We start from the raw sequence: 228002 nt of genomic DNA, 5'->3' as shown, positions 1-228002 counted from the left end.
TAACACTGAATTTGGCTCGAGAGCACATCCATTAACCCGTAATGTGTCTTTGGTCATAAATTTACAGTAATTCCCGTTTTCCCGTTTCCATGTTGATCAAATAGTAAGTGACTTTCTCGTTAGCGCAGTCCACTTCACACTTGAACCTGAAACCAGCTGTGCTCAAGTCCATGGTCTTACAGAGCTACTATTCGTCATTGCCCCCTGAAGACAAACTACAGGCTCATTTTACTCTTTATTATGGACGTTAAAACTAACCATAGTTCTGCATGGTGCTCATGAAGAAAACCTGAAATCCTTTAGTTGCTTTGGGACATTTTGAATGGGACCTTTTACAATGTCTTCATTTTAAATGAAAAGGGGGCTTTATTGTTGGTAGCACAGCTGCCGAACGACTGCACAGAGACCAGTAATAGAAAATCATAGATTATAAAGACCTTGTGATAGAATTTGATTACAGTGTCAACCAAACTGCAAGTACAATTTGAAAGTCCAAAGTCTATGAAAAAAATTCATACAAATTCAAAAACAATACAAAGAAATGTCCTGTCTTAAGTGAGATCTGTTCTGGCATATTTTTCAACATTTGTAATATCTACCTTTCATGCATTTGGTTTCCTTCAGTGAATATTATATAAAAGATTTATCACCTTGTCTGAAATTATGTTTTCCTGGTGACAGAATCCTGTCTTTCTTGGACTCCACTTTTTTTTCCCCTGACACTCTCCCTCTCCAAAAGTGTTATTCCTTGTCTGCCACGGATGAGTTATGATGTCAACAGCACACGATGGATTTCCTGCCAGCGGCTCTGGATTTCGCGTCTGGCAACAAGACGACCCCGCTGGTTTACACTGAGAGGTCACTTCTGTTGTGTTTTTGATTGTTATCCTAAGTCTGACGACTTGTGTCTTTCCGTATCTAGCCTGAAGTCCCACAAGTAAACAGCCTCTAGAGTAAATATAAAAAGTTTATTTTGTAACTAATTACATTTCTAAGTATTAACATTCCTCTTATTACACCAGAAGATTTGTTTGTACAAAATGGGCTTTCCAGTGGCTGTACAGATGGTGCCACAGGTCATTTGTGCACCACGGTAAACTTTTAAGTCCTTCATAAAATGGGATCCTAAATGCTTGACAGTGAATGGTCACATACTGTAACTCACCTCCTAATTTATATGCATGCCCTGCGCTCCGAACCCCCTGATTTTTCCTGTTCTCATCTAACGCTTACTCCTGCATTCTTTGCTGCATAGATGAAGAAGATATGGTTTCTGCATTCTCTTTTCCTTCTCAGTAGAAGCAATCTTAAAGTAAGGCTGGTTTCAAATTACAGAAAAATACAATGTTCCCCAAACAGAACCTATTTCATGCCTGCAGACAATCCCAGCTGACCACTACTGAGAAAGTTTTGCTTTTGCACAGATGCTGCCGACAAAGTAGGCACATGCTTCATGGGGAGAAAGACCAACTTTGTGGGTTGGATTTAGAGGAAGCCACATTTTAAGCCTCAGCTGACAACAAAGAGCAAGGATAAGACCACCAAGGCATTGTTGAGGTTTTTGTTTTATTTCCACGTCTCCTCATTTCAGCTCCTTTGTGTCATTTTAAAGGTTTGACATTGGGCTCAGGAGAGGCATCTGCAACCAAGCTGAGCCCAAATGAAGTTCATCCCCTTTCATTAAAATTTCTGACACCTCATGAAATCATTTGTTTGGCAAGGGCTCAAAACCCAATCACAAGTGCTGCCACAAATACCCTGAGATACTTAAGGCACTAGGGCAGCTTGTTTAAAGGAAGCTGAGATTGATATGTTTTGCAAAACTCGTTCTTCCCCAAAGAATATTTCTTTTTTTTTCTTTCTCCTCTGTGCCTCTGTTATTCAGAAGGTCTTTACCCTCAGGGAGGGTCAGCACTCAACTGCATCCAGCTCTGTACATTCTTAGATTTTTCTTTTTTTTTAGATATTAGATTATGATGATGGAGATTACAGTTAAAGTATGGCTTCCTTTCATCATGCCTAAGAAGCTCCTGGTAGCCTGTACTTTCAAAAAAACGTATCTGAACAAGGAAATCCCTTTGATTACATGGCAGTTTATGGAAAACACTAACACAATATCCGCCTTATTTATCAGTTTTGATTTATCTTCACAAATGACTACCACATGGACTAGCATGAAGATTTCTAGCCCATCATTTAACAACATACGGTCAGGTTCTGTGTGCTATACTTTCCTTGAAGCACACAGAACTAAATGGGTTTTTTTTCCTGCACATCTCAACATTTATTTTGTGTATTTTGTGTGTGATGGGCATTATAAAAAATAATGCCCATCAGTAGGCTATGAAACAAATCTGATCATATGCAGGATACAATGGGCCTCCGGTCCATGCAATGACACCGAGCCAACTGGACTTGCTTTATTGAGAGGAATAGTGACTAAGCAAACAACTGTCTGATGCAAAAGTAACACGGTGTGTGCATGCACGCGCGGATGTGTATAAACCTCAAAGAAACTGCAGTGACATTTTTTAGGTTTAAATTGTTTTACATGGAAAATAGTCTCTCTTCTGTAGCCCTGTTTTGACCGCCCTACCAGAATTTCTTCCTGATGCTACAAACTCAGAGTTCTCTAACTGCTGTCTGTTGCAGGCAAAACACCAACTGCTCAGAGGAAAGAAAAAAAATAAATCCATACATATCCATTGAACATCTACTCCAATCTTATCTTTGCTTAACAGCGAGCTGCCCAGGTTGCTGTTGTGGCGGTCCAAAATGTAATCTATATACCTTACCATTTAGTCTCTCATCCTGCCTGTAACACTCCAAGATATCCGGCTACATTGGTTGCTCCTTACAGGAGATCCACCATGAGCTGCAAGGCCGTCGTCTAATGCAGTTTTAAAACAGGTTGTGCTCACTTAATTTTTGAACTCATCATGTTGGTTTACCAGCTACTGGACTTTTAAATGAAAAGACTTGCAAACAGCACAAGGGTACAATCCTGGTGGATGAAAAAGCTTTGTGGAAAAAGTACCGTTCCACATAACTGGCTTTAAAAAAAGTCAAAGCCTCATTCTCATATTTCCAAAACAGCTTGAATTCCAAATATCCTCCACCTGCTCTCTGAATCTGTATGACTTCGGATCCCTGTTGAGAGGTCTGCTTCTTTGTGGCTCATCTGCTGGTCATTAATTTACTCACTTAGTTGTAATTGCTGCAGTCTGGTAGCATTGGCTTTTCATGTTACTTTCATGTTTTTTGGCCACAGCGAAAGTGAAGCTCAAGTGGAGGCCCCAGCTACATCAGGAAAACAGCACGCAGTGACCAGTATCAGAGGTTTGATGTGGTTTTTGAATCACCAGCATCACCCAGGGCTTTGTATCAGCTGTCCTTGACAGGAAATATGAGTGGTCCTTATCTCAGGGGAGAGGAGAGCAGCGCAGGAGAGAAAACAGAGGAGCACTTTCGAAGATTTGCAGACAGGCTGGAAGTGAAAAAGAAACAACCTGTCAAGACGTTGCATATAAATGATGGTGCTCCAAACAGGAGAAAAAAAATATTCACCTATTCATATGGACGGAAGGAAAATGTTCATGCTTTCTTGGCCACTACAGATGTTTCTCACTGATTCAGCCATGTGTTTTGGAAACATGGGTGGGTTATAGCATCATAAGATCGAAATCGCTAAAATCACTAATTAGATTTCCCTCTCCTGTGTTGGTATGAAGGCAGAATTAACCCAAATTAAACCAAAACTTTCCATATTTCTAGATCACAAGACAAGAAAGTGAAAAAATGTGTTTATGTAATTTGGGTGAACCGTTCTGAGGAGGAAATGGTCGTTTTGTCTTTGATAAGTAATTTGCCAACAAAGCAATGATTCAGCATGAATCAGTCATGCATCTCCCCCCGACAGGCTGATTGCCTTTCTGACTGATAAACTAAACTAACAAATTCATCCTAAGAGTCACCAACGACGACTCACTTTGCTTGATAAGCAGTAGTGACGGCTTTTAGCAGGTGTACACAGGCAGACTCATGTCAGATAGATCGGATCCAAGTCAATTACATAACGCAGACAAGCAGTCACGGCAGACATTTTTGCTCATGTAGAGTGTGAGTTATTTACTCTGCTGCAAGCCCCAGGTGTCTGATCAGGGTAGCAAGTCAGCATTTGGACCGTGTAATAACACAGTGTGATTAAGCACAGAGGTCTGGCACAAATAGAGAGTTGACTCTCTTAAAGATCTGCTTACACGCCAAGTCTACAATCTACTGTGGCTGGATAAGCCTACAGCTGCATCTTACAACTGAAGCTGCATGCAGATGCTGGCATTTCTACAAGCCAACACACTTACAGTAGATACAGTGACAACAGATAAACTAATAAATCCTCACACCTGTACATACTTGTGTATGCAAACACTAATGTACTTGCCCAAGTAAAAGAGGCTCCCTAGACTAATTTACAACATCAAAGGACCGACATGTGGTGAACCTTCTGTGTGGCACTCGGATAATTACATGCTGAGAAGTGCAAATATGTGTTAAATAATGCCTAATTTATGAGGTCCCTGAGAGCTAGATAGAAGGTTAACATCAGTTGCAATGCCATGGAATCCGGATGATTTGCACCTTCTGGAAAAAAAACTCAAGTTGTGACCCTCTTTTACCAATTTGAAAGTTGTGCTCAGATAACCAGCTGCTCTATGGAGCTTAGTTTGTGAGGTTCTCTTCATTATATGAAGATTTGTAATTATCCTCTCACTAACTTTTCTGCCCTAATTATTGTTTTTTATTTTTTATAAAAAAGATATAAATAACTAGAACATTCTAAACTAATTATTCTCCTGTTATATAGAGAGTAAAGAATGGCAATCCATGCTCAAACATAAATAAATAAATAAATAAATAAATAAATATTTAAATTATTCTTTGATAAATGTTAAAAGATCTTCCCAAGTTTGGTTTGGATTTCTAGACACAAATTAATTGTCTCTGTCGGTACAACAAATACTTCAAGTTGTAATTATAAGCTAGTTGTTACAACAACAAAAAAAAGATAAAGTGGCATGCAAACGTTTGGGCACCTCTCATTAGCATAATGACTGACAAAAATTTGGACCTTATTTCTTAAAGGAATCAAGTTGAAGATGAGATGTTTATTTAAAGAATACTTTATGCATGATTTCCATTTTTATTTCCATTATATTTCACTTTTTCATCATACAAATAGACAAAGTGTTTAACCTTTTGGAAAGTAAGGTGGCTTGTAAACATTTTTTAATGTTTTTTTTTTTAATTATTTATTGTTCGCAGCATTTTCATCCACTTATCCTGCTTATCATGCAGCTTTTTTAAGGGTGAAGACGCAGAAATGGTTTTCTTCAGATCAACCTCTTCAGTGACGGTTATATTTGTTCTGGGATGAATGCACAGTAGGACAAGCCACCATCATTCCAGAGTCTACTAGAATGTTATGAAAGGCCTTTGTAGTGCTACAACAGTCTAGGAAATATTTACTTGGTCCTCCAGACCTCAACTTGACTCATAGTTGATAATTTTTATTGCATTTAGTGACCTGAAAATGCATTGCTCACTTTCTTTGTTGACATTAATTATTTTCAGTATTTTAGGCCAGGGTTTAAGTAATCAGAGCGTTTGTTAATTCAGAAAATGTGCATCACCTGGCTCCTTCTAACAATAACTGTGAACAAGCTATAATCTCAACAGTTTTATTGATATAAACTCAAATTTATCGGGGTGCCCAAACTTGGTGTCCCTCGATTGTGCTTTAATTGTTGAATGGGATTCTTAAGAATCAGTCAGGTAAAAAAAATTAAGTACATAAAGAATAGTTCAATTGTTCAACAAAATACAGTATAAGACACTACTCTTGCTTAGCATGTGTAAAGATTCAAAGTTCATCATTAACAGTGACTTTTGCAGATAATTGCATTGTCTACTCAGTTAACGGTTCAAAATTGAAATAAGGAGTGCCCAAATTTTTGCACTCCACTGTAAAGATAAGTCTGCTAATGTTGAACTTTTCCTTTAAATAGAAGAAACGTATATGATACCACGAAGGATACATTGATGTAACCATGAATGTATGCGCAAGTTTGTAACAGTTGCTCAGTGTGTGTCACAGACGTGTGTCTTGGGGGGGGTGTGTTGAAGGGAGGTCAAGCCTTGGTCTGGGTAATTTGCCACAGATGAAACCCGACTCCATTCCAGGGGACCAGTGCAAGTAAACGTTTCAAAGCTGCAGGAAATCTATTAGCACCTGGCGGGACTCCCCACACGTCCTATTCTGTCCTCTCTTTCCCCCTCCCTCCATCCCTCCATCCCCATCCCACCCTAGTTAATAAAGCCACACAAGACCACCGCACTCCTGCTGTGCCACTAAAGGCAGGAGATTAGTGAGTGTATGTGTGCACACGTGTGTCTGTCTGTGGCGTGTGGCGAGGTGTGCGTTTATGCCTGTAGTACGTGCACCTCAGATTGTGTATGCAGAAAGTGCATGTAATGTATCTGGACCTATCCTTTCTAAACACGTGGAGCCAGTTAGCCGTGAATGAGGTGCCAGACAAGCATGTAGCAGCTGCCACGCTAGAAACAATAGCTCATGATCCAGTCACAGTAGGCCACAGTCACTGCAGGGAGATAGCTGACTCCAGGTCAGATTATATGTGTTTCTTCAATTGCTGAGATAATATTTGTGCTCAGGTCATGTGAACTGTGGTCAGTTTGTCACTTATTTCTTTAATGTTTAAGCATTTTTCATATCAATGAATTCTTCTGAGTCTTCTGTCATGTGTTTACTTTTTTTATGTTCTCTATTTTAACTATTCGTTTTGCATGTGAAGCTCTCGCCTAATCAAACACAGGAGCTTGGACGCTATTACCTTACTGCTGAAGTGTGTGCCTGTCCACGTGAAAGGAGACCAGTAACCTGACTATATTAGATGCTCTATATTTTAAAGAGGTAAATCTGCCACATATATAGGTGTAAACTGTAGTGTGCCTTCCTATAATGGAGAGCTTTACAGACACAAGTGCTTACAAACACAAGGTTCCTGCGCAGCGCTGCATTCCCTTTGCATTTGTGCTTTGTACGGCTTTGCTGACGCACATGTACATGTGTATTGTTCAAAATATGTTGGACATCCTGTACTTGTGGTCTACCCCTCTTTGTATTTGTGCTGTTGTTCTTCCTTTCACTTTGCTAAGCTAAGTAAAACTGGGTAAACAGAGTGAAACTGTAAGTGCTGAAAATAATTAAAATCGTCCACTGCCGCTATTCTCTGTTTCTAAATCCACCTTTTTTGTTCTTTGTAGTTTTTCGAGCTTCTTCCCCTTCACAGTGAACAACACCCTCGTTGCCCCTCTTGGGTTCAATTCAGCTTTCAACCATTCTCTGCAGCTTCCATGTTCGCTGCGTTCGCTTAATCCTTCACTTTGCATGTAGTCAGAGCTACAGATAAGTGACTTTGATAGTCAGTCAACCTGAAATTGTCTGTCCTATGCAAATAAGTCATTCATGCTTGATTCACAACTGTAAAAGAAGCATTTCATAAGTTCAAGGACTTCATAGCAAAAAAATACAGCTTTTGTAACTCGTACAATGTCAGGATTGCTAAATGCCAATGGCTTAAAAGCATTGACTATGAAATAGATTACCATAACCTTTTATGTCAGAAATGAATGCAGAAACCCCCTTAATCCTGTTCTCCAATGACCAGCTGAGGGTGACTCTTGCAGTTGCAAAAAACACATTTGTATTGACAACTATGTGAACATTGTTCTTTTCTTACCTCTCTTCATTTCTGGCCTCAGTAAATATTTTCAGCAAACATTGATAGCATGATGCCCATTTAAAAAAAAAAAAAAAAAATCCTAGTCCCAATTAGACTAAATCATCTATAAATCGGAGTGCATTACGATAGGAGTATGTTGAAATGTTCTGATGTCCAATGTCAAAACATAATGGCATGGCTTCAAACAAACCAATATGTGACGACACCATGGCCACATCAGTCATACATCTGTCATACAGTCTATACTTAAAATCCATTTCCTCAACTGAAATTGAGGCGCTATAAAAATTCTTTGTGGCTTCAGGTACAAATAACCGTTTTGTCAGATGAGTGCCTCAAGAAACTTAATTATACCGAGGTTTGCATACCTTAAGATAAATAATTTGAGGTGAAGTTCATGCTTGGTTATTCAGTTTATATCATTTAATTCCCGAGCAGACGATCTGGGAAATTAGAGATCATCCAACAGATAATACTGTTTTGGCTTGACATTGAGTCCAGTGGTTGGAGTTTTGCTTTCAAAGCTGTTGTTATTAAGTGGGATCTGCGTCAGTCTCTCCTGTGTAGTTTGTCTTTGTTTTTTGACTGCCTGGATAAAGAAAACCCTGGCAGGAAACACTGAGCTGTCAAAGTTCATCAATCGCCACAGTTTCAAAACCAGACAAACCCAAATAGCCAAAATCCTGAATTAGAACATTGGTTTACTTAGGCTTAGACAGTATTTAAGCATAATTAAGTCTACATCATTCTCTACATGCAGTGAAAAATCTGATTACCTAAATCAACTGTGTCTGTTAAGTGTTTGGGCAGTTCTGAGCACGCTCACCGATTCACCGGCTAGCTTGTGTTCAGAGTCCAACCTAATTGGATTTATGTGCGGGAATGTTTTCCAAAGCCACACTTGTGAAATACCTCCACATCTGCTGCCCATTAGCAGTGGACATAACACACAACAGAGAGAGGAAAGCCCCCAACGCCTTGATTCATTGGACTACGGCTCTACTTTTATTGCAGCGGAGGAAAAGGCCTTACTGCAGCGTAACAACACAGAGAACGCTGCCTTATCTGTCTTCTTCCTCCCCTGCTATCTATTTCATTTGTTTTTCTTTGATCATTTAATCCCTCAATTCACATGTTATCTCTTTGTCCAACCTCTTACTCCCTATGCTAAAAACTGTCAGTCTTTCTACAGCTGTTGTCTTTTCCCCTACAGTGCAGACATATCGTCTTTGGAGGTTTGCTCTCTTTCTTTCATCTATTTCCTTTCAGTCTTAAGTATTCTCTTGTTGAATTTTTCCTCCCTAAATTCATCCAACAGGTCTTACTTTCCATCTGCTAACTCAGCCCAACTTCCCCACTCTCTGTGCTCTCGTGCCCAGTGATTGGACAGTCATTTATCTATGTCAGTATGACTTCCATCTCAAAACCTTTCCCTGTGTCACTCCCCAAGGCAAAGACGTCCTCCTGTTTCATCCCTCTGTAGGCATGAAGAGAAACTAGCAAGGGGGTCTGACAACCCCTTGACCCCTCATCTGTCATCTGCAAGGGGAAAAGCACCCTCTTAATTGGGGGAAAGCGTTGAGGGGTTGGGGGGCTGGTATAGAGGTTGTTATTCTAGTGTTGGAGGGGTCAGAGGTGAAAAGGGGGAGATCACACCGGTGATTAGGCTCCTTCATGTGCAGGAATGGAGGGCAGCAAGGACATAGGGAGTGTTTGCTGGGCAGCTGGGGTGTAAAGCAATTAAAAGGAAATGGGTAAAGTTTTGCATTTAGGATGATCGCTGCTGTTAATGGTACTGCCAAGGGTCAACGCGTGTATACCCGCAGGCTGGTAAGCTGAGTTTATCGTAAAATCTTTAACAGTCTGGAAAAAAAATGGACCTGTTGGTATAAACACAGAAGCCTTGGTGGTCAGAATAGCCTGAAAGGAATGGAACTCAAAATATTTGGCACACCAAGTATGTACGCTCTCGAGGGATACACTGTGATTTCATGCATTGATTTTTTTTTTTAAATGTGATTTTAACCCTTGAACTACAGTCTCCAAACCGCTCATATTGTCAGTCATCAGAAGCTCAAATCCAGCTGGATAAGTACATCAGCTTAAAATCACATGTGTTGGCAAAGTATGTTTCCCTCTATCCACCTGATGATGAACACAACACATCTCTTTGGGTCTCCCTCCTCCGCCTCCTCACTTCCCCTGTCCACACCTTTTTACATGGCTCACTAGCCATGAAATAGATGTGTGGGTGTGAAGAGAGAGAGCAGCAGTGAGTAAAAAAGCTGAAACTGAAAATTACAGTTGAGGTGAGTACAGTTCTGAGCAATATTCTTTAGTTGAAAAAATTATTCTACATTGTATGACCTAAGCATAACTGCAATAGTGTTTCCTCTTTTTCCCTTTATCAACAAGCAATATCAAATTCCATTGAATACTTAGAGAAGCTGTATTGAAAAAACAGGCCCCAAGGTAGAAGCTCAAGACAACAAAGTGAATGAATCTGTGATTTCAGTTAAAAAATAGCGTTTCAGTGCTTTCCAGTTTGCCAAATTGCAAGATTAAAAAATGTTGCCTTATTCCAGACAAATCTTACTCTAAGGTCTGGAAACTGACAATAACATGTGGTCCTGCTCAGTTTTGGTCATATTTGCTCTGTCTACCAGACATGCAGGTCATATAAAATGAGACATTTTGCCACATATCAGAGCTGCAGTGGTTGTTCTCTTGGAGCTACATTTACAGTCTACCCCTAGAAGATGTACAGGGTGGACAAGTGTCTCAGACTTGCTGTACGGTTATCAGTGGATATCAGAGTTTCTGCAACAGTTCAGACAGTGTGAAAGACTCAGACAAAACTGCCAGATTAAACTGTCCCAAAGAAAAAGAAAAGAACCCTGACAAAATTTGGGAGCATATTCTTTTGTAAAATGTGACCAAGGTTAATTTGTTCAGCTCAGAAAGGGTCCAGGTTGTTGTGTGCTACAAAAAATGAATGCACAGTCCTTACAGTTAAGCACAGAGGTGGGACTATGATGATATGGGGCTGACTGTGTTCAAATGATGTTGCAGAGTTGAAATTTTACAAATGGCACAATGAATTTCTGTATTTTGACCAAAAATACAGTCTGAGCAGATGAATGGCAATCTGCAGAAGCGTAGCAGAAGGAGAAAGTTGCTCCATGGAAACCACCCAGAGCACACAGCCAAAATCATACAACAGCTTCTAAAGGAGAAAAATGTGAAATTGATGACCTGGCCAAGGTTGACACATGATTTAAATCTAACAGAAAAAGGATAGATAGAGCAATACATCCCCTGCAGCCAAGAGCAGCTGAATCCACTCTTAATAATTTAGTCCAACATTGATATCTTCTGTGCAAAGGAAGATAGTCTGTCATCAAAAACATACAAAGGAAATCTACAATTTTTAGTATGAAAGGTGCCCTTAATTGCATACCTAGTATTTCATTTTATATTTGGTCAAATTCCCCACTGTTCAACATAATGAAATCACTGTAATTAGATAAAGACTTTGAATGATTTCTGCATTAAAGTTAGATGGGCGGAAGCGTTCTCACTTCAGATGTATACTGGGAATGGCGCATGTTAAAAGAGCCACTGAGTGTGGAATTATTGTGTTATTCGTGGTGACATTAACACAGTTTTTATTTACAACTTCTAATCTCAATCTCTAATGTCAATTTAAAGAGTATTTGGGTTTGCATGTATTAGTGTGTGGCAAGCGGAATAAACTAGACTGTTCCAACTCAGCAACACTGCCAAACAAGGGTGGACACTTCCAAGCTACTTGCTGCATTTTATGTTCTTAACTTGACAAGATCCAAGCAACAATTCTGATCTGGAACATCTTAATAATGCCCCAGATACACATAAGGAAGATGTCAATCACAGATTAGCTCAAAGTAAGATTCAGTTGCTTTCCGACCATATTGTTCCCACGTTGCATAGAGCGAGGGATGCGTTTATGTGCGATGTCAACGACAGTGGGTTTTTTTTTGATTGGAAAACCAGAACTGACAACGTCAACCAGTGTGATGAGATCAGAATCAAATCTCATGTTACAGTTTTCACAGTTCTGTGGTTTTGTGGGTGCAATTCTCCCTAAAAAAAACAAAAGGTTTAATCATCAAAGAAATGATGCTGTTATTACAGTTCTCTCTCAGGGTAGCTCTGATTGGACTACTGGAATGCCAGGGTCATCACAAGTTAGCTGGAAACCATCTGGGAATTACTTTGCTATCTGATTAAAGAGAAAAAAAAACGTAGACCCAGGCCCTTTTGTTCATGGTGTAGGTATGAAATGTATGTCAATTACACTGATTACATCTTAAACTAGCATTTAGATCAAATAACCCATCAGTCTTGTGAATCATAGGGCTACCAAACTTCTCATGCTCAAATTAAGAATGCTGCAGAATGATTGACAGTTTGAAGTCCACAGCAACAGGCCTGGAGTTAATAAAATAAATTGTGGAAGTTTATATTCCCATTGCTTTGCTCTGTTTTGAAAGAGCACTCCCACTTCCAACATCTTCTCCCTAGATGCATAATCAGCTGTCAAACTTAACTTATTTACCTAAGGCTTGTAAAGCACAGGGGACAGGGCGAGGCGTAATTCAAAAGGTACCAAACTACAAAAATTTGCTCCGAGACCGATTTTCTGAGCGTCTGGATTTCTTCTCTGCGCTGACACTGATTGACGTTGCGAGTGTGATGTGTGTACGGTGAACAGTGCAGCTACGTGCCTGCTGCCAGGGTTTTGAGCCACGGTCTGCATCCCCCAGAGCACACACACACACACACACACACATACACACCCTTACACCTGCTGGTCCACTCCTGCACACACATACATGCAGACCAAAGGGAAGAAAAGAGACCAAAGAAAAAACAGAAATGACCTGCACGCGTCCTAATGAGGGAGGGCCGGGTGTCTGGCATTTACCTCAAACCATTTCTTCCCCTGCTGCTCTCTCTGGAGGGCTTTAAGTCCACCGCCCGTTAACGGCTGAAGTGTGGATTTCCTGTCAAATAAGGGTTAGAGCCCAACAAAAGTCCTGTACTTCAGTACCTAAATAGGATCACTTCCAGCTGCCCCATCTGAATACACACACACTTCATGTCTCACAATGTCCCAACTGGGATTTTTACTGAGTTTGTGCTGCTCAGTGTTGTCTTTGTAGTGACCTTATTGCACCTTTATAGTACTTTTAAACTCTAGTATCAGTGTAAAAGTCCTGTAATAAAGATATTATAAACTTTTGTGCTGTAGTGAACTCTATTCAATCGTATCCTGTAGCATCAACAATCTAGTTTTAAGGACTTTACAAGGTCCTTCTAAAATGTTCCTTTGGAATATGCCATGACTGGACACTTGGCACTGTTTTTCCTTCCATATCTCTTTATCCTTTGAGGCCTGTTTGAACAGCAGGCCAAATATTCCCTTAGTCCCTGACAGATTTTTCATGATTTGACTTTCATGAGAACAGCTGACCCTCTTTGAAGAAAAAGGTTCTCTCCCATGATCTGGCACAGCGATGTATCACTAAATCAGGTCTGGGCAATTCAGTCTCGTGTTTGTCATTTTATTGGGTACATTAATCACAGACAGAGACAGCTTGCAAAATATGACAATGACTGAGGCAACAGAGCAGAGATTTTTAAGACTTGTTTCAAAATCATCTCAAAATAGACATGCCATTTGCTTAAGTATTCACAACTTTAAGGAAACAGGTACAGAGCATCTTTTCATGAATACCATACCAACAGTCGAACATGGTGATGGCAGGATCCGTCTGTGGAGATGTTTTGCTACAACAGAAAATCTGAAGAACAGTGGAGAAATACGGTAAAATCTCACCTCACATATTCTTCAGACCATGCATACACTCATTTTTAGAGTAATCTAACAAAGCCATTTCATTAAGGTTGTTCAGTACAACAGTGTTCTTTTTCTCTTCGCCAGTGTCTACAACACTGTCTTAGTTACATTAATCATGTGTGCTATAAATAACTGCAAACCCGTGTCATGTGTGATAGCAATGGAAGTGTGTTCTAGTGAGACTTTGAAAATAAACTTTTCTTTGTTGTTGTTGTTCTGATTTTCCGGCACAAGATTGTCTCGGGTTTCCGCAAGGCAGTTTTTTAGTAAACAGCTAATTTACCATGATCCATCTGTGTCCAGCCCCCCCCCCCCCCCCCCCCCCCCCCTCATCTCCAAGCAAAACTTTTATACCGTACAAGCTTTTCTGCTGCAGATTAAATAGGAGTTGTTGGTCCTTCGCTTTTGCCCTGATGTAATGTGTGAGCTGATGCTCCTTTTAGCTGCAGGTGTACAATCCCATCATTTAATTTTCTTCTTTTTTGAACCTCTGCATGGTCCTTTACGATGAACTTGGAGTTAACCGCTTGTTTACTTTTTTACATTTCTCAGCAGTTTTCGTTCACAGAAGTGAGATTACCAAATAAAACTGGTTTCCTTATTCTCTGAATCCCCGATGAGTCTCAGTTTTATATTTGGTAAAACAGTGCTTCTCTTTTTTATTGTTGCTTTCATTATCATGTCTATTTAGTTGTGGTGCGAAAGGATGTCTTGATATGCCAAAAAAAATGTTTGTGATGCTTCCGATTTATAAAAGAGAACCATACTTACTCACAGCTTTATGAGATCTGGTGGATCTGCTATGCACATCTCTGACCATTTGCATACACACTGGTTTATGCATCTGGCGTCAGGAGTTTGGACCTAAACCCATGAAGTCACTCTGAGTAGGCCTGAAAATGGCTGTGCCATAGCTGTGTCCAAAGCTCAAAGATAATTTCTAAGTGGTGCCAAAGTGCCACAGGCGCTTTAATCAAGAACCGCTGCAAATGACTGGGTGCGAACACTTCTGTATATTGAATATTCTTACAATTTATTTTTCATGAATTTATAAACCCTCCAAAAAAATCCATTTTCGCTGTCACTGGGGATTCTTGTATGTAGATTGACAAGAATAATACTTCAGCGAAGTCAATTTTTAAAATGAGACAGAAGCTAACATGCAGGAAATAAGAGGGGTTCTGAAAAACTTTCCATACCATGTATTTTTCCCTCATTGCATTCTGACCCATACTAAACTGAAGTCAGTGTATTTAATTGACTGGTGACACAGGTTTGTATCAGTTGGCAAGAGTTCAGTGTCCAGATCTGGTGAAGTTTCACTGTGTTTTTAGAAGTAGGCTATTCACTGAGCTGCTTTCTGCTTGTTTCGTCAATACATTAAGTTTGTGCTCTTTCTCTGGTAATGCATTAGGTATTTTGCAACCGACTAATCCTTTGAGGATGCAATCAATACTTTACGCCAAGAGCTCTTTGGCACACCATGTAAAGACTCACATCTGCCTTTTGAGCTGAGCCAAAGTGAAGCGAGTGAGGAGAGATTACTTGAAGATCCTGCCTGATGATCACCGGTCCAGCATAGATCTGTAATTTTCTTTCTTTCTTTCTTTCTTTCTTTCTTTCTTTCTTTCTGTCCTTCTGTCTTTCTCTCTTGGGCCAATGACTCAACACCATTATCTTCAAAGCTACTTTATTCTTGGTGCCATGCTTTTTAGCAGAGTTAACACAACCCAAGCTGAAGTTAATTTACAAGTCTTTGTCACTTACAGATGGGCCAATGCAAAAGTTCAGAAGTCATAAATTAAAATAAGTTGATAAGTTTTAAATAAGTGATTCGGCTCAAATATCTTTTACCAGTGGGTTGATGTGTAGTCATTTTGTTCATGTGATTTTAAAAAAGCTAAAAGGAAGAACCTCACCCAGAGAAGATTTCTTACACACAGTAACCACTAAATTGGTTGCTTTCAAAATTAATTTAATTTAAAAAAAAAAAGTGAGGGATCATTTTGGAATAAGTTGTTTTGTGAAAATTGTCCCTATAAAGTCCCTTCTGGTTTTACGCTGAAAATAACAACCGGAAGTCGTTTCAATTAGTCCACGGGACTTGACATCAGTGAGGAGAGACGCAGTTAGTGGGGCACAAACTTTAGCAAAAAGGGGTTGAGCCGAGGACGTGTGTGGTTTCTTGAAAAAGTGGCATCTGCGTGAAGAAGGCGAGTCTTCTGCTGAGCATCAGCCTCTCTGGACTTTAACCAACCACCGCGTCCGGGGCTCATTTGATCCGGATTCTAACCTGCTCCCGAGTCCATAACCAACCATGAGGACAAACGTATGGATTTACCAGGCTTTGGTGTGTGTTGTGGTGATCATTGTGGATACAGGTAAGACTTGCAAAACTGGGCTTCCAGTGGATGTTAAATGCCTGCATGATTAAAGCTGATAAAGTTAGAAAAAGTGGAGAAATGTACTGACTTTTATTTAACAGCTTTTTCACTTGGATTTTGACAGTCAAAGTTTGGCATGAAACTATATTAAAGCACTTTTTATACTTTTGCATGCAGCCTGTACGTTTGTAACACCAGATATGACTCCCCGTGACTTTGAATGAACTTGTTCACAGTCCTTGTCCTGCACTGTTGAGATGCGATATGGAAATGATCTGTCATTTTGTTGAAGGTTACAAACCAAAAACAGCTTTGCGCAAAAGTATTTCATTTTTAAATAGGCAGCTCATTATCAGGCGTCTGCTTTATAATCCCATCAGTCCTCTTAGATTTAATTTAATGATTAATACAGCTATGGTAAATGAGAGGTGTTAAACAAAACGCTTAATTCCGCATCTTGAAGAAGGTTTGAAGCGCGTCTCCTGATATAAACTGCTAATGTTACCTTTGACCTTTTATATTGGGCATGATCAGTGCAGTAATAGATACTCTTGCATCTGCTGAAATGAGGCCAGCTGCAGAGAGGATGCCCGGCATGCTGTGATTTGGCAGCGCAACCGGGGGGGCGCGCGCACGACCACCAAAGCGCCTCCAAACAAGCCTCGTGCAGCAGCTTTATGAAGTGTAGATTATCTGATGGCTTCACAGGTTGTCCTGGCTCACATCCGCCCCGCTGACATATCACTGAGTAAATTACTATATCTCTAGTTACCACCTCCGGGGGTACCGACCCTGACCTCTAACCGCGCTCGAGGTGGGGACAGTAAAATGCGCGCTCAGGGTCGAGGTAATCGTGCGTTTTTCCCGGCAAAGAGATAGAAAAGGTGTGAGAGTGAGAGAAAGTAGGATTTAGACGTAGGGTGGAGGGCGTGTGTCTTGGGTGTGTAACATCTGGCTGCTGGACCCACAAGGACATTTTGCGCTCTCTGAAGCAGATGTAACGTCTGCTTAATTCTCAGACAGAGACACATCTTTAATCTGCTACTTTGCCATTGTTCCAGCAATACAGCTTTTCTTCTACACTGTCAAAAAACTTGATATTTCTTTTCATGATTATTGACACATTATTACCCAGGAAGGATTAAAAGCTTGCCCAGCTGTCTTTAACTTCTTTGCTCAAGGGATCCTAAATGGCAGTTTCTTTGGTCAGAGTCTTCCACCTAACCCCATCTACATTTTTCAAACCAAACTCAAACCTGTTCCCTTTAATATGGCTGCCACTTCTCATCAAGTCTCATCTCTCTCACTCGCTGAGCACTTTTTAATCATCATCCTCAGCTTCGGCAAATGCTTAGGAGATATTTGGAGATAGCAGAGGTCTGAGTGCAAGAAGAGGAAGAGACTAAGTGAAATCTAATTGAGTAGCCTGGCCAGACATCGGGGCTGGAACAACACTGTGATGAGTGCCAGATGTGGTCCAGTGGAGCCCAAACATTAATAACAAGTCCTCCCTGAAAACCATTTTCAACCACGAGAATCCTCTATACGCTCCACAGTTTACAGTATCTTAAGTACACACACAGCGTCTTGTGTTGGATCTCTGCACAGGGGCATGTGGCTCTAACTCAGTAGCGCGATATCTTCCTGGGTGATTTATATTGCACTTGCCCCTTATTATAGACTTAAACTATTGTAATTAAACATATAATGCATCTGAATATGTGCTCTAGTTTTTTTTTTTTTCAAAGAGCTATTGTTATAGCAGAGCTCCATCCTGCTGAATAAAGGGCTCGTAACATCTAGCGTGTAAAAATGAATGATTTGTATTACAGAGAGTTTGGACTTAAAATATGACTTTGTCCTGTTTTTGAACCCACTTGGATCCCTCGTTATGCCCCATCTTTGCAATGATAGAATTCTCTTTTGATGTACATTTTTCCAAAGAGATGGCTTTCAACAAAGGTCTATAAATAAAGCAAGAATGAATTATATTGTGTCCTTTTGCACCGCTGACAGTTTGACAGTTCGTTTTTCCACACATACTGTATGCTTTCTAGTATGTGTTGCTTGCCAATAGCTGAGAGACTATGCATTAAATCTGATACATAAAACTTTATCATTTTGTAGAAATACTGATTGATGTTAAAGTCTTCCCAGGGTGCAGGACTGCTAAGTGAAAATAGTCATCCTTGTTGCGCAAAATGAAAAGAGAGAAACTACAAGTCAGCATTGTTAAACAGCAGGAAGACTTTAATGACCCTTAAAATATCATGAATGCAAGATCATAAAAGGATTTTCTATAGGAATCATCATAACTATTTATTTTATCTAGCGTAACTTGAAACTATAGCATTACAAATATCATGAAGTGGAAAAAAAGGGCTGGAAAAGAGCTGATTTTAGACTGTTTCTGATCATAGTAAAATATGAGATATGTTTTCATGAGGAGCAAAGCTCCAGCTGAGGCACTGCAGCATATCAGCTTGTTGACAGGCATCACTCTGTTCCTTTGGCTGTCGTCACAGCTCGGCATTTTTCAGGCAACTCACTCTTAAGCAGGACTGCTGGGGAGCATTTGGAGCATGGTTTTCATCCGGAACCCATTTCTTTCTCATTTTCCCAACACATAAACTATGCTACCTGCTACCTTGGCAGAACCACAGCTTTTTTTTTTTTTCTTTTGTCTTTCTCAAGACCAGCAGAGTTTGGAGGGATATGGGTTTTCACAAAAAACTACGGTATGTTCAGCAGTAAATGGCAAGGTATAGTTTGAAAATCTTGTCTTCTGAGGGAGACTGTAAAGAAAACGTCTCCGCCTTCGCTGTTTTCCAAGTGTTCGGTAAATTAATCCACTGTGATGTGACAATGCGAGAGCTGATTTTATACTTAATTTTTGCACGCGACAGCACAACAAACTGCTTCAGCCCAGTCCAGAAGGTGGGGATTATGTAGACATTTTTGACAGAGATGACAACGTATGCAGTAAAGCAATGTTTCAGCTCATACCAACCACCCTCTGGCTGGTGCAAACAGAAAATAGTGCCGACCATTGGTTAACTCATATCCTTGTTGCAGCATCCTCTCTGTGTTTTTATCAAATGGGAAGTATGGTACTGGTGTGAATAAAGCCACTATTTATGATTATTAAAAATTCTCTACACCTGACAACTCAATGCAACTGTATGATTGTAGATTTGTTCACATCATTTGATATCACAGCACAATTAGGGTTTAGTTACCGTAATTATGTCCGGCACGATCCTTTATATATGTTGCATGTTATATATGACAATTAGATCAGTTTGGGAGTTGTACTTTCAGCTTTGATGATTAGTATTTACAAGTCTCAGGTATATAGTAATTTATGTTGAGCATATACGATCCCAATTCCAAAGAGGTTGTGTGAAATGGGAATAAAAACAGAATGCAATGATTTGCAAACCTCGTCATTTTCTCCACAGTCGAACATAGAAAACATATCATATGTCGAAAGTGAGACATTTTGCTACTTCATGAAAAATATTTACTCATTTTGAATTTGATGGCAGCGGCACATCTGGGACAGGGCCACGTTTAACAGTGTGAAGCATCCCCTCTTCTTTTAACAACTGTTTGAACACGTCTGGGAACTGACGCAGCCAGTTGCTGGAGCTATGGGAGATGAATCTCGTCCCATTCTTGTCTGATATAGGATTTTAGCTGCTAAACTCTCCTGGGTGTTCTTTGTTGCAGTTTGCATTTCACGATGCGCCAAATGTTTCAAGTGATGAGAGGTCTGGGCACCCCAACTCTATCAGAGATGCAGACTTTTCAACTGAGTGCTGAAAGCAAGCTGGATGGTCCCACTCTTCTTGGGTCTAGCGGACGTGGCATTTACTTTTCCAAAAGAATTTAACCACAAAACGGTTTTCAACTTTGCCTCAGGCCATATTAAGCTTTGGCCAAGCAGATATTGGCGTTTCTTTGCACGATAGAGCTTAAACCTGCATGTGTGGACGGCACAGTGAACTGTATTTACTGACAATGATTTCTGGAAGTGTTCCTTAGCCCATGCAGGGATTTCTATGACTGAATCAGGGCTGTTTTTAATGTAATGCTGCCTGCACACAGAGACATATCCAGAATCTCTGAATCTTTTGATGATATTATGTACTGTAGATGATGGAATGTTCAAAGTCATTCTCTGAAATTGTTCCAATAATTCTAGATGACGTTTTTTTCTGATTGCAGAACCTCTTTGCATTTTCACTTTTAGAGACTCTGCCTCTTTAAAGTGCTACTTTTTCTACCTAATAATGTTACTAACCTGTTGCCAATTAACCTACTTAGTTGTAACTCGTTTCTCCAGCTGTTTCCTTTTAGTACCACTTTCTTTGACTTTTTTGTTGCACCTGTCCCAACTTTATTGAGACATGTTGCTGCCATCAAATTCAAGCTAATATTCTTTAAGAAGTAGTTCAAAGTCTCACTTTTAGCATTTGATATGGTTTTGTATGTTCTGTTGTGAAGACAATTTTGTTTATGAGATTTCCAAATTGTTGGATTCTGTTTTTTTTTTGTTTTTTTGGTGCAGTGTCGATACGTTTTTTGGAATTTAGGTTGCATATGTAGATTACCTGTTGTGTCCTCTTGTCTTACAGGTTGCTGTAAAAAGTCTCACCAGTTATTGCAGAAGTATGAAAAGACTGAGAGCCACATGCTGGTTTGCACAGACTGTCCTCAGACCCCGCTGGTACGAAACAGCCGCTCACAGGAACACTGCGCTCGTAAGTGCAAGAAGGTCAAGAAAAACTTCAGCTGCAGGTGAGTCACTATTTCTCCACTCCGTTTCTCTGAAGTCACTTGGTTTCTCCGTGGACATGTTCTCCTCAGTCGCCCTCTCCTTCTGTGTCTCATATTATTTACATATTTCTGTTGTTTATCATTTGGTCATCTTTCAACTGCTTCCCATGTGTTTCTACAGAGCTTTCAACTTTCAAAGGCACAACAGGAAATGCCACTTGCTTCCTTTTGACCGTTTCACCCACGGTGTGCAGAAGCTGGCCAACATCAACTTTACTTTGTACGAAAAAAAAGGTAAATGCTTTAATTTTCATTATGAATGTCAGTGTTTTTCTCATGAGAACAGTGAGGCACAGAGATGGATTTCCACTGGGAAGTTGTTGGGGATTGTGACACGTCGTGTGTTGACTCCTACGTTTATAAGGTCTTTGCCTTTTCTGTTGACACAATAAAAAGCAACCAAATCTCCTCACGCCCTGCTGTTTAATCACTCCGCGTGCGTAAACATGCAGCCGACTTAAGTAGGGTGTAAACAAAAAAATTCATTGTTTACAACCGGAGCGCAAAAAGCTCTCCTCAAGTGCAGGCTGCGGAATCTAGCACTTTAGAATTTACTGCAAAATTTACGAAAGCTCCCCTCTGTGACATTTAATGAACTGCAGGGACTTGTCTGTTTTGAGAATAACTTACAAGTTGGGAAATAACTGAATGCTCGTTGACCATACATGGGAAAATGTATTCCGGGCACAAATCACCTTTTAATCATCTCAAATCTGTGTAAACTGGCATACAGAGCGTACACATGGAAAACTTGTATCAAACATGGGTTTTCAGATGTTTTTTATATGCCCTTGCTCACGCTTAGATTATATAAGGGAGTGTATCACCAGCACCAAGGACGACTACAGAGGGAGGAGATCCTGGACAAAGTCAAACATCACTTGCCAAGCTTGGTCTGATAATAACATCAACGAGCACACGTAAGTCCTCTTTTTACGTAAAGTGCAAATTGTTGCTCATTCAAGTAATAGTAAATCACATTCACACACTTACTCCTTCTATCTGAGTGATCCCAGCAGTGTTTGGCCATCAGACGTAGGTGGTATGATTATCGTTTTCAGATAAGACACGCAGGGAGAGTTGATGGTTGTCATCAGAGATTTAGCTGAGGCTTTTCACAGGCTTTTCACTTGTAAAATTAGCTTGTTTTGGCTCGCATATTAAGCCCATAAGGCCCTCATAGCCTGACATTTTTTACGGGTCTTCTTGACAATGGGAAAAGGGGATACTTATAAGATTAGTTTTTACGTACAGTTGCTTGTGACGTTAAGGAGAGCACTGCCTTGCTCCACAGTATGCTAGCAGCTGTTTTCATGGAGGAGGCTGTGTTAATTGTTTGTCTTCCCCATGCCAAATTCCTTAAGATTTGAACCGACAGCCTTCAAAATTCATGTCTTCTGCAAGTTACCGCCATCTTCCTGGATGCTTATTCTCTTTTTCTCTGTGTTTGATGCTGAACAGGCCTCAGCAGTTGATTTATTGATGCTCAGTTCATCCCCTTCCACCTCGGGGGTTAAGGGAAGGTGGAGGCTCAGAGACAGTTGAACGTTTATCCAGAGTTAAGTCAGATTTCTTTCAACACATGCAAGGATGTCCTCCCCAATGAGGCTTTTTTATTTTTTCTTCTGTACTGGAGGCCATCAGGTGTATCCCCGTGATGTTTTCTTTATGCTACAGTGAGGCGAGATCAGTGACTTTGCAGAGGTGGGTCTTTGCCAGCATCTCATTAGTGGTGCTCATTAGTTACAAGATATTTTAACTGGGCAGTGAGGGGAGTTGGGAGAGGGAGTTACAAGAGTTTGAAGAGGTGCAGAGTGAAAAATAGAAGGGAAGCAGAATGAACGAAATAAGGCGCAAAGATTTATAGACTGAAGTCATGTTTTGTCTGATGTCCAGCTGAGTTCACAGAGCCACGGGCACACCGAGAGAAAATACAGGTTTAGTGATCCTTTACAATTAAAACAGATTTCCTTGTTGGTCCTGTACTCTCCTCTCCCACTCTATCACCAATCCTGTCATCACTTTCCAGAAGCAGTGGTTCACATCAGGAATGCTTTGTCATCGTTTATTTGACACATGATCCCAGTGCTCTTCTCAGATAGAAGGTAGACTTCTGTCAACCTGACTTGTCAGCAACTTTTAGCTTTCAAAGTGTCAGAGGGAGCTTATGTGAAGGGAGATTTAGTACCACTGTGGGGTTACCTAACATCGAACTGTCCCGCTGTGTGAGAATTACCACCATAATGAACCATGCACCATTTGAGCCTCAGGTAACTATTATTTTCATGCTTGACCGATCATCGCAGGGGCTTGAGGGGTTTCTCAGGAGGTTCCCTTCCAGGAGTAGGACTTCCACCTGTTGTCCAAGTATGGGCTTTGAAGCAGGGCACTTAAAGAAGTTGTGCCTAGCAAAGCATGAAGGACAAAATTGACTTTCCCTCATATTAATGATGAGCGATAACACTCAGTCATTCATTTATTCCCATTAGGGATATGCAGTATCCCAGAAGCATGGATTCACTTGGCAAAATGAGTTTGTTAGACCGTACAGGTGGCTTGCATTAGCCGGACGACTGGAAACAAGGGGAGACAGGTGTGTATGTCTCATCTGGGTTAATTAGTGATTTATAAAAGTGCAAGTAGGCATATTGATACACTTGGACTGATTCAGGCTGGCTAAGCATAGCATAACAACACAAAGCTATCAATTTAATGGGTATGGCATATTTAAGAGACAAAAATGACAGGGCTATTAAACTGCTAGAACTTGATCAAAACTTTACAGGCTCCTTTCAGCACACTGTTCTTCCAGTTTTTCAAGGTCATCTCAAGCCTTGTGTGTAATGTAGCTTGTTATGCAGGCAAGGGATCTGCAAAGTTATGAAACTCTCAGTCCACACTAAAGTTATTTTTTCTCTCCCCACAGAAGTGCCTGAAATGCCTCATTTGTGGTCCATTCTTTTCCTTATCTTTTTTAGTAATACCTGCCTAGTGGTTAGTTTGGCACACCTAAAACGAAGAATGAGCAGCCACTGCAGTCTCCTAATACTGACCCATCAGCTGACCAGTCAGAGCAGATTGGATCTTTATGAGTGTGGCCTCAAAGAGACATGAGCTGAAACAAAGCATTTCAGACAGAAGGCGCTGTAGAAATAAACAAAATGAGATAAAAAATATCTTGATATGAGCTTTTGACTGAAAAATGATTCACACAGTTTTTAATCTCCCAGCACTTAACTTCTTTGGACGCTTCCGTATTCAAGCGCGTTGTTTGTTCCACCAGGTGCAGGCACTGCCAGACATTTTGCAGCAGTTACTTCAGGCCTAGATTTCCTCTTTAGTGATATCCAGAATCTAGCCAATATGTTAAGTCAGCTAAGAGAAGAAAGCATGTGTGCACAGTGTCTGCCTGCACTCCAATGGGAACAGACTTTGGCAAGGAGATGAATAACTGGCCAACATCTGTTAGCACAACATCATTATGGCTAACTTGCTCCCATGCTGCGGCCTTTTTCAGAGTCTCACCACATGCAACCTTTTTGCAAAGTGAGGAACCTTGTAATTCCATTTATAAATTAAGGATTCTGTGTTATGATAAAGACCTGCAGTCTATTGAACTTGTGTGTTACACATAACAGATGTGAGCTTTGGCCCTCGGCAGAGTGCTGCTTTGGAACAAGTGTTTTTGTTTTAGTTGCATGCATAAGTGAAAAGTTGCTGTTGGATCTAACCCTGTTCTATTTTGACATGTAGGTACGAGCACATGGTTGGAAGGTCTTTTTCTCTCTCCCACTTTTTTGACTTAGTTGAATGGCTGAGATTTCCTCCACCGCTCGGCTGAATGATGTTGTGCATTACTGTATAAACCTTGCGTAAGTCCCCCGGGGTACAGAGGGGAGAGCAAAGCAAACTCCCCCATGACCCTGAGGTAAAGCATTCGGACAAGTTGTTGAAGGGAGGATGGTTGTTTTTACTTTTTATTTTTCATGCATATTTTTTCTTATAACAAAAGTTAAACTGTTGGGTTTTTCCTATTCATTACGCCAAGTGACTCTTGCCAAAGTCATTCAATTGTTTCTCCTTACCCTTCCTCTACCGTATGCCTACGCTTCCTCTTCTATCATCTGTCACTGTCTTGTGGTCGGCACGGATCAGAAGGTGTTGACATGCCAGGTTTTCAACATACTATCATGACAGAGGACGAATTTCACACACTGTCCATTTAGCCTTGCTCTTTTGTTCCACCACATTTGCTTGAACTGGCAAAGTTCTTATTTCTATAACGGTTTTATTCACACTAACGGGGCGTAGCAGTCGACAGAGAAGGATTAGGCTTAAATATGTTCATAGGCTGCCAGCAAAGGAGCTGCTTGAGTTGCTTCAAGTGGCTCATAGCATAGTTCTGTGCTGCCGGTGGTCACTGTGCTGTGACAGTTGGCTGTGCCATACTTGAAGCAGTCTGGATATGCTTAGAATCAGTAATGTGATCACGTTAAAGGAGCAAACCTGGATAGAAGAGTCATACTGATGATTTAGTTTGCATATGGGTCATTCCAGGATGTAAAATGTGATGTGGTCAGCCTGTAGGCACTAGGATTTCACAGAGTGAGGCTTACATCTTAATTAAGATTCCCTTTGAATTTATTTGGATTGTTACGTAGAGCACTTGCAGGCCAGCATGGGACTGAAAACATGACGGGAACAGCCAAGTGTGCAAATACTCCTGCAAATTTATTTATACAGCTTAGATTATGTTGATAATGTCAGTCTGTGCCCCCTCTAGGTTTTATCCAGATAGGTACCCAAGACAGGACCTGAGGGAGAACTTCTGTCGGAATCCCAACAATGATCCCGGTGGTCCGTGGTGCTACACCACAGACCCCAATGTACGAGCCGAAGAGTGTGGCATACCACAGTGTTCAGAGGGTAAGACTAAACATCATTACTGGCTAGTGTGTTTAAAATATACATATATATATATATATATATCTTAATTGCTGTTTCTTTGTTAACAGAAATGTGTATGACATGTAATGGAGAGGATTACCGGGGAAAAATGGACCATACAGAAAGCGGCAAGGAGTGTCAGAGATGGGACTCGGCAAGGCCTCACAAACACCACTTCCAGCCCAAAAAGTAAGCTGCAAACCAAGCTGTAATCTTTCTCACGAACACCAGCGCACACTCATGACAGATGCTTGAATAAATGACGCTAATTCTTGACGGAGCTAGACCTGGCCAGTTATGTCTGTTGTTATGACTTACTTCCCTCCCTGCGTCCTCTCTGTCCCCGCAGGTATCGGGATAAAGACTTAAAGGACAACTACTGTCGTAACCCGGATAATCGTCTTCGGCCCTGGTGTTACACCATGGATCCGAAAACTCCGTGGGAGTACTGTAACATCACTGTGTGTGGTAAGGGCTATTGTACCGTACACGATCCAAATCTGGAGCTGTGTGCTTTGTCGACAAAATCATCAAATAAATTAACAAAAGACTAAATTATTGTTTTACTTTGATTTAGGATTCTGTTGGGCCTTTTTTTTTTTTTTTTTTTTTCAAACCCATCAACCTTACAAGCTTGAGGCAGTACTGCATGTGTTACACAGTTGGGAATCTATTATAGGATTTAGAAGAGGTCTTAGTCGTTTGGATGCCGAGGTCTTTTAGACGGGCAGATGCCGGTTTTGTACCAACAGCAAGTTTCAACAGTAAGCCAGGGGATTTGTTATAGGCAGGACTTCAGTGGTTTTGGTGTAGTTGTGGTTGTCTGAGAAAAAAGCCTCCCTTCTCCCCTGCAGAGTCTCATAAGTCTTTGTTTATCCTGCTGTTTGTATCATGTGGTCTTTGGCTTTAAATCCTTCTACTTTGACAAGGAAGAGTAAATAGGTTGTTTATGAAGGGGATTGTCAAGTATTTTGAGTGCACTCTGGGCTATAAAGCAGAGGATTACAATAGAGGCCTCTGTATTGAGATGCTTCACATAGGCAGTGGAAGGTCTATTAGCTGTTTAAGTTCCATAGAGGTTGTTTTAAAACCATGACATATAAAAACAAATCAATGTGCAAAGAAGAAAACGATCGCAGATGCTTTCTTATTGGGCTCAGGAGGTCAGTGAATGGTTTGATGAACATGAAAATGATGTGAATCACATGTTGTGGCCCTTACAGACACCAGAACTCAACCCAACTTAACAAAAATGGGAGCTTTTGGACCAACATGTTAAGCAGTAGTCTCCTCCACCATCATCAAAGTACCAAATGGGGTTGGATCTTTTTGAAAATGGTGTTTCATGAGAAAATAAATTGTGATATTAGGGAGGGAACCTACAGTTGTTGCACACCTGTCAGTCAGTTCAAAGGTGAAGTTAAATAATATAACTCCACTTGACTCACATCACAAATGGCAGGCTGTTTGATTTGTAGTTTAGATAGCGTTTGCTTTCAGAAGTGATTTAATACACTGAATGAAAAGAAAAAACGAGACAGATCAAAAGGAGGTTTCGCAGTTGGAGAATTTTTACTTTTCCTTGTCAGAACTAAAATGCTCCGACATGCACATCTACAAACACACAGAGCATCCCTCCTTGTCTCTGTCAGACACGAACACACATGCACTTTACACTACAGGTTATGATTTACAGCGAGGGCGGAGGTTCTGCATTTGTCCAGATGTGTGCATCCCTCACTGCCTGCCCTCAGAAAGATAAAAACCACTGACCTGAACTACACGGTGCACACAGACACTGGCATGCATTACATCAAGCCAAAGAATCCCTCTTTTCCAACCGCCCTCTCATTTCTGCCTCAAAACATTCCCTTTCCTCCTCCATCTTCTCCCATCTCATTTGTCAAAGGCTAAAGAAACAGAGACAGAGATCCGGAGGGGAAAAGTTGCTCCTTGTGTACTGCACCGCCGCTGAAAAGCAGAATTCCATCTGAAGATGTTTGGAATAGTTTGCTGGTAGATGAAGAAGTTGCCCAAGCCAGACTGGGCTAGATTTCATAGACGTGCAACACAGAAATGTAGCCACGAACAGAACTTTAATGTTTAGTTTAAAGGTATAATTGTGATCAAGATTTTTTTCTTTTTGTGGCGATAACAATGCTGTTTGAAGCAACTGGAATTATTTCATATTGTTTAGGAAATCCCTTTGTGCGAGAATGTGAGGCATCAGTATCATGAATACACAGACAGTGTCCTATCATGAAAACAGCACGAGGGGAGTGCTACTGTTTTTGATCATCTGTCTCCTGGTTGAACATGACACATTCTTCTGGGGATTAATATCCCTCCCTCATTCCTGCATCCAGTTCCTGCAAGCGACTTTCCCTTCTTTCTCATGCTTTCCCTCACAACTTTTCTTCTTTTGTAGACTCAGACTCCGGAGAGGACACTGATGTCAACATAACAACGTCCTGCGTCCAGGGAGAGGGCACAGATTATCGAGGCATGATGAATGTCACTCCAGAGGGTGTGACATGTCAGCGCTGGGACTCTCAGTTACCCCATAACCACTCCTTTCTTCCTCAGAACTTTAAATGCAAGTGAGTAATGCTAGTTTAATAATTACTGAAAGCTTGGATTCTATTCAGTGATAAAGCATGTGATTTTCCCTGTTTGTGCATTTTGAAATGCCCCAAAGACGAGTGATGAAATCGACCGGCTCTGCTGCAAACGATCCCGTTGTCAGCATAATCATTTAAATTTGTAGCTCATGTGTGTGTTATAGAGACCTCAGGGAGAACTACTGCCGTAACCCCGATGGTGCAGATTACCCATGGTGCTTCACCACAGACCCCAATCAGAGGATAGCGAAGTGCACCCACATCCCCAGATGTGATGGAGAGGCCACACAAAAAATAGGTAAGTTGCACTAAAAGTTTTAAAGGGGCAGTTTTTTTCTCTTTCTGAAAAAGAAAATAATAGTTTTTGATGATTGATATGTACAGTGGTGCTTGAAGGTTTGGGAGCTCTAATGAGGACCACATATCCAGTCGAAATAGGACAAAAAATATCAGCGATGTTAAGCCCTCCTGGCCCAGATTCAGTATGGCGGGACCAAACCATGATACTACCACCACCTTGATTTACAGATAGGATAGTTATTATGTTAGAAGGCAGCATTTCTGTTTCTCTGAATATAATTTGGCTGATTCAAAACAGGAGTTATTATTTGGTGTCAGCGCAGAAAACATTTTTCCAGCACCCCTCTGGCCGTTCTATGTGGTCTTTAGCAAACTGCAGACTAACAACAATGTTATTTTTGGAAGGCAGCAGCTGTGTCCTTGTAGTCCTGCCTTGCACACTATTGTTATTCCATTGAGTTCTCACCGTTTAGTTATCCTGATGGGGCACTTGTGAACATTGTAAAGGAAGTACTTTGCACGTCTGTCAGCATGACCATTAGCCGTTGTGAGAGAGGCCTTTAGTTGCATAGACGTTTCTAGCTTTTTCTTGACTGATGATGTGCAACAATATTTTCCTGATGTTCTCAGAGATCTCCTTTGTTTGTGCCACATTGAACAAATATGTGCTGTGAACATCAGGCTTGGATATATCTTTGCTCTTCAAATAAATCAGGGCAGCCACTCACTCCCGATTGTCATTTCATTCATTGAAAACAAGTGACTAATTTCACCTTCAAATGAAATGGTAATCCGAGAAGTACACATTATAGATATCCAATACTGGATCTTTTCCATCAAGAAATGGAGAGAACAAATATGATATATTGTCACATTTGTTTTTGATTGGTTTCAGTTTATCTACTTTTGGGACTTTGGGAATTTAATAAGTTTTAATTAATTTCTATGGAGAAATGTAAAAAATCCTGAAGGCAGATAAACTTTAAAGCACAATTACAGATACAGCCAGTCAATTGTTTGTACAGCACCGTGTATTGATTTCTTTTTTGGGTTTTTTAGTCCGTTACCAGAACTGCAGTGGAAAACAGCAGGAGATTGAAAAGCAGCTAGTACGATACACCAGGAGGTTTCAGATCACAGTCAAGCACTTGTCTGTTGCATACCTGAGTCTTTCTTTTTGATGATGACGAATGAGTTGTTCATGTAGAGGTGCAGATTCAGTTAACTTCACATTGAGCCCGGCTTGGAGTTGCCCCTCTATTCTCATCTGTAGTCTTACGTGTCGTTACAGTCTTCCCTTCAAACTCTCAAGAAAATGTTTTTGTCAAACTACTCTTTTAAGTAAACCAGAGCATTTTTTTAGTGTCAAGCCTCCATTTAATGACAAGCTTCTTGTCAATTGTTCATAAATTTCTGTGTTGTTTCGTAAAAAAACAGGTTTCAAATACTGGACTGCAGATGTTGTGCAGATGAAACTACATGTCATGTTTTTGCAAAGTGGAATTACACAGACATTTTCTATATTACCCTCAGAGGACTGAGCCACTTGGCAGCGTGCTGCCCAATGAATTCCATTTCATGGAAGAATAAAAACACCAGACTTTGGCAACAGTGCTCGCTGTCATTTCCCATGTTTCTCTGCTTTACATTTCAGAAGACCACACATGTCAGTTACCACAGGCTCTCTGGTGATACTGTTTGAGAACCTACATTGTGAGGTTTCAATGTTCTATTGTATTTGAGAACCGCCATTTACACAGGATGTCGTCAACACTGAACTGATCCAAACCACAAAGAGAAACATACACACAAATCTTTTGGTTGTCTCTGCAAGTGCATGATTATGTGTTTCCAAGCACGTCTACACACCGATGATGTTCAGATGTTTAAAAAACTGCTCGGCTCAGTTTTTCTTTTTGTGCTCTTGGGAATATTTAACAAGGTCTTCTAAAATAACTCTATTTTGTTCCTCCTCAGAGTGTTATGAAGGCAACGGAGAGATGTACCGGGGCACTTTATCAATAACTCGATCGGGGATTCCTTGTGCAGACTGGTCAAATCATATAAACAGGTAAGAAAATAAGCTGCACTCAAACACTGAAGCTGTTTCCTTGAGAGAATGTTTCCTTAAGTGTTGACAATTTAGCTCCCTTCACCTTGTGAAAGCCACTTATATATGAATGAAGCTAAGCAGTGAGAACAAATAGTGAAAGGAAATAAGAGGTTCTTCAGGGGTCAATACCAGGTCCAATTATTATTCATCTAACTGATGAGAGAAAACCCTGGGGTGCTCTCCAAGTGACCCATTCTGGCAAAGAGGTTGCCCACACCAGGGCCGTTATGCTTCATGCTTAAGTCATGCTGTTGGATTTACTTAATTTACAAGAATTTTAAAAGCCAGAATGGCACAGACAGATGGACATGTTCCAGAGCCGACCCCTGACCTCAGGAAGTGCTTTCTGAGGAAAGTAGATCAAAGCCAATCAGCTCCCTCGCATAGACTGCAGCCAGCAAGTCTACCCTGCTCAAGGTTAGGGGTCGTCCCAGGAAAAACTGCTGAGAGCTACAGCTTGTTTAACATTCTCTTGGGAAGTGGAATTATCTTCACCCCCTGACAAATTGTTGCCCATCACTTCGCATTATTTTTGTGCCTGTGTGTCCACACTCCTACCTTGTAATTACTTTTCAGGTATAATTTGGATATCTGAGAAGATTACATTTAATTCTTGTATAGCCAAGTTGCAAAAAGACACAGATTTGATGTGAATTCCTATGAATAGCAAGCACAACCAAATAATTCTATAGAGGATGTGGCTCCTGTTGGTCTGAGCCATGCCAAATGCCTAGGCTGCATACTTTCGTACTCCCTGGAGCACTCTTCAGAAAACTTAGTGTTCCCCTTTACGTGCTATTTGAAGCTAATGCAGAGGATTCATTGCACTATAGGAAAGCCAGAGTCAGTCTCTCAAGGCATAACATGATTACTTACAGTGTGTATGTGCTGTATGTGCGTGAGAGTGTGTGTGCAGTATATACATGCATGGTTGTTTTTAGAGTGTGAGAGTGTGTATTAATCTTAATGAGGTGTGACCCTGTGTTATTTCTGATATACTGCACACAAAATAACAAATGGAATATGAGAATCTGTATTTGTGTGTTTTACAGTGGGGATTCTCACTCTACAGTATCCCATGTAGGGCTGGAGAAGAACTACTGCCGGAACCCCGACCGGGACAAACATGGCCCCTGGTGTTACACCAGTCAAAACAACCGACTGACCTGGGACTACTGCAAACTGAAGCACTGTGAGTAATTAAAATATTCCTTCATCCTGTAAAGTCCTCTTTGAAAAGTAGAGTTGATCTATTTGAGTTCACAAAAGTAGATGGGGCTATAAAAAACATACACCTGTTGTATTGTTTCCAGGTGTTCAGTAAATGTGCTGCAAGCTCAACTCAAAGCAGCTGTAGAAACCATGACATCTCCAGGCTTAAAAAGCTAGCTAAAACTTTTCAATTAGCCAGCTTTAGAGCTGTCTAGCTGTCTGAACATATTTTGCCGCTAGAGACAGAGTATCTTTGAGTTAAGCTAAGCTAAAACAGAAACGTTAAATGGTCTTTCAAAAGCAAATCAGAAGTTGTTCAGTACTCAAAACCTCCTCAATCCCTGAAGATGGAGAAGCCTTGTGTCAAAGTTGATATGTTTTCATTCTTGCAAACACAGTTTGACAAGTATTTCATGAGCCGCTCAATCTAAAACAGGACCTCTGGTAGGGCATGTAATGACATTTAGGAGAAGACAGTTCTAGTGTGTGGGCATAGTAGAATAAATAACATAATTTAGCCTTCGTTGACTTCAACACAAACATCATAACAGTTCTTTTCTGCATCTTGTCTCGTCTCTTACGTAATCTGTTAGCTGTGGTTTTGTTCAATTGGCAGATGATACACAATGATCAAACAGGAAACAGATGTGGGACTCTGCTGCCACCCTTTTATTTGAGAATGCATACACTCAGGCTCCTGGACTCAACATATTCTTTGGCTGGTTTCAACCTGGCTTAACTCAAGAGCCTCTTATGAATGACTACACAATGATTTCCCTAATGTAAAACATGTTTCTTCACAAGGTCTTTTCGTCTTGAGCAAATTTATCTACTGTCGCTGCTGTCATAGCCACTAACAATGATTCAGATGCAGAAAGTCTTCATTGAGTTTTTATAAAGTCTTAAAGGTTGTCGTTGTCTCTGAGGTTTCATGCTTTGTGTGTCAATGTATGTAAGTTTCCTGCTCCTGTTACGTCTGTTCTTACTGTTCCGCTTTGCTTTACTTATATCAGGCGAATCGGCGACAATGGCTCCTCCACCAAACAGTGAGTATCCTTTTTTACTCATCTGGCCTTCACCAACCTGGTTCTCCTTTCTCAGATCTCCTCGCTTCTCCTTTGAACTCTTTACATCAGATCCTTCTGTTGTCATTTATCTGACTAAACAAATCATATTTCATGGTAGACTTTTGAAGTTATTATAACCGTTTTCCCATTGAATTGCAAAATATATTTGTCTAACATACATTATCAAATATATCTCCTTGTTTAGCTCTAACCAGGCCTAAGATATCATGCTTTGTGCATATAAACACCAGAATAGTTGGAGGACATCAAGTACGAGGTACGGATGGCAGCTGGGTTGTAAGCATCCAAAGAGAGTAAGTCATTTCTTTATATTCTACAGAATGGCCTTGATTTCCCTTTACAATAAGTTTGTGGATGACTCAAATTTTCTTCTTAAATTCTCTTAGGAAGGTTCATTTGTGTGGTGGCTCACTGATCAGAGAGGACTGGGTTTTGACGGACCAGCAGTGCTTCACATCCTGGTAAGGACCCACCATACAGTACTTCTTGTAGATTCTGTTATGAGGTGTGCCCCCCATTTGTGTGACTTACTTTCTCTCAGCATTTTTTAAAGCAAGCTTATTTCACTTTTTCAACCAAGTATTGTTCAAATCTAGTCCTTGATTATCTAAATTCAGCTGCTCGCAGACAGAGTTGGCCTAAAAACAATGTTTTACACTCCAGATGAAGTCCTCTCCAACAGAGTCAATAATGATTCTGGACATTTAGTACCTTAGTAACTTCATTTATAAGTACTGTTATCCTGAGTTAGCATTTTTACATACACATATAAGGAAGAAAAAAAACTGAAGAGGACTAAACTCCAGAATGACCTGTAGTATATTAGAATAACTTTAGTAGGCAGGCTTCCATTGTAGTTTTTTTTTATTCTCATTTAGAAGATTTTAATGAAAAATGGTTAATGGAAATTATGAAATTATAATGAAAAAATATATGCTCGCTTGAGGAGATTTTGCCTGTTTTGAAGAAGACTTGATATGCATTAGAAAGAAGTGAAACAACTTTACAAATCGCGTCTGACTCCTGGCGACACTACACACTTCAGTACATGTGCTTCAGACCAGTTCGTGGAAATGCGTCTGATTCACATTTCTTTCTTGTGGCTTCTTATAAGATTGCTTCAGATTTGCCTGTCAAATGAATGTAGACCCATCTTTTGTTAAACCAACATGTTTTGCTTGGGAACTTCACGGGAGTCATTTTGATAAATGGCTAACAAGTGACTAACTGCATGTCATCTGTAAGATCTTAGCAGTGTTTGAAAATAAGGCTGCTCTAGATGTAAGAAAGACTCTTCTCTATTGTTCCCTAATGAGTCACTAACTTTAATCATTGGTTACTTACATGAGTGTTTGGTAGTGCCATCTTGTTCTCGCAGATACAGTAAGTTTCTATCTCACACTGATCCTTGTGGTCATCAGCGTTCCAGATCTGAAAGATTACAGCGTGCAGGTCGGTCTGCGTCACCTCAGCGAGTCTTCAAGCCATCCAAGACTGAGCATCTCTCGCCTGATCTGCGGCCCAGAAGGATCCAATCTGGTTATGTTGAAACTAAAAGAGTAAGTACCCAACTATTCAAAAAGTTTCCATTAATTTAAGCTCCTAGTTTTCTAAATCGGCTATACGGAAGACTATTGAATATTTGAACCAGATTACATAGTATGAGCATCACACGGTCCAATTTTGGGCCTTTAAATGTATGAAATATCTATTGTCATTACCTACAAAATACTGTTGTTATCTTACACCAAGAGACAAACAAAAGATATTTCTTTGTCTGCACAGATCATTTTTGATTTTTGATTTATCGCTGTTTGTTCCAGCCCTGCCCCTGTGTCAGAGGGCGCCTCCACCATTCATCTTCCAGTAAAAGAGTGTCACATCGCCCAAGGCACCAACTGCACCATGTATGGATGGGGGGAAACTAAAAGTACTGCCCTCTTTCACCCACATGCCAATGCACTTTTCATGTTCAAAGACTGTTAAAACTAAGGGATATCTGTAACATTCACTTCTCACAGTTGGTTTCCGCATTCTTCTCTGTTCAGATGCAGGACACGATGAAGCACTGAACACTGTCACCATGCCCATGGTCAACAGTGACATGTGCTCGCAAATCAAAGGAGATGCTGGGGAAAGCAGAATATGTGCTGGCGGCAAGATAGGACAAGGTGTATGTGATGTATGTGTCATTAAATCTCTGCATAGGTTATGAAACACAATTTCAATGCACAGTTCTCAAAGGATCCTTTCACCCAAATAACAAACAACAGTTAGTAGAACGAACTAGACCAATGTTACTGAAAAAGCTGAATGTGTTTTTGTAATGTGGATGAACTGACCTTTTCATGCAACAGTGTGAAAAACATTCAGGGTTTGGTTTAGTTTTAATGGGATGCAGTGCTTTATAATTGCTGTTAACGTCTAATTCATGTGTACCTTGATTTTCTTTCAGAGAGACTATGGCGGTCCTTTGGTTTGCCAGGAGCATGAGCGCAAAGTTATCATCGGTGTGAGCATTCAAAGGACCAAATGTGCCTCATCGCAGCCTGCGCTTTTTGTAAACGTTGCTTTCTACTCGGAGTGGATTTACAAAGTGTTCAAACTTTACCCCAGTTTGGAGAGGAAATGATGGTTTGGTGAAACGAAGAAACGGTGGACTGTACCAATGCCTGCAAGAGAAGGGGCAACTAGGGAAAACCAAAACCTTTACAACATGAGAGGAGCAATGAGGAAACGAAAACCTTACGGAGAATTGTCACTTTGACATTTGGAGAATAGTATCTGGAGACTGGATGTTCCAAATTGGATTTCACCACTTTGCAAATGAAGAGATCCTAGTAGTCAGCAATAACACCATTTTTACAACCAAAGTCATGGGCACATGGATGGTGCGCTGATTCCATTTTTAGATGCTCAGAATTTTTGAAGCCATGTAAACAAAGCAAGAAAGACACTTATGACTCAGTATTATCTCCTGGAATGTACTTGAATCTAAATCCCTCTTTGATGGGATTTCCTTTATTCTTTCTTGGATGTTTTGAGTTGGACTAGATTGTGTCTTTTTACCTTAAACAGAGGTGATGTGGACAGAGAGAAATTGCTCTTTTATGTCAACAAATGTGTAGTTTTAGGACACCACAACAGCTCTAACATTAAAAGTATCCAGCTGAAAACTGTGGTGATACCAAAGAGAATGAAAATGTAGGCATGAAATTGTAATTACAAAAAACCCTCTTAGGTTCCCTCTGTAAAGCCACATCTGTTGCCTGTATGTTCAACACAGGTAAACATTTGGCTGGTGTCATGCCACGTTGTTAAGTATGTAGAATACACATCAGTAGCAGCCTGTGCCAGCCTGACAGTCCTAATTGTGTGCAGTAGCTGCACTACCTTTTCCCCAGTTAGCTGTAACTGTTAGTTTCCCCGCGAGAGGGTCTAAGTAGGGCTGAGCAAACCACTCCAAATCTTATGCTAATATTTGTAGCATGAGAGAGAGAAGAGCCATGCCAAGTATAACATGGCTATTTGGTCTCCAGTTTGGAGGGAACTGTGGCCCCTGGTGGGCTGTGTGTGGTCAGTAGAATATTTGATACTTTTTTTGTTTCATGGAAAGTGACTCTGTGTGTACAAACCTGCAGATTTATCACGTTTCTGCCGTGCTGTAAGATTTTATAGGTCTTATAGATCTGGAATATTCTGAGTTCACTTAATAATGTCAGATTGGCTCCTTTGTGCTTTTGATTATGTTTAATATTTAAAGAGACTGTTAGCTTGTAGTGATGTGTATTTATTTTGTCAAATTTGCAGAAGAAATTGGTCAAAAAGGCATTCACAATCCGGTGGCATATTTAAACTGTCAGAGAACGTTACAACCTTGTTTCCGAAGATGTTGGGGAAAAAACAGATTGTAATCATTTGCAATTCACACAAAGTCCCTGAAAAAGTGCAAAGACAGCTTATCAAATGTTGAAACTGAGTAATTGCATCTCTTTAGAAATATGTGTGCTCGGCAATGGAGGGATGTCTACATCTGTGTTGGATCGCCTTTGGAAGTGTTTGGGAGCTGATGCTCTAACGCACCCTCACAGCATCACAGATGCAAGCTTTCAAGCTGTGCACTGATAACAAGCTGGATCGTTTCCCTCCTTTTTTCATCCTGAAAGCATGGTGATGGACACCATGCTTTCAGGTTTCCAAAGCACAGCTTTTGATTAATTAGACCCAGAAGACAGATTTACTCTGCATCTCAGTTCATGATAGATGAGCTCAGTCCCAGAGAGACCAGCGTCATTTCTAGATCTTAAATGTATATGTACATTTATATATATACACATTGTCTCTAACACACATTTCTAGATACAGTGATGAAGTGTTCTTTAGTCCATGCAGTGATTTCCATTACAGAATAGCATCTGTTTTTAAGCAGTGCTGCCTGACAGCCATACAGTATTTGTTTTCAGCCATGTAAGTGGAATTTTCTCAGAACTTTCATTTAAAAAAAAAACAACAACCATATAACATTCATATTTTAAAGGCATATCATTAGACAACAAAGAAAAATAAATCGGACACAGCAGATACACAGTTCTGTTCAGCCTGGTGAGATTCTAAAACCAGCCGTGATACTGATCTGTTCTACGTCGGGGGTATGTTTGATTTTGGTTTGGTCCACCTTTGACGTAGCAACTGTGGAGTGAAAAGCATGAAAAAATACAACAATCTGGTAAAAATTATATTTCAAAGGGATATCATTAGACTACTTAATAAAAAATGTGTTCAGCTAATTGAAAGCCATATCAATAAGGAGTCAAACAAAGGAGCAATTATGGTATCATTGGATTAGATTCATTATTGATACAGTTGTCTATTTAACTGCATATTCTGGTTAAAAGTTTCACCTAATTGTAGTTAGCCTCAGAAAATATAAATGCGTGCTCTATTCATACCAATCTAATTTCAACTAATTCTGATTCTCATTCATCAACAACCATGTTTTGCAGGTTTATGTGTGACTGTTACTGGAGAATTAGAATCCTCATATCTAAGACGACTGCTCTAAATATCACAGGGAAAAGGGTGGAGTGGAAAACAACTGAGGAACACATTCAACACAACAGACTGTCCCGATGGCGAATTAAATAGTTGGTCAGCTCCCACAGTAATTTCCTCTAAAACCAAAAAGAAAAAAAAGATTTGCAGTATCATTGCATGAGTACAAACTTCAAAAAGTCTTGCACAGTTCATTTCCACAATTACAGTGAACATTAAGGAAGCTTAATTAAAGGCGATTGACTGAGAGGTGGAACCAAATGCCAGATATTCTTAGTTATGTGGCAGATCATGTGACTGTTTTGTAAGGTTTCTTACGACCATGCTCTGAAGGTGTTTTGACTGTTATTTAATTTACCTTTATGTAAATAGCAATCTGTAAATTCCAAGATGTAATTTTTGTAAATATCACACTTATAAAATACAGCTGCTATTTTGTGTTAGTGACTTGTTTTTATATCCATGACTTTTCTTCTTTTTTTACACTTTATATCCTTTGTATTCTTTCTATTTTAATAAACAACTTCACATTGAGCCATTTTCAGCACCTCTCTCCTTAACGCTTGTCTTTTTCCACTGTATGATGCACAATGTTGTTTTGACCATGCCAGATTCAAGGTCTCTGAGTCTGTTTGCTCGGTTTTTGGCAGTGAAGCCCAAAAATTGCTCAGAGATGCAAATCCTTGTGTGTGTTGAATATTCTTGCGTGGCCGAAGCAACAGGGGTCACTCACACAAAGGCCAAGAGATAAATAACGATGTCTTTACAAACATTTGGATAACAAAGTTGGATATTGCAGACTAACATGGGGTACAGTTGACCCTGGCTTTGCATTTTAGAACACTTTTGGTTGCTCAATATGAGATAAGAAATGCTTCATGCTCCAGATGAAAGATGAATGTCGGTGTCAAGTGATTTTACTGGGAACAGAGTTTTTGGTTATCAGTGGTGCAAGATGTGTTCAGTTTTTTTCAATAAAAAGCTATATTTAAGTTTATATGAGAATGTATTGATTTAATAACCTTTTCAGTCCTGCTTGAGTCGAAAATACTCCCAAATATGAAAAGAAAGAGTTCTCAGTCCTGCCGAAATTAGGATTTTTCAACCTTATTAGATCATTTGTACCGACAAAATAGCCAGTTTTACTTCATTTTTTTAATCTATGAATACAATTTGTTAAGAATAACAATAAATGGTGTCAAATAAATGGAGTTTGCTTTTGCTGAGAAAACGTTTGGATGGTATGAAGATAATTCATTTAATTTGTTAATATACATCCATTTTTGCATTTCATACCCGCACCACATTCCAAAAAAAGTTGGGGCTCTGAAGCTTTTCCCACTTTGTGAGGTTGCCATTCCTTCTCACAACACTTGAAATGTGCGTTCTGCCACTGAGGATATCAGGCGATGAAAGGTTTTCACTTCTTACTTTACCTATCGCAAGGTTCGCAGTAGTAGTGGGTCATTGTTGTTGTAATTCATTTCAGGAAGAGGTTTTGCATCAAATTGTTGAAAAATGTTTGGATGGGCAAGAGAAGATGGTAGGCGGCAGATATTTCTCTGTAAAATCTCAGTATATTAATCTAATCATTAATGTTGCTATAGCTGGAGTGTAAATAACTTTAGCCAAAGTCAACCCCATAACATTACAGGGTTGCTGAAAACAATCTGGATTGTCTACGTTTGGTCCAGGACCCACTGTACCTATTAATAAAAAAAGAAACAATTTGAGGAATAGTGATCTGTCTGTCCACGACAACACTTTCCACTACTAAAGCTTTTTTTTTTTGTACAGTAAAGTTTCAGGTTGCATTTGTGAATATAGCTCTGTATTGTAGAGCTTGACAAAGGCTTCTAAAAGTATTTCTTTGCCCATGTGGGTTTTTTAGCTCATGGTTAGCTGTCGGTTTTTAATGCAGCGTTGTCTGAAGGATTGACGATCGAGTGGTCCAGCTTAGGCGAGCACCCCTGCACTTTACACCCTGAAATTCTTCCAGATTTCTAGAATAATGTTATGATATCATACCCTGTACAGGAAGAAACATTTTAAAAAAAATGAAATACCAACCTTTTACATTTTTTGTAAATGGAGTACTTGAGAAAATCTTCCTTTCCACCGCAGTTGGTAATCCCTGATCATTTTCAGTAACAGAAAACGACCTCAGTGAACAAAACAAAAGCAGCTCAGAAAGTAGTTTCCAGTGGAAATCACTGGACAGACACTGTCATGTGGAGATATCGTTTACCTATCTGGCTTCAGGGTGTTAGATTCCGACGAGGGTCAGCAAGCCACTTCCATCCTGCTGACCAAGCTGTTTGCATTCTGATCCCAATCCTTCCCCTAATGGCCAATCATCAAGAAATCCAGAGTCTCACTGTCTCTTCACTGTAGTAAAGGGATATAAAGGAACTCAATGCCTCTGCCCTGTTGCAGTAATAAAAAGTGATACGGAGCAGTGCAGATATCTGGTCATGTTTAGACTTTTTGAAGCTACGCTTTTATAGATTGTCCCAATGGCTTTTCCTGGATAGACATTTTGGGGGGGTTGATTCAATCTCCTTCTGCAACTCGACAACAACAAAGCCTAAGACTATGAAGGAGATAACACCCATTTAAATCTGTGATAATCCTAAATAATCCACAGAGTTATGATTTATATCAACAAGTTATCAAGCCTGAATGACCAAGTCACTGACCAGAAACATGGCGGAGCATCAGGCTGAGATTTCCTAATTCATCTTGTAAATGTCTCTCTAAAATCTGCTCCCTTGTCAAGCAAAGTCTATATTTATTGGCTTAATCACACCTTGGCATAGAACAGCTCATCTCCTGAGGAGACGCATCAATAAAACATCACAGCCAAAATAATACATCTTATAACAATCTTATCTCCCAAGCTTTATTCAGTACATCATGGATCCATTTAGTCTCTTTTTAGTACATTTTTTGGGCTTTAATTGACTGAAGTAACCAATTAAATTCAACAATGACTCTTTTCTTTTTTAATATGCTAATCAGGCTATTGATTTGTGTTACTCCTTATTAAATGTATTAAGAGTGCACAAAGTCAGGGAAAGTTGTAATGGGAGGCTGCAGTGAGTTGTCTCAGCGACTAGATTTCAACTCCAGTCTTTTGTCTCCCTCTACTGGCTAGAAAATGTCTCTGCAGCCTAGAAAGTTTAGCTCCACTAAAGATGATTTTTGGCAGCAAGAAATACATTTTAACCGTCCACGTTAAACCTGCTCAAAAATGTAAGAAATTTGGTTCCACTTCAAGTCCATGCAGCGTTGTGGATTCACATCCGGGGCAAACAGAAACCTGTCATTTGTTTGAAACTGGCTCAAGATAAGAGGCATTCCCTGTTGGTTCCATTGCTGTGGCACAGAGTAGTGTCCTCTGATTGTCTTGGCTGCGAAAGGGAAGGTTGTCTTTGTGCCTGTGTGATGCTGAGCCAGTGGAGAGGTGAATGTATCTCTGTAGAGATCCAGTGGAGACGTATCCATGTTTTGACGAACTGTGTCACACAGCTGATGGGGAATTGAGGCCGGTACTGATAACAGACTTTCAGAATTCTGCATAACTGTACGTTGAATAAATGATAAAGACAATCAATGATTAGTTAACGTTCTCAAATATCTAAGAGTTGCAACAGATTAGAAGTGCGACATATTTGCAAATAAATAGGACTATATTTGTCATGTGGGTTACTTGTGCTTAGAGCATTTAAAAACCATACTCACCACTGACAAAATGAATAGAATAATCAAGTATGACATGATATTTTAGCCTATTGTTGATCTATCCATCCTTAGAAAATTATTTAAATTGAATTTGTGTGAGTATAGTTTATCGACTCCCTTTGCTATTTAACTTTAAAATCAATAACAGTCATCCTTTTCATTCAATACCTTAATAGCAATATCATTATAAAGTAGAAATAGGAAATTATACACAATAAAACTGGTTCAATAAAGAAGTTCTGCTGCTGGGTGAGAAACCAAACATGTAATATGAGGGATAAGAGGGATGGAGTATGGACCAGGACAAGTGCAGACAAAAACTTATTTTAAAAACGTCTGTTGTTGTTGAAAAATTCAAACAAGAAGATAAATGATCTGAATAAGTGTTACATGGAGTTCTTTGATCAACGCTTTGAGGTCTTATATCCAATGTGTTTGGGTGTGAGTCTACAGGGTCTTGAGTTTTCATTTGAGTTCATATTGCACATGAATGTACATGATAAACTGGGGATACTTCCCACTAATCCTACTAATTAAATCTTTCACCTATAAACACAAAGAATTTTTACCCCCCCAAAAAAAATTATAAAAATAAAATTGTCTCATTTGAGACAGAAATCTCCTCTGGAAAATGGTACAAATTTGAATTCTGAAAACTAGACAATAGTAGAAAATAAAACACTTCAGAGAGGTTAGAAGTGAAATATCTTTCTGCAGGATGTTACCTGTTTCTGCTTGAACGCTCGAGCTGTTTTGTATCTTTCTGGTTACGGTATGGTGGAAAATGTTCTCGCACTCCATTCTTGCTACTCCCGTTGCCTATCAACACTAATGTAGTCTACATGTAAACAGAAGAAACATCCTCGGATCACCCGGTCAAAGCTGCTTGATTCAAATATTGCTTTACAGACAGAAGTCAGAAAAAGGTGCTGGAATTGTTTTTTAGCCAAAAATTCACTTTGTGGTTTTATGTTTTCAAGGACTTTAAGCTTTGTCTCACAAAGCCAGTCACACTGTACCTGTTGAGACGTCAGAGAAACAAAATCTCTTTGCTTTTGAAAGTCTGACAAAGAGGTACATTTTATATCAAATATGTGAAAAAGTCTGAATGTAGATTCTCTGAAAGGCCTTTTGTAATGAAGCTGCTCACTCCCATTTCTCAACTTGGAATTATTTACATTCTTGTCCTTACATACCTGCCTGCATGCTGAACTCCTCAGTCAGTATGCACCGCACACATACGCTTATGTTTCCATCGCTTTAGAGGATAGCACTCTTACTTACTTTACTTTATTTCATGGAAACTTCCCTCAGCCAAAATCACAACTTCATTACCCTTAAACTAGACTCATTACTGACGTCCCAAAAATATGATTACAAGATCAGATTTTTGTCCCCGCCAGTACAACACACTTACTCTGTGTGCTGCTTCTCTGCTTGGCCTCTCTCCTCCATTTAGCTCGTCTGTTTGAAAACCACACCTTTAAGAGACAAACGAGACATCTCAGGAGCAGAAAGTTGAGTGTTTGTGTGATCGTGCTGATAATAAAGAGGAGCAGCCTACCTTGATGGTGTCCTCTGGAAGGTTAATTTCAGCAGACAGTTTCTCTCTTGTGTACAGATCTGCATACTGACTTTGTAAGAATTCTGCTTAGGGAGACAGAAGCGTACGTTTGTAAACAAAGGTAAACATGCTGCATTGGGATAGAGGAACTGGATGCTTTTAGGATACCTCGCTCTAAAACTCTGCTCTGCTCTGGGGTGAAGGTGGTGCGGTTTCTGTGCTGGGAACCTTTAGATTTCTGCTCACCACAACACATGTCTTGCTTCTTCTGCTCATCAACCACAGAATAAAAATCTGCAGGAAGCCACGAAAATGACCATAGATTTTTATGTTTGATATACGGTTTCAATAAAGAGTGCATTGTGTTGTTTTCTGCGTGTTTAGTTGCAGAACTAAAAGTAGTTGTCTGATATCTTACCCTGCTCAGCACTGATGTGAGCGTTGACCTCCATGCACATCGCTCCATGTTCCAAATGGATTTTTCTTAAAATTCTATTTATAGACGACACCTTGCAAAAAAACGCGCAAAGACTCCATTAACTGTCGGATCACTGTCAGATTCATGAACACGATGTATTGTCTTTCAATCGTACTTACGCTCGGAACTTTGGCAGCCTTGCATAGTCGTACCGCTGCAAGCCGTTTCCGAATTTCCCAGGCAAAAATGGTCGGATTTTCCCTTTTGCACTGGATGATCGTGGAGATGACATCGGGGGTGAGAAGCCGAGGGCGGCTCCCTCCGATGGTCTTGGGCTCCAAGAGTCCCGTGCGCCGGTAGCGGCTCAGGATCTTACTGACGCACCCGTTGGACACCTGAAGGACGCAGTGGGCCCCCACTTTATTGACTCATCATCACACTCCATTAATGATTCATGTAATTCATTGAGGTGAATACATTAATTCAAATAATTCCACGTCGACTTATTTCACTGAAATCCAAGCCCTTAAGTCTAAAGTGTAAAAGTCTTAAGTTGTGCCATTTGGATTGTGCGTACCCGAAGTATCTTGGAGATCTGACTTGGGCGGACACCCTCCGAGGCCAGTTCAATCATTTTCAGTCTCTTGGACTCTGGGAGAGGTCTGCCGTTGAGAAACATTCCTCCTAGCTGGTTGACACTTTCACCGCCTTTTAATAACAAATCCCATACAGTTTCGACTGATCTTTAAAGTGGTTACTTGACTTTTGATGAAGTGACATTTACATTTACTGTTGCACATATTTCATAAAAGCGTCTTACATCAAATCTATTAGCAAACTCAAGGTGCAAATGAAAGATGTAAAACTAACCTTTGTTACGCAGATCGGCGCTTGTTCCGCACATCCTCTTGCACTGAGCCCACATTGAAATCAAAACAACAGTTTCCTCAGACAGAGTGAGCACTGAACGCAGCGTGGAAAGCCTGTGAGAAAAGTTCAACTGACCAGGTAACTCCACACTACTCAGATGAACGACAGTGAGCGGAATCCCAGCCTTAAGCAGAGTTTTATAGGCCTGCAGACCTCAACATGACGTGGTGGCCTGTTTCCTGAAATGTCAACACTGGTTGGGGATAAAAACGGTCTTCAGATTAATGAGTCTGTGCAGCCAGAATCTCTCCACCTAAAGTATAGTCCGTAATAGTATTTTATTTTAAACATAATTGTATTGTTGTGTGTTTGGAAAATTTAAAAATGAGTCATGTTTGCCAGCAGCGTTTCATCTATTGTGAACATAGGTGAACAAACTGCATCTCAGCAGAGTTTACAGACGTATTAACATTTTCTCAAGCACCAATAACAAATGCAGGATATTTGGATCTTACGCCTAAGAAATGGCGGTTTTAAAGTCAAATCATCCACGCTAACATTTCCAGTAATATCCATATTTTGGAGTTCAGAGGGTTTCCTTTTGCGCAGTGGCTGCAAGTCTTAAGCAGACAAATCTATTTTCAGCGCATTACATTTCAGCCCTTCAACATTCTGCTTTGCCCGACCCACACATTTAGAAAAGAATACAATTCAAAGTTTTCAAACAATCCCATCTCATATGCGAACTTAACGATGGCCACCAATATGTTTTAGCTACATACTTTAGAGGGATTTAGACTTGGGGTCACGTGACTTGAGCATCCTTCCCCGGGTGAAGTGGCTCAGATTAAAAGGATCTCTGGTCTCCTTTCATAAAACAAACATTTGGAAATCTGCTCCAATGACGACTGCCATATGGTAAAGTGCTTTTGATAAATCATAAATCTATCACGTAGTCTCTCTTTATTACATTTTCTTTCAAAACGTGAACAAATAGACTCACGCATAGGCGCAAGGAAAGGGCCAATTGGGGGACCTCGTTTATCCAGAAGAGGGAGGCTAAAATAACCTTCACAGATGTTCCTTGGGCAGCCAGCAGATAAAAATGCGTTGTAAACGGTTCAAAGGGAAATATTTGACGAGCAAATATTAGCCTATGTGAAAACCCACACAAGGCTCGTCTTTTGGCCTGTTTAATGACTAATTGAATATCATTAGTTGGGTCCACACACATCTAAGTGCCACCGAAATAAAGGCTCTGATTTTAAAATGCCATATGGCCCACATTATACATTAACCATGAGTGAGAGGACAATAATACTCTGTGTACAGTCAGCCAGATTGGAGAGGGGACAGCCATTTTTGGACACCATCATCTCCTTGCCAACCGAGACAGAAGATAAATAAGGCGAGCGTTTTTGTTTATTACCGGTGAGTTGATGTGCTCATGGATTTATACTGCTTTATTGCATGCACAGTGTGTGCCAAACCAGACTGATTAAAGTACGTCTGTTGTGTTGTTAAGGCAGCTCCACATTTTCGTGGTGCGTAAATTTTAGTCTCATCTTGCTTGATGAAGGGGCGGGAGTTTTTCCAGCCTATAGTACCAAAGGCCACGTATATGTTTAAGACAACTGCCCCAGGTCTTTGTCCTGTGCATACAACACGTGTGTGGGTGCTTTATTGTGTCTTGAAAAGTTGAGAAATGGGAAATATTCAGCCGCGTAAAAGCTTACCAAAACCTCTCCAAAACGCACAGAGGTGTCGTGTGCGCAACATAGCTGCATCAATGGTCAGTTTCCTCCACGCTGCTGCGAGAAAGCGAGCCGATCCAAAGCATGTTGATGTTTTTCTCTTGTGAATTTTCTCGCATTCTGCGTCCGTGGCTGTTTTGGTCTTCATGGTGTTCACATATATCCTGCCATTGCATGACCGTGGTCCAACTGGCAATATAACCTGCACGCTACAACACAGACGTCGTCTGTTTAAAGACGTCTTTCATTTTGATCGCATCCTGAATCAGTTTGTGACTTAAAGTTCTTGAAACTTTCCGCCTTTTTTATACGAGTTTTAAATCGAGGAACACACTTTTAAATCACACGTGTAAGTCGAAGTTAGTATGTGAGCTAGTAATATTCAATGGCCCACATTGACATGGTCTACAACCAGTTACGCAAACATTTGAACGAGAAAATAGTCTACTTTTTCAGTCGATTTCTCACGATTCCTAACACAATACTCCTTTTTGAAGGTCACATTTACTCTGTGAATTGTAGGCTATTTACAAGTTGAATGGAAAGTTTGCGCACCCTCATTTGAGGATCATGTTTGCCAACTCGGACACAGAAAATGGTTTTAAGCAATATGTAAACTAAAACATTTTGAGTTTTATATTTAAGAATTGTAGGTTTGTGGGTTTTTTTTTAATCCCAAAGCTTGTAGCTTTTACAATTAATCTAAAAAAATATATTTACTTTAAGCTTTTACAGTTGCACGTGTACGTTTCCTAATATCACACCCTATGCAGCGAAATTTCCCTTTAAAAACTTTATGTGATGCAAAGTGGCTATACAGTGTGTAGGTACTGTGAAGAATTTTATGCATTAATAGTCACATTGCCTTATTTTTTTTTTTAGAAATTTTGATATTTATCTGTCATATATGTTGATATCTTCTATACCATAAACACATCTCCCGCACTTTACGTTTAATATCTTAGATTCTCTTCCGAATAAGGTTTTAAATAAGCCCATTAAAAAAAATATTCATGAGAATATTCAAGTATAAGATCTCATTCTGTATTTGTATTGCGTACATATTTATCTTTATGTGATCCTCATTTTCACCGGATAAACTAATACATGGTAAAGTTACAATAGCAATAAAACATACAATCAGAAATGCCAACACAGGACAAAAATATCCAGACTAGAGGTCTTTTCCCACTGAGAATAAGATATGTAAATGGTTCTTATATGATGGAATGGTAGAGAAGGGTATGCAAGAAGGGTAATTCAGAACAATCAAATTTACATAGATATATTTTTCAATAGAAAATTAGACCTACTGGATAGAAATGTCCCGTTTAGACCTTTCACCCTTGTCTGCATTGTTAAAGTTTGCTTCTTGGCCTCGTTTCACATCTGGGTTTATTTACAGATTGCCTCATATCTGCATTGTATTAGGCTGGGGTTTGATACATACCACCTTTTGGGTCATCCGTGCCAAAGCTTTCCATGCACGGCTCTGTGATCAGTCTTCAGCACATTGTAGAAGTGTGGATAACAGAAGATTTCCCATAAAATACTTCCTCTAAACCAGTGTCCATGTGTTTTTTTTTTTTTCTTTGCTTGGCTCTTCTTAGCGTTTTTCTGAATGGACCACGTGGAGTTGCCGTGTTCGGTTCATATGGTTACAAATATTTGGGTTCCATGCAGTCTGTTGCAGAAGAATGACTCAATTTATGTCACACAGGACATGCAGCTGAGCTAACTGTAGAAACTATGGTTTGAAGTCATCAATACCCTCAGTGTATAGATACTGCCAAGTGTCCTGTGTTCAGAGCCAAATCCCTGTTGCTATTGTGTGAGTAATTACTCTCCTCTCCATGCAAAGTCTTGTTCAGTTGCTGATATGCTCATCTGTTCGGGTGTTGAACATCCTCCTATAGCAGCGCTTTTGATTTTGTATCATTAAGTTTTCTCTACCCGCCTGCCTTCTGCCCAAATGAAGGCAGAAGGCAGGTGGTTCAGATTCAGAAAGTCTACAGAAACAGAGGCAATGTAAGTACAAAGCTCAGAATCAATACTGAAGGGTCATTTTCTTTAGTCTCTATAATGCACTGCATTAAAAAGGGTACCATTCTGTCATGATATCAGAGGACTTGGAGGGCTTGCAAAAACAATTTTCAGTTAACTGATTTAATCACTCGATATAAGAGAGTTAGCACTCTACCATGCACAGCACAAATCCTAGAAACATGGAAAATTTAAAAATGCTGCCTCTGGGCCTGAATGCTTTTATGACAGACTGGGGAGAAGTGGAAATCTGTTATGTATTCTGATGAGTAAATTGTTTTAATTCCCTCTTTAAAAGTACACCCTTAAGGCTGAAGAAGACATCAACCATCTTGCATGTTAGCTCACAGTCTAAAGGACGGCCTTTGTAATGGTATGGAGGTATATTTTTGCAAATGGCATGGGTAACTTGTAAATCTGTGATGCCCACGTGAAAGCAGAGTGATATAAAGAGGTTTTGAATCAATGTGTGCTGGCATCCAGATGATGTGTTTTCTGGGGGAATGCTTTGACTCTTTCTTGAAGACAGTGCCAAACTAAACTGTGAAATAAAAACAACATCGCTCCCAAGTAGAAGAGTACTAGACAATTTCTGCCAACAAATTCAGACTCTAAACACTCCTAATGACACTTAAAGAAGAGTTGATGCAACACAGTAATAATGCATCTTTCCAGACTTATTCAAAATGTCTTATGCTGTTTTTGCATTACTTATAAACACATGTGCCATGCAAGTAAAATTTGTATCTAATAACACTGATATAAGGTGAATATTTAGCACAAATGTAAAGGTATTTCACAGTGCAGAGTAAGATCGCAGTGTCGTGTAAAATATGCACAATTGCAGATTGTCAGAAATGATTCCACTGTCACAATGTTGCATAGAGTGACAATGTCCATAATGTTGCAGTGTCCGTAAACAGGGGTCCAGTGCAATGAGTGAGTACACAAGCAGCAGGATAACCATGTAAAACAATGTGTGTGAGTTGAGAAGACTGATGACTTGGTGATAGAAACTGTTCTGAAGTGGTGTGGTCCGTGCTGCCATGCTCCTGTCCCGCTTGCCTGGCAGTAACACACAGTTGGTGTGCAGGATGGCTGAGATTATGAGAATTAAATTATGTACCCATACATTTAGGAAACAAATATCCCACTTCCTTGTTTGGTTGTCTTGCAGTATATGCAAGATTGCCCAAGAATCCTACAGTGTAAATCATTTGCAAAAAGTAAGGGGCAAAAATCCCCCAAACATCAATGGAAAGAGAACATGTTCACTCTCAATAAGACTCTGTTAAGCTGGCTTTACTACATACTAACTTTTGCTTCGGATGATTTCCTATACCATCATGACTTTAAAACGGCAAAAAAAAGCATTTTAGAAACAGTTTAAACCTTTTTTTACATTTCCACTTTATTTTCTCGTCCCTGATAACCGTATTAGGTTGACCAACTTGTGTAGCCGTCCCTTTACATTTACTTTGCATTGTGGTACTGTTACTTTAACTGTCTAAATTCACCTGGTTGTATTGTGCAATCATTCTGAAATAAATTTCAGATCAATGTGTACTCCTTAGTGGTAGCAGGATTCACTGCTGTGTGCAAATAAATTAATGCTGCGCTTTACTTGTGTGAATACATACATTTTGTCTGTAAACTCTTCTTTAAGTGTCAGTAAACCACGTGGCACACTCACAGCCAACTACCCAATTTACCAATTTTATAAGTTTGTAAGTTTGATCAGAATAATATAAGATCGGATGTCACAGTTGAAAATGTTGTCACGTTTGATTTCATATATTTTAGAACAGTGTTTCATGAGGTAACAATATTGCATTGTTGATAAATGATATATATATTTTTTTCCTCTTTGATAAGAAATAGAAATAGGTAATGCAGCTGCAGTATCCCATGGGAGTAACAGCTGAAGCATTTTATATATCACATGTTTCAAACTCAAAATTGAGCATTGTATTTGTGCTTGAGTGAGGCTCAGGTTGAAGTTGAAGCTTTTCCCAGACACCGCGAAGGCAGCATTATCTGGGGTAACGCTATGCTGACGTGTCGTACCTCCTGCTCCGGAAGCCCTCGTTTCAATTTGCGTACGCGGTCCAAAAGCGTCTCCGTCCGCTCCCATTCACTCTGAGTCCAAGACCCGGAAAGATTTCAGCGTGTGCGTCTGCAAGGCAAAGTGTGTTTCCGGTATAACGTGTGTGTTGATCGGTGTGCAGCCTTTTTCTCTTGGCTTTCATTAGAACAGTCACTCACTTCAGAGTCCCAGCTCCCTTACCTGGTTACCCCCTTAGCGGTGTGATATCTCAAATCGGTGGACATGGCATCTGTTTCAGCACCAGCTCAGACAGCCCCTGTTTCGTCTTCTCCTTTACAAAGAGGAATCGTGAAAATGGTAGGAATTCTGACATGTGAATATGTGAGCTCACTAGTGAGAAAGCTAGTTAGCTTAAAGAGGGCTAATATGTGCTAAAATAAAAGCTGGTTGTCGCCTAACTTTACATGAGAACTTATTTGACATTACAAACGCAATTGTCCCTTCAACTCTAGCGTTGTCACTGTAGTACTAACAACTGTCAATTGCATTCAGCTCACCTGGTTGCAATAGCATGCCGGCTAACGTTAGCTGGTTTGCTGCTAAATTGCTATCCTGTTAATAAGCTGGGATACTGTCGTTGGCACGTTTGCTTTGATATTCAGCATTTAGTAACCCAACTACTTTCTTTAAAAGTCAAATGTATTGGCAAGCATGAATCTTTAATTGTCCACTGACACATCTGATTTGAATTTTTAATTGTCAGACTGAATGGGAAGCAACAAAACTTTGAAACTTGTCAGTGGAAACGTTAACAGATGTTCAGTTTCTCAGCTAACAGATAGCTAACTGTTAGCTAATTAGCGTTAACTGTCTTACAACCGTTACTTCAAATGAAAAATGTTCATTGTCCGCGGCCAAACTGTCAACTGCGTTTTCAGTAGAACGAAAACACGGAGTTGGTTATCTTATCTTCGAAAGCAAATGTAGTAAAGTAGAGTAAAACCTAACGCGTAAAGTTCCTCAGCCTGAGTTATCATTTCGTTTTTGTTTCCGTCACTGTTTCCTATAAATTCCAGTCAGACAGGCTGAAGCGGTTGAAGTACCAGTTATTAATCAAGACTTCCAGATCCTTTTAGTTGGAAAGCTGCTAAATGTGTTCCGTTAGTTTTAAGTCACCGACAGGGAACATTTCCCCTGAGAGCTGGTCAAAACCAACCATGGGAAACTGACACGTAGCTACAACTTCTTTTTTTTTTTTTTTTTTTTTTTGCCCCTATAATCTCTCACTTATCTTGGATTTGTATCATCTTTTTTATGTCCATAGTTACTTTGACTTCCTTGTTAGATTTGCTTCAATAACAATTCCACCTTTTTTAATTGGAGGCTCTTCCACAAATAAAGCAAACTTTCCCAACATATTTCTATGAAAAGTTTAACTGCTCGAGGGGGCTCAGTGGACCCAAGGTCTTCTGTCTGCCACCTTGAACCTACACTGAAACAATAATGTCTGGCTCAAGGACATTTAATTGTTGCCAGTTGACTCAGCAACATTTATGTTACATTTCTCTTTTATGTTTTACTTTATTTTAGGTGCACTTGCTATCAATTCAATCTTTTTTTTTTGTAATCATTTTTTTTTTTTTTTTAAGTTTAATCTGGGTTCACTTCCTCCACTACTGCCTTGATATCATTGGTTAGATTTGTTCCTTGCAGAGATGAGAGGCCATTTATTCCTGTTCATTTGACTCAGACATTGTAAGGGGGTGAAGGAAAAAAAGAGGGAAGGCCTTTGGCACACCACAGCTAATAATAGTAGGAAACATAGTGGAGTTAGAAAGTTCGTACAGGACTGTTATTCAGTTGTTAAATAGTAAAATCGCTCATTTCTCTCGCTTAACTTGTACCACATCAGCACAATCCTGTTTATATATGTTTTTTTTCTGTTGGAGTGTGTGCACTGTAGATTTATCCTGTGTTGGAAGTGATTTGTAAATGTTAAGTTAGACTCAGTAAGACTAACTTTCATGGTGAAGTGACCCGGCGGCTCACCCAGACACGATTAGTTCAGAATAATGAAAATGAGTTTGTTCAGAAGGTAAGATATGCCATTTTGTGGACCACTGAGATCATAAAACTTCAGCCTAAAACTTTTACATCGGCCATTAACAAGAACCTTTTAAGGGAAACTGCAATTCTCTCCTTATACTGTGAAATGAACAAAGCTTTCCTCCATGAAAAAGGTGTTTTTTTTTTTTTTATTTTTTTTTTCTATTTAAACATTTGATCAAAGGGAGTTTGTGTGTCTGTAACTGTAGAAATTCTGTCTCTTTCATAAAAAGAGGAGGGCGGGCATTCCCTTTTTGTCTGCTGTCGCTCATCAGTCTTTACAAATTACAGCCACATCTCTGCTGTACTTGGGTGAGTGGGTCAGTTAGTGATGAACGCCAGTAATTTGATGAGAGGTTATCTGGCTTACATCTTAGATCAACAGCATCCAGGGATGCTCCCTGCAGACACTCTGGAGAGTCTGCAGATAAAAAGTGTTTGCTCAGATTCATGTAAATGCCATGGTTGTCAAACCCAAGACAAGGTTATCTTGTTTTTTTTGTATTTAGCTACGTTATCAGATGGCATGATCTCACCTTTGAATGACATACTGTCACCATGACAACGTGAAGTATAAAGTTGCTTCGAGCTCTATAAAGGTTGTTCAAGCTCCTGTTAAAGTTGCTGCTGTTTAGCAAATTTGCAACCGATTAGCATCACATTATTTGCAGGCTCGTTGCACTCATTGTGCTTACACACAAGTTTCAAATTAATCACATCTGACCATCTGTTTGCTTAATAGACCTGATAACAAGGATTAATGTATTGGAAGAAACTACAGCCTTTATCCTTCTTCCAGAGAATCGATGCGGTATCGCATTTGTGTCCATTGTCATCACTTTGGGGGCGAATTGATTCTAATAGTGACAGTACTAGAACGTCTTACTTTTTATTTGCTAATGGAAACAATGGCCAATACTCAAAAGTGTTGATATTGTTTGCCCCAGTTGACAGTGTCTATTGTCACCTCTCCAGGTGTTGTCGGGCTGTGCCATCATTGTTCGGGGTCAGCCTCGAGGCGGCCCACCCCCAGAACGTCAGATCAATCTCAGTAACGTCCGAGCGGGTTCCATGGCCCGCCGAGCAGCACAAGGCCAGCCTGACACCAAGGACATCCCTGATGAGGTAAGCAGGCTTATCCCACTGTGCTTGTGTTCATTTCAATTTGAACCTTTCTTACAAGGTCAGTTAAACTATCTGTGAAGCACAACTCATCATATTTCAGTTTGGAGGATGTCGTAGTGTGCTTAATTCCTTTTTTTTTTTTTTTTTGTACTGTGCTTTGTTCCTCTACTGAAGAAAGACTTATATATTAGATAAAATGTGAAGAATTAATGTTGAGATAACATGGAATTAGTTTGACTTTCTCTTTTATCTTTTAAATCTCTATATTTATCTATTCATTTGACAGTCAGAGATGATACAGCTCTGCTGCCTGAATATTTTAATTTCTTAATTTTTTTTTGGGGGGGGGGGGTCTCTATCTGAGTCCTGCAAGACTGAAAAGGCAGCTTTTAATTTAATGTATTTTTCAATTTCGCCTTGGCATTTTTTTCTCTTTTCTTTTTGGAGAATATAAATCCATTAAGATGAGCTTCCAAAGATAGTTGGTTTGACAAAGATAAAGTTATATTGAAAACCATCGTTCTTTTTTTTTTTTTTTTTTACCAAGTTTGCACTTTGCTAATCGTTGAAGTGCTGCTTCTTAACTCAGGATTCATTGTTTTCTCATAGGAGGGGACAGTGAAGAAGGCACATCTGTTGTAACACAGCAAGGTGTTTGAGGTGTTGTGTAAAGTCGTATTAAAGGGAGATATTCTCTCCTTTTAAGGCACTACCCCTGAACTGCCTGAAACACTATGTTGGTGGTCTAGACTTCCCTCCACATATCAGCTGATGTGTTAAAAACAGGAGATGTACTCAAGCGATGAGGGAAAAATGTTTTTAATGCAGGCAAACCTACTCTAGTCCACTTCAAATTGAAATGCTGAACCTGTAAATGACCACACTGGCCTCTCAAATGTTAGATTGTGTAAGACTGAACCAGCATTGTCCAACATGCTATGGGGAACATTTAGGTTGTTGTGGAAAATTTTAAGTAACCAATTAAAAAGATGCCTCATGTCACCTGCTTGTAAGAAATTGAAGGCACTACACTGAACTTATTTGGCCCTCACACAGGAAGTGGAAACATTCACATACAAATAAATCATTGATGGGACTAAGATCATAGGACCACAACAGGAATTTTACTCTTACAAACAGAAACCTAACTTGTTTTGGGTTTTACAGTTGTGAACATATAGTGATCAGAAAATAGTATCAGAATCATAAGACAACGCACTTTGAATAAAGAGTTGTTTGTTGCTGCTGGAGTAAGTCTTGACTTGCTGTATACTACTGCTTGTATTGATAACTCAAAGTCCAAGTTGACTTGCTGCTTGTGGCTGGCATTCGTTTGGATTACTCTGGTAAAGTGTCAAACATATTTTTCTGTGTTTGTTGTAGCCATGGGCCTTCCAAGCCAGAGAGTTCCTGAGGAAGAAGCTAATCGGCAAAGAAGTGTGCTTCACTGTGGAAGTCAAGACATCTCTGGGCCGGGAGTACGGCATGGTCTACCTGGGGAGAGGTCACCGTCACTTCTAAATATCAATATACAGCTCTGCCTGGGAGGAAAGGGACGGTTTGTGAAATATGTATTGCTACCCTCTCATTATAGATACAACAGGTGAAAACCTTGCTGAGTCTTTGGTGAATGAAGGCCTTGCAACAGTCCGAAAAGAAGGAATCAGAGGAAACAAGTAAGACTTCATCATCATCAAGGTTATTATTTCAGGGTTGTAATAACATCAAACATTGTTTTTGTTTTTTTGGTTACCAGTATAAGGTGGTCTTCAACATTAGGTTTTTCATTCTGGATTGTAGTTTTCATCTTTAATGGTCTGTAAGTGAACCGACATGCGAGCTGATATGTTTCGCACCATAAGCAGAGAAGGTGGGGTGGACCTATTTTTTCAAAGAATGATCAAAACACAAGGCGCACTAAAAACATCAGCGTAGTTAATTGTTTCAGAGAGCTCACATGGAATGCTGTACTGCCAACCTTTCAGTCGCAGTGTTGTCAAATTGTGCTGTAGCTCAGCTCCTACAGGTGTTAATGACCTTGACATATTCCTATTCATCAGCTGCTGTAGATCTGAATTTAGCCCGATTTGCCTCACTGACTTTTTATTGAAGCTCTTGTATTTTGTCATTTTTAACAATTAGTGACCGTACCGTTGAAGTCTTACCTAGGTTTTGATCGTATTCCGCATCAAGCATTTTCATGGAACAGCATCGTCATTGAAGTCACCTGGTTCCCGATCATATGTGCAAAGTTGTTTAATTTCTTGTCATCTCATCAACTAAAACGGATGACCTCATCCACGTTTCTGAAAGCAGAGTAAGATGTTTTGCATGTGCAAGAAATGACTACGATGCACCAAAATCCAAACATAACCACGATACTAGGAACATGGAAATCCAGTTAAGATGAATTATTGTTGCATGAGAGATTTTGTTGTATGTGGGGTATTTATCGTTCTGTAATTCAATACATTAACCCGACAGACCTTAACTGTACAGTATCATTTTATAATAGGATGACCTCATGAATAATTTCCCTCAGTCAGTGTGGGTGAAGTCCCTCAGCAAAAGGCCATTAGTTTGCTACTCAATTAAGTTTGTTTAAGGGATTGAGAGGAAATGTTTTGGCTGCACGATGTAAACTTGTGCTTGATAAAGCCTGTAGCTTTGGAACTGGAGAATCTTTGGGGAGTTGCCCTTAAATCCTCAACTGGCTGTCTGTAGAGAACTGAGACAGAACCATGGTATCCCAGATGGTGGTAGCATACCCCCACTGCTATAATGATGTCCCTTTGAAACCCTTTTCTGCCACATTGCCCCTATGCAGTGATCCCCTAAATATACACCCCGTGCTATATGATAAAGTACTGTATACCCCTCCCCCCCGTCCGTGGCAGTATTTGCACACGACTCGCATTACAAGCAATTTGACTCGTGCTGCTACATTTGTATATTCCAACATGAACAGAGCTGATGTGAACATTTTGCCACTAATGACCCATTTAAAGCATTCTGTGCAATGGCCCATAACGAGCACTAATGTAAATGATGCTTCAAGTGTAAGCCAGCATCATTTGGCCGAGGGGGGGGGGGGGCATTATTCAGGGAGGACTTAAGGCCTTTGTTTTTCCCTCAGTGCACTTGCCTCCAATTTTATGACTCCTCGTGACTTGCTACGTTGATCACACTAACTGTGATGTGATGATAATTATGTAGGTGATGATAATGACGACGCTCCGGACAGTGCAGTTGAACGTGTTTAGAAGCAGGCTGCTGCTTGCTAACATGGGGCAGCCAGATCACGAACCTCCTGGCTGGAGGGCAGTTCTTAGGGCAACTTTTTTTTTTTTTTTTAAAGTGTCTTTTAAAATTATTTTTTTTAATAATTTTATTATTATTTTTTGTTATTGTCCATAGTCTTTTCTTGTTACTGCCTATTTGAATAGCTTCTCCTTCGGCCAGCTGAATCGCCCACTTTTCCAAACTTCTGTGAAACCTAACTGAGACTTCTTTTTTGTCATGGCAGCTAAAGCAAACATGTCTCACCTTTTTATTTATTCGAAGTTTTCTGTTTGCTGTCAAAATTTGAGTTTCAGTTTGACTCGATTCGTCGCAGCGGAAACTTGCTGTCCTTAATGTTGAGCCACGCAGGGACCGCCACAGATGCATTCATCAGTCCCGTCTGTTCCGCCTTCAGATCAGTTTCTATCACTTAGTTTGACTTTCCTTCTTTAGATATGTTTAATCCACTTACTGAGATGGCTGCGGAACCCAGCATTACATTTTCTTTTTGAAAAATTAAAGTCACAGGCATGGGGCTTGACTAATTGGTTTATATAACTATCAGAGCTAAAGTGAGGCGCATTAACATGAAAACCAACTGCACTTTATAATCCCCTGTTGTTTCTCTCTAACTGGAGCCCAAGAGGAGTTGTGGTTGAGAGATATAAACTTCCAGGAGGTGAACTCCTCTCATTAGGGCCCCCTGTTCAATAGCAGGGGAACCCTTCTCAGATGCATGGGGGGAACTTTGCTTACTACAACCTCTTCAGACTACACAAGACAGCAGGGAACCTATAACATTTTGTATCTATACAAAGTATCTTTGGCTGCTCAAAGGAGACGTATAGAGATGAAAGATGTAGCCTACAGCATGTTGAAATATAAGTCGTAGGAAAGTTATTTTCCTTGGCCTTTGTTTCTTCAGTAGTCTTGCTCAGTGTTTCAGTTCAATATCTGTTTTGATTTGAAGCAGTGTGTTGGAGGAGTTGATGACCTAAAAAGAAACCTGATCTATTCGGAGACCAGGGATGAGTTCACACAATCATCTTCCTCCACACATGAGACTATTTCTGCTGTTTTTTTTTCTTTTCTTTTTTTTAAACCAGTCTCCACTTATAACCCGTTCTTTATCTGTTTCGTAACTTTACAATGTCTGCTTCCCTTGATAACATTCTTAGTTTCTCTCACGATATCGTTGTAGCTTCCCCTTCCTGTAGCTTAAACAGAATTCACTTCTTAGAAAGTTTGACCGTTGTTGCTCAGTAAGCAAAAAAACTGTTCACTTCAATTTGCTAAATCGGTGAGGAGACAGACGTCCAAAAGCTCAATTAGGTGTGTGTGTGTGGTATTTTAATGACAAACCAGTTTGTTGAAACCGCAAAGCTAACAGTGACTTTGAGGCAGGATGTAAAATATCGAGTTTGTGTTGTATATTTTTAGAAATGAACAACACACATCGCCCTGACTCTCATACCAGTTGAGTGGGGCTTCTTGGAAAAACAGAAGCCTGTTCTGTTCTGAATAATTAAAGAAGTTTTATTTTGTACTCTATCCATAAGGTGCCTTTTTGATACCTCTTTGATGTATGTTTTAAAATATATGATAAAAAGATAATCACAAAAAAAAATTAAAGAAGTTTAGAGTTGGCGTGGTTTTAATTTTGGCATTTTGTAGCCAGTTGTGTGGTTGCAGTTAAAAACAGCATTACTGTCTCTTTACAAAGTGCTCTGATACATTTTTAAGTAGTTCTAATCTGTTCATCAGCTGGTTGCCAGTGACCCAGCAGTATAGTTTGTCAGGAACATTACTTATTCTGTTTCTTTTAAATGCTGCACGTGTTAGGCTAATATTTGCCCAAATGAAATGAAGCTTTGGATGAGCCACGTTTTAATCCGTTTAACAGGAGTTCGACACGTTAAACTTAACAAGAGGAGCAACTTTACAATCAAAACTTTTTCTGCTTGTTGGATACAACGTGGGTGCTATTATAACTGGTGTGAAATCAGTTGTCGCTTGTAAAAAGACGGTGCTGCTGCGGTTTTCAAGCTTGAACATTTTATTTGTTGGCATTTCTGAGCTGTTTGATAATGATACTCAACTGAAATTTTTACAACTTTAGTGCATCTGTTATTTCAGCAGCACCTTTAGTTTTCGAAGTTGGTAAGGAGCTGCTTTTTCAGTTTAAAGATCAGGTTCTCTCTGCTGCAGGTGTAAGCAGTCGCCAAATGTCATGTTGCTTAACTACTTTATTAGATTACGTTTGGTACAGTTGCTGATCTAATTTTGCAGTAGATTGGATTTCAAATATCTGACTGCTAACATTGACCCATATGAGGTGCCCCTGTGGTGTTCAGGCTTCACATCCTGGAGTTTCTTTAAACTTTCCCCTTTGTAGAGGAAATTTGTACCATACCTCTCACCCTTAGTTTTACATTTTGCATACTTTATTTAAATCACATCATGAAAAAGTTAACTAATGAAAGTCCGTAGAAGCAGTCGAACATAAGAGTCTTATGAGTCTTAGAGTCAGCTAACAATAATCCACTGCTTATACAGAGAATAACTGTTTTTCTAAATCACTCTAACAGTTGTTCGGAGCTTGAGATGTGCTTTTTTTCGACTTATTGTGTTTTTTTTACTTTGTGCCCAGTCCAGAGCATTCCAGACTTTGCGAATTGGAGGACCAGTCAAAGGCTGCCAGGAAGGGCATGTGGAGCGAGGGTGGCGGCACACACACCATCCGCGACATGAAGTACACCATAGAGAATCCCCGCAACTTTGTTGACTCCTTGCACCAGAAACCCATCAATGGTAATGACTTCAGGAGGGGTCTGCATGTTGACACACTCGCATTGAGAAAGTGTGGCCTAGAAAACAAAGACAAATGACCCACAAAAACAGTCATGAGCTCCTGTTTTATTATGAAAGCCAAATTTGAAGGCTGTGTTAGACATGCAGTCTATTGACCCAAGGTGCTTCTTTTTGTTACTCGTCACTGGTGCGTTCGCTCCAGCTCACCTCTGACTTCCTGGAGGTGTAAGTTGCAGCTCGATTTACTTCACGATGATTGCCAGGAACAGTGGCTCAGCTCATTTCACAACTGTTTAATTGAATGGGGGAAAATGGACGAGGTGACTTTTTTTTCCCCCCTTGATCTCTTCTCACCAATCTTGAGATGTATTCAGGGTTACGTTTAAACGTAGATACAATTACCCAGCTGGGGGATTTGAGGCCCTTTTTGGAAAAAATATCTTCCAGAGAAAAGGGTGATGATGTGTAGTGACGGTGAGCGCCTTTTAATGGTCATTAAAAGTTGTTTTGACTAATAAGGCAAGTATTACCAGTTCTCTCTTACACCCTTTTTAATCTTCACATCCACAGGAATGCATAGATATGAAAGTTATCTGCAAAAACATTTCAGACTTAACAGATCCTATCTCAAAAGGTCCTATGATTTACCGTAGACTTTTAAATGCTTTCCTCCAAAACTTTCCAAACTAAGTGACCTCAAAGGCCTATGCTTTGACATAATATCAAATAAGGACTAAAAGTCTTTTGAGCCTTCATAGATTTAAAAGCAAAAATGAATGTTGTTTTCTTCTTCCCATAGAAGATTGGTCGTCTTTAGCTTTTGGCGATCTTTCCCAGTGGTGATCAAAGAGCCATCTTTGAAACCTTTTCGTCTGCTCACTGTTCTCGGCATGATATTTGCCAAATGCATGACTTGCATCTGGACCTAAACGCATTAAGGGTGGCACTTCAGTAAAAAAATTGTTGGTACTGGCGTTCTTGGCATGCCGACAGAAGAGGTGTGCAGAAGTGATTATTATTATTTTTTTTTATAGAAGTTTCTATGGAGACAATACTACTTCTGGTGTGGAACTATTGATGGCCATGAACACAGGCTGAATGCAGGCTTTGTATGTTGTGAAGGGCACCATCTTACAGGAACGTTTTAAGCCTACATTAGTGTTTGGGAAAGCTTTAAGTGGAGTACAGTCTGTCAGGAAAGTCGTGATTTTTCTTCTCTCTGAGAGAGAACCCTCACAGAACCATTTCTGTCCCACTGAGAAAAACACTATTAACAGCTAATCGTAGATATTTGTGTTTTGAATTCAGTAGTAATCATCCATTGTGTTTTCCTGAAATGGAAATGGGTTTGTGCCCTTGGCCACCTGAGAACTTTAGCTCTGTTAGCACATCATCATTTGATGTTCTCTGCTTTCCTTCCTCACAAGTGTCTGCTTCTGTCCCTCAGCCATCATCGAGCATGTGCGTGACGGCAGTGTTGTTCGTGCCTTGCTGCTCCCTGACAACTACCTGGTCACTGTTATGCTGTCTGGTGTTAAGGTAACCACCACTCACTAGCTGCACAATAACATGTCAACTGTATTTTGTGTTTCTATTTTTAGTGTTGGGCTACAGTAGCAGGTATTGAATAGAATTATTGCATGCATAGCTCTGTGCTTGTAGATATGTCCACTTCTGACAGCTCCCTTTATTTTTATTTTTTTTACTTCATTCATGGCTTTTGTAACTGTAATATTTTTTTTTAAATTGAGCCAGTCTAATCTTAAATAGACAAAAAAGGATCTTTTGCAAACATTTTTAGCTGTTTATTCCAGCAGCATCATATCTCCACCACTGAATTTCCACCATCAATCTCTTTCACCCAGTCCAGCTTTGCCAGTGGACCACTCAAGATAACTAATCTTTTTCATCTCCCACTTGAAGATGTTGCATCCATTTTAAAGGTGTTCTTTGTCTCATTGTTCAAAGGCTTATGTCTGCCTGATGTTTCGCTGCACTCAAAAAGATTACAAAGTACAGTGACATTAGTTAAGAACACATCAGACAAAAGGGGAAAAAAAAATCCTCTGAGTGTATGTATAAACATGAACTCAGTTGACTACAACAAATTGTCGTGAACAAGCCTTTTTTTTTTTTTTTTAAAGGGGTAGTTCGCCATTTTGCACATTAAGCCCTGTTTTTAGGTAGTCTGGGGTGAATTATAGATGTTCTGATCACAATTTGGACATTTGGTGCTGAACGGAGCATTTAGGTATCCACTGCGGCAGCCCCCCCACCTTTGCATTGAGTCAATGACCACTCAAGCAAACAATCATAAAACGGCATTAAACTTTCGTTGCGATTTTCGGGTCAATTTCGGGTCACTTTCGATAAATTGACCCAAAAATCGCAGCGAAATGTGCCTTCTAACAGTTGTTTTAGCATTGGGTGGACCTATTTTTCCGGACACCGTTGAATAGCAGCAGCAAGACATCCAGCCACTAGGTGGCGATAGTGCGTTGTTTGTGTACAATACAAATCAATGAAGACGGACAATAATGGTAATATAACTTCTCTGGAAGCGTATTTTGCGGTGATTTTCGAGCCAACGTATCGCTGTCCACCACAGACCACACGGTGAGTTTCATGTCTCTGCAAACGAAAGTTTAATGCCGTTTGATTGTTTGCTTGAGTGGTCATTGACTCAATGCAAAGGTGGGGGGGCTGCCGCAGTGGATACCTAAATGCTCCGTTCAGCACCAAATGTCCAAATTGTGATCAGAACATCTATAATTCACCCCAGACTACCTAAAAACAGGGCTTAATGTGCAAAATGGCGAACTACCCCTTTAAGAGAGAAAACCATCCATGTACATACAGATTGAGGCATGAGTGCTCATATGCTAATGTTTGTGTGCCTTTTTCTTTCTCGTTAGTGCCCTTCATTCAGGAGGGAAGCTGATGGTACAGAAACACCAGAGCCTTTTGCTGCAGAGGCCAAATTCTTCACTGAATCCCGTCTTCTGCAGCGAGATGTTCAAATCATTCTGGAGAGCTGCCCTAACCAGATCATACTGGGCACCATCCTTCATCCGGTAAATCACAGGAATCAGGACCACGTGGTGACTGTTTCATTTAAGAAATGCCTTTTTGTGTTTTTGACTGTACCTGTGTCCCTTTGTCTTAGAATGGTAATATTACAGAACTCCTGTTGAAGGAAGGCTTCGCCCGCTGCGTAGATTGGTCTATGGCTGTTTACACCCAAGGAGCTGAGAAACTAAGAGCTGCTGAGCGGTATGCAGTTGAAGATGCACAGCTTGTTTTATCAGAGTCCTGTATTGGTCAAACTGATTGGATATTGCACAGATCTCATGAATGGAGAAGACTTGAATGATATTTATTACCCAGTCTTCATATTGCTACCTATATTCTTCCTTCAAAGAAAAAGTTTAATAAAAAAAAAAAGCATCAAAGCATTTTAGGAGGTGCTGGGCAGGCTGTTTTGTTACAGCTGGCAGATGAGTCCTTGGGAACTAAGTTCACCTGGTAGAGCCTGATATCGCTGCTTCTGATGCAGGAACACACTTGTAGAGTTTTTTTTTTTTTTTTTGTATGTGTAGAACAGAAATACACAGGTAAAGGAGCTGAATTAATTGTTGACTTAGCAATATAATGTGGCTGACTCGGTGTAAAACATTCTCCTCAAAGCCAACAGCTCTAAAAATAGTGATTTTCACCTTTAGAACCAGACTTGTTGGTCTACAGTTGCCCCTATTGATATCTTAACCAGAGAGTGATGTCTTAAAACATTAAAGCTGTGTTCTGTGGGGTAAAATAATGTATTTTTTATCACTGAAATCTGGTCCCTTGAAAATAAAGCAAAGTTGAACAATCTTAGCCTAAGAAACTGCAGTGTGTGGGAATTTTCTCACTTCAATAAGATCTTGTAAAGTTTAGCAGACATTTTTTTTTTTTTTTTTATTGTCTTGACAGAAGCATTTTTGTTTTTTCTTGGCCAGATCTGCTAAAGAGCGCAAGATCCGAATCTGGAAAGACTATGTTGCACCCACAGCCAACTTGGACCTGAAGGACAGACAATTTGTTGCCAAGGTGAGGACTTAAAATGTTTTATTTTTTTTATTTTTTAAAGCTTTTTCTCATCTCACTTCAATGTGTTCTAGTTCTCACTTATAAATGAACATAGAGACGTGGCAGATGTTGTGTATATATTGTGAACATTTGAAAGCATGACTTTCAAATTTTCTAAAACACGAGTAGGAATTTACGCTTTTGCAAAAGATAAACCGTTTGTTTCCCTTCCTTTCCCCATTTGACTCTGCTGTGGCATTTCCAATTTCCTTTCAGCGTGGCAGTAAAACCAAGGGTGCTTTGAGGCTTCTAAGAAATGTCTTGACACATCTTATTTTTCACTTTTGCATCCCCCACAGAATGAAAAGGTAAAAAAAAAATGCCCCCCCTCTTCAGTGAATATACAAAGAATGCTTAACAGCAACCTTGAAGCAACCCCCAGGCAGATTCAGGCCAAAAAACTAGCATATGTTGTAGCCGTGGCACAGAGTGACCCCTAGATAGATATGGGCTTTGGAGATTATTGCTTGGGGTGCGAGGAGAAAAGAAGTGTGCTTAATATAAACTACAGGGGGATGCATTCCCTACTAGTCATATTGTGTCACATATTGATTCAGACCATGCCATATTGAAGCCTTGATCCTTGGTAATGCAGCCAAACCTTAATTGGATCACATATTGCTAGTTCCAGGCTGCCACTTTAATGTCTTAAAGTAACTCTTACCTTAAAACATTTGTTGAGCTAAAACTCAATCATCACTTCAGTTTTTTTTTTTTTTTTTAAGTGATTCTATTGTCTGTTTACTGTCTCCAGGCCCTAAACTTTTAAGGTCCTGAAAAATTCACAGGGGGTGACATAAAGGTGTTACTTTGCCAATCTGCTTCCAGAATGAATTTGATAAACTGCAAACGCAAAAAAAGAAGGCTCAAAAAGAAACTGCATGTCATTTTTTTTTCTTCTCTTGAGTCGGAGGGAAGAGGCTACAGAAAGGATAAAACATTTATACTATCAGCATAAGGTGCTCTCAGATCTTTCAGTCCCCCTCTCCCTCTATTTAAAAGGGTTTGAATATCGGCAGTGTGGGAGTGAAGGAACATATCTCAGGAGTGTGTATGAAATGAGGCACAGAGACTTGGAGGAAAAAAAAGAAAAACCCGCAAGGCTGAGGGTTGAGTGGGAAACTGAGTTTGTATGGAGAGGATTTGGAAGAAAGAACATTAAAACCTGCACCGTTTGAACTTCCTCCTTTAGCCCTTGTAATTTGTGTTTTAGCTTCTGCTCCTGCTTCGTGGTGCTGTCACTTAGAATTGCGACATCTATCACTACTGCCTTCCTCTGTTGTCTGTCAACTACCACAACGTCTGGTTGGTTAGTCATCACCAGTTAATCGGCCTGGATTTGGAAGTCTCATCGGATCTTAGCTCTGTCACTTTTTCTTCAATGCCAGATGTGTTTTTTTTTTTTCTTTGGTACAGATGTTCCTGTACACCAGGTGCAGGCTCTTTGCACAGGCAGCACCTGGGTTCCCGTCTGGTGTGGTAGACCCTGACTTCTATTGCTTTTGTGTTCAGCACCTGCTCTTGTGCTGCAATGATTGCCTCATTGCTCTCTTTAAGATCAAGGCTTTTCTAGCCACTGATGGGACTTCTCGATGTCAGTCACTTCTTTAACCGGTCGGTGGTACGTGCCGCGCAGAGGCTTAATCTTCCACGAGGTGTTTCTCCTCCTGTCCTTCCCTGGGTTTCAGCTGCCTGAGGAATTCACTTAGCAGTTCATCACTGGGGGCCATCTTTACGGATGTATTTCTGGATCCTAGTTGTTTTGTTTTGGGTAGTGGCTCTGATGCTCACTAGCTCCCGGTCTGGTTCCTTCTGTTTAGTGTTTAGTCCCAGAGTGCTGGACTTGGAAGCCACAGACATCAAGACAATTAAGCTCATCACAATGCATAGAGCGTTAAACCCATCTTCTCCTGTGGCCAGGTTAATATACTGGCAGAGTATCTTATAACTGTCTGGGCATGCATTCTGATTGCTCAGGCTTTTTTATATATATATATATATATATATATATATATATATATATATATATTTTTTTTTTGACTACTGCAAATATGCACTTTACTTTTTTTTTGGTTAGTTTTTGGGATTAGAAAGGCATCCACAGCTCATGGGACGTTGTGCTTTGGGCAAGTGATGACTTTGCTATATTATCACCTCAAAACAGGCCATGCGTTCCTGATTGCTTGCATAGTTGTACCGCGAGGGATGAAAGTTCTGATGCTAATATATTTAGTTTGAAATGGGGCTGGCACTTGTCATGGAAAACAAGATGGTGACCCTGATTGATCTTTCTCTATGCTACGTACATTGCCCCCTCTGTACACCCTCTGTGGCATTTGTCGACACCTATTACAGCAATGCACCACCTCTCAAAGCTAGACATCTCTCTTATCAGTCTCATCATCATATACTCCTCCGCTCACATGCTGTGCTCCTCTTTTCACTTCTTATTACCTGAATGATGGATAAATGGAGAAGCACAGAGGTCCAATTCCCACAAGTCAATCCAGCTGAGGTATCTCGACTTCTGTTTTCTCCCCTCCATTGGGCCTGAAGAAGCAGATGTAGGCCATGTCCCAAAAGCCCCCCCACCTCCTTCTGCCCAGGTAACAATTGGATTGCGAATTTCTCAGCACAAGCTTCAAACAAAAGCCATTTTTTTCCTTTAAAGTATATATGAAGGAAAGGTGACATGAAAAGCCTCTTTCTTTAAGAAAAAGTCAAGCAGACTTGGTTCAAGGTCGGGCAGCTTCTCCAAGAAACTTAAAAAGTCACTTTTGGGGAGGACAATGAGAAGGGGGGGATTTGTTTGCACTCAAATTAAAATCTGTGAACTGGAACAGCAACAGCCCTTTGGGTAAAACCAGAATAATATACTCCCAAATCAATACAAACTTGTCAGTCTTTGTTTGATCATCAGCGTCCAGGCGCCACTCTTGACTGTTTGTCATGCCATCATAAACACTACAAGTTAATGTGAAACCATATTCTTTGGCTGACAGATCCTGTCCACAGGGAACAACAATGAAACTCAGAGCGTGTAGGTGCTTCTTTCAGTGGAGGTGATCTGACATGAGGAATGAGTTAGCCCTGGCTAAGCCTGTGTTTGGCCCTTTGGTTTAAACCAGCCTAATGAATTCAAGTGTCATTGGCTGAAGCATCGGCTGACAGTTGCCAACATCCTCCTTGCACGATGACTGATCTTGCTCACTGCAGATGTCATGTCGTCCACGGGCAGAGGGTGGCAGTATATTCCCATCTCTTCACTAATGGATTAGAGCAGTGAGTCATTCTGCCAGCCTATTTGTCTTTTCTGCCTGCTCGCTCAACCCTCATGGCAGCTACTTCCAAAAGACTTTTTGCTCCATTTTTTTTTTATCTATTCCCCATCTTTTTCTGTGTCTTTGATCCTGTGATATTTGCCGTGAGATTGCACTCTGTCTCGCGCCATCTTTCTCTTCCTCTATCTTGGTGCGTGTTATGCCCTCCTTTGCGTCTTTCCTCTCGCCTCATCCGACTGATAATTAGCCAACAAAAGCTGTGCCATTTTTATTCTGCTCCTGCCACATTCTTTTTCTTGCACTTTATTTACTTGGGCAGGCCCCAAAATGACCTTGTTACAGTGTGAAGTCGTGTAGGCTGGTGTGCACGCGTGTCTCTGTGTGATTGCATGCTCCCCCTCGCACTCACTCATTACACCTCTCCCCTTCCCTGTCTCTCTCCTCCCTGCTCCCTGTGTCTCTCCATCTCTCCCACTCAGCTCAGTGATTAGTGTATGATGTATTTTGGCTGCTGTTGTGGGCAGCCTATTTAGCATGTGGGTTGGTCTAATTTCTGTTCTCTGGTGGCAAATGCAAAGGCAGTCTGATTTTCTCTCATAGAATAATGATTCTCCCAATGAGCCTAACACACCTGGATCCATGTCGGCATTATGCTCTCAGAGAGTTTAAACTTTTCCTCAAATTTAGGTTGTTTTTAATTTTTCTACTGGACCCACAGCCCCTGAACACCTACAATGGTCCAAATTGCAGTTGATGCATGGCTCCGACTTGCTTCTCTCACTTTGTGGACTTAAACGCAAGCACAGCTTGCATATGAAGGACAGTTTAAGTGATGAACAGTGAGGCCATTTAATGCATGCGTGGGAGTCAACATGTGTAGGCTGATTGATTTCTCAGTCTCGCAACTGGCCTACTTAAAAGCTCAAGGTTTGGATGCGTTTTCCATCTCAATCACAGTATAGCCCCAATATGTCTTGTAACATGAAAGAGCACAGGCACATAGAAAGGGACTGTACAGGCTGGGTAGAGATAGAAATATTTTTTAGCACTTCTTTTTAACATTACCATTTCTTTGAGATTTAGAATTTGTGGAATAGGTCACTACTTCTGAAATACCCACACAGAATTCTTAAGTCAGAACCGATGCGGTAGTCCTTTTCTAAGCACTCTCCCTTGTGAACCATAATTTAATAGCTGTAGCTTTGAACATCCACTCATAATTCTCATCTTCACCTGCTATAGACTGTGGTTACCTCCTTTTTGTAAATGAAAGAGATGGCATTCAGATGCGGGGGGGAGGCTCTTGTGCGTAGTTACACTTGCAAAGGTCTCCAAAATGACATGCTGCCAGCTGCTTTTGGGCAGAGGGCTGTGTAACTGCCAGTCTATCTTCAACAGGATGTTTTTTCTTTTACTTGGTCTCCCTCTTCCACCCGCCCCCTTTCCTGCTGCCAATCCTCCAGATAGGCAAACGTCCTCGCCCCGTCCTCCAAACCTTGCTGGCCTACTGGGATGCCTTAACTTACTCAGTCACTCAAGGATCTCTTTCTTACCTCAGTTCCTTCTACTCATGACAGCACACAGTCTGCAGGGTCACCCTCTTTCTACCTTTGAATAGATCTCTTTCTCTCCATTTATCCTTAATCTGCTCCTTCACTTCCTATTTTTCTTTCAGTCTATTTGCTGGCTCACTCACTCAACAAATAGCTGCATCAGTCCTTTTGTTTCAACACTTCTCTAGTCTCTAGAATGTGGCATTCTTTGTGGATTTTTATCATTTATTTTGATTGAGCTGATTTCTGATTGAGATTCTTGTATTTTAGCTTCACCCAATCACATTCTCCAGGCCTTTTCTTTCTTTTTTTTTTTTCCTGTTACGAACACCTTCTAATCTCTGTTTATCTGTCCCTGCAGGTGATGCAGGTGGTCAACGCTGATGCCATGGTAGTCAAACTCAACTCTGGAGAATACAAAACCATCCACCTGTCCAGCATCCGCCCCCCCAGGAATGAGGGAGAGGTACAAACAAACCTGTTTTCGTCTGCTTGCATAAATGTAGATTACTTTGGATGGAGTGTGTGGCTATATGTGAGTGAGTAAGTTGCAAAATGTTTCACTTAATTATAGCCTTCTCAGTAATGGCAGGTGTCAGGGTTGTCTCTTGACAGAGATAAAGTATTTAAAAGATTAACTACTTAGCATTTCTGTTAATTCCTCCAGTGTTCTCTGTTTTCTTGCATGAGTGTCCTCTGTGTGGGATTAATTCTGACCACTTGGTGGCGCCCTTGCAGTTGGGGCACCTGCAAACACAGAGAAACACTTGCACACACCCAGTAGTTGCAGCACTGCAGAGTGAGGCAGATCGATTTTCTTTTTGCCTTTCCTCACCACTCTCCTCATCTTTCCTTGGAATCACTTCAAGACTGCGAAAACACACGTATACATGATTATACACATTTACCTTATGACACCAAGGAGCTGTGTATCTTTTGACACAGTGGACTGTCTGGAGGAAGTTAAAAAAAAAAAGAGAAAAACTGCGTGTCTGCAGTGATACCTACAGTAGATACAGATGTCCTTTGTGCAGGGCGTCTCTTCATCAATCATCTGGTTTCCTTTTTTCTTCAACTCTCATCATCAGGGAATCTATTAAGTGTAATTAAGCCCCCAACATCACTTTACAGTATGATCTGGCATTTCTTATACACACTAAAGGTCTTGTTTGAGCTTCTAAAAAAGAAGTGACAAGTTTTATTAGCTATCATTTGTGTTTTCTACCGCTTTCATATTTACGCACATCATTTAGAAACGGTTGACACTTTGTTTACTATTTTTCCCACTATTAAGCAAATTCTCTTACATTTTCCTGTTTGAAAGTTATGAGACAAAGTGGGTGTGGCGCTTCTGTCAAGATGGCAGTAGTAAAAGCCAGCTTTCATAACATCTGCGTTCGCTCTCTTTTTGTCTCTTTTTAATTGTTATTGTTTTTATTGACTCCCTCTTTCTGCATTCCTTTCATTTCATAGTTTATTTGCTCCCATCTTCTTCTTTTTATTGTTGCTAGTTTGTTTTTCATTCTGCCTTCTTCCCCGCCCTCATCCTTCTCTTTTCTTTCTTGGCATTGTTGGTGCCTCTCATCATCGAGACACAGCTTTGTATTGTTCCCTGCCTTTCATCTGATCTCTCTTCTCTCTCCTTCGCTGTCACTCTCTGCCACCCTTTCCCTTGAGGTGTGCACACTGTGGTCAGATTGTTGACCTGCGCCGATGCCCTTTGTGTGCGTTAATTCTCCTTTGCCCACAGACTTGTTACAACTGCAGGGAGCTAAGACATCTCTCCATTGTCTCCTCATTTATTCCTTACACTACACAGCTTGTGCTCGCATCTCTCTTCAGGCTGTTCTGATTTTTGAGATTCTTTCTTTCTTTTTTTCTTTTCTTTTCCAAATTTGGTTTCTCACTTTCCTCTTATCCATTTTTCTTTTCTCAGCGCTGCTTTCTCTTGTCAGTCACTCTCTCTTTGCCTGCGCCAGATGCTCCAGCAGTATGTGTTTTGTGCTTCATTACACTGTAGTATGTTACAGGAAGCCCGTGAGAGGGAGTCCAGATGTGAATACTTGCGTGTATTGTATTGGTGTAACACACAGTTGTGTATTGGTTCTATTGCACCTCGTCCGTATTTGAGTGTGTGGTTCTAAGTTAGATTATTATTCAAATAGCCATATTTTCAGAAATACAGCCTGCATACTGGCTCAATTAATGGGGAAGTGGTGTGGAGCTGGGATGAAAATTCCTAACTCTGCAGAGTTGAATAAATCTGGAACCAGCCAGATGGTCAGAATGCATGATTGACACAGCTGACCTTTTGATTTAAAGATAAACCTTAAAGATTTATACTGCTTGCCATTAAGAGCTTAAAGTTTACTTCAAATTGCGTATGACTGCATTGTCAGTTTGTGCTTACTATAGGCAAGAGTCCATTTTGTGCCTGCAAAAGTATATCAGGCATGCAAACTTGCCACCTTTCGGCGAAATTCGCCGTTTTGAAATCAAAATGGGTCATTCTTCTGAATCGCGTAGATCCGAGGAGAAAAAAAAATAGGGGGGGGGGGGGGGGGGGGTGAGCATGTCAACTAGCGAGTGGAACTGTGAACCTCAAAACTACACTAGACCTATGTGACAACAAATGACTGACAAGAGTGGCGTGTGAGAGAACCACTATCACCAATCAGAAGTGAGGAGGGCGAACCCCTATTCACACCCCCACCCCCCCCCCCCCTCCCGGACCACCCCCCTGCTACAATTTGACTGATGTCCTGAAATAGTCTTCATAACGAATTGTGTCGTTAGATCAATTAATGTGCTTTTAATAGTGTCTTTGATACAAGTGTCAGCTAAATGTCTTGATAACAGACTTGAAATAGTCAACAATTCCTCGATATTTCACCGCCTCACAGAACGCTGTTTGTGTTAGTGCTACTCGAGGTAACTGTAGAGTGGCTAACTAGCGCCTTCCACACAAGTTCAGGGCTTTGCTAATACTTTTAGCCAACGTCAATGGAGACCTTAATTGTCGCCGGACTTGGCTTTTTAACGAGGTATGCCCCTTCATAATACCCTCCGATAATCACGGAAAGGGAACATTTTGCCCATTTGAGGAGGTCGTTTCATTCGTCGTGAGTTTATCAATGCAGAGTCCGGAGAGCTCTGCCACAGGTCGTATTTGAGAGTGCGACCCCCATCCCCTCGCTGTTCGCCCACACCCCCGTTGATACCCCCGTTGATGATGACAGCCTACAGGTGCACTCGTGTTCATCCAGTATGATGCACCATCAATCGAAGTTAAAAGGGGGCACAATGTAGGATTACGTAGTGCTCGTGGCATGCATGTCTCAAAACTTACACTGTCATGAAAAAATGCCGTTTAACTAAGCTTGCCGCGAGAATGTTTTTCTGTTAGAGTGCCAGCTGTCGATACAAATTTGTCTCTGGCGGTACGTCAAGTGAATTGCTGATATAAGTTTTTCCCGTGGAGCTCGTTTGGCTCGGCATGCCAAACGTTCACTTTCGTGGTTTAATGACAGCGGACCGTGAAAGTGGTCGGGAGAGTCATCGTTCAGGCTATTACTAAGCATAGGCTGTCTTGGGGCAGTAATTAATTAAACGTTTAATCCTACATACTTGTAGTATCCCTTTAAGGACCATGGGACTAAATTTTTCGTTAAATTTAATGTAATTAAATGTATGATACTACAGTTAAATGCTTTTGAAGACCTGTGATGTTATATATCAAACACATAATAGTACAGTAAATGCAATTGATAGGCCTACTGTACCTATAAATTCATCTTTTATGCTGCACAGCTGTTCTCTACTTAATGCAAATGGGACATACTGTATATTTTATAATATATATTTTGTATAATTTACAACTTAATGCGTCTCATGTTTCCGCTTTTCCGCGCGTGCCGTGTGTCCGTGTACCCTTCTCACCTTTTTCACCCCTGACCAGTTTGCATGCCTGGTATATTATCCTTTTGGAGCTGTTGCTGCTCATGTTTCTGCATTTAGTGTTTTTAATGAGAGCCGTTCATGGTGCTGCTGCTGGTGTTGTTAGTTAGCTAGTTATTTTTGTCTGAGCTAAAGAGCTGCCTGCCTGTCTGTAATGCTGTTGGCTCAGCTTTGAGAGTTGTCGCTATGGTAGCAAAGCAGTTATTATAGGTTTTCAAATGAATCCTTTAACTTTGAGGTGTGCCATCGAGGCTTACAAATTTCTGTTCAGTGAACTAAACATTTTTTTAGTATTCATTCATGCAGTGGGGAATTTTCTGTCCACTGTTTCCAGCTAAACTTGTCTGACAACTAAATTAGACAACTGCGCTGTTGATATGAGCAGGAGAGCTTAATTTCATGCACCGTCCACACACCTTTACAGATGTAGATGTTATGGCCCCCCTTCCGTTATCGGAAGCCATTGTGGACAGTGCAATTTTCCTTTTATTACTGTTGCTTGACCGATTTTGATAGCCAATAAAATGATTTTGAAGCACCTCCAAATCCTTTGTGAAAGTATTTTTAAAGAACCGCTTAACAGCTATGGCCCAAAGGTGAGATTTTAGCGGGTTGGACTGTGCGTTAAAAGCTTTCTTTTCTTTCTTTTTTTTCTTTTTTTCTGTTTGAGGCCACGAGCATAAGGAGTGACTCTTATCTTAAGGTCAAAACAAGGGGAGGTCACAGCAGGTTTCTCTCAGCTAGAGGCGCTACACAGTCTGACATCATGTTGGCTAACATTGTCACGAATGAAATGGCCTCTTGCTTTAATGCAGCATACAGACAGAAAGACATTGCTGTGGCTTCAAACACAGCTTCCACACACATGCACACGCATGCACGCTTGGTTAAGCTGCATTAGCCCATGTCAGGCAACATCTTGGAAATTGGCGTCAGGTTACGTACAAAAATGGATTATACAGACGTGCTGTTCAGTTTGTGTGCGTAGACAACTCAAACGTGTGCATATCAACACTGTTGTTAATCGGTGAAAGTAAGTAAAGAATTTTGTCCATATTTACTGTAAACGAGTGTGTGTTGCATTATCTGGATGTCTGTAGGGATGTTTTTTGTGCCAGTTTCCATTATTATCTGTGTCAGTTTGGATGTGTGTGTGCTCTGTTTGACCATGTTTTCTGCAAGCAAGTCCATTTCTGTCTGTGTGTGGGTGTGTCTGGGTGTGTGTGCACCGTTCAGTAGTACAGAGGCCAGATGCGATATACCAGTGCACTGATGAACTGTGACAGGTCCTGCCATGCCCCTCTCCTCTTTCAGTCTCCTCTGGTTCGTTTTAGACTCCCAACACCCCCCGCCTCTCTCCGCTCATGACTATACTAATTGTGCTCAGACTGACAGACTCGTGGACCAATGGTGTGTGCCTGCAGGAAACCATGGACGCAAATGTCCTCACTCGCTCTTATCTCACTCCATTTCGCTCTACTCTTTTCCAGTCTTGCTGTTATGGTACATCTTAAGATGTGAGATATTTTGAGCTTGGGAGTTGGAGTCAGCTTTTTCCTTCTGACTCCCTCCCTCTTTCCCTTCTTGCTCTCTTTCTCAATTTTCTCACATGTGCAACAGGACCAGCCCACTGCAAACACGGGTGGGGAGAGACGTCTATGTCTCTGAGTGACTCACTGTTACACCCACTCACTCTCACTCATTGTGTTTGGATGTGTTAGTGTGCATCTGCTTTAACTATGCGTACATTGGATCTCAAGTGTTTGCGTGTATTTTGTAATGTATCTGTGTGCTTCTGTGGTTTAAGTAGGGTTAAGGACAGTGCTGACAGAGCACGTAGGGCAGTCAACTTACTGTTCTTATATAAGGCAATTCAATGGCTATGGCTCATCACCATGAAACAACATACACCTCTGCCTACTCATCTAACCTTGTATTTCACCTCTACGAGCGTTGTCTTGGTGGATGATTTAATCTCTGAATTCACTGCCTGTCCTGTCACCAACAACCATAAACTATCTGGATCTCTTGTTTTCTTTCCATCTCCTGTGTTCTCTTATGTTCTGTTTTACATTGTTTGGATTATTTTATTCTTGATAATTATTCTTTAATAGATGAGACTCTTTTAACAAAAAAAAGGACACAAATATTAAACATTTGAGAAGGTGATATATACAGCTATTCCTTCCTTAACACTGTGCATCTCATGTTAGATTAGTAGTATCGATATTTTTCCTCAATACGGTGTTTGAACAAAGTCAGTATAGCCCCTAGTTTGCATTATGGGCTCTTTTGTCATTCGACTTGGAGCCAAAATGTCTCCCAATCAGAGCTGTGGAGCGCAGCTTAGAATGGAACACAGCTCCTCTCTTTGGGCACAAGTTGTTCAGGTGCATCTCTGGTTGTCCTTCAATATCTTCTCTCTGTTCTTGAATCTGCTGGAACAACTAAACCTCAGTTGTTAGTGTTAGAAAACACAACTTAATTACTGTACATTCAGTCCTGGCATGCAGCTTGATACTCAAACTACTGAAATATCAAATTTTTAGGAACTTTGAAAGCATTAACTGAGACACAACTTTTTGCCATATGTGCCCTATCGACTAACGGAAACAAATGTAGCATTTGCAAGATTGTAGATTTGCATGAATTACATTTAGAATTGAAGATGTTGTATGCACAGTACTCTTTTTGACGCTAATAAACTTAGGCTACCTTTAAGCCTTTTATTCTTGAAGCAGATGAGGCCATCTGTCACTTAATGTTTGTTTCTCTCAAGACTTCCTTCTGCCACTCTTACCCTCCATTTGATTTCCTCTCTCCCTCTTGTTTTCTTCTGCTCCATCCTCCAAATGTTGTATTTAGCAATGTTGTGCACAAGCCCAAGAGCCAGCTTCAGTAGCCGAGGATCAGAAGTGGATCCCCAAGTGGAGGAGTTCAAGTATCTCGGGGTCTTGTTCACGAGTGAGGGACGAATGGAACAGGAGATTGACAGGCGGATCGGTGCGGCGTCTGCAGTGATGCGGGCTCTGCACCGGCCCGTCGTGGTGAAGAAGGAGCTGAGCCAGAAGGCGAAGCTCTGGATTTACCGGTCAATCTATGTTCCTACCCTCACCTATGGTGACGAGCTGTGGGTAGTGACCGAAAGAATGAGATCGCGAATACAAGCGGCCGAAATGAGTTTCCTCCGCAGGGTGTCTGGGCTCTCTCTTAGAGATAGGGTGAGAAGCTCGGTCATCCGGGAGGGGCTCGGAGTAGAACCGCTGCTCCTCCGCATCGAGAGGAGTCAGATGAGATGGCTCGGGCATCTGGTGAGAATGCCTCCTGGACGCCTCCCTGGTGAGGTGTTCCGGGTCCGTCCCACTGGGAGGAGGCCCCGGGGAAGACCCAGGACACTTTGGAGAGACTATGTCTCTCGGCTGGCCTGGGAACGCCTCGGGGTCCCCCCAGAAGAGCTGGAGGAAGTGGCCGGGGACAGGGACGTCTGGGTCTCTTTGCTCAAGCTGCTGCCCCCGCGACCCGACCCCCGGACAAGCGGAAAATAATGGATGGATGAAGGTGCACAAGCCTGGCAACACAGGTTTTGACTTCAAGGTTGGGAGCACGATGCCAACAGAGAAGGGTCACCCATCTTGTGTTTTGCTGGCCCGCATTGGCTGGACGAAGTAGCATTCCTCAACATGACTGCATGATTACTTTGGCCCCATATCCCTGTTTAGTTGTCAGTGTTAAAGAAAAAAAAGTGAGCACTTGGCTTACTCTTGTTTGTACGAGTACATGAGAGGGCAATATAGAAATAAAGCATTAGTGAGACAATTAAGAAATGTACAGACTTGCAGACAAAACTCTGCTACGTTTTTGCTCTAATTTTTTTTTTTTTTTTTTTTTTCAGTAGATATCAACTCCGTGTCTTATCAAAAGTTTTAATCTTTTTCAGTAGACTGGGTAATGTTACAAGCAGAACTTCCTGATTTTTCTGAGGCCCAGTCAATGAGCAAAAATCAGCTGTGATGTTTCATTTGGTTCTATGACGAACCTTCAGGAGAAACTTTTTCTGGTGCAAACACCACACTGATCTCTTCATTTGAAGCTGTAAAGCTGTAAATCCTGATCCTACGATTAGGTTTGGCAAGAATTCAAGTTTGCTTCGAGTCAGCTGACAAGCTGTGATAATAGCTATAAAACTAGCTAGTTTGTTCTAAGTTTGTTGTCACAGAGAAAGAAGATCAAGATATTGTTCCCTTGCTTTCCAGCATTGCGTCTCGCCACATGGGTCCTGTAACACCATAGTGTAAAGTCAACACCCAGCGGGCATAATTAAGCCTTGCACTGTGTTTTTGTTTTGTTTTGCTGTGCGGCAGAAAAATGGTCTCATCTTTTACGTGCAGTCTGCTACGTTATTGACTAGACTCACAAACTATAGCCGGTTGGCATGGCAAACAGAATTGATAAACATGACTGGCATTTATTATCTGTAATAATAAATAAAAACAATAGGAGTGACTTCAATTTGAAAAGTATCGGGGTGTTATTTTATTAGGTTTTTTATATTTATATATATATATATATATATTTATTTTTCACAAACTAGTTAACAGCTCTGCTGGATCTGCTAGCATTTCCGTTTTGCATTTATGTATGTTTAAGCTTTCATACTGGAGAACATAAGAGGGGCCAAAAAGGCAGATTAATAAATGGGTCGGGCTTTAAATAGAATACAGTGCGACTGTTGTTTTTGCGAGATCTGGGTTACGGCACTGTTGAGCCCAAAGTACATACAACCTGAATTTACTTTGGAACAGGAATTGTTTTGACAAAGGTGATTGATATATACATATACAGTGTGTCAAAGCAGTTTCCATTTATTGATCTTCCGGTCTGTGTTAGTATTGGAGTAATGAAAGCCTATAGTGCTGCAGCTCGAGTAAATGGCAGAGTAGTGGTCTTTTTGAAGCAGTCGGTGTGGTGCCTAAGCTCACATTTGAACCCAGTTCAGATGTGCACAGCTTTCCATTTATTTTGTGGCACCTAAACGTGGGCCAGGGCACATCTCTATGAGCTCACTGGTGCTTTTCCTTGATATTTAGTTAAAACGATCCGACTAGGCTGGAACTGCTAACGTACCCCTATCACTTTGAAGACGGCACAAGTGTGAACTGCAGCAGTCACAGTAACGGACAGGCGCGCACAGCAGCGTGGGTTAATTTGACACAATCGGCTATTAAGAAGGATCCGAAATATTATGCTATTCCATAAATAACCGCGCTGTCTGCTTTCATCCTCCATGCTTTTACTTGAGATAATTAGCAGTCTTTTTTTTCTTTCCTTCTATGAATTTCAAAGGAAAAACCGACATTATGAGAAAACTCGAGCAGGACTTGCACAGCTGCATGGACAGTGGCGAGGTTTCCCCCAGGTGAAGTAAAACCAAATGCTTTTCTTGAATTGATATCCATGCAGTGGGTTTAAATTCTCACAAATAAAGCACCAATCAATTTTTCTTTCTTTTGTTTGTTTTTATACAAGACCTTCTGTTCAGCAAGCTTCATGCTGAGAAACTGTTTTCAACTCCTTCCATTCAACGGCACTTAATTTTCTTTCTTTATCCAACCACTGCGTGCTGGGCACAGTAATATGAATTGCTATGGTGATGTAGCATGCGAGGTGAAAAAGCTGAGACTCTGAGGACTTTTCTGTTATGATGCCTCACTCGGTGTACTGTTCAATCTCTCAGAACTTTTGCTGGATTTTTCAAAGGAACATTAATGGAAAAGTGATGAATGCGAATCACTTTAACAGACCGTTAAGTTTTTCATGCCTTAATAAAAAAAAAAAAGGGGCCTTTGTTTGACTTCATTATTGTCAGCATAACTACATCATTTGCTGTCACAAATACTCTGTTTGCTAATAGCTCAGTATGAATGGAGTAGCTGGGTTTTTTTTTTTTTTTTTTTTTTTTTAAATGGCTGCAGGTAATTTAATTCCGAGATGAGTTTTTTTTTTTTTTTTTTTTTTTGAGCATTTGCTGTTTGCTAATGACCTCAGTTTACTCATTTTATTTTTTGCTTTCTAAAATCGAATTTATTTAGTTTCGTAAGCTTTAATCGGCATTTAATGCTCTTGCTTTAGGAAATGCGTGCCCTCTTTCTTGTTCTTTCTCCCTTGTGCCATCTCCTCTCTGCCCTAAACCTCCGAAGCTGTCTAATGCTTATGCATGCATGTTTGACTCATGTTGTTTGGCATATAATAGTAATTGTTGACGGCTTAAGGCTCCCAGTGCGCTGCTTTATCAAAAAATATTGTTCTCTTTGCCTGGGACACATGCACATACTTGACTATTTTTCCCAAAAGAAAGGTTACGCACAAAACAAAATGCTCCACGAGGAGAAATGAAAAAAACTCAGGCTGTACTGTACACTCGCCCAACGCCGCAGCCACACATCAGAAAACATGACATGCTCCTGAGTCATGATTTCACTCCTTGTGTTCCAGAAGCTGAAAATGCTTCTAGCAGTAGCTTCCACACATTTGCAGGCCAGAGCCTGCAGCCCTGCGACACTGTACAATCCAGCATGCACCATGCCTCTGCAGTAGTCAAAGACGATTCCGGAGCTTTGGCGGGTAATAAGGAATGAAGGGAATTCACCCCAAAATAGAACAAAACTCCCCCTGAGGATAGTGAGTGCAAACTGTTGTTATTGGGTTACGTCTGAGACATAGCAGTGACTCGCTCCTCTATCTGTAACCATAATGCAGCTGCATAATAACAGTTTATGGATGATGTACACAGAGTTTGTCTGGTCTGAGTAATTTAATGATGTTGATGCTGTCAATTTATCTGCAGACTGAAGCTGAAATCAACTCTATAGTCAAATAATTAGACTCTTTTTCACAAAGTCATCAGTGTGGAACAGCCTTGGCAGGGAGGCATGCTTATTTTCAGATTGTCCGTATCTGGGAATGTAAAACGTCTCATTGAGCAGCGCAGCAGCTGATCTGATCCAGGTCCACTTCGATTAAATGGCTGATTTCTTGTCATGCTAAACACGGTCTCTGTCACTTTTTTGCTTGTCCACATCATAGAGGAAGATCTCTAAAAGATGCGCCAGTACTACCTTTGTCTACTTCTCAGCTCCTTGTGTTTAATTGGCATAGAGGCCTGACATTTACACTCGTTTCCCTCGGTGTCACGGCCGCCTTTCCACCGTGAAATAGCTTATTAGTTAGACATTTACATTTTTTTTTTTTTTTCTCACCTACTCTTCTGTGGTTTATGCTTTACTTTCTTCAAATTCTATTCTGCTGTTCTTTGTCTGTCAAGATACTGATGGAATGTTCGCATGAATAGGCTTTAGATAAAGAATGCACAAATATTCAATATATGGAAGTTGTAAATATATACTTGTACGTATATGAAGATGTGCGAAGCGACAGTAAAGTTCACAGCTCCGGCACAAAATGGAGGAGACCTGGCTGGCAACGTTCCTAAAAGACTCCTGCATTCCACCACATCTGTCTTTGTAAAGTTAAAATACCCTGACAGCCCCAACTGTCAGGAACTGCTCTTCGCCGAGCGCTGAGGGATTTCCACTGTGCATATCATTTGTATGATTAACTCCGGGGGTTTAACGCTTTGCTGACCGTTTGTGAAAGTTGTAAAGAAGGAAGTGATGGAATTGGAAGAGAAAGATAACTTATCTCAAAATTAATTTGAATCCTTACAAGGTGAAATAAATATTTAAGATATTTTGAGTAAATCTTGACAAGATTCCCCCTGTTGAAATGCTGCTATTTGGATTTGTGACACCGATGAAGTTTGTCTCCCGGGTTGAATTAATCTAGAGGACTTTAATTGAGCCATAAATTCATACGCATCTTGACACATCCTATTCTCCCCCATGTGTCTCCTCTCCACATCCATCTGCCCAGCTGTGCGTCACACCTGGCATCTCCGAACAATCGTGGAGCCATTAACAATGAACGAAAGCCATAGAAGGGAGCTGGAAATGAGGAATTAATCCAAACCTTTGTGTTAATTTTAAAGAAGTAACTTCTGTTTGTATGATGGATAATGATAGCCTCCATAAAAGAGTGTAGGAGGGGCAGGGATGGAGAGCACACCGGTTTCGTCATTAATGCCCTTATTCCTCTTGTTTGAGCCTGTTTATTTTTCAGATGCATCGTTGTCATTCTGTGTATTTCTTTGTGTCCTGGCCCTGCAAAAAGACACCTTTCACTCTGTGTGTATTCGTGTCCCTTTGTCTATGCACTGTGAGAGCAACACCTCGGTCTCCTTTTGGAAATGCAAATGGTTTCTATTTGTGGTGTTCTCCTGTCAGAAAGTGGGGGGGACTGTATTGAGGGATGTTTTTGTGAGCAATTTTCATGTGTGGCAACATCAGCGTATGCACTCTGTGTATGAATGGAATGCTAGCTTGCTTTTGTGCTTCCTGAAAAGTATTTTTGCCTCGACTGTTTGCTTCTGTGTGTCCTCGATAACTGTGTATTATATATTTATTGTATATTATGTCGAATCAATAGAAAGCAGCACCCCATTTATTTGAGAAAGTGTGCATGTGCACAACACTGCCATTCAGTCTGAAATACTTAACTCAGTGTCCAGTCCCTGTTACAAGCCTGAAATTGAAGGGAATGTAGGCACAAACAAAGTGTGTGTGTGTGTGTGTTTTTTTTTTTTTTTTTTTTTCAGAGATCTCCATCTGCAGCAAATGTGTTTAGCCACATAACTTTGAAAGTGCAATGTTAATAACTTTCTCCATTTCTTTTTCCATTTCCTCTTACCCCATCTCCCCATTATCTCCTCCATCATACCTCCATCGGTGTTCAGGAGAAGAACAAGGACAAAGACAAACGATTCCGTCCTCTCTATGACATCCCCTACATGTTTGAGGCCCGTGAGTTCCTGAGGAAGAAGCTCATCGGTAAAAAGGTAAGAATCGAGGACAAGTCTGCAGCTCCCTTTCTTTCTGTCTGTCTGTCTGTCTGTCTACATGATTACCTCTAATCAACTTCCTTGAATTTGGTAAAAATTTGAGATTGAAATTGCTCCCCATAGCATTTCCCTGCCTTTGTAATTGGCCAAATGCATTTCTTAGCTGGATATCTGTTTCCCTCGGTCTCTGTGTGAATACCAAGCACTCTGGGTAGATGCCCTGGGGCTTGGTTTTGGCCCGGATGCACCCCTTTAAACAAGCACTGTTGATTTCCCCCTCTTGTGTCTATTGATCTATTAGATGTGTACACCTGGGGGGTGCTGCTCTGATTTACTCGCATCTGACCCAGCAGAGCCCAACATTGAGCTGTACAGTGTCACACTTGGGCTTCATCGTTACATTTTTTTGTGCATTGGATTAAAGACATTCAGACTTGAATGGAAGTTGATTGTGAGGGGACTTGGTTATGTAAAGATTTAAAAAAAACAACAACAACAAAAAAACACTTTTAAACTATTAAAAGTGATTATTAGTTCCTCCTTATTTTAAGCTCTCTAAACATTTCCACGTATGAAAAAGAAACAAACATTTTCAGCACACAAAGTGTGTTTAGCCCTTCATTACATTTGTAAAATGGTGCAGTAATAGCTTGGGCTCCAGCTAAATGATGGTTTGTTTTTTCCCAAACAGTTAAAATCTGCCACTTGCAGAGGGGGTCATGGCATAATGAGACCACAATGGAATACGTTGCAGAAATTTACATAAAAACGTAGTTTCAAACACAGATTGATGGAACATTGTGAAGTTCTTTTTGCAACGGACTCCCACAAACCTTTTTAACATGGACGAAACATTTTCTGCATGTTTTGTTTGACCTTAGCTTGAACTTTTGTTGGGCTTAGATTGCTCCAAAGTAATGTTAGATTTTTAGACTTCACAAACTCCGTTACAGAAGAACCCCTCGCACACTTTCAGAGCTGTACAACTGAGTTGAACAAATGAATAGATTGAACAGCAGCCGGTTAAACACAAAAACATGCACCCACTCAAAGCCAAATCGGAGCATTCCTTCTGGCTTCTGTTTGGGAGTGAGATTCATATCCCTGTCTCAGTTTCTCATCAGAGTAATTTTATTCATCCTCATTAATGTTTTTTTAATGACGGGAAATTCAGCCTTTAGCTGGCTTTTGACGAGTGAAGCGGGCCTAATGATTCCGCTGTATATTTGGGGTGTTTGGAAATGAGTTCATGCGTAACGGGAATACAAAAGCTTGGCCTTGTTTAGGTGTGAAAAGATGCGCCAACAGTTTGATAACATGTGTGTAAATCATAGGAATGTAAAGACTTTTTAGTAGCATTGTTTGCCCATATTAAAACATAATAGCTTTTGTTTTTGCGGTGTGTTGACATGCATGTAGCTAAAGTCTCAAACTCTCACCCTATACTTTGAATTGAAGCATTGCTTCCGGTGTGTGTGTGTATGTGTATACGCAGACTAATGTTACTTCTACCTCGTTTGATGTCTCAATACTTTTTGCTTCGACTCGACGGCATTTCAAAAGCTAACTCGGCCAAAGTGTTCCTGTGCTTTACCGAAGCCTCAGGCTAATTGTTGTTTGCAGTGTTTATCTGTGAGGAAAATATTCATGTCTGTGTATACATCAAGTGAGTTGGTTTCTTCAGTGTCACGACTATGCATGTTTTACTGCAATGGGTCTGTTTGCGTTGCGTTAGAATGCATGTTGGATGATCCGCTCACATTTGGACAGTTCTAACTGAAGATGAAAGCACAGCTTATGACACAGTCGGATGTGAATCACTGGAGCCAGAGTTGGAGGGGGCTGGTCAGTCATCGAGGTCAGTTTGTCTTCATGCACAGTAGTATCAATTCAAAAGCTACTTTAACCACTTCATTTTAGTTTTTAAATGCGTGAACGACACAACAGACCTTTGTCAATTTACCTGAAACAAATGATCTAATTTATCGTGCTCCATTTTTTTCCCTTTCTGTCTTTAAGTTCAACTTATAACCCGGCAAATTTTCCAAGCACTAAAACTGAAGTGACAATGGTTTAGAAAGACAACTTCCTTCATAAATGCACTAAAAATACGTTACATAATGAAATCCCTTCTAAGGATTTAGATGGTCTCATTTTTCAAAAAGATGACACAAAATAGAAGCAGCCAAGACTGTTGTTGGATACAGTGAACTCTTATTTAAAAGAAGGGGGTAATAGGTGAAAGATTGATCAATTAGATCTTTTTTCTTTTTTTTTTCAATAAAAAGCTAAGTTAAAAAGGTGTTTATATGCAATACCGCCAGCAAGGAAAACAACTGAAAGGCTGTAAATGCCTCTTAAAGGCACCACTGCCACTTGTGGAAAAGGTTAGTCTGGGGCCTTGTGAGCAGTTCTTTTTGTAATTAAACAAAGATCTTTGTCTCACTTTTATTTGATCCTCTGAAATTCACCCTGCAGTATGACAGCGTTTCTTTGTCATAGGAAGAATCTTAATCTACATCTTTAGTGCCTAAAATCTTTGGCCAGACCTGTATTTACAGTATCTTCTGGTATATTACTTCACATAAGATTAATATTGATGCTCCATCTCCCAAGTGTGTGCTGATGGGTTCTTTGAAATGACTTAGGTGGAAGTGGAGAAGTCACCTTTTTACAGCAGCCATATAATCAATAACAGAAAAGCTCTAGAATGTAACTTCACTCCCGTTTCTCTGTTGTTGCCAAGAAACAAGGCGAAAGCTCTGAGTTGAGCCTTCTGTCACCATGTTTCATTTTTGAAAATAATTACAGAAGCTTAAAAAAGCTGCAGGTTTTAGCTGCCTTGGTAACAAGAAAGATTTAGTTTGGATGAAATGATAACAGGTTCCCTATGGGCGAATGTGTGCACGCGAGCGCCATGCCTAACCCTTAAAGGATTTTATGATGATTTATACAACCTTGGCCTCGTTGTGTTGTCAGGTTGGATGCATGTACTGTATATACTTGAGCATACAGATGCATGTTGCACTTAGACAAGGAACGGAGTTCAGTCGACCCACTTACTGCACTGCTCTGTGGAGACAGATTTGGAGCAGTAAGCCCTTGCAAACCACCGTTTTTCCTCAGTATCTGCTTGAGAGAGGGCTCCTCTTCTCTTCTGCCTTTTATTTCCTCCAAGACAAAAGCCTAAAAGATTTTACCTCAACAGTTGGGGCATTGTAACTTGACCTTGTGGATTTAAGAAAGAATTGCCATCTGGTATTGGCTTTCCCTTTAGAGAAGAAGTAGAGGACTAAAGTCGGTTAGGTTATAAAAGGTGAACTTTTGCATCATCAAGCTCAAACTGGACTTGAGCAAAGCTAATCATCCTCTACAGTCACAAAGTTGTCCTGCAGGTATTCCCCTTGAAGCTGTTCTCCCTCAAAGCTCAGGAACTGCTTAAGACTGCAATACATTGCATGAATTGGGGGAACAAGCAGATTTTTCCTTGACTACACCTTCGAGGACGTGACTGAGCATTAACTACCAGCCTCAGAGTGCTAAAACTCAAAGCCTTAATACCACAGCTCTGGTTTAAGAGAATAAATCTATTCCAAATACTTTTTTCGATGAACCCCCCCCTATTTCTTATCTCTATAAAAAGAGCACGGTGCCTTTGATCTGTTATAAAGAATATCTGATATCCATATTTAAAGGACTGCCTTTTTTGCCCTCCATTTTCCGGCAAGTGGAGTCTGTCTTTGATAAGCAGACGGGAATTGGTGCTATACCTGGTCTGATCTTTGAAAGGGGGCCTTCACAGCAACTCCACTATCGGTGCACCTTTGATCAGTTTCATGTTGACTGAATTATTGAATAAATGTTTTTTTCCATTTCAAATCTTCATTATAAGAGACACAAATATAACAGTTTTCGGTCATTAAAATGATTGCTGGGGTATGTTTTTATCCATTCAGGATTCAGTTAGAGGCCGCTGTTTTTTTTTTTTTTTTTTTTTTTAAAACCTCATTCTACCTCATATTCAGAAAGCACTTCTGAGTTATCCCTTTACAAAAAGAAAAGCTAAAAATGCACTACAGCGTTTCCCCTTTCTTACTTTCTCGCTGTCACTCTATGGCCGTCTCTCGGTCTTTCTCGTACACATGCCCACCTCCACTGAAATGGCAGAGCTTGCATGGTGACATAATCCCAAAAAGCTCGATTTGGCTAACTTTATAAGTAGTGCTTCTTGTGCGCCTGGGTCTCAGCCTCAGCAGTTTAAAAAAAAAAGGCGAATGGAAATGTTGCATTAAGCCACTTATCAGGGTTGAGCACATTCGGATAATCCTGCATGCTCAAAGTGGCTCCTGTTATACTGCCACTTGTGTAGCCCTGTTAGCAACAGAGTTTTCCCTTTCTAATGGCATGCGTATGCGCGATTGAATGTCTTGTGCACAGTTAAATGTGCGTTTGTGAGAATGAGAGCCAATTTTGGGGGGAAGCTTGAGCGGTGTGTTCAAGCACAAGCAGGTGGCGCTAACCGTCGGGTCCAGAGGTTCAAATTCATCTTTCATCCTCCTTTCTTCCTCCTTTCTTCCCTCTGGTCTTCACTACATTTTGCTATCCTAGCACATTATTTATTTTTATTTTTTTAAACCTCCGGCACAGCTCATGTCCTTAAATGATAGGAGGCTAAAATTGCAGCTGGGACTATATTTAGAAGGCCTGCATGGGCTTGCATTCTTCCTCTCAACCAGCTGAGCTGTTACCATATAATTTCCGGCAGCAGCCCTAACGATGTTAAATGTGGCCTTTCATTACAAATTGGTCTGTGAACATTTTATTTTTATTTACTTGTTGCCAGATTAGGTTGAAATATTGCTAAAATCAAACCAGCAGTGGAAGCTTGTTTTGTCGGAAGGTGCAGTTTCTTATTTTTGTTACATATAACCTCAACCTCCCCTACTTGCTAAGCCTCGGCTGGGCTGTGATTACAGAAATTCACGAGACGGCACGTTTCCCTCTTCATATTATTGCTTTGGATAAGTTGTTTGTGATAGCATCTATCAGTGGAAACTTGAGAAACTTGTTTTACGAGTTGATGGAAAATATTGGGAGCGTTATTTTAGAAATCATTCTATCCTCACTTGTTCTAGCGTAGTGCAAAACAAAAACTTTGTTTATTGCAAAACGTCAAATAGTAGAATACACATCTGAGAAGGATCTTTATTACTCGTGCAAACATGTTGCAGACCCGATTCCTTTGGCAGAGGGTACCAAATATTCCCATGCTGCTTGTCGCTTAAACAGAGCAAACACATTTAGTGTCGCCCTTCTCTTGCTGTTCTTATCACTCCCCCCACTTTCTGATGCATCCACTGCCTCTCTGTTTCACTCTCCTCTGGGGGGTTCTTATGGATGGATTTGTCTTATCAGGAGATCTGTCAGATGGCCTCTGGAAAATAGGTCTGGAACTCCTTTAATCTAACACTGCTGGTCAAAGTTTAATCTATCATCACCTCACCTAATGGAGTTTCAATCGTTTCTTCAGATCGCATGTTTTTGTGTTGGCATTTTCATTTTCCTGTGTCATCTCATCTCACTTCAGTCTCACCATCTTGCCTGAATTCTTCCTGTCTTACATTTCTTCGTCTCATTCTTCACATCAGCCTTCAGCTTGTCATGCCTGACCATGTTGTTTTAAGGTCATACATAACAAGAAGCAGTTCAAAGTAACAATTTTCTTTTCCCTATTTAACTGACCTTACATGTTGATAAGATTGAGTACACATCACAGTCACGTTAAAACTACGAGGACTGTAAAGCATCTGTGATCACGGGTGAGTCATGGACTCAACAGTAACATGCTGTATCCTCCTTGTGTCTTTAACATCTTTGCTGAGATGAGCTAAGATGCTAAGAAGGAACATAAGTGAGTGAACTGCAGAGGAATGTTGGCATAATAAGAAGCACCCCTGGTGTCCTTTTTTATTCCCCCCCTCCTCTGAAATTGCAGATGGCGCTCAGTGCTGAACAACACTACAACATTCTGCTTTGACAGAGGCTCCTCTCTTCCTCGTATCACTATGTCCTCTTCCTGCCCACTAATGACAGACCACCGTTGTCCTTTCCCGTCCCTGTAATAAGCCTATGTGCCTGCACTGTGATGCAGAGCCAGATTCCTGCATATTTAATTTTTTCTTTTTTCTTTTCTTGTCTCCCTTCCTGTCACACTTGTCTGACACGGTCGACATGCAGCTCTTAAAGAGTCGATTTTGTGCACCAGTTTGGCTGCATCCCTGCTGTTAGTGCTGCCTGCCTGTGTCTGGCCCACAAAGCAGGCTTTCCCTGTCACATGCCTGTGGATATATGCACACGCGCACAGCTGAGTGACAAAATTGTATCTTCAGGGTGGATGGATTGGAGTCTACCCACAGGGAACTGTGTTGAGAACATACTGTGTAGGGGCATTTGGGTTCCATCCCTGCTCTGTGTGTGTGTCGTCCCGAACACCCACTGTGTGTTAATACTGCTCCTCTAGGGAGCTCTACACTGCTGCCTGATGTGATTCGCACTGACTGGGGGTGACCTTGAGAAGTGGGACAAACAAAGGGACCCACATACACACGGAACATTCCTCACACTAATTATTACTCTAACCGGTGCTGCTTTTACTCTGTCACTGCTCTTGGTTTATTTTTTGACCCCTGGCTTATGTTTCCCCTCAGGTCAATGTGACAGTGGACTACATCAGAGCAGCTACTGGTCCAGGAGAAGGTACGCCTGCCTTTGCAGAGCGCACCTGTGCCACAGTCACAATTGGTGGAATGTAAGTAATAGCCTGCAGGTTGCCACGCTTAATGGTGTACTTTATTTTTCATCTGTTTTCCCAGTTTAATCTCTTATTGTAAGCTAAGATTAGTGGTATCATCCATCTCCTTCCTTTCTGTGGGAGTTTGTTACAAATAGGCAGTGCTTACTGACAGATAATACAGCGTAAAAGGCTTCATTAAAACATTTAATTTGACTACTCAGATTTAATTTCATTTGATCCAAGACAACACAATCATTCCTTACTGCTTAGAATTTGTAGTCTCATAAATCAGAGTTACCTGAAAGTGCTTCTTTGATTTGAAAACGGTCACCTCAGTGCAAGCAATTATTTTCTATCTGCAAACACTGCTTTGAAGGAATCCGGTTTATCAGTTTGAGACATTTTTGCACTGTATTACAGATGCAAACACTATTCAGAGGTTCAAATTTAATCTAAACCAAAAAAAAAACAAGCTTTTATGCCACATGATGTGAAATGAGACTTTAGAAGTCTGTTTTCACTCAGAAACGGTTGAAAGCTACACTTATCTTCAATTTTTCTTTTCTTTGTCCTTTGTCACTCAAGTCACAATGCTTGACATGTGCACATGGATAGATGGATCTTTTTTTTATCATCGAACCAGCTGTCTCATATCTGGTCGTACTTGCCTGCACAGAGGTCAGGATCTGGCCTTGTAAACATCCAATTACACCCGTGCTTTAGCTGAGTATACCAGTCACTCTGTTTCACAGATAACAGTTGGCGTAGCCCCCATGCATGCTAAAGTCGGGGGCCGAGGCAGTCAGTGGGATGGATGCTTTCGACCCGACACCTTATGGTGTGATATTAGTCAGAATTTCCCTCCTTATGGTTGGAGACTTGACATGCAGTGGCCTGTTTCTGAAGAAATTGGCTGTTGAGAACTTGTGGGTTTCCAGTAAGGTGTTATAAGTATCTCAGAAGTTGCTGCGGTTCCTCTGCTGACCCAGGGTCACCTTTGGTGTTTTCATGAAATCCCAGATTGACGAGAAGATGATCAGACCTGTGTGGTGCAAATGAATTTTTTTTTTTTTTTTTTTTTAAATATTAAAAAAAAAAATTTTATGCCAAAAAAAAAAGTGTGTGTGTATATATATATAACTGTCCACTGAAACTTTAACTTCTCCTTCTTTTAATATGTAATAGGATATTAGATAAAATTAATTTGAGGACCTCAATCTTTGTGTTTTATTGAAAACTATTGACTTTTCCTCTCTTAATCAATATTACAATACAAAAATAATTCTTCATACGAGTGAAAAATGAACATGCTGCTCGAAAAGGAGACTCGCACATGTTGCATCAGGTCTGAAGGGGTTAATCAAATATGCATTATCAACATGTTGTGAAACCCCAAAGTGCTTTCTTTGATTTGTCTTTCTCATATGTAGTTTTCCCAGAAGGATGAGTAAAATAACCTTTCACTGTCCCCCCCACCTCATTTTGACAGTAACATCGCCGAAGCTCTCGTCAGTAAAGGCCTTGCGACAGTCATCAGATACAGACAGGATGATGACCAGCGCTCCTCCCACTATGATGAGCTGCTTGCCGCAGAGGCACGGTGAGGAGCACACAGAGCACTTCCACACTCCTCTCCCGTTTACATGAACCTGCACCCTTGACACGCAGAAGGTCTCTTAATCGCCTCTTTATTGGCAGCGATGAGTTTTTAAAAAAAAATTTAGATTAACAACGCAATGCATACATATTCACACACACATCGGTTCTTTCTAATAAATTTGACAGTTTTATGACTTCAAAAAATGGAAGAGAATGGAATGACCTTGAGGCTTTTTTCCTTCACACAGGGGAAATTGTTGTTTTTCAGAACTTGTTTTAGTCGCTCCGCCCTCATTAGTCACAGCCTATCACAGCCGTGTCCTTACATTTAAATATTTGCTCATGCATATATTGTCCCCCCCAATCCTTTCTTCTTCTTCTTCTTTTTTTTTTTTTTGTATGCATGGGCACACGTGCACACGTGCACATTCCCAGGCACAAGGCGCTAAATCAGAGGCTCTCTTTACACCGGCCCTATGAATATAATTATATTGAGGTGCAGTGGAGAGATTTAGTACAAGCTTTATTACTCTGCCATAGATTAAGATCTGCTTGCTGTAGGTAGAGTAGATGCAGCCACTGCCTCTTTTTAGAGGATTAACTCTTTCTCTCCCCTTTTTTTCACACCGTGTCACTGGCCATCTGCCACCTTTTCTCCTCTCTTTCCACTCCTGTCATTCTTCCTTCTTTGCTCATTTTGTCCTTGTTTCTGCACCTTAGCTGTTTTTTCAGTTTTGTCCTTCTTTGGCCTTCCTCTTCAGTGTCTTCTTTTCCCATTTCTTTTTCTCTTTTCCCCTTCTCTTTTTACTGCTCTGCCTTTCTTTTCGTCCCTGGTGGGGTCCTATTAGAGTTGATGAGAGGTTTCTGTCTAGAGCCTTGGTTATATTTTTAGTTCCCATCATACAAAGCTAGTGGCCCACAGCCTTCAAGGACCCTCTTCCAGGCTATTAAATGCACATTTATACAGTACATGGCTACATAAATGTTCATGCTTTATTCCAGAAGCACTGGTTTCCATCCCAGTGATCCAGTAGTGGGATGATAGTACTCCACAACAGCAACAACAAGTCATCTTCATCTCTCTTGGCCCATGGAGTTTTTAAAGCAGATTTCACGAACAGCAGTCATCATCGCTGCCTCTGAAGAAAGATCATATGTCTCTCCATTTCTCATTTCATATTTACACCCAGCAGTTCTTTTCCATTAGGATTCCTCGACCACCATGCCCATTTTACGGCTTGAGTGAATAGTTTCTCTGAATAGAGGGGAAAAAAAAATCATCCTAATGTTTCCACTTGAGCTGGGAGAAAGACATCTGAATTCTACTTCCAGATCCACAGTGGCTTCCTCTGTAATGATGAAAAGGGCTTCCCTTTTAAGGTCTAATAGACCTTTAAAAATTGGAGCTCTTGGGGTCTTTTAGAGGTTTATAAAACCTCCAGCCTTATGCTTTTTCATGTATTGCGATGATACTTGGGTTGTGTGTGAGATGCATGTGTTTTATGGTTTGTTTGACTGTAGGGCCATAAAGAATGGAAAAGGACTGCACAGCAAGAAGGAGGTTCCCATCCACAGAGTGGCTGATATTTCTGGGGTATGTATTGTAGAAAAATATAGATTTTATTAAATGTATGTATACACATGTTATCCTACGCTAGGGATTTGAAAGTTTTACATGGCGTGGATAATCGGATAAACATCTTTTTGTACTTCCTTTAATGTGCAGCAACTATAATTAGAATGAAAACATTTTAAATGTGTACTCATTTACATATAACCATCATGACTCTTAAAGATACGTTAGGCCAGTAATTCTCTGAAGACAATCTATAATCGTCGACTCATCCTTATAAGTGGCTTCTAAAAATAAACGGCATTAATAAAAACATCAGCGGCGCTTGGTCCTAGCTTGTTTACGCGTGCCCAGGGGCTTGATTGAAGCATCATTTGGCTAATGAAGCCTGATTGGGAGGGCTCATCACATGAACATTAGTGTGGGAAAAGCATAAAATCTCACAGTAATGGCTGATTGGAACACATTCTTTTAAGCATGTGTTTTCGCTTGCACAACTAAGGAGGTAGTTTTTAAAAAAATATATATATTTATTTTATCATATTTCTATGTTTTCTTGTCCTCTCTACACCATCCGCTCTAACACTTTGAACATCTCTGAAGGAACTTTATCTTTTACCTGCATAATATATGAAAATAATGGCAAAGTTAACCTTTACATGGTTAGTATTAGCCCACCCCCTATTCCTTGGTGTTCAGTGACTGGAGTTGATCTTAATCCATTCTTTTTACAAAATAATCGGTGCCTTTAGTGTGCTTGAAGGCTATCCATCTCTTATTCATTTTGAAAGCCACTGGATGGTCTGCTGTGAAAACGCAACACAAATTTCAGAAACATTAGCACCTCATTGTCTCCCTCACTTGAACCATCTTGTTGTACTTGTAGGCTCCTGATGACCCAGGGCTACATTAAATAGATTCTCCATCTGTGTGACTTTTTCTTTTTAATTTTCCTTTGAAGCTCCGAGCACTTTCATCAGATTTAGTGGTCCTCTGTAAGCTCGGTAAATTGGTGTTTTAAAGTGCGAATAGATTCTTTCTCCCAAATCCTTAACGGAGTTAAGGTTCGTGTCAACATATCGTTTTTGTCTGAGCGCCAGCGCCTTTTTTTTTTTTTTTTTTTTTAAATGGTTCCTAATGAGTACAGAGTGTGTACGGCCAGATGCAGCCGCCTTGAGAAACGGTGCTGCAACCATAGAGAGCTCTGAGCGCAGTTAAAAAAAATAATCTCCCAACTTTTCAGAAAGGCACTGGTGTTGTCACGCAGACTTTTTTTTTTTTTTTTTTTTCCAGTAAACCAATCACATAGGCTGAAACTGTCACCCTGGTAACTAGGAAAATAATGGAAGATGAACTTGTTGCTATGTTGTCTATTCTGAGCTGGAGGCTATGACATGTCAGACAGAAGTATCAGAACAAAGAAAAGCCCATTTCTGATAGCGGATCAGTAAGAATAGCCTCTTGATAACATGATGGTGACTAATCCGAATCAGTCTGTTCAAATGAAAATGACCCGCTGCCTGTGCAGCAGGTGACAGTGGAGCACATAGACGCTAATTATGTCCCCGAAAGTTGTGCTCATGCACTGGGAAAACCGGCCCTTACTAAACCTAAAATAAGCACAGAATCGGATCCCCTCTTATAGTAGCTCTTACACAAGACTGATTTTCATTGTACTGATGCGTCCGACAGATTGTCACACACCGACCTCTTCCTGCACCACAGCTGTCAGACTGAGTTGAGACGAGCTCATTCTGTTGTCAGTGTGAGGGCAAGTGTCCTCCGTTTGCCTCTTATGGTGAAATTAACAGCGTTTCACAAAACGGGACAAAAAGGCTTAGAAATACTATAAGAGAAAGTTTAGGCTAATGCTGCAGCGGCTGACGTGAAGATGGTGTTGCCATGATACTGTTTTCAGAGAAATTTTGAGGACCTCGAGTCTTAGTAGGTTAAACCTCTTAAACACAAAGAATACTTTAAAGTGTGACTAAGTTCAACATCAGTCTGCATGAATGCCCTCAGATGTTCTCTTTCACTTTGTCATCGCCATAACCTCACTATGTCTTATTGTGTCAGCGGCGCACATAAATGATTAAACCCTGTAAATATAATTATGACAGGGAAGTGTTGTGCTGATGGAGCAGCTCTGATATTTCATTTGGGGTTTTAGTGCATTTCGTACTTGTAAACCTCCACCCAACTTAATTACCTAAACTGACCATATTCCGTGTGCAGAGGGCATTTGGGAGTGGTTATGAAGGGGTGGTGGTGTACTTGGTAAGTAATGAGCTTTAATAAGGGCGGGCGGGGGGGGAAGAGGATATGCTGCATTTTACCTCACTTCTCACTTGTTAAAAACGGTTCCATTTAGCCGGCAAAAGCCGAGGTGGTCTTAACATTATTCTAGAATGCTGCGTCATTTGTTTGTGCTACATGCCCGGCGGCACTATGGAGCCCCTAAATAGTTGTACTTATTAGTAGCACCACACCGTCGGTGGGCTCAGGTCAGTGCCATTATGCAGCTGCAGCACCTTGGCTTCTCTTTGCATTTCTGTCAGTCTCCAACACGACATGCATGATTTGCTGCACCGTCTAGGACTGTTGCCAGAAATCGCCAGTAGGCGTGTGTGAGCACACGAATGCACCAGTTGTTTGGCAGGGCTAATGTAATGAACATTCTAATTAAAGGACCAAGATAGCAACGTTGCACATCAACCCCTAAATACCCCCCCCCCTCTCCTCTTTAATTTTTTTTCCCCTATCCCTCCACTGTTACACACCCACACACAACTGTGTAAGGCACACCCCTCCCTACACGGAAATACACACTCCTAGACGTCAGCATCCTTTGGTGCTAAAGGTTCGTTGAAAGGGATTATGTACATTGAGTGGGATGCAGTCACAAATAGAGCAAAGATAGGTTTCTAAACGTAAAGTGTAGGAGATGCACATAGGTGGTGGGTGGAGAGTAGATAAAGCACTTGACTCACCTCATGCCTCTAAAGGTTGCATAATGATGTCCTCTTATTTCTCATGTCTGTTCCCTTCCCCTGAACCAAGTTAGACAGCACTGCCCACACACACTGCAGGTGCTATAGTTGTGTTTGTGTGAACAAGAGTGTCATCTCCCACTCAAGGGGTTATTTTGGATTCCAGTGGGTGCAGTTCAGGTGGCGCATCTTATGGCTAAAGCACAGACCCTTTACTAATAATCTCATGCATTTGAGCCCCACTGACACACGCTGCATGTCGTTTCTGGGCTGTAATTTCTTTTGCCGTTTTGCGTTGGTCAGTAATGAATAAATAAAAGACGAAAGAAAACATTGCCATTTTTGTGTTTGAGCCTCTTTGAACTCCCATATAAATTGACAGAAGCAAGTGGAGAACTCGTGTGTTTGCTCTGGCTTTCCTTTTCTGAGCTTTTGTGCCTACTCCTGTTCACACTGCCTCACACAAACACAACTCTGCTCCATGACTCACTGGTCTGTTGTGCCTACATGCCCATGCCTGGAGAAGGCACATATTAAATTTTTCTTTTTTTCTTTTATTCATTTCTTTATTTTTTCAAATCTCTTCTAAATCTTCCCTTGGCACTGCAGCACTAGCTGCATGATTTAGCTCTGCTTGTAATTTTGGCCTGAGTACACCAATAAGCTAGTGACTCACATTGCAGACGTAGAGGGAAGCAGGAAGGGAGAGAATTATTTTTGATTGCATAAGGTCCCAGACATGTCAATAAGAAGTTAGGCAGACTTCATTAGGCCACACCGAGATGTAAAGATGTCGGGAAAAGGCACACATTCTGTTTGCACGAAGCCCTTTTTGTTTTGTCACGTTTGTATGATTCAGCACAAATTTGGACTTGGGGAAAACGTTACGTCCACAGGATTATAGCAGCATCTTTGCTTTACAAATGCCAAAAATGATTGTTTTTGCTTTTGTTGTAAGAAAACAGTACAATATATAATGAAAACGGTTATTTAATGTCATCTGTTGGTCTTTCTTTCCGAATCCATCAGGAGACCCAAAAAGCCAAGCAGTTCCTGCCCTTCCTGCAGAGGGCTGGCCGGTCGGAAGCTGTGGTAGAACACGTCTTCAGCGGCTCACGCCTCAAGTTGTACATGCCCAAAGAAACCTGCCTCATCACATTCCTCCTAGCCGGTGGGTATCCTTCCAGATGTGAAGGTCATTTAATTTTGTGTCATCTAATTGGCTTATTTCGGCGTCTGGTCAGACATTAGTTTCTGCCATGGTAAAGCTAATTGAAAGTATGCGTTTCCTGTAGTAAGTACACACACCTTGGCATGACTTTCAAAAGCAGCTACTGCAGATAGTATGCACCATGTTGGGACTCGGTAGATGTGTTGGAGCTGAAACTTCCCTCTAAAAGGCAAGGGGAAAGCTGGGCATATGTGCCAACTGCAGCCCACCCTGTTTCAGAGCACCTGTGTTGGCAGGAAGCATGTGTCCCCTTTAACCTCACCTTCCCACCCTCTGGCTTCCTGCCAGATGTGAAATGGACTCCTGACTCGTATTCTCCACTGTTGTAATTGTCATTAGAACCAGGTCCACCTTGTTAACTTAAAGAGGGGTAACTCCTGTGAGTCTGCAAGTACTGAATGAACCTGGTCATTTTATTTTATAGCTCAAGTGAAAGTTGTTTCCCCCCCCCTCCTCCTCTTTACCTCTGAGAAGGTCATGTTGTGAGAACTTATGTTCTTAGAATATCAAATTGTACCTGTTGGCATTCAACAACAATCAGTTTATTAGTTTTACCACAGTTTGTTGTTGGTTGCCTGTCTTTACCTGACAAGCATCAACAAGGAGGATCCAGTGTAAATAGGCGTTGAGTGTCTGGTGTATAAACTGGCCGGTGGCTGTTAAGTTCTGTGGTGCTTGTTCGCAACTTGGTTGCTGTTTAACGCACCATGCGACAGGACTGTGGCTGAAGGAGGGACCGGTGGCTGATCCGCTGTCCGTAGTTCAACTGCAGGCGAAAGAAATGTGATTGAGAATAGAATTTTCTCACTTTGTTGTAAGGTCTAAACTCTCAGGCTATGCTCATGTGCTCTCTGTCCATGAGGAGCTTAAGTACTACAGATCTCAAAAGGTGGAGTCGAATCTCCCCATTCTCCCCCGATGCTCTGAAAAAAAACAAGTTACTGTACTGTCTGTTATTTTGACTAAAGCCATGTCACGTACATTTAATTTAGACCTCAGGATAATGTGTCAACTTGTGAAAAAGGGGCATAATATCTCCTTTAGGGAACTATAGTTGCCACTTTGTACAATTTGTCTCACAACTTTGTGACCATGATCATATTAATCTAATGAAAGTAGTCGTTAGTTTTCGCCCTAGAAAGAGGAGAGTTCTTCTTTTAGACTTTACTACTTATTTTATGGCAAGAAGCACATGGTCTGACATACAGGTCCAGTTATTTATTTTACACACTCAATCATCTTGACATTTTATACTAGTAATAATACTGAGCCTGCACCTTTGGTAGTCTCTGAAAATCATAGGAATAAGGTTATGGCTTAGTCCTCACACAACAGAAGATACTGTTTTATCATCGTTTAATGCAGCCATGTTTTAGTCCATCTCCATTTTCGCTTGACATTTGCCCGCCTTACGGTTCCTTTTCATTGTCAAGATAACAAATACTATATATTTCTGACAAAAGCCAAGATTCAGTTTAATTACGCATGGCAGAATCTTTCACACAAAAATGAATTTTCTAATTTAGCTGCTTATTGTCTTTGCTTTCCACTGGTGGTTTTGTAATTACATCTTCTGTCTGCCGTTACGAGCTGTATTAAAATGATCCCCTCGGCACATACAGTACACGTTCTGGTTTGCAGTAACATTTCTCTCTCCAATTAGGAGCGCTTAAAGTAAATGCACGCCACCCTCAGGTTCAAGATGACAGGTGTGTGTGAGATGGTGTTTACATAGTCTGCTTTTAAAATGAAATGATTCAGTCAACGCTTATTAGCAAGTCATAACAGCCATATTCAGAGCTGATAGCCCCTGAGCAAATTAGATGAAGGTCATTCCCACAGGAAAAGATTCATCTTCAGGAAATGAAATGACCTGCGCTGTCTTTAATACAAACATCAGACTGGGTTAACCCTCAATGAAACAAATGACCCCCTTTACTGTTATCTTTTAACCTTTCTTCCTATTAGAATTCACTACATCAGCTGTAGAACGACCCGTTCTGGTTCTCCCTATAGCGATGGGTTCGTTTTTCCTTGTCATATAATTGTCATCCTTTTTTTGATCTTGGATGTTTGAGACAGTGTTACGTTTGTTCGGCCATGGCAATAGTCGTCTCGGTGCTTGTTGCTCTGTACATGGTGTCCTTTACGTGATAACTGTTGTCAAGCCCTTAACCCTTCATGAAATAAATTCCTTGGCTATAAAGAACCCCGAATTAGCTCTGCTTTTAATCTCTCAACACTCCCTTTCTCTCTCATGTCAAAGATATCTTTTCATGTTTTATTCACCCGTCTGCACCATGGGCTGTGTTAAAAAATGATACATGCGATAAAGCGGCCGCCTCAAGCTTGTTATGTTGATCTGTGTATGAAATGGCAGAGGCCCTTTGGACTTTTTTTTTATTTTTTATTAATTTATCCTTTTTAAAGCCATTACATATTTCTGACAGGACATTAGATGTGTTGTCTTAGTTCAAAAATAGACCTTCCATCACTGTGCAGCATGCTCCTGACAGTTTTCCTACAGCTGTTAGTGGAGGAAGATATTTACATACGCAACTGACATCACATGACATGAATATTTCTCTATAAGCATCGTCAGATATGCATAAGCTTTCCAGAGAGGTTAAGTATCGTCCCATTCAATATGAGTTTAAGGGAAAATGTGCATTTTCCAAAAAGCCGAGGTCCCGTGTTTAGTCATCTGCTTGGTGCTGAGTAAACACTGACTGCTCAGACTAATGGAGAAACTGTTCAAAGGATGCTCATGTTAAAACCAGCCCTGCATTAGTCATCTGTTTCATTAGTATTGGTTTTGTTGTTTTCTTTTTTTTTTTTTTTTCCTTCTCATGTTGTATTCATCCCGGCTAGATTTTTATTCTTTAACAATGTTGTGGGAGGCTACTGAAGAGCAAACTGTTTACAGTAACCCTGTAAATCAAATTATCCCAAGGCAGTAAGTGATGTAACACTGCAATTCAATTTGTAACACTGAAAAGCAATTCTGGCATTTTTTTTAAATTTTTTTTATTTTTTGAATATTAACTCCTACCTTGCTTCGCCAGCAGCATTTCTATCCTGTCCGGATTTAAAACTGAATCCCTCTTGTTGCTAAGATGCGTTTCTCCAGTGAGACATCTCAAAGCCTCTTCCCTTCCCAGAGTTTCTTTTTGATGGATAAAGACAATGTTTTATGACAAAACGGGTATAGGAAAGAGGAGAGCACGCTTCAAAGAGGGCCGGAGGTTTACTTCAGGAGGTGAAGGGATGCTCCCCTTTCTCCTTCCAGTATTCACTTTCTTCTTCTTTCACTTGCTGGTTGGTGCAGCCTTGCTTCCATATGTAAGTTTGATAAAGGGTAAAGAGGGCACCTATGGAGGAAAGGGATTTGAGAGCATGGCAGGGTTGAAGACAGAAGAGGCAGAAGTAAGATGTGGTGGATGAAAGGAGGATAAAGAAATGAAGGGTTATAGTAAAGGGAAAACAAAAATACAATTGCTCTGAGCTACGTGGCAATAAAGGCCTGTTGAAGTAAAGGGAGACCAAGCAGTGAAAAGGCTGTAAAAGTTTATTACCTTCACTGGCTTTTACAGAGTTTCAGACGGAGGCCACAGCAGGTGAAGTGTACTTTCAAAGTTACTCAAAGTTGAGTTGAGGAGCAGACTGTCACACAGATGAAACACCCATCAATCGGACACAGAGATTTACCCTGTCAGCAAGGAGCTTTATCCGTCATTCTGTGTGTGACTTTGCGCCATTTGTCGGATTTATTTATTTTTAGATTAGTGCCAATGTGCATGTGCGGATACATTTGCGTGCTGGTACAGGAGTTTGTAGACTTCCTGAAAAATTTGTAGGACGGCTGTGGCTCAACTGAGAGCGGTCGTCTTCTGAGCTGAAGATTGGTGGTTTGATCCCCCAGTATGTCCTCAGGCGAGACACATAAGCCGGCAGCGCACCCGTATATGTTCATCTGTGTGCGATTGTAGAAAAGAAGTGCTGCAGACTATGTCTGTGTGTGTGTTTATGGGTGAATGAAAAACACATCTAAAATGGCTTTGGAGAGCCTAGATGAGTTTAAAAAGCTTCTACTAAAGTGTAGAGCACTTATTTTCTGTGCCCCATAAATTTCCATCTACATCTTATTGTTATTCACACACGTCCGTCGGACAACTGGGGGCCTGAATACCTCAATGTTTGAAGATGGATTTTAAGGCTTGCCACATAATAAAGTTGCTATTATAGTGTTACGTGTTAAAGCACTGTGAGCTACATTCTTTGAACCTAAATGGGGCTACAAGCTGCATCAGCCTAAAGACGAATCAATCATCTACCCAATCCTCCGTGTGCTTCTGTGGGGAGAGAAAAGCTCATGGAAGCACTGCAAATATGCTTGCGTCTACCTACAACTAATATTTAACTTTAATAAATGTGAAATATAGCTTACTGCGCATTATAAATGAATTATAGATCATGCTGCATCAGTTTGCTGCAGTGAAGGTGGCCCAAGGTACAGAGACAAGAGTTTGTGTGTAGATTTTAGTGTAAAACAGCAAGTCTTTTCTTTTTCTCAATCTCAGATTTTTTTATTTATTTATTTATTTTTTAAACCCCTCAAAACATATACTGTATATATCTAATCGTGTTTTATATAAAGAAATTCCTGTTCACTTTTGTGTGCTGCGGAGGAATGTTTTTAGCTTAACCCTTGCCTGAGGTAATGGTGCCTTACGTTAGAGACACAGAGTGAGATGATGGCAGAAGATGGGTCGTGAGGATAAAAGATGGGTAGTCAAACCAAATCCTAGGATTCTCCCCCCCCCCAGCATGTTTTTTTTGTCTGCTCCCCCTGACTGCCTGCTGTGCCCCTCTCACCCCTCTGTCGACCCCTGTGTCTTGCCCACCTGCAAATTTCACCCTCTGCTGATCTTTTTGCCTGGCCTGTTTCCACACAGGCAGCTGTGAAAGGGGGGTGGGCGATAGTCAAATAAGAGGATAGTCACCTCGCAGTTACATACTGCGAAGGACAACGAAGATTAATGAGATGGAAATTTAAATGGAATGATGCGGTTATGGGTGATGGAGGAAAGATTAGTTTTAGAGCTGAATTCACACACACATTAACACACTTCAACTCGTAGACACACAGTAGCTTTTAGTTTGTTTGCCTGTCGCGTTGCTAATTATATCCTGTCAGCATCCTGTCAGAAATCAAGACTTTGTAACTTTAATAACGGTGAAAAAAATAAAACGACTAATGGCATTCATCCAATGAATGCCTGCAATCCTGTAAGTATCAATTTATACCTGTAGACACTCAAACGAGAGCATAAGCATCTGTCGGGTATGAGCAAAAACGTCAAAGGCTAATAAACACGCACATCATTAGCATAGGAATTTGTGACATGATGCGCATATTTGCAATGATGACAGAAATTTCTGATAGGCGAAGCTTCCGACTTGATTAAGGGAGAAATGTCTACTCACTCATTTTGCATCAGCCTAAATCAGTCCCTCACAACGATGAGACTATTAGAGAAATAAAGTGCTTGTTGGATATGAACGCGCCCAGTTAGTTTTGGTTTTTCGAGAATCAAAGCAAGAATAAAGATCACTGCATGCTGAAAGTGTACATAATGCATCACTTGTGGTTTTGCATCATTTATTTAAGCGAGCCTCAATGTTTAGACCGGTTGCTTTTAAAAGCCTTCTTACCACAGTTGAACACGCACAATTTGAAGCAACAATTAAAGGAAGGGTTTGACATTTTAGTAATGTGTCTTTGAGCGGAGGGGGCAGTTGGTATTTCCTTGGGCATGTGGCTCACACTGAATCCCAGAGTAACATGCTACATCCTGCCCACAGGGCCACCTCAGCAGTCTCTCGGGAGAGAACGGCGTGATGGGAAATGAGGGGGAAGTGACACAAACGCACAGCAGTGTAAAATAAAATAAGTCGGTGCAAACAGTTTTAAGCTTTGTCCTCAAACAGACGCTCTCTAAGATGAGAAATCTAAGATGTCTTACAGATGAAATATGATCGATGTGATATATGGTGGATTGACATGTGGGCGCATACTTGGAGCCAGTATGAGGAGCAGCTGTGCAACGGCGTGTGTTGTTTGCCGTGTAGTGCAATGTCAGAAGGATCGGTGTATGTCTTGTTTGTCTCCGAGATCAGATAAGATGGATATCCTTAGAGTATGACCCAGATGTTTATCTTGGTGTCAAGCCTGAGTTATGCATCTCGGCGCAGGTTAAAATTGGCTCTTCTAAGTGATTCCCTGGCTTGGTTTGAGTGCTGCAGGGAGGAGGCTACAGTAAGTGCGACTGCATTCCAGGAGTGTAGCCAGGTCATTTTAGAGAAGCATACAGCGTGGTTTTGACTCGATATATAAATGACTTGTTTTTATTAGACTCCTCATCTGGGATCAGTGCATCCGTATCTCGGGCATGATTTTGCCATTTTAAAGAGTTTCGAACGAGTTGGAAGTGTTTGCCTCTTTGGGCCTATACAGCCCTTTTGCTTTTTATTCTATGCAATTAAACATGACTTCTTTGTGTATGAGTTGTCTTCTCTGTGGATTATGCTTGGGGGGGAAAAACACGATTCCAGCCCTTATCATAGCTCTGGCCAACCCAAGCAGAAACTCGTATCTCCCTCTCTGAAATTACTTCATACACCAATTTTTGCTAACAGTATGCAGTATTTTCCCCTCCAGAAGCCTTCTTTTTTGTTTGTTTCGTTTAATCCGCATCTCTCATCTCTCATCTCTCCTCTTGCTGTTTGTTTGGCTTTTGTTGTTCTTTGACTCAGGCAGTATTGTAGCCAGTCCTCACAGTCCCATGTGTTTGTGTTGTCCTGGTACACTTCTATAAATACTTTCAGATGATCTCATCCTCTTCCTATCTGCTACACAGGAAGCTTTTTAGTTTATTCAGTTTTGTCGAAGTTTAGATTAATGGCTGCAGTAAATCCTGTACCGTTGGTTTATACAGCTTGGATGAAATTTAAATTTACAATAACATCTCCTTGGCCCTTTTTGTGGTTCACTAAAGTACATATTTAGAACTGTAATGAAATCAGTTCATTGTTAGTTTTTGTAGACGAGGCTTAAGATTCTTTTGGTTTTATCTCTGCTGTTTACTAAGAGGAACCAAATGCCAACTTAATGTCTCTTTGATTTAAGAACTCGCATTATATGTAAAGTGTAGACCTTTATTTCTGGAGACAGTTGACTCAACAATTCTTCCTAACTCTTCAGGACTGACTGTACTGTGGCCTCTTTTTGTCTGTCCTGGGTCAGTTCCCCTCCCTGCGCGTGTGAATTCGCTGATATCCCTTGTCCTCGTTGTCACAAATGGGACGGGCTTGGGCATGTAGGGATCAGAAAGCATTTGGAGGGGGAAAAAACCCAAAACACAGCCAGCTGGTTCTTTTAGAGCAGTTATAACATCAAACTGGAAAACTGCTACTCGCGAGCTTGTTTGTTAGGTTTTGCTGCCTCTTTGGTTTGATCGCACCTTTGGCTTGCTATGTTGGTTTTCAGGTAGCTGTGACAGTTATTTTGTTCTCCCAATTTCTAAGTGGATTTTTACAGTACCAAGGAAAAATGAAGTTCTCTTTACCGTCCTTCGAGAGGTGAACAAAATACTATCCCTTCTGTGGGGTGGATTTCTTTGCAACTACAGTAGCCGGTGTTTAGTCTAACCTGGTACATGGTGGCCTAGATTATCATTGTAAAGAACTGTTGTATCCACAAGTTTTGTAAGCGCCACTGAAGTGTCTCTCTGTCCTTGGGGTAACATTAAATATTACAACGTAGAGTGTAGTTCCATCTTCTAACCTGAGAAATGCATGAGGTAATACCTAATCACACAAGTCTATTCTACATATGTTTTCCAGCAAGAGTTCAGCTGCACATCCCTGACACAAACATCTCAAACGCTTGTTACATAAGTGCATGATCATTTGGAGGAAGCGTAATGCAATATGGGAAGGACGCAAACAACATTTGCTAAAACCAGGAGTGAAATTCAAAGCCTGGGATCATCTTGCACCAAGACAGCCACGCTCTAAGTCACCAGGTTGCCCTAACAAATCCGATTTTTACCTCCCTGTCATGTATTTGGGAGTCTGTCCTGAGGCGGTATATCTGTCATGCCAGTAAATCTCATTAAATTAAACCTCGAGTCACACAGGAAAGAAAGACCCTGAGCAGAGAGTTGCTGCTTTATTAGCAGTATGCTTTAGGCTTTAACTCCCACCTGAAACTATCGTTAGGGTGCTTTATGTAAAACGGAGCCAGAACCTGCTTGTTGTTTTGTTTTGAAAGTGTGAGGCAGTTGAGCTTATTAATTGAATAATGCACAGAAACGTGATTCCACCACGTGGACTTGAACCTCCCCTTGTCGACTTTTTCCATTGTAAAAATTTGCGGACTCGTGTTTTCGTCTTGAAGTTATTGTACATTGCAGCACATTGCATAAACAAGCACTATTTCCAGTCCTGAAGGAGCGTCCAACTCGAACTGAAGCCGGACATTCAATAACAACTGTTCATAAACAATTCATGTGTGTGCGCAGAGCCTTGACGAATGCGTCCAAGATCACACACAAACTTAACTGTTCATATTCACCTTCAACTACAGAAAACTCTATTTTGCATTTGTTTCCTGCACTCTCCCTTTATCACAATGTACTTATAGCTGTTTAACTTCTCTTTTCTGCCTCAAATGCTCGGGGTTGATACCTTAACCGTTAAGCGCAGATGATGGTGTGCTAGGTAAATCTGTGTTGTGCCACTTGCATGCAGTTTTGTGTGATAAGGAGGACACGCGATGTTTCATCAGTTATGGAGAGCACCAAAGGTCCAAGAAATTGCAGATAAAAGTATTTCTGCTGACGGTTATAGGACTTTCTTCATCTTTGCTTCTCTGTTTTAAAACGAATAATCTCCTCGTCTTTTCTGTCTCATAAAGCCAAATGACGTGAAAGCAATTTTGCACCTCTCGCTGCTCTTTTGATAAGCGGCTTTGCTGACCTTTGTCTCCAACAATTTTGTCATCTTTGGCTAGGTATTGAATGTCCACGCAGTTCTCGTAATACGCCTGGGGGGATGCAGGTGGCCGAACCCTTCAGCGAAGAGGCCATGCTGTTCACCAAAGAGCTGGTGCTGCAGAGAGAGGTAAGCAGTGAAGCGGAACACTCTGGCTGTGGTTTTGTCATTTCCCATCGCTTCAGTTCCTTTTGGACTCCTGATGTTCAAATCCTTCCACTCTCGCTTTTCTGTTTTTTTTGTTTTGTTTTTTTTTTAGTCCAAGTTGAGGCATCTGCTGTATGTTGCTGCAGTTTAACTTCATCCCTTAATTTTAGTTTGCTTTAAGTACACGATTACGGTTTCAGAGATGTCAGAAAGGCTGTTACTCTTGATTCGATATTTCATTAACATCAACGAATACAGTTTTACAATTTAAATAAACTACGGAGGAATGTTGTCTTTTTTTCCCCCCTCCCTTTCAGATGTCATAAGTGACTTTATCTCTTGTCACATAAAGCTTAATGTCAGTCTGTTATGTTGTCAAGAGAGTTTATACAAAGATGGGACCACTGACTTTAATAAGCTGATTAAATTGTTTACTCCCTGGCGAACTTTATTACAGCATTTAAAGCACTGTACACGTCCCTTGACTGATGTCAAATCTCATCCAAAATTCAGACAAAGGTTTACCCTCTCCCGTCCCCAAACACATATATACACAGAAACCTTAACCATACTCCCCTGCTTATTCCCATTTTACAGAAAGCTCACCTGATAGTGGATCAGTGCTCCTGGGCTTTAGAAAACTCCATCCACTGTGTGTCTGTTCATTCACATGCTAATAGGTTTTTCTAAGAAGCAATGAATGGACCAAAGCCATGATGGAACTAGCTATAATCCTGCCACCACTTATCCAGGCCACACACTCCCTCTCTTCTGCTCTTCTTTTGCATCTCTGCTTTGAATGGCTTTTCCTGTGTAGGGTAGCTGACTCCACTGTCCTCTAGTGTTTAATTCTCATGGAAATTTAGCCTTAAGCAGTGTTGCAGGTAGACAAATGTTTGTGTCGCAAACGGCAACATATTAGGAAATTATTAATGCATGATTGGAGATTGAATTAAACAATTGCTATCAAGCACATTACCTCAATCCCAACTCACTGACACACACACACACACACACACACACACACACACACACATCTCACCCTTACTATTCATTGGTGGTGTCAGCAAGTTTTTAACAGCAAGGCAGTATTTATCAGGCATGAGGACCACATTCATCGAGATAAAAACACAGATACAGTTCTAGTCTCACCATAGTGAGGGTGTTATACAGTCCCCGACAGCAAAACCTGATCGAGTTCCCTGAGACGGAGCTCGAATGAAGAGGTTAGAGGAAGCGCACGAGCTCTGAGTTAGCAGCAGAACGGAAGAGATGATGAAAGTTGGCGAAGTCACTGATCTTTCTCGCCATCTTTCATTGCTACAATGAGTACAATTGAAACCTGTCATCAAGGTGTGTCACACTCTAACATGATTATGGATTTTTGACTTCATTAGCGTGCCATTCTGCTGTTGATTCACTTCTGAATAGCATCTGATTGCAGCAGCTTTTAAAGATGTTCCTCAGGTGGCTTCAGGTGAATAACATTTGATTTGGGTTTTGGTGGCAGGATCATTTGCATTCATGAAATATTTTTCCTCGCTTGCGCACCTCTGTGCCATTTTGAGTTCTCAAGTGCTTTGTTGAGCTGATGACATGTTGACTCAGTGCTCTGTGTGATCCGTCCCCCACCTCCCCATATGTATCATGTATTTCACTACGCTGTGATTAGACATTTTCTTCTTCTTCTATTCTTTGAAAGGAAGTTTGGGTGCAGACATGAGCACTCTCGTCTCTTTTAGTTTTCTACTAATGCCCCCCCTTGTAATCTTTCTTTGTTCTTATTTGTTCCACTCTCGCTTCCCTCGCAATCTTTGGTGTCCAGTTTTAAATATCTAATATGTCCCTCATCTGAATTTCTCTCTACACTGCTGCACAGCAATGTTTTAATTTCACTTGATGCAAACTTGCATAATTAATGTGGCATGCAGTGAGGGCAGAAGCCCTGGTTTCTGTCTCTGTTTCTAACCTCCACCACCACCCCTGATTTTGCTTTGTTTCACAGATGATTCTCTGTGCTATTTCTCTCACTTTCTTACTCCCTCCTTTTGAAAATCACTTGTTTATCAGCCCTGTCTTCCCGTTTCCCTGCCTCTCTTCCTCCTGCCTCTCCCTGTCCCCGCTCTCTCTGTGTAGTGTTAATCTCTGACAGACACTGCTCCCGTTCCCTGCGTGGAACCAAAACAGCAGCACAGAATTCTGAAGCGAAAGGAGAACACATCGGTAAACACCACTCCCCAGACGTTTCCCTTCTTTTTTGATGTCTTCCATTTAATTTCTCTCACCTCCCACCTTCCATTGACAAAACATCCATTCACTATCTCAGTCACTGAGCCTCTGTGTTGATTTATTTTTATTTTTTTCACGCTTTCGGGTGGCAACTTCAAAAACTCTGCCTAACCAGGAGGGAGGCGAACAGAGGAGTGTTGCCGCATTGACGTGTTTATCGAGGATGAGTCAGTAGTCTTAAAGAAAGACATAAGATGATGAAAAAATTCAAACCATTCACACACCTAATGAGTCATTCCAGCTGAGATCTCAGTGTGGTATTGACATCAATATAAGGTGCATCATATTTGAAAGTTGAAAGATTTTTTTTTTTTTAAAGCACTCTGCTTACTGTTGCTTAACAATCCTTCCTTTTTTGTTTTCTCAATATAATCATATCCAGCATCCGCTTAATGCTTTGCATGTTTCTTTACATTCAGTAAACATTCTCACTTGTGGCGCTCTTGATATATTTTGCCTTTGAGTTAATAGATGAGACGAATGCTCTCGTTCAGATTTCCAGTTATGGGAGAGGAAGTAAGGATGAGAAGAGAAGGTGAAGCTATTTGAGCGGTGATGAGAGCAGGCTAAGTGGACTGTAATTTGTAGTGTACTGCTCTGCCTTCGTATGCCTTCAGTTCTATTGACCTCATTCAGTCTGGGGTGGTGTCTCATTGTCTGTTCTGCCCAAACTGCCTGCTCGTATGTTTTATATCTATCTTGTTCATCAAAATTGTCTTTCACTTGTCATATAAAGAAAAATATGTCCCTGATCACACGACAGAAGCTCAGACTCATTCTTTACAATTTTATGTGCTTTATTTTTCTATCCATACTTATCATTTCCAGCATGTTTTATGTTTGGACCTTGAAAATATAAAAGCTTATTGTCGGGTAACAGAACTTTGGCGCATGTGCTCGCAATGTAGTTTCTTCTATTTGGCTGAATCTGAAACGACATGGAGTAGAAGCTACACATTACTAAAAGTCATTTCACTTCTTATTTTCTTCAAAGTAGATGGTGGATTTGCCTCTTTGCAGTTTGACAGAGCTCCTTATTTCACCTGGTGATTTTTAGCCTGAGTGGAAGAAAAATTTCTGGCAACATCAAAAAGCAGACACGGACAACAACTTACCTCTGTCTCTGTGTAGCGCGGCGCTTTTAGGTTGTCATGCGGCGTCGCATGGCATCCTAAACCAAGCCCAGTCGTGCTTAAAAGGGTCCCTCGCACCCACATTCCCCACCCTATGAGATGAAAACTGAATACACCAGGCTGCCAGTGTCGGGGGTTGGCACCGTCTGCCTCCAGACCTGCAGGAGGCTGTGTTGTGGAGGATTGATGAGTCACTGTGCCAGCGTGGCATCACAGATGCCTTGCTAATGCCTGCCTCTAGATCTCTCCGCCTTAATAACTGTTCTTAGTGAGCATTTTAATTAAATGCTAATAAACCCAATACCTTTGTCGTTTGAGGAGAAGTTTGCTTTCTGTTCTCCCTGCTTGTATGCGGTCAATCTCATTAAACCTCTACCACAAGTAGAAGTATGAACACTGGCAGTTGGATAATTGAAATGTAACATGTCTGTCGTCGCTTCTATTTGTCTCGGCACATATATAGTCAGTGCAGCTCAGATCAATACAGTAATCTTTCTTTGCAAACACACAGCATGTATACTTCACAGATTTGACCCCTTTTTATACACATTATTTTGCCACTTATGGCCACAGGCAGCATCAGATTTTTTCACATCTCCCATGCTCTCACATTGATTTCAGATCAAGCTTGAATTACTTTGGCATGAGGTCGATTACACAAGTGCTGGATCTCCCCATCTTTGACCATGTCACTGTCTCCTTCAGTCTCCCTCACATTTTTCTCCCATTTCGACCTGTTTTCCAAGCTTAGGTTTTTGCATATTCTGGACTCGTCTTCTCCCGTCTCGTACTTCAGCATACACATACACTCCGTGTGTTTGCATGTTTGTGAGAGAGACAGACGGCGTGTGAATAGACATAATGAATAATGCATGGTGTGGTTTCCTGGTCAGTGAGACAGACGGTGGGGACTGAACTGCCCCTCCAGCTCCCCCCATCACGTTGTTTCGTTAAATAAACCACGATTCCAGAAGGCAACGCTGTATATTGCTTACTGCTGCTTTATTGCCTTAGTCAAGATATGTCCCCATCCATTAATAACTGTGGCGCGAAGCTAACAGCAAGACTAGTTTGGATTATATCCATATAAGCAATATTCAATGCTTTTTACCATTATATGCCAGCTTGTTACCAAAAATGGCAACAAATGTGTTTTATTATCTAATAGTAATGTGACCCAGATGGGACTTCTAATTATTACATTAGAGTAGCAACAATAAAATCAATCTTCAGCGGCAGATGAAGATAGTAAAATTGGTAAATCTTGCTGCACAGTTTTCAATTGATCCTCGCAGGCAATGTCACATTGTGCAATTAGTTTAATGTCGAAACAAACCTGAGAGGTGCTCAAAGTGAGTGTTTCAATTATTCACCTTTTCCGTTTAATCCATTTATTCCTCCAACCTCCTTCAAGTCTGTCCTGGCCGCGTGTCATAATTGGGCTGTAATTGTGTCTGTGTTAGTGCTGGTTGTGTTGCTCAGTGGAATAGAACAGTAGCTGCAGGACAAGTGCCAAGCTGTGCTTGTTTGCAGTTTAAGTGCAGACTTTGTCTGTAATTTAAAAGCTGACCTTGAAATCCGCATTAGCAGCCTAATGCCATTGATAGTTGTCGCACTTGAGTACTTGACCATCCATTTGGTTCCTCGCATAAGTCGGGACTTAATGGTGTCAAAAGTAGAGTTCATCATTTGCTTTTGCAGCAGTTTGTAGATAAAGCACAGCTCAACCTGTTTAGATCAGTTTCACTGCTGGTTGGCTTTGCTCCTTGAAAGTATTGAATTATTGCCTGAAGGTGAACTGAGTGGCCCACATAAACGCTTTTGCGCCATCGTGGTGACGAAGAGATAGATGGGCTTGGATGGAGATGGAAAGATGAGAGAAAAGGAGAAACCTGCCCACCCCTTTATCGCCACTTTTTTTTTTTTTTTTTTTTTTTACGAGAGCGACCTTGTGTTTAAAGCGTGTGATGGGATTGCAACTTTAACGTCCATCCTGATAAGAGCAAACGGCACAAAGACACAGGCACACACTGTACTTTGAGGCCAACTGTATCCTCTTTAGCCTCTTCCTGTACACGAAGGGCACTGCAGTGTTTTTCCACATCACCAAGAGCAGTAGTTTAATTCTCTTCATGCCCTAAAAAGTACATTTTTCAGCCTTTTGTTCCTTATTTTTACGTTCTACTTTTATTCCACTCTGCATCTAGGGTTTAGCTTTTCTTCAAGATTATCTTATCATATGATCTTATAATTAAGGTAAGTGTATGGTGCAGCAAACAAATCTGAGGCAAACTCTCCAAAAATGATACATTTAGACACATTTTCATTAACTGGTTTGGCACAATGTACTCACTGGCATAGTGTCCATAGTAAGACTGAACAAGCCCTTAATACACCTGAGATTAGCACCATATAATGAAGTATTTTTAGTATATTTCACAAGAGAACTGAGTTTTCTTATATAGCCATGAATTATCTTCGAAAAGGGTGAAAACGGCTTTGATTTAGCAGGAACACTTCTGGTGTGAAAAATTATACATTTTTGCCTTTTCAAGCAACTTTTTTTTAACATAACGCCCGTAAAAGACGTTGCCCTAAGCACTGCTATAGACCTGTACGTCCTAAGCTAATACAAAATCTGTATTGTCTCAGTTAGCCTTTTTCCTATTAAACTCCTGCTCTGCTGTTTCAACGTGAATACTGAAGGAAACTGGCCAGGGAGCCAGGTTGATTTGCCTTGTTGGTTCTTATGTGGTCAGATGGTTCCCATTCATTTCCTGTTCTGCCCCATGAAGTCTCTTCACATTTACTGCTCCTTTCTTAATTGTTTTTTACTTATTAGCATTTTACCTCCCTCGGTGAATTAATGCCAGTCTGTTCACACACACATGCACACTCTGAGTCTTTTCCGTTCCCCCAGACTTGCCTTTTCATAAATTTTGTGTGCATGTTTCTTCTAGTGACCTTTTTAAGTCTTAACCACAGGAGTGAAGCGCACACGCTGAACACACACAGATGCCCTCATTTTCCTGATATTTTGCTTGTTTTGCTGGCTCTCTTAACAGGAACACTGTAGCAAAAGAATGTCATAAGATGCCGTGTTTATCAAAAAGGCAAAAAGGTTCACGTAGAACTCTGAGATCTACTGCTGGAATGATACTAGAATTTTATTATTTGATTTAACTTTCTCGAAAACGAATATAGTTGTTTAGGAACAGCCAGCACCAACCTGGAAACATGTGGGAGGTTTTAAGAGGTTCAATTTCTTCTTGCAAGAAAATTGAGTGAGTTTACTTTGTACAAGCAACGACAAAGCAGACATGGGTCTTTCAGTGCTTATAGTTCCCTTGGCGACACAGCAGTTGCCACACATCGATATGGTCTTGACTGTGGGGTTAAAATGCATTATACACTCACATTTAGCCTTGTCCGTTCATACGGCTGTCATCATAAAAAGAGTCAGTCTGTGTCTTTTCCTCCCCATGCTCCCTGTCATTCCTCCTTTTCTGCTCAGTTTGATTTAGGACTCCAACACACAAACATGTACACGCTGCGTTTCTCAAGACCATCCTCACTTGTTGCCATCTGCGATGTTCTTTGTGTGTCTCTGTTTTTCCCGTCAGTCTGCTGTCACTTGTTCACTTATTGAGGTGTCAATCTCTGACCCCTGCTGCAAAAGGGGCACACCTGCCGAGCCCTCCCACCTCTTGATGTCGGGTCCTTTTCCATTCTCTATTCGCCTGACTTTCCCTACACTCACAAGACACTTGTTTACTCGTGCGTATGTGTGCGTACCTTCTGTGATGCGCAATACACTATAGCTTTAAAGATCAGAATAAATAAGCACCAAATAAAGGCTGAAAAGAGGAGAGATTTGAGGCAGTAATCCTTCACCAGCTTACTCCAGCAGAATGTCCTAACACCTGCATTCTTTGCCTCATTTCAGCATCTTCTTCCTTCTACCTCTTCTCTCATTCCATTTCTTTATATCCCTTAACAACAAAAGAGGCTTCCTCCGGAGCTGTGTCAGCGATCGGCATCTCCCCACTCCTCCTCTTCTTTTAATGCGTTTCTCAGAGGACGGTCAGGGGCATAAAGGGAAGGGCCAACAGGCCTTGCAAATTCTATTCTGAAGAAAGAACAGTGGGATTGGGCTCTCAGCCTTGAATTTGCACAGATAAAGCTAATGGCAGAAATTGGTGGAAGGCCAGAATCTGTATGTGGGGAGCTCGGGCTGGACGATAAAACGTTCACGAAATTATATCGCACTTAAATTTACGTCAGTCTCGATGATCATTATGCAACATTTTTCAGTTGATCCATCTACAGAGCCTGCTGTGTGAGCACTCCAGTCCACTAGTTGGCAGTAATGTGCCTCTTAGCTTGTTGCTAAATGGTTTTCCCAGACACTTGGAAGTAGTTGACAGAAAAAGGTCCCACTATGTCAGTAATGCGGAGGTGGTTTGGATTCAGTAAAAATGATGAGCGGAATAAAACGGTGTGCAAAGTTTGTCGTCGGTTGGTGAATGCCACAATGGACACGAGATTGCGGATTCTGGTTTTGTTTATCGTACTCATTTAATTACAAAAGGGAGAAAACTTGTATTGTTTCCAAGTAAGTTTGCACAGTTGAGTGTTTACACGGTTGATAAATCTGTTCTAAAGTTTGACCATATTTCTTTTATGATGTGGTCATTATGAGTAAACTTTTGAAATTGACATCATTATCAAACTATATTGCGATTGATCGATATAGAAAATGATATTGTGATATTTTTTTTTTTCCACTTTACCCAGCCCGAGTGTGAGCAGAAAGGGTTTCCATTGAGGCCAGCTATAGAAATGTAGCTTCTTAAATATCCTCTGCTGGCTGACTCCCTCTCTGAATGTGCAGAGGAAGTTCTAAGAAAGACTGACTGGTGCACTGCAGTTTCTTGAAAAGCGTTAAATCCCTTTCAGAGTGCTTCAGTTACACTGGTGTGAAAGCTGATATGTAATCCCACTTTTCATTATCTTAGCATGTTAGCATGTCGGTATGTATTAATGGATATCATTAATGCCAGTGGAAGATTTACATTTGGGTAACTGGATTTCAATTCTCAATCTTTTTTACCATCAGATTGTTTTTCTTTGAATCCCTGCTCTTCATTTATATGAAAATATGGGTCGCTGTCCTTTTTAGAAGTGCCCTTTCAAAAACGTCCTAAAGCCTAACCGGTGTCTGAGAGCAGCTAACTAAAACATTAAAGTTTCCTTGGAATAATAAAAGCGAAGTTGATGCTTGTAAAAACATAAAAACTATTGTACAGCTTAAACTTTGTTTCCGTGAATCATTTCTAATCCCCTAGTGTTGTTTAACATGTCTTTCAAACAATATCATTGAAAACACGCCCATGTGCCCTCATACCCTAAATGGAGAAGAACGTTGCAATTAGTGTGAAATTATCCTTATTATGCTGCATCCAGTCTTTACAGGTTAGAATGAAACAGATGGGTGTTGACATGCAAGGGAAAAGTGTAAAACCAACAACTATGTCCTCCACTGTTATTAGTGGGGGCCTCAGTCGGAGCGGTGTTCTTGTTAGCACTGGGTTTGTGGAGCTGACATTTAGCACCCACTGACTGACAAACGCTTGCTTCCACATACATTTTCTGTCGCTGCTCCCTATCGCTCGTCTATCGCCTCACTCCAACTCGTCTGCCACTTTTGTTGTACAGTTGACACTCGAACACGCACACGTCCACAGTAAGTTGCACACACACAGTTATTATCTCCTGGAACAATCCTAATGGATGCATTTACTGCTGTGAGCAAACAGTTTGTAACTCTGCTGCCAACAGTGGGAGGCTGAAGGCTTGCCAAGTCTCCTACCCTAAGCATCTCTTCGTTCCTCTCCCCAACCATAAACCCTAAACTTTTTTCTTTCCCCCTCCCTTTTCTGTTTTATTCCTCTTTTTTCGTTCTGTTTATTCCCCTGATGTCTACACTCTGAGTGCTGTGGTTCGCAACTGGGTTTGAAGTAATTTTTACCACGTCAACAACAAATCTATAATTGATGGACAAACACAGGGTTGCATGCACATATACATCTGTGTTTCTGGTTGTTTAATTAGCAGGAGTGAAGAACTAGAGAGGGGTTGTGGGAGAAAAGCAGCAAAATATGTGTCCAATTACCAGCATCCCTGTTGGGCAGATATTCTCAAATTAGCCATGCTGATGAGGATGAGGTCGCACTTGGCTTGAGGCAACGCTGAGGTTCTGATTCACCTGTTTTTCTAAAGGCTTTGGTTCTGAAATGCTTTAAACAGCCTTGAAAACAATTACTTAGCAAAGTATCTGCGTGAAGGATGGCAGGAACTCATCCAATGCCAAGGCTACGTAGACATATCTGTGTATAATTCTCCACAAAGCCAACAGTAAGTTGCCCCCTCAGTGACGACGCTTTATCAACCGACTGCTGATTGGTTGGAAGTTTGCCTCAAAGGAGATGATTGCAGCAGAATTCACCACAAAGAAGAAAACTGTGAAAATGATTATTGGAAAAGCACAAAGAAGTGCACTGAACAGTCTTGAGCTCCTTGTCCAATGTCCCTTTTGTCCTTTATGCGACAGGACAGTTGGGCAAAGGACCCACGATGACGCAAACACCCTATATTTTTAACACTGACCCCAAAAGTGGCAGCAGAAAGCTGTAAGAGGCAGACGTGCATTACAACGCTGTGCATGGCAAAACCCTGCCTTGACCAGTACGGTCTCCTTAAATGTTGTTATGCAAGATGTTCTTTGCCTCAGCATATTGCTTTTTTGTTCATAAAAGATTAAACTTCCAGTTTTTTTTTTTTATTATTATTTTTTTTTATTTCCATTTATTTGTGGATTTACCATGTTGAGTTCCACTCTGTTTTGATAACTACACTCTTAATGTTTTACATTTATTTCCTGGTCGGGCTGTTCTCGTGCTCTCACTTCAGGTGAGCTGGATGATCTTAAGACTTTTAGTTTCATCCTGCATTATTCAGCAGTTACTGGGTTTAATCCTATTTGCTTGCAGTTTTCTGGCATGCCCAGATCTGATGAAAACACACAAAGCAGACGTTGGATCATAATGGCCCCCTTTACAGGACATATACACAGATCATTTCACAGCACTCATGGTCTTCTTTTTGTCTTTGCACTAAAGTTTATTCAGACTTGGAGAGACCTTATTTCCTACAATGTGGTGAGGCTTCGGTTATCCACTGCAAACAGAGGTTTGCTATCGATTTGTTTGATCTTTAAAGATCACAGCTGACTCAACTACACATACACACAAAGATTTAAACACTCACAGCAGTTTGCTGCAACAACGGAAGAATTTTGCCGCCACATAAAAACAGTTTTTAACCTGCGGATGCTGTGCGCAGCTTTTTGGAGCTTTCATCTTGACGTTGCTTTCATTTGCCGTTCTTTGCTCAGCTGTGAACATTTTCTCAGCACATCTTCGACATTAGCACACAGCTTGTTATCTTGAAGTCCATAGGAGAGCAGATTTGTGATCCCGCAGTTAATACAAAATGAATCCTGTGCTCTTCATGAAGTGTCAGACAGGGGCTTATCTTTTGTAATCACATTTCCACTGCTCCTTTTTTCCCCCAATTGTATTGCTCTTTGTTACTTACGCTTGCCCTTTGTCTCCCTGTTTTTTCGTCTGTCTCTTGCCCACTTCTGCTTTTTGTTTTTTAAACTCTCAACCATATGACACGGCTGTCCTCTGGCATTCTAATTCAGGTTACAGAGATAAAGTGTTGCCCTTGCTATCCACCTAAGTTGCTTCTCACTTCCCTTTTTCCTTTCTTTCTTTCACTGCCTTGATCAGTGCAGGAGGCCATTTTGTTGCCCCAATTCTACACCTCCACAATCACCAAAATGTCCACGCTGAGATGCACATTGTCATCCTTGAGAAAAATGAATTCCCAAAATACTCTTTGTAGCCCCCAAACTCACCCTGCTTATAGCACGGAACAGCAAACTTAAGGCTTCCCTTGGCCTTATTTAGCTCCTTGCTTTGTACATGCATTATAAAAGCAAAGATTTTCTAGTCTTTCAGTGGTTTTCACTTTGCATGGGAACATGTTGAAGTGCTATGGAAACAGCAAAAAATGGTCTGGTGGTGCAGTCAGTACAGACATCCTCAGTGATGCTGTGCCTGTGATCACCATTTTTCTCCAGGACATAAATCTTGACAAAAGCAGTGAAATTAATGGTCAGTGGCTTCAATTTTTTTTTCTTATGAGCCTTTATGTCTTTATTTGTGTTGGTGTGCACACGCAAAAACCTCCGTATACCCCACCTCACATCTCAACCCCCTGCTTGCTGCTCTCCGTGGACCTGATTTACTACACACACACACACACACACACACCCACACCCTTCGGCCTCTGCTATTGGATGTGATCATAAAAGTAAGGCTCGATAGTCTCTGGCTGCTAAGAAAACACGGGGATGTTTTTCACCCGCCAAAAGGGCAATAAAGTCTGTCTCACAGGGAGCAACACACTTGAGTGGTTCTTATGGCAAAAATAGGTCACACAACCCACCTGCAATTCAGTCTGTTTTAGCTGCACAATCTTGGTGCATTGGAATCCAGCGTATATGCAATTCTTTTGACATAAACTAAAGCCTCAGCAGCACTGGGATCATTGCCAACAAAATGCTGAAATAACTTTTTTTCTTCTGCCTCTGTTGACCTCGGTAACAACACTGGTCACTGAATACGGGTATTTGAAATCATTTTCAACTAAACTCGGATGCACCAGAGTGCGTACTATAAAAATTCAGCTGATCTTTTTTTTTGCACTGGCTTTGTATTGGGCCTTTTTATCTGCTCTCTGTTGCGCTGCTTTCACCTTTTTGGTTGGGTCTCCTGTACAAGTCTCTTTCTTTGACATTTGAACCACTCTTTGACCAGGCCTGTTGGCAGCATGCTTACAGGGTTGCCCCACTCTCTGCTCCACTAGCGCAGCGACTAGCGTGCACACAAACGTTCTAGCTCTAATGCATAGTTCCCACGATCAGTTGCTTTCAAAATAGACAAATCTTTATTCATCAGTTTTCACATAGGAATTTGACCTTTGCGTTTAAGCTGTAGGCGAAGCACCCGGGGAGAAGTTTGGGGATTGCTCAGGGCACTGAGCACCTACATTTAGGTGAAAACCTACATTTATTTTTATTAGAAATCCCTTCCAAGTCAGGAAATCCCACTGTCCACCTCCTGGTTTCAAGGCACATCAATAGCTTCTTAGCCATGGATGACCCCATGATCATCAATGATCGATTTAAGGTGTTTACTATTTTTATTTTTAAATAGATTAGAGATGATAAAGTCACCTGGTTTCAGTGTTTTATTTTTTATTTTATTTTTTTTTATTCTTCTCTTTTTAGAGTCCTGCCCTCGCATTCTTTGCAAATTAATTAGGGAGATCTACATACCTGCTGCCCAGTGATGCCAGTGTAGAAATGCCCCGAGCATTGTAAGAAAATGAGAGAATGTAAGCAGTGAACAGGGTTTCTGTGGATGGATGCACTGCCATACCTTTCTAATGGGTCATCAGTTATGATTGATGGCTATAACTTGTTAGTGGGCCTCTTTATTTATTTTTAAAAGAAAAAAACGGTATAGTCGACATAGTTTTGCTTGTCTTCTTTACAGGCTTCACTTAAACAAACTATTTGAAATATAAGGTGCATGTCATTTTAGAATTGATTTAAAGCTGCCGTCTGCAACTTTTTTTTAGTCATATTAGCTTGAACTGTCATGGGATTCTGGAAGTAGAATAGTAAATAGGCTGTTTAGGAAAAATCCCGAATTCTGTAGCTCCCTCTAAAGCCTGTAATCGTGCTTGCAAAAATCGAGCGCTCCCGGCTGTTTTTAACCAATCACGTTAGGTTTATTATTTATCTATTATCTGAGCAGAACAGTCACCAACCACGTCTTCCATGCTGAGCGTGAGTCTGCCCCCAGCTTGTGTACGCACACACTGGTGTGAACTCACGTGCACAACCTCGTCCACAGAGGGGGAGGGACCTGAAAGTTGTATCAGTTCGAATTTTCCGACTTTAGACTCGGAATTTTGAAAACCTGCCGACGGCAGCTTTAAAGCTGCGTAGAATTAGCCACTTGGCCAGTTTTCAGAAGTGAAAACTGTAATTAGTTACATTGAGGATTTTGTTGATAAATGGCTATGATTTTGAATAATGCTGACTGATTTAGGTAATTTTGCTGGAAGAATGTTTGGTTTTAGCAGTCTTTTGGATGTCAGTGCACAGTAATTGGCATAAGAAAAAAAAAATCTCATTAAGAGATTGTATCAAAATTTTGCTTCTACCTTCAAACGAACGGGTGAGCGAGCATGCGTGTTCATCTAAGGGCTTTGACCTTTGTCACTGACAGCTTGCACCTACACATGGGTGCACTGTTTTGTCCCTACGTTTCCATTTGCCCTCACGTCTTGATCGCCCCACCCTCCGTGCTGTAATGTTCGCCAATGTCCCTTTCTCAAGTACCCTCAATGGTCACGTCCATTTCTTGTATCAGCACTTCTTATCCGCTGCACTCTGTGTGCCCCAGTATTCCCCACCCCCACCAAAAGGAGTGTGGTGCAGTCCAGGCCATTCACCAATCATGTAAGAGCCACAGCGGCCAAGCTATATATCCCCCCTTCCATCTGTAGCTGGCACTCTTGCATCACATTTGCTCTGCTTAGTCTTTTCCCAAGTGCCTTTGCTTTTGCTTCCTTTCACTCCCTCTGCTCTGCTTTTCCTTCTTTTGGAAGCTTTACGTCATCTTTGTCAGTGAAATAAATCACTTTCCCTATGCTTCTTTTATTTTTGTGTCATTCTTCTCCCATCCTACTCATATTTCACTTGTGACCTCATTCTCCTATAATTAGCACCTCTACACTTCACATGTTGTTTTAGTATCTATATCTTTTCTTCTCTGAAGCACGTCCCTTGTCGTCCACTATATCCAGCTCTGCCATATTACTTTGTGTGCATCTTCCTTTTTTTCTAATATTAACCGATTTTGACTTTGGCCAAATTTCTCACTCCCTAATAACTTTCTAGTAATCTGTCATGCTCTTTGTTCCTTTAAAATTTTCTCTCTTGCATCTCAATTATGATACCGCCTTATCTTTGTCCTCTAACTCCAATCTCAACCCCCCCTCCCCCACTGCAGCTCTGAGTTGTGGTTAAATAGGTCCATCTTCCCGTGCTTCCTCTCTCCAAAGGCTTCATGATTGCTAATGAAGCACAAAGACAGAAAACATGATGTGGAGGAGGAATGGATGAAGAGAAGGGTTTCCCATGGAGACTGGCCCTCATGTGGCTGGCCAGCTGATTGGCTGATTGATGACCCTGTAGCCATTTTGACTGATTAGGATGACAGAGCCATTTATAGCACGTACAGCTTGAATATGTGACCACACAGCACAATATACTTCACTACTGAATAGCTTGTTGTAACATTAGATCCTTCCACAGAATAAAATATTATACAGTATCCACAAAGCTTGAGATAAAATATCATTACACAGCTTAGTTCTTACATACAGTTAGTCCATCTGGCACATAGAAACAACATATCTGTTTTTACTTGCTTGGAGAGTCCTTCCGTGTGTTGTTGGGGACATTCGGAGAACACTTACTCTTGCTGTACAAGTACGTGTGCAGAGCAGTCACATGGAAATGGCAGAAGTGGGGAAACAAAGGAATGCTGTCCAATGGCAAATGTTCATATATTATGAAATGGCTGTGTATTATCAATTATAAACAATTCACCATGCTTTCTCGTTTTTTACTGATGCTCCTTTCAGATCCTCCTCCACATTTATGCCCTTTACACTCTTTCCTTCAGCCGTCCTTGTTTCGATGTAGCTCAATTCTCAGCAAAGCTGTCACAAGAAACACACACAGATGGACAAATGCACAAAGACTTGCTTCTCTGATCCGTCTACCTCATTCTCTCAACTGCAGGAAATGCTCAATATTTAGAATACAGGTTCACTCAAAAACACCCTGCAGGAGGAGGAGGATAGCACGAGCCGTAGTCGACTGTCTGATTTGATTTTTGAAAAAGTGACCAGTTCTGACAGCCATTCGTACTCTGCAGTGTAGTATTGGTAATTTTCAACCCAATTAGATGTTGGTTCTGAGAAAAAATATAAGATGTTTTCGGAGTAATGACAGGACACTGATGACTAATATTTGTAACTTGTTTGTGCTAACTTTTCCAAACGTAATACTCAATGTTTTCCGAAAAAGACATTTTAGACTGCCCTATCCCCCCTTTTTTAATAAGTCTCTTCTCATTATATTGATCCCAGACTTGTAATGCAAAATATTAGAAGACATGAAAGGGATGCTGGTATCTTGCTTCACATCATGTAATGTTTCTAAGCCGAAGACACCGTGGGAAACGGGTACATAGTAGGGAGGAGGGGGGAGAAAATGAAGAAAAAAAAAAAAAGAAGAAAAACACCAAATCACCTGCACAGTATGCTCATTTCCCTTCCTCTCATGTCCTCCTAATTCTCTGTTTAGGCATTTAATCCAAACCGTCTTTTTTGTTCTTTCTTTTTTGATATGCAAGTGTTGCACTTTCATCCTTTAAAAACATGTATAATTCTTCTGTCGGCCTCGACTGCTTGTAATAACCCAACACTCTCTGCTAATGGCTGCACGCTCCTTACTTCCTCAGCTTCAAATGTTGAAAAAGTTAGACAAATTCTGATATTTCTCTTGTCTTTTAAACCAGCTCTTGATTTGCTACACCTCTTACTGCGTATGTAAACTGCTGTTAGAAAAATACACTAGACGATGAAAGCTCTGCCTTCCTGCCTGTGAATGTGAATCTGATGAAGTTTTGTATCACAAGCTGATTATTGTGTTTAATTAGCAATCTAGATGCTAGTTCTATGGAGGTTGGAGAGAAGGGAGTATCTTGGATTATGTGATGATCAGTCTCTCTAATGTTGATCTTCTTTAGTATTCTTTGGCATCGCTCACCTAGAAAGTGAATAACATGTTTGGATAATCACTCCAAATATGTCATTCTAATCTTTACTTAAAAAAAATGCTCCCAGGATAGTTCACGCCATTTCTCTCACTTTTTGTAATTTAAATAAGCCAATTATAAGACACTGTCCCCAATATTATCATTAAATAAGGCCAGATAAAGAGTTCCAGAAAACAGCAGCAGTGAATCTTCAATCTCCCATACTGAGGATATGTCATGCTACAGGTAATGTCTACCAACCACTGTTTGCTGACGGTTAACTTTTTCTTTTTCTTTTTTTTAAGTTGGAACTTTAAGGTCAGCTATATTATGACTGAGAAGGTTAATGTTGTCGAAGATGAAAACACGAACAAATGATGGCAGCACCTGAATGCATTTGTCACCGTAAAAAGCTCTCATTCGGATTTATGAAGGCCCAACAGCTGGAAATGTAATGAAAAATGAAATGAGGAACTGTGTTTTATGGCGAGACAGTATAAACAGCCAAGCACTATCTCTCCCAAATTTATCACTTTTCCCCCTCATTAGATGCATGAAAAATACGACTGGCTTGTAATACAGAAAATGATCAAGGTAACAATGGCCTTGGTTTTTTTCGCCATTATGTAATAAGAATCTAAGTTAACAATAGACAGTTGTAACATCACTGTGGAAATGGCTTAATTTTTTTTTACCATATTAAAGCATATGTATAGTGCAGGCTTTAGATGTGACATAAATTAACCTAGCACCACTACAATCAAGGGTGATATGAAAAACAAAAAAAACTCTTGTTGCATACAAAGGAACCTTTTAGGGGGTGCAAGAGATTTAAAAAGAAATGCTCCATTCACTTCTGCACTGATTTATTCCGCCTGAGTCATCCAGCACACTTAGGGTTAAAGTATAGCTGCAGCGTCTTACTGCAGTGTCTAAAGCATTTGGCTGATCGTTACAGTATCTGCTGGGCGAAGAAAAGAAGGTGGAAATAAACATCTCTCTAATATTTCCTTTTTTCTTCCAAAAATCCTTTTTATTGCATTTATAACATTTGGCACAGTACAAATTCTTGGTGCGTTTACAAGATAAACCTGTAAAGATCGACACTGACCTTTTTTCGGGTTTTAGTTAAAGAAAGTCTTCTCTGTATAAATATTTTTTCTTATCACTGCATTCTCTGTAGCATGGTGTAAAAATCACACAGAATGCCCCTTTTAAAACAAGACTACCCTCATTTGTCAAAGTCAAGACAGCATCTTAAACAACTCATTGTTTTAAATACAATTTACAAGTTAGAAAATAGGTTCAATTTCTTTTTAATATACGTTTCTCTATCACCAACCCATGGTAGTTTCAGTATGTCCATATATATATATTTATATATATGTATTTATTTATAAGCATGTACAACAATAAATCATCAGTCTCTTAAAGTTTGCACTCTGTACAAAAATGTAGTTCCTGTCCTTTTTTCGTTGTGCATTCTATTGCATGATTTTAATGAAGACTGGAGAAGGGGGAGTGGAACGGGTTGGTGGGAGCTAGGGCCATAGGGAAAGCAGTGAGAACCTTTAGGACACAGGGTGACTTTTTAAATCTGAGTCTCCTGTACTTTCTCCTTGGTGTGAGTTTTTATGACAAAGGGCTCAGCCATTGCTGTGATGGTGCTGGGCAGGGTTCGCGGCAAAGAGTTCCCAACATTGTTGTCTGTCCATTTAGCCCCATGGCCGGTTGGTTTATAGGTGTTATATTTGGGCTTTAGAGTGCTGTAGTCCACTTTATTAGGGCTGTACTCCATTTCATGAGGACTATAATCAAGTTTAGGTCTTTGAGTGTGTGGACTAAAGTCAGACTTATAGGCGCTGTAATCCACTTTGTGGGGGCTGAAGTCAGTCTTGAAGGCGCTGTAATCGGGTGTAGCCTTATGGGGGGTATAATGCTCCTTGGTTTTGTAAGTAATATCCATTTTAGGTCTCTGGGAATTGTAGTCCATTTTAGGTTTAGGTTGAGTGCTGTAGTCGGGCTTGAATGGGCTGTAATCAGGTTTAGGTCTTGGGTGGGTGCCGAAGTCGGGCTTAAATGGGCTGTATTCAGCTTTAGACTTATGTTGTGTGTTGTAGTCACATTTTAATGGGCTGTAGTCATGTTTCATTTTCGGTTGGGTGTTGTAGTCGGGTCTCTGCCTAGGATGAGTGCTGTAGTCTGGTTTGAAGGGGCTGTAGTCTGGTTTAACCTTTGGCTGAGTGCTGTAGTCTGGTTTAAATGGGCTGTATTCTGATTTAGGTTTGTGAGTGCTGTACTCTTGTCTAAATGGGCTACAGTCAGGCTTTGGTCTGTGAAGGCTAAAATCTGGTGTTGATTTGTGCATGTTATAGTCTGCAATTGATTTGTGGCTGCTGAAGTCCATATTTGGCTTGTATGTTGTATATTCAGCCTTCGGCTTGTGTAGGGTGAAGTCGGGCTGGGGTTTGTATTCAGCCTTGGGTTTGTGAAAGCTGTAGTCAGTCTTGTGGCTGATAAAGTCCAGTTTGTGTATACTGTTGTGGTCCCGGATTTCAGGCAATGTGAGAGATGACTCTTGGGCTGCAGATGCTGGTGGTGGAAGGTCCTCTTCATCCACCTGGATTATCTCTACTGTACGAGCAGCTGCCACTGTGCTTCTTTGTTGGTGGCGCTTTCTCAATTTGTAGAAGGCAATTAGCATGACTGCAGCTAATAGTGTCACTGCAACAAAGCAACCTATTATTATCTTAGTGGTCTTCATCACTTCATCCAGGCTTGGGCCTGACTTGCCTGGCCTGCCAGTGGCACCTCGCAGTCCTGGTAACACAGATGGCTTAGCTGCGCTTGCTGGACTGTCAGTGTTTTGCAGCAGCACAGTTGGTGTTGAGATGAAAACTGGCTGAAAGACTGAAGGAGAAGCTGTTGTAGTTGTTGTCCCTAGGCCTGCTCCTCCTCCTCCAGCAACCCCAGCACCTGCAGCAGCAGCTGTGGTAGTCTTAGGTTTGGACATCTCAGTTGTTGGACCCAAAAGCTCCACAGTCACAGTAGTAAAGTAACTCAAGTTGGATGTATTAAGCTCAGCTGCACTCACATTGAGGTAGGCCGAGGCGTTGGAGTTCCCAGCTGCATTGGATACCATGCAGATGTAGGTGCCCGTATCTGTTGCTAGAACATTTGAGAAATTAAGGGTACCATCGTTGAGGACTGATATTCTGGGGTGACCAGAGGCATGTGTCAGAATAGTCCCATTGGGTAGGAGCCAGCGCACTGAAGACATTGGGGCTGTGCGGCAACGGAGCTCAGCCACTCTCCCTGCTGAGATGTTTAAGTCCCGTGGTGCATCAGCAATGAATGGGGCAGAGCACTGGACTGCAGCACCCTCACCTTGGTCCACCTCAACTAGCTGTCGTCCTCTCATGGTGGCAGGTGAGTGACAGCGTCCACAGCAAGTTGAGTTGGTCGGGATGAACTCTCTTAACCAGCGCGCCAACCACACAGCCTCACAGCCACAGTCCCAAGGGTTATGGTGAAGGTGGAGCTCCACCAGGTACCTGAGCGGGGAGAACAGGTTGTGTGGCACAGCGCTCAGATTGTTATGGGCAAGATTGAGCTCCACCAATGAAGATAGGTCATCAAAACCATTGCGTTCTATGACTGTTATTTGTGAGTTCATCACCCAAAGCTTTTTTAGAGAGCGTAGACCTTTGAATGAGCCTGGCTTTATCACTGGGAAAAGATTTTCTGAGATCTCTAGTTCCTCCAGGCCCTTTAGGGGAGTCATGTTTGGCATATCACCCCTTATGTTGCACATTCCTAGGTTGAGGTACTTCAGGTTTTGTAGGCCCTCAAAAGCTCCTTCTGAGATGTACTCCAGTTTCTTTAATTCTCCTAGGTCCAGTCGCATGAGTGAGGGCACCCGGTTAAAGGCGTAGGAGGGAATACTCTCGATGGGGTTGTTCCTCAACCACAGTTCTCTTAGTTTAGAAAGATACTCAAAGGCCCCACTTGGCACCACCGTCAACCGGTTGTCAAATAGCTCCAATGTATTGAGGCTGGTCAGTCCATTAAACGCGCCCACCTCAATCTGCCGTATGGCATTTCGCCCAAGCTGGAGCACCTCAAGGTGGTGCAGATGGCGGAACGAGTCAGCCTGCACCGCCTCAATGGCGTTTTCCATTAGATTGAGGTGTCGCGTGTTGGCTGGAATCCCAGGGGGCACGCGGGTCAGGCCCCGCCGGGTGCACACCACTTTCCCCTGCTGATTACTGCAGGAACACTGTGGTGGACAGCCCTGGGGTCCTTGAGACACCGCCGCCCCTGCAAAGGCCAGGGAGGCGCTGCTCCACGCTCGCGCCATCAGGAAGACTACACAAAGCAGGGCGGCTTTCCTGGCACGATGCACAGATACCCGCCCCAGGAGACTCATGATGTGGCACGTTCATAATTCAGCATCATCTGGGGGGAGGATGGGGATGTTTGGGGCAGTTGTTTGGTGGATTTAGGGACAATCAATGTAGCAGGATGGCTGGTAGTACTGATAAGGAGACCAAAGCAGAGGATAATGGAACTGTATAGGATAAGGGAGGAGAACAGGTTTGGGTGCTTGTTATGGGGTATGAGGACTTGACCTATCTTCACTTAAGAAGTGCTTATATCTCCATAAACTATCAGGGGAAGAAGGACAAGAGAAGGTGGAGAGGGCTGGCTTTTCTGAAACATGTGTATGAGAAGGACATGATGGTAAATTAAGCAATCAAAAATAGTATTACAGGACAAGGGAGAGAGAGGTTTTACAAAGTAATGCAAAAAGGTGTTGAAACTCTAGACACCTACCTCAAGTTATTTTTACAGGTCCTTGAACTGAGATATATAGCTTCCCTCCTTTTTGCAATCACACAGCTGTGGTTTTCGCATCAGATGTATTTATATCCAAGAGCAGCAAAGAAAACCGTTTTTTATATTTGCCCTGTCAAAATATGTATCAGTGCCAAAGAGCTTAACAAAGATGAGCCCTTTTGTAAATCCATACATCCAAAGAGAAAGGTTCGAAGGCCTTTTGTGAGTGTTTTTTCTCCCTTTCCTTGTTGAGTGTTAAAAAAGAGGGAAAACGACTGTAGAAAGGAATCCAGTCAGGCTCCTAAAGCAGCAGTGCTCCCTTGCTTGCTTCTTGCTGTCGGCTCCTCTTCTCTTGCTTGTCCTTGGAATCCGACAGTTGATCCCCCTGCTAGACACCTTTCCCAGGTCTCCATAGTACAGGTGACCGCAGAAACACACGTGAACAATTTTTCATGCACCAAAATCAAAGACACAAGTCCAGAAAAAAAAATGTTAAAATTTAAAAAAAAAAAAAAAAAAAGGTTGGGAGGGGGGATTGGAGAAGGTTGAATGAAAATTCCACAGTCCTTTCCAATGTTCTTTCTTTTTTTGTTCGCAGTGGTTAGGAGGGAGGTTGACAAGCTGCAGAAAAAACTCCCACTCACTCGCTGTATTCCACTGTCCACTTTTTAGTAGTCAATCAGTTGGTCAGTCTTGACAGCCCTTCTCTCTCTCCTGCACTTTTTTTCCTTGTTCCACTTTTCAGTAGTGGCGTCGTGTCCACTTGATTTTTGCAGATTTTTTTCTTTTTTTGTTCTTCCTTTCTTTTCGGGAGCGCTTGGCTGCGGTTGAAAAAGCTAGGTGGCACGCACTGCCTTCATTAGCTTCTTAGTCCTCTTTATTAGCCACACGCTCCAGCCTCGGAAGCTGCTGTTGCGACAACAGCAATTGCAAACCAACACACACCATCCCTGCAAAGCACACAGCAGCAGTAGCGAGCACACACAGCAGTGGCTGCCGCCTGCCTCCCGTGCACTTCCCAATAATCCGTCAATTTCTTCAGAGGGAGAGTGGGGTGGGGGATGGAAGGGGGTGCTGGGAGGTGTCGGGGGTTTTGTAGCTGGGTTGATCGAGGTGGGTTAGAGGGAGGAGGGATGGTGCACAGTTTCTCCTTCCTCTCTCCGGCTTGTTGTTTCTTGTTTCCAGTTCTTTTTTTCCTCCTCCTTCTATCGTAGTGATCAGTACCCCCTCGCTAATGCAGCGTCCAACTGGGGAAAGGAGCAAGCGCTGGGCAAGTGCGGCTTACAGGCGTGACGTTAACAGCAGCGTCGATGTGGAAAGGATCCGTTGTAGCAGCAAAAGAGAGAGTGTGCGCTGTCTCTCTCTTGCTCACTTGTGCGCGCTCACTATCTCTCTCTCTCTCACTCACACACCTTCTATCTCTCTTTCTGCCTCCCTCCTGCTTTCTGCAGTGTCCTGAGGTAGTTGGGTGAGCTCAAAGCACTCAGACCTTTTTAGAGATCTCCCTCCTCAAAACCCAGTTTGCTCCTGCCGTCCTACTCTCCCTCTTTTAATGCTCATAGTCTCTTGTTCTGGCTTTCTTTGTTGCTTTTTGTAGCTTCAGGGAAAAGAGACGCTGTCCAAGCACAATGCAGAGATGGACGGTGGCATCCCCACAGCAACCAGATTTTAACCCCCTTGTGCCCAGCAGTAATCTGACCATTCCAACGAAACTGGCAAAGCTTTCCAGCATTGCTGTAGTGGCAAAGGCAGGCAGATGGGCACTCTGTTTCTCTCTGGCTTCATTTCTTTCATGATGCCCTCTATCTTTAATTTCTTTGCACTCTATCTCTTGAGATTGTTTTTTTTTTTTTTTTTCACAATCTCGCTTTGCGTTACCCTTTTTGTGGAAAAAAAGAGGAACATGAATGGACTGCTGACGCATCCTGCTCGGAGCAGTGCTTTGGTTTGATGCAGTGTGTTCTGTGCATTAACTCCCCCCACCCACTCCACCTTCATCCTCCTCACTGTCGTTCCTCGTTTGCTTCCTCTTTGTCCGTCACTGTGTCACCTTAGTTCTCTTGCTGACTGAATGTTCTCTTGAGCTTCTCAGATTGTTAGTTTATTTCTGTCTTTCTTCAAGGCAGTGGATTTAAAAGTTTAGATTATGTAACTGGGCTACTTTATTGCCTTATATGAGACGGATTCAGGAATTTGAATAAGATTTAAGAGAGAGCAGTTTCGAGTGAAATAATTTTTCTTTAAACTGCTGAAATCTACAAGATAGTAGACTAGGATATACAGCTACTTCCCTCTTACATCATGTATGTCTTTGAACATTGTTAGAGCACTCTAACCAGGCAGGCCATAACCCTCAATTTGAACACAAACTGTCGCTTCAGGAAGCACACAGCCATAAAGGTCATGTTAAAGAAAGCAAACGGGAGAAAACAAGACATGCTTTACCTTCCTGCCGCAGTAGAAGAGGCAAAACAAACGTACACTACTGTCCCATCACCCCTCCACCCCACATGATTTGTACAAGCCTTGTGTCTATTAAACCAGGTAGCAGTGTGGGTAATTGATGGTTGGTAAAGCTAGCTGTGACGGTACTGCTAGGTATGGGTGTGTGTATGTGTTTGTGTTTGTGTCTGAGCTGGATAGTAAGCGTGTGAAAGAGAGGGGTAGACAAGGAAAGGAGGAGAGAAAGCACACCAGCTAGAAAAGGTCACACTGCCTGTAGCGCAGTATGTTATTCCCCACTGGCAAACGAGTATAGAGCCAACTCCTATATTATATACACACAGACTTTCTCCTTGACTTGACTGCAGTTGAATATGAATGGGCTTCAATGAAACACATGTAACGGTGAGGTGGCAGCCACAAGAGTATAGGGGAGATTTTCCTGTTTCATGAAAGACCGGCTGATTCCTTTTCTTTCCAAACTGATTCCAAAGTCATGCTGTCTCAGCTATTTGAGGGGTGATATCAGTTTAGGGCTGGGCAGTTGGTCAAATTTTATTTCTAGGGTTAGTAATGAAAACAAGGTCATCAAGATTAAACAATATTGAGCTACATTCTGCAATGACGATTTTATTTTGTCTTGTGTCAGGAAACTGACGCAGCAGTATGACTTCGCCCCTCATTGAAGTCTATCACCTTTCTATTTGAATTGGGATGAAAAATGAAGAGAACCTTTGGAAATGTGTGTGTAGAAGAGGTTAGAGGCAAAATGAGGTGTTCTGTAGGTAATCCTACTGAGAGATCATTAATGGCAGCTCACTCTGCTTTTACTCTTGATTGTGTCGTTCTCTCACCCAATTCTTTTCCTTTTTTTTTTTTTTTCCCAGCACTTATTCTCAGGGGGGGCTCAGCCCTTTCTCATTCTTCTACATATACCCCTTGCACACAGCCCACACCAAAGTAGGTTGTGCAGTACCCCTAAGAAGGCCCAGTGCCCTGCTGGCATGTTTCGGTTCCTGGCTCCATAAGGCCTTAGGCAGTAATCCTACAGCAGGATTACATGCAGGTTTCCCCTCCAGGATACCTTATGATCCTCTTTCCATGCCTGTAGACTTATTTTTGAGGAAATTGCAGCTGGCTTGAATAGCCAGGTGTTTTTTGTTCCCTTTAATTTATTTACATATATATATTTTCAGTTGTACAGGATGCTTATTGCGTTCAGACTTGGTGTCATATGATACTTTTTTTCATATTGACAAAAAAAATGACAAAGTGTAAGCTGTGCAGGTTACTTGCATTTTTCACCCCCCTTTCGAAAGTAAAACAAAGGTAGGCATTCACAGAAACTGAAGTATTGAAACTTTTGTATGCAGGTTTGCTGGTAAATGTGTGCTTTTTGGGTCAGTTGCATGTAAAGGTTTGTTATCTTGTGTGCATTGATTAAATACGATCTGCAATCTGATTTAGGGCATTGTGCAGTGACACTGTTGTTTGTGTCAGGTGGTGCTTGTATACTATTGGGTGAGTATGGTGTGCCACCATTTCACGAACAGGTGACCCAGAATGAGTTGGGGTTGAGTTTTACCCACCCAGCACAGCACTTTCCAGACTACAATCTCACCAGAATCATCCACTGAACTGTAGCATGACCAGCGCTGCGAGGGCAGCTCTCCTCTTTTCACCCTGATCCTGTCCATTTCTCTCTTTTCAGTTCTCTCTGTTGATTTCTCACTTCCTATGAAGACTGACCATGGCCTGTTGAGTTCTGAAACAATCATCTGACCAAAGGTGGTCAACCCCTTTCTTTATAATTTGATCCGAGTCCTTAATAAACTACGTTTACTTTATCGTCTGCAACAACGCCAAGGTCTTCCCTAGTTTAAGCGTCTGTGTGTTTCCTCAGCTCACATGGCATTCCTTATCTTTATTAGTTTGCATGGATTCTTTGTCATCCTTAATTTGGTGAGTTCAGAATGCAGCTAGAATCAGGAGTAAGTTTGGAGTCTTTCATGCTCTTCAGGGTATTCTAGTACATCCCTTGAGGACGGTTGTCAATATTCAGGTCAAACTGTGCCCATTGGTTCAGTTTTAAATGCACTATTTTGAGACGCAGTGTGTTGTCCAGACTTACCTTCTGGACTCGCTCGCTGATGACGGCTTGATGAGCTGTCAGATAAGTGGGACCATCCGTGCTGTCATGTCTGCCCCATCGGCCTGCTGTGCGACCCCTGTCCTCGCTGTTTGGCCTAAGGCCTTGTGAAACCAACCCCTTCACCAGGCCAACAGGGCACTGGGCGTTCTTGGGGGTACTGCATGACCTACTTTGGTGTGGATGGTCCACCAGCATATGCAAGGGGTATATGCAGTCAGTACAGAACCCATCCCCTCGGGTGAGTGCTAGCAAATCTGGGTTGTGGCCAGTCGCATATAGGTCAGCAGCCCGTGTCTGTAAGCGTGTGTGCATGTCAGTTGTTCCAGTTGGATGAATGGCCTGAGGTATGATCTAGCAGCAGTGACAATCTGATTAAATGTACAGTTCAGTGATAGATCTAATGATAATGTCATCAACAGGATGAAGGATATTTACACAACAGTCTCAAAGGTGATCTGCATATAGTGCCCCTACACGTGTCTGAGTGAGACGGATGGGATGTTTTTAAAGAGACGAGAGGCACACTATTTTTGGGGCTTGCTTTGTGAGCAATTATAAATGTAATGCGAATAGGATATGTGTGTGAAGAAGCATGTCCTCCAAGTACCCAGTAATGTCCCAGTGATCCATTTCATACCAGAGCCACCCCCCAGGCACAATGTCATCTTAAACCAATTTTTCAAGAAGCCCCTCCCTTGCTCAAATGTGCTTGCACACACCAACTCCCACACCCTAAACTTTGATGATGACCTTGAGGCAAGAGACATGCTAACAGACAGTACTTTCCCCATTTTCATTTCAGTTTCCAGGAATTAATTCTGCCAGAGATTAGGTGTACCGCACACATACGCAATGCAGACACATTATCATTGTCCCAGTAAGGCTTAAACTGCTTGTTGGGGGATTTTATTTTTCTTTTTTTTTTTTCTTCTTTTTTTTCAAATGTTTATCATTTTTTCTGATCACGCATTCTCACACACACACACACACACACACACACACACACAGTCACACCAATCATATGCTTGCAAATCAAGGGAGTATAATAAGCAATAGGATGTATTAGTGGCTTCCATCTGGCAAGGTTGGGTGACTTATTTCACCAGGATACCTGCTCTGCCTCGCCTCTTACTTTGACCTTCACTCACACTATACTTAGAGGTAACTCTTAGCAGCATTCTCCATGGAAACGTGTCTTCACATTATGCAGTCTGGACGAAGCTTTCTTTAGAGCAGTTTTTAGTGGGCAAGTCCAGCTTTATCTTTCATCAGGCATTTTACCTCTTAAATAATGACATTACATGGATAATGGCAGCTGAATTGTTATTATGAACCACATTATTTCTGCTTTTCAGTGCTTTGATTCTTCACTGGCCATTTGGGAGTGCTTGTTGTGATTCAGTGCCATGGCTTTAAGGCTAGTTTAGTCACTGAATGAAATAAACATTGGTAAATATGAATTGCTAAGAAGTATTTTGCCTTTAATCTGGAATTCATGTGCTCCTCCTGTTTCTTATAATTGTCATGTCTGTTATGTATATGTTTTATAGGAGTTTGATTACAATCCGTTGCAGAGGTGCATTCGTACAGCGGTGGGCACCACATTTGTGTAGTTGTTGAGATCATATATCTTGCTTGGCATCCTCTTTAAGGATGTAAGAATGGAGTCTGCTGACAAATTAATGTGTACATAAATGTCCACACAGAGCTTTGAGTACACCAACTGAGTATGTATATGGCACATGGATGCACAAAGTGGAATGCCTTTGTTAATTTTCCTGCAGTCTCCTCTTTTCCTTTGGCCCTTTACACTCTTAACACTGCTTTTGTTCTTATCCTGTTTTATTTTCTTTGTTTTTTTTCGTTTGCTGCAGGCTCGTCTCAACTTAATTGTGTTTGCTCACTCATCTTGTGTGTTGTATACAGTAAATGTGTGCATATGTAAGATCGTGTGCTCTTAAATAAGGGCAAGATCAGGTCATTGCAACTTGAGGCCAACAAAAGATGAGCATTTTTGCGCCTTTGTTCCTGCTCATCCTGTTTTAGTCAACCTTTGAGCTTCGCTAGCAGCCATTGTCTCCAGACTAATGGGCTTCATTATGGTGAGCTGTGTTCATACAGGCTGCCAGAGCAGGGATTAGCTCTAACGCTGTGTTAGCTGGGAGCAGAGGACAAATATTGTAAGGTTAGCAACATTAACCCAGTCACTGCAATCAGCATGAGCCAAGTTGGCTAGATAAGATGCAAATTTGAAAATGAGAACAATGAGCCTCTTCAACTTTTTAAGCAATCATGCCACTGATTGATACTGGGTTTTTCTGCCCTTCATGAATTTTGCACTAGATATGTTTTTTCATTTTCATCTTTTTTAACGTGCCAAGCTTGGGATGCCTTTTCTCGCATACTTTTTTCTCAGCATATGCTAATTCTCTTCGGTCTTGCCCTGACCACATGGGATCATTGGTGAGCTGGCCCCATTAGGATTCATAGAACATCCCTATGCGTTCATCACAATATGTTGCCTTGCCAACTGCCAGATCTGGGAAATGGATGTCTCTTTCCCTGAGCAAAGTGAAGGTAGAAGCATAGTAATTCACTGCTGTGAGAGCAGCTAAATCTTTGAAACTTTGAGCTCCCAGGGACCAAAGATTTCTTCTTCATTGCGATCTACCTCTCCTGCCTCCCTCCATTTGCTGCGGTGGACTTTGAGTGGTCAAAACTGTTTCCCCAACTAGTAAGTTGTAACTTATTGCCTGCTTGGCTTTTGTAATACCTGTGCCTGTTTACCTAATGGTTTTAAAGGCTAGAACTGGAGTTGTAATTTTCATTAATTTTGATAGATTTTATAGCTTGTTTGATCAAACATGTATCATTGCTAAAGGCTCAGTGGTTGCCTTTAATACTTCATATCTTCAAAGACAATGAGATCCTATCTTAAAGCTCCATCTCCAGAGCTTCCTCCCAGTTTTTCTTTATCAGGCTAGAAGTGTTTTCCTCTCTTCAACTAAATAAATGAAAATGTACCCCTGCTTTCCATTCCTCTCAAATCCACCCGGCCACACCTGGATTATAGCAGCACTCTCTTGCAGATGGAGGTTGTGTGTGTGTGTGTGTGTGTATACACATTCCAGTATTTTTATTTATATTTTGCTATTCTATTTTTGCATATCTGCACCTTTTCATCTACCATACAGTTTATTTTTGCACTGTATCTTGATACAGACACCATGCAATCTTACAAGCTGCTTTCCAGTGACTTTCCAAGAAGGGAAGTTTGTCTTGTATGCTTCCAAGTGGGACTTCATTACTGAAATACTCTGTTTGCAAAATAATAGCACAAGAATCACTCGCTAGTCATACTATATGATGTTCTATTGCTAGGGCAACAACATTTTACTTGTATAGACAGCAGAAAAATGGAGACCACACGCACATAGAGATATACTTTGTTTTTAATGCAACGACTCACCTCCCAGCCTTTCTTTCCCCTTCTGTTTAATATCCACCGTTTCTGTGCTTCCATGTATTTATTTATTTTTCTTCTGCACTAGGGATTTGAGAAGTCAAGCTAAGTGTGTCTAATCTATGAGCGCAGCCAGCACAGCTCATATGTGCGGTGCCGCTGTACCTGCAGCCTTCAACAATACAATTCAGCAGCTGTTCACCCAGGCAAGCAAGCAGGCAGGAGACAATACAGGATGGGGAGGGCTGAAGGTTGAGAGCTACACACCTGAATGGACGTTGACATTATTGCTAAACGACCATAAAAAGTCTAGAGCGCTGAAGTACTGTTAGAAAAAGAGCATAGAGAAATGGAAATGGATCAGAGGAAAAAAAGCCCCCACACACACACACACACACACACACACTATATCCACACACCCTACCCTATCTAAACTCTGGGCCCTTTGACCTTCCTTAAATGTGTTTTCTGTAGAAATGCAATCAAGGATTTCCCCCGGAGGTAGGTTGTGACCGGGGACCAGCACGGTCCCAGCTATGAAGGTAGGGGGCAAAAAAGCAGCATACAGCACTTTCTAAATTGAAGTCAATAATACAACAGCCCATTGTAGCAAAGCAGGTCCTCCCACACAGCCCGCTTACAGTCACTGAGGAGAGCTAAGGATAGAATGTCAATTGAGTTCTCCACAGCGGCAGCACGCATGGCAACATGTGTTTGTGTAGGTGACCACAGGAGAGAAAAGGGTGTCGTTGATGACAGTTGTGGGCTGAGCAGTGCTGTACATTTCCTCAACTTGCTTAGAAATAAATTATATTTCTATTTCCCACATGTTCGACACCTCTATAACAAATTCAAAATCAAGTAGTGGAAAAGATCTGACAGAAAAATGACACATAAAGACTTTGAGAGAATGACTTTACAAACCTGACCAAATGCTGAGACTAAACATGAAAGTGATTTTATTGTGCATTTAGCTGTTTTGTGAAATCTTGCTAATGCAGACATATTTGAAACACATGCACACACAGCCTTATTTTGCCGTTAATCCCTTCCCGCATGTTAGCACTTCTACATAGCTTAGGGGGATTAAAACTGGTATGGTTGGCCTTCTTTGAGCAGCAGCAGGAAAATAAATTAGAGACTGCTAGATGGTAGACATCCGACTGACGTGACAGCCCTGCATGTCGAAGCACATACTTTTGCATCTGATGATAACCACCTAATTGTTACTGGCACATCCGCACAGCATGAAACAGACACGGCTTGTTTAGGAGCTTGCACTTTTTGCTTACACTTGCTGAGCTGAACATTTAAAGAGTCGATCAGTTGCAGTTTTAATACCCTGGTCTCCCATTAGTGTGCAGACATGTGACGGTGTGTTGTGCTGTTTCACAGACAAATACAGTTTTCTGATCAGAACTTTGATTTTTACTTAAATGGATTGGAGAAATTTTATAGCCTGAAATCGAAAGCTACTTTTACATATATATTTGTAAATAAGAATTTGCAAAGTATTTTCCATGAAACATTTCTCTTGTGTCAAATGGTTTCTGCTCTCATCACACTATCTGGGGAACACTGCAGGCAAAGTTAAATAGGTTCAACCTCAGATGCATGTCTGTGGTTTTCTATTGTAATGAAATGTTTCAATTTTACACCTAAGTTCACTGAAATGACATAAATTAATTCATTCGTTGGGCTGTTTAACTTTTCCAACCCTCAAAAAGAAGGGAAACGTTGTTGCATTTCCACAACACATATAAATCTTTAAAATCACATTTTCCTTTAGTAGCAAAGTGCTTCCCATATATGGACATTATCTCGTGCTTTTTGTTTCCTGTCATTTAGAGATTTATTTATTTATTTTTTCCTGTTACATTGATCCATGTTGCTCACAGGCCACTGCCTTCCAACACTCATACAACTGCTCTTTCCATCTACTCTCTCAATTCTGACTGACATCAGTCTAGGTCACTTGCACCCTACTTGTGTTCATTGGTGTGTGGCCCAGTTATTTTTTTCAATAACAACCTCTTGTTCCACACACACCCACAGAAGCACACATCCGGGGCGGCTTGACACACGGATGAACAGTGGTAATTTCCCAGGGCAGACATTGATTTCTCTTTCATTAAACTGCCTTGTTTGACATCCTGATGAAAATCATAATTTTGACTTGAAACTTATTGGTTTAGTTCACTAACTTTTTAAAGTGACTGTACAGTAACAACCTATGAGAGAGCTAAATATAACTGTGGTATGGATAGAGTTGATTTAGTTGGCAAATTGCATTGATTGAAAGTTTCCACTTTTGTAACAAGTTTTCTACTTTTGTTGAATGGTTGCATATGAGCTGGATTATTACATCATGAGTTGACCTCAACTTTTTTATTTAATTGTAAGACTACAAGATAACTGCCCTACTGGTCAAAGTTTGCGTTACTTCAAAAGTTGGTGTACAAGCAGGTAGTGAGGCCAGTATGGATGTTGGTATCATAACAGTAATGTTGCAGCTTGTGGCTTCATGATGCTGTCGGGTCATGGGTGTCTGTTTTTGCCTGTGGCCACAATGTTGAAATTGATTTTGAGGAGTGTGTCTGCTGCTGTCTGTTTTTAATTGAGTGTTTTCCAGACTCTTTGGAGGCACAGATATAAGCCACATGTGATGTTAAAAGCTCCTCTGCAGGCAATGGTGCCGTCTAACCCAAATGCATTTAAAGTATTGTGCGTTAGAATGCATTTGATGCATTACAAGTGTGCTAATCTTTTCAGATAAGTATTCGTGTCGAGGCTTATGAATGTGCTCTTGTGTATAAGTGTTTGACAGTCCTGTCAATAATGGCGATGCCATTTCATTATCCTTAAATTATTCTGTTCATTAGTCAGTGGTACTGAAATAGACTCATGTTCAGATAAAGTCGGATCAGATGTAAAAAACCCAGCTTCCGGCTGATTGACAAGATTGCATGTAACCATAGAGACGGTACATATTTGCATTGGAAAATATTTCTGTATCGTACAGCGCATAACAATAATATAGACGATCGTCAACACGAGAGACACTTTGCAACATTGTAAAGCCACATCGTTTAGATTAAGGTCATATTTGATGGATTTTTGTTCACATAACCTTGCGAATCAGTCAACCTTCCCGCTATTGTATTTTTTTTTTATTGTGCTGTGGATGAGCCATACTCTTTGTGCATGTGCTTCATAAGTCCTGCATGTGTTGTCCGTGAGTAAAATGAATGCTTGATGATGTGTTGAAGTTCTGACACAAGCCTTAGCTCCAGAGATGCGGTGAAAGGATGACGACAAAATGCAATGATGACATTGTTGACTGATTCACGAATGACTCATCTCTCTCCCTAAGATTAGACAACCCAGTTGTGGAAGTAATGCAAGTAGTTTGAATCATCTCATCAGTTAAGAGAAATTCCACTGTAACTGTCAAATTAAGATTATACCTTAATGTGAATGTTGGGTCCTACCACCTCAGTTCCCTCATCCGAAAGCTAACTTAAATTTATTTGCTTCTTTCACTGCTCTTCTCCTTATTCACTGTCCTGATAAAGTAGTCACAGTATGTTGTCTTTAAAGTAGTGCTGCCATGTTCCTGCACTCTTGTAAGGCAGGAAGAGGAAGGAAGAAATGTTTCAGTGATACGTCATTAAAAAAGTTTTGTCTTCCGTCTCCCTGCTTCTCTGCTGGATTGTCTCTTGTGCTCAATCTTGTTCCAAAATTGTTCGCCACATCTCATTTCATTCCCTTGTCTTCTAATTATGGAGGTGTTCATAGGCTCTGTCTTGTTTTTTTTTTGTTTTTTTTTGTTTGTTTTATAAAGCCTCTTTTATTCCCATTTTTCCTTAAAGCGAGGAGAAAAATTATTTTAAAAAGTCACAAAAAAAGTATGATCAACAATTAGGGATATGATATGACTGACTTTTCCATAGTTAGCTGTTTTAAAGTCAAATAGATACTTTGTATGTACCAGTCTTTCATGTTTTTCCGAGTTGTTTCGATCAGCAGTGTGTGTGCAATTTGAAAGTTCTCACAGCATTTGCATGTCCAAACTCTAAATGTGGTTCAAGTTCAATCCGACTAAGCGACCATCAACACTTAAGGTCAGTGCAGTATTATACAAATTAACTATTAATTACACTTGGTCAAAATTAGTTAAATGTCTAGCGCAAGATACCAACGCATTTACTTAACTTCCAGTTGTAGCTGAGCACTTAAAGCACCAACAACAGTGCCAACACAACTAAGTGCAACCTACTGCTCAGATTGCTCCACATATTGATGAGTCTGCCCCTAAGTGGCAGTAGAACATTATTAACCGTAAATGTGCAAGCGCAAACGGGGAGTGTTCAGAGATCTATGTTCAGCCCTTAAGGAGCAATGATTTGATTCAATCAGTCCTCCCTCTTTCATCTTTCTCACACACAATCACACACCACCCACCTCGATCCCCTATCTCATTGTTGATCAGCACTGGCCATTTAAATGTGATTGAATGTGAAGCAGGGTTGAATTAGATTGCCAAAAGTGAAACATGATTATACATTGATTTTTCTCAAGAGGTTTTTCCCCTGTATGCCACTGAATGGACTCGAAGCAGATTTTATTATAAAGTCACTGACTTCTTCTTGGCATGAGTGATATTAGCTGGCTTAGTGTCCCCCCTCTACCCACACAACTGTTTTCGACACAATGTTTCACTGTAAATGAGGCCTGTTTTAATATGTAATACCTTCAGAAATGAAGTGTGGAACTGGAATGAATGCAATGGGATGGAGAACGAATTTCTTCTTTCTGCACTACACCTTGCAGCCCTCAAGCCTGTTATGACAACTCTTTACAATACTGCTACTTTATAGCAACAAGGAGTAGCTCTTCAGTCGCTCATCTCCACCACTTGTCTCGCACTCAAACGCCAACCTCTGCCTACCAACTCTCCAACCAGCCTTACAGCTGAGCAATGCGTCTCATTTTGACAAGCACGCAGAAATTGACAAAAAGCCATGTTGAAAAATGCCTCTGTTGGCTCTTTTCCTCCCATTTTTTTTCCCCCCCCTCCTCATTCGTGCACTTTGTCAGCACAGGCAGGATCTGAGAGGACAGAAATGGTTTTTTGAGTGACACAAACCAGTGCTGCCATTTAGCGTGTCAACTTGTGAAAGAGGATGGAAAAGGAGGTGGAGACAAATGATGATGGTGCGGTCATGATTGTCCCATGCCACCTCACGCAGTTGCTTGCCATCTTTTCCCCTGATGTCACTGAGCCCTGGTAACGTCTGCACAATGCTAGGAGCTGTAGAAATGTTTTTTTTTTCCCTTCCTATCTGTAATATAACTGGTTGTTTTTTTGGGGTATTTTCTACACACCTTAAATTATATAAAAAGAAAAAATCCTCTAAAGGTTGAAGTATTACTTATAATTGAAATCTCACTTGAATTCAGTGGAACTTTGGAGCAGGTAATGCCACTGCTGAAAATCATGAACACGATTTCAGCCTTTGGGTGGCTTTAAATGATTTGTCCTCTTTTGGGAACATTTTCTGAATCTATATGGCTTTACATTACTCCAGTAAATCAGTCTGAACTCTTTATTCTCTTGGCTTTAACAACCCTGCAGTCTGGATTCAGTCCAACTCTTCCCAAATTCTCTCATCACCGAAATGATCTGGTAACGCACCAGGAAACACTGCTGTTTAATCCACAAACGCATAGTTAGGTCTTTGCACTCGGAGTCATAGATATTCTGTTTATAAAATCTGAAATCAATTCATAAAGCTGCAGCAAGTGGAGTGAGCAAACATCTGCTCGTGTATTGAATGTCACTGAGAGGAGAGGAGTCTCAGAATAACCGTAAATGGCTGCACACGCAAACCTTTTTTTTGTGCAAACATTTAGTTTAATCAAAAATTCAATGGCGTGTTCATAACAAATCAGTGACATTTTACCTGACCTTCACTAACTCTGTCACATTACCTTCAAAATGAAGTGCTACAGGTTGGTAAAAACTTTATTTGTGTCATCTTATTTATTTATTTAGCCTTTTTTTGTGTGTGTCCATATAAAATCCAGAATGAATTGGACTATATCCCACTTTTTCTGATGGCAGATGCTGCGGGCATGTGGTTGGCTCTGCTGGAGCCTCTACCACTTTTCCTTACATTAGGTATTTTTTAAAGCCTGGTTTAAGTGTTAAAATTGTTATTTTGGTTCTTCACTCACATTGAAAAACTGTCATGTCCACCACAGGTCAGTGTGTGAATGAAGTTGTGTGCATAAGGTGAATCATCATGTGAATTGGATTTGGATTTGAATGAGCAATGAGTGAGCTATATCGTGGCGATCAACAAGTCACACGTTATGACTGATCAATTTCAATCACCATGTGCTTTCTGACCACCCGGTTCAATGATAAAGCTTAGTGAAACTGGTACTAGGAAACTTCTGAAGGAGATTATCCCCTCGAGGCCTTTTTCTGCATTCATAATACAGATTGGAATGCTGAAGTGATGTAACAGCCCAGCTGGTGGGTTGTAAACATATCAAAATCACATTGTAAATTTGTCTGTAATAAGTAACTCGATAAACCCTGGGCTTCGCTGTCTGTTCCTCTGTTTTATTTCACATTTTAGAAGCCAATGTAGATGACTGTTCATTTAGGCATTGTTTTACGCTCCTTATGTTGTCTGGACCCAACTTTGTACAGCTGTGCCACAGAAGGTCCCCTCACATATGTGGGAAAGTAATTCTAGGTAAGAGCCGAACAAGACCCTTCAAATGCAGTTGGATGAACAATGACCATTCACAAAAAAGTGGGGATTCTTCCTGAAATAGTTATGAGAGGTATGAAAAATCCTTCCTCCATCAAGTTTCCATCAAAGTCCGGCAGGCAATTCGCTCACATTCATAAATTAAGGACATCTCATTTGTGCGCATGACTAAGTGAAACAGGAGCATGTTTATTATCATTAAATATGGATTTATGAATTTATTTATTTATTTACTACGAGAACTTAGCTTTATAGCTCTCAGCCGTTTACCCTTGAAGCAGCAGCAAACAGTAAGTACACATAATCAAGTTACATTATAGACAACAAAATAGAGGATAAGCCAAAGAGATATATACATAGTCTAAAAATTATAAGAATAAATATATATTCACAGAATAAAGTAGTGATGAAACATGAAGAAAATTTTTTTGTGCAAATCAATCATGATGCCCAAAGGAGAACTGTTAAAAAGTCTGATGGTGAACAGTGAGAAAGACTTCTTACATGCGGGAAAAGCATTGTTTTTTATGACTTCATATGTAGTACATTACACTGGCCGACTGAGCCAAATAACCATTGCTCAAGTTTAAACTGCAGTCCCCTCTTTTCAGGGAATAAGTAATCTTCCATTAAATCTGCGCTGAGAATTTGTTGTAATAACATGCCTTTACCAATTCTACTTCCCTCATGTCTTTGTTGCTGTGCTGCTCATTGATTGCAAAATAATGACCAAACTTCATTGGTTCTGCACTCCAAGGTGTAAATGGATCTGTTGGAAAGCGGTGCTGTCATTTTGCAAGGCAATATGGCTTAATGCCCTCTCCAATCATTTTGACCACCCCTAGATGTGCTCAATGTGGCTTGACTGTTCCCACCAAGCTTTCATTGCTTTAGGCAGCGATTTGAAGATTTGGGCTCTTGCCTCTCCTCATGGGTTTTCAGCACCCCGGGGCGTTGAGGAAGCCGAACATCTAACCTGAAACAAGGGGATTTAGGTGAAAAAATGAAGTGGCAATGTTCCGGTGCTGTTGTTTACTACCTTTCATTATCCTTGTAGGTCAGTGGAAGCCAATCAGTTTATAATTACAAAATGGAAATGGCTTCAGTGATCATTTACATATTGCTGTGTGACACGTTTTTAGCAACCACTCAATAAGCTCAGTTCAATTTGTTTTGTTTCCCACTGTACCTTTACACCGCCCAGTTAAAAAGAATGATATGATTTTATCAAAATTACAAATGTAGCTCAATATCCATCGACCGGAATGCCATGTCGTCCCTCTCTTAAAAATGAGACGGATGGTAGTTATTGCCATTATTGATTTTAATAACCAATCTGTTGAGGCCATTGCAGCACCTTGTTCTTGCTCAGCTATGTGTTGTGCTGTGTAAGGCCTGTGCTTTTCTTTCATCTGTATAACAAAGGATCTATAAACCAATTCAACTACAGGTTTAGCATGATTAGGTTTGCTGAATCTTGTTTTTCTTTTTTTTCTTTTCTTTTTACGTTTTCAAGCCTACTCTGAAAGTTGGTTTTATGACATATGCTTTTTCCTGTAACCTTTCCCCTATGAAACCTTTTTAATCATATGTGCATGTATAATATCATAGAAAAGGGGCACTGTGTTGGTTTAGGGATCAACCATCCTGACAACACTATTGATCCAGTACTACATGCCAGAGGGAGCGAGACAGACTCTTGTTGGTCATCCTTACATTCTTACAGTTCTTGCATTACTTGGTATCACTGACCTTTTCACCGTGTTGGAACTTGTCAAACACTTTAGCACCTTAACTCTTATGGTGTCTAATTGTTACATATGTACTGCAGTGACTTTGAGGGAGGAAATGCCAAAAAGCAGGATTAGAAATGTCAGCGAGTCTCACAAAGGTCTGCAGGTACCAACCAGGATTAATTTCTTGTGTTCAGCACAACTACTTTTATGTGTTCTTGTATTAATGGGTTAGAACACTGAGTGCTGCAGAAAAGCAAGCCACTGCAAGTATTCTGGTCAAATTCACTAGCTCACTGAATTGAATGGATACATAAATGGTCCACACTTGCATTGAGCCTTTTTTAACCTTGACTAGTGTTAGATCGGGTTCTTTTAGTAGGAGGCTCAAGAACGGACCGGAGTAAATTCAAGTGAAAATGAAGTCTTTATTGGTATGGCAACAAGTGGAGCATTTCAGCGCTGGTCTCAGTCTGACAGACTATGTTCTACATATTCACTCACCCTCGTGCAGCGCTTATCTGGTTTATGCGCTCTTCATACAGTATGCAGTGATCTTTATCAGTCAGTCACAGATGAACATGTTGTGTGGCAGTGTAGGGTTCAGTGTCTGGCCCAAAGACACATGGAGATCGTAACACCGACCCTCTGGTCGGAATATGACTACCCACGGCCATCCTATCATCTGACACATTTTAAATGACATTCTACAATTCAAAACAGATACCTGCATGGAAATAAAGAATACAAACTAATTTTGTTGTTTCAGATTTTCTGCCACTAGCAAGGAGACAATTTTTTCCTGACAATGCCTTACTTAAAATGCCAAGTGCAGAATGAAACCCCTCAGCGGGAAATCTTAGTAATTTATTGCTTTTGTTCAGCGGTTTGCTGTGGGTCATTCTGAGGGCAGCTCCAGAGTCTGCTCTGACTGACCCACTGTGGACGTCTGCTTCCTCTTTCTCCATGTTTTCTCTGACTCATTCTCAGTGAAGGCTTTAGAGTTCTTTCAAAGCCCTCCTAAAAATAAACTCTATATTTAATCAAATAGGCAAGGCAATTTTATTTGTAGAGCACAATTTGTACACAAGGCAATTCAAAGTGCTTTACAGCTACATAAAATCACAAGAAGGCTACATACTAAATACTTTTCCTAGCAGCTGCCCAGTGGAATTAGGGGAGACTTTCCAAAAAAAATTGTCATCTTCTTGTCTTGGGTAGGTGATTGTTCCTACTTCTTCCCTTTCTCTCCCTTAACATTCACCACCAACTGTATACTCACCTGTTTTACCAGAATAGTGATGCCGGGCAAACATCAATTATCTATTGACGAAAGAAAAACTCATTAATGGGCATCAGGCAGGTTTAATGGTGGGAATCATGCTTGCTTTCCTGACCGTTAATGGCCCTTGCCATTTGAGAAGCTGTTTGACTTTTCCCAGCCTGTCCCCGACAGACAGCAGCCTGCCACTGACAGTGATGCATGGGACCCCCTGAGTCACATTGATCACTCTGGGAGAGTCTGCACATGGGCAGACGCACACAAACCTATTCCTGTCCAATGTGTACCTTATTGCCCCCGCAGCAGCCTTTGTTGAAATTGGTTGCGAAAACTGTGGAATAAAATAAATGTTAAGCGTTATGAGGCAGCCGTGGCTCAGCAGGTAGAGAAGCTGTCCTTGAACTGGAAGGTTGGCGGCTTAACACCCCCCCCCCCCCCCCCCCCCCCCCCCCCAGCCTCTCGACGTGTCAAATTGCCCTTGAGCAAGACACTGAACTCCACATTGTCCCAGATACGCTCATCGTGAGGAAAAACAACCCAAACAAGGTTAAAATGTGTCAAAGCAGAGCTGGCAGTCATTCCTTCACAGTACTGATGTTTTAGAGTAGTGTCTTTCTGGGCTGCCATTCTTGAGTTCCTTTTCCTTCAATTTGAAAGACTTTGACTGTTTGGTCCAGAAACAAGTCATAGATCAGGGTAAAAGCCAGCTCTACTAGACTGGAAGGTGCATTAGTTAGTTTGCTGAAACATCAGTAAGCTGTCTGCTGCCACCAAGTTGTTTAGACAACCTGATTGAAATGCAACTGAGCTCTGTAGAAAGCACTCTGAGCAGCACTGTGCTGCCAAGATGATTCAAGTCCTCGCCTTGCATCACTCTCTAAATGCAAATTTGGTTTCTTCTTTTAGCATTTCCTCTTTATTTGTTTCTCTTGAACAGTGACGTTTACATCTGTTCTTCATTGTCAGAATATGCATGTAAATAAAGTCTTGCTATTGTGACCCCAGAGTTCAGTTGCTAAGCAACCAACAGAGTTTTTTTTCAAATTGCTATTTACAGAGTTTTAGCCTTAAGCCTGATTTATACCTCTTTTAACTGCCCTTGCGCGTGCGTCTATGGCTCGAGACGTTTATGCTTCATTTTGCTTTGTCGGCGATTCACCGCCAGGACAGTAGGTGCAGCAGCGGGTTTTATTTTTTCAATGACAAGCCTACTACGATGAAAGGAAATTCTTCGGCAAGTCTCTCTTCGAGTGGATTCATGCTTCTTCTTCGCTTTCTACCTTGGCGTTTGAAAACAGCGGTCTTTTATTAGGGGATGAAACCGGAAGATGAACACGCCGCCGGATGCGATGTAGATAGTGGTTTGCGCTCGCGTCTTGCGTGAAGTTTAGAAAATTAAGGTGACACGCAAGCACGCAAGGAGGGGGGGGGGGCTTACAACCGCGCAAGGGCTTGCGTTGCGTCTTGCGTCACAGACCATAAATTGAGCTTTACTCTTAAGAATGCAAAGCGGAGACGGTCAGTGACCCACTGATAGCTGGTCGGGAAGCTCAGCCTTGTCCAGTCATCTTTTCTTCCAAAGTCCTGTTTGATTTCAGTTTTTCACTTGTTTTTCAATGCAAGTGCTCATCTTTTTTTTTTGCCACTGTTTGATACTCTCTTCATTTTTCAATTGTTTGTATGTGTAATTAGAAGTAGGTCATTGGTTTGGTTGCTCTTTCCATGTGAAGATTTTTTTTTTTTTTTTAATTACAGGCCCCATTAACACGCTATTTACATCCCTGTCTGAACTGTGCCATTAAGGGATCGATAGTGGTTTAATTCCATCATTTATTCCCTCCATTTTCTCTTCTTTTTTACTCTTTCTTTCTCCATTTTTTTCCTTTTAGAGGTGATCTATATTTATAGATTTCTGGCCATTCCCTCTTTCGATTCGACCACAGTAACATACTAACACATTTAGCCGTGTTTTACCCAGACACCCTTGGCACGAGTCAGTAAGATCAGAACATGTCGGGAGCTCCAGAATGTTAGAAGTGAATGCTGCACTGCTTTGGTGACACAATGTGGGATGATTTTTAGACCAATATCCCATAAGCATTACTAATTTCAAGTTGTCACTTTTAGATTCATACACTCATGCACATATTCCAGTATCACTTTGGAGCCGAGCAGTCCTTTCATGCAACTGTCATGTCCTCGAGCTCTGCAAGTACATTTATCACCTTGTGGTCGTGGTTCTTTGTTCGTCTTGAGGTTATCTGTGTAACAATATAAATGATTTCAGTGTCTCTTTATTGGAATTCACATGGACCAGAACACGGGGCATTACCAAGAGATGATTAGCTTTTGTTGGATTGGGACGCTCATACCCATAAGTCTGCGAGTTTCACGCAAGACTGGACTTGGACAGCAGTGAAGCTAGCCCATCAATGCTCAGCTTTATTCCTTTTTTTTTTTCTTAACTGAAATCCACATGTGGCCATGAAAAGGACAAACTGTCCTTTTCATGTGACATCCATGACACTGACATATGCTCGAAGCTATTGATTTTAAAGTAAATAAAGGTTAGGAATATAAATTAAAGCCTGGAGATGATCTGATTGCTTCTCTACTTTGCACCTCAATCGAGGGCTTAGGATCGCTTGTTGCCTAGAGGATATTTGCTCTTTTTGCTCCGGTGGGCAAAGATGAGACGCATACAGACAAACACACTCTTTCACACCGCTCCCTCAATCTTTAAATAGGCTGAGTTGATATATAGCTTCTTTTGCTGGATGAGCAAAGGGCCGTAAGTGGGAGTGACTCAAGTGTTTGTTGTTTTTTTCCCCCTGATTTGCATATTGTTTCTATTTACTTGCCTTCTTATTTAAGGGTCACGAGAGACATAAACAGATGGAACAGAGAAAAAAAAAACTGCTGCTCTTATTTAAAGTTACAAGCACTTACAGCATATGACTCTCTACTGAAGACATATCGATATTCTTTTATAGACACCAACACACACACAGTTAAGAGCCCAACTAAGTGCCAAAGAACAGTAGCCCGAAAAGGAGCTGCCTTCTTGTCGCTTAATGAGAATGAATGAAGACATTCCCAAACGTCTGCACCTGCCAGTTTGTTTTCCCGGTGTTCACTGCTTGCATCTGCACATTATTGGGCCCACTTTGTCAAGGAGGTACACACAGACTTTCTCCAACTGTGAGTCTCAGACACAAACGCAGGCAGCTGAGGCTAGATTCTGAACGATCGCCGCATTTTCTTCCCCATCCTACCCTTTAAACTTTTACGACCCAAACTGGTAATATGACTCACGTGAACTTGGATCTCTATAGCAATAACCATGATCTCAGTAATTGTAACATGCACTAAAACTTGGGATGTAAATTATGGCAAAGCTGCTGCTAGAGATGATTAAAAGCTCTGACTGACAGCTTAATCTCATATGTGCCTTGCATTATGTATACAGCCTGCTCTCTTTTCCTGATGAGATGATGCATGCAACCTAATGTTATGCGTGAAGCAATACTTGAGTCAAGCGTCTACTATTTCCAGGTTGGACATCGTGGCTTCTGAAATGGTTTTGAACCATAAAAGGTCACACCTTTGCTTATTTATCCGTTTCATTTTCCATTCCTTTTTCTTTTCTTTTCTTTTTTTTTTTTTTTTTTTTTTAGATGGCCAGTCTGCTGTGCTTCTCCATTTTCTTTCAGTGCACAGTTTGGCTCTGACATGTGTCACCTACTGCAGCCTTAGTTTATTTTTTTGTCCACACTCAAAGAGCTAAGTGAATTAAATCTGCTGCAGTTTTAAAACATGCCCTTGGGCCAGGTTTCACTTCAATGGTACCAAATGGCTGTCTTTTGTACTCGTGATAAACCGAGTGTGTGTACGTGTTTGCACGCACACGTGCATTTTGCCTTTTCTCTTTCCCGTCCACTGTGTCGACTCGATCCCGGCATTTATGAGATTACCAGAGCCCATTTGTGTTCCGGCGGGAGCCATCTTGGCTCGAAGGAGGCCTCCGCTGGGAACCATCTGGGCTCTACTCAAAGCAGCTTCCTCTCCACCGCCCCTGTCCTCTCCACATTGTGACCAGCCTATTTACTTTGAAGGGAGGAAGAACTGAAATTCTGTGTGAAACTTTGTAGCTGTTTCCTCATGCAAAGAAGGAATGATTTTGGAGTTATGCCGTATGGGTTGCAGTAACCCTTATGAGGAGAATTTTCATAATAGATCAATTGATTTCACTGCAGAATAATTTATCCAACAGATGTCACAAATGACACATTTCCACAAACCCCAAAATAACCGATCCAAACCGGTTTTGAGGCTACAACTTCATTCTCATACAAGTTCATCAAAGAGAGAAGAATGGCTCAAAAATGCAACAGAAGATGTATCTGGTCAAAAGTGGAAAAACAGTATAAAAGCATAAAAAATGGGATACATAGTCTTATTGTTGGCAGTGATTGTTCAGTAGAATAATAAGCTGTGTTAAGTCCCCCCCCCCCCCCCCCAGATAATCAGTGTCAAGTGTGCAATGTACAGAAATCAGTAGTCCTCTCCATTCCTTCCATGAACGTGCCGCCTCTCCAGATAGATTATTCTGACAGTGGAAATTTGGGCCTTTGCTCTCACTTAATAAATGAATTTGTCCTTTTTAATTTCACATTTGACCTTTTTATATTAGTCTCTTTCATCTCTCTCTCACTGGCTGCCAAAATGCCAGTTTCTCTTTATTCAAAGTTGCTTTCAAGGTCTCGGTCACCAGAGGTTCATAATTTTTGTAACATTTTCCGCTTAAGCCTGGGTCTCAAATTCTCTTTCCATTAATGATGTAACTACAGACATCGCTGTCTCATGAGTCATCAATAGAATTGGCTGAATTATTTATATTTTGGTTGTTTCTACAACGGGGAGATGGGACATACCAATTCCTTTTGGTAGATATTTGACAGGTTAGTGAATGTAACGTGTTGACTTCTCACTCAGGTCATGTAATTTTACTGGTATTCTACTACTGGGCTGACCCTTAGTTGGCCCATTTGTCGTTAGAAATGCTTAATGCATACATTAGCATCACCCAAGTAGATTTTGCACGAGGCGTGTGGTCATCTTGTCATCATCAGTGTGCTGTTGTCAGTAGCAAGCTAATTTTCTTTCCATACGGTTGTCAGTATGTGGTAAATGAAGTTTCCTGTGTTAAGTGCTCTGGGAAAACACATAGATGAATTAGTTCACATTAAAAAGCGAGTGCAAGACGCTGTGCCTGTGGTGCTGTTGATTTTATTATTATTTTTTTTTTAAATCTTTACTTCTTTTGTCATCGGTTTCCCTCGTTTACGCCGGTTCTCTTTAAAAGGTAGCTTATCTTAGTTTTTTGACAGTCGCCTACTTTCCATTTGACATTTTGCTGCTCAGAGGACCAGTGCTGCTCTTATTGGTTGATTATGTAACTGCTTCTGAAGATAAAATTGGGTTAGCGTCTGAGACAGCAGGGAGGAGTGAACAGACGGAATGATGGTGTGAAAAAGCAGATTTTACAAAGGCAGATGAGGTTTGAACCAACTTGGATGGTGTCATGATCAGGAACTGTGACAGTGGACTCATATCTTAGTTGCCCTTTTTGATTGTAGAGCCTCTTCAGTACTTTTCAGAAGTAAAGTCAAATTTTTTTTTGGTCATAGGTTAACATTTAACATAACCATTTCCACTGAGCGATTCTGTGATAAGCCAGTATGATAAGTGACGTTTGAACAGAACAGTACAGTATGAGCCTTTTGGTGGACTCTTTGTGTCTTTTACATATATAAAGTTAGTAACTGAATCCTTTAAGTGTATCTCCTCTATGCATAGGTTATGATTTTGTGTTTAAACTGAGCACATATTTTAATAAAGGCTTTTTGCTTCCTAAGAAAACAAGGCAGAGAAGTTTCCAACTTGAATTCCCTTCAGATTTCCCTTTGGACTAACGGCCTAAGCAGTCCAAGTCTTAATCACTTGACTTCCTCCTATCTCTAAAGCACACCTGCCCTCTCACTTTCTCGCTGACTTTAGGCTTTAGAGTTGCAAAAAAATTCTGCCCTGATCGTCCATCACTTATGAAACAAAATGTAATGAATAGATAATTAGCTTGAATAGGCAGAATTTGGCTATAGTGTATCATGAGTAATGTTGTGTGAATTTACTGTTTTAGCAAGGTTAGCTCTTTCAGTGCCCTCATTTGTTTACTTAAGGGTGGCAACTTGGCTGTCACTAACTGAGAATGATTTACATTAGGGAAAAGGGCTAGATGAAGATGTTTACAGACTTAATTGAGGCCGAAGCGCATATGCAGCACAATTTTGAAGCCACTAACCACCCTCGTTGTTTGTGCAGCCCTTGTGGTTCCTCCAGTTTGTGTGAATAGGTGCATTATTGAAAGGAAACGGTACTTAATTGAGAATGTGAAGGACTCAAAGTCCTCTGCGGGCAAAAGAGCATCGCTGCTTCTAGTGTTTATTGGGGATAGGGACAATGCCATGCTGATCTAGACCACTTATTGGGATGTACACAACAGAGGGGTAAAAATTGATCTTTGTGTGTGTGCTACCAAATCAATAACGGGGTTACTGGTCTCAATTGATGTATCTATTCAAGAACAGTCTTGGCTCTTCAGAGGGTCTTTTCATTTGCTGAAATGAATTTTCAAACTTAATCAACAACAGTACATTAATTGAGCTTTTTTTTTCCCCCTTTCCTTTTCTCTTTCTTGTTGTTTGTGCTCCAGGTGGAAGTTGAAGTGGAGAACATGGACAAAGCAGGGAACTTCATTGGCTGGCTGCACATTGAAGGTGTGAATCTGTCTGTGGCGCTGGTAGAAAATGCGCTGTCCAAGGTCCACTTTACAGCAGAGCGTAGTGCCTACTACAAAGCCCTGGTGTCAGTTGAGGAGGGATGCCGACAGAGGAAGGAGAAGGTAGGTCTGATATAGATGTTACTTCTGTATGTACTGTGAAATAAACTCGATGAGGACCAGACTCACAAGTGACAAACTGCTCTCATGAAGCTTTCAATTTGTGAACATCCCTCACTTTAATACTACAGTAAATTTTAATCGTGCACGACATGGATAACGACTTCTTCACTATGGTTTTAAGGCTCTGAAAGCCCAAGATATCGTCCTGTATGTCATATTTCTGTAGCCTTTTATTGGAAAAAGAAGACCTCCATGGTGGGGAACCAAAACAGTTTTTATGTTGTCATCCTGTTGGAGGATGAATATGACTAATGTGTTAACATGCAGTCAGAACGCACAGAAGTAAACGCTCCATGCTCCATTCAGGGTGCAAACAGCCACATTTGCGCTTATCATTGAAGCTGTCCCTCCTCAATGGGAGTTCTTTGATGGATGGAGGCCTCTCTCACAGTGATCCCGATCTTGCCTTGCATTTTCATTATGGCACCACGAGTCACCCCTGGCAGATGCACAAAGTGCCCAGCCAGCTGTCATCGTTGTCCTCTTTCTCTCCATCTCTCTAACTTATTTCTCTCACCTGCTCTCTCATTCTCTCTCTGCCACTCACTTCTACTTATTTGAATCCTTGAGGACACACAAATGCTTCCTCTCTCCCATATAAATGTGATGTACTGCTATAGCTAAGAAGGGATTGTGTTCTTTCTCCCTCTTTTTTTTTCAAATTTCATGTTCACAGTCTGTTATGGTTTTGTTTGCTCCTGGCTCTCCTCTTTTTTGTTACAATTACTTTCCATCTGAGTTTTCTTTTTTTCTTAAAACAAAGCTGAATAAATTTAGAAGTGTACTGGTGAACCTTTGGCTGTAATGGAAACAAAGGAACATCTTGCCAGCCAAGTGAGCACACATATCCTGCCATGTTAAATCTACCTACAACAGGAAGGCACATACCTGACACCTTTAACGGTTTCTCTAGAGGTTTTCTATGTCCCTTTGCAGCACTGAGAAAGATTGACTTTTATCACAAGGTTTTGACTTGAGCTAAGAGTGTAGACAGAGCCGTGAGGAAAGACAACAAAATCCAGCCTGAATTGAACAGACAGATGGCGATTATGCTTGATGTTGTTTAGCCATAGGCACCGGTGGACAGATCAGCCATAATCGGATTTGTTTGTGTATGTAGTGGAAAGTATGTGTTTAGTGGAGCACAGGCCACTCAGTTGTATGTGCGTGTGAATGCATACTTTGCAAATTGAAGGCGGATGAGGTGGGAATTGGTGCGGTAATTAACCCATAGAGACCGTCTTGAGAAAAGCTGAGAGCTTGGCAGTTTTGTCCTTCTCTTTTGAAGTTGTGGCTGGTCTTTGTCTGTGTGTAGGCTGAGGCTAGGTAGGGCAGATTACATCTTTTCCCATCTCTCTTGCTCTTCTCTCATTGCCCTCTCTTTATTGTCCCTACGGCTGTAGATATGAAAGGCATCTGCTGTGTCAGGCATCTACAAGAAAACAAGGTTGTCGTAATAAAGTAGACTGAGGATGTGTGAAAACGCGCACACTCACACATACACACTCATTAAGTCAAACTCGGCTTTGGTGGTCCATCAGGGACCTGAGACAACAACGGGGATAGAGGCTTGCTGCAGTAGAATCCTGAACTAAAACTGCTTAGTTGGAGTGACTTAAGTGAATATGAGATTTTGCTACAATGAGACCAATGGGACAAAGTGATTGTGCGCTAATTGAAGCATCCCAAAGGGTTTGAAGAAGAGCCTTTTCCAGAGCTCAGCATGTTTGGATCTTGCATATCAGCACCTCTTGGAACAATGTTTGGAGCAGTCCTCACAGCAGATTTAACTCCCTACATGCAGGAGAATAGAGTTGTAGATCTTAGTTTTGTTTCATTTTTGGATTTATTTGTAGCTAAGCTACATAAACCTCTGCGAATTGTGTTGCAAAGGGAGAATTGTCACTGGAATACTTTCAGTACTAACATTTCCATGAAATGAGATGCCGTTGCTAAGCAGTGTTCACACCCTTTTAGATCTGTTGCCTGGCTCAGTTGAGTATTTTTGTGTATATTTGGATTCTCAGAGGGTTAGAAAACCAAATTCTTGGTTACGAGGCTTCTCTGTAAACTAAACTTAGGGCAAAAACAGTGCACTTTGTCTTTGTTAATATGAACTGTCTCATTGCAGCTATTTATATGATGTTGTAGTATCCCCTTGCTGCGGCTGAGAGAAATAAATCTGACAAGGTAGCAGCAACAGTTTGGCTCAGTGTACTGGGAGCAGAGACTTGGACTGTCGAGATGTTGGCTTTTATTCTAGCTCCTGTAAGACTGAGCAGGTGTGAGAGTTGGTTTGTCAATATAGTTATCCCCCAGGGACTTTTCCCAAAAAAAAGGAAATGCTGTTAAATTAAAAGGTGTGGGTCGCGAGAGCGAAATCAGTTTACTCTCCCAGAAGGTCTTTTTTTCACAATTCTTTGGTGCTGAATGCCGTTTGCTAGTACATTTGTATTTTGGGGGGGGGATGTGATATAACTGCTTACATCTGCATGACAAAAGCAACATAACAGCTTTGAATTAGGAGAGGAAAGAAATATGGGACCAAGTGGACTGGCCTAATTATGCATAAGTGAACGAAGGATTGGCTCTCAATATTAACCAAAGTGTGCTTTCTGTTGAGCAAGGTTTTTGCTGTAATTACCCTACCTAGTGGGAGATTAACATACTCTGATGGGTCTCAGAGTGGAAGATGGAAAAAGAAAGGCGGTCGAAAAAGAGGGCAGGAGAGGATGTGACAACCCATGTTAAAGATATTTCACGTCACGGGACTCTTCTCCTTTCATCACTGACCGCCCCTGTCCCTCAGCCCCACTCGGCTCGCTTCACACACCACTGTCTTTTAATCTCTTCAAGGTTCTCGCATGCTTACGCTCACTCTCACCACGTGTCCGTCCCCCCCCCGTCTTATGTCCTCCTTCAACTAATCATTGAATCCCTGACATGCCCCTGCTTCCTTCAGCTGCTTTGACAGCTTTTGGATCATGTTGGACATTTCTGTCCCCGGCCTGGAGAGAGTGGAGATTGCGTCAAGTACCTGAAGCATTTTTTTCTTCCCTTTAATTATTGGGAGGGGTGAGAAAAGTCCGTCAGAGACACAAACCCAGGTTCCGCTGCTGCCCTTTCTAATGCTCCACCTGTCCATCAGCAGCACTTGTCAAAGTACTTGAAGCAGCTTCTTGCTGACATTGGACATGCTGACGTGTCCTTGGTGGAGCCTGATTGAAGTAGATGATCTTATTTCAGCATTCTTTTTTTTTTTTCTCCTTCATGATGACTCTTAAGAATCACTTAGTCCAACAAACTGCTTACAAGTATACAAAAACACATGTATGTATGCGCAACATTTTTGCTATTCCAAAGCAAATAACAATTCTCGACTTTTAAGTGTATCTATGCCTATTGGTGTGTCACAGCCTTCTTTGTCTTTTATTCCACTTCAATCATTTGACTCATCTTGCTTTGACCTGTAAGGAAGGCATCTCAAGCACCTCTGTTCACTTGCTTCGTACCTCAGATTTTTTTTGTTTTCATTTTAAACTGCTTTCAAAGACTGCAAAAACATCCCTTAGTCAAAACCGTCTTCGCTGCAGTCATCAAATCACACGCCCGGCTACACAGGAACACACTGAGGACGAATTCCAATAGCTTTTAGCTAAACCGGTTGAACGCTGTATCTGCATTCATGCTGTGTAAAGTCTACTTATAGTACATAGGTTTCATGTCTGTCCTGTGCATTTGAGTGAGAATCTACATGGAGCAATTTAAATCCACAGAGTTTAGATAAAATGGGTGATTTGTGCAGTGAAGCCCCATGTTCTGTTACCTATGGGGCATGCTGATTCTCAGTCTGCTGCTGTAAATGGTCTACATAAAATTACTTACTAGCAGCCTTGTTTGATTTCCATGGATGAGTCCTTTTTTTCTATTAATACCATGCTCAATGCTCTCTAAGCCCTGGAGCCAATGAAATGCTTTCAGGGTAGCAATCTTTTCCCTTTCCTTTCCCATTTTCATGTCCCTCTCATATTGAAATAACCTGTGGCAGTCACTAGGCAATATCATGGAAAAACGCAGGGGTTTTATATTAAAGCAGCTCACCTATAGAGGCTTCAAGCAAATTTAGCTCATTTTGGGGCTGACTATCAATTGTTTCTCAAATTTGGGTCTTTATTTTTAGTCAAATCCCTTTACCGCGCTTGCAGATGATCTCCTCTTAGCTAAAGCTTTGTGTGGGTCCCTGGCTGTCTTCAGTCCAAATAGATTTTTAGCCAACATGAAGTTGAAGTTATTGCTCTTTGCTCACAGATCACTTTAGGCCTTGTAAAGAACTGACATTTATCAGTATTTGCTGACAAATAGGTTTAACGATGCCTGCATTACCTTTCCAGTCATCTTCTTCTGCTCTTTTTTTTCAATGTATTGCTTACTTATGTCTTTGTTGCCATCAGTAAACTGTAAAATCCACCGTTGAGGATTCTTCTTTCCTTTCCCACATTTCAATCCCCCCAGTAAAGTCTGGTTCAGCTTCCTGTTGTCACTTCATTAACTCTCCTCCTGGCGTTGGATGGCACTCGTTTAATTCTGAAATGTTTTCTTTTGTGCAGAATTTATTTATATTTAATTATTATTATTCACACTACACCTCAAGACTTAACATATGGATTTTAATTTTTCTGAAATTGTACTTTGTGTGGTACACACATTCCCCTGTTGGCTGGAATGGAATAATGAAATACTAGAAAAGCTTTACTTACTGTAGCATTATACATCTTTGCAGCTTTGGTTATATTCGCAGGGTCGTGACCACCTACAGCTTGTTTGCATTTCCTCTATTGCTTTTTGGAGCAATTTCAGTGAAGTCTGTTGTGAGACTGTTAGTGGATGAAGCTTGGATTAAAAAGATAAAAGTAATTTGTGTGGTCATATAGTAACATCAAGCTCCCTCATCATAATTGAAGAGATTTGGAGCCAAGCCAGCTTTAGTTTTCAGGTTCATTGTATGTTTTCGTTTTGGAACCGTCTGCCGTTTTCCTTCTGTAAAGATCCCTGAGATGTAGGAGATGGAGACAGACCTGCAAATACCTGGGGGTGGTGCTGGAAAATAAACTGGAGTTGTCTGCCAACATAGAAGCAGCGTACAGGAGGGGCCAAAGCCGTCTCTTCATCCTGAGACCGCTCAGGTCCTTCAATGTCTGCAGTGATATGATGTGCATGTTTCATCACACTATCATTGAGAGTGCACTGTTCTATGCTGTTGTTTGCTGGGGGAGTTGCACTACAGACAAAAACAGTAGGCGCCTGGACAAACAGGTAAAAAAGGCTGGTTCTGTTGTAGGCAGAAGGCTAGACCCTCTCAGTGCTGTGGTGGAGCAACGGATGAGGAGGAAATCACATTCTGTTTTGGAGAATAATAAACATCCTCTCCACAGCATCCTGGCAGGACAGAGGAGCAGCTGCAGTGAGGCTCATCTCTCTGCGCTGCAGGACTGAGAGGTTCAGGAGGTCCTTTGTCCCCACAGCCATAAGGCTTTTTAACAGTGACTGCTGAGCTCTTCTCAAATTTATCTATTTTGTCATTTATTATTATTATTATTGTTATTAGTAGTAGTAGTATTTTTATTAGTATTATTATTGTTGTTGTTGTTAATATACAATCATTGTAAATATTTATAATTTTTTTTTGAGCTACTTGACTAAGTTGAATTTCCCCCATTGGGGGATGAATAAAGTATTTTTCTATTCTATTTTCTATGTGAGTGGAACACTTTCAGAATAGCACATAGTGCAATGTGAAAACCGTGAATAATGCAGGTATTCTTTAAATCTGCTGATTCAAATTTACTAATGTCACAACACCCAGCACTTACTCAGGCATGTTGTGTACCAGTAAATGCAGGGTTTGAATGAAACATTTTCTACATTTAAAGATCCCTTTAGAGAATGTATAATATGTTCTATAGTCATGAGGATTGTGATACTTCATATTCTTAAACGCGCATATTAATGGGTCACTAAATGCAGAGACATTTCAAAAAGCGTATGAAATGCGGTGAATGGTAGCATTTTGCGCCATCATCTTGGACCAGTGCATTGTCTCTCCTCGGGCAATCTACAAATGCTAGGCTTGCATGTATCACGTTGTCCAGCATAACGGCGGTCACAAAGCAACTATGCTCCAAAGCCTCTTGGCTTCGATCTACCGTACGCTTTTAGCAGGATCACAGTGTGGCCACGTTTTGATGACTCACGGTGCAGCAGTCTTCATACTACTGTGCCCATATAGCCTTTTTGTTCCTTTGTTTTCACAATTACATATTTTGCACTGCATTCAAAGCAATTTGGGATCTAAATACTTACATTGATGTTTATGTTATTCGTTAGTTGCAGCGTTTGGAACGGGAGTTGAGTAAATCCCAGTGCCTCTGCAGTACGAGCTAATAAACAGAATGCTGTGAAAATAATTGTTTAAAGAGCATGCTTGAAGGGTTATTGAGATACTTTGTGTGTGGAGTGCCCTGAGATGGCTTCTGTTATGATTCAGGGCTATATAAATAAATCTGAAATGTGATTCCACTGCAGCAGTATTAAATGGCATTAATTTACATATAGAAATTGATAATGATGCAAATTTGTAGCTAAATAATGGTACACACATAATTTGATATGAATCCGTCAATTGAATTTACGAAGTTAATACAGAGCAATGAGAATTGCACAAGAGCACGAAAGCTTCACGGTAGCCTGTCGTCTTTCAGATCAGTGGCAAAAGTCTCATGTGTGATGCTGGAAATCATCAACACATTCAGTGAGAGAACACTTAGCTTTACAACCAGTGTGTCAATACGTAAGCAAGGAGGGTTGCATGGTCTGTCGGCTAGTGGGAAAGGACAGCAGGATCACAGCGAGGGGACATTATTGCCCGGAGGGTGCTCTCAATAGGAGAGGTGACCCATGCGAGACCCCGCATCTCTGCAAAAGTTGCAGAGGACTGAACACTATTATGCACTGCTAATTTCCAGGCTTTAGTCACAGTGCATACATGTCTTTGTATGAGACTGCATACCAATTCATTGCAGTTTCCCAAGCCATGATGGTTTGTATGGTTTCTTGCATGTCTTTTTACTCCCGCCGTCATCTTTCTTCTCGGCACTGTGTGCACAAAATGAACCACCAACCACACGAAAGCAAAAGGCTGACAGAGACTTTCTCGTATGGCTAAAGATTACATAATCTGATCCTCAGTGTTGTGTGTACACATCCGTGCACACACAAACTTGGTTGCAGATGGAAGGAGGCGCAACACGTGCACACACCATACTCTCACTGTCTCTTTTCTGCTTACTCAAACACGCTTTGAGCCTGTGCAGACAAGCGGTGCACACACAGATGCACATGCACACACTCTCCAGGGACACCACCCCTCCAATTTAGTTGGCAAGCTGGACCCTCTTTGCCCTGAGGCGGAGAGATGGAAAGACAGAGAAAGAGATCAGTGGACCCAGTGATGTGTGTGTTATTTACACCCCAACTCCCAGTTCTCCCTCTCTGTCTTCATCTTCCTTTTCCCCCCAATTCCAAGCTGCAAATTCAGCAGTCTGTCAGGTCTCCTCGCAGCCTTGTGAAATCGCACACTAGCGTTGGTTCCCTCTTTATCTGTTTATTCCCCACAAGGCACACAGACCGTGGTGCCATGCACATGGCAGTCACCTGCAAAGTCAAGGTCACAAACTGTGCATTTATTTTTTTATGAGTAAGAAACTAAAATGCACTCTGACATCTTGGCTGTCTCCCCTTCTGCTTGCTGAATAAAACATCTATGTGAGTTGCAGGATTACATGCTGACTTTGAAAATGTCATCTGGAAAATGCACCCTGTCACAAGGACATCATTCCAGTCTCGAGGAACAAGCACACTCTGAGATTAAATATTCTACTTGATGAAGCATATAAACAGGAAGTAGGCCTTTTTTTTTTTTTTTTTTTTTCTCTTTTTTTTTTTTTTAAAGTTCTGCGTCTGTGTGGGTTGTGCACAGGTGCTTCTTTATTGCTGAGGTAGTTTCCCCATTGTCCTGTCATTCCCTTTGTGATTTTGTTTTATTTAAATTGGTGTATTATCTTTATTTTGCCCTTGTATGCATGTTATCATCATGAATAGGAGCCTATGCATTTGTTTATATAGATTTTTCTGTACTGTGTGTCCTTGGCCCCGTTCTTTCCTGTCCCCAGGCATGCACAGGATTTCTTGTGAGCTCTTAGCAGAGGTCCTCACGGGCAGGTTTGCGGCTGCCTCTGGTTCATCAGTGCAGAAATATCTCAGGCAGCGTCTCCCTCCCCCTCCTACCCATAACTTTGCCAGGATGAAGGTCTGTGGCCATGAGATGAAAGGGGACAGAAAAAGAGTGAGAGGAGGTGAGATGCTGGTAGAGAATGTAATGCGATATGACAGTGCGTTGGATTATGGCTGATAATAACATACTTGGTACCATCAGCCGTAATAGAAAAACACAGACCCGCAAGTCTGCCCCCATGCATCCACCATTCCTCCTATATCTTGGGTTATCCCTCCTTTTTTTTTCCCCATTTGCCTCGGTTTATCCTCCATCTCTGCTGATTAAAGTAAGTGTGAAGGACATGCACTTACTGGAGTTGGACGAGTGGATTATTTGCTGCTCTTTTTTTCTGATCAGTCAGTCCTGTGTGGCTGTAAGGAGACGCTTTTCCACTTGGTTTGCTGGGCACTGGTAGTGGCTGACTGCTTCCTACCATCAGTAGGAGTAGGGAGTGCAATACCGGCATTGAACCTTGAATATTAAATTACATATTTGACCTCAGGGATTCGATTAGTCAGTTTCAGTAAAGGGTTATTATCTTGTGCTTGAAACATATTACGGGTCTTTATTTAAATGCATGTTCACCTGAAAATATTTTCCGTTAGAAATATGTACACTTTGGAGTACTTTCAGGAATTGTTCCTTTTTATCCATTTAAAAAAAAGTAATCTAGTTTACAGTGGCGCCACACAAGATTAAAGGGGTGTGATCTGTGAGACTGTGACATTTCCGTTACCTTGCAGCAATTTGAACAAAGAGCCTTTCTATCATGTTTTGTCGCTTCCATTCACATGAAAGTCTGTTGTTGGTGGAGGCAAAGATGACATTTTTCCTTGCAGATGATTGGCATTTCAGTGTTCTCTCTTCAGGCAGATGCCGTGGAAATATCCAGTCTGCACATTTTTGCCCTGGTTCAGGTGTCCTCTCTAATTGTCCTTATTTAATCAAAGAAGCAAAACAAGAAAGGCTATTTACAGTTGCACTAAAACTAAGCCAAGCAAGTTCTACTCATTAGACACACTTTGACATTTTATAGGGCCCCTGCTTGGAGCCACATTTAACTCCATTCAACATGGTTTGGCAGTGAAATGCCCTCCCTTCATTTTTCCCTGCCTCTGCTTCCATCGCTTTTCTCTGTTGTCTTATGAAATGCTAAATATTTGTTTCTTGAGGGCACCATTTAAATGTTCTCCTTGCTGGTTTGATTTTCAAAGCCTCCTGTTCTCCTTAATGAGTTCTAGCATTAATGGGTTTAAGTCAGTAAGATTGACATTTGCCCTCTGTTTTTTTTTGTCACAAAAAGGATTCTGACTTGTACATGTAGCCTTTGACGCCTCTGAAACTGATAAATATATTTTACCATCACTACATTGCGGTTGTTGCTGTGAGGATGTAGAACTGGCAACTAAACATCCAAACAGTATGATGCTGCCGCCACCACACTTAACAGTTAGTGTAATGTTTTTTTGAGTTGAATAGCTCACCTTAACTCATCTAAACCTATAGCTGCTCATTGTGGCCAAGCACTTTGTATCACCTTTCCGAAGGTTTTTTGCTCAGTTGAGTTGCTGGAACATCGAGGAAATTATTGACCAATAGACTAAAATGTAGACGTGGCAGTGCTATGTAGCTCAGAGGAATGTGCCATTTCTTCCTCTTGTGCAGATGTGAACATGATGATGGACTTGGTTGTAAAACTGCTTTGGGGTGTAAACTGGTGTAACCCGAAAACGATAGAATAATAAAAATTTATGGCAGAACAAGTGCCAGCTTAATTTAAATTATAATCATCAAGACCTAACCGGTGAGAGTAGGTTTGTCTTAAACATGTGAAGTCTTAACTACCTACCTGACTGGCATGTGGAACTGCTGCGGTGATCGAAATAAATTGCGCTGCTACAGAGTGTTTAGTTCTGTGGTTCTTTTGTAGAAGTTGTGTGCAAATGAGAAGTGCACCAGTTCTTTGTCAAAATAAAGCCATACTGTTTAGAAGCTTACTGTATAGTTGTGGATACAAATGCCTCATCAGTTCTCTTTATTACCTGCACATAGAAGGTTTTTGGTTGAGCAACCAATTCTATTCCTAAATGGATCTGCTTATTCTTTTTCTCCATTCGCCTCATGATTTTGTCCCCAGTGCCTCTTATACTCCTGCATTTCTCCCTCTTCATCTCTTCCACCGTTTCCTTCTCTTATTCATTTGCTCTTGCTTCAGTACCTATAAACTATCATCCTCTTTTCTCTCTTTCCAATCTCATCTTTAATTCATCCTCTTTGTCTTTCTGACTTCCCTATTCCCCACCTCCCCTTAACGCTTTTTCAATCCAAGCCCTGAATTAGGCGTCTTATTTATTAATTTGCCCATGCTCACATGTTCTCAAATGCTCTGTCTGTGAAGAGAATACAAAGTGCATCGACTCTTTACTTTTATTTTTTGTTTATTTTTGTGTAGAGCATTAATTTCTTGTGATTTCCAAAAGGAATATATAAATATAAGTTTGGGCCCTTACGTTTTGCTCAGTTTTCAAGGAACAGTGTCCTGCTTATATATCTGAGGTTAGCTGTTGCATATTAAGCTATCCTCTTGGGTACTCAGCTTGTGCTTCATGCTTTACTGATCCTAGCTGCATATCTTCCAACTTTAGAGAACTGTCAGCTTTCAAATTGTATCATCGAGTTTCTAGAAAACAATCTTGAGGGTTGTGTTACTGTGCATCAAAATATACAGCAGTGTTTCCCGCAGCGCATTATAGTTAAGGCGGCCGCCTTAGCAAACTCGCACTGCCGCCTTGCCAACGTTCCCAAAAAAAATAAATAGATTTCTTTTTCTTTTTCTTTTTTTTTAAACCGAAGTAATAATGCTTTGCCAGGCTCAGACATTAAAAGACAGCATTGATAACATTGAATTGCGACACCTACTGGTTGTTAATGTAAATAGTTAATAATGTAAATAAAAGTGTTACAGCTCTTAAACAGCTTCGTTATTGCTCTAACAGCCCCCGTCCCATTCCAAGTAGCCGCCACCACCCGACGGAACGCTATCCGCGCAAAACCCCTGGTCCCGGCCGGCGACTCACCACCTTGACTAAGCAATTTCCTGCGGGAAACACTGTACAGTATGTTGTGTTTATAGCTGAGCTATAAAATCCCAGTGTGCCATTGGAGATTTGTGGTGTGGCATTCAGTGCGTCACACACAACAAAAAAAACAGGTGCTAAAAAAGCAAAATAAAGTTCAGCTTCTGTTTGGGGTATGTCGATCGTTGGCGTGTGGTGACTTGCAAAAGGGACAATACATAAAGAGAAACTGGTGTCCCCTTTTCACTGATTTTTAAATGACCAGGATTTAACTGACCAAATGGATAAGAGCCTCTCATTGGGAAAAGTACTGCAATGTTATAAGCTCGACAGAAATTGATATTATGACGTTGTGTAAGCTTATCAAAACTATGCCCAGGTGAGTCTGTGCCCTTATCAAAGCTAAATGTGTTCCAATAACATTTTAGTGTGAATTCCTTTTCAGCCAGGCAGTATGTTTATATGCTCTGTCCTCTGCATATATTCTCAGATGACCATCTCCTCATACATGTTGATGTAGATACATGCATGGGAAACGATAGTTTACAGGACCACGTATGTTTCCTGTTCCGTTTTTATTTATGCATTATTTACAGTGTGTCTTGGATCCCTTGGGTGATGGCTGATCTATTGACTCTCACAAAGAATTGGTGTTTATTAACAAGGAATGTAAGTCACCTGAACAGTCCAACATGAGAATTTAGCAATTTTACAGTTGTGGGATGTAGCGCCACTGATGTGAAAGCAACCCTCTCTCTGAACCCTGGACATGCACAGCAAAACATGTGAATTTGTTGCCATGATATAGAGGCTGAAAAAAGACTGAACAGGTTAGCTTTTTTCTGATGGAAAATTAGGAATTTGAATGGGACGTTTGTGAAATCAATACATAATGTGTATATGACTGTACCATGTTAGTCGGAAACAGAGCTGAGGTGGCTAACCGAGCTCTTATCTGTGAGGCAAGTACACCGACAACGTAAAGCAAATCGCACACGAATGAACGAGAGCTGATCAGTTCTTACTTGCTTATCAATGAATCGAACGCTGCATCTGTCTGTCATCTTGTTTTTTCTTCTGAGCTCTCCCCAGCACTTTACTCCAGTCTGATGATTGTTTATTCTTGTCCCACTCTTCCTCCTCTTCCTCACATAGCGTTGTCTTGGGTCCAGTTGGTGCTTCTGAGTTTTTGTTTTTTTTCCCTACTTTGTTTGTTATAACGCTGTTATAGCTGTCTTTTTCTTCCAACTTTCTTTCTTTTTTTTTTTTTTTTTTTTTTACTCGACTTATGGTGAAAGTGTGTATTTTACCCAGTTGCCGGTGTGTGACATGGTACCGTAAAGCAAAATCGTGTCATGTTGGCGAGGAAACCAAAATTCTGAAGTGCCGTATCTCTGCCCCCGGGTGCTCTTGGGCAGTTTCAGATTCGGGAATGTGCATAACAAGAATTGGTGTACTTCACGATAAGTTTTAAGGTTAGAAACTTCTATCGTGTTGCTTTAAGATTTTTAGTTTTTTTTTTTTTCTCTGAGGGTCTGGGATAATTTGGGTCAGTCCACTCTTACTCGGCTTGCTAGCCTGCAGACAACACTCTAAATCTAGAGAAGGGGAATACTCTGCTAGTTTTGGGAATGTGTTGATGTCTGTCTTTTTTTTTTTTTTTTTTTTTTTTTTTTTTTTTTTCCCTCTCTCTCGCCTTAGGGAGAGACCGTTACATAAACAGGATCTCGTCATCTCTGCACTTCGGATTCCCACTGTTGGACGAGTCTCTTTTCATACTACTTCCATCTCTTTTCCCCATACATGATGTGGTCATCATGTGTTCACAAAGCATTTTCCAAAGCATTAAGCCCCCCCCCTTTTATATGGCACAAAGAATGTGGTTGCGCATTTTTTTCAAATAACTTACAGTTGAGTTACAGTTTTCTATGAGGGGGGAGGCATGTTTAATAGTGGTTCCTCCTTCTGTTTGTTGCTTTCTCTTGCTGCTCCACTGCCATTTTAACCTCTGAGTCTGCGATCTTGCATCACTTCTCCTTCCCTCAGTCCCCACCAGCAATGATCCGACCTCCTCCACGGAGGAAAAACAGAGGCGGAGCCACGATGCCACCCTGAGCCAAACCAGTTGTCAAGGCAACAATTTGGTAGCCTGTTAATTTATAAAAAAAAAAAAAAAAAAAAAAAAAAAAAAAGTTGATTAACTGCCTTTTAATTGCATACTTACACGGTATAATATTGAGGTATGGCTGTACATAATATGTACTGCTTTTTAATCTCATTATCTGCTTTGTTCTTTTGACTCTGTTGTTTCTAGCATTTTATAAACAAAGGGTAAAAGAGACCAAAAAAAAAACGGGACAAAGGGTGGGCTAAAATTGCAGCCCACTTTTACTCGGCATGCTGCAAAGGCAGAGGGGCGCTTTTCTAGAGACAGAATTTCACGTGTGCCTTCAAGGCCATATGAAGGACTTATGTCGGGGGACTGGATACCCATTTCAACACAGCTGAACACAAAAAGAGCATTTCACGGTTGCATACTTTTACTTTCCAATAACGTGAATATAAGTTCTCTCTCCTTTCTTGTCCTTCTTTGTCATAACTCTACATGTGTAGCACCCTCCTGGCTGGAGCCTCGCAGGGAGATCGTGCAGATGAGGGTCGACTCACATAGGGCAGATGTATTTATTGGTAATTAGTCCACGATTTATAATTTTTATTTAGCAATATTTTTGTTATTACTAAACTCTGAGGATAGGGTCGGTGAGAGTAAGAAATTCACTTGGCAGATCGCCCAAACAAATGCAAAATCAGTGGAGGGCAAACGGACTTAACAACCCAACACAAATTGTACAATTTTCTATTTGCTCTTTGTGTCCATCTCCTCTTCAGCAGCAGCTCATTACTTAATCAAGATTTTCATAATATACAACAAAACAAGTGCTTTTTTTTTTCCTCCAACTTACTTCTACTTCTCCCTCTTTGTCCAGAGCTTTAAAGACTTTGAGTCTGTATCCCTCGTGCTTTGAGTGGTTAACTTTAATTGCATACTTATTCCTCACTGTTGCTTTTGTTTGCTATGATCTCTCTCTGCTTGATCATCTTTTAATGGCCGTGGACAGACACCGTCACTGCTCCGGTTAGATAAACAAGGCCGCTTGATGTAAGGCTCCATATGCTAGAGTGACTGCCTCCGGGGACGATGTGTGTGGTTTAGTATCCGTCTGTGTGTGTCATCTGTGAGCAATGTTCTCTCAGCTGTCTCGCCTTCTATACCAGCTGAGTAGGGTGGCACCCATGAGCCTTTTTAGCACAGGTACAGTTTTTTTTTTTTTTTTTTTCCTCTGCTTTTGTACAGGGATTGCTTTGATTATGCACCCATTAACTGTTTCTATGGTTACTCCATGCCTCCCTTCGGTTCACACGCTCATACCCCCGATTTCTGTTGGGTGCGTGTTAGTGCTTATTGCTTACAGTATTTTGTCAGCAGGCCGGCAGACCTCCTCCCACCACCAACCCGTCCACACAAATCTAAGTAGATCAATTTGTGTCAATTTAAAAAGTCTAGCAAGTTGCCACCATGATAGCCTTAGGTTGTTTCCAAGCCCTTGACTGCTGTGTGGCTGTGTCTGTGTATATGCTTGTGTGTATGGCAGCGTAAGTGGGGGTCATATTAGCCGTGTAAGCCGAGGTTGAGTAGCCTTGCCGCCTGCCTGCTGCCTCTTTGATGGGAGAACATCTGTTGGCTGTGATATGAAGCTGGGGAGTATCTTTCTCTCTCTCTCCCTCTTTCCTTCTCTTGCTCTTCCGTCTCTGTTATGAATTCCCCAGCTGCTCAACTCCCTCCCTGCACCTAAAAACCCTGTCCCACACCACCTGTGCAGTTTTAATACATAATTTATCTGCTAAGTAACCACATCTGAGAGACTCATTCCTTATCCGTCTTCTGCTTTCTTTCTCTGCCCTCAGTGGTTATGCCTGGTCTGTGGAAGTTTACACTACTTTTTTCTTAAAAAAAAAAAAAAAAAAAAGTATATTCTTATTTAAGCAGATTAATAGTGATTGGGTTTTAGTGGTAGGTAGAAATAACCATATCTTCAGGAAGAAGAAATATGCTCTGCCATTTAGACACCCCAGTTGAAAATCCATTCAATTATTGTGTTTAGGTTTTACTGACTGCGCAACATAATACCGTTACATAAATTTAGCAGGTTTCCTGATTTCAGGCAGACTTGTCAAACTCGTATTTGTAGTTAAGTAGCTGTGCCTCAAAATGTGAAAAAAAAAAAAAGTGAGCACTTGCCATTTAAAATAGTACAGGAGTCCAATATTTCATATGGATTAATATGGAAGGGAACCGGTATATTTCCAGGAGGCCATGTGCCATTTTGAGTTGGCCGTCCACTATGACTGAATTACAGATTTTAGTGATGATTTTTTTTAAAATTTGATATGAAGGTTTGTCCACCACTGTCCAAAATATGTCAGCTGTTATTTTCCTGTCCTGAAATCTTCAACCAGAAACCTTGAAATCTTGAGCGATTGTAATTTTTTTTTTATTTTTATTTTTTTTTTGCAGCTTTTTACATAAGCCTAATCACAGCTGACACGTTTTGTAAAGTCTTCTTGTTTGGCCTGGCGGACCAATAAATAATCATTGGTGTCATGTGACCATATCAAGAATGATGTTAGGATGCTGTCTCACTGGCTGTACCACTTCTTCCCAAGGCAACAGCCATGCCACATATCTTTTTATGTGTGCGTAGCCCAATATGAATGGTTCATGATGCCGGGGTCAAGTCCTCAACCCTCTAAATCACTTCTCCTTCCTTTCCCACATCTCCTCCTCTTACTTAAACCCTCACGACCTGGTGAGCCATCAGGGTTAATGTGCAGCATTAACAGCCCCTCTTAACCCGAGTGACAGGATTTTTATGGGTAGGTGTTGCATTGGGTTAATGTTTTTTCACTTGATTGTATGAGAATGACTCGGCCACCCCAACTCACTGTTCGATCAAAATCAATAAAGGCATGTTTTCACATGTTGGTTTTTCCATTTGAACTGGGTGTTGTCAAATAATCTGAAGAGACCTGAGCTCTCTGTCACATACAATCCAATCATTGTAAAACAGTCAATAAATCAAAGCGGGGGACCCTGGTAACCCGCCTTTCAGTCACTAAAGCTGTGTCGTACCTTTATCAGCTTTGAGATTTACCGTACTCAAACTTCCCATCGCGTTAGTCATTGCCAGTGAGTCATAATGGTTTGAAAAGCTAGAATTAAAAAGGAACCTTTGCATGTAGCAACAAAGAGGATAAAAGAGGTTAATTTCACCACTTCAGGGTACATTATTATTGAAATGGCCTGACGGAAAACATGCCTTTTGTATTCATGTATTTTATGTATTTCAAACGGATCATTTCACAGGTTGAATATCCCATTTCAAAAACAATAAGTGCACTCCCTTTATTTGTGAATACAATCTTATATAAGCCTTTAATCTTTCATGTTTGTTTGGGGGAAAAAAAAAAAGTTGAATTTTTATAGTGTTTTCTGTTATTGGAGAAACCCTCCCCACACCCACTGTAGGAAAGGTATTAAACTTTACTCTTTTGTCACTAATTTACACAAAAATATATAGATTTTTTTACATAATGTCTGTGCTCGCACATATTATACATAGAGTTCATATGTAATGAGGGAAACTGCTTCTCACGGAAGCAGCTGCCGGTCTTGTTGATCACTTCTCGACTCTAATGGTTTTGTCAATACATACGACGTCGTTGAAGAGTCGGAAATCCAGGGCCGTCAACCTTTCTGCTGCACAAACCCGGACCACTCATTAACATAACACCACTGCACATTTCTAATGAGCTCTTCATCGCTTTGCATGTCAATCGTATTCTCCACTCGACCGTATTTACAATAGTAACTTTTGTACTCGATATGGTGGATGTCACTGTTTATACTGAAGTAGAAAATGAATGCCCTAAGCAGATTGAGAATATTGCTCTACACAGAATTCATAGTAAAATATTAAAGGCATTGTTTAACTTTTAATTTCAGTGACACCTATTGTATTACTTTGATGCCCTCTCATGTTTTTGTATAAGTAAAGGTCACTCGTGCACCAGCTAACAAGATGAAAGTAATCATGAGCGAATATGGTTCCTCACTGTAGCTTCAAGCCTTTTAAAGTGAGTCACTATACAGAAGCCAGTAAGTGAGCATGTGTAGACCAAAAGAGAAAAATGTGCCCTCGATTGAATTAATGAATATTTCTCTCTAAAAGGGATTCATCAGGAACATAATAGGGGCTAAAAGTGATTCACAAAGTGCACTTTTATGAATAATATGCTCATATTGATTTCAATTGTCCTCCAAGTGGGATTGGATAATTAATTAACAATGAAGCTATGTAAAAATCCATCCAAGAAGATGAGCCATTGTTATCTCTCTCCTATCTCAGTCCATGTTTCAGCTAGTTTGAGACGGATGCATTGTTTCAGCACTGCATGAGTTTGTCAGCGGTTGTAAGGGCTGAATTTCCTCGTTTTCTGTGAAGAGCTGGAATCCAACGACGGGGTGTTTTATGTTCGTGCAGTATGTGAAGACAGGCTGGTGAGGACTTGTATTCCTGTTTGTTCATATTAAGGTCTCCCAATCTTAAATGGTGCAAAATGAAAGTATATACTATATTCACAATATTTTTACCACCTTATCTTTCCAATAGGTAACTGGAGCCTCCATATTGGTCTCTTTAAACCCACCAGACTGCTTTGAGATGAATAGTAATTATTTCCTGCAGATTGTGGGACTTTCTGAGCTACCCCTGATTGAGCACTAGATTTTAAAGAGGCCATATAATGCTTTTGGGCTTTTCATTTTTCTTTAGTGTGCTATATAGCTTTATTTATGCATGTAAAAGATCTCCATAGCTACAAAGCCTTAAGACAATTTTCTTTCCCTCTGCTTCTGAACTGCCTGTAAACGCCTTGTTAGTGGTCCAGGCTTCCCTTCCTTCACTTGAAGACATGACCGTGTCACACATTTTTGTAGTGCTTGGCTTTAAGGTTCATTTGGCACACCTCAAATTTGCTGTAATGAGCTACACACCTTTTATGACCATCAAGCTGACCAATGAGAGCAGATGGGTCTTTCGAGAGGGGAGCCTTAAAGGGAAAGACTGAAATAAAAAAAAAACCTTTTAGAAAGAAGGCAAGAAAGGGTCTGTAGCAGTGTATGAGAGAAACTGTGCCATTTGTGAATACTGGGGCATGTAAACTTGATCAAGTAGACCTACAAAATAGATATATTAACGTATTAAATTAATGAGCATAATAGTGATTTGGATTAGAACCCTCAAAGTGCACATAAAGTAACTGAGGCAGAGCTAGACCAGTAGCTCTCTCTTAATGTTTTTGTCAAAGAATTACAACAAACTGCTTAAGCTCTAAGCTGGTACTTCCTCAGCTGGGGTGAGCATGATCTGTTGGTCATGCTCACTGTGGAGTCAATTTTATAACCCCTCTCTACAAATAAAACTTAACAGTTGGTGGTTTAAACCAGCTTCAGTTTTTAGTTGCACTAACTTTGTGTGGCATAAAAAGACTGGTGGTGTTTATGAATTTGGACTCTTACCCGCTGACAAAGTGCAGTGTGCATTTTGGGCAGAACTCGAGATTTCCACCGCTCAGTTTTCTACTCGACCGTCTTAACCCTATGTTGGCACATGTGCGATCAATCATCCATCTGTCTCCGTTTTCATCCACCTGTGCTAAAATGTGTGAATCAATTATGTAATGGCATTGCCTGATCTTTCTGTTTGCTCAGTGCTCTTTAACAGTTAAGAAATATTTCAATAAATCAACACCAAGCCAATCAACTGCTGCTGTGGGTGCTGTTAACGAGCTGAAATACAGTCAGTGAAGTATCTGCTGTGCCAGGCTGAGAAAATCAGACTTGACACGACTATTCTGCTGCAGGTAAATTTTCTTCAGGGCTGCACACTTTTGCATCCATAACTTTAGAGGGCTGACCAGTTTAAGAGACCATATTGGCAGTTGAGTTGCAGCTGCTAGGGTCCAATCTTATCATGTTTGTGAATGTAAATTATTCTAGCGATTTTAACTTGATCGTTTATGAAATGTTGTGGAGTAAAAACTTGAGATGTGGGGGGGGGAGAGATAAAGAAGAGAAGCAGAGTTGGTCAGAGAGAATTTAGCAGAAAACCTAGTCCTTAAATACAAATGGGAACGGGCCTAATCTCAACACATAATCCTAAACTTATTATGTGATTCTAATGCTCACTGTAAGCAGCAAGAGAGCAACTCTTCCCCACTATCACATTACCCCACTGGGAAAATCTTGTCAATCATTTGGTTGCAAGTGTGTTTATCATTTTCAACTTGTGACGGTTAGCTTGGGCTGCAGTAATAGGACTTGTTCTCTTTTCAACTCTAGCTTAATTGCCTGTTGCTTTTTTCCCCCATACATCGCGCCTCCTTTTTTTCTCATTCACTCTCTCATCTGCCTCTTTCACACATGAGTTTCACCTTATTGGTGCAAAAAAGACATCTTTGTGAACCCACTGCTGTTCCTCCTCCTAATTCACACATGCTAAATGGAGGAGGATCAGCCCCACATCGCTGTGTCCTTTACACATCAGGCCGGTGTCGCGGAATCAGCTGAGTGACAATAGCACAGTTTGATAGTGTGACAAGCTCTGCAATAACTGCACAGTGTGTGTAAGCATGCAGAAGGTTGGATAGTTTCACCTCCATTACTACCTACCTTGCAAACTCAGAGGGGTATCAGCATTGGATCAACTTAGACGACCCCCCCCCTCCCCCCCCCCCCCCCCCCCCCTTCTGCCTCTGTACTTTCTCATATGACATGATGCGGCCCAGCTTAAAAAGGCATGTGTGAAAGAGGCTATTGTCTGTGGCAGCTTGGTGGCTCTTGTGTCTGGCTGCAGTTGCAGAGAGGCTGCAGAAACAGCAGTCAGATTCAAGTGTTCAAGCATTCAAGTGGAACAAACAGGATGGATGGCTGCTCATGGAAGGTCATCAGCCTCGGGCACAGTGTGTGTATGTGCATGAATTTTTGCTTTAAAAAGAGATGAAGGGCTGTACTGTCTCATGGTGCACTCAATACCACCTACTGCAGAAGTTGGCACAAACATCAGAGGTGCACAGATACAAACTGGGGATGCTGTTTGAAATACGTGGGAGTTGGAAAAGGTTAACATTTTTATAAATGTGTTGGCCTGCATTGAGCTAGATTCCTCAAATCAAGCACCCTGTCTGTGGTGCTGTGTGAATAACTTTGATTTGGAAGCAGAGGATTGCTGTAGATTTTTTTTTTCCTGGTCAAAATGACAGACGGCATCATAAAAATTCAATCAGTATTCATCATTCCTCCACTTTCTGATTTACATTTTCATAAGGAGACCCTAGCGTACTGAATAACATTTGATATTCAGAATTCCATTACACTAACTGTTAACATGGCATACACTTGCATATTATCCATTTAGAAGGCTATAAGAGAAATTATGAAGAGACACGAACAGTGCTCTAACTTTTACTGTCAATACGACAGGAAGCACTATAATGATTTTTCCAACAGATAAAAAAGAAAATACAAGTTGCTTTGCCTAAACAGGCAAATGTGAGCAGTTACAACTGAAACACAAACAAATCCATACAGTTGCTCTCTGGTGACACAACACACAAAGTTTATTTGCTTCAAACTAATCAATGGAAACATGTCCTCACTTTTCTTTTATGTGGGTTTTTCAAAAGGTCGCCACAGATCTGCTTTGCTAGTTTGTTGAAACACTGATAGTGTCGCTGTGAGTTACACAACGTTTGGTAGATCTCCCTCTTCTTCTAAGCTGCTTAAACCACGGATGGCTTTCAGATTTTTCTGATACTCAAAAAAGTGGGGAGGCAAATGAACTATCTTGTCTAATGCAAAAAGCCTCAACAAGGTCTTCCTGAAAGCCACCGAGTTTACACCCTTGACACTCGTACACCCCTGCAGCTGTGAATTGTGTCTGGTCCAACAGCCCTGGCACTTGCTACCTTTCGAAAAGTTCTGCAGTGACGGCCACCAGGCTGATGAATGGTGACACCTAATCTTTGTCAGCCCTAATTGGTGTTGCAGGTTTGATTAAAAGGCGAGTCATGCCAGCTCAGTTGCAATGTGGGAAGCATGTTTATTATCAGACACTGTGTATTCCACCATTTGTAGATGTGCATATAATGCGTTCATGCGTCGGTCTATGTGTGCTATGCTAATAATGCACACCTGTCTAATGCCATGCATAAAAAAATATCCCGGTGGATCTTGGGCTTTGCAAAGTGTGGCTGCATTTTCGCTCTTCATTAACCTTGCTCGCCCTCAATCCCCAGAATTTCTACCCGTTTACTTTCTGTCTTCCCTACTTTCTTTCTTCGGTGCTGTTATTTTCTATTTTCTACATTGTTGGATGAATAATTCAAGTTGATCGAAGGACCCTGTCAACTGTTAGTCTAGGTTGTGCAACAACATTCAGGGTTCTCTCATGATCATGACATCCATTTTCTTTTTTTGCTTTTCCTTTCATTTCTCTTTGCTTTTGCAAATGCACATGTGAGCACCACCACATCAGGTATTATCTTAACAAGCAGCGGAGCCTGCATTTTACAAAATGGCTCAGGTATGATTAACCATGCCTTGATGATGGATTTACCCAGCAGATGAGCAAAGAGTGGGGAAACACTAAACTCCAAAACTGTGACCTTTTAATGTAAATATTTCTTCAATAGCCAGACTAAAAAGACCAGTTGGGAGCTGAGCTGCTGTGAATCTACAAAAAGTTTGAGCATCATGAAGCTCTGTTGTACTTTTTGACTCTTGAGTTCCCCACCTAGCCGCACCCCCTGTTCCACAATGATTCATCCACAGGGAGTTGATTAGCTTCCTTTCATCCTAACCATCCTGTGTTTGTTCGTGTGCTTTATTCTATTACCGTATTGAAGTTGTACACAAACGCACAGCCCTCTGTCTTAACAACCACCCACTCTTTTTGCTGCATCCTTTGCACTCTGCAAAAACACACACGCACACACACACATCTACTGACATCTGCGCAGTGTGATATGTGGCCCTAGGCAAAGCACTTCTCCCTAATGAGCCTCCTGCCCTCTGTTTCTCCTGGGGAGGCGAGAGAGGACTAACCTTGATGCAGCTTAGAAAGGATGTAACCTGCTTACAGACACATTAACATGGACCGCTGTTTGTGAAGGAACTTCTATGACTACACCCTTTGCCAAATTTGTGACATTATCATCACCCCTGTCACAAAACCTATAAAGTACCCCCATGAAAAAGTGAGGGGAAACAATGACATAAATCTGTTATCATAAAGAATTTTTGTGGAGATTGGGAAAGCTGTTGTTTAAAGCATATAATATACTCTCTGGACCATGGCAGTGCGTTAGTGATTCTTCACTGTTGCTTGAATAATGAATGACTGAAACCTGTTATGTTAACATGACATTCTTTCAATTTCCTCATGCTTTCTAAATTATGATACCCAATCATTGGTAACATACAAAAACCGTTACAATGTAATTTGGCTGGTCAAAAAAATACACGTTTAAAATTTATATCAGAGCCATTGCAATGTTTCTGCATCATTAGTCTGAGTTATTTTGTGTACGTCACATCACATCGTCTCCATTTTTGATGAATTAACAATTGAATTATATATTTTAAAGGACTTGCTGCATTCACTGACCTGCCTTTGTCTCATCTTTGTATGGTTTTGTAGGTCTGGGCCAACTACGAGGAGAAACCAGTGGAAGAGGTTGTGCATCTCTCAGAAGAGAAGGAACGCGTGGCCAACTACAGAGCAGTATTTGTCACTGAAATCACCGACATCCTGCACTTCTTCGCCCAGGATGTAGAGACAGGTAACCTGAGATTGTCATTTGTACAATTGTTATTTATATTGGTGGCAATTAGAGAAGAAAGGAAAATCAATGTCGTGCTTTTGGAATTTCGGAAGTTGGCCAGACATGCCAACCCCAGAGCAACGTAAGCTGATAAATACAGAGTCGGGCAGAGAATACATGGGTATATCAAATGTGAAGTGGGTAATAACAGAAGCAATTTGCTGTGAAAACATTGTGCTTTTCTTCATACTGCAGTGGTTACTTCACCATCCTATGCAGCTCTGCATTAAATACACAATTTCACTTTCTCTATACAGGGATGGGAACAAGGGTTCTCTCACTTTTTATTCTCGTTTAACACCAGACTGCTTTCATGAATGACAATTATCTCCAATACTCAGACATTCATCACATCACTCGCTGCAGCATCCGTCTCACCAGGAGTGAGAAAACAAAGGACCATCCCACTTGTTCTTACTGAGCGACTGGGGTAATGAAGAAATATAGCTACAGACGACAACAATCGAGCTCCACGCCAGGTTGCAGGCATTTAAACTATTAACATTAGTTTACCTCACGAAGCATTGGAAAACATACTATATGCAGAAATGGCTTGATTTGCTACCCGGGGCTTTGACCTTCATCCCAACATCCTGAGATATGGTAGCTGACTGACTGCACTGCTGAGGAGACATGGTTTTTCCATAAGATGAGGCGATCCCATGTCTATCCCAACTTTTTTTTTTGTGCATTTGAAATGAAAACTTTCACAACAATCAACCATTTGAAATAGAAATTGCTGCACATGCGGTACTCATTAGTTATTTAACGAAGTACTCATTGTTCTACATAAACCACCCGCCGACAAAAATAAGTGTTTTGATCGCATTTGAATGAAGAGGAGATGCAGATCTTACATGATTTGTGTGTGTAAAGAAAAATGTTGATGGCATTTGATGATGCCTGATGTGAAAAATATTTTTTGACTTAGAAGTGTATGTAAGAAACCCAATACATTTCAGGACAGGGTTTAAAGTATCTATACAAATCGTTCTTTTTATGTGCCGGTTCATCGGAGCTGCTCAGAAACTCTCGGCTGCCCTCTCATCCGTCTCCACTAGCAGTCAACTGTTCGGGGCCATGAAATTGACTTTGGCCACCTATTAATTTGCCTTACTGAAATGATTAATTTAATTGAATTTAGTTCCATTTTGACTTAAGACATCTCTTGCACCATAGTAATTCAATCATAATGTGTGAAAATCCTTAAGTTGTTTGTATTAATGCCCCCTACATTGCTATTCCGCAAGGTGTTGAAGTTTGCACAAACTCATCACCATTCATCCTCTTCCCATGAGCTGTAGATTTGAATAAAAAAAACAAAAAAAAAAACTTGCAATTCCCTTTGGATACCCCCGGTTCAGTCAGGGGTATCCAAAGTGATGCTCTGTTTGTGTCGAGGCTTTTATCGTTGATGAGACTCATGTGTCACTCTGAAGAGGTTGAAATGGACAGTACATGATAACAAGCTGAAGTCGGGGCTAATGCCCTCAGAAGCACGTATTCCCAACAGGGAGAAAGTAAAAGCAAAATATGTTAGTGGCAGAAGTTTCGGGTCTTTTGGGAAACCTAATATACTCAGTCTACACATGAAAGAGCAAATCAGTGTTCTTATTGATTCTTATGTCTCATAAGTTCCTTATATCTATCTATAAGGACCTGGGCAAACAGCAGGATGCAAGGCATTTACAACATTTACAAAGTGGTGTTCTCAGCATGGAAGCGAAACCTGACTGGTCCTCTGGTGTTGTTTGCCCCTCCTCTCCCTCCCCCACCCTTTTTTGCTGCCTTGGTTTGCTTTCATTTCTGCTGACGCTCCCTCACAGCTATATTAAGTCATACCAACCTCTTGAAGGGAACATCAAAGTGCTGGGGCCTGTAAAATCATACAAGCTGAGTGCCTTGCAAAGTCTATACACCCCCCCCTCCAAAAAAAAAAAAAAACTTCTAAACTGTCGAAATTTATGCACTCAGATAAGCTTGGAAGCACAACCTAGAAATCAGAATATCAAATTTGTGTTTCAAAACATTTGTAATCATTGTCTTTATTGGGGGTTGTATGAGCTGCTGCCTTTGAATGTTACTGTGCATTAGCATTCAAATGCAATTTTGCGTCACATGATGTATTTATTATTATTTCCTTTGATAAGCCAGGCAAATCTGCTGATATTTAAAATCTCTTTTCAAAGAGCAACCAGGCCAAGATGGCAACTCTACACATTCAAATTCAACAGAAAACGGGATTAGGAATACTGACCTTTTATGAAAAACAGCCACGCTGACCATGTTTAATACCCTTAAATTCACCAAGCATTATGAGTTCAGAGCCAAGGGTATTACAAAGCAACCACTCGCCAGAGTTCAGCTGGAAGTTTACCTGGTAATGATTTACCGAGAATTATGTACAAAGGTTTTTGTCCGACCCACTAAACTGAACTGAGATTTTGCATTGACTTTACTCTGCAACATTTGGTAAGATAAATACAAACTATTGAGTATTTGTTCATGTGCCCACACTTATTACATGAAGTGCATGCTACACTGGAATTCCCGTGGTGTGCTTCTCTTGTGATGTTTAGTTGAGAAACAATAACTCGGTGAGGAAAATAAAACAATCTCGCCATGGCTTTGGCTTCTGACATTAATATTATGATGGGTGTGAGGCAGTTAATGTAATTTCAGTAATTCATAGCTTTTATTGTGAATGTAAAACTACCAATAATAGTGAAATGTAGCTGTATTTATAGAAACAAAAATGATTTAAAAATGCAGCTTGGACTGTCGGAGAGTCATTTTTCCGTCTGCACTTAAGCTCCCATTTGTCTTAATTGTTGCCTCGACGAAATAAAGATGAATGTTATTGATTCGACACGGGAAAATTAAAGTGTCACAGAAGCATAAAGAAGAGAACAAAAAAAGCATTGAAATATACCACTAAGCAGACTAATGCTGAGAACAGGGGCAGCATTTGGTAGTGGCAGAATTTGCTAGTATTTATTTATTTTTTTTAGATGAACAGGCTATAACAAAAGTGTGTTCCAGAGAGGAATGCTAATAGAGACAACTTCTTCATTAGATTGTGAATGACGATTGAACAATAAAACCCACAGACAAAAGTAATGCAGATAGACAGAAGGATACTTCATGCAATATACAGCCACAGTGCACACCGTTGTCCTTAGAACTGAGAAGACTGAAGGGATTGAGGCAGTATGCAGCATGTAGTAATGAATAAAACTCTTAACAGAAGTAGTGTTGTAAATGGGTTGTACGACTGTTAAGCTAGAATAGAGAAGATGAAGAGGTGGGGCAAGGACACTGTTATTAATATTTAGAAGCACTTTCCAAACCATTAACCACCTGAGAGTTGTGGCTGTCTAATAGAATGGGCTGTATTTATTTATTAATTTGTTTATTGTGTGTGTACATGCCGGTGGTCATTGAAAAGCTCTCATGGCTGTTGTTACACTTTAAAGAACATAGGCCCCTGAAATAATCTCTTTGCTGTCATCTTTTAAGCGATCCTTAAACACTGTTAGAAACCGTCACTAATACCTTTTTTCTCTGAGGCTCTCCTGTAAATATGCTCTGTATTTTACCCCTCTTCCCATTTTGATTATTCAAATTTAATTACAACGTTTTTCATTTCTTTCCTTTTTTGTCTTCATATATGATTATCTTTACACAATCTCGATAAGTGATTAATTCCATGTTAGGAACGGTTTTTCTAAGTCACTGAGAAGCTGGAGGGAGTTTGGTCTTTAATCCTCAGTTTATTTTAGGTCCTTTATCTGTTGCTGTACTCACTTTTTATTGTCTCACTTTCTTCCCCCCACTCACATTATCTCTCCTTAGTACCGCTGTCTCTCTTTTATCCCCCTATTCTCCTCATATGTGTTGTTCCCTCTCCTGAGGCTATATGTAATTACTGTCAGAGGGGGACCTGCACAGATCTGTGTGACCTTGGACACTAAAAGACAGAGGCCACTGCAGGCATAGAGAAGGAAGTGAGTCTGAGCTGCGTAAAGTTGTTGGTATACCACTATGCTGGAGAGTCGACATAATTATAGCTAAAAGCAGTTCAGAAGTCATTCTGGCTGGAAACTCCAGTGGCTGCAACCTGAGTCTAAGCTTTTTACACCGAAGACGGTCATCAAAGGTTTTTAAGTTCTGTGAACATGCGTTGTAGTTCAGGAAGGATGTGTGTGTGTGTGTGTGTGTCAGTCAGTGTTAACACACACATTTCGCTATCATATTAAGTACCTACCTGAGATGATCACAATTGGCACTTCTCCTACAAACTTGAACCTTGACTTATCAGTCAAGATGACGACCACTGCAGCCATTTTCATGTCTATATTGAAACGGCTCGATGGAATATTCTATTCTAATACTGTAAGCCCTGCGGAATCCTTTAAGACGAGGTTGAAGAAGCATCTCAGAAGCACCGATAGTGATGGGATTTACCAGAACTCTCGGACTGGTTTTAACAAAGGATGGCATACTTAAGAAGTTACAGAAAACCTAGTTTTGCTTGTTCTGTGTGGGGAAAAAAGTTTAAACGGTGTTAGACTTCATAGCCAATTGTAGCTAACTATACCGGGACAGATTTTATGACTAATGCATAATTAGGCATACGGTTGCATTAAGTGATAAGTGCTCCAGTCTTGACATAATGTGTCTTTGTCAGAGCCATCTCTTTCTGGCTCCAGAAATCAGAGATGATGATGGCCAAATGCTGAGCTCATACCCTCAGAATGACTCATCAAAAACCTGCGTAGCTGTCACTCTGCCTAGGTCCAGGTTTTGTTTATGGCGTGTGCTTATTTACAACTCTCAAATATTTTATCACATGTCTGTATTGGTTACCTTGGCCTACAGATTTTTCTCAGTGGGCAACTTTCCTATCGGAATGACTTCATCTAGCTGCTCTTGCTCTGGACCTCACTCACTTGTCACCTTCATGGTACTGTATTGCTAGTCCTGGCTCTGACCAACAAACACACATTTTCTGCTCACCCCAAGCCTCAGCTGCAGCACTGTTGGCGGTACATCCCGTCTAGTGCTTGTTTCCTGGCACCCATACAGACTCATAATGAGTGGAGTCCCCCCCCCCCTCAACCAGGTGCCACTCTGTCCACATTTTTCACACTTCTACCCTTTACACACAGCAGCTGTTCATCACCTAATGATGCTGGACCCAGCTACTGATGAAGCGGTGCAGGCAGAGAGCAGGTCTTTCTGAACAGACTTGAAACCAGACTCTATTCTGTCTTTTTAAATTGAGTTTTATTAGTTTGACGTGTTCTGTTCCAATCTAATTTTTTAATTTATGGCTTTGTTGTCTTTGGTAGCACCAGAGCATTTTCATATCGGCTTATTCAATTGCTTCTCTTTATTAAAGGTGTTGATTTCAGTAAGAAATTAGCAATTACTGATGCAACTCATGTTGATCAGGATGGGTGGCTTGTTAATTGGATGTCATGTCAATGCAGCTAAGTGATAATTGCCTTATTGAATGAGGCTTAATAAAAAAAGAAATGAAAAAGAATTGCACACAGGAATGCTTATCATAAGGATGTCTGCATGGTTTTCCCTCTTTTTCTTTTCTGGAATAGGTTATATAAGTAATTTTTGGTTGAGAAATCTCTCTCTGGTGCTATGGGCATTGAATCAAAGTCAGCCTGGGCTCGAGACGAACTCCTACACTAGTGTTACAAGTCCCCCCCACTTCTCAAAAGCCTTTTGAGAAAGTAATTTTTTTGTTAATCATAAGCGTTGTCTTATTAAAACAATTCAATAAAAGAACTAATTGTGCAGTAGAGAAATGAACCCAGATTCCAGGCTAAAGACAAAAGAAATGCAAGAAAGTCCTAAATGTGACAATTGTAGTGATGATTATGGTGAACAGTTTAATAATCCCATTTAATTAAAGGAGAATGGCTTTAATTGCTCTGTTATCCAAGTGTGTTTGCGATCTTATTCACGTTAAAGCTGCTTATTTGCAAAAGCATGTCAATTTCCATTTTTATACAGAGTAATTGCAATTTATCAGCATGAAAACAAGCCTACCATACTGTGTCTCAGTACCTTAACAGGCTGAGAATAGAATATTTAGAATTATGAGGTCTTTTACGTAGAGTATGCCCAGTATACACTTGTCCATGATCCTTCAGTGCCTCATGTTTAATTTAGTTGAAGTGTGTACCAAGTCTAGTTGTGGTGCCATTTGATCAAATACCTACACCGAACAAAGTAGCTGAGCAGGTGAATGAAAGTTGCAATAGACTTGTCAGCCGATGCTGCTGTTTGTCATTTTCCCGTCCCCCTGCCACTGCAGCAGATGCAATATTTAGAGGTCAGACCCCGTCTGGATTATCTCTCTCCTCTCAAGGCATTCATTATTAAATCAGATACGCAAGTTAGCTTCTAAAAGGTCAGCTCACCTGTCGGTATGAGGTGGTATGCTTTTGATTTCAGGCAGAAAATAAGCGTGTTCATCCACATTTGTTCCCTACCCCAGCAAGCACGATTTGCACTAATGTCAGCATTTGGGTCATTACCTAAAGCTGAACGGCCGAGTGACGCTTTTCACAGTGCTGAGTCATTTTTACGGGTCCAAATAGGGTTCTTGTCAAAATTGGCCAAATGCGCACACATTTGAGCACATTTGGAGAGTCGCTCCTGCGAGTATATTCGGAGTCCTCGCAATCAAATGAGGGCTTTAGCATCAGCTGGGTGAGTCTCGACAGGTGGCAGAGAGAGGAAAAGGAGAGATCTGTGCAAAAAGTCACAGATGCTTCCTCTGTTTACATTTTTCAGAGATGGCTTTTCCAATTACAGAAATGGGGATTTGCTGTAAAAGGCTCAGAACTGCTGGCAAGAGTAGAATGGAGGAGGGTAATTGGTGGTAGTGAGGGGAGTTCACATGAGATGCAATCCATATCCCTCTCTAGTGGGAGTGAAGCAGTATATGTCAAGCAGAGGGATCTTTTTTTTTTTTTGTATTTTTTTAATTCTTTTTTTATAGTGGTCTCGTTCAACCCTTGGCGGGAGCTGACAGTACTTAAAGCATCACTCAGGACAGGGACTAAATGGCCTATCTCCCGTCTATGCTCTTTTCTTGTCAAACCCCAAGCGAGCGCTGGTTCTGTTGAACACCCACAGCAGACAATCTGTGCGTTTGCCCACAGTGCAGACCGCTTAAGCAGTCGCATCCTAAACTGTTTATTTGTTTGTCATTGTGGACTTTTACCTTTGAGAGTTGCTCACATACCCTGAAATGTAGCCACTCCCACCCCAGAGGATGAAGGCTGCCCAAGCCTTATGCATATTTGACACTGTAAATGAACAGGTAAGCTAAAGCACAAAGCTCTGCTCAGCAGCTGTAAATCTTTCATTTAGTTGATGATATGCTGTAGATTCATCCACCCAGGCAGGACACACAACAAAGGCTCTGCAGTATTTGTAGGAGTAGAAAAATACTCGGGTGCAAAACAAATTTGCATGTCAGTTTCACTTTGACTGTTTCTCTGTCCTACAGGTCTTGCATTCCCTTTCCCTCATAAATTACAATCGGTTATAGCTCGATTTATGTTTTCAGTTCCTCTTCACGTGCTTGTCTTCCTGGCAGGTGTCCTTTTCATAGATGCACTCCAATTTGCAACTCTTAATTCCTTCACTCTTATAAAGCTGGAAATTATACTGCTTTCATAAGCAACCATTGCTCTCTTGGCCTGTGCCTCTGTCGTACTGTGATTATTTTTCCTTGTATGGTGTAATGGCTTTCGTAAACGGCTTAATAGAATTCACTGGAGCCTTGGGATGCCCATTGAAAAGGGCAATTTCTCCAAACCCTTGTCTCTGCTTACACACCATGTGCCACAAAATAATCAAATCCGATCACAACCAACCTGTAAACTGTTGTCACCCCTCATTCCCCTCCTCCTCCTCTCTCTCATCGTCGCCATTGTTTTCTTGTTTGAAAGCCTAATCGCTCCTGCGCTATACGCTGGGCTTTCAAAATGTAATTATATATGATTTACAAACATCTGCAGTCATTATGATGTATAAACAAATTACAGAATGAATGAGGGGCGCAAGAGGAATAAAGAGATGAAAACAAAAAAGAATTTGGCCAGCATCAGGCGCGGTAAGCGGTTTGGCGCTTTGGCTCTCCTCTTAACACGAAATGAGCACTCGTGCTTAACATGGTTTTACCCCTTCTGCAAGCAGATATTTGGTTGACTTAATGCCAGCATTAAATTGGAATCTGCCTCTGTAATGCATTTTCTCCTAGCTGTGTTTCCCTCCTAATATAGCCGTTGTATTTATTCACAATTTCGCAGGGACTCTGCCTATCCGTAAGCGTTTGCTCAAACCTCACCAGATGGCTGATTGTTTCTCTCTGCTCACCTGCGGCATGTAAAGTTCGTTGGCGCTTTGTTCCACAGTGGTTGCTGCCAGATTAGTTTTTGTGGTCATTTACGTGAGGCTCCTTGCACACCTCATTTTTTTATTTGACTTTTCTTTGTGTTAAGGGTTTTTTTTGCCTCCTTTATTGGAGGAGAGGCAAAAAATGAGAATTCACATCAACCAGTGGAGCCTTTTAAACTGGTAATAAATATGACTTAAAGGAAGCTGGTGTATAAAGCAGCCAAACCACTTTTGTTCCATATGATAGAAGGGTTTTTGTTTTTTTTCTTCCCCTGCCACTTTTTAGTCATGGGATGCACAACATTAATGGGTTCATCAGTCTGTTAACGTAATGCCATTTGTCACTCAGACACAGAACATTTTTACTATGTTTCTCATGACGTCCTTCTGATATATAACCTTATACAATCAGTCCGTCTGAAGTCAGTTTCACTTATTTCCATTTGAAGCTTTATGAACTGCTGGTGTGATAAAAGGCTCTTTTTGACTTTCACTGTTCTCACAGCTTCGATTCCAGTTTTTAACTTCTTAGACTTTAACTGGCTTCACTGTTACTCGACGAGCTCTTTGCTTTCTGCAGTATGTGTGAGAGGGAAAAAGGCCACACTCGGCACAAAATGGAACAAAGGAAGTTTATCATTGTTTTTTTGTCCTCTTCATTAGACTCATTAGACCCAGCTTCCTCATCCCACTTTCCTTCCCATTAGAGCTGGTCTCGTTTTTCTTTTAGTTTGACATCATCCAAATGAAGGTTTCCTGTCTACTATTGGTTGGCAGCTGCCTGCCTGTCTCTGCACAGATAACTGTGGGAAAACCACATCATTATTCATATTTTCTTGTTCTCCACCAGCATAAATAATATTAGGTGTTAATGACGGCTAGCAGCAGCTGCACAGAAATAGAAGCGTGCACAGTGCCTGCCTGAAAGATGTATGTTTGGTAGTAACATGCATCATCAGCAGAACCTAATATTGTGCACACACACATATTCACACACGTGAGTTGACTGCATTTGTTTGCAAGCAAACAAGGTAATGGCAAAAGACATGTTTCTGCAAAAAGCTGTACAGTACAGGAATTTGGTCTTACCTCTATCTTGTTTTTAGTCAAGTTTGCTTGAAATGAACCAATGACAAAAATGATCTTAAATTTTCATATTATGTTAACGTCTGAGGATGGTCCATTGCACATTAATCTGGCCCTCTTGCTCACAAACCCCCTCCAGGTGGTATATTTGTGAAAACGGGCTTGAGAAATGCCACCATGCGAATTCATATGGGCCACTTAACGAAACTAGCTGCTGTAATTACTTCCACACACTTCACACAGCTCCTCACACAAACATGCAGCCACTTGGGAGCACTCATAAACAGGGATGCCTAAACATACTCTGAGATATACACATAAACACGCTGTACATTTCACACTCGTGGCGGAAAAGAGGCTCTCTCAAAGATGCACGTACTCGGCTCCCCAAATGCAACTGATGGGTGCAAATCAGGCGCCCACTTACCGCAGTCATTGGTTCCACACGAGGCAGTGACTCGCTTTCTGATTTCTCCACCTCCCGCCATATTGACAGCCACAATCTTGCTTTGAATCCAGCATAATGGGTCTGCCGCGCATGATATAATGACTTGATAGGCCATAAAGCCCCACTGGGAGCTGGCTTAACTCGAAGCTCAATTTCACCACCAGGGTCAAACCAGCATAAGCTGCACGGTGCTAATGGGCTTAATAGCAACAAAAGCCGCAGACTATTTTTGTGTGTATTTTTGGTGTCAGTAAGTAAAGGGGTTAACATGGCTTTTGACCTGGTTATGGTTGTATACATTTCCTTTGCTTACATGGACCTTTGTCCATGTTAAAGTCTGTCAATAAAGTTATAGAGTCCACTAGCAATGGCAGTGATTCTGTTAATTTACTTTTGATTACAAAATCTCCTGAAATTTATCTTCACAAATGTAGGTACAACTTATACAGAAGAAGCAGTTATGCCTTGGTAAGCTGAGTCGGGGTGTATTTTATTTATATTCATACATTTATTTTCTGCTCTCGTTTACATGCCGTTTTGGTCAAACGACAACAAAGATTAAATAATTGTATCGTGTCAAAGAGATCGAGGCCATTGAGATAAAATTCTATGCATTTGAGAAGAACAAATTCTTACCCATGTATATGTTTGTTTCAGGAACTCAGTTGGAGAGTCTGATGGAAACCATGAGAGCAGAGATCGCCGCCCAGCCGCCTGTGGAAGGATCCTATTCAGCACGCCGGGGGGATTACTGCATAGCCAAGTTTGCTGATGGTGAATGGTACGTGTACATTTTTCAGAGTTTTTCACTGACTATAAATCATTGGGAAGATTATTCCAACTTGATTCTAAATCTTATGGGGGAAAAATGTAGAGTTGCTTTGAAACACATATATTGGCATTGATATGGACTTTTAGTTGATTCCTTTCTCGTGGGTTAGCTGGCAGGGCCTCTGTGAATCTGAATGTCTTAGCCGTTCCTTGGATGCTTGATTGGTTTGTTATCAGGGGAGATTGGAAGCCAATGACTTCTTGTCCAGAATCTGGAGCGTGACAGGCATATTGTCCTGCTGCGAAACTCTTATGCCATTTGGGAGTGCATCGTCATGGGTGGTTTGATTTATCTTTAATAACGTTTTGTGGGGTGGTATCAAAGTAGCATCTACATGAATGCCAGCCCACAAAGTTTCCCAGTAAAACATAAGAAGTTGCTCAATGTTATTTATTAACCCGAGAATGGTTTTAATTTTGTTGCTGTTAATGTTTCATGCTTATGTTTAGTTTTTTTCCTCTCAGGTATATGAGCCGTTTGATTTTAACCTCGTCTCATTTTAAGCCTGCGACGCATTCGCTGCAGACACCTGCAGGCTTGTAATTAGCTTTCTGCCACTGCTTTGGTTTATAATCAGTAGAAGCTTTTCGGCAACACATACACACTCACGTCTCTTAATCTAGTCTCCTCACTGGATGTTTGAAGTTTACAGATGGTCTTGGGGACAGATAGAAGTCACCGTGATCGAGGGAGGGAGTGAATCTGTCTAAGGTGACGGTGGAAAAAAAAAAAAGATTATGAAACTGATTAAAAACCAAATGTTCACCTAACACTGTCCTTTCTTTTCTCTCTGCCTCCCTCCATCTTTCTGTCCTGGTTCTGGGGGCAAAACAAGTTAATCTTCCTGCCCACATCACAGGCATTTTAAACAAAGTTTAAAGTCTCTATTGTCAAGTTGGAGAGCGAAGTCTCTCAGTAAATCAGTAATCCTGCTCCAGGTGGCTAGTGTCTCAGATTTGTTTTTCTTTTTATCAGCCCAATATTATTCAGACAGCTAATTAGGCTCATGGTTGCATTGTTCTATGGCCGTATCTCAGGATTCTGTGATGCATTTGGAATGTTGACTTGTTTCATTAAGGGGCTAATTGAAAATGTGTTGCCTTTGAAAGCCTCTGGAAAAACCACAGTCAAAGTGAATAATGGGGGGGGGGCGCTGTTCATCAGTCACTCACACTTTGTCTCACTTTCTCTTCCCTACTATTTGTACTCATTGGTGTTTTTTTTTTTTTTTTTAATGTCTTCTCTTCCATCACTTTTCATTTTTAAAGTTGTTCTCTTGTCTCCCTCTTTGTCCACATAGACCTAATTATTTGGCTTTTTCTTGCATTCCTTGGTTGGCAGCCAATTTGTCTTCCATGCTCTCGTTCATTCGTTACAGTCAAGAGTCAGACAGGTGATGGTCAGATGGAGAAACTCACTGAATCAAGTATGAGGAAACCCGGCACTTTAACTTCTTTATGGATTTGGGACCGACTCAGGCATTTTGGTTTTATTTTTCACTGATTAGTAGGTCCTTGTAATATTTATTTTCATTCAAATTTTGACTGCCAAATGTGCCACAAAATCAAACATCACAAAGAGAAACTGCAGGGGCTTCATGATTACCACTAATGCACTAACATTATTTGCTACAAGGCAAAAACGGGTTTGAATTTCTGTCTTTTATTGCAAGGAGGCCTCTGTGCAATTTTCACAGCTCTCCCATGTCCTGATGGATCCCCTCTGTCCCCCCTCACACCCCCGGTCTGCTCATCCTATCCGCTTCTCTCCCCAGATCACAACAGACAGATTCTCCAACACCTTCTCCCCAGGGAAATAAGCACAGAATCATTTACTCATCCCCCTTTCCTCTCGTGCCCTCTGTCTTCATCTCTGTTTCACTGTGCTCCGTTCTCCTCCTCCTCCCCTTCTCTCCATCTTCCTTCTGCTCCTAATTATTCTCTTGCTGCTGCAGGTACAGAGCCAGAGTGGAGAAAGTTGAGTCACCGGCAAAGGTCCACGTCTACTACATTGACTATGGCAACGTGAGTACCTTTGTGGCCATAAATTTGATTGTGTAAGCACACGTGAGCAAATGCTTGCGTGAGGTGGAAAGTGTCGTCATTAAAACACAGTGCTGCTGTTTGGTCCTCAGAAGACATGCACATGTGCCAAACCCACAGTTTACAATCTATAAAAGGAGATCTCTTTTCCATTTTGCTCACGAGTTTTTAATTTCCATTTTCAACAAAGCCTTCCTGTGTCCTTGGAGCTTATTTTCCTTTACATTGTTTATTACTAAAGCAAAACAGAGCTTGTAGCCAAGAGTATCTTTTTTATTATTATTATTCCTTTCAGAACTACACTACACTTCAGAAAAACACAACCCCCTCTGGATTGCTCTTTTTTTTTTTTTTTTTTTTGTTACTACTCTACGATGACGAAGGAACTACATCCTTGTATCTGCGTTGTTTTGTCTCTGCCCATGTGCACACACATGCTTGCATCACTAAGTGGCTCATGCAGCCAACCCTCACCCTGCAGGAGTTTTCCCATGATGCAGTGGAGCAGCACAGTGTGTGACTGACCTCAGAGCGAGGGGCAGATCGAGGTTTGGCTGGCAGATGCGATGCATCCTGGCATCTTGCTGAAAGTGTGATTCTCCGAGGCAGACCTGGTACACACACACCAAAAGAAAAAAAAACCTAAAAACAAACAAAAAGAAGAAACAAGCTGATATCTACGGGCCTCGTTCGTAGTACTTTCGCGTCATTTCAGGCTGAGTCAGTCTGGCCTTGATTTCATGCCCCTTTGTCACAAGCGATTAGTTGACAATATAGCCATGTCTTACAGGCACAGGTCAGTACCTGAATGATTATAGTATCATTAGCAACCACAGCAGAGCACTTTTGTCATTTCATTTTTAAAGCCCACATTCTAAGCGATATTAAAGTCTAATATGGTGCAGATAAATGTAACATTTTATCCATGAGGAATGTTCAGCGTATTCTCTGTCTAGACTGTACAGTCCAATGAACGCATTAACCTAAGAGATGACGGGGTCATTAAAAATAACTTCCAACTTCTAACAGCTGTATTTGTCTAACTTCGTGTCAGTGTATCCTGTGATGATCAGTAATTAGTCTGTAGTCACACTGGCTTATAACTGTCAGGATGTTCCAACTATGTTTCATAAAAGGGAAATCCAGTTTTTGTCTGCAGTTTGTTTGCTTTCTGAAACAAGTCAAATAGCAGAGCTGAACTTGGAATTAGCATGAATTCAAACAGACGAGACTACTGGGGGACTGTATGTCCAAAAACAAATGATGCATCCGTGTCATTGCAAAGCTAATGAATTCCTTTTGTGATGCTAAAATCGCTGAATTTCTGTCTATCATGCATACTTTAAACCATTGAATTTGAATAAACAATGGGGTTATCTTAATGTCTTACTCATTTTGATGAGTCTGGCAGCTATCAGCTTGACATCTTTTATCATATTTACTCTGAGCTAGTAGCTGAGGCAGAGAATCTTTATTGTCCCCCTCTTGCACAGCTGTTTTTATCTGAAATGGATTTTGTAATGCCAAAAATCTAGACTGTAAACTCCTGTCAGCAATCTTCTTACTGGTTTCTGTTTTTATGCATCTGTGCCAGCGACAGCCATGGCCAGAGGCACTCTACTTTCAAGTTGTCTCTGACATTCTCCAGAACATGATGTATCTGGAAAGCATTGGGGGAATTTCTTCACTTTTAGAGAAAACTGTGACATTTACCGAAGAGAATTTTTTTATTTTTTTTTTAACCATGAGTCACGAGTTCATGCCTTTCTAATGGCATCATTTACACAAATATGTCTAAATGAAAAAATATGAACACAAGCTGAAATAAAAACACTGTGTTTACATATGTTTAGATGAACAGCTATGAGAACTGCCCTATGTAAGGTCTTAACTTTGTCCTTCTCTTGTCCTCTTTCAGAGAGAAGTTGTGTCATCCACCCGTCTGGCTGCAATACCTCCTGCCTTCAGCACCAGGACTCTGCCAGCACAGGCCACCGAATATACCTTTGCCTACATTCTCATCCCACAGGATGTAAGTGCACAGACGAGCACACGTGCAAGACTAGAGATGTGTGTCGCAGCTGAAAGCTTCAAAATTAACTCGGATATCAGCTTCTACAGTCTCATTTTCTGCCAGCTTTTGAAAGTTGACTTTCCTGGCAAGACATGAGAACTATTTGAGTTGCATCGCACAGGGTGATAAGTCTGTAAAACATGGGGCTGAGTTTTCATTCCAGGCAAGTTTTGTGAAAATTCTGCTAATGCATATTAGATGTGGTTCATACAAAGAGAACATTGACGAGTCATTGATTTTAATGTTGGCAGAAAAAATTGAGGAAAATTACTTTACTGTTAGAGACATTGTTTTATTATCAATTTTGCTTTAAAAAATTTTTTTAAAACGAACTCATTATCCAGTACCCTAACACCTGAAAACTGCTCTGATCTTGTCATCTACATCAGAGTGGGTTTAGTCAGCCTCTTGGGACCACTTGTGTGCCTGTTGTGCTCTGTCCGTGTGTGCTTGAGAATGAAGTGTCAGAGGTCAACTCAAACTGAGTCGGCAGCATTCAGAATACAAATCAAATACAAACATCTTTTCTACTCATGTGCGCCTAATTTGCATTGTGACTTTGACAAGGGCCTGTACTACAAGGCAGGTTCAACTAATAATGGAGATCTTGCTAAGTGGTACTGCGATGCTGATTATAAACTTGGTGAGTCAACTCAGGTTTTCCAACTCTGGACGTGTTCACTTTCATGTAAAACAGGTGGAGCAGCACAGCAGCTGCTGCCAAAGCAGGAGGGGAGACTGACAAAAAGAAGTTGACATTCAGTGATGAGAGTAATTCGATTATAGCTATAGTTGGGTTATGCTCCTTATTTGAGCAAGGGTAATTATCCTTGGATATAGTATGGCAGTGAATGAATCGAATCAGAGGCACAAAGCATGTCACACCCCGATACGATAGGTGGCGCCGTACCCATTTCAACTATTGCTAATAGAGCCACTTCCGGTTGACCTCTTCACCACCAACAACAAAAACAAACTCAGGTATTTGAGAAAGATGGCGAACGAAGGGCAAGATGAAGCTACGTCCCTCTACATTTCGTTTGTGATGAGCTGCTTATTGCACAAACATGATGCACAACGGCGCATTCTCCATCGCGTTGTTTGTTTCTTTCCGACAGCGCCGAGAACAACAGTAATATCGTCTCCTTTGACTTCTGGTTCACAACCCCGGGAAAAAATCTCGAGCATGCGCAGAACGCAAAGTCCAGTTCACCACGTGCTTCACCGTCTACACGCACGTTTAGTGTGACTTTCAACCGAGTTATCTTGGGGTCTTAATCCGATCCAATTTCTTGTCAGATTAAGGTGTATACATGAATTTAATAACTCAGTCTTATTGTAATTTAGCCCTTAATCAGTTTTACAGTGCCATGTAACCCCACTGACTGAATTTGTAATTGTTTAACTGATCAACAATTGCTGAACAAAAGGGTTTTTAGTTCTGATGAACACTTTATAAAAGTCATGTGGGCATTAGTCGATGCAATTTTGTGAATGAAATACACTGCACATTCATATAATGTGTGAGGATTAGTGAATTTTGATTAATGAAGTCATAAATGTTACGTTCAAATCTTTTGACGTTGAAAGTCAAAGGAACGAGCTTTAGAGCTTTAGGGTACATAAACATTCCCTTTGGCTGACATATCTTTAATAAAAATGCTTCAGAGTAAAACGTAGCCAACTCTCACTGTTAACGCACCAAAGTCTGTTTTATTTCTTCATTTTCTAAGAGAAGAGATTAGTCAGGAAGCGGTGCATTTACATGGGTTGATCTCTTTTCTCCTAACCTAACCTGCTCCCGGGAAGATTAGGTGTCCAAAATCAATTTATTTTGTCATGCAATCTGGTAAGAATTGAACCAGCTTCATGGAACTGAAAATCCAGAGTGGAACCTGTAGTTCGTAGTACAAGCCCCCTTATTGTGTGTGTGTGTGTGTGTGTGGTGATCAGCTGTCAATACACTGACTCGGTATATGCTATTTTTTTTTTTTTTGATGAATTACTAAGCATTACGACTTTTGAAAATAAAATTCTCATTTTAGATTTTATCATCACCCCTTCTTGGGGAAAAAAAATAATAATTTGTGCAATTGCAAGCTGGTATTCCTGGGAGATGCTTGCTGTCACCTGTCTCATGAGTCGGTAAGAAAGTGGCCCATCTGTTGGTGCTACCCAGGGGACACAGACATCACCCTCATGTTACAGCTCCCATATACGCAAACACAAAAAGCTAAACCTCATGTTTGAAGCTGACATGCACCTTACACCTCTCCTACTCACTCTCTCTGTCACTGTGCATCTGTTCTTTCCCTTTCTCTTGGTTTTCCTTTCATGTGTGCTTGCTGTCTGCCACACTGACAGCATGGTGCCCCACGTGAACTGAACCTGTGCCAGATAGGTTGCTACCATTGTCTCACAGCCTGCCACCTGATGCCCTGCACAAGGCGCCTTGTCTTCACTAGTCATAATTGGTCTCGTAGTCGGTTTTAGAAAAGTTCTTTTCTTAATACAAAAAGTCTGACAGTAGGATGAAATTGCTACTCTATCCCACTGCTTCTTCATCAAATATTCAGCACAGTGACAATGTCTTCAAAAAATGTCAGCATCATGGCACACTCCTACTGTTCTGCTGGGAAAAAGCTCTCACCTGAGATGTTTACTGAGGACTCGTATCAAAGTAAGAGACACAGTGCACTTTGCATCCATCCCAACTCACTGCAGCATCTATTTCTAAGTGCAACTGCTGCCACATTTTAGCTGTATTTAATCAGGCTTTATTATGGCTGTCATCAACAGTCACATGCCCTCACTCAGAACACCCCAATATTTCTTTATTATGACTGTTCAGCTAATTAAATAGAGTGATATTTACCATCGGTGCCAGACAGGCACAAGTCCAGTCAAAATAGTTGCTCTGTAAGAGCAGTGGCTCATAGTTCAACTGCTCATTAATATACTAACCTCCTCTGCTTATATTGCATTACCATCTAACTTTTCCTCATTACAGACATGATCAAATCCACTGATGGCTAAATATGACTGTAAAAAGAAAAAAATGGCAAAGTTGAATGTTACAAACACCCTCAGTCACTACACATCTTCCTTGTTGTTCAGATCTGGAATGATTTAGAAGCACTTTCATCAGACATTTAATGTTGTAAGCTTTAATACAAATGTGCTTTCTGAGAGACAAAATGCAACATTAAGGCTTCTGACAAGTTTTTCTTGTAGTTGAGTTAAATGTTTTTTCTCGCATCAAGTCAGTGATGATGAAAGTAAAGAATTTAAACAAGAGGTCTGGTATCGCCACAGAATCTTAAAGTGTAGATGAAAAAACTATTTCCCATTTCTTTCATAGTGGTCTGTTCCTCACATACTGTGGGTGAGAGGTGGGGCTCTGACAGGCTTTCATTCATTTTGTATAGTTTTTTTTTTCATGATTGCTACCATAGTCCTCTTTCACAGAAGGCTCTCCCTCCGTTTCCTTTCTCTCTCTCTCGCCCTGAGCTCCCTTGCAGCACCTTTGCCAAGTTGACCGGAGGGGGAGCAGGGGACAAAAAAGACCCTTAGTTTTTGTGCCTTGAACAAGCTTTCCTGCCCACGCTTGCGCGCACACACCAGACGTGCACATGACCAAGGGCGGCTAGCTGGAAGGGGGTTGCCATGGAGACAAGACCAGGGCGAGAAAGAAGGGAAGCAAAGAGATAGATGGTGCCGGTGAGGGATGGACTATGGCCAGGAACTGTTTTTGTTTTTGAACTGTTTTTTCGCCTTTGAAGGTGCAGCTCCTTTATTTGTCTCGTTTCACCTGCTGACTGCTGAAGGATATGAGGTCAAGATAGTAATGCAACTCCTACACTGTCCTCTCCACCATATGTTCAATGAAACGGTGGCCTTTCACATTGGAGAAGGTTAGGAATAAGAGAGGGTGAGGCGGATAGCTACAAAATGAGGTGAAGGTTGGTTAAGAGCAAGCACTCTTGACAGTTCTCTGGAAGTGGCTGAACTGATGATCGGTTTCCTTTACAACTGATGGCTGAGTGATTTGACTGTGTTCATACTCACTGAAAATGTGTGACAAAAACATCTGTGTCAATCAGCCTCTGCATCTCAGCGCGTTGTGTTTGTGAGCCATTGACAACATTCAATTTATAATTTTTCATTTACACCCCCCCCCCCCCCCCCCCTTCCATCATCACAATCTGCATTGTCTTTCCAAAATCATTTCCCACCTTCCTGACCCTTTCTTTCGTCCCCTTACCTCTTTAGGAAGATGCCCGGGCGGATGTGGTGGACTGTGTGGTGCGTGACATTCAGAACAGCCAGTGCCTGTTGAATGTGGAGTACTCGGGTGCCACCTGCCCACACGTCACAATACAGTTTGGAGACACCAAGGATGATGTTGGCCTTGGCTTGGTCAAAGAAGGTTTGGTCATGGTGGACGTACGCAAGGAGAAGCACCTGCAGAAGATGGTAAGTGAAGGGATTGGTTGGATAAATTGAAGAAAACAAAAACTGATTCAATCTTTGTACTTGGGGTGGGATGTAAAATGGTTTCACTTCTGGGTGTATTTAAAGAAAGTGACTGCCTTTCCAACAACAATAAATCACAGAGTGGGTAAAATGCATTGTACGGATCAATGTTCGTTCTCACTTTTCTGAAAAGGCAATAGCGTAAGTCTGCTGATCAATTGGTAGGAGGTCCTAAATGATTGGTGCTCTGATCTGTATATGGCCCCCCTTGTGCATTATTGAAAGGAAACTCTGGGACAGCCAGGAGGGAAAGATCGATGCCTAGAAAGATGGACCTTTTTATTTCACCTCTTCCAGTCAGTTGTATCATCCCTTTCAGTATCTAATGTTTGCTGACATGTTATTAGATTCTTATTAGATTTGGCCATTCTTTGTAGTGATCACATGATGTGACCTGGTGGAACTACTTGCATTTATTTAGGTCTGAATCTGGAGGTTCAATTTTAAGCTGGTCTGATGCTTTTCAAGAAATCTGATGGCCATTTATTAGAGCTGGTTTGTACAGAGAGAGTTTCTATGAAATATATAAAGGACAAGGGTAAAGAAGAGCAGGAGATACTGCCTCCAATGAACACCAACTGAGTCTACAGTACATTTCTCCGCTGTTGGAGCCACATCTGTCTGGAAAAAGTGCTTTGATGTTTGTCCCCCTGTATGACTGGCAGCAGACTTCCTGGTTAGAATTACCACTACAATTACAATGGTCTACAAGGTGCAGCATCCAGTGTTCTTATCTTTTAGTAGTGAAACTAGCCACTTCAGCACACCCCAGAAGGTACTGTTTGAAAGCTTCACAAGGTTTCTCATCATTTAGTTGCACTAACTGAAAAAGTGCAAACACGAAAGCCTCCAGTACTCCAGCTCTTAAGATTTACACCTCTGCACTCACTCTTGTTTTCTTTTTATAACAACTCACCTGTCACAACATTTCGATCATTGTTGAGCAAGACTTCCATTGGCATCTTCTTCAAAATGTTGTCAGACCCCTCCGAGTACAGTTTGAGCAGGTCAGTTGCATGTACAAACACTTATGATTGCTCAATGATGTCAAACAGCAGTTTTTTAGGGTCACTCTATTTTTGCTCAGTCCAGTTGCAAAGATCTTTGTGCCATCACTACTTTTTTTTACACCTAAATAAAAAAGAAAAGACTCGACCCAGGTTGAAAAGTTTTAAGTCTGTATAGCACCTACTGCTTTCCACCAGCTCAGTAATTGCCACTGTGCCATAGCAGAACCTCTCATTTCCATCTTGGTCTGTAATCTATGGATTTTTTTTAATGCATGTTAACTGGTATTACACAAAATACATGTAGGAATTTATCATTTTGCACGCAAGCAATAATATCTCTACTCACTTGTCAATCCACAGTCACACATAATATACATTTAAACACCTCTCCAATTCGCCTCAGATGGTGGCCATTTTGTAAAAGCGTGAAAGCATTGCTCATTTACTTTTCTCTCATTATGCTAATTTGTCCGGCAGACTCAAAGCTGCTCTGTACGTGAAAGATAAAAGAAAAATGGAGAATGCTTATTTTTGCTGCAATTACTGCTTCTGCCCAGCCCCCATTATTAATCAGTCTTTTTATTTATTTTTTTAAAATGCAGGTTTCAAAGGAGCACAGTAATGTGTTCATAAATATAATCACCCTGTACACGAATCTAAATTAGAAGCTGGTGGGAACAACACACTTGTCAGTAAAGTCTTTCTAATTTACTTGCTCACAAATGGAATGTATTTACTCGTTCACATCCCGCCTCGCAGTCAGTCAATAAAAGACTATGCATCATTGTGTGAGAGCTTTGACCTCTGACCTCCAGAGTAGCCAGTGACCGTAATGTAGTCTCTGGATAATGGACCCCACAGACATAGGACAGTGATTAAAACCTCCAAGCCATTTGCCTAATAGGCTTATAGACTGCACAGATTTAGGTTTTGTTGGATCAAATGGTTTCTGTTTAGTATGCAACAGCTGTGTCTCCACGAGCAGTTGCCCCCTCTTTACTGGCTACAGATGGATATTTTGATCTAGAGAAAGCTTAACAAGCAGCAGTGTTGCCAAAGTGCTTACAAGTGTGTGCTAGAGTTTTTCTTGTTAATAATTCCACTCTTCAAGTTTGCTTCCAAGCTCAAAGCCATCACTAAGATCTTCCACATTTCCTGTTTGGAAAACCGAGCTCAAGTGTAATCACATACTTGTCATACCTCTAAATGGAGAGTAAATGTGCTTCTGATTCATAGCTTCTTTGGGCTTTGCGATTGACTGTACCTCTGCTGTATTCGATGTCTGTATTTAATAAGTAAAAGGGTGCTGTTAAAGATGAGAGATCAGTCACAATTCATATCATTTTCTGAAATCTCTCTCGCTTTACTGACCTTCGAGGCATCATTAGAGATGTGAAGATTTTTTTGGAGCAAGCGTATGAGTTATTAAATAATTGGTTATCAAGTCACTGTTGATAAACTTTCTTTGATTAAAATCTGCTACTTTGGAGAATAGCTGCTTCAGAGATCTGCTTGTTTTCCTGTGGTGTCATTTATTTGCAAGGTGCATTCTGGCTTAGAGATTTATGAGAACTCCAACACCTGCTGTTAGTGCGACAACAAAAAAAATGTTGTCGTGCTGGAGCAACAGCCAAAAAATGTTTTAAGATACAACCTTTTGTTGCCCTCTGGATCAGTGCCTCATTCTTCTCCTCTTTCATTGAAAGCCTTTGATAGCATGCATGCAAACTTTCTTACTTTTCATCCTGAGCTCTTTCACTCCTCTCCCCCTTCTCACTCATCCAATCATCCCCCTTGTAAAAATGACTTTTGTCCTTCCTGTCTATTCCATTTTGCCTCTGCTCTTTATTCATTATACATTCCTGGGGATTGGAACATGGTCACTGTAATCTGTACTCTAGTGCTAAAGCATTATATAACAGATGGGCTGTAATGTTCATTGGCACTTGAGCAACCATTCATAAGTCAGCCATAAGTGCACTGAAGGTTAACACCAGACTTTGAGGGTGGCATTGTCCCAAGAGAGTGAAAGCAGAGATGTTAATCCATTTGAGGTTTATTTCTTTTTCTAGTGCATTTCCACCTTAAGCTGTACTTTAGTAGATACTCACGAAGCCCACCAATAATGCCACACGTTGTTTCGGCTCTTTCATGTGTTATGGACGAGATGGTTAAATGAATATCAGATGCCTGCTAAAGTAGCTTAATAATGGCACGATGACAAATTATGATTAATATAATGTATAGATCACCCACTGTATGAGCACAATAAGCACGGTGAAAGTGGATCAACACTGACAGATTTAATGTCACTGTATGAAGTCTAATCCGTCCTACATCAGCCATATGCTGTGTAGCCCTTTTGCACATGTTTTATGTGAGATTTAGATAATCACTCAAGTGATATCATTAGTTAATCACCAAAACATCATTGGAATCATAAGTGATATGTCGTTTACATTGAATGCATTGCCATTGATGACGAGTAACCACTCATGCTTGCATCAGTGGTTGCTTCAAACCATATTTTACACCACTGTTTCTGTCTTTATCACTATTTGGACATTTTAAATCCAGAGCTAGATTTTGACTGCCTTTTGCTTCCGTTTGTGTAACAAAGAAGAGTGTGAGGGCTGTAGGTGTTTTTTATTTGATTGGTCCCCAAGGCACTGTACTGTTGTACTCTGTAGACTGCCAGGTACAAGTGGCTGCGACTGGTACATGTAATCAACATGTTTGCGTCATAAAAGAGCTGTTAGCAAAGCCCAGCAGCTCAGTAATAGTTGCCTCAAGCAGCCAAATTTAGAACAGTGTCAACCATGTAATTTGGTCTGATTTGCACCAATAGCAACTGCTGTTCTTGTGTTGGGAGAGAAAATCCGACAAATTTGGTTAAATCGGCTTTGATTTTTCTGACAAGCTGTAGAAGCAGAAAAGGTATCAAGCAATGGAGTTCATATTTGAACAATTATCACTCCGTTAATAAGCTGTTGAATTGAGTCACTGTTGATAACTTTGGCAAATAAAAGATGATAATTGAATATTTGCCATCCTGACTTATTCTCTTCACAAATGTCTCGTGTAGTTCCCCTCTCTGGTTCTTGCCTATCACACACTAGCCCCTTTCACACTGCCGAATAACCCTCATTTAATTCGCGAATTTAGCGTGTCCGCTGTTGCGTTCACACTGCCGACCCGGGCTGCCGCGTCAACTTGACTCGCCTTTGACCCGCGTCGGACCCTAGTCTTTTTGCCGAGTTTGATGTGAACGCAATCGACGCGGGTCGGACGTGGGCGTGGCGTGACGTGAGGAGTTTAAAAGACAGAATGGACAGCGACAGGTGAGGACAAGTTTTACTCTGTTTTAGCCTACATCAAGTTGGAGACATTTTTTAATATGGCCAACTGGGGAGACGAGGAGGTCCGCGAGCTCCTCAGCCTCCGAGCAGAGGACGTTATTTACCGCTACATTTCGGGGACGGTGTTCGCGTTCTTCTGCTTCAAATTGTAGCTGGATTTCCTCAATTTGGAGGTTATAGTGCTCCCGTATTCTCCGCATATGTTCATCGGCGGCATCCCACGTTGTAACCATCCACACACCGTAAAGTAACATCTCCATGAACTGCATATAATTGCATAAACGATATCTCAAGGTGTCCCGCCATCGTTTGTCTGAAAAATTTGATGCAGACAGGTGTATTTAACCCTACCTCCGACGCATGGCTTGTGCCTACGTCATTGTACACGCCCAGCATTTTGTGTTTCGTGTGACGCTCTGTCACTAGGCAACGCCCCCTGAACTCAGCTTCAGGCGACACGGGTCACCCTGACACACCAAGCGTTCACATTGCTCGACGCGGGTCGAAGGTGCAATTTGGACCCGCTAAGGTAGCGGGTCGCAGTGTGAAAGGGGCTACTGACATGAGGCTTTCTTCCCACCTCAGGCACAGTGGATAGACTACGCCATCCTTAAATGGTCTGGCACCATCAACTCTCTTCTCCTCTCCTAAAATGGCAACATGCCCCACTGGCTCACATATTCTCACTAACACACTTCCTTCTCTTCCTTTATCCCTCTTAATGTCTTTCTCCAAACAGTGTTTACATTCTGGTTTCTTCTCTCTTTGCCAGTTCCACAACATCACTGAAGTCTCTCCTGTTATGTCCTATCGCTCTCCTCTTCACCTCCTCTTTATTTGCCCGCTCTTGTATTTTCCATTACTCCTATTTCTGTCTTGGACATATCACTTCCTCTCTTTGCTGCACTCTTTACTTTTATCTCCACTCAAAACTTTATGTACACTCCCTTCCCTCATCATTTTTTATTTTCACCTTTGGTATTCATCTTATCCAAACCAAGCTATTAAACAGCAGTGAGGAGGCTGCTTGTTTGGCTTTGGCAAGTGCTAATTTGCATTTTGTCTTTCAGTCTTATGTCATGATAAGGTATCAAAGTGGAGAGCCGCTCAGATCAGACCTGGGGCCTCATTTATCATTAGTGCGTAGAATCCCTTCTAAATGAGTGAAATTTAGAATGTGCCTAAGTACAAAAAAATCGGCATTCATCAAACGTTCTTACACAGGTCGTACGCACACAGGTAGGTAATCTGCAATGATAAATACCACACCTGCCAGTTCACCTTGCGCGGGCACGGTCAGACTAATTTGCATCATGGAACGCCCCCAATTAACCATATATGGCACCAACATTCCCTTTAAAAGCCACCGGAACTTACTTGCTTGCTTGCTTGCGCTTGACATTTATTTTCTCATGTGTCTATGCATGAAATATCTTTTAACTTATCTAGACTGTTGCCTGTTTTTAAATTCATTTAAATGATTTTATTTGTTTCTCTTTATATTCTTTTACGTATTTTTAATGGTTCTTGTACTCCCTGCTGCAATGCTTTTATTTTATGTAAAGCACTTTGAACTGTTTGTACATGAAATGTGCTATACAAATAAATTTGATTTGATTGACTCAGAGCGTGGATCTCGAAAACACATGAGAAGCAATACAGAATCATGCGGCGGACAGCACAGCTTTATGCCAATTACGCACACAGGCTCCACACCTCCACACACGCATCGCGTCTGCAATCATAACTCATTAGGGGAAATAACATTTTGCCAATATTTTAGAGACCCCCCAACATTTCCCAAATCATGTTTTCGGGGGTCTCGTGTCAGTTTCAGGGGGTCTGGGATCCCCCGAGTCCCCCCGTAGTTCGAACACTGACCATACATATAACCAATGTTGCAAACATGCTGCGCAACACTCACCAATAAGCCATCCATCTTCAACAGCTCCTTCTTCCATGGAGCTGTTCTGCAAAATAAAGGAATCGTGCGTCCCCCCTGGCCATTGGGCAACGACATTGAGAAGCAGCATATCACTGTCGCATATAAGCTGTACATTAATGGAGTGCTTCCCCTTCCTATTCACGAAGTTGTATTCGTGCTGTGATGGTGCTTTTAGTGCGACGTGAGTGCAGTCTATTGCTCCTATGACGTTGGGGAACTGCGCGATACCATAAAACCCTCGCTTAATGTCTGCCTGGCGTGTACCCCCATAAGGGAATCGAATGTAAGTCGGTGCCAAAGAAATAATCGCATCCAACACTGTGGGTAGAATTCGGCTCATGGACGGCTGAGAAATGCCGCATCGATCTCCTACCTCGCGCTGAAACGTACCTGTAGCCAAAAAGCCCAGAGTGGACAGCACCTGTATGCACAGGTATGGCTTGCGTGCGCTTAGTTTCTCGCTCGAGAAATGGCCCAATTCACGGCAGAGCAATATATGTTTTGGAAATCTGAACCTGCTTAGAAGCCACTCACTACTTTCTGCCAATAAATCTGCACGCTCCCTAAACACGCGCTCCCTCCGTAGCGCACGGTTTTCCAGATCCTCAAGCAATGCAAGATGGGCCATGTTGCGTTCTGAATGGCATGTCCTACGTGTGCCTTTTATACCCATATCAATTAAACTAGGCTGATTGTCAGGTCTTCAGGTGAAACAATTATTGTTACACTCTGAATGAAATGCAATGAACGCCAGGTAGGTCTAATGCACCGTGCTTTGGAATTGCATAGGCTACACAGACCCAAATGCCGTCAGACATACTGTAATGCAACAATTAAATGAACATTGTAATATTCCCCTGTGCAGCGATCAACACCATTTGCAGTTTCGTAATTCTACCACTAGGCAATGTGCGTAAGCCTGGTCAAAGCTGTGCGTAGATTTAGGCACATTTCTAAGTTCAAGTACATGTTCATAAATCCCACACTTTGCTCAGGAATGATCGCACGCACGCTTTACGCACAGATCTGTTCCTAAGAACGCTTGATAAAAGAGGGCCCTGGCGTTGGCCCCTTAATGAGCTTTGATTATTTGCATTTTGCAGCTGCTGATTCTGTCCTGTGAAGGCACAGTGTGGTATTTGTAATACCACTTTTATAATTTTAAATGACGGTTAAGAATAGCAAGACACCGTCTGTATTCCTGCGAGCAAATGTTAAAAACAAATAGGCACCAAGCTGAACCGAATTACAGGTACATATTACAGAAATGTTTCAGCCCGACTGGATACACAGTATCTGCCTGCAGCAGCTATTTTTGACCAGCACACAGAAACTTGTACCCAGACCTGATATTTCTTTGTCCAAGATGTAATGAGTCTGTCATGGCAACTCAAGTGGAAGATAGCTATGTGGTTAGCAGACCTATCTGTTGTGCTCGGCTGCTTTTCATTGTGTTTTCTGTCAGCAGCTGCCAGCAGCATGACTGATTCAAACTCTGGCAGGCCACTTGGTGCTAACCCACTAGTTCATTCACCACACCTGACTGACACTGGTGCTAGCCCACAAAGTTCATTAGCGCTACAAGCTAATGATCTTCAGTTTGCTAATCAGAAGTCAATTAGAGACACGGATGTGTTTGTCACTTCTTTGCCACGCTGTTATCAATCACCAGCATCCAAGTCTGCAGAATCAACCCAGGCCTAGTTTCCAATATGTTCCCTCCTGACAGGATTAAGATGCGGCATAAACTATAAACATATTCAATTTTTATGAACACATGTGCAAGATCTTTTATTTAAATGTTGTGCGAGTGTGTCAGCAGAAGAAAGACCATGGGGAAAACAGCTGTGAGGTAGCCTGCTAAGATTAAGAGCTGCAGACGAGTCCTGGAATCTTTAATTACCCAGGAACTCCCCAGGGAAATATAGTTTTCTTTTTTCTTTTCATCCTCTTTCCATGTATTGTTGCTGTATTCTGTATTCACAGTCAGGCCCTGCTTTTCATGTATGAATGTTGAACAGCTCACTTTGAAGTTGTGAAAAGCTTTGAGAGGTCAGCGTAGACTCTAAGTGCTGCCTCACATGAGACGCGATGCAAATTTTTGTCATTTATGTGTCGTTTTTACAAACTGCCTCATGTGGTTCTCTTCAAGCCCTAAGTTGGAGCCCCAAGTGCAGTTAATAGCACAGCAGGGTAATTGTCTTAATGGAGTTTGAGTGTAGATGGAGATGAAGCTATAGCTAGATATGGGGAATCCATACAGGAAATCAGTGAGGGCTCACACACACGATGCCTCCAGGACAGCTTGTTCCATTTATCAAACCACGACTGTTCTGTACATCTACTCCACCGTACAGAGGTCTGTACCAGTGGATTTCATCCTTAGTCCACTTATGGACACCTTACTGTTAACACAGCTTTGGACACTGCATCATGGGAATGCTGTTGAGCTAATACTTACACAGCAACAAACTTCGGCCTGGTGGACAAATGGCTTTTTCTGTAGCATTGCTGTTGTTGCTTGTTAGCTGTCCCCAGCCTCAGAAGACACCAGACAGATCAAATCAAAGACGAGTAACCATAACTGTTGTAAATTTGAAACAACAATTAGGTAAAGAAAACAAAACCAGTGGATTGGAGTTCATACAACTGAATAGAGCCAGTTTGGATTCTGCAATCAGGTGCCCATTGCCTCCACCTTATCTGAAAGTAAATGGCTTTAAGCCATATCTGGAATACCAATTAACTGTTTTTCAAGTTGTTGCCTTCATTTTTTTTAGGCTATCAGGAGCTCCCTCCTCATTAAAGAAGAAATAAAAAAAAAATAAAAATAAAACACGAGACACGCAGCCCCACTGAGCTCCATGGCTGTGTGACACCATGACTGCTCCCCACCAATGGCTCAATACCTCATTTACAAGTAGAGTTAGAGATGGGGCCTTTAATGGACATTTTCTGCTCCCCCATTATTGACTAAGCACACATCCGCATACATCCAAACTTGCACAGGCATTTGCCTCCCCTGCTGCCACTCCTCTGAGGGGCCTTTTGACATGTCCTAGCGACATGCACCACTTCACAAATGCCATTCCATCCTTTTCAGATGTATACACACACACACACATATGCAGGCACACTATCATCCCTCCCACTCACCCACAGGGGAAAAGAGGACAGGAGGGGAGTGGAGGCACTAAATTGTTCAAACTTGTATTATTTCCTCACTGCAGAAGAGTAATACTCTCTTCTGAAACTTCTACAAAACTAAGTGTGGAATATATATTAGTATGATGTATAGTATTCAGATGAGACTTGTTTTGTTTCCGGTGCCTCTGGGGACACACTGGAGAGTGTAGCTGTTGGTGCTTACATTGTATTTGCGCGTGTTCTACATAAGTGTGACCTCCATACTCTATGAATCCATGCTGGTGGGCTTGTCATGTTAGTTCCCACCAAAGCGTCTGATCTCCTCCGACAGCCATGCTGAGGGGGACCAGTAAGCAACAGGACAGTTTGCCTCAGATGAGGGCAATGACATTCGTACACATGATGTGTATGTTAGCCTTGTTGTGTTTCATTTGAAAGAATACATGGTTTTTAAGGAGAATTTTGTGTAAAACTATTTTTAGTCTGACTCTTATTTTTTTCCTACCTTTATACAAAATTTATGTTCTGCAAAAAGAACTCTGGCATTTTTAAAGTTTCCTTTCACCCTGGACAGCTCAGAAAAAATGAGGAGTACACGCAAAGCGGCAGCCGATGGCAGTGTGAGGCTCTTAAAGCAGCAAAAATTCAACAAAATACTTTTCTCACATTTTTGGAATTCTTGTGAATTATTTTTTTAATATATACAGACATTCTTTTGATTTAATGTAAATACAACTGAAGCTACTAAATGTCAGTCTTTCTACCTGCCCTCTGGAATCACTTTCACACGAGACGAGCATTCGAGGATCCTCTATGTGGTTTGCTACGGTGCTTATAAGGCAAACCCTGCTTTATCCACTTGTACAATGACAAGTCTAAAGAGACTTCCCCAAAAGTATGGTCTCCGCTCAGCTCGCCATGCAGTATTCATGCAGAGGCATGTTGAACGAGAGATGTCTCTTAGGACAATCCACAGCTCATCCAAGTACACTCAAGTTAAAACAGTGTGAGCTGCAGACATAAAAGCAGTTCTGTTCCAGCAGACGCTCAGATGATGAAGTGTGTTGTGCAGAGTTTTCTGCTTTCACTGGAATCGGAGCGAGACTGAGATTGCAGGCAGGGGGGAAGTAAAACAAGATATAAAAAGGATGGATAGAGCAGCATGAAAAAAAATGGGACAAAGCAGAGAGATTTTGAGTTTTTGTTTGTTTTCCCCCCCGAGTGGGATGGTTGCAGTTTGCTTGTCTCATAGATTGTGCGTCTTGATTGTCATTGCTGCCGATGAGAAAACTTCCACATACATGAAAGAATAGCTTTGTCCTGTCATTTCCACTTTGGTAGTTTTTAAGTCACCCGACATTCCATGTCGTCAGAAAGAATTCGGGGTACAAACCAGGCTCTGAAACGCTTATGATTTGCTTGCTTTTCATATGTGCTTCATCCAAAATCTTTTTCATTCACTCAACTGTGAAATCAAGAAAAAGCAGCTCACACCCAATTTGTCAAAAAAGTGCCATGTTAGGCCTTGCTCACCTCCATCACTCTCTCACCACATTCACCAGAACACCACCTGGACATGGCACGGCGGCCAGCGCTCGCAGATTCCCAGCCAGTCAGACTAACGGACAACTGCCAAACCGCCAGGTCCACACCACCTGTCGTTCAGCTTACAGAAAGCATCACACTTGCACCCTGTCTCCCATCGAGGCTTTCATCAGTTATCTGCATACAGTAAAACTGACTCGCGGTGTTCTCGTAGTGAATGTTCAGTTGTTTGTTATAAATGAAGGCGTATGGTTAATCGTACACATTCATGGACAGTAAATGCATTATGCCCAACTGTATTTTCTGGTGCCAGTGTCCATGGCCACTGCTCACCATAATGACATCTGTCTGGCATATGGGAGCCCTGTTGGGTCATCCAGACAAGCACACCGTCACCAGCTGCCCTGTTACTCAAACCCGCGCAAACACTGCATATTCTTTTATTTGTTTAGCTGTTCCTTATCTTCTGCACTTTGCTTCATCTGGAGCCTCATCAGGTTTAAGCCTCTTATTATTAATATCTACTTTGCTTTTTAAACACAACCCTGTATCATACCTCGCCACCCTCACTTTGTATTTGATAGTTTTTGTTTTTTTTATTATTGAGAGACATTCCTTGTCTTTTCCTCACCAGATGACTTTCGCTTCTGTTGGTGTCATAAATGAGCCCTTATGCCTCCCTACTGGAGCCAATAGAGGAGCTGTGAAAAAGAATCCGGGAGCGGATGCGTGGCGCTGTTTAAAACTCGAAGTCAGTCGTTATCAGGGTTAAGCTGATTAGCTGTTGTGTTCTTTTAACTAAAGTGTGGAAAACTGTGAAAGATGAGGGCGAGCCAGGAAAGGCACCCTCCCAACCAGAGTACAAAGAGGCTCACCGTGATCATTTCAAAATGGCAGCATTTCATCTGTGCATATTGTACTGTAGTGCTCTTGACTTTGCATCTGTCACATAATCATTTGCATTCACACCCAGTCTTATTGGAATGTCTTTCCTGTAAAGTTGAGTTTTTCCTGGTTTGTCATTTTCCTCACAAATGTAACTCTCCCCTCACATCTTCTGCATCACTTTAAACCTACCCTTATCTTTCCAAGCGCTGCACTTCGTAAAGACGGCTAAAACTGCTGTAGGCACTGACGGCTCCTCCTCCAAAGCCCAAATGAAATCACTGGATTTTTGTGTCTGTGAAATATCGTTCGCTGGTCCTACATATGGTGACATCTGCCTGATGGGACTAAGATGCCACATCCCGACCACTTCCAAAAAAAACCCAACTCATCTTTAGTTGGCTTTGATGGATGCCTTGTGCAGTCACAGCATTTTCCCAAGTCGCACACTCACATGTGCTCATACAGAGTCGCTGTTCGTTCCAGCTGTAGGTTTTCTATGTTGGCTGTGCCATGTGCAGCGTAGCTATCAAATCAACCCCTGTGCACAAGCTAGCAAAGCAATTAAACTCCAGAGCCCCATCCACACTCGACTGTTTTAACATCTGGCATGCTTGTTCTAGTGTGTGTGCCTCTAAGTGTGAACGCCAGCTCATCTGCTACTATAATCAGTGACAAATCGCAGTGCACAATTGCATCTATCATGTGAATACAATGAGTATTCCTCACTACAAGTAAACTTGCTGCAATCTCATTTCCTCTCACTGACTACGAAAGTCTGTTGCTAATTCAAGAAAGATGACAAGATTCAGTAATCTGCTGCACAAATTGTCTTTACAGAACTTTACTGACATGATGTTGGGTTGAACGCTGTATGTAAGTGTGTGTGTTAATAGAGCTTATGCTTAAGTTGGTCTGGAATGAATGATGAAGGACAGCTCCACACAGAGGATCTAAAACTCTAGTCTAGGTCCATACATCCACTTTCACTGTACACACCTAAGCAAACTCTCTCTGTCCTCCATTGCCCACCCCAACCCTTGCCCTATGATTCATCATTGGTTCGTTCAATGAGGCTAAATGGCTGTTCTAGCAGAAGCAGTCAATATGATCAACATTGCACACTGGCCTCTTCCTCCATCTCCCTTGGTCTCTGCATTCACACTGCAGATGATGCTCCCCCTGAGTGGTGTCACACCAAAACAAGCAATTATTAAACGGACTATTGTCCCTCAATCGGTGATGGCCTTTTGATTAACTACCAGAACATGATACGTTTGGGTCATTGACAGAGAAAAATGAGTACAGTGAGTAGAAATAAACTTGTCACAAAAGACAATCTCCACTCATCCACTTTAATTCGTTTACCTGTAACTTCCTAGATTTAGCAAACTGATTCCATGTGTTTGGCCATATAAAGGTGGAAGTAATATCCCTTTTATTGAAGGCAGAAAGCATGAATATTTATAATAATGAGTTATTCTCTGACAAACTTTGTAAAGCTGTCTAACATGTCTGTGATTATCATGTCCCAGCACCAAACGGTAGAATAAATCTAAGTCTATACAAAACCCAAGTAGGACTTGGGGTTTACCCCCTTTTAGCTTGTGGCTCCCTTTTGGCATCTTGCGACTGCACTCGAGTATAAATTGCTGCTACAAACCTTTGAGGAGTTGGCGTGTGGCTTGCAGGCACAAGGAATTGAAGGCACCTCTCATCTTGAGTGACTTTTCCAGCGATAGTTGTTGCATAAACCGTGAAGTGATGCCCTGTACGCAGCTGATAAAGAGACGACCCCAAATGATGATCCATAATGTGACGTCAGAGGTTCCGTTATGCTTCCTTCATACGTTTGTGCGTTCCGCATCCCCTGCAGTGACATAACCACTCTGTTATCTCTATCCAGTTGATCTTCAGAGAACACTTTGTTCTTTTCAACCAGTGTTGCAGGGATGGTGAACAAGTGCTCTTCCTGCAAAAAGTGAACTGTGTTTATAGAGAAAAAAAAAAACTTGTACATTTCCTGGTAAGCTTGAAAAGCAATGTCTCCAAGGGCAGAGTAAGTTGAAAGGATGTACTGATTCACTGTAATCCTTTAAAATCTTGTGTGATGCAGTTATGTGATGTGTCAGTGATTAATCTCTTTCTGCCTTAGGTGACAGAGTACCTGAACAGTCAAGAATCCGCCAAGAGTGCCAGGGTAAGTAACCTTATCCTCGCCACTATCTTACAATTTCTGAAGTCCTTCCTGACTGTCTATCACCTCTGCCTTCCAATTATTATGGTTTGTCTGCTTTTAACGAAATTTAATGACAACATTTTTCTATCAAGTGTCTTTCTTCTTTGCTGCTTTTCTTTCTCAAGATATCACACATTAAGTTGGCAGTCTGTCCACTATGGTGTGCTGCCCAGTCTGGAGGTCCATACTATGAAAATGGGGGTGGGGATGTGTTCAAAAACAATTATTGGGGCTCGAAATAAAGAAAAAAGACTTGAGTGACTAGATGGAAAGTCCCATTCTGCCAAGGATCTCCTATAAGTAACTGAGGAAAAACTGCCAAAGAATGGAACAGAACATGAGAAATTCAACTCAAACCTATTAGTCACCCTGGTTAACCTGTCATTTGTCGCTCTAATTAACATTAAAAAGTAGTGGTCTAGTCAAGATGACATTAATCAAGACAGTCTGTTCAATTAAATTTGCTACAAAGTCTTGGGTGAGATGGAAGTTTTGGCTTAGCTGCAGATTAGACGGGAAAGCTAACTGTGATATTAAAATATTTTTGAGGAGTCTTGGCAGTCACAGAATTTCTCTCACTTCTGTTTTTCCCAGAGGGTGTTTAAACTTACTGATCACTCACCAAGCAGCTTCTTTGATTGTTGAGGAGCAGAGGGGAAAAAATCAGCACTGAATCCCTTTGAACCTAAGCTGAGTCTAAAACATAAAAAAAAAAAGAAAAGAATATCTATATTTACTAATAATCATTGTTGAACAGCTTTTTAAAGATGATAGAGAAGTCAGAAATAATTGAAAAACCTGTTGATGCTTATTGTAGAACACAATTTGTCTTATTCTCCTTATTTTTCAAGCCAGAAAACAGCAAGACTCACAGACTGAGACAGGAAACCACCAGGAGCTACAATAGAGGCTGGGATCCTGTTTTATTTTATACATGCAACATAAAGTATTATGGTTTCACATTCTAAAAGAATTCATACCTTCCTGTGCTCTTTTATTTACCTGGTGGTTTTACAGGCTGCTCAGACAATAAGTCAGTCAGAAGAGACTGCAACCGCTATCAGAGTCACTGCCATGTTTTCAGGGTGTCAGGGAGGAGACGGGGGGGGAAAAAAAGGCAGCCGAGTGAGAAATGGCTTCATTCATTGCATGCATCCTAATAACTAGCGCTAATTAGCACAGTTGCTAATTAGCTATGAATCACGGCGTTAACAGCTGAGCGCACATGCTTCTGAGAGCCAGAAAAGAAACCTCCCACGCAGCCGCATGCACACAAGGACGGGACCATTTCTGTAATATTTGAATATCCACTTTTCTCCAATCATGTTGCGGTTAAGGCGACATTTAGGGGACACGTGTGACGGTTTATGAGGCGATGCAGGAGTGTCAGTGTAATGGAACATGAGATATAATAGACTGGATGGTATCTGAAGCGTTGTGGGCCGTCCTACCGGATGGGCAAGCACAAAAGCCTCTTTCACATATCGCTTGTGCCTTATAGGCGAAAAGAAGGTGTCCTCGTTAACCCGCTAATGTTCCTTCTTGTAATTCACAAATGCCAAATTAACATGTCGAGATATTACTGAAGTCTTCATTCGTATCAACAAGAAATTTCCCCACATCACTGCTCGTTTCTGTCATCGGGATCGTTAACATTTCTTTTTCTTCCCATCAGCTCAACATTTGGCGCTATGGAGACTTCCGTGCAGATGATGCAGACGAGTTCGGTTACAGCCGTTAAACAAAACAAAACCGACCATTCGATTAACACCATTCCAAAGACCAACATGGACGACAAGTGACGCATTGGAGAGAAGACGAACCTAAACGACAAGCATTGACTCACTCATTCTTTTTGACATTTCAGTCTGGCTTTTTTTCTTCAACTCGTTATTTCTTTGCTCCAAATGGAGCTTACTAGCAATCCTAAAAAAAAAAAGTCATTAAAAATAAAATCCCTTTCCATTCATCTTTTATTTCCTAATTGCCCACTACTCAAGCAACAAGCTCAAGCAACCTGCACTATTGCCAATCTGTGTTTTTTGCTATGTTACCCTCTCAGCAGACTTCCCGTGTGAATGATAATGACGACACTTAAGTACGTGTTTCAGCCAATCATGTTCTTCACGCTCTGACGCTCAAGTTCATTCCCTGCTTTCCTCTTTACTGGAACGGGCAGGATGTTTTGAGGGAGAACTCCATTTTCAGCAGGCTTTTTCCCTAATGAATTTCTTGTAAATGTGAGGATATGTTGAAAGGTGTAAATTGATTTATTTTAGAATATAACTGTAGGTGAAGCCACACAGACACAAAAAAAGGGTGAGTTTATTTTTGTCTTCAATGTATATCTGTGTGATGACATTTGCAGATGTTTTTGTGGGGAGTGTTTTGTCGTTTATTCACTGTCACACTTTTTTGACCAGTACATATGGATGCCTTCACGTGGCATTTTATCATCTCCTCTGTAAAGTTTACATTCTAATAATGGTAATGATCCTGTCTCTGGCAGTCTCTTCTCTTTCTGTCTCTTTATGCCATAGCAGATGCAGTGTTTGAATTTGTTTCCACGTAATGGACCTTTGCATTCTATTAAAAATCTGCTGAATAAAAATACAAAAAGAAGCAAACTCAAAAGAATGTTGTTGTCCTTTGTCATGTCAAATTTAAAGACGGATCCGAGAAGAACAAGCTGTTCAGTGAAGATAAAAGGGTTAAAATTACCTGTAGAACAAACAACTCTGAAAGAGGTCCTTCACTAAAAGCTTGGCATTTTAGAAATGATAAATTAGGAATGTTTCAAAGCTTAAGTTTGAATTCGTCCGCAATTCAACCAAGGATTGTTGTTGCACTCGTCCGCTGCTAAATGATGGTTTGAAATGTTTGTGTGATCTCACTACAAGAAAGCAAAATATGAATTACTCCGGTGATGTTTAAAAGAAGCTTCTTTAAAGCTGCCGTCGGCAGGTTTTCAAAATTCCGAGTCTAAAGTCGGAAAATTCGAACTGATACAACTTTCAGGTCCCTCCCCCTCTGTGGACGAGGTTGTGCACGTGAGTTCACACCAGTGTGAGCGCACACAAGCTGGGGCAGACTCACAAGCTGTGATTGACAGGTAGGATTCCTAACTTGATTGGTCAAAAACAGCCGGGAGCGCTCCATTTTTGCAAGCATGATTACAGGCTTCAGAGGGAGCTACAGATTTCGTTATTTTTCCTAAACAGCCTATTTAATATTCTACTTCCAGAATCCCATGACAGTTCAAGCTAATATGACTAAAAAAAAGTTGCCGACCGCAGCCTTAAGTACTATTGACTGTTTCTAAGGTAAATTGGACAGCATTGCCTCTTGCTGTTAAAACTGAAACGAATATTTTTTTTCCTCTTTCTTTGGCTCATACTGTTTAAAAGTAAGTCTTCACATCCTGTATGGAGAACAGAAAAAAAGTAAAGCCATCCATTCTAGCCTTAGAGAGATATATGCTTCTACCGCGAAGCATATAACGGCTCTCGTACTTTGTCAGATTTGACAAAGTACATCTAGAATGTATTTCCTGAAACCATTTCCACCTAGTGAGATATAAACGGTGCATCCATGATGGAATACAACAGCTCTGATTTTTAATTAGTCTGACACATCAAGGTCAACCTGATGAAACGCGTCTACACAATATAGTGACTCCATGACTCGAATTATTGTTGACTTGAACGAGGCAGATTCTCATTTATATTGGAGATCTATGGTGGATGTTTTTCAACGGCAATGAACATCCATCAGTTTGAGCGTGCTGTGAGTGACAGCTCGGCGTGTGAAGTATCCGCAGTGACTAAACTGATGAAACGAGCTGGAGCGGCTCGGAACTGCTTCAGACCAAACTCTTTAAACTGTATTTATCCCGAGCGGAGGGTGCCCACATTAGCATCGCCAGGCGAATCACCGTGTTATTTATGGCACCGTATAAAGTCCAACCGCCGCTGCTGAAGCAGCATGATAAAGATGCTCATCGTTCCTAGATGCAGAACTCGAACAACCAAAACAGAACTTGTACAGCCATGCTTAGAAGTAATGTGAATGATTTTATTGAAAGTTTTTTGAAAAAGAAAATACTTTGAGCTTGAGAGCATATATTTAGGAGTTTAAAGTCACTAAACCCCCCCCCCCCCAAAAAAAAATAGATAAAACTCACAAGCCTGGCTGGGACTTGTTGTTGTGAGCCATGTATGATACGTCTAGGCCTTCAGTGCAACCATCCCATAATTATAATGGTCTTGAATACCTCGACTATGACACAGGGAATACATTACTTTTATCATACAATGTTACCACCGTCACCACATTGCGAGTAAAGACACGTAAAATCCATTCAACTTACTAAAGATACTCCTCATGTGAACACAAAGGTGCCACAAAGCCTTTCCCTGACCGAGACAGGCCTGCTAAGTTAGGAGCAGGCCGACATTTCCTCACCAATGTCCAAAATGTCTTGAAACATCCTTCAAGATAACTGGAGCGGCTGTAGTCCGTTCATGGTGGTATTTTGACCAAAGCATGTGGCAGACATTTCATTAAGACCTCAGAAACATTGTGTCTACTTGTGGAAAAAGGGCACAATACGTCTCCTCTAATGAGAAGAAAAGACGGAGATGCTGGAACACTCTCCCTCTCTCTGGCTCTTCAGGAGTCTCATCGTTGACAGGCTGAGCCCTGAAAAGTGTAGCTTACACGTCGGTGTGTTATTGGCTGTGGCACTGACAATGGTCGCGGACTTGTTGAACACCGTGTCCTTGCAGACTGCCTTCACTCAGCAGAATGGTGACCTTACTGCTAAACATGAAATTGACCGATTCCATTGGCTGTATGAAAATAAGCTCTCTATCTCTATCACATTGTTTTTAAAATGTGATAGGTTTCTTAGTAACGTATAGAGGGAAGGGTTAATCGGAAATTAAATTAATCGGATGCTTCTGAGTGAAAACTCAGAAGTTAGAAAAATAAATGGATGAAATAAAAAAAGGGTTTCAAACATCCGTCCTCTGCGGGTGCCAGTCTGATATTACCGGTGCCACAAAGCCGTCACCAAATCCAAGGTAGCCTGAGCAATTTATCACCAGCGTTCATGTCCAATTACCAGAAGCTGGGATGAGAAATATGCTCTAAGGGCAATTAAGAATCCTGTCTGTGCTGTCAGCTGACTCATGGACTCTGTGAGACAGCTTTGTCTTTTAGATCCATGTCCTCTCTCTCCTCTTTTTTTGTCACAAACTATTCATCGTCTCTCTCCCTGTTTGCCTCATCGCTTTGCTTCTCCGAGATGGTGAGATAGCGGTAGGGCTGGCGCACTGAAGAGGGAAAGCAGGGAAAGCAATCGTGGAAGACATGAAAAGCGGTTGTCTGTTCGAGTTGTAAGTTAAGCCTTCTGATTTCATCTCCACTCTGTTTGTAAAGCTGTCACAGTTGAAACTACGCCCAGCAGAAGCAAGCAGCCAGATTAGGCAGAGCTGCTGTCAGCAAATTGTTTGCTTAGAAGTGTTGATTATTCGGTGTCTTCCGCAGCATCTGAGGCAGCCAAATCCAAACTGTGTCAACAACAACTCAACCAGGAAACGTTGCCTTGTTTTTTTGGGATTTGTAAGAGAAAGCAGCCATCACTGAAGTCCCTCTGCAATCAGGCAAATTGTGTTTTTCCTGTGATCTTTCCCTGTGTGTTACCAGTGAACACACTGTAGAAGACTGTCGGAAAGACAAACAAAACACCAACGATTCGATGTGAACAAACAGCGACAGCATTTCTTTTTCATGAACCTGTGACATGTTTCCCCTCTGAGAGGGTCGGATGAGATAATTAATCTTAATAATTCATGAACCTATGAGGGAAAGAAAAAAAAGAATAGAATATACCTCACGGCAGACATGAGGATAGGATACATTGCAGAGAAACTGTTTGTGTGCATTAGTATTAGTGAAAGCATCACTGGCCAAACAGATCACCTTGTTAATCTGCTGTTTTCCATCTAATTTCTTTTTTTTTTTTAACTTGAATGTCATTTTCATTCAAGATGGTAACAAAATAAATATTTTCACGCATCATTTCAGTGATGGATAATCTCAAATGATGTCTGATTAACTTGTGTTCTATGAAGCTGAGATCAGGAGCTGAAATGCAATCAGGGCCGGCAAAGTTAATTCAATTCCATTTATAATGTCAATCTGCTCCTCTGGATTGTTAATATACGTTTCATGCTTCTTAATTTTAAGCCTCCCCTCTCAAATAAATATATTGCATTCCTCCCCTCTCTGTCCTTATCTCTGAATAACACCTGCTGACGTCCTGTCCTCCAGTGGACCTGCTTGTGTCCAGAATTTACCTGCTTCAGTCCCCGTGGACGGCAGCCACCACCTCACCGGGCCAGCTTGCATTCACACACATTTCAGAGATGAACTCTCCTCTTGGTGCTTCTGCTGTCTGCCTGGCAGCCATGAATAACACTTTTTATTACATGGCATAGTGCTGCACTCTTTGCCAAAGGTAAATTTGTGGTTTGCAGGAGGTTGAAGCAGTGTTAATTAGTTATTTCATTCACAGAGAGAAAATTCTATAGCGGCATTTTGCTGAATGTGAACACTCAGACTGCTGCTGCATTCATTCATTCATTCGGTTGCTTCTTTTCACTTCTGTGATAGTCTCAGATTTTCCTCCGCTTTTCCAGTTGTGAAATCGGCTTATGATTTCTCACAATGAAATGTGTTACATCCTGGAGAAAGAATCTTGTCTTGCTTTCCAGTCTTTTTCTTTTTTTCTAAGTTTTCAAATAATCTTCAGGTCACCCATTAAACTCCTCAATCCACAGTCATCTACTTTTCTCGTGAGCACCACCCCATTTAAAAGATTATTACCAACTTGTGATTTTGGCATACTAACTTACCTTTAATGGCTCTCTGTGAACTCCTCATCCCTTCAGAGATAAGTGCAACTCAATCTAAACCCTCTATGAACTCGTGTGTGAACTGCTTCGTGCATGAATTAACTTTGAAAGGACACACAGCTGTCCAAGAAGTGCTTAGTAGCCCAGAGTCCAATTACCTCAGAACGTTGCAATTTGGGCACTTTGTGTTAAAAGGCCAAATTGAAGCGGAGAGTTGCCACTTGAGTGTAAGATCCATTAGTTTATTTCAAATTGAGTCCGCTGAAGCACAAAGCCTGAGGAAATAAAAATGTGTAAAAGCATACACTACAGATTGTACATTTTCAATCCAATAAATGACTACATTTAAATTGAGCTGTAGAAGAAGTTACAACAACAATTAGCTGACTGCACATCACAAACGGTTTTAAATGTGGCATGAATCAGATTTGAAAGACGTGTCATTTGGCTTTTAATGGTGTCATTTACAGTCATCCAGAAATCTGACTTTTAATGCGCAGTAACAGATGGTGTAGTAAAATGACTCAGCATTTGGGCAATTTACTGTACAGCTAAAACAAGCTGACAGAAAAAATAAAACACCATTTAGGCATTAGAATGAAATTACTTTGTGTGAACTATCCTTTATAAATTTGCTGCTTATCAAGAGCTCAGAAATTGCTTCTTTTTTTTTTTTTTACACACCAGTTAATGTGTAATTAAGATTATAGTGACCACGCTTCTTTTCTTTCATTATCTCCAACAGTCAGAGCAAATCTTCAGTGTGCGTTAAACTCGGTGCTGTAAAACATAATGTGCTATTTTGTTGACTGGCAGTATGCCGTGTTTTTATCAACATAACTTTGCCACCATCAGCGATGAAATCTACCCTGAAAAAGCTTTTATAGGGGATGCCAGCCGCTTTACCCCCGAGCTATTTCAAGAGCATTAGACTTGCTCTGCGCATCATCATATTACACCACAGACAACAATGAAAACAACCGTACAAATCGGAGGGCATTCAAACCACCTCTCCTGTGTGTTTACAGGCAGTTGATGTTTGACACCTTGAATCTTTTCAATTTCCACGATGTGAAAGAAAGAAAAAGAGGTTTGTTGGTGTTAAACTGCTTGAATAAATGTGATGGAGATGGAAGGCCAAAAACTGTTTTAGTTTAGTTTTACATTCAGTGAGTGACACACTTAAAAGACACTCTGTCCAAGTGTATCTATTCACATTAATGGACTTATTGTGGCTCTATAGGTCATGCTGACCTGTCACTCTACAATAATGTTGTACAGATTCAGGGAATTCAATAGCTGCACAAAATAATGGGCTGCATGTGGGGTAAAGATCTCTAATGCAGTTAGGAAAATGTTTCTTCGAAGCAACGAGTATCTGTCTGTCAGACAATAAAGCAAAGCCTTAAAAAGCCTGATGTAAAACTGCCCTCAGAGCAGCTTAGATCTTGCTTGTTTTTAACAGAGACAACTTGGTCTCTATTGAACTGTGTGTTGACTGTTGAATGTCTTATATTGTTATATGTGATAATAATCATTCCCTGCTTTCATCCACTGTGACACCAACTAAACCAACTTTCTGAGGACTTGGTTACTTTAATTTGTTGGTTTCTATAGTTCAGTCTGAGTAATTTGCAATTTGCACACCCTACTGGAGGCACAGAATTGTTGGATATCTTCAGAAATAAATGCAAATAATCAACTCTGTATAATAATAGGAGTTAAAATGTCCAATGTTGATGAACAGTAATTACAAACATAAAAAGTATTTGTGAGATTTTCATTGTTCACATGATCTGAATTAATCAATGAATGACTGTTTTACGACCACAACTCTGGCAAAAAAGGCTTTCAAAGAGCATCAGAAATACTTGGATCAAAAGATTCAAACATTCCCAAAGGCTACAAGGCAAATTTTAGGGATGGTTTTATAATGTTAACAAGAACCTTGACAATCAAACTGCACAGGTTGGTGTTGATTGTGAGACAACAGCCCACATGTGTAAATCTGCAGTGGTGGTTTTCACCTTGTTAGTAGGGCTTTAAAATAATGTTTGCATCCTTTCAGAGATGCATTTTCTGAGTTTTACAGCAGAACAACCAAAATAGAGCTCTCTTCTTTCGCAGTGCATTAGCTTGTTTACAGGTGACAAAGCCCATGAGTAAAAAAGAAAAAAAAACAGTCTAACATGTTGGAGGTTTGATCATCCTGCGGGGCTGCTTAGCCACCTCTGGCAAAGAAATGTTGAAATCAGAATATTACCATTTCTTATCCAATTTAAAAAAAAAAGAAAATAGAAAAATGGTTTCAGGCAGGACAACAGCCGCAAGCAAACGTCTAACGGCACAGGTGAAGGTTTATAAAGGAACAGATTACCTAAATCTGACAACCTTTGGAGACAGCTGGAAAAAAAATCTGCCATTGACAAAAACTGACTCTTGCATAACATAAGAGCTTGAACACAGAAACACGACGGTTTCACTGAAACCACCAGCAGACGGGTGCAAAAAATCTTCCACATGACTCTAAGAAATGGTGACTAATTTAGGACATTTTATTTAAATCGACTTCTCTGCATTTCTTATGGAGATATTCCAAGTTCTGACCTTGTAATTAAGAGGCACCAAATCACTCTGAACAGGACTGTTGTGTCGTTCGTCACGCATTGTGCTGAAACACTTTGTTGCATAAATCTACAAACTAATTAGGAAAAAATGCTTTTCTTGAAAGTGCTAATGTAATTTCTTACTGCTTTCATTGTCGCTGCTAATCATTATCAATTAAATATTTTAATTAGACTGGCTTAAATAAAGTGGATATGGGTAGTGGCACAGACAGAGATAAACAACACACACGACAATGCACGCTCACACTCAAACTCACTCCTAGGGACAATTTAGAGACACCAGTTAACCTAACATGAATGTTTTTTGGACAGTGGGAGGAAGCCAGAGTACCCAGAGAGAACCCATACATACACAGAAAGGCCCCAGCTGGGAATCGAACCAGGAACCCTCTTGGTGTGAGGTGACGGTGCTAACCACCACACCATCATGCAGCCCTCAAAGGGGGTGTTGTTCTTGATCTAATCAGTATTATTCCATTATAAGCCATTAAGGAACTTTACTATCTCAGCCATTCAGTTTGAAAATTCTCACACCCATAATCTTAATAAACTACAGGTATTCAACTTAGCCCTCTGCAACTGGGTCCACTATTAATGCTCCCATTGGGCTGGTTCTATCAGGAAGGCGCCATAGAGCTGAAGAGCTGGTCTTAGACCTCCATCATTCATTATATCCAAATTAATTCACACTTACAGTAGTATTAACCGCAGCTTCCAGAAGTGGATTTATGAATAATATACTTTTATACTTGGGGCATCTCTTCTATAATTGCTTATTATCTCATAATAAAGTTAATTTACTGTTTTGGGTACACAAAAGAGGAATTGAGGAGGCAGGTTAAGCTCTAAAATAATCCTTAAAAACACTGAGCAATAACAACTTGCTTAAAGAACTGCTGCTTTGTGGAAGACACCCGAGAGAGTCAGAATTCAAGAATAATTAGGTAGACATTGTCCAGAATATATAGATTTACGTGTAATTCCTTTTCAGTTTTCAGCGTAATCCTGCTGCTTAACGTTTCACGACCCCAGAGTATTTTTGTCTGTAAGCTCCTATTCCAACTCTGGGTCCGCTCTATTGTAGGTCCCAGATAGTGCTGAAGTTATTGTAAGTGGACACAGAAATGGGGATTTCTCTAATTTAATTAAAGCCGTTGAGCGATCTTCTTTTGTGCATTACATTCAAATGTGCTCAGCGTAGTACAGAGAGAAGAATTGGGTTTGTGCCTGGCATTCTCTAAACTAAAGCAAGCCGCAGAATGCCTATTTGTTAAACTAACTGCTCTAGATTTCTTTTACTGTCACCACCGCAGAAAAATTCAGACCACAGCTGTACAATATTACACAATGCTGACATTTGAACGGATGTAGACTGACTCAACTGGACACCTTTCATCCACAAAGGCCATATTCTGACCAACAACAGCACAGTGTCAAAACAGCCTCAAGGGGCTTTTTTTTTTCTTAAACAGAGGGACCATTTAAAAAAATGAAAATTTTCCTTTTTTGTCAAAACATGTAAAAGCCAAGAGCCTAAGATTTGCCAGTAACCGTCCTGCTGTTTGCTCTCAAAGAATCATTGAAGCAGCAACTGTTGTCCTGGTGAAGCTCAGTGCTGTTCTTTTTCCTTTTCAATAAGAGAAGCCAAATACTGAATCTCCCGCCCAAACCACTCTGTCTTTGTCCTTATTCTTTCCTCAACCGTCACAAGCATTTGCTCCTCAAAGATCTTTGAGGATTCGTTTAGCTTTACATATACAAAATTTTCAAAAAAATTACAAACCTGTATACTGCTTCTACTCAAGCTGTTAAAAAAAAAAAAAAAAAAAAACATGACACAGCTTCTCTATCCTTTATACACCTGACCGGCAAACGCTGAAAACTACCACAAACTGTGCTGAGGTCCATAAAACTTTCTAGAGTCACAACTTAAGTTTTGATAACTTCATACTTCTTTGGCCTACTCCACATACTGGGTTTTCCCCCTCTTTTGATCTGAAGAAAATAACGTCTAACACATGAAAACGCAAACACTCGACAGAAGAGCTGCCGAGTGTACCAAACCAACAAGCACTTCTTTTTTTTTTTTTTAAATGGTGGACAGCAATGCCATCACTGACCCTCACATTCACAGAAGAACCACCTCATCATTAAAAAAAACAAAACAAAAGCATAAATTCTGACATCACATCCAAAAATCTCCATTCCTCTGTCTACGCATCAACATATCTTCACCCGAGAGGAGTTTTCCAAAAGGTTTGCTTTCAGTGGTCAGTGTGTTTGCGTGTGTACAGGCCTGGGAATCTATCTCCAAAACTGTGTATTGATGTTGACTGCTCCATTCCCACCCTCAGCTTTTTTAAGTTACATGAAACTCCTCTTCTCCAAATATGAAATGTAGACTCACAGAAGGGTAGATAAAGAAAAGCGCTTTGTTGGGTGGTTTCCGCTCTGCGGTGAATCATAAAGAGAACCATAACTAACTAAGGGAAACTGAGGTTATTAACTCAGCACATAAAGAGAAAACGATCCTGGCAGGGGAAAGAGAAAACCTGGTTGGATTACAAATTAATCATCATCGTCCTGCAACAACATGACACCATATGTGGACGTAGCTCTGTCTACATATGGAAATCAACCAGCAGCACATCGAGCCTTACAAGGATCCTCTGCGTTATTTCTGAGCTGGAATCTGCCTGTAGTACACTGAAAAATCCAAACTTTTGCTGTGGATTTCTGAGAAATTGTCAAACTGGTCATCATCTTTAGCAACTGAAAAGTGTAGATGCATGGGTTCTACACAGGTTTTTAAAAAGGGGCTTCACTCCTTGCAGGCAAAAAGTCTACAGTTATTTTTTACCACACATAATCGGTCCTGATTCTGTCACATTAATGCTCCATGCACATATTTCATAAACTAGACAGAGGAAAGCTGAGAAAATTAGCCCATTTCTCATGCCGGCAGTGAAGTTTCAAAGCATTAGTAAAGGCATGTATTTTCTTGCATTTAACACAATAATGTGTATGGTCTGAACTACACATGAGTAATGCACGTTAGTCATTTGAATACCTTGTTTTGTTTGCGGGAGGACATTCCCGCAAACTGGCAGAGGTTGAGGCAGAACAGGAAAGACAGTAATTTAAAAAGCCGCGCTGTCATTGTCATTCCCAGCCACCCTGCATCATGTGGATGTGAATTTAAAGAGAAGTAAGCTCCAAAGTCTTCACAAAGCAATTACATGTTGATCCATGTAGACCATGCACTGATCCACTTGGACGTTCCATACAGTACTTTGTCACTGCAGAATGTGACACTAATGCACATATCAGTTGGTTGGTTGCTCATTGCATAATCCACTTTTGTGCCGTCAGCGCAGCATGAGTAAGACAGGTGTGGGTTCTGTTTGTTGTGAATATGTTGAAGGTGCAATTTAAAAAGAGACCTCAAAGGATGCCGAGCAATAACTTGCTCAAAGATTCATCATGTATCCAATAGGGCAAAGAGTCCTCTGTGGTTCTGAGAAGCAATAATAAAGCTGATAATAACTGCATTGCTATTTAGACTTCATAAACATCACTAAGACTTCTTTGCGGAACTCCTGAGTGTTGCTGGTATGGATATGTGTGTGCTTTGAGGTTGTATGCGTGTACCTTTGTGCCAGGACATCTTCGTGTGGACATGATATTTCTCAGTGGTGTTTAAGGCAGAAGATATTCTCTGTGAACCTCCACTGTACATCCACCTGAAAGGAGACAATGAAGTTATTTATTTTTACGCACAAAGCATTTTTTCAATTTGTATGTGTCCATACTCTTTTTATGAATCAAAAACAATAAATACAACAATCAATACAATAAATTGGTACAGTGATTTCAAGAATTAAGAAAAACATACACATATTTTGAACCCCCATACATTATACACACATATATATATACACACATATATATATATATATATATATATATATATATATATATATATATTTTAAATAAATAAATATGTGGGTTGTGACGAAGGTCTTTCTGTATTGTGCTTGTTTCCCACGGATGCTATCAGATTGGTATCTGGAGAGTTTAGAGGTCGGAACACCTCAGGCTCTTTGACATTCTTTTTAACCCTTCCAAAGCTGTTTTTGCAAGGCTCAGTGCTGTCCCTCTGTGGGGATTGAACATTGGATTGAATCAAGATGAGAAGTGCTGCTCACTTTACCTGTCAGTGGTTTTATTGTTATGACTTATCAGTGTGTGTGTGTGTGTGTGTGTGTGTGTGTAAAATAACCATGCTGTTTATAAACAGGTTGATACGTTGGATTAAGAATTTTTTTTAATTTTGCATTTTCAACAGATTTTATGAGGCAGCCATCTATTTGGCTGAAATATAATCTAAGAAAATATATTCTCAGCAAATGGCTGAGCTTGTATAGACATCCAGATTTGAGGGCACGAGTTGTGCTCTCAGATGTCTATGCCGAATGCAAAATCCCAAGCTGACAAGGATGGAATAAGTAAACATGGCTGAAGAGAACCCCATCACCACACACACACACACACACAGTGCCTGTTCTCCTCTGCTGTCTTCTCCTTTTGCACCTTGTCGGAGGAAGCCCTCCACTGAAGTGACAGCACACACCAGAGGCTGCGAGCCCCGTCGCCCGACCACGCTGGCCGCTTCTTTCCCCGAGATTTGCAGAACTTCCGGTACACTAGCAGGCCAAGCGTGCACAATCCAAGTACAGGGTGTCCTCACACATGCACATTGGCGCATTGAAACAGCGTATTAGACGACACCACAGCACAAGGGAGTGTCCACACTCTCTTCCTGCCCTCAAGCTTGCGACCATATTCACTGACATGCAATGCACCATATGTGCATACATGCATGCTTCCACTTGGTTGAGTCTGCCACACACAATCTCTTTCTAGTATCTTCCCCTCAACATATCGTCTTAACATACCCAGCCAACACTCGTCTCTCCACATCCCCACAGAGTACCATTGCTCCAAATTTCCATATGTCTGCCAATCCCATCGGGCAACCACGAGACAAAGCGTTATCAAGTGGCATGCATGTCCTTTTTGATGCTGGTTGTGGTTTGCAAGATTTTTTTCATTCTTTTATTTTTGTTGTTTGTTTTCTTTTGTAGGTCCCACATCCCTGCCCAGGAACACCAGCTAAAATAGAAGAAACAACCGCTCCCGAACTCCCACCGACCCTTCCCTTTCTGGGGGTTGTGTGTGCGAGTTCTTGTTGTACTATGCGGGTTTCAGGCCATGGTCACGCCCTGAGCTGTGGAGATGTCGCTCGATGCGACAGGTGCCAGCTGGGGAAAGCACAAGCCTTCCAGTGAGGCTCACAGTTAAAGTTCTGCATGTTGAAAAACAAGCATGTTGATATGGTATGATTTCTAATCATATTTAAGCTGACATCTCAGCAGAAATGCTCTGATTCACATTGGTTATGAGTGATTGGAATTGGACCTTCAAGTCTTTCTTAAAATCTTTGTTGTATTTGCACATATTTTATTATTAGTACCCATGTAGGTATGAATTAATTTACTGACCTCGAGAGACTTGGAGATGAATCATTTGAGGTATCACACAATAATGTGAGAACAAACTGTCAATTTGTTTGACATTTAAGTTGCTGATTAATGTTAAAACCTTGAGACCTCATTATCATGCTCTGAATTTGAAGAGGAGCATGGTAGATTCAATGTATTTACTTTGTCACGGTGACTTCATTGGAATTTCATTGTGTGCTAACTCCACCCGCCACGCTGTCTGAATGCATGATGAAAAATCGAGGGCTATTATCACTGACAGACCAAGACCCAGGTACCAGGCTCCAACTGAGGATGTGTCCTGCATTCATTGTGCATTTCTTTATCCCTTCAGCCACAACAAATCATTTTAGAATAAAAGAGGATAAAGAATTTCTCTCATTTCCCTAAAGATTCAACCAAACGTAGTTGTTCATACGTTTATTTTCTATCGTTTTGTGAGACTGCAATAATCCCAGACTCTATCCACTTTTAATTCTTGGTCACCATAGCAACAGGCTCTGTTGTCAGGTGTGTGTTGACATGTGCAGTCCAACCATGGCTATCACAAATTTACATAAATAGCCAATGCACCAGCTTGTCTGTTTCCCCGGTAACACCAGGTGATTCTCCAAGGCAACATCTGCTTACAGAGCATGTCGGCTATATTCCCCTGTTCGGAAAAGTGAATTTCACACTTGATGGGAACGATATCAGTGTAATGAGACAGAGCACACTGTCTTACTTAATTGGGTTTACATTTATTTATGTCTTCCTAAAACAACAAACAGAAATGCAGACTGTTTGACTGTGATGCCTGGAAGTGTTTTTCTATGCTCAGAGGTGGTGATGGGAGTGATGTAGTTGCCTGACATCAGTGTCAAAAAAAAAAAAGAAACTGTCAAATCCAAAACTAACGATAGGCTCGCATATATCAGTAAGTAAGCTATAAACTGAGCTCAGAGACATGCATGGTTTATTACAAGATGGAAACTGTTTCTGTGGCTTTTTCTGGCCCAACCATCGCCATGACAACCATGTGTTTCATTAGTCTGTCTTTCATTTATGCATTTAAAGAAGTGATATATTTGGCTTTTTTTTTTTTTATCACTTTAATCAATGTTAGAAGGGTGAGGAGATATGTGAACCTTGGCTTTTCACAAGCGTGCTGAAGAATCGTGTCGACTCACACCTGTGCCTGAGGATATGAAGACCACGGTCATTCGGTGTTGGTTTTTAGTTTTGCACCTTATCCACAGACGCTTCTTTGCAATCTCTGAATCCTATGTTCACATTATGTGCCACAGATAATAAAAACCTCACATTTCTTTTTAGTTTTACCAGCGAAGTGCCCTCCACATCTACACTTCTGATCAACTTTTTGGGCTGCTTTTTCTTCCTTTTTTATTAAAAGAAACTAACAGATGGTCCAACAGGTCCCTCTGCGGTCGATGATATCTACGTTATTTTCAATGGACAAAAGTCACGGAAGTTTTAGAAGCTCAGCAATACAATGTTGTGCTACCAAAAAGTGAATCGTCTCTCTCTCCATATTACCACAAGCTTGAATCAGTGTTGCAGGCCATGCCTGGACATTCATAAACTACTCTATAAGTTCCACAAGCTGCACATAAGAAATGTATCTCATCTTAGTTTTCTTACAGAGAAATGTCACTTATACCACCCCCTTAATGCAAGGAAAAAAAGTAAATGCATTCAGCTGGCATCCTTCTAATTCTCTCAATAGGTATTGCATTTGGTTGTGAGGGTAGAATACTGGCTTCATCTGCTATACGAATGGACTAATTGGTGGATGTCCAATCTGAAGTAATGGGACAAAAGAGCAGGGCAGAAGTGGCATCTGCTTACCTTACAGCGAGTAGTCGCTTTTGCTTTTCAGTGGTTGAGAAGTGAGAAGATTAGAAGCGCAAACACACATTAAACTTAAATTACACCAGAGTCTCTCTTCTAACTCATGGCTGCCTGGAGGGCGAATGAGGTTTACCTTAATTCCAAAAGCACACAAAAGCTGTTTTCTTTCACTTGTTTTGCAACAACACAATCAACAGGTTTGTGTGGGTAGGTGATTACAGCGAGGGTTTTTTGGATAAAGTGCTTGAGCTGTCGTTCCCTGCTGAACACCAAGATTACAACCACCATTTTGAAATCTGGGAAACAAGGTGCTTGTGCCATTGTAGTTTGTCAAAGAAACAATTACATCCCCAGCAGCTGTATTTTATGCCTGTGCCTTAGTGTATCCTTGAATCTTTGATTTTTGACATTAAAACGGTCCCCTTGCCATTTGTTTTGCATGTATTAGCCTTTACATGATTGATTGATTTAATTAATTATTTATTTTGTTTTTAATCAGCTCTAAAGAATGAAGAGAAAACAAAAAAGCTGCCCGTACAGTAGGTTGGAGCTGAATAGAAATTACCCACTGGGGTAAAGCTAATTAATAAGCATTAGCATTTGAAAATGAGAGCTGTTATCTTGTGTACAAAATATTGCTCATGGCAAACACTGTCTAATTACTTTAGCAAGTTTAGCTGTTTAAATGATAGTAATTGCTTATTGTTTAAACAGATTCCTGGAAATCAAGGTAAAGTAAGGGGCAAGAATGTGAGATGTAATTTTTTGTCCTCTCTCGGGTTCACCTTGGCTTCTTCCCGCATTAATGTAGATCCTTTGATGGAAAGGGCTGAAAAGGGAATAAAAAATGTGCTCTGCCTTCAGTAATAGACATTGGTTTTCACTGAAGTCGTGTCAAGGCAGTTTGATTACTTTAATGTAGCTGCACCGCATGGTGACGCACACTGTACACCTATATGAAAGATTTATCATTCCATTGTGAGAATTATAAAATGATAAATTGAATGAGCAAAATCCTGTCTGTTGACATCTACTTCCACATGTAAGAGCAAGCTCACATGGGCACTTTCCCTGAAAGCGTGTGAATGACACTCAATAGTGAAAAATGTCCAAAACATACCGATTTGCATCAGTGCAGCAACATTAAAGTTATAAATGAGACTAAGTACCACTATTTAAAATGAGTTTTGGATGAAATCCCATGATTTATCTATGAATAATTACTGGTAGAGAGCCTATGCCCTTACTATCATATCTGTTGTTAATGAGATTTTATATTTAGACTGATTTCTCCTGTCTTACTTGAGCTCTTTCATCTCTAATTGAGTCTTTAATGCTGAAGCCTCCAGGGCAAGTCTCGTGCTTCAGGTTGTCATGGAGGCCAAGATGTTTCCGGATTTGTCAAAGATAAGGTGGGTTCGGATGTGCCTTTGGCTGCCTGTGGCAGAATCGAGGTGCACTTTTAAAGAGAACACTTTCATTTTGATTTCTCCACTCAGAAAACCAAATCACATCTCCAAGAGAGTGAAAGTCACTTGAAAGAATAACAAAAAAAACCCACAACCCTCAAAGGTATGACTTCTCTTCCAGTAACAGTAACCCGAAGGCAGGCTAAATGCAAATCAAAATGACAGAGGCTTCTTAACTTCTTACACATTTCACAGCTTTCCTACCGCAACTTAACTCACTCACCACTCTTAAAAACAAAGGCCAGTTATTTAGGAATCTAAATCTGTGAGTAAATAGCTTGGCCTTAATAATCAAGTTATTGTACACTGTTTGATCTATTTATCATGTACTATAACCCCAAATTTTCAGTTATATTCTGTCTTGAAAAGATTTACAAAAGGATTTTATAAAGGTACCAAAAAAAACAAACAAACAAACAAACAGATGTTCTACTGTTTCAACCTCACTCACAAACTACACGACACTTTTTGTTAATGTTAACATTTTTCCAAAGAAATTCACATCACGGATAAACATCATCCATCATCTTAAACTCTGATGCTTTTAGTGCAATAGGTTGGTTGACGTATCCAGTCATAAATGTATGAATGAAAAAGCATGTAATTTGATTTGAACACATGATTTGCAGGATAGCATTACTTATTTGGGAGTATTGTTTTTCATTTGATTTTTCTTTATTTTTTTTTCTTCATTAATCAATCCTAACCTCCTAGGAGTTGCGATAGCCCCGTCCCAAGGCCACCATTTTCATGGGGACCATAAGTCAAAGAAACAAACGATGCTCCATTTTCAAAAGTAAACTTTGAAAATGTGAAAAATGTTGGTCAGACTTGACTGTAATTTCTGAGAGATAGCTCACATAGAAAGCAGTCAGAGTTTATCAGCTGGTGACTTGCAGACCCTGTGGCAGAAAAGAGTGTCCTCTGAGATTTGAACTCAGTGCATGACAGTGGACAGAAAGACAGCCAGGGGCAAGCTTTCCAGTCTAGAGATTGTCACAGTTTTACAACAGATGTGCAGAGTATCTTGTTTTTTTTCTTACCGTGTCTACAGGTGATTAAAAGATATGGTTTCTCTCCGTGGAG

General features: G+C 41.0%; 4 protein-coding genes across 6 annotated transcripts; 2 read left to right on the top strand and 2 right to left on the bottom strand.

Annotated features, from left to right (window-relative positions):
* The first annotated feature begins 15874 nt into the window (after positions 1-15874).
* hgfa (hepatocyte growth factor a) lies at positions 15875-39415 on the top strand. 3 transcript variants are annotated; one of them, XM_075471703.1, is made up of 18 exons: positions 15875-16109; positions 20753-20915; positions 21076-21188; positions 21760-21874; positions 25738-25880; positions 25970-26090; positions 26251-26369; positions 28330-28501; positions 28687-28820; positions 30800-30893; positions 31988-32127; positions 33161-33193; positions 33420-33528; positions 33622-33696; positions 34657-34794; positions 35059-35165; positions 35284-35417; positions 35691-39415. In XM_075471703.1, the coding sequence occupies exons 1-18, from the start codon at positions 16046-16048 to the stop codon at positions 35865-35867; spliced, it is 2151 nt and encodes a 716-aa protein (XP_075327818.1). In that variant the 5' UTR covers positions 15875-16045; the 3' UTR covers positions 35868-39415. The 3 variants fall into 3 exon arrangements, with proteins under 3 accessions (XP_075327818.1, XP_075327817.1, XP_075327819.1); XM_075471702.1 differs by having other exon boundaries at positions 28669-28820; XM_075471704.1 differs by having other exon boundaries at positions 28669-28820; positions 35284-35406; positions 35691-35803.
* Positions 39416-41524: 2109 nt separating this feature from the next.
* On the bottom strand, positions 41525-44917 carry pax4 (paired box 4). The gene is made up of 9 exons (XM_075472602.1): positions 44884-44917; positions 44591-44721; positions 44193-44408; positions 44014-44104; positions 43764-43889; positions 43596-43678; positions 43449-43512; positions 43032-43094; positions 41525-41841 (listed from the first exon to the last, which is right to left on the bottom strand). Exons 1-9 carry the CDS (start codon positions 44915-44917, stop codon positions 41525-41527), a joined length of 1125 nt encoding a protein of 374 aa, XP_075328717.1.
* A 5951-nt stretch (positions 44918-50868) lies between these two features.
* On the top strand, positions 50869-211122 carry snd1 (staphylococcal nuclease and tudor domain containing 1). Its single transcript, XM_075471701.1, has 24 exons — positions 50869-51084; positions 53809-53958; positions 55342-55462; positions 55553-55634; positions 59891-60051; positions 61499-61590; positions 62967-63125; positions 63218-63324; positions 64050-64140; positions 69375-69479; positions 81819-81920; positions 88631-88731; positions 90206-90316; positions 91837-91909; positions 95908-96049; positions 105186-105295; positions 151241-151429; positions 174718-174859; positions 185529-185652; positions 187658-187727; positions 189664-189777; positions 194092-194295; positions 208402-208446; positions 210161-211122. The coding sequence occupies exons 1-24, from the start codon at positions 51010-51012 to the stop codon at positions 210224-210226; spliced, it is 2736 nt and encodes a 911-aa protein (XP_075327816.1). The 5' UTR covers positions 50869-51009; the 3' UTR covers positions 210227-211122.
* lrrc4.1 (leucine rich repeat containing 4.1) lies at positions 122749-127974 on the bottom strand. The gene has a single exon (XM_075471700.1). The coding sequence runs from the start codon at positions 126196-126198 to the stop codon at positions 123361-123363; it is 2838 nt and encodes a 945-aa protein (XP_075327815.1). The 5' UTR covers positions 126199-127974; the 3' UTR covers positions 122749-123360.
* Positions 211123-228002: the final 16880 nt, after the last annotated feature.

Source organism: Odontesthes bonariensis, chromosome 8, assembly GCF_027942865.1.
Source record: "Odontesthes bonariensis isolate fOdoBon6 chromosome 8, fOdoBon6.hap1, whole genome shotgun sequence".
NCBI classification, from domain to species: domain Eukaryota; kingdom Metazoa; phylum Chordata; class Actinopteri; order Atheriniformes; family Atherinopsidae; genus Odontesthes; species Odontesthes bonariensis.
Note: the sequence above shows the minus strand (reverse complement) of the source record. Positions and strands in the feature narration are given on the sequence as shown.

Coding starts and splice junctions, on each gene's coding strand:
- hgfa (XM_075471702.1), top strand. CDS start 16,046: ATGAGGACAAACGTATGGATTTACCAGGCTTTGGTGTGTGTTGTGGTG. Junction 21,189..21,759: donor TACTTTGTACGAAAAAAAAG/GTAAATGCTTTA, acceptor GCTCACGCTTAG/ATTATATAAGGGAGTGTATC. Junction 26,370..28,329: donor CTGTAACATCACTGTGTGTG/GTAAGGGCTATT, acceptor CTTCTTTTGTAG/ACTCAGACTCCGGAGAGGAC.
- pax4 (XM_075472602.1), bottom strand. CDS start 44,917: ATGTGCGGAACAAGCGCCGATCTGCGTAACAAAG. Junction 44,105..44,192: donor AGGCTGCCAAAGTTCCGAGC/GTAAGTACGATT, acceptor TTTTTTTGCAAG/GTGTCGTCTATAAATAGAAT. Junction 41,842..43,031: donor GGTACAGTGTGACTGGCTTT/GTGAGACAAAGC, acceptor GTCTGTTATCAG/TACCGGCCTCAATTCCCCAT.
- snd1 (XM_075471701.1), top strand. CDS start 51,010: ATGGCATCTGTTTCAGCACCAGCTCAGACAGCCCCTGTTTCGTCTTCT. Junction 185,653..187,657: donor AAGTTTGCTGATGGTGAATG/GTACGTGTACAT, acceptor TTGCTGCTGCAG/GTACAGAGCCAGAGTGGAGA. Junction 187,728..189,663: donor ACTACATTGACTATGGCAAC/GTGAGTACCTTT, acceptor GTCCTCTTTCAG/AGAGAAGTTGTGTCATCCAC.
- lrrc4.1 (XM_075471700.1), bottom strand. CDS start 126,198: ATGAGTCTCCTGGGGCGGGTATCTGTGCATCGTGCCAGGAAAGCCGCC.